This window comes from Trachurus trachurus (assembly GCF_905171665.1).
Source record: "Trachurus trachurus genome assembly, chromosome: 9".
In the NCBI taxonomy this organism is placed as follows: domain Eukaryota; kingdom Metazoa; phylum Chordata; class Actinopteri; order Carangiformes; family Carangidae; genus Trachurus; species Trachurus trachurus.
The window spans coordinates 22182236-22470593 of NC_139895.1; the positions used below are offsets into that span (position 1 = coordinate 22182236).

Consider the following 288358-nt stretch of genomic DNA (forward strand, 5'->3'; position numbering starts at 1 on the left):
GGCTGATGTGGGGTAAAAAGACAGTGAGCCTTGCAGTGTCAGAGCCAGAAGTAATCAATAACAAGTGCAATGTTGAATCTCTGTAAAACTCATTACAATTTAACAGGCGGAAGTGCTGAGTGTGTCCGTGTGTCACAGTCGAAGCATTGATTGGAGTCCTCCACTGCCCACAGGCTTTTCCAACCACAAGCAGGAGAACGAAGCCTTCGGTTTGACAACAGCAGACTTTGGGAATGAAAGCGATCCCTCACCTTATTGGCTGAACCTCTAAGTGGCAGTCAGTCGCTATTGATTTATCAGAAATATAAACTGGCCTTTTAAAAGGGCTGAAAGTCAAACAACTGATGAATGCCTGCTGGGGATTGATGTGACATAAGCTGTCTAGTCTTAGAAATGTGAAGGGGAGCGCTGTGTTTCTTACAACGCTTTAAACACACAAAACTCACTGAAACAGTAGCAACTGTAACAAAAGTAAATTAGAGAGCTGCTTCAAGGCATTTTCTGTGTATTCATCTTATTAATTGTCTAAGTTGAATAATAACATGCTACAGAAAGTGTACATCAATTATCACTTCACAAGCAGTGAAGACACAATAATTAACGTGCTGTCACATTTGTCTGACTGTTTCTCTTTTTACTTCACTCACAATAGAAGAGCAGACGGGGAGCCGGAGAAGCCGCACATAGCGGCACACAAAGGCCTCAAGTCAAACACACACAATGCGGTCTGCCAGGAAGACATCAGCGGAGGGGACAACTCGTGCGCTTCACTGCCTCTGTGCTCAGATGTCGACAGGCTACCTTTACCACAGGGACGGCAGTCACCTTACAACATAATGGACTATTAATAGAGGTTAGAGGCAACAGGCATCTTTCCTTTCGCCAGGCAGGAGTAGGGCTTTGGCTACCACACAGAGGTATCTCTGTGTCAAATAACACTTTGCTGACAACAACAAAAGACAATCAATGGGGGCTTGCTTGAGAAAGTGTGGCACTAGGGTGCTGTTGGGTAAGAAATGAAGCATGGGATGAAATGAGATCCAAATGTGGTTTGAATCACATATTTACACAAGCACACAGTAGAGAATATTTTTCTATCTAATCTGAGCAATTATATATATATATGTTTTTGGAAGACTGCATTGCATGACTCTTGGAGCAGCAGGGAAGCACAGTGAGACAAAAAAATATTGCCTCGCAGTCAGAGGACCCAGATTCAAGCCCTCATAAAGACTAGACCTCGCTGGAGAGAAGAGCCTTTAAACAAGGCAGTGAGTCCCTTCTTGCTTCACAGCTGATTTTGCAACCTAACCTCCTGGTGAAATATGACATTTGGAAAGACAATTATCCTAGAGGGATCAGCTTAGTGTCACATTAATCATTTCTATAACTGCAAGCAATTATAGTTTGTAATAACACATTAAGCTAGCTAGACGGTAGAGGGTTTTTAAAATCATTGCTGATTTAAGAAGGTGTCTAAACTTAACAGGCTCATCTTTGACTAATAGCACTGTTAGCAGAGGAAGTTGGGTGCACCTTCACACTGCTGTGATCCATTTAATTAGGAAAAGTGGGTCAGACAGGGTGATCAACTGTCGCAACAAAGGACCGTGTCCCTGACGATAAACTCAGGAATTCAATATTAAGCATAAAATGTATAAATATGCACCAAGGGCAGAGCGACCTAGAAGGCGACACAGCAAAGTATTTCAATGTTGACAAAAAGCAGTCAAGTGGTGGCAAACAAGCTGGTCAAACAGGAACGAGCCATGCGATGAAGGCAATGAAAACAGTCAAGCTTTTGTATGACAGCTCAGAGGTTTAGCTTTAGAGCTTCTGTCGACCACATCTAACTGCCTTCGTGGATGACTATACGGCTGCTGGCTCAGGCCAGAAGCTCTGCTCTTTTTAGGCTGAACCTCAGAGTTGAGTTCATTTTGTCACATACTGATCCCAAGGTCAAGATTGAATTTCCTCAGACTGGTCCAGGTGGCAGTTCATTCACCTGCTTGCTAGGCCGTAACATTAGACTGACAATGAAACAAAAGCTGTTGTTGTTGCTGTTGTTGTTTTGAGGGGCTTGTTTATGAGGAAATACTTGTTGAACTTGAGCTAAGGCTTCAGGTTCCTCTCATGTCCTTGTAGGTTTAAGTAAATAAAATGGGTGTGTTGGGGAATACTACCAGCTACTCTATGGTCCATTCACTGTTGTTCCTGTACACTCACACCTGTGGAAACATGACTCCCATTGCAAGAGGCATCTGAGCCACAGGTGTTAGGCTGGTGTATAGAGTTGTGTGATTACACTGAAGACAGACTGAAAAAATGACAGCGGTCGTCTGTGGAAACATTATCTCCCAAGAGATAACATTAGCTTATGCAATGAATGAATGAATATCGCACAGTAATGTGACGCTCATAGGAGGTCGTGGTTTGAAACAACAGTGACATTACGAGCTTAAATGGGCAATGATGATAAACACGGTCACTTTATAAACAGTGGGTTGAAGAGCAGCGGACGGTGCCGTGGTGTTGGTGTGACCGAGGAGCGGACAGCTGCTTGTCCGCTGTCCGCTCACCGCTCACCGACCGAGGCTACGGGCTAGCTTGGTGTGCTGCTAGCTGACGTCGGTACTTGTTGTCGCCACATTTCTGTCACTTCACTGAGTCTGAAGCGAAGATACAGTTGTTGTTGTTGTTGTTGTTGTTGTTGTTGTTGCTGTTGTTGTTCTTACTGCTGCTGCTGCTACTGCTGCTGCTGCTGTGTGTCCGTGTCTTCCCACAACCCAGTCAGTCAAAGTAACTAGGTTACAATAGGTTTTGTGGCTGTCAGCTGTAAGTAAACAGACCGCGTTAGCTAGACAGCCGAGGCAGCCAGCTGAGCTGTAACACACACTGATGCACCGACACACAAATGTGCGCGTTGATGTTGTGACATGTTACCATGTTACACTCCGCGTTGGCAAAAAATAAAAAAAATAAATTACCTGTAATATGAGAGCAGGCCATTGCTGAGGACAAACCATCTCCGCTGGTACCCTTTCAGATAGTTGGTCCATTTAAAAAGCCAGCCTTTGTAAGTGTCCGAGCCTGGCGCCGGGGCCGCGGCAGAGGCGGATGCCGAGCCCTTCCCTTGCTCGCTCATCCTCCGCTGCGCCGCACGCCGAGGGCTGCAGGATAAACCCGGTGGGGACAGCAGCGGGAGAGGGGAGGGGGACAGAGACACTACCCCACGGGGAACCACCTGGACAAAGGGAGGTCGGCGGCGTTTTGCGGAGGAGCTCGGCGGACGAGGAGTGAGGGGGGTGGGTGGGGGGGCGGGGGGTCCGGACGGTCTGGGGCGGGAGAAACCAACACCACCACCACCACCATGAACCTCTTTCACATGACGCCGGAGGAAGGACGAGAAGTGATGCCAAGACAGTTTGCTGATGCAGACTGCAGAGGATTCAGAGCACAGAGCTGCGCCGGATAGAGAGGAAACACCTTACATGGCTCCCACGTTAAAGGCTGCCACCGCCGAAACCAACGGCGATTTCCATGACGACGGAGCCGGAGCAGTTTGTAGTCGTAGTGGCAGAGGACCGCGGCCGTTAACGTGGCCGTTAACGTGGCCTTCCATCCAGCAGCATTTGAATGGGAATGACCGCTCTATCGGTTTACGTCTATGGCTCAGACCTGCACCACGTGACGTTGTTATCTAAACATTCCTAAACATTTGACATGCGGTTTGGCTGCTGATCCCAGACCCGATACCAGTCAGTAGAACAGAGACTGTGCTGCTGCAGCTGCACAGATCATCACAAGTTCCTATATTACACAGCAAATAGGCTACTCACACAATACACTCACTGATTAGCCTACAACGTAGAGTAGAAATAACATTCCTTTTGTATGAAGATGTCCATTAGGAGCCCTGAATTAATTGCCAGTAGCTATGGGGTCACATTAGGGGTCAGGTGATGAACCACATGGATAGAGGGATTCAAGTCTGGTTAGCCCCACAAAACTGGAGCTCCAGGGGATCCAAATACCTGACAGCCTTTGCCTGTTGATTGATTCCCTTTAATTTCCTGTGTTAATCTTGGGGCCCCATCCTTATCCTATTATATTAACTCCATTATTTGTAGTTTATAATTGTGTGTGTGTGTGTGTGTGTGTGTGTGTGTGTGTGTGTGTGTGTGTGTGTGTGTGTGTGTGTGTGTGTGTGTGTGTGTGTATATGGTAATAGTATATAATTGACTGGCACGTGTGTATTTAATTGTTAATTTGAAATTGACACTGAGCTGTAGGCCTAGATAAAGGGATAGGTAGATCGCTAATGACCCATCAACAAACTCAGCCCTTGGGATCCATAACAGTTTAATGCAGCCATATTACCCACAAGAAAGAGTAGAGGAGATGTGGAGAGAGGAGTGGTGGTGGGGGCAGGGGGTGGGGGCTCCTGATAACATCGCTTTACCACAAGATGGCAATGTTGTCAAAATGATCTTTAATGTGGTGTATTGATGCACATAACTGAAAAGTGACCAGAGAAAGATTGCTGTTCTCAAATGCATTTAATAATAAAACAAAATTACCCACAGTACTAACACAGTAAAAATAAATACAAGTAATGTTTCTGATAAAAAACAGTAGCCCTTTTTATTTGGAAACGCACACACAAACAAACCGATGGGAACTCATGCTACACACAGTTGCTTTCTAATGTATCTCTGCTACATATTTCATTTTTTACTAGAAAAACAAAATACTAACACACCCATCTGCCCTGATTGAAGGGTTCAAAACTACTTCTCCGAGAGAATCATGAGCTTGTGCTCTCACATGCCAGTGAAAAACGACCACATTCACTCCACTCAGCTGCTCATTACAGTGTATTACCAAAAATAAACACAATATCACATTTTCACATCAGTGCAATTAAACCCTGACCCGTTGGCTCTACCAACAAAAGCATGCAAGTCAATTACTCAAAAAATCACTCTTATATACAATAGGTCTGCTTACTTTCAGTGCAGCCATATTCACAAAGTAGGCTACCTACAGTAGCTTAGGCCTAATCAAATGAAAAAGCAACTGTTAATCTCACAACATTACCAATTAGATAATATTCAGATACTAATATCAAAGCTTTATTAAGGTTCCCTGTGTGTTTGTGATGTATTTGCGTGGGGTTTTATGCAGGTCTTTGAGCTCTGCCTCCTTATTTCTGCAGGTTATCTGAACATGAGTAGAGTACATTTACTGTGTGTGAGGCATCCTTAATATGTCATGGTGGTGGTACATATAGTCACTCAGGACATCCCAGTGGGGTTTTATTGCTCCTTCCTAATCTGAACCTTCAACATCTGTCTCTTATCTTGCTGTGTCTGCCCTTTGCTTGCCTGAATGCCAGCTATCAAACCTGCCTTTCTCCATTTCCATCTCCCTCGCTCTCTCACACACAAACACAAACACCCACCCACACACACACACACACACACACACACACTGAGAGTACAGGTTCTCGTTTCAGGCTCTGCAGCCTCCTGCAGGTCCCCAGTTCCCTGGATTTAATGTATTCATCAGAAACAGACACTGAGTGAGGGGGGGGAAGCAGATTAAAGCCCTACAGTACATCATGATAAGGGACTGCAGTATTTTCCGCTGCAAGACAACCTTAAAACACCCTTCATCTGAACAAACAGCTTTTACCCTAGGCCAAGTTTGTAATGGGGACAGGGAAAGAAAAAAGAACGTAGGCTACTTCTCACAATCTAAAATTAAACACCATCTTATCATATCTGTACACACCACATCATCTCTACAGAACTGAATTTGTTTTGTTCTTTATCTCTTCTAGTCCATCTAATCCACCACTGCACTCAAACTAATCCAAATATGTCAGGTACAAGCGTATGTTGTTGACCTTACCTAATATGACAAATTCAAAGGAAGACTCGATGATATTGCTGCCTGTCCATATAGCGTCTCACTGACACAGCTTCCATTCTTTTAGGCCCACATACAGCCACCATACAATCCTCGGTAACACCTGCTGCAGCCTCAAAAACAGTTTAGGTGACATGAGAAATATAAGTGTGCTATGCTAATCATATTGATTTCATCTGTGTCCTCTCATACCTCCTTCCTTGTATCTACACATTTAGCAGAATTGGACTAGGAAGTGGTTGAAGGACCACGTGTGAAATTTCAGTCTTTTACAGCGCAAGTCTAATAAACCTCATTATGAAAAAACAGCTCAGTAAAGCAGGAGGCCACAGGGTATTTTTCCAGCCATTTAGATAACAAGTCCTTTACTCCACTGCCGCTGCACTCCTGAGGTGAGAGGGGTGGAAGGAGCTCTGGGGGTCACATGATGGTGCAGCGATTCCTCTGTAGTGCCCCCTGCAGCCGGATGGAGGTGTGGTTCTGGCGCATGCCCCGCGCCACAGCGATGCCCAGCAGCTCTTTGAAGAGCAGTACTACATGCCAGTTAAACTTGGCAGAGCACTCCACATAACCGCACTTCCACGTCTTCTTTACCAGGACTGACACTGCCCTGCGAGGCATGAAGCGCTGTCGCTGCAGGTCTCTCTTGTTGCCCACCACCAGGATTGGTACCTCACTGCTGCTGCCTTCCCTGCAGGAGCATGTGAGACATTTAAAAATAAGAAGGTTAGTGACAAACAGCACAGTGAACGTTGTGATGTTTGTCACAGTGGTTGGTTGGGTGTGTCCAAAGATGTCTACGTGCAGTTTTTCCCTTTCTTGTGAGGTGTGTGTGGGGGCGGACTGGAGGATTAGAGCTCAGAGGCTCAAGGGGCCTCCCACCACACTCTGCAGTGGCTGGTTGACAGCATTGTGAAGTGTGAAAATGTACGCAAGCCAGAGATAGGCATAAATTAGTGGCTGAAGACTTGTGTTTGTGATACTTACTCCTACACTTTTAATGATAAACATCAACATCCAAGATGCTGTCATCGAGTCCAACTGTTTTCCAGTAACACCTGACTGGGGGTGCTTTGAAATCAGATCTACTTAAAGGAAGGAAATGACAGTTTACTATGGCAATGTAGACAAAATGTGTTACTGGAGGAAAAGGAATTTGGATTGTAGAGTAAATACTATGAAGGCAACAGAGCTGATTATATAAATGGGATTTCTAAAAATAAGATAAATTTTTACTCTGTAGCCGAGGAGCCAACGTCACTGCAGCTGGAGACTTTTTTTGGTTATTTTTCATGAAAAATAATAATATTAGCATATGAGTTACACACAAGCTATGTCAGTTTGAATTCATTGAGCACAAATAAATCAGGTGTATTATGAGACTTAAGGAGCAGTGATGTGTGTGAGCACAAGACATCTGCTGACTTGCTGAGTTCAGTGTCAGCTGAGGTATGAATTGTTAAAGCTGCTGCATTAACAATGCATCACTTCCTCTTATACTGAATAATGTTTTTTGGGGGGCTCATCTTCTGACAAGGATTTGCATACATATGCATGATATCATGTCTGCTTTAACAGATGGACGGATAGCGCAATAGAGAAATAGTACATACTTAGGGAGAGACAGTTGGTTGATAAATTCGACACAAAAATGGTCTTAGTTGGGTGTTGTTTCATCACTACCCTCCAGAACAGCTTTGCTGCTCTTTGTCAGAGATTCTCCGGCTCTGTGGAGATCTACTGGAGGGATTAACATCATCTTTATCAAACAGTTTTCCTCATCTGGTGATGGTGGTGGAGATCGCTATGAATCGTTCCCTGTGTACTTGCATTAATTCTGTTGTACGCACACACAAAATGTGATGGTTTCACTTCTTTCAGTGGTATCCTAGTGTATATATTTAGTTAAACCTTGTACAATTTTTTGGCAAACCTAATTATGAGGGTGGGAATCCATCCATTGATTGTCTATATACTGTTTATTCATCCAAGGTCACAGGAGGGATGGAGCCTAATCCCAGCTGACATAGGGCGAAGGCTGGGTACGACCTGGACAGGTCGTCAGTCTATCACAGGGCTGACATACAGACACGAGCTAGCTCACACTCACAATCATGCCTAAGGGAAATTTAGAGTCACCAGTCCTTTTATTGTGCATGCCTTTGGATTGTGGGAAGAAGCCAGAGTAGCCAGAGAAAACCCACACAGAAAGGCCCCAGGCCCAAAAAATCAAACCCAAAACCTTGTTGCTAAGAGGCAACCACTGCACGACAATGGTGTCCTTTCCAGTGGCTAATAATAGATACATACCATATCCAGGTTTCTATTTATTCCTTAATGATGATGAACGTAATACTGACCTACATGCTAAAATTAATATCTGACACTGGGAATGTATAAGTTGAAGTGATGTGACCTGAACTTACATGCAAAGATTTAAAAGCCAGAAACCAAACTGAGCTCATCTTGTGCTGTTGAGGGTAGACTGTGCTGAGCCAGACAACAGTCCTGCTGTCATATGGCAAAACAGTCGAACCTGTCTCAACTCCTGCTGGAACACAGCATGGCGTCATCTGGCAAGGACCTGTGTTGGCCAATCAAATACAATCCGTGCAAGCACTTTGTAATGTGAGCACTTAATTTCCACCTTTTACCTGGTGATTGTGGCTCCAAACTATAAAACAGCTGACAGATGGCATAGCAAAGTTTTTGTGCAGTCATAGTTTTCTTATAAAGTTTTAAATTTATTTTTATCTACTGCTGAAACAGGGGTTTGTGCCTAAACCAACACACACAAATACAGGGTTGTACCAAATATTGGGTGAAAGGCATACCCACACCACCATGAAGAATCAGCCTGGATACTGTGTGATCTTGTGATATGAGATATGGCTAAACAGATTTTCTAAATGTTAGTATTTTGAAAAGGAGTGTAACCAGAGTAAGACTTAACTGGGATACGTCCTTCAATTTGTCATATGCATGTTTGGTAGAATTTCCAAGCCCTGTAGAAAAGTCCTCAGAGATGTGGACTTGAAAATCACATCTCACTTTTCTCCTTTTCACAGGTTGTGCTCACATAACAGACTTAAAAATATCTCCACGCATATATCTGCTCAGGCTCGAGTGTTTTAGCACACTGAGACGTACTGTATGTGTAGGAGTGTGTGCATGCATCTGTTTGTGAGAATTGAGGGAAAATATACTATGCATGGAGGGACACAGCACTGTCACAGGCCTCACTGAACTGAGGGAAGGAGGGCTACAAAAATAGACCTGAACATTTTTTTTTTCTTCTGTTTTTGAACAGATTTTGTCAGAAGAACTTCGCATAAATGCATATATTTTAAAGCTGAGCAAAATGAACAGATAAATTACAGATGACATCTTCACAACAGCCACACTGAGCTGCAACAGCCTCCATTATTCATAATTTCAGTTTACAGAAAGTATCTCTCCTTTCTCCACTTTCCTTTCTCCTCCTCCTTTCTGAACTCAGATCTCTGTCCTATGATTACACGTTTCTCCTTTTTTCCCTCTTGCATTCCTTTTCTAGGTGCTGGTGGTAATGGTTTTCTCTAATGGGCCAGTAAGGTGGGGATGAACTGTGCAATGGCAGTTTGGTCATGTACAACATAGCAGAACAAATGAGGCCACTCATTGTACCTTTCAATATGTAAATGTATGCAGGTATGCCAACAGAAAGGCTGATAGAAAATATGATGCCTTTCTTTTCATTGGTCTTTTTCCCACTTGTGTTGGTACATAGCCAGCCAGGGGACCTGCTGTATGTGTTATCACCCTTTAGTTGTCAAGGCTCCTGCCTTTTGCTGTTGTACTCTGTCCAATAAAAGCTGAGATATCCTAAAATAATCTTTAGGATAATCACTTGTGACATCTCGGGTGGTTGTCATGCAGAAATGCCAGCATCAGATGTTATTAGTGATCTGTCAGGATGTAGGGAGGAGTATGCTGAATTAGAAGATATCAGCACAACCAGACTATCTATCACTGTCACAAACGTGTAATTATGGCAGGGCCGTGAAAATGCATGCTGTCTCCAGATGGGTGACATCGTGATGTCATTAGAAATAACCAGCGATGGTTCATCAGCTGTCTGTCAGTCAGTGTGTGTGTGTTCGGTCACAGTTTGGCCATCTGAGAGTGTGTGGTTGACGGTTCATACCTGTGCTCCACTATCTGCTGTCGGATCATCTTGACATATTCAAAGCTCTCAACACAGCAGATGTCATACACCAGGATGTAGGCGTTGGCATTGCGAACACCTCTGCAGCGCAGATCCAACCACTCCTAGACAGAGGCAACAAGATGAAAACATAAATATACATATAAAGAAATGCTAGCATGTTAACTCCATAAACATGGTAAATAATTTCCTGCCATAAGGTGCTGTTTAAGTCAGTGGGTACAGCAGGCGCACCATGTGTAGAGGCTACAGTCCTCTCTGCAGCCGACCCTGGTTGACCCTTTGCTGCGTGTCATTCTCCCTCTTTCTACCTCCCCATTTCCTGTCTCTAACTAACCTGTCAATTAAAGTCAAGAAGCCCCCAAAATATACTTTTAAACCTGCTACAGATAAGTCTTTAGCATTGTCAGGTTGAGCATGTTAGCATGTTGATGTTAGCTTTTGACTCAGTGCTGGGCTACCTTACAGAGCCACAGACACATATTCACCTATTTATATCCTAACACAACATCAGGTGGCAGCTCACTGACGAGAGTGTGATGTGTTCCTGTAATTATTCTAAAGCACATTGTCACAGTTGATCTTTCTCTGCTGTGTGTCCTCTGTGAAAAAGTGCAGAGTCAACCAAGTTCAAGAGCGGCCATGGCTCTGGGAGTCTCAAAGCTTAAAGTCAAAAAACATGGCATCAGGCCAGCAGAAAGCGCTGCACAGCGTCCTAGCTACACATGTTCAAGGGCAGCGACAGAGGTCACAGCTTTATAAAGACAAGCACACAAAGAGGTGCAAACAGATTCTACTTGTAATTTTTAACATTTGTCACTTCTTGAATAGGCTTTGTGATTTATTGTACATGCAGCAAACAGCAACAAGTTGTGGTGGTAATGAATTTCAAACTGTTGTTAAAGCACATGGCAGCAGTGGGTCTGTAACCACCTGGCTGTTGCTTCAATAGAAACATATGTCTATTCATGCTGTATATTTGAGTGCTGAGTTCTCACCAGCCCAGCACCCTGAACACCACTAACAGTGTACAATAAATTCATAAGCATTTGATCTGATAAAAGCGGGGGGAGGGAAAAACAAAGGAACTTCAGGGGGTGAGAGGGAGAAAAATTGCTGAGGGAGGGAAATGAGAAAACGAATGCAGCCCTGAGAGAATGTCAAAAAGATGAAAAAGGCAGCGGCGGATCAAGGGATGAGCAAGACATGGTGTCAACATAACCTCTAGGGTGCCCGCGCACTGCTAATGAAGGGTCTAGAAGTGGTTGTTGTCAAGAACTGAACTCAGTTTAATTCTCTCCTGTTCTGTTTTTTTTTTTTATCTGTGTAAAAAAAAAAAAAAACTATGCTAGAAGTGAGAAGTAATAGGCTATTTTTGGCTGAGCAAAATGAATATCAAACATCTGCACATCACAACCTTACAAAAATAATTCAGATGCAGGGATAATTAGATATTTGAACACTGATTAAGCAGTTTGATTAATCAAATGCAAGCTGTTTGATTGAGTTAATAATTTGGCTCTTTGTTTTTGATTGTTGTTGCTTTGTTTTGTTTTTTGTTTTGATGCATGTGCTCCCTGGACATAGCTTTCAGCTTTTTAGAGCTCTTTTGTTGCATCATGTTGCTTTGAAAACTCAGATATCAAAGTGCTGTCAGGCGTCTTTTCATTCGTATGCTTCAAATTAGCATCCGAGCTGATGTTAGCTTTGTGGGAAACGATGAATGATTGGCTACAGTGTTGAAGTCATTCTCCATGTGCTGCTTTCATTAGTTCTTCTACCTTCTGCAGAAGCTTGTGCAACTTGAAGGAGGAATTTAGGAAATTGAATTACACAGCTCTCGAGTTTGGAGAAAATATGCTTTTCAAATCAACATACTGCACATGCAGGCTGCGCAAATAAAATCATCAGATAATTTGTGACAGGAGAGGCTGAGGGAGCAGGCGATGATCAGAGTAACTTCTAATGATGATAACGACAACACGTCTGTGCCAATGAGGATTAATCTGCCGTCATTCAGTTTCGAAGCGGGTATTTGTCAGTTTGTGTCTACTGTAGGTGAGTGTGAGGAAGGAACAGTCTCACACATCAGCACCGAGATAATGAGGCCAATCAGGCATGGAGACAAACATGTGGCATGAAGATCGTTGCCATCAAAGGTAGACGATGAGGCGATGAAGGGGTGGTGGTGGGTGGGGGGGGGGGCGCTATGTTGTAAAAACTCTAGGCAAGTGTGATTATTAGGGCCACGGGCAATTGCACCGGGCACTGGTCCCAACAGCTATGAAATAGCTGCAGGGACCAGCTATTTCGACGTAAGTCGCGAAAAACTGCGCAAAATTTTGCATTGAAGTCAATGGGACGGGCGGAAAAAAAAGAGCGAAAAAGACCAATCATTGGAGTTTAACAAACGTCTACTGCTCAGGCATACTTTCACCTAGAGACTTCATTTAAACTTTAAACAGTAGACACAAGTCTTGTGTATTGTCGTATTACTCCACGTTTTGATAGGTCATATAGTTTTTGATCAATCCCTGTTCAATGACCATGATCATTTTTGGAGAAATTATGAGATTATAATGGTTGTGTATTGCACGGAATGTTCGTGTCAGAGCGCGTGACATCATCGGTTAGAGTGGGAGAGATGCCAGAAAAACTCCAGATTTTTTCTCTTTCCACACTCGGCCCGGCCACAATTTACACTCTACACACATAATTTTTTCAGAATTTGTAAGACAAACTTGTTATCTCTCATATCATGTGCTCAAAATATCAGAGAGACTTACAGAATTTACAGAATCAGCCTCTGAGTGCGGCCACGTCTGTCTCTGCTCCTCATTGACTCCAATACAAATATTTTCTGAGAGAATCAGAACGGCCCGATGTTTTAAAACTGCCAGCGTCGCCAAAATATTTACTGTAGAAACACAAAATCGTACCAAATTTTTCAGGAAGTCCTTAGAGCAATGTGATCTGTGTTTTGTTCTGAATGGAGTTACCGTTTTGTCACAGTAAGCCTAAATGTGAGACCGGTGCAGAGGCATAAAACTGTCTTTTTCTCCACGTTTCTGTCTGTCTCAGCCTGCGGGGCCCTATCGCCGTAGTAACCTCTCTGATTCTCAGGCCAGAGCTCGTTAACTTCATAAACAATCCACCTGGCGCTCGTTTAAATGTTTATAAACACAGACACAGCTAAATCAGACTGATACAGGATGCAGCTCATAACATGTGTCAAGTCAGTCACACACACACACACACACACACACACACACACACAGACTCTAGAACCAGCTTCATGTGATTACAGTTACAGACACACACACACACATCAAAACACACAGGTAACATACAAATGCGCACACACACACACACACACACACACACACACACACACACACACACACACACACACACACACACACACACACACACACACACACACACACACACACACACAGTTAACCTAATGTGGTTACAGCTCCTCCATATCAGTGCTTATAGAAAGATGATCATGTGTCTGTCTGATCAGCTCTGTCTTGACCTTAAGATCGTGGGTTTGATTCCCATGTTGACAGAGATGGCAAAACCGGCAGTAGCCCCGTGGGCCTTTCAAAATTTCCCCAGAGGAAATTTTCTAGTTTTCTTTCTCTGTGCAGGTTGAGTCAGTGGTCAGAGTCGGGGAAAAACATGTCACAGAGGGTGGGATTTCACTGTCAATTTGTGTTGTTGTTGAAAGTCCAAACCAATTTAGATACAAAGTTGTGGCAAGAAGGTATAAAAAATTCTCACCTAATTTTGCCAAACAGATGCGAGATATACCTTGTTGTAACAGCATATCATCAGTGTTCACTCTTCCCTATTCGTTGAGGCAACTGGTGATGTGAAATGCACACAGTGGCTTCAGTTGCAGCCTCATATCCCTGGGGCTAAAAATAGCAGCTTGCATTTTCATCCCGTATCTCTTTGTCATCCAAGTCTTGTTTTTAAATGTGGAGGAGGGGCTAAAATCAGCAACACCACTTCTCAAAAACACAAACATGAGACACAGGCAAAACAAGGAAATTCAGAAGGACTGTACAATAAGCCTGGGAACACAAAATAAAGCAGCAATACACAGCTTATAGACTGAAATCCAAGAAATTTAACACGCATGTGTGGGCATGTTTATGTGTGCGTGCTTGCAGAATGTGAGAATGTGTTTGTGGGAGCGTGAACATGAAGTGTGGTCCCACTGTCTGTATCCTTCAGTCGGCCTTCTTAACACTGCAGAAAAAGAGCATCTCATCCTTCACTCCTCACGAGCCAAACAGATCATGTTTCCCTGACAACTGCAGACCATGGTCAGTTTGTAACAGGCTACGACAAGTCTGTCGTGTCTCCTGATGTACGGGGAAAGAAGCCGCTTAATGGTAATGAGTGGCTGTGATGGATCAATAGTCAAGCACAGGAGGGAGGCCAGTGTCACCCAGCGGTGGGGGGAAGGGGTGCTGAGTAATTATCAGTGATATGCCACACATAAGCCACGCTGGCTGATTTGCAATTAATATCCATTACATCCCCTGGGGATGAAATTGCCATTACTCACTGATGACCTATACCAGTAAAAACATTAAAAATCGGTAGGTTTCATTGTCCTTTTCAGTAATTCACTTTGAAGTGACATCGAGATGATGTTCTGTGGCTGGTCATGAATTGTTGATTTTAAAATAGCTGCTAGGACGGATTTTAAGCAAGTTGAGACAGCTTGGAGGAATAGTTTGCTCTGTAGCTGAGAGCTAGATTAGATGATTAATATAATTTCTCGATGATACACCCCCTGTCTGCGGGGCAGATTGGAGGATACAGTGACTCACTATTGGAAAGTGACAAGACAGGCTGGGGGCAGATAGCACAACTAGAAGAAAATACATGATAGAGAAAAGAACAAACGCTGGCAATACTTTCCACCACTGGACACAGCTCTTGGCAAGTAAAGAAAGTCTAATGCTGAACTAGCAATGTTTCCTCTAGACTCCTAAGTGAATAGTTGTCAATTGGCTACATAGCAAAAGCACAAAAAGTACAAAAGTACAAAAAGATTTTTTTAGTGAGATTTATACCGTATGTAGCCTACAAAAAGGCAGGTTTCTTGTCATCTTTGAAAAGAGTCTGGCAGTAGCCTTTACCGTGCGGACAAGAGAGTGAAATCAACTTTCTAATGTTACTCTTGCCAAGAAGACAAAATACTGTAGCCCATTTAAGTGTTGTTTTAAGTGCTGTTTAAGTATTCCCCTAATTGTGCTTGTGGTAATCATCGTATTTACTAGGCTGCAACTTGCTAATAAGTAATTTGATTTTTTTATATTCTAAGAATAGAGTTATTTCTAACATTACAGCAACTTGACTAATTTACACATGGTTTTTTTTAAAGGTCACATGACAGCGACGACTTACCCACACACACACACACACACACACACACACACACACACACACACACACACACACACACACACACACACACACACACACACACACACACACACACACACACACACACACACACACACTTGAATGGCTCATAAACCTGATATGTGCTTATATTTCTACAGCAAAGTATAAATTACACAATGTATGACATGAGGAGGAATAATTTCCAGCCTGTTACCACAGACTGTTTCAACAGAGATGTCCAGAGAGAGCAGGAGGATAGAGAGAGCATTTGGAGTGAGACGAAGTCCTGGAGATATACTATTGTGGTAAGAACAAAAAAAGGGAAAAAGGGAAAAGAATTAAAAGAGCAAGAAAAATGATTTCTGGTCCCAATGTCAGGCTTAAAACCATCTGTCGCTCCATCCTATTGACACACTGTGACAGATGCTCTCTAAATGCAATACTCACTGCAACAGACAGACATACCACAAAGCAAACAAATCATTACACCATCACGGCCTCACAGTAAAATAATAGAAATCTTGCTTGTCTCCAGCGCTGGGGGAAAAAATGGCCGTCAATGTGGTTGAATTGGGGTCACGAGAGGCCTGCCAGAACATTACTGTTCTTCTTTCAAATATAATCTGAACTAAACTGATGAGAAATTGCCATGCTGTACTGTATGAAGCATGGAGGCGTACTGACTCACTCCATTCTGCAGCTTATTCATCACAAATTTCATAGGACATTATACAACCTCATTTGGTAGCCCTTACTTCAACTGTGTCCATTAAACTCTGTCCAACCTTTCTAATTGAGTGCACCAAATGCCCACTGTCTCTCTCTGGTGGACTTTTATTCCCAGCTGTATTCTAACAGGGAATGGTGCATTCATTCAATCTGATGTGTACTGCCAGTAAATTTCAATTTTTTAGGTTCTTACCACCCAGGTTGTATCTCTCTGCCCGTAGGGTAAATATAGAGCAGAGCGGCGAGTCAAAAATGTGTCTCATCACTGCTCTAAGGCTAAAAAGAGGATACCACCTGACAAAGCAAGAGATGGAGGCTGGGAACAGGCAGGGCACGACAAGAGTGGAGGAGAAAAAGTACAGCAGGCCTCTCAGGGTCATTCCTCAGCAAATGAGTGACCATAAATCTGTCTGATAGAAATGTTGTGGCAGCACTCAGCTAATGGTTTTCTCTGCCTGTGTACCTTCCACAAAGGAGCCTGCCATACAGGTGCCTTGTCACCGCACTACCACTCGAAAATGAGCGTGAATTGTTCTCCGGATACGATACCTACTGAAAACTGTATTGGCTTAATAGCTCTCTCATGTGACTCAGCCTTGGGGACACACATACACACTCCCACTCCAACACATGAACTCATGAGACTCATCGTGCCCTACTCCTGCTTTCTGTTCACACTTACAGCCTGTTCCCTAATGGGGGTTAAGCACCATTTAGCAGAAGAAAGAAAAAACTCAATCAGAGTGTCTTTGCAGAAGGTCTCTGTGGGCAGGAAACAAAGCACTCTGTGGGCCTTTTAACACTTTCTAACAAAATGGTAAATCTGGTAGAGCAGCTACATGTGATTCTGTGGCCTGACAGGCTGATGACTCTCGCCCCTCAGCACTGCCTGTCAGATGTTTTGTGTGTTAACACCGCGGTTTCTGAGTGCACAGCAAACCAACACTTTGGGAGGCCTCCCGCTCAAGCTGCTCTTTTATTGTCTCCTTAGCTTGATCTCATTTTCTCAGTGGCACCTCGTCTGTGTGGGGCTATGTGTGAGACCGGAGAGGGAGAAGAGGAGGAAATGTTCAGCAGAAGCACCAGCTGCCATCTGCCTGGTCTGGTGACCTTGTAGCTTTCTACTGTATCCTCAAAGCATCACATCCTTTCCATCGCGGCTGCCAAAACACACCTCAAGCCCATTGAGACTTAGAGTCATACACACTCTTTCAATACCCAAGGACCTTGCACACTCATTTAGACTTCTACTATTTTTTTTGCAGGAACAAGAGAATTTTACCAAGAGGCATTTTGGTCCTAAAGTTGTTTCTTTCCCCTCATCACGCCGACATGCACACTGACAGGATTTGGATGCGTAAGATCTTCCTGGCCTGGAAGACATTCATTAAAGTAGTTTCAATTTAAGTGATAAGGGACAAATAAAAAAAAAAAAATCCTCATCCTATGCCAAACTGTAAAGTGCAGCTACAGTATGAAGCTTCAGCACTGGGAATTAGACAAACAAAGTTAACAGATTTGTTTTTAGTGCAAATCCATTCTTTGTGTTAAAAACTATCATAAACAACTTTGGGATAAAAAAGACTGAAAACTAACATAAAACACTAACGTGTGTGTTGGCTTTGGCTGAACCTTAAAATAGCCTACACTGAAAATGCAAGACAGGGCTCCTATTGACAGAAGGAACAATTGCAGCATCTAATAGATATTTTAATGTGAGTATTTAAATGTTTTTTGTTTTTTAAATCCTGCACTTAGGAGAAAAAAGACTCCCAGAGAAGAAAAGGCTGCAATAAAACCTGAGCTAATTCTGCAATATCCCTGATTCTTGGCGAGAAGGAAGACACAGCTACGAATCTGCTTTGGAAAGTGATCACAAACCTTGGGCATTAAGAGTTACATGGTGCATTTTTAGTGTGATCCTGCAATCAGACGTGTCTCCATCTAATGAGGTGTGGCATGTGACCTGTGCCCATGAATAAAAGGCCAGTCTGTCTGTTCTATTTTTAAACTGGGGTTCAACCAGGTGCTGTGGCAAATGCCTGCAGCACAATCCCGCTATTACCTTCTGTGCATGCAGCAGGCCAGATTCAACTCAGCTGCCAGCAGCGATAATCAGCTCTGAACATGACACAGTGCTCTTAGTTAGGAGTCTGTAGAAAACAGGGTATGATCAGTAAACAATATGCAAGCTGGCATTCCTTCCCTCCACATGAGGGGGGATGCAGAGAGAGAGAGAGAGAGTTTACAACGTCAAAGTGAGGCTCTCAAAGGCTTTAAGTCAGTCAGGTCTCCATAGCAACTACTAGACTAGGGACATCTGATAGTGATAGAAGAATAAATAAAATTGGTGGGTTTGTCTTTGAATAATGCCACTGGCAGTAGATAGAGAATCATTAAACGAGGCGGATTCAGGTTCAGTGTGTGAGGATGGATCATCAAAGCTCGTGTCAAATCCTCCTTCTGATAAAGTTAAAACCCGGTTTGGAGGTCTACCTTTGAGTCCTGAGACAGAGACATGCTAGGCTAATACCTGGCTGGAGCTGGATGGAAAAGAGGAGATTGGCGGGACATCCAAAACCTTCAGCTCATACATGTTCCCGTTGAGGATGACGGAGGGTCTGTACACATATCTGGTCCTGGTCGGCGTGTACACCTCCGAGAAATCGTTATAGATGAACTGGCGGATTATAGAAGTTTTCCCCACTCCGGGAGCACCGATGACTGCGATACTCAGCGTCTCCACCATTCCTGGAGCACGAGTTCAGCACCATGGACAGCGACGACAACCACGAACAGATGTGACCGTCCAGAAAAGCACAGCTGGCCGCTGCTCGTCTCCTGTGCTGCTCGCTCTGTAGGAATTCAACCCACCCGCTGGAAACCCCCCAATTTTTTTTTTTTTTTTTTTTAACCAGCAGCTTCTGACACCACCTCCGCCGGCTTCAACTGTGCGCAATAAAACCAATCAATGGCCAAATAAATCATCCAGCCGTCGAACAGCGAGAAGTAACTTTATATCCAGGTGGAAAAGGAGCCGCGCAGGTCGGAGATTGTCAAGAATAAAGCTCAACCATGATCACGCAGATGGAGGAGGTTTCGCTGCCTCTGCAATCCAACGCACCGAGAGAAACTCTTGGTTTTCAGGGGACATCCCCAGGCGACCTCGTCGTCCCCCGAGAAGAAGCGTCAAAGTCCGTCCTTGCTGTCCCCACATGGACATAATCTCGCCCAGGCTCAGACTCTGACCTTGCCCAGACGCACAAGAGTCCTCGGTGTCTTCACTGATTGCACCTCTCAACACATTTGCACCGATGCGCCAACAACACCACAGCGCTCCTCCATCACAGAGGAGAGGACGGGCGCGCAGCCGCCAGCCCCGCAAATAAGCAGCTCTCCACCACGTGTTCTGAAAATTGATACAACCTCATAATCTTCCTCTTTTTGGTCGACGTTAGATCAGTTCGCATCTGTGTGATTCAAGAGAGAGGAGCAGACCCACACAGCCCGCAGGCGTGTGTTTTCTGTAAAGGCATCTGGAGCCCATTAACGAGCATTGTGTATCTGCCGTTGGAAAGACAGGAGCTGTGAAGACTGCTCTCTCTCTCTCTCTCTCTCTCTCTCGCTCTCTCTCTCTCTCTCACACACACACACACACACACACACACACACACACACACACACACACACACACACACACACACACACACACACACACACACACACACACACACACACACACACACACACACACACACACACACACAATATCCTCTGCCCCCGCTCGTCCAATAGGATCATGTCTTGCGCAAGGCGTGTGAGAGCTTTGAGTTCCCATACGCCGCAAATAAATGGCAGAGGAACAAGCCACACACCCGTACATCATCTCAGTGTGAGGGTCATGGAGAAGCGGCGCAAGACTTAACACCATATCTCCGAGGGACGCGGCTTATTATTGGTGAGGGTCCTCGGGCAGGGCAGGGACGACGTGTCCCATCAATCACTGCTGCATGGCGGCGGCGCACAACGGCCACAAATCCACTTAAATGACAAGTCTAGGGAATAAACATGCAGACACTTTATGGCCCCTCCAAATAACTGGAGAACAGCTTGTATAACCTCGGGGACTGTTCAATAAGAACACGTGCCACCTTATGGCTTCATTGAGATCATAATAATGTGTTCCTATTATGATATTAATAAGAGCAGCATTTGAAAGTCCAGGTTGTGAGCAGTCATTTTGGTTGGTTGGAAAGTAGAAAACTGTTCAAGGCTCCTAAATCCTCAGGGGCCCCTACACCCACAGATTCCCACAGATTAATCCACTGCAGCAGTTATTTGGTAATTTGCACCTGCACCACTGAAGCATTAAATTATTATATCAACCATAACCTTGGTGTTTGGATGTGTTTTTAAATGTGGGTATTAATCACAGGTGACTTTTTAATAGTAGCCTAGCTGTTTTCAACAACACTGAAGGCCTAGAGGTGAACATGATATGAATTATGGACAGGCTTCTCTGCTGTTCTCTTTCAGGTTCAAACAAAGGACATGTCTAATTATTAACTGCTTACAACAGAGCTACAAATGAATGGTAGGTGGGTGGCCTATATGCTTTTAAAAACGTTAAGATATAATTAATTGATAACTCTTGTGTTAAGGCTGCTTAAATGGGATCTCAGATCTTACGAATGGGGGCTCTATACAAACGTTACAAAAGCACAAGGAGCCACTTGAATGTCTTCATGTGTAAGAGCAAGAAAAGTGAAATTGATTTCTTTTGTTGTCAACTGTGACCTGAATTTATGAGCTCACTCAGATATATACATGTGATGGACGTGGTGTTCTATAAATACACGCTCTTCTCACGTGCAGCGGGTTTTTTTTTTTGCCTTTAAAGATTGTGGAGCATCACGTCGTAGATCATATCACAACATCATTATGCATCCAAAATGAATTAAGCCCTGAGATACACTCAGAGCCGCAGAGGACTCTGTGGTTGTGCTGAAGGTAAATCTTCAACAACAAGGAGTGAGTTTATGTTTTACAGCTGGACATGCATTTTTGGATTATGGCAGCTGCTCCTCATGTTGGATGCACACAGTTTTGAATAAGTGAATGAATGATTGTGTGCATCTGTTCCAAAATTTCTTGGCTCCATCTATTTCCTGGACAGTGTTGTAAATTTATTTTATAGTGAACAAACATAATGATTGATTCCTTGGTGTTAATGGTGTGGAAGTCAATAACCCTTCAGTGATACATACTGAGCCGTTACCAAAATGCAATGCAGTGGTGCCCCCTGTTGGAATGCATTCATCTCATAGGACCAAGATTATAGAGCGTTTTTTTTTTCATTATGGAAATGTGCCACAGCTGCGTCCTACTGACTCCACACTGATCAGTGAACCTGCATGTTTGAACAGAGATGAACTTTGTCGTTCACAGAGGAACAGATCAGAGATGAGGTGTTAGTTTTGCCCACTTGGGTCACACAGCTGAAATCCTGGTTAAGCTTTCCCAAGAAGCCTGGACTTTAAACCCCCACCACCAACGTCTTAGAGCTACTCCACCTTTAAAGATGCACTCAACTGTGGATAACCTCAAGACTTCACTCAAGGTTGAGAGACACAGAGGACCTGCTGACTTTATATGCAAAAGCTGTGACGACTGTTCAGTGTGTCACATTGGAGCAGCGCTGAGTCGAGCAAACCCCGAGAGGAGACACTCAAAAGGTCATCAATGATTATAAACAACACACACCGGCTTCTAGGGATTTTGGGAATGTGGACTTCCGATGGCAAATAAAACTGAGATAACATTTTGCAAACAGTGACAGTGGGAGTTTGTCTGCCGATGACAAATGTGCCACTTTTTTTTTTGTCACAATGTCTGAACTGTGAGGGGAAAAAAAAAAAAAAAAGAACGAACGTGTGAATTCATTAAGTCTTTTAATAGTTGGTTTTCAAATGATGTACACACAATGAACAAAATCATGTAAATCATCAAACAAACATCTGATTAACACATCTTTTTTTTTTTCCAAACAGCATTTCATATGAATCAGCCGTCACCACACACAGAGAGACACTCAGCACTCAGGATACACAGCCTCCTCGGGTGTAATCAGTAAAAAGGTGTTAGCGTAGGTGCACACATCCTGAAGAGCTGATACAAAGGGCTTCAGTGTAATGACTCAGTAAAGGAATCCAATTAATCTGCGGGTAAGACGGGGACACTGGATGTCATTCTCGCCTCGTTTCAGCTAAGACAGAGTGTGCTACCTACATGTGTCCTTATTACTCACAAGTGTTACAAACCGTGACATCATAAGTTTAGAGTCATCTCACCTGAGCCTTCATCTCAGGTGGCCACGGCTCTCGAAAAGCTGCGGTGAGAATAAAGAGAGAGCAAAGTGGTAGAGAGAGCCTGAGTGGCTGTCACTGCCCCTTGGGTGGGGGGTGAGAGGGGGTGGGGGGGGGGTGGAAGCAGCAAAATACAAAATCCTCAACACCTGAGGCTCTCTCCCAGTTTGCTTCATGTACACTAACAAGACTATGGACACAAATTAAACCATGGAATGACTAAGTATGAGAGCAGTCAGCGGCGGACAACTGCTGCTCATCTATAAAATGTCCAGACGATGTAAAACTTAAAAAGAAACCACACACAGGCAAACAGTTCCCATGCACACAGCGCACGTCACCCGTCCTGCTTCCAGGGGACAGCAGAGGATCCAATCCAACTGTTAAACCACAGACACGAAAGAAAACTCTATAAAATGACAAAGACAACAATAATGTAGTTTGTAAGTATGTATGTGTCTCTAAGGCCCACACAGCCACTTTCCATTTCACACAGGGAGAGGGGGAAGAGAGTTAAAGCCTTTTTTTCTGCCACATTTTAATTGAAAAGTACCCCCAAATAAATATGCCCCCAAGTTATGATTCACCTGCTGATTGCAGACGCTAAAAATAGACTCCAATATGCAGAGAATTGGGGCTGGATAATGATTAAAGAGAAAACAGTGACGGGAATACAAGTCACACAGTCCACTGTCCCCGAAAGAATAAAGGTCGTCACAGGATGGATTGGGCAGGGAGGAGTAGAGGACCTGCTCAGTCTCAGTGTTCATTCTGATGATTTATCACAAGATAATGTCCTGAAACTGAAACTTGCAGTGTGTGATCAACCACACAAAGACTAAGCCGAGACAGTGACCCAGACATCTCTGCAGTCTTCAAAACAAACAAACAAAAACAGAAACAAATCATGGTGTCAAAATGAGACAGTACATCATTAACCATCCTAATTAAACAGCTAGATGACATACAGAGCACGCTGGGCCCTACACACACAGCGGGGGAGTGGCTCCTGCACTGTGTGTTGCTGTGACATGGTCCGTGGGTCAGGTGAGGAAGAGCAGGAGGAGTCAGCCAGGAGTCTGTCAGGGCAGCGGCCGGGCGGATGGAGCAGGTGGCTTTCAGTTCTTCAGCACGGCTTCGTAGCACTGGAACACACACTGGGAAACCTCTGGAGCTCTGCACTTCAGAGAGACCTGAGGGGGGGAGAAGAGTCGAGGAGGATCTAGTTTATAAGCTGCTCAACACATCAAGCCAAGGAAAGTGTATAAATATGGGACACAGTACACAAGTTACTACTGGCAACACACGATTACAAACTGTGTGTACTCTCGTAACACCTTGTACTACATCAGGAGAAAGTCCGATTTTCCATTGGTCATACGGCAAAATTAAGAAAACCGTTAATGTCAGTGTTGTGTAAATGAGCAGAGGGAAACAGGAGAAAAAGGTTTTCCACAATCAATTCTGAAAACTTAAAAAAAAAAAGCTGAGCGTTGGTCAGACATGAGCATAATTGTTCAGCTTCATGAGCTGGAGGTTGTAAATGAGATCGCTGTCCATCATCGGGACAACTTCACTGCCATTTTTTCTTTTGTAGCTGAAAAGTTCATTATTTTTCAGATGGGAAGGAAAAATAGTTTCTGATTGAACCCCAAACCCAGTTCCATCAGACTCAGACAGACAACGTACAGAAATATACATACACTAATTCACAGAAAAATAGAGGCAGCCTCTCCACTCTTTGATGTTAGTCTCTCAGCTGGGGATAGGTTTAAGGTTTTATTCAGGCCCCCACCCCCCCACTCTGCCATCATGCTGCAGTTGTCATGTCCCCAGATATAAAAGCACAGCACACTCTTCACAGGAAGCACAAGGCAGCAGGAGCTTGGCAGTAATTGTATGGGGGCAGATACTGTCATTACGCAGCATTAAAGACAAGATAGCCATTCTGAATGTTTCAGAAATGTTTCACTAATTAACTTCAGCACATCAGCTGTGCTTTCTGCTGTGAAAAATGGCAGCCTTGATAACCTATGTGTCTCTGTGAAGATGAAAACAAAAGAAAACAGTGCGGTCATTGTGTTAGTGTTGCTAAAAAAAAAGGTAATGAATATAGACACGCCATGACTCCTTTTCATGGACAAGCACAAACAACACAGCAGGAGACTAAATCCAAGAAAACTCCAGTCCAGAGGAAGAGCTGTACAGCTGCCTGAAGAGTTTGAAAAATGAATATCTGGACTTTTGTGTCAGTGACTTATCTTTTATTTCATCAACTTTCGATCAAGGACCTTGAGCTTTTTTTCTGCCAATTATTAGTCAGGCAACAGCCGAGGTGACAGGAAGAGAGGAGAGAGAGAGATGGGAATGACATGTTACAAAAGGTCCCGTCAGTATCTTGACCCTGGTGTCACCTGGGTAATCTTAATTTCTATTCATTTCAAGTTTTTCTTGATATCCAGTATTGTTCTTTTGCACCACTGAGTACAAAGTACCATTTTAATTCAGGTTTGTTTTTCCAATATTTGAAGTGTCTCTGTTGTTTGAAGCAGCAAGTCGTTTTTCTACTGCGGTGCAGGAAATGGAATATCAATATGTTTCGACATATATTGTTGAAGTTTGATATTCTAGTATCGTGACAAGACTATGATGTTTTCTTTGTCAGACAGACACAATTACGATAATTACACTGATCAGCTATTCAGCAGAGATTTAGTGAGTCACTGATGAGAATTTCACACCAGGCCCGTCCTCAGCTCATTGAATACCAAGACCAAGCGAAGGTGATGGAGTGTGATGTGGTGGTGTACCACAGAGCTGCAGTGGAATAAAGCAGTAACATAACACAGCTCTTTAAATGTTGCCTCTGTATACTCGCTGCTCTTTACTAATGTATGCTGCTGCTGCTGCTGGCAGCATTTAAGCAGCCGGCCTCCTGTCAGCATGGAGTAAGATGTGAGGAAATGCGGATGCTCTATCCGCTGTGTGCAACCTACTATTAAGAGAGCTGGAAACTGCGACATTCAAAGGAAAACGGGAGTTACTGTGGAGATGGAGGAGGGAACAATCCCCTCAAGGTGTGTGTCTAGTATGCACAGACAAAAATAAATCTTCATCCCAAGAGAGTTAACTTTAAAATCTCCAACGTGAGAACACAACTCTGTGCTTCTAACGTGTCCTATGTGACGCAGTGTCTGATGACACAGGTCACATGGGTTCCTCAACTCATTAACCAGTCTGAAAACACAGCAGAGGTCTAGACCAGTGTAACTGGTGGCCAACGGCCGCTGCAGTTCTCTGATCAGCAATGCAGCACTGCAACAGGGGGAAGCAAAAAAAAGATGACTGTTTGCCGCATGATCACATATTTTATAAGTCACATGGATACAGTTCCTTCCTACTCAGTATGTGGTTTTATACTGCAGTACAAGACAGTAAATGTTGTGAGATAACAAGTAAGTTATAAAACAGAGACTTCTGAGGAAATATCAACTCTATGCTTGTGTAGTGGGACAGCAGATGTATGTGCATTTGTGTTTACTTGGGTTGAAACTCACTTTTTTACCAAAACCCTCAGAATTACCATCTCAAGATGTGGGAAGAGAGAAAAAATCAGCCAATATCACTGGACACATAGTTGCCATGGGGACAGGAGATGGCAGATGAGAAGACCACGCTTCACATCAAAAGGATCACAGTAAGTTTTCATCCATAAATACTGAAACGAGCCACTTTTGAATTTTTACCAAAATCCGAAGCTCCTTTATGAAGCAAGTTTCAGCTCATTGTTTTACCTCCATAACGTTACAGTCAGAGGTCATTGTGTTATGTTGGCAGCTCAAGAGTCAGATGTGGTAGAGACCCAACAGAGCTAAAAGACAACACAAAGGGACGTTGATGAGACGTCTCCATGAGCACCAAACAACAATATTGCACACTCAAGGAGAATACAGGATGTAACTCAAAGATGGGATAGTTTGTGTTCTCCCATGGACTGTCCAACACCGTTTAATTATCCAACCAAGAGCTCCACCATTTCCACTGTTAATTGGTTTGTGGGATAATAGTGTCCATTAACTTAACACTCAAAATAAAGCCAATTAAATATGCACACCAAGACCTTTCAATCAGTCAATATTGTCAAACAGAGCTGAATGCAGTATGGAGTGTGGAAATGGGGCACAGCTTTAACAGTCTAATATAAGAAGTGAGGCATCATGGGAGAGCTGTAGCCAATCGACTTTTGAGATATTAGAAAAATAGGGCAAGCTACATTTAAATCCTAAAACAGCATGGGTAAGCGGCAGTGAAAAAAAGCCAAACACTCCACCGTGCGTCTCCACTCGTGGCAATGAACAATAATAGTTTTTGTCTCATCTTCTAAAGCGAATTATAACGCATAAAACATGCAGTTGCAGGGTTTTACTTCTTCAAATCTAAAAATAGCTGCCGACAAAAGGCTTTGGCAGCTTGGCTTTAATGTGGCGTGCCAAGAGAGTGCAGGGATCATGCAGCAGCCAGTAGCTCGCAGCGACAAGCATCAGAGTACACACTGTACATGCGGCACAGTTAACTTTAACGTCTCCTCTTCTCTTAACAATTTATAACCCAATCTGCAAAAAGCAGAGGAGCCTTTACAGCCACAGCGAGGGACAATTAGGACTCAAATGTCAAATTAGAAAAGACAGACGGCATATAGAACAGAAGCAGCTGAAGGTGGATGAGAGCAACCTCTTCAATTAATGATGCCACTCCGCCAAAGGACACAGGAGAAATGAAAACGCGGATGAGGATGGAGGAAAGTACACCACCTCCAGTAGGACACAATAAATGATCTACAAACAACCATTTAGGAAGAATCAGTTTTCATTTCACAGAGGTCGTGTTCTCATAAATCTCCTGAGTCAGATCAGGCTGCGTGATGACTAAGGTGAAAACAGAGGTAAAGGTGTGAAACCAATTAAAAATTCAAAGGATTTAATGACTGAAGGCTGGGTGGCGAACAAACTGACTAGTCTAGACACAGGTAAAAAAAAAAAGAAAGATAGTTTATTCCATCTTATAAAAAAAGAAACATCTGAAAGCAGCCAGAGTGATGAGCGGAGAGGACAGTCACACCAAGGTCATTGTTCTGGCCTAGTCATGCAGAATTTCTAAGCCAAACACAATTCATCAAGAGTAGAGATGTGGCACGCTGACAAAGCAGAGACATGCGACAAGGAGGAGGAAGCAAACAAATAACTTACACACACACACACACACACACACACACACACACACACACACACACACACACACACACACACACACACACACACACACACACACACACACACACACACACACACACACACACACACACACACACACACACACACACACACACACACACACACACACAAGTCACCAATACTAGCACCACACTCCGGTCACTACACAATCAACCAGCCTCCAGCCTACAACACACTCTCCACTCATTACTTTACATCAATCTCCGTCATGTCTCTGCTTGTTCAAATCAGCTGCCGCTCCGTCACGCGTCTCTGTCCATGACGTGACGGAGACAAGTGACAGTGTTTTGTTAACTTCATCGTACAGACTTCATTCAACAGGCAGGGCTGGGACACTGGTGTTCAGGAGTGGAGACGAGAACTTCCCTACATTGTTTAGACCGCACAGTGAGACCATTATGGAGCACTGGGAGGGTGGTTAGAGTCCTGATTCGTTGTCTATTATGGGATAAATCCCCAATACCAAACAAAATGTGCTGGAATCAGTCATTATAGTAGGTGTGACTAAAGCCTCAAAAAATAGCTCAGGCTCTGGATTTGAACGATTGCCTCTCACCATGTGTTGTAATACTGTGCACTCCAATAACAAGGACATAATGAAAAAAAATCTGCTTGCTGCCATGTTCCAAGCCCTGTTTTTTCTTTTTTATTAACATTTTACAAAACTGACGTAACAGAAAACAGATCAGCACACAAGTTTTACCGGATGAATCGCTATTTGAAATTATGAAACAGAATAATAAAAGTACAATTTGTACTGGAAACACTCAATTGAACCATTCTTAGAAGAAAATATACCTGTCCTATCTAGGGGTGTAACGGTATGGGATTTTACAGTACGGTACGGTAACGGTATTAGTACAGTATACCGCGGTATTTCACGGTGACGGTATTAAAATTAAAGTACATGCTTTATGTAAAGTGATACAACTTATATTTGGTTTATACTTAAAACTATGGTCTACGATTTGAAAGAGGATGAGAAAATTTTGAAAAAAAGCACCTCTCACCCCCCTTCCCCCTCCCCCCGCACCCCCCTCCTCGTGACACGCCCCCCCCCCTCACACAGAGCAAGCAACAAGCCTGCTGCTGCCTGCAGAAACCAAACGCGGCTTTGAATGCGGAGTAAAATGTCATATTCACAGTCACAACTTCCACACTAAAACCAAAGATTACCTGTTCAACATAAACTCAGCACCGCCGCTGCAGCCTGGGTCTCTCTGCACCGCGGCGCCGCGGAGCTCCAGCCCGACTCTTCCTGCTTCTCTCCCCCACACACAGCACCCTGTGGCCGGTCACCCAGCGCCAAGAGTCTCCCTGTAGCATGAGGCTGTGCTCGGCGCTAGCCTACTAATAGCGGCGGCGCCAGTCCCGATGCCGCCGCTGTGCACCAGCTGCCGGTAATGAGGCGATGCCAGTTGCCGTCGTCGCCGTCCCCGGCAACGGGACCGCGGCGGGCGGCCGCTGGTACGAGCAGCGCCGCCATTAGCAGCCATTAGCACAGCCTCATGCTACAGGGAGACTCCTCGCGCTGGGTGACCGGCCACAGGGTGCTGTGTCTGGGGAAGAGGAGCAGAAAGACCGGGGCCTGGAGCTCCGCGGCGCCGCGGTGCAGAGAGACCGGTGAGGCTGCCAGAACTGTGGGGGAACTCCGGAGAGGGGGAAAAAAGAGAAACCAACGAAGGAGCGAGCTATTTCCGGCCGACTTGCATGTGAATATGAAGTGAAATGTTTTGAGTTCCCAACGTGTAGGTTGCGCCGGCAGCAAGCATAATATTAAAATAATTAATTAATTACCGTCACAGTGAGAGGGAAAAAAAAGAGAAACCAACGAAGGAGCGAGCTATTTCCAGCCGACTTGCGTGTGAAAGTTAAGTGATGTGTTTTGAGTTCCCAAAGTGTAAGTGGAGTTGCGCAGCAGCGCTGCATAATATTAAAATAATTAATTAGGCTAATTACCGTCACCGTGAGCTTGGAAATCTCACGGTGTCACCACCGTGGCTTTACAATACCGCGGTATACCGAAGTACGGTATACCTTTACACCCCTAGTCCTATCCCAGTGAAGCCTTTATAACCTATTAACATTGTGATGATCTTCATCAGAAATTCATCAGTTATTCCTGTTAATGTGGCAGGTATGATAATGCAGTGAACTATAATAACACAATTTGTGTTATGTATGCACGCATACATCGAATAATACACAACATGTGTTGCCACATTACATCTCTTTCCATCAGCGGGTGATCTTGACAGTAGATGACCCGATACACTGATGTAGAGGTATTTTGGTCTTTATTGGTGTTGGTAAAGATAAAAGGTCGTCACCATCTCTCAGCAGCTGTTCGTTTGGTCAGTGATGAAACTAATGCTACAACAGCAATGACAAATTCAGCCAGCTCAACACTCACCGTGTAGTTTGGGTTCCCTGCCTGCACCCTCAGTTCAGCCAGCACCCAGATGCCATTGGTGAGTTTCGTGGACTGATACAGCATGTCCTGACCTTCCACTGTGCGCTTGGCAATAGTGAAGATGTTGCTACCCTGCAGTTTGTTGGAGGCTGCATCTGTTGAGGTAACAATACAAAAAAAACGTCACAACACAGTCAACATTTCATCTGTTGTTGAACTCATCTAACCTTTAGTATTCAGTTTCCCTGTGTTGAGTTATTCAGTGCCACTCACTGACTCCTGCCATGCTCTATGATTGTCTCCTGAAACAGTCATTAAATGTATCAGACCATGGATGATTTCTCTTTTCACTTATCATCCCCTAAAATTTCACTCCACGCTGCCTGTGCAGCGAAGATCCAGTCACTAATTTGGAACGAACTTTTCTCCTCAGCCACTGTCTTATTGCTGTGCCCCAGCAGGATTTGACACACCCCCCCTCCTTTGTTCATGAGAAGAAATTCAATCTGTGGGGGGAAATCTCCATTAAACAGTCATTATGAATTCTTCTCCAGTTCAGCTGCACTCACACTTGTGTAAAACTAAATTATTGCACGTAAATAGGGACTGCAGCTGATGAGTTCTCATCAAATACAATTTGCTTCATTAGCAGAGGATCTGAATTTGAGATCGCCTCCGCTCTGCTGGGCTGTCTTCACATAAAAACAAGCTGCAGGCTGCAGCTGCATAGTGATGTATTCTGCGGCTAGTGCGTCCTCTGCTCTCTGTTCCTACTACTCACCTGAGTTGAGATGGCAGTCTTTGATCTGAAACTGGGACTCATTGTCATTAGGAATGTCTTTCCATGTGGCGAGGAACACCTGGCGCTCTGCAGGAGAAGACACAATCACTGGATGAGTCCAAAGACCGAGCACAAACTTAAAAGTAGACAGCAGAGGACTAACAACAGGTTCTGTGGTATTGATCAATGTATACACTCTATTTAGTGGGTGAGTTAGACTCCACACTGAACAATGTTTCCTGCTGTGGCTCAGGCTCTGGAGCACTACCTCGCTGCTAGCTCCATCAGGAGACCCCGCAGGGCGAAATGCCAACATGTTTTCATAAAATAAATCAAACAGCAGCAAGAAAACAAAAAGAAGTAAAGGCCCCAAAAACGGAGCACTAGTGGACAATCTAAGAGCGAGCGTACGACACAAAGATGTGAATGAGTTCAGACGGCTAGACAGTCGTAGACGTACGCTTACGTCACACACTTGTTCACATGCTCAGAACAGTCACAATGATGTACTCTCGCTGAAGAGCTGACGCGTGTGTGTGTGTACCGTTGACGTCAGCGAGGTTTGGAGTGAAGAGATTAACCAAGACCCACTCACCCATCTTTCCGTCCTCTGCAAACAACATGCTGATGGGGTACTGGCAGCTGAAGTAGAATACGTCAATGTTGTTCTTAACAGCCACCTGTGAGAGTGATTACATCCAAGGAGGGGGTAAAGGAGGACGACGGGAGGAGAAAAAAAAACAAGCAATACATGGGTAATTACTTCTCAAGTGCACTTCGAGGGTGGGCATGGCTGGTTTATGTGTGCTGTGTGCTGAACAAGAAGGGTGCAGTGCTCGCTCTCCCACATAAACACACATACAAACACACTATATCCAACGCAATCAGCACATCATCCATGTTACTTCCTCGTCTCCTCACACGGCATCTCACAGTAACTATGGCTTCTATTTGCCAGGGAATATTAGCAAACCTTTCTTACAGGCTTAAAGTATCAAAAAAACATATTTCTATAAAAACAGCCTCTAGGAAAAGCTTAACAGGATGATAACAATAAGGATGAAAATGGGGAGATAGGACCCTGGTTAAAAATAAAACACCAACCACGGAAAGACAGTAAACAAATAAGAGGAAACAAAATAAGCATCTAACAGAAGGTCTGCATTAAAAAACAGAAGACATTGTCTCTTAATGTGAGCACCTAATGCTTTTTTTTATTGTCTATGGACCCTGAAACACAAGAACGAGAGCAGTATAATGGGAAGTAATCAGCGGCTAGCAGTGATATTGATCAGGCTGCTCTACAAAGAAGTGCTGAGAGAAGGACAGTGAGTTCAGGATAGCTGAAGAATGACTCATGAATGATTCATTAGGGCATCTTATTGCTGGGTGCAATGCGGGACTATACAAACCACAAAGCTTCATTCTGAGTGGTTGTAAACTAAAGACACCTCTATTAGTGTGGGTTACATGACCAAGAAGGGGAAAAATCTGAGAAAAAGAAAAAGAACAGCAGCAGCCTTCGGCATGATATAATTCTTTGATGTATTATTACAGGTGTCCTGTGCGTCAGGTTGATCTGCAAGACCATTGATTCCCGATAGAAGCATAGATCATGTGTTCAGTACTGTCTTCATTTGTTTGGCAAAAACTGACTGAATGATTTTGCAACAAAATTTGATGACTGTCTTTTAAAATGACTGATTTTCAACTGTTCTCTGACCTTTTCTGGACCAAACAACCAAATGTAATTTGGAAAATAATCCACAGATTAATCAACAATAAAAATAATCATTTGTTGCAGTGGCACTGACTTAAGATCACAATGCTTACATCAGGAATAGTTATTATTATACATGTATGCAATATTTAGCTTTCAGGGAAAAATTATACAAAATAGTCAATAGTCGAGAGCCGTACATTTAAACTGATGATTAGAGGAGGTTCGCTCTGTACATTGATCAATAGACTTGAACGGTTTCTATTTTGTTCTATATCTAAAACAGTAATGGAGATAAAAAATCTCAATCCTCAGATATTTTACAAAAACATGTACTTAACCTCAAACTGTTTGGGCGATTAGGAGCTACTAGACCTCTTTTTTTAAACTTCTTGAAGCACACTGAGGAAGTATAGAGTCAATGTCCTTTTCTGTGACGAGCAAATTTAAGGTCATCACTTTGATCTTTAAATTAACTTCTATGTTGTTATAGGCGACCATAGAGAACTTGGATCCAGCATTACTAAAGCTTTTCCCTTCCATGTGTTGATGTGTGATAAAATGGTTATTTTATTCGTCAAAAAAGTGTAACCACACATCTGTGGTTAAAAGAGCACTCACAATGATATTCTGGGACATTATCTTCCATCATGACAAAAATAACTCAAAACCTCTCAAAATATGTGAGCACATAAAACAGACAGCCTCGCCCATCAAAGGAGCTAGAAGCAGTGGAGTAGAAAGGTTAGCAGGGCTACTGAGGCCAGGAGAAACAAAGGAGTCATGTGTTGTGAGATCACTAATGACCGCCCCCACCTTCATCATCCCCCTCCACACTCTTATCTGCTCTCTCCAGCTGCACACAAAACCCGTCCACCATTCTGTCCAGTTAAAAGGACCACCCTGATCAAAAACGAGCCTGCCTCAGCTGCTTTTTTATTTAGGGCTTATCCGAGCTGTTCTGACGGCTGTTTTATGTTTTAATGCCATATAATTCACAGCATGGGAATTCAGCCGTATAGGTGAATAACATGTGGGGATGCATTACTAATCGGTGAGGACGTGGTCATGCTTTCATGACCAAACTTAATATCCCAAGAGATAGTCGGCTTAATGGATATTTCAACCATGAAAAATGTTGATGTTGTGCTGCTGTGAAATGATTAAGAAGTCATGCTTCTGGCTTGAATGTGGAATTTCACATAGTGAGCAATATTTTATAATTATCAAATACTGAACAAGCAGCCATGTCTGCTAACTGTGTTTGGTTGAGAGTGGATCTGACAGACTGCTGTTATAATGTTCAAGGACTTGGGCTCAGTAAGAAGCCAAGCTAGGACAGTGAACTTGAGCCATTGCTATCTGGATAAGGCCAGGGTTTCAAATAAAAAAAACAAAACATAACATTGTGCCTCTAGTCTGTACTTGACATCTCTCGTTGGAATCACATCACTTAACCCTCAATTTTGGCTGCGAATTCATGGTAAATAAAAGCAAAAGCAGCAGTTACTATTCATCCAAAACAAAAACATTGCATAACATGTACAAAAACAAAACAAAACACTGTGTTACCTGCAGGTTATTGAGAGGCTCCATCTTCATGACAGGTCCCACAGTATTGAGCGGAAGGGCCACTTCGATACTCTGGTTTGGGCTAAGAGGTGTGAGAACCTGGAGTGGACCGGCCGGAGCGAGACCAAAGCTACAGAGGAGGAGGGCAGTGTGAATATAATGTGTGTAAATATATGGCGATCTCAACAGCCTTTTCCCAGTGCGCTAGTCTTACCTGTTTCTGTTAAACTGGATGGCAAAATCAGTCATGACACTCATAGCTTTATTAGTGAGGGTCATCTCCATTTGAACGACTCCAGAACGGCGAGCGAACGTGCCCAATATCTCCAGTCCCTTCGCCTTCATGGCAGGAAGCCAAATCTAAAGAGACAAGATCAGTTGTTTTCTCAGAGATCCCACTGCTGGTGTTACATCACTCTGCTGTATGTCCAAGCTTATCAGCACTCACTGTTTTGGGGGGGGTGTAGGCTCCCATAGGCATACCGACTCCACCGCCGAGATCAAACAGGTCATCCAGTCCGCCGCTAACGGGGGCGTTGAAAGAGGCTGGCATCGCAGCTGGCGCAGCGGTAAAACCAGCCCCCATCTGTGGGTCACAAAGCAAACACGTTACCCTGACACATCCAGTGCCACTGTGTATTTAAGCAAAAGCCAGACAAAACCTCACAAGAAAATGACTTACAGCAGGACTTCCTCCAAGATCTCCGCCAAGCTGGGTAGGGAAGAAGCACAAAAATTAAAAAGTAGGTTGACCTTTGTGAACATTGATTAATACTCTGGGAGGTCTGAGGGGGATGGATGGAGGGGTGTGAGGGTCTAAAACATTGTTCAGTGATTAATGAAGCTATGGGGTTTTTACACTACTGACAAATAAAGGAAGGTGACGCAAGCACAGGAAAATTCTTCCTTTTATGAAACCGTCCTTTTACTGCCCACACAAGTCCGGCTGAGTGTCTATTGAGATCCAAATGGTTTTTCTTCAAATGCTACTCGCTAGATGCATCTACAGTATTGTGGTGTAAAAAGGTTGTGGGTACACTGATGAAAACGGTGGTGGAAAAGGAAACGTGATAAGTGATTCCACACAGTGACAAATCTAAACTATAGTGCAAGACATTTTTTTTTTACCAAATACAAAAAAAATATCGGCGAGATTTGCTAAAATCTCTGGGAAACACATACAAGATAAAGTGCAAACAGGCACAGTTGAACTGGTGAGGAGGACTACTCAGAGGACACAGTGGTACGACAGGGGACAAGAGGGGGTTCTAGGCTGGTGCTGGCCTTTACTGGTCCAGACTGGTCCCCTGGACCAACCTCAGTGGGGCTGTAATCTGGGGGCGATGGGGACTGATGTGAGAGCTGAGGTGACTGAGGAGTGTCCGTCCGCAGGGGAACGGGCGGCTGATTGAAAGACGAAACACAACCGCAGAGCCCAGAGATAAGAAAAGAGATGGACTTCAGGATTTAACACCATGCTTACTGTACACGTACATATCACGATAGTAACTGATGACAAATGATGAATGAAAATGTCAGACTGATGCATGAGAACTACAGTAAAACAGCAGTGATTACAATAGTCCTCTAAAATAGCCTGAACATGGTTAATAAATGCCCTCCATGTAGTTACCGGCTCAGACTCATCTCCCATCTGCAGGTGCAGCATTGAACAAAGAAAGGAAAACACACAAGGGTAAAAAAAAGAAAAAGAAAAAAGCATCAAGGAAAGAAACAAGTACAAAAGACACATTACCATCACTGGGGCCCGCTGACATTAAGCCTCTTACTAAATTTGAATACGTTGTGTTAAACCAGAACCTGTAAGTTTCTCTCACACAGTCATGTGTCGACCTACCAGGCTGTCCAGTCCTCCTCCCAGAAGGTCCATAGCGCCCATCTGCATACCAGAGGAGGGGGGTGGAGGTCCTGTGGTGGTGGGAGGTGTCAGGTCCAGATTAAGCAGATCTCCCAGGAGGTCGCCCTGGGATGGGATGACAGCAGGAGGCGCCTCAGAAGCTCCAGCAGCAGAAACTGCGTCTGGGCTCTCGACACTCTCCCCGCTGGAAATAAAACAAGACATGGAAAAAATATGCCATTAAATTAGATTACACGTCACTATGGTGATGTTTATCTGATTACTGTTGCGCCCACGAGATATTCCTAGTGATTTTCATATACACTGTAAATCTAATTTGTTATTGTGCTGCTGCTGATATAACTACATTTGAAAACAATGGCTGGTGTATGTGATGAGTTGCATTTGAAGGCAGGGGGAACTGCACAGCTTGACACTGCTGGAAAGTGTGTTACTCAGCAGATTGGAGGGAAATAATAACAGCAGAGTCAAGAGGCTAGGCACACATGAAAAAAACAAACCCCTCTGCCTGCAGTGTTTTTAAAAAAAGAAAAAGAAAAAATTAAGCGCACGACTCACGATCCAGCACTGCCAGGCAGCCTCTTGTGCTGAACGCCACGGCTTCCCTCCACAAAGGCACTCGGGGGCTTGTGGTAGACAGAGGCCAGAGTGCCAATGTGGCAGATGAGCTCTTCAAGCAGCGTGGGCTCGATCAGATCTGTCTCCTCAGAAATCAGGGGTTTCTCAGCCAGGACCACCTCCTTAGCAGCCACGGGGTCTGTGGAGAGCAGACGCCAGTAGATGTAGCCGCGGTCCCTGAGGTCTGGGTTATCAGAATCCTGCAGACAGAGATGGAGGTGTGAGGACGAGGGATTACTATTTGCGGAGCGTGCTCAATAAATACTTAATGTTAGACTCTTTCTGGCTTGCCCTCAATATGTGAAACTCAGCATTGACTCAAAGACATCAAACACCAATTCAGCCTTGGGATAGTGCTAGGGTTTGGATAATATACGAGGCAACGTTACTTTGCACATTTTTATCAGTGCATTAATCATTTCAGTCATTATTTAAGTAAGAGTCTTGAGATTTGTGTTCTTGTTCTTGTTAGTCTAAAGTTATGATGCATGTTTTCTGCCCTCTGCTGCTTTCTGCCTGCCTTGTGCAGCAGTTAGCAGTTATTTACTGCAGTTGTATCTACACAAATTAATCCAATATAGTACAGACGCCCTATATTAAATTCTAAATGTGCAACGCATATTATATTTATTGTTTAAAGATGCTCTCTCAGAGACACTTTGCCTAAACTCTAGCCGATGCTCACTGGCTGTGTGCAAAATGATGCAGTCTGTCATCCTCATGTACATAAATAAAGCACAAAACACCTAATCATTTCCATGATATTGGCAATCAATGATGATCAAACTAGATGAATTCATAAGCATACACTTTCCCCTTGACAGTGTTGTGTTGTGTAACTGACTGACCAGAGTTGTAACTTTATCGACTGGGTCTTTTTACACACTATGAAGCATATTCTAAATGGTTGGCTGAACCACACTTAGAATTTAACATTTACAAAATGGTAAATTGATTTTCTAAACCCATTTATTCAATCATTTATTTTAGATATTTTAAAATCAACTAATCACTTAAAACCATTAAAATGTAATTAGTGTGACTGCAGAGTAAGCTCAAACCACTCAACTCATTACTATGGTAAGTGCAAGGTGCTGATCCATAATGCCATTACAATGCTCCAGTGTCCCTGGAATAATGATTAAGTAGTGATGAGCTCTGGAAAAGATACAACAGTAAGAGCTAAAAAGCCAAAGTTGGTGAGAACCTATTACCCGAACCTGAGAAAGGAAAAAACCAAAAAAAAAAAAACAGGAATGCCACATCAAAATGTGTGTTTTCTCTCTCCTCACCTGCGTGGCCAGGCTCAGCACCTGCTGCACCAGCTCCTGGGTCTCAGTAGGCTTTTTCAGGAACAACTTGACAATAGCTGTCAGTAACTGCAACTGCACCTGGAGGGCACAGAGAAGACGTTCTGTATGTTAACGACATTCACATACCATGCTCAGGTTTCCCCAAGGACACCACAGCCTGCTAAACAGTCCAACTACTTGTCTCATCTGCAGCAAACTGCAATACAGAGGGGAACATTTTGTACAAAGGACATTCATTTCTACAAGGAATATTTCTAACCTGTAGATTAAATGGAAACACAAATTTAAATTAGTCAGAGAGAAAACAAAATGTAACTGGGATCACAGCAGATGACTGATCAGAATTCAGTAAACATGCACTGGTTTTGTCCGTGTTTACGAGTGCATCCCTCTTTCAACACTGCTTTTTCACAACATTTGGGCACCAGTATGGGAATATCATCTGCCAGGGCTGCAGCCCTGCTAGTAGCATGCAGCTGAATAACATCTTAGAGTTGACCAGTATGGTTAATAATTAGTTTAAGCGACTAGTAGTATGGTCTATTTCTTGTGCCAACTAGTGAGAGCAGTATCATTCTATCATTGATGAAATGACAGGTCACCTACATCTTCAATTTTAGTGTTTTGCAGCAGCTAGCCAATGGCTTGACTACAAAAACCAAAGTGTGCTTCTTACTGACGGCAGATTAGTGGTGCCACCACCATTAGAAATGCAGTTAGCACACAAATTACAACGTCCCTGTACTCCCTAAACATACCTGAGTGCTTTCATCGTGGAAACCCTCTAAAAAGCTCTCCAGCAGTTCATCAGCATTGTCGATGCGCTCAGCGTACTCTCCCACGATCCATATCATGGCGGCACGGGCCTCCGGCTCATCCAGGGAGTCCAGGTTTTCACAGAGAGTGGCAATAACACTCTCATACCTGGAAGCAGTGACATGAAAGAAAACATGAGCTCAACATTTTGCTCATGTATTACAAAAGACAATAACAACAATAACAAAAAATGCAATTCCAGTATGAATCACTGTAATTTACTTTAAGTTGCATTAATGTATTTTTGGCCACTCGGGATGGAAAAACAACAAGCGCCGACAGAGTGCAGCATTAGCATTGACCTGCAGCTGTGTTCTGTCAGCCTGACAAATGAAAAGCCAATACACCAAAATTAGCATCTAAAAGGTTGTTGTAAAACAAGGGTTATCCGCTCAACACGGTGACTGAGAGACCTGATCACACACAGTTACATATCGCACATTCACAGATGTAGATTCACTCGGTCTCAGCAAAAGTGCTACTAAACTTCAACTGGAACTAAATGGCTTGTGTAAATGGGCTTAATGGCCACTCTCATCTAACATCTGGTTTGGTCATTGGATCATCAATACTAGATTCTCAAGCAGCCGAAACGCCAAACAAATACTATTTACATACTGCTTTACTTACAAGATGTGCTAAGGAAGAAAGATGTAGTTGGTGCCTACTTAATACCTCTTAGAGCTAAAGGCCTGAACCACGCTGGGGTGTAAGCTGTGCAAAGCCGCTTTCTGAGAACTTCACAACCACAGGGTGACGGTCTACTGCTGTGTGGCAGAGGTTTCTGTCTGGCACATGAAACCACGCTGTCGGAACCACAGCAGATGTCACACTTTAGCCCAATGTGCCTGACCTTTGACCAGGTGCCACCCTGGCAGGGTGCTAAATGTTGTCCGCTACAAACACGCATGCCATGCTATTGAGCCCAGTTTTCTTCTTTAAGAGCTGAAAACACCTTTTGTCCCTGTAACTCCGACAATGTAAAGCCCAAGACCAATAATTAATACTGAGAGTGAGTGAAATGAAACAGTACTGTATTGCTATCGGCTTGTGAAAAAAAAGAAAGAAAAAAGAAAGCCTTTTTTCAATTAAAAAAAAAGGCAGCCTGGCACCCTTTCAATTAAAAATGAATGGCACTTTTTCAATGAAAAAAAAAAGGACTTAAAAGCAACATCATCTTTCCTTCCACATGTGCCTCAGTCATTTTACTTAATACATCAGGTGTTGAAAAAATGATCACACTTGTATCTAAAAGGGAACCTACTTGTTGGGGTACTTGCGGAAGATGTCCTTGATCACCACAATGGCTTCCTGCACCACATAGTTGACCTTGGTCTGGATGAGGTCTAACAGGGTGCTGACGCAACGTTCTGCCGATTGCTAACGACGGGAGAGAAAAACGGTTTGATATCAGAAACCTCAATATTTCAATATATTTAGAACACAGATATATAGCAGTAAAGGCATTTGAGAAACCGTTGCTTCATTGTTGAACTACAGAGTTGACACAAGCATCAAACAACAGCATTACATCATCTCCACCCACCTCTACTTTGATGGCACAGCGGCCAATGGCTCTGACTGCTTTACGGACAAAGTCCACATCCACTTCAGTGGCGTACTCCTTCAGCTCAGCCAGCACCTACAGCAGCACAAACACACAACATTCAGGTCGCTCACACAATCTAGTTAACAATATCTTCTCTTCTTTTGAGCTCTTTATTCTAAGACAACATTGTATTATGACTGTGGGTGGGATACCTGGGCGATGTTGGCTTGAGATGCTAGGCGAATCATGATGTCCAGCTTCTCCAGTTTGACATAGATTGGGTCGTTGTACTTTACAAAGAAAACCTTCATCTCGTGTTTCAGGATCTCAGGGCTAAAAAAAAAGGACATCAATATTTCTTATCATTTATGGCAACTGCCATTGATTGTAAAATAACAAATACTAAAGCAAAAAGAATCTGAATTAAATGTGCCATACTACAGTAAATGCAATTTTTATTAGGGCCTGCCATTTCCAATGTACAAAGTATAGTAAAGAAACCCTGTCATCTCCCCGGACTTACCGTCTCTGTACGATGAGATTGATGTTTCTAAGCGCCACATATTGCAACTCAGGCTCAGCGGACAGTAGAGTTACCAATGGAGGGGCAAGCTTCTTCAGCAGGGTGCCATAGTAGTCCAAGTCTTTGGGCAACATCTCCATGAACTTCATTAAAACTTTAACAGCCGATAACACCACCGCAGAGTTGGCATGGGAGAGCCGGGGTGTCACGCGTTCACAGATGCTAGCAGAGAGTAATGATATTGTGAGGCAAAGGGCAGAAAATTAAATTGAGCTCACTTGGACTATGTGCTAAATGACATGCAGTGATAATGAAAGCAGTGTTTCCTTTTTACCTCTGGGACTCACGATCATCACGAGGTGTGTAATTAGCCAGGCAGTCAAGAATGAATATCTGTCCCCACTCTGTACACTCATTCAAGGCTGTCAGCAACTTGTTGATGGTCTGGGGGTTCAGGTCCAGCAGATTACTGTTGGGATGTGACTCAGCTATCTCGGACAACGCTGCCACTGCGTTTGCTACAACCTAAACATGAAGACAGGAGAACAGATAAATACTGACAGAAAGAGTAGGAACCGGCAGCTACATTAAGATATAACACAGAGGTCGTAACAGCAGCACCATTCTGGCACCGCGTCGTGTATTTGTCTGCCAGCACGGGGCTTATCATTGAAAGTCAGAGCTGGGGTGTGTAGCCAGCTGTGTCACACTGGGTCAGAAATCTGGCAAGCCGACAAGCGAGCGTACCATGGGGTTGGAGTCAGAGATGAGGTCTTTAAGGGTGTCCAGGAAGCCTTGGTCCTCCACCAACTGGGCGTTGATATCGTGGAGTTTGGCTACGCACACGGCAGCCGTCTTCCTCACGTATGGGTCTTCGTCCTTCAGACATTTCCTCAGTGGCTCACAGAGGTATTCGGTGATCTTGTCCACACGAATGCAGCCCATTGTACGAACAGCAAGGGCACGGATGAGAGGGTTGGGGTCTTCACAGTCCTATGTGAATTGGTGAATCAGAGAGATGATTAATTCTCTACCATCCTACACTATCTGAGGGGCATTTTAATTGATCATTTATTGAGATATTGAGGTATCACCGTGGTTGTAGGGCGAAGACGGGGAAGATTACAAAATGTACCTTCAAATGTCTCTGTATCTAACCTAAACTGATACCTCCAGGTTTGGTAATAATCTCACTAACGTCAGAAATTGAAGAGGGAAATAACGGGAAAGTGCAGAGCAACGTGCATGAGTAGTTTCCAATTAGCAAGGGCAATATTTATCTTTTCAATAATGCAGAGCTGCAAAAAGAACCTGAATACAACAGGAAGAGTTTGTCCTAATAGTGAAATTCTACTAAAATATTTATATCATTTCCTGATCATTTTCCAATTTTTAAAATGCTACTTATATGTAAATTTGTGGATTTCACACACCGTTACAGTACTGTGCCAAACAAGCTCTTCCTGCACAGATCAGTGCACTTAAATGATGGAACACAAACTCATTATTTGTAGATTTTTTTTTTAGATGACAGACTTAGATTTACCTTCACAAAGGTGTTAACAGCCATGATGGCCATGTCGGGCTGACTCTTGGCATAATTCATCAGATAAAGGTAGACCAGCTTTTTCAGTTCCAGGTTGTCCGTCTGCATGCAGTTCACTACGTCTGGGAACAGCGCGCTAGAGGGGAAACAAGATTTTGAGTAAATACCAATTCAAAATGTAAGGTGATGCATTACAGTGCATAATTCCTTTGTGGGATGTTTCTGGTATAGTTTCCCCGTTTTTCACCTGACATCCTTGCCAACCGTCATAGACGCAATGACCTTCTTCACAGCCTCTTTCTTCTTCTCCTTCTTATCACTGTTCAGCTCTGCCTTGAGCTCGAAGATCTCCCCTGAGCACACAAGAGGAAAGAGGGAATCATTCATCGTGTGATCCATTTGTGATGGAGGGGGTAAAAAGGAGCAGAGCCGTCTCTTCACATACAGATACACATTGTACAATGCCCTCATACCTCTGTATTATCCCATGCTTGTGGGTGGCATTGCTTATCTGGGGTTTATGTGCCATTTCTTCTACCATTGTTCCCTTGCAATACCCAAAACAAAACCTTGCCCAAATATTTATGTCTTTAACTCAAGAATGAGCTGCCACACCACTGACTTCGGTGACAAAGGAGACACTTCCAATAGCTGCTGCATCCTGGGAGCCTTCTGGCGGCCCAATGATAGAGGGCTTTTATTATAAAGTCGCAGCAGAACATGTTCACATTATTAGTGGCTAAACTGCAGCAACAGACTTAAAGCTCCAATAAAACAGCAGATGGGACTGCACGAGTCATGTTTCCTGACCGATAATGGGTGTAGCTGGGCGATTATTCAAGATCTTTTGTAAGATTAAAAAAAACGGGGGAAAAACTGGCATTGAGATTCTTCCGTGTGCTTTGTCAGATGTAGTGTGGGACAGTGGAGAAAACTCAGTGCATTGAAGATCAATTTGATTATAAGAATTTTGTGTCTTGATATAGACGATGAGATGAGAATAATATTCCTTTTGATATCAAGAATTTAAACTACACACCACCTGGCAGGACTTGTGGGTATTGTTGAGCCGATGATAAAGTGCAGGGTTGTTAAGATGCCAATTGTTTCACTGTTCTGCCAAAGGACACAATGATATGCATGCATGCAGCTTAGTTTAATGTATAAGAAATAAAATAATTGTTGGATAGGAAATGTTTACATTTGATTGACTTTTTCTTAAAGCAAAATCTGAATTTTTCAGGCACTGGCTAGAACATCGTGTCACCATGTGAAACTATTATGAAGAATGGCATGGGAGCTGTGTTTGTTTATCCATTTGTGCTAAACTGACACTAATCTCTTTTTTAGTTTATGTCTCAGCACCGTGTTATGATGATGCCTACACACACTACATAATATTAAGTACACTGTCAATTTTGGGATTGAAGTTGAATCCACCTGCTTGGAGTTTCCCAGGGACTGTAAACTGTAATTCACTGCCAATCTCTTTCAAGAAAGATGTGAGCAACCCAGTGCACACAGTGACATTCAAATCCACTGACAAAACACGTACCCAAAGAAACATGCTTGAATGCTTCTAACATTATGTCTCAAGAAATCCTTAACAAAGAGAAGGCGGCTACACACTTCCAATCATAAGTATGCGTTTGCATTACCTAAGCCCTGTATGGGGGAACGTGTACAGTTCTGGGTTTTATGAGAGAGGAGCCACAAAAATACGACAGGAGGCACAGCGAGACAGTTAAATCTCTGAGAGCTAAGGCTCAATATGTCTAATCTGCTTTACAAAAACAGAGCTGTGAAGCACTTGGCAACAATGTTGATGCAAGCTCTGGTCAAGTTAGATGTATTAAACAACCCAAAGTTGATCAAAATATGTATTAATCTTAACCTATGAATCTTAAACTGTGTAAAAAAATCTTTGCCTTCGTCGACTGCATGATCATGATTGCATTAATGTATTGCATAATGTGTTCATCATTTTTTTCTGAACTCAAACTCAAAGTTAATTGGACAAAATCAACAACCTGAAAACAGTCTAGGTCCCTCTTAGCAGAGATAATTCAGCACCATTCAGCTGAAATCCACAATGCACTTGTTTAAAAATAGAGCATGGGTGCTAGAAAATAATAAGACTGGCTTGTGACTCATCATCACTGTGGTGTATTACATGTTAAACAAATCAGACCTTTCTTGGTGGTGGTGAAGTACTTGGAGTCCGTCATCTTGGATCCAAATTGTCGATTTTCCTGCAAAAGAAAAGAGGGGAAAAGGTGATTGTGAAATCTTTCCCTGAGTGGAAACTTGGGAGCATCACGAGAGCAAGAGGAAATACTAGAAGTGCAAGCACAGGGAAATGAAAGGAATTCCTGTCTTGTGCTGCACAAACGGCAGTGATCTGTCAAAATAAAAAAAACAATGGATTCTGGTGAGAAAGCACCAATATCTCCCATTTCTTGGTCAGCAATATCTTTTAGTGAGCTGCATGAAAGGACACACATTTCCTGTTACTGATTTCCAGTACATCTCTCTGCAAAAGATATTCTTCCACTCATAATAAGACTTTCTGCTATGAGATTTGAGCAACAGAAATACGGAGTCAATTTTTATGAAACATCCTCCTGGTAAAGAGAAAATAAAATCTTGATTTTACCTCAGACAACATTTTGTCTTATGGACTCCAGTGTACTTAAATTAAACATCTGGCTTGTGTGCACATGCGTAAGCATTAAACTACATAATATTTTGCCAGACTATTTTAAGTGTTAAATTCTACCACAAACAAAAGTGTCTTTCCCCAAATATACTGGGAATATAGGCTATGTCTTGTTGAAGGACTGGTGTATTGGACTGGTGTATTGGACTGGACTAGTTTTATTTCTGTCAGGAAGGGTATGATCTTCAGGTTCAGTGCAGTCTGTTTGTTGTGTTCATTCAACTGTAAAATCATTTTTGGAGTAAGTGGTGTGTGTTGCTTGAAATCTGGATGTACTGTATGTGGTGAACACTTTACTTTACACATAGAGGTGTTTCTGTTAGTTTGTCTACCCCTGATGGTAAAAACATTATTATTCAGCACCACAAACTGTCTCAAATGACCTTAAAGATAAAATAAACACCCAAGTGAAACAATTTTGATGTAAACTAAGAATTACAATCTTCATGAAGGGCATTTTAGGACTGTTGTATCAGATTACATTGGTTTGAACTGAATGTGATCATACTGCAAACACAGCGCGCTCATTACCGTATATGATAATTTTGAGCTATTCTAAACCACTTTAATTGCTGGAACAAACTATCTAAATAGGAATCACCATAGCCAATAGTTCCATTAAATCAAATTACTTTCTTTTTATTCTGATGATCCCATAGACAGGCATTTCCCTTGACTATCCATAGCCCTGTATTACACCACGAGTGTGTTATTAATAATACAGTAACGTTTCTGGACTACCTTTGTCAGTCACACTATATGTTAATAATGCAAACATTTCAAAGGCATAATTTGCAGTAACAATGATGTCAGCAACTAGATAATGTTAGCTGTTTATACCAAGTTTATAGCCAAGACCTGACAGTTATATATTACATTGCTACTTGTGACACCAACAGTGAGAGGCAGTTTCATTTGTTGGGCCTCAGTCAACTGAAAAAAAAAAAAAGGTTGTTAGACTATCCGTGCAAATACACTAAATTTGATATTGATTGGGCATTGGTGAATCCAGTTTTCTTTCTATTTTGCTGAAGCACTGATATGAAGGGCGGGCATAGTTAAAGCCTTAACACTTTTTGAAGCCCAAATTCAAATTTGTAAAACCTTTTTCTTGTCTGTGAAAGCACAAAAAGAAATTTGACTGATACTCAGATCTAGATCACATCATGCTAGGTAAAAGAAGCAACTAAACAATACACTATGATATCCCAGATAAACCACAAGCCCATACTTTCCTTTACTGCAGTTTCATGTTTGTGAAACTTTATTGTGTTGTGAAAATGCAAAAAAAAAAAAAAAAAAAAAAGCTTCCATCACATATAGAGCACCAGTGTATATGAGGTGTTTTTTTTAACTACCTGGGCCTGGTCTTACTCAGTCTGGACCTGAAAGAAGTCAGAGAGAGTCTCTGGCTTGTCTGGGTGAGATCAGACCAGATCTGACAGGTCTAAGTTCAATAGGTTTTCAGTTTAGTCTGGATGTGAACACAGCTGTGAAATTTCGATTCAAACTCATTTCAAAAGAGGATTTCATGCAGCGTTAAGGTTTTACCTACAATGTTTCATCCCCCCTCACGTTAATATGACACAACCCTTCGTCCAGGATTGTAAATTAACATTAAAAACATATTTCCCTTCATTTTCCTTCAATCCAACGAATCGGAAGCGAACTTCAGCGTCGTCTAGCAACACAAATTAGCCGATTGAAGTATGCTTGTACGATAATTCATACTTTTACCACTCAACACTGACACTGAGCCAAGAGTGTAGCCTTAGTTTAGTAAGGCTGTTGAAAACTATTTGTAGGAGTGATCCACACGGACTGACTTCAATATGAACCGCTAACTTAGCCTCAAAGTACAGGAGAGGTCGGCTAGCTGGCTAGCGTCAGGCTACAATGACGTTAACGTTAGCATAGCCCGGAGATTCACTAAAATATGTGCAACTGTAACGTCGATTTAGGTCAATTAGAGCCGGGTAGTTCAGTAGCAGACGATGCTGCTCGATGAATTACTCACGCATAGCTGGTTCGCCCATTCCTGCATGTTTGCGGCAGCTAGAGTAAGATGAATGAGAGTGGTGGTGCTAGCAGCTAGCGGCTCGCTGTGCGGTGCAGGCTGCCTGTCAGTGTCAGCTGAGGCATGACCTCCTGAGCGGAGGCTTAAGGAAGCCTTTGTTAAGCTCTTAATCTATCGGCCTGGTTTAAACCTTACCCAACGAATTAGCGTACCTTCTGGAGTTAAAATTAGACTCGCCACACAGTTAATTTGGAAGAGAAAATCCACAAACATCTTACCGTGACAGGCGTAGCAGTAGCTGTGTGACGGCCTTCGTCCCCTCCCACTTGGTTTACTTCCGTCTTTCCACTGAAAACCGTTTGCAAACAGACCGAGGAGCGTCAGGTTTCACATGCACAGGGCCCAACTACTACTACTAATAGCCTAATACTGGGGCCCAGCGGTCCACCAGCCACCGTGTCCACAGTGTGTCCTTCACAGCACCGTCCAGGAACAGACTACCCGGTATGTAGTTTCTGGAAGCAGCAGGTAACATAACAGAAACACTGACTGTAAAAGTAGACATCATTACAAAAATATTAAACTTTAAAAATATCAAAAAAAAAAGTTGTGACACTATTACAGAAAAATAGTCACACACGTTTGCCTCAGTTAATCCCAGCAACTGAACTGTAGGCTATGCTCAGAGTTTTTTCTAATACTTTGTCCATGCTTTGTTCATAATCATCATTGTTTTAAACGTAAGAGATGTTTTGAATGTTTTTGAATGGATGAAGAAATATAATGCAATTTAAACAAAATATATAACACTGTAACTTTAACACATTGGTAAGATATCACTGAACTGTCATTTTAAATTTGGTAATTTAGTAAATAAATAGGTTAAGTGTGGGTGAAATTTAAAACATGCATCATGATTATCTTCCCACATGATGTACAAATAACAATTTTGAAGAATTCTCAAGACAGGACGTGGTTTATGGTAATTTAGCCTCTTTTTTTTTGTAAAAATCTGCATATAATCAGATATCAGCCTGTACAAATGTGGATGATTACACAACAAACACAAAAACCACATTATGTATGAAGAATAATATTGTCAGTATCGACGTGGGTTTGACTTATTTCAGAGGGGTCATGTCGCAGTCGGACCTCCCCATTATTCACACTGCTGTGGCTCCTAATGAAAAAAAAGGTGTGCTAATTCATGAACTTCAGAGGAAAAGATTTATTACAAGAACAACTTGACAGCATTTTTAACTTCAAAAAAACAGTGAAGTCTTGCAGTATTGCTATTTCATACATACAAATTCCACAATGTCAAGCAATCTGTACATTTAACTTAAGTTTGAGTGAAAATAACATTAGCAAACAAAAAATTGTCTGATCATGAACATTCAGATTTCGCTGACTGGGGGAAGAGTGCGTCATGAAATTTATGTGCAGGAAAAAGCAAAAATATTTTTGTGATTTATTACCAAACGATGACATATTTGTATGAAGTCACAGTTCACAAAACTGGCAGATTTTGAAAACCAGCTGATTGAATGAAAATATCTGCAAATAAACCAAAAGAAATGTAAAATAATTACAACACGTGTAAATAACTGGTAACCAGCTACATATTGGATCAATGCAGCCCAACCAATACTGATAGATCATAAATTAATGTAAGAATGAGGAGTCAGTACTAAATCAAATTACTGTATCTCTGAATATTGCAGAACAGCCCGAATATGTTTAGTTTGTCTATGGGGATCATTCCAGCTTTTAAACTGGCAACATTTTAAAGTATTATTTGTGTTTATAGTGTATTGTAGAGAAAACTGGAAAAGCTTAAAATGCCTCACCTCAGTTGGATTTCCCTAACACTTTCTCACTTACAGTACTTGGGACAGAGATGTCACTTAAGCCCAGTGAGATTTAATTTCATAAATAAATAAATTAGACCAACAGCACACCTGACTTTACTCCAACTCTGTACATCTTCTCATACAGTATATGTACACAAAGATATGCACACACTTTTTTTTAACCCATTCACTGTGTCAGTGCCCTGCAAAAAAACATCGTCAACATCTCCCTTACTAACACTGACTCCAGTTTCTCTATGACAAATAGATTTAACCCCAGAAAACAAATTTTTGCCTAGGATAGACAAAAATCTGTTTGTTTTTTTTGTTTCTGCAGGACACTGACACTACAGTTCCAACTATTTCACCTTCAAATATATTTTACAAAGTCCAAACCTGTTAAATACCAAAAACAGTGGTACTATAGCTGGAGCTGGCCTCTCATACTGATGACAACTGTTTAAGAGCTTAAGAGGAGAACCTTGATATCCAGTTACAGTATCTATTATTCATGCACCGTTATACACATGCAGTCACTCAAGTCAAAACCATTCTTCATCCATCAAACTTCACCTTATCATTCCATTCTTACTGGCTCCATTGACTCCAGTCAGCACCAGAACATGTCACAAGAAACAGAACAAGTGGTTTCTATGTCAAGAAAACTGCTTTTTTCCTGTCATTAAACCATGTCATTCTTTAGCCACTAGATGTCACCATACATTGAGTCATGTCTTTGAAATCAAATTTCTAAGTGGGTTATCTGGCTTCTGGTGTTTCCAAACCAGTGGTAAGATTGAGAGGCAATACATTTAATACCCTTGTCAAGAATTGTACACCTATATCAAGTATCATTTATACTAAAAATTGGCAATGTTCCTCACTTTTTCCACATTCAAACTCTCCAATTCCTATTATTAGAAACAGTAAATGGTGGCAATGTAGTGTAACCAAACAGATACAGATTTTAGTGATGTCGAGCAAAAACATTCAAAAACTAACCTGCGAATACATTTTAAGGCAAATGGAGTTGTCAAGGCATTTCAAACACCAATATTGCATAGCTAAGGCAGCAAAGAACTCAATACAGTGAATATGTACATTAGACTGTATATTCAATGCCTCTTTATATACAAAATGCCCACATCTCTCGGTGAGCTCATCAGCATGTATTTACACATTCATTCTCCTTAGCGTTTGATTTCTGCACACATACGTATTCATCATTGTATTCCAGAGTACTGTTTGGTCGGATGAAGAACTCAACGTATCCGTTTCAGTGACAATGACACAAAGTAATATAATCTTCACTGCTCCTCAAGTGTTTGCACTTAATCCACTTATAAGAAGTTAAAATGTTTTACTGCATTAAACAATAACCTTGAAAGTGTGTGACACAGTTACCATTGAGAAACATATTATCTACCTCGACTACATCAACTGATTGTGAAGAGCTGACATCATACAGTAATAACAACATCAGACAACTGTACAGACTAGAGATTGGTAGTGCATGTAATGTTCATAAAGTCACGAGAAGGATGGGGGTACCTTTGTCTATGTTACCTATTAGTATACTGTAAATATGTGTAATATTGAGACATAATGTGAAGAGACTGAAAGTATCACAGTCCTTAAACCAGTAATTTGACTACCAAGGCAAGCAGAGATGTTATGATGAAACCACAAGAGGGAGCTAATCGATCTGACTAAAGGTTTTTAGGGTTTACACTGTTCATAGAGTTGCTCTTTGAATCTCTGGCACTTCACCATGCCCCTCGGTGGGGCACATGGCAGCACATATGCTCTCTCTCTCTCTCTACTTCTGTGTCAACCATGAGAATTTCACAAGTATCCTGCCAAAAAAAAAAAAAAAAAAAAAAAATCCTGATTGGCAAAAGCATCCCCATGCATACACAAAAACGACAGTTAAAGTAGTATTAAAAACCATTCCTTTGGTAATAAATAATTTGGCTTGAGTGCAACATAAAAGCAATGTGAACGCCCCGTAGTTACACAGGGGAGAAACTAAGTGATGTTTGACATGCAATGAAAACAGTCTACAGCCCAGTCGTAAGTCCGCGTTCTTTCCTTTTTATACAGTAGTTGAAGTTCATGACAACAACCCCCCCATGTCATACCCATCAGTTTTGTGCTACATCCAAGCTTCAGTGTCCAGGCTTCCTGACTGTCCAGGGTAGGAGCAATCTTTGTTGCCCATGGCTGCAGACCGTGGCTGAGTATGGATCATATCTGCAAAGGCCTGGTGCAGGCTCTTGCAGGTGGCTGGACGACCGGTAGAACGGGAGCTCTGAGGGGACAGCGGTGGCGTGTGGCAGGGTGAAAGAGTGTTCTGAGCTTGCAGATCTCTGTAGCTGACCGGCGTAGGGATACGTGAGGGGCTGTTTTCCGGCCTGTTGTCAATGCGAGGCCTGATTCTGGTTCTCAGTTTGTGCTTTGAGATGGGGGCTACCCTGTCTGCCTTCTTCTGCCCTCTCTTAGTCTGCAAGACTTCTCCGTCTGTGTCTCCGTTGGCCAGGGGTGAGGATGGCGGGGGCGACTCGGAGCGCGATTCGCTCAAACTGAAGCACATGGAAGAGGTTTCGCTGGAGGAATCCTGGAAGGAGCAGTCTTCAGAAGGGGGGAGGGGCACAGGTGATGGACAGGCCTCTGGGGGCGGGAGGTCATCGCTCCCGTCACCATTTTCCAGGTCGTATGGTAAGTTTGGCTGGTGATTCTCCAGAGGAACATCTCCTTCAGGTGCTGTGCCCCAGCCAAGCTCACCCTGCTGACCTGTCAGCCCCCCGGTAGGAGGATAACCTCCATGGTCTCCATTCATATTCCTACAGTGGAAAGCAGGTTGTGAGGGGAGTGGGTTCATTAAACTGTCCGACTCTGCGTCTCCAAGGACAGGCAGCGAAGATGGGAGTTCCCTCTCCTCTATGGAGCTAGAGATGGCCGGCAGCTTCTTAAGACCTATGCCGCGCTCCCCCCAGGGCTCAGGCTCTCCTTGGCCAAAGTTGTGTAGTCCTCCAAAGTTGTGTCCATAATGCAAGTGTAAAGGGTCCTCGAGGGGGAAGTGACGGGGATTGGACCTCTTGGATTCCCGGAGGTCGGGCAGAGTTCCTATCTTTGCCCCCACATTCAGGGAGGAGGATGAGGAGTTAGAAGAGGAATAAGCAGAGTCGGTGACATTAGGATCAGTGAGTGTTGGCACCGGGTGTGTCCCAGCTCCCTGCAGGCTCGCTCCCCCCGGGGCTTTACCAGACCCGACTACTCTACTAGCCTGCTGTGTGTTGGCCAGAAACTCGGCCTCGAAGCTGCGATACAGGTCCTGCTCCTTCTGGGGGTCTAGCGTCGGCAGCATCTGGAAGCCAAAGCCTAGTCCTTCCTCCTCGGGCTCCTGGCTCTCCAGGCCGGGCCAGTTCCTGTGGTGGCCCCGCCCAGCGGAGCGGGGGCCCTGCGACATCCGAGGGGAGCGAGCAGCGTGATGGTGAGAGTTGCGGGGAGATGAATGTGGCGACCGCCGACCTCCCGAAGTTACCGGTGGCAGCAGCCTGCCTTTTCCTACGGAGGGTGAGCGAGGAGCAGGAGGTCTGGGGGTGGTGATGGTCTTTTTGCTGGGGGCGCAGTTATTCGTCTGGACTCCTTTAACAGGTGAGTTGGTGCACGAGGACGACTGCCTCTTGGTGAAGCCGCCACCAACTCTAGGAGAGGAGGGGGGCATTTGTTTGGCCCGCAGCTCCTCTCGTCTGTCCGACGGTGGGGGCTGAGGGTCTCTGTAGCAGGAAGCGGGACTCGGGCTGGCGTCACTGGACCGAGTGCGGCTATTTAACTTACTCTGGCTGTGGGAGCGTGGAGCGTGGAGCCTCCTCGGGCCCTCGTTTCCTAGGGATCGCCCCCTCTCTGTGCGAGACGTCCGTGCGCCGTCAGAAGGTCCTTGCGGTGGGTTAGGTTTGAGTATCGGGGCAAGTGCAGGACGTTCGCGGGATTGACTGCGAGCGCGGGGCAGCGAGGGGCGCATGGAGGGGGTCTGACCTCCCGCTCCAGTCCGCTCAATCATGTGCCTCCCCTCCTTGCGGTTGACAAGTAAAACCACCTCTTCACCAGACCGACGTGAGGCACCACCGAGAGAATACCGTCCTCCTCCTCCTCCTCCTCCTCCTCCACCTCCCCCTCCTCCCTTAGATGAAGCTGTAGAGGAGTCACTGTCTCCAGAGAGGCGTCTTGTCACCGGCATAATTGTCTCCTTACCCCTATAACATAGAGAGGAGACAATGTTATATATCAAATCAAATCAAATCAAATCAAATAGCCTTTATTGTCATTGCAACAAACAAGTGCAACGAGATTTGTGGTGCCACCACCATTCCAGGGCTAAAAAAGACTAAAAAGGACATGTAAAGGACATCCTCAACGACACATATGCATAGCCTACTCACACAGGAAAAAAATAAATACATCATCCAGTTATTAAAATCAGTATTATCGATAGAAGAATAAATAGATATTGCACATTGATATTAAGAAAGTGCTGGGATTAGTGCAGTGGTGCAGGGTTATTTTGACTGGTTGCTGTGGTTAATAAGATCATTATTAACCATTAAATCATTATTTATAATAACACCATCTCCTTAAAACAAAAGTCAGAATTTGACAATCTCAGATTTCACTCCTTACACATGTTACTTCACAGGTGGTACAGGAGCAACACACTGCCTCTGACTCAGCTCTGACAGATTCATCATTTACATCATCTTCCTTCATACCGTGAGGTCGTATGTAATGTGCGATGCTGAGGATTTGTGATTATGTCCCAACCTGCCCCTGCCACTTCCACACACAGACAGACACACAGACAGCGTTTCTGCCCTAAGTCTCTGTGTTTCTTGGAACAGTGGGCTGTGACAGCCAGGGGGGGGATTATGGGGACGATAAGAACAAGTGGGGGCAGGATTAGACGTCTCGTAGATTTTCTAACCCAACACACAGCGCTGCCCTTTCTCAACCAGACACCGCTCCACTGTCACGCACCAGTGGGACCATCAGGTTTAACTGTATAATCAGCTCATAGTTCACTTACAGTGGTACAAAAACCTAGATAGATTTGATGAGTACACGCACACATTAGAGTGTGTTCCTGAGCCAATGGTGATACGTGACGCATATTTTAGGTATCAAGGTTCAAAAATATTTCTAAAACTTTTAATGCATCAGAAACTGTTTATAAAGCTGTTGTATGGGATCCATGATTTAAGACAAGTCGTTCAATTAAGGAAAGACAGCATGGCACGGTCCTGTGTTTTGAATTCTGCTGGTAAAGAGAAAGTTTTCATTAGGTTAATAATTGGTGTGTTTATTACACCGCAGCCTTCCTCAGAAATTACATCTATGTATATTCAGACATGGTGATTGGCCTGCATGGGGCCCACCTGTTGACCTACTTTCCCAGTTAGCTGTGAACAGTTGTCTAGGGATAGTTGTCAGATTAGTCTTTATCTAGTCTGGCACACTTGAAAAGAGATGCCCCACCCACACAGGGTTAACTCAGATGAGCTGCTGCCTTGACGTCTGGTCCGAGCCATCACTCCATATAGAAATGAGCCGAGCACTGGCCGGACGCCAAAGTAAACCAACTTTCAGCTCCTAATTGTGTTCAACAATGGTGCCCTCACACTCTGACATAGGGGAAAGGTATGTGAGCAACTAAACTTTTTGCCAGCTTTGTGGAGAGAGCATAAGCAGATCTCATTGTCTTTAAATCCCACAGAAACAGTTATATCAACATGCCACCACCCTGGCTGTCATTCAATCAGCCTGCCCACCTCACAATCACAGCTACGCCTCTCCAGAAGCACATGGGAGAAGGAAGGATGTGTGGTTTTTATTTGTCACTGGTTAGATACCGATTGGTACCATCTGTTTGCCATGCCAAGAGAAAAAGAAAGAAACACTTCTTACAGGATCCCACTCATTATGAACTGTCAGTCTAATTAACTGAATGAAAGTAGAGGGAGAGAGAGCTGAGTCGACATGTTTGGGGTCTGCCTTGTAACCAGTGGGAGATGCTGTAGATGTGGCTGATGGGATGGGTTTATCACAGCAACGTCACCTGAGATTAGATAAATCTGCTCTGGTCTAATCTGTGGCGTCCTGACATGTGTGTTTGTTGTGTATACGGCCTGTTCTATCTGGCCATATGTGTGTGTGGGTGTTTGTGTTTGTGGGCAGGAAAAGAGCAAGTGGCAAAAAGTGAGTGCGTCCTGACTCCTGCCAGGCGACTTGTGGGAGATTAATTTCTTATCATGGCATCACACTTATCCACTCACGTTTGCGTAGCCGTACCCACTCACCTGAGAGGATTAAAGTGGCGAGGTTCTGAGCGGTCTCGTGGTGGCCGTGGGAGAAGCGTACGAGCCGCGCCGGAGTCGGGCTCAACGTGGACAGAGGTGTTCAGAGACCGGCCCGTCCGTGTGGAGGAGGAGTGGGCGCACGGGGCAGACGGGGGCTCCATGGAGCGCCTGTCCGGGGGCTTGTAAGGAGCTATGCCATCGTTTCGCCAGTGTGGACCCGGGCTAGTGGAGCGGGAGGAGTGGGCGCTGGAGGACTTGCTCTGGCCGCCCTGACCTTGGCCACTAGCTTTAGCCTGGTGGTAGCGGTGGGCTGCGGAGACAGATTCATAACAAGCTGTTGAGACAATGAGACCTAACGAGGATAAATCACTTAAAGGTCCTGACATGCATCATATCTAACCACATCACTACCGCCAAGCTGTTAGATAGCATCAGCAGATAAAATACCGCTGCTCCTTCTCTGAGCCAGACTGACGCTCCTCTGATTGGCTCGTGAACACAGATGATCCCACCATTTACAGAGGGCATATATAGAACACAGGCATATTTCCATAATCGCTTGATACCGCATGACATGGCCTCTTGTGGTAAGATATGTAACCTGATTGATCCCACATGATGTGATTTCAGATAGAGTCAGCTGTCGAGTCCAGGCGGTCAGTCCCTGACATCATCACTTCTGCAGCAGTTTGGATAAGGAGAAACAGTCTCGCCCTGCATAGTTATGAGCATGTATCACTGTGCTGCTGGTCAAAGTAAATATCTCACAGTTTAGGTGTCTGGGTTATTGGCAAAAAAAGAAGTCTTTGTGTTGAGATGAGCTGCTAAACAGATGTGTTGTGGGATCAGGTAGTGGTAAAGGAATAACAGAGGAGTCACAGTGACCACCACACTTTCCATTACCGAGTTCAAGCGTCAGTTTTCCAGATCTAAATTTCTTGGCTGGGTGTGATATTAGTCAGGGTTCAGGTAGACACAGACCAATTGTCGCTGGGTGATGTACAAATAACTAATCAGTCATCAGTGAAAATTAAAAAAGGTTAAAGAGATAGAGCGCACAGTGGTTCTGAATAACAAACATGATCCTCTTGACCTTCACGGTGTCTGCTCCTAGGCTGAACATAACACATCAGATAGAAATAATGTGTTTACAATCTTAAATGTGCTATGAATTATGCAACAGTGGGACAACAGTGAAGTTGTTTTGTAAGGGCCTGCTGACAAGGGAATAGGAAATGACCTCACCAAAAGCAGCACAGCGGCACGGGTCATGTTTGTCCAAATAGTGTTCTAATGTATCCCAGCCCCCTCCGACACGCACCATCACATGAGTGCGAAGGACCTGAGGCAAGAAAAGAGAAAGTAAAGATAAAGAAAGAGAGAGAGTTAACATACACAAATAAATTAGATAATTCAACAACAGATTATGCAAATGTTCACCGGTGGGGGCAGCTTGCTGAAGGCTGGCTGGCCCTCAGTGTTACGTAACATCTAGATGCCCCCCCCACCCCTCTGCCTTTCCCTCCTCCCACAATTCCTCTTTCTCCCACATCACCCCCAGCTGCTGCCATTATGAGGGCTGTTCATTGCCATGCCAACTCACCATTAAAAAGAGTACGGTAGCATAATAAAGAGCCAAAATGTTGTGTGTGAAAGACACTTTTTTTGCCTCTCAGCTGGCTTCCCCGTGTTTTCAGAGGGTAGCAGGGTGAATTAGCATGGTAACAACTCACCCCCGCTGTCCTCAGTTATCACGGAGAGAAGCAGGGATGAAAGGGGGCCTGGATAGTCACAACAGAGGGGGGCGGTGGAGTAGGGGGCTTGGGTGGGTGAGGGGGGGGATATGTCACTTCGTACTCTCCTCTGCTTTTTGAGGCACACACATCCAATAGATTGGGCCAGAGAGCCTCACTCCCTCCAGGCAGAAGTCGCCTTCACTGAAGCAGCACACTTTGCCTGATGTGTCAGCTCTGCGTACGCATCCCCTGCCTTGGGTTGTGTAATAGGGTCTGCCAGACACATGTTTTAAAGGTTGGGCCCGTGTCTCTGGAGGGCTGGCGGGGGCAAAAGCCATAATGGTACATCTGTATAGGGCTGGCACCGATTTTTATTTCCACCAAATCACACGTGGCACGGCATCTCATCTCTGGATCCCTGACCAGAGAGCAGTGATCAGAGGCAGGCCGTGGACACGACATCTGCGCCAAACTCTGACCCCACCTTCTCTCTAATACAAACCCTGTCAATCCACTACAAGTCTTTTCATCGGCCTTGCTCCCCTACTACATCAAATCCATCAAAACAGCTGATCTGCTTATCTCTATCAGACCTGAGAGTATAAACTGCTTACTCTCCACTGCTCTGGCCTTATGTCAGTAACAGGTTTACGGTTTGAGTGATGCTGCCAGTGAAAAACAAGGATGTATGAGTCACATATCATACTCGTAGCATCAGAGTGATATTTACCTGCACGATAAAAAGATCATAAAGGTCTGCTGACAACGATCCTCACATTGTAGTAAAGGTATAAAGATGCAACAGAAGCAGGAGGAACAGACTATCTCCAACACAGATCTGCTGTCACTGACTTTTATTTTAGCTTTTCCTCAGTGGTGTTGTTGTGACATAGCTTCATATCTCCACATAATAACTTTGTTATTGTTCTTCACTTGATAGGAAGAGTATAGCTTCCATGATGGTAGCAGCTACTGGGAATCCAAATAAACTACTCTTCTTATTGCAGTGCGATAATTGCACGACTATAAAGACAATTATTGAGGGTCATAAAAAAGCTAATTGCACAGTGCTAATTTCCAGACTGGGGTTCATGCAGTTCACTGCAACAGTCTAATGATAGACACTGTTTGATAATACAGATCCCTATACTGAGACACAAAATCATCAGCAGAGACTGTGAAAAGTGTGTGAGATAAAAAGACAAAAGCAGATGTATATAAACAGGGGCTAGACTTGTAGTATATTATTAAATTAAATGATTAATTAATGAAAAAAAATTCCAGTATAGACACAAAACAAAATTTGTGTTTTGTTGCCTTCTCTACCATTTGTTACCATTTCCAAAAGAGCTTTGTGCGCATTTCATATTTTATGCATAACGCTGCAGCAGCAGTGCTGGGAGCCAGCTGAGGCCGAGGAGATGTTTTGGGACCACGTTTCATTTTAGAGCTGTGGATAAACAGAGAGATCTCCCAACCACTGAAGGGGTATCACAGTCTTCACCAGTATATATAGAGAGAGACCCGATCCCTGTTTCTATGGCAACGGTGAACAGAGAGGCTTCTTGTCATCATTGCGTGGGCGGGATGAACCAATTTCTCCTTGAATCTTGCTGGTGAGTTTAAAAAAAATTAAGCTCATGGTTCATTTCAGCTGTTGTGCCCCATGACTGAAGGCATCTCCGCCCTTCAGGAGGGGACCTCCCTGGGGACAAAGATGGTCTTATTAACACCCCCTCCATCCCCGGCCCCTTCTGTTCAGTCGGCCCCATCGCCCATTTGCTTTCTTCACTTCAACCGCTCGTTCATCCTGAGATCCTTGTCACAGCTTTGGCAGTTCAATAGGGGTTTGTTGGCTTTCAAAGCGGCTGCCCGCTTCCTGCCCTCACAAGAATAAGGGAAGTGTGTTGGGGGCACTTGTAGCTGCTGGGGCATATGCACAACCACTGCTATCCCCAGTGAGGAACCAGGAGAGGGAGGAGACAGTGTGAAGAGAGCTAATCTGACAAGGCAAAGGCTCCAAGAAACACATGCGTGCACACACATAATCCACATACAGGCCAGTTAAATATGTCTGTCACATTAACATGGCTGCAAAGCTAAAAAAGAAAAAAAAAGAAAAAAGAAACTGATGAGGGGTAGAGCGGAGGCCAGAAACGTTTTTATTTCTGTTGAAGGAAGGAGCAGTTGAGGGTTCATTTATAATTCAGATATGCCTTGTGGATTTATGTTTTTAATTTTTCATCTGCCTTTAAATGTGTCTTATGAACCTTGCAAATATTATAATTCAGGTTTGACATATTATTTTATAGAAAATTATTGATTTCACTTAAATATCAACAGATTTAGAAATCAACATCTTATGTGTGCATTGGTTGTTGATGAAATTATCTATCAAAACCCTGTTAAAATCATAACATTTCACAAGTTTTTATGATTTGGGTGTCAACTCAGTATATGTCAGTACATTTTAATCTTTAATCCCTAACAATTAACCCTGCTAAATTCAAAACCTGTTAAATCCTACAGCTCTCTGTGTAGAAAACATAGGTAGGCCAAACATTAAAGCATATCAAATGTATCATGTCTCACTGTTGGGGAAAGTGGTGCCGTCCATTGGAAAGAAATATTGACATAAGTAGCAGATACTGGCAGCCTGATCCTGTGGAGGCAGGCAACTTGGAAATGTACCCACAGAGTCCATTAATCTGTCTGCTGCACATTTTAGGTAAGTGAGACAAAATCGATGGCTGGTATCACCCACCTCCCTGCACAGTCCTCTGAGGCCTGATGTGGGTACAGTGGCAGCTCTTGAGATGAAACTGAGACAAACAGTCCAGTAAAAACAGGCCGGAGCCAAGATAAGGACCAACCCAGGAAATGACCTAAAGCTCTATTTGTGTCTCAGTGGAAAAAAAGTAGAGTCTTGGGAGTGGGCCAGATGAAGGGCAATGTGTAAACACTCACATGAGAGGGACAAAAATCACAGTGCTGTTACATACACTGTAGATTCACTTGGCTTTGGTGCAGCCAATCAGCTGAGTGGTTTATCTGTGTAGATAGCCTTGCTCTTCTTGAAACAACATATGATGCCATATGCCTGCACTGTATGGCTCCATGCAGTTACTGCAGGCCTCACTGTCTCCTGCCATACTGGGCAAGGAGGCTTAGGTACACAGCTGAGTATTTACCTAACCTTGACTCAAAGAATAACTCAGGTTTATGATTTATCATATATGTGTGTGAGGCAATCACACACACACATATGATTTTTCAGCAGGTTCTGGTTAACTAGCACCTCACTTCAACGTCCACACAAAGCCTGTTCAATTATTGTTTTACTTTTTTTTGTCCTGAAGTCACCTTGTTCCTAAATCTCAGCAATTAACATGCTAATTACAATGAGGTACCAGCAGGAATAATGACCAAAATCGTTCAGCTTGATTATTTGTTTTGATAATATTGCTGAAATTCAATGACGCAAAACTGAGAAAACCAGGTGTAGTTATTTTTGGATGAAGCAGACTCAACCTGTAAAAATAAGAAGTGGCGTATACCCAGTCTTGTAACATAACGAAAGATAATTCTACTTGATGTGAAGGTTTCCAGCAGTGGCAGCTCACCCTAATGAAGATCAGTGCACTGGAGTCTCCCACTTTGTACTTCCCCTCCGATACCTTGATCATAGGAAACTGAGCTGGACAGGAACATCGGCCCAGAATCTCACGCACCTGAGGAGAACAAACACAGGACATTTTAAGAGTCAGAGCACACAAACATGACACACACACACACACATCTGAGAGGAACAAAACAGTGATCCCTTCCTGCTCTTGAGGTCAGTGAACCCGTATGTATGAGATCATGTTTAGCCACATATCTGTAACAGTGACCAAAGCACCGCTGGCACTGAGAGCTGTGTGTCAGCAACATAATGACTCTATTTTATGGTGTGAGAAATGAGCAGCCTTGGCCGCCTGAGCACAGGAGGGTGTTGGAGTGTGCGTGTGTGCGTCATCTTCCTGTCGACTTTGCTCTCCAAACACCTACAGAGTGATGAGAGGCCCCGCCCCACTCTCATACCACATTAAAAAGCCCGGCCTCGTCGCATCTCTCCAGAACATTTCTGGTAATTCAGTTCAACCGCAGAGTGTCACAAAAGCACCAAAAATACATGCTAATGAATGAGCTCCCTCTCCAGCTGTCTGGGCTGTTACAAGACAGCGTTTCTGCTCGTGACATCATACGCTGAGGAGGAGAGAGAGAGAGAGAGAGAAAGAGCTCGGGAAACCAGAGAAGCGGTGGAGATGATGTCAGCACACAGCAGGCCCTGCGCTGCCAAGGGGTTTGAACTGAGAGCCGGTGCCCTTGCTGCGGATCGGGGGTGCTTATTAGTCAGCTGGAGTCAGACACAACTGCAGGGTGGGGCCAGATCCGCCCGTGTTAGTTAGCACAGGCCTGGGCTCTCGCTTGCACTGGACAACTTTGATGCTTTTCTTGGCGTCTCTCTCAGACAAAAGCGTGTGCGTACTTGTTGACCGGGAGGGAGAGAAAGTCAGGCAGCAAAGTGAGAGAGGAAAGCGCAGGATGAACTTCTCTATGACTGTGTGTGAGGGCAACCGTTAGAGAAAGCACGGAGGGTGTTTTCTTTTATTGATGTTTAAGTTATCAAAGGCGTGTTAGAGGTTTTGAGCTCCCACACTTTGATGTTTTAGAGTACCTTTTATGCCGTACACATGGGTCAGCGGATATAGCTTGCTTGTGTGTGGTGTGTTGGCCTGCAACACTTTTATTATGGCATGAAGGAGGCACCGTGTTATTTTCTTCAAATAGCACCCTTCTTTCTTTCCCATACATATCAAAGAAGGGAGGAATCAGTACTAAGCCTCAGCACCTCACCTGCCGCTCTGCTCCCCCTCTCACCTGTCTCTTCCAACCCTTCGTTCCCTCCCTCTCCATCTCATCTGCTTTGTTGTCTTTCAGCTTTTATTTTTAGCCTGTGCTCCGGCTGACCAGACCTATATTTGTCTGTCTTTGTTTTGCTTACGTTTCTACATCTAACCACCCGTTCTCTTTTCTCTCTCCGCTCTGTCACTCCGGCTGTTCATTCTGTGTCAGTAGGTGGACGAGCCCTGTTTGGAAAAACCCCAGCCAGTGAGTTAATGGAAAGATTGCTATGGCAACAGACACACACATACACACAGCCCAACCCTTCCCTTTTTAACTGTACAGTTTGCCTTCTTTCTTTTTTTTCATTCTCGCTATAGTAAAGCCTTTCTCTCGGCCCACAACACCTCCCCTCCAAGAGCTGTTCGGCTGAGGTCATACGTTTTCCTCCAGAGGAAAGGTTGAAGGACTCACACAGTCTCATATGAAACGCTGCACAGGATACACAGTCACAATGAGGTGTTTCAATAATTTAATCAATAGCGGCCGTGACATTTTGAAGTATTTACTCCGTCGGACCTTTGGCACGAAGTGTGTACACTTCCCATGTCTTGGCCGTGTCAACAATGGGTGCACTCAGGCCGACACACTGAAACCAAAACACACACATGCAGTCACACACTGGGAGGGAAGGAGATAGAAGGGGAGGGGCCAGACAAGGTCACGCTGCAAACATGCGGAAGTGGATCTGGAGCACTGAGAAAAAGTGAAGGATGAATTATGGATGCTGGCTGGTCACAGCAGAGACACTTTCAGCAGGAGCCGCAGATGTTTGAGAAGGAAAAGAGAGAAAAAATGGAAGAGTGACTGAACAATCCACAGCACGCCCCTATACTGGGAATCTGCTGCATCTATCTTAAGATAGGAATGCAGAGATGTTTGTGCAAGACCAGGGAGAGAAACATTTTCACTATTGAGAACAATCACACGACATTCAAGTTGAACTGAGCAGCTGGCGTCGCCTGCATGCAGTTTAATGTACAAGAACATATGCAGTACATATTCCTTTAATGATCCCAAGGCTCAGATCACGTCATATCTGCCGAGGGTGAGTCAACAATCTCTTTATTCCTTTCCTTCCTGGCCCACTAACATCTGAAAGAACATTCATGGAGGAGATAGGCTGAGACTGAGGCCTGAGCAAACCCTGGGGATGAAGAGAGGAAATGGGAGGGGAGGTTGGGGCAAGATAAAGATGTTTAGGTTGTTGTTCCTCACTTTCTTTACTGACTTGTAATAGGAACCAAAATGCCACACAGGAATACTTGATATAATGATATCAGGACTGGATAATGTACAACATTGTTTTATTCTACGTATGTTTGCTGAGGTATGATTTTAATTTACTGGCTGTTGTCAAGAGAATACATGTAATATAATTCATACTTGCAGACTGGGGTCCAGATTTCAAGTGTGGCTGCTCTAAGAAGCCACTCATCCATATGAATATGTGTGTGTTCTTCTCATGACTCAACCAGATGTGTGCAACAACGGTTTAATCTAAAGCTTTCGTCAAACATAGGTGTGCTAGCCTGTTGCAACCGGTTCCTTTCATGACTGCTGCGCCAAGGATAATTATTGCAAAATGCCAACAATAAAAACTTAACTCACTCTGCGGGAATTTACATGAGGCTGCTTCCAGATTTGTCTTCAGCAAGACAAATTAGACTGGAAGAAGTTTACGAGAGAATACATGCTCTCAAAATGAAAGAAAATTGGCTCGGCTCATATGGTGCATTCAGGGTGAGATTTAAAAAAAAAAAGACAAAACAACGTAAGTCTTCCTCTGTCATGACTGGAAACCTCCCAAGATGAAACAACCTCATCATCAGATAAGCACAGAGAGGCAAGAAATCTAGGCCACAGGGGGCGCCCGGATTGGCAGGAGGGAGATTTTTGGAACTTGAGGGATTATTGCTCCACCACCCACATGTAAGCATTCCTAGAGCCTGTGAACGCACACTGAAAACAACTACATATCAGAGCCTATCCTCCTATTAAACTGCCGGCCTGACAGCCTGCATAAACAGCTACTCTGCAGACAGCCATGCTACATCTCATAAACATGGAACAGCCTCCTCTGCACAAATTACGTCTTTAAATAACATCTGGGGTAAACTGAGGTTATGAATGACTGTCTGAATGAATGAATGATAATTACGTTTTCTAATTATGTTGAAGCTTTAGCCTGAGGGGCTGAACAGGAGAGACCATGGAAATATTTAAAAAGTATTTAGAGGCCGTTAGCAGCTGGTCCAACAGGCCAAACTAGCTGAGACAAGACAGAAAAACAATGCTGGATAATGGCCTCAGGGTCACGTACAAACCCACTCAGTGCAGGTAACACAGGGAGACATAGAGGACTTTGGCACTGAATATAAATGAAGCGTGCATGAAAGTTATGGTTTGACCTTTGGAAAGATGCATTCATTTGCTTTTTTCAAAACAAGATGATAAAACTGATACCACCTGTCACATCTTCCATTTAAATGTAGAGTACAGCCAAAAGCAGATTATCTTATTTTAGCACAAAGACAGCCACAGGTGAGCTGTCCTCCTGCTTAGCACCTGCTCACTAATTACCTGAACCTAGCTTGTTTGTTCAACTCATTTTTACACAACGTTATGTGACTGTATCTTGGCTTGGGGCAGGGACTTCCTGAGTTTTTTGTATTTTTATATAGCTACACAAAACTCTATAATATTGAGGGAGCTTTAATTGTGCAAGTAAATGTTTTTGTCAACTTTAAACTCAGCTGGTCTACAGCTCTTTTTCCCTGTTTCCAGTCTTTATGCTAACCTCAGCAGCTCCTGAGTCCAGATACGGAAGTGGTTTTGTGCAGGAGGAATATACATATATTTTCCTAAAATGCTTCACAACTTCTTTAACTGTTATCAATAATAACATGCTTTTCATAATCTGTGCTATATGTTTGACCAGGGTGAAAAGTGTAATCATACACCAGGGCAGACAACATCCACTTCCCATTCCCTGAAAATCGATGCCTGTCTTCTGGCCATATGACAAACAGTCCATCTGGGGCCTTGAGGATGTAGGAATCTAATGGATGTCAAAAGCTGAGAGGTGAATAACTACCATATTCATCTGTTTCAGTGGAACAGCAATGTAATCACTCACTGCACAGACCTAAATATCCGGCCGGCGTCAACAACACACTCAGCACTCGCCCTTGTGACAGGCCAAGGTTAGGAGAATTGATGTCTTTCCGAGGTGGCGTCTCATTCTGACAGTGTCCACCTGTGACCGGCTCCAAGAGGCTCGCGGGCAGGGACAGGAAACAACCAGACGACTCACACAGACACACACCACATTAAATGATAATCATGCAAACCATCAGCTGATAGCATCAAGCGCCGCAATAAAAAGATAAAGTGGGCAATATGCAAAAGTGTGGACTCAGCTGTTTCCACGTGCTCCCTGCTGCATGGAAAATAGTGGAGTTGAGATCCGCTCTGTTCTGTTACTATGCAAAGTCTAAAGGGAGAAATAACCTTTCAGATACTAAACCCCTCAAATGATTGGTGCCTGTGAAACAAGAGGGAGAAACACTGAAGGATGCCACACTCTCTCAGCTAAGCGTACAAGTGTGACCCAATGCAAAACACCATGACCTACTTTTCCCTTTCACTCTCTCTACTGTAGCTCTCCCTCCCAGAGCAACATCCATTGCAGTCAGGTTTAACAGAGTGTACAGTAAAGTCACTCTAGGCACATTCCTGTCCTCTACTCTTCCTTTATTTCCTGAATGCATGAATTGAACCATAAGGTTAATGGAGCAGAGTGGCCATACATTCATAATGCACACAATCTCTGTCTTTATCACCCCTCCCCTCCCCTCCGCTCGGGCTGGTGTTTCCTTCCAAAGATTGAGATGTCAGCCCTTGATTACCCTCGCTGCCAACAGTGGCAGTCTATTGGTTTCCTCTTTTCCATGCCACCAACAAGACATATTGTTCTGCTCTTTGCTTTTATCATCTCCAGCAGAGACAGAGGTGGGGGGATGGGAATGAGGCATCGCACATATATGAACTAAGCAAGGGCTGAATATTGAAGCCTCGGGTGAGAAGAGACGTGAACCAGTTTATATGATTGAGCAGAAAGAAGGAAAAATGGCTGTGAAGGAAGCCGACAAAGACTGTGAAGCTCTTATGGTCTGTTGTTTAGATGCCTATGCATGGAGCAACTGTGAGCAAATGGGAGTATGCACTAAGTGAGTCTGCTTTTAATTGTTATACATGTGTCAGTGTAGAGCGCCAGCACATGTGTTTTTACAAAAAGCCCAGACCCCAAGGGCAAGACCTAGAAAACATACAAAAAGCTTATTTGTGTAGGTAGATGACCATGTCCATTTTGCCTTAGGCTCAATGCAGCATATAGGAAATACTGATTTGATCGAAGTCGCTGACTTAATCCCTCTCTAGTGCCGATATGAAACCAAATCCCATAATGCAAAGGATAAACTTTATGTTTATGTGGATAAACAGTATAGAGATATATGAGCCAGCTGCTGTCTGCGCCACTTCGGAGACAAAGCGACTCCGGGAATGGGAAAACGACTCACAAGTATCACTGAGTCAAGCTATGATGAAGGAAATGAGACGCCAGCCACTTCCCTAACTGTAGAGTGGAAAGCCGTCCCACAGTGACATGAGTAAGAACGTATGTAGTGGCAGCTCAGTGGGAGACTCAGCAGTGGTGAGTATTTATATGAGGCTATCGGTAAGCAGGGAAGTAAGCTGGATACACAACAGCTATACTTAAGATCATACACCTTGTATCCTGGAGGAAGCTGATATAACACATCACAATAAATATAATGAGTTATAAGCAATCAGGGTGAAACTGTAACTAGTACTAACTGGTGAGACACATGTATTGTGACTGTACAGCCAGATGTCCTAAGGAAGAGCTGTAGGTACTACAAGTTGAGTGATGACTGTTCGTATACTCATTAGAATAATGACATGTAATCCTATTACTGCTACGCCTGTATTGTCTAAACAAGAAGATTAGTTTGATCATCCAACTTCTAAACAATGTACAGAATAATACGCAGTTGCTAAATGTACAAATCTCATTAAGATGTTAAGATGAAACTAATGCAAAACAGTCCACCAGAGTTATAGAGAATAGACAACAACTAAAAATATATATTTAAAATGTGATCCTATATGCAAGATATACTGTTGGATTGAACTGCTTTTCTCTAACTAGCTAATAAACTGCAACCTGAAATATTTGATGGTCATTCATACACTGCATAGGTTGATCTTTTTCTACTAGAGTTTTGACTGAATATGAGCATAATTGAGTGTACACATGGATTGATGTTATCCTTCACTATTTGTTGTTTGTTTCTATGGGGAAAATATGATAACTACTTGAGAGCTCAACATTTGGATCGTCTCAGTTTGCACAAGCATCTAAGGCTGCTGTAAACATCTCTGTGGGAGTTAATGCTCTGGTAATTAATTGATGACACTTGGTCAATAATGTTATCAAATATGAAGAGGCAAATTTGTGACTAGATTGTGATATTGTGTGTGTTTTTTTTAAAGCAGCTATAAAAAATGAGGTCATCAAGAATGAATACAATTGACTACCAACAAAAATCAGTGAATACTACAGTGATTTTTTTTTTTTTTTTAAGAAAAAAGAAGAAGAAATATAACCCCATCATGAATGATGCAGCAAAGTCGCCTTTGCCTGCAGGAGTGAGAGACGCAGACACAGTCTGTGTCACAGCTGTGGACCAATGCCACTATCCCCCTCTCTCTGACAGATACTCATGCCTACCAGCAATGAGGTTTCCAGTAATTACAAGACACTAATCTCCTGCAACGCCGCTACATCAGACTGATACAAAGACAAGTGCACAAGCTCTCTGCAGGATGAACTTGTGACGGCTGTTACAGAGAACCGAGAGGCCTGGTGTTCTGCAGTACGAGCTGGTTGAGCAGACATGGACCAAACTATTTAAAGACAGATGAAGTCATTTTGATGCTTTTCCTGGTAAATATTCACCAGTGAACATTTTCAGTGGAAGTGTGTCTCACACAAAGTCTAGGCCACAAAATGAGAACTGGTCTGGAGCTGAAGTCATTACACAGGATGTGTTGATATAAGTTAGCAAACACTGTAAACACCCTTGATAATACTGTACTGTTCTAATCTTAGCACCTCTAGTTTGAAGAGCCTCGGGTTGCTGATGTCGACTGCTGTGCAGTGTACATGCAAGCAATTTTCTGACGGCTGACAGGGAGGATGGGCGAGATTTTATTCACCAGACACATGATGACTGGGAATGCCACATCCTAAATCCGTCAAAGGCGGAGACTGTTCAACAGAAGACACTGTGCACAAACACGTGTGTGTTGGTGCACCGAGGACAGCGTTAGTGCCAGTGATAAAAAGGGAGGGACAGGCATACGCTCTGTAGCTTTCCTGTGATCATTTTGTCCCCAAAATGTAGTCGGCTTGTATAATCCTCAGCAGCACTCAGTCATGAGTGAGAGTGTGAGGACTCAGACAGTCTGGATACGAACAGCGCACATCCTCCTCCACATGCTCTCCTATTTCTGTCCACAGAGGTCACAGTGGAAGAGCTCCACTGCGCTGCCTGGACGAGCACGAGTGTGACTGTCAACTGCCTCTCCTCCTCCTCCTCCCTCCCTCTCTGCTGGCCCTCCTCGCATCTCTAGTGTCAAAGACGGACATTGTTCTCCTCATCAGCATGAAAATATTAACTTCTTCCCCGTTCACAGCCCGAGCATGTGTTCCACCGGTGCTGCCAGCCTGTCTTGCTCATTAGCTTTCCCTCTAATGAGATCTTTGCCGCTCCCGTGTGCGCTCAAGTCCAGCCGGCATGGCCAGGCAAAGGTCGACCAGTTCAACCGGACAAATGTTGGTGTTTTGAATTCCACAGGCACAGGAGCTGTATTAGAGTCAACACGCCCGGAAGGTACATTTTCACTAGCGAGCACTAGTGAAGAAGCTGCAGATCCTAGCAGTGAACAACCCTCATGGTTTTGCAGGATGTTATATTGATTATTCCTGATGGACAAGCTAAATTAAAGAGGCTGGAGGTGACGGCCATCACTGATGTCTCTCTCACAGAAGCAGAGCTGACATTTGTAGGCTACAACGAGGCAGGAGAAATGTCACACAGCTGACCTTTGACTTTTCAAAGCTCTCCTCTGGGAGAAATCAGGAATTTGTGTGTCAAACACACACTGACCCTACAGGTAAGCAGGCATTTACCAGCATAGTCACAAAGCAAAGTTATGCCTAGCCTGCATGTTTACACTCGCACCACAGTGAATCTATGGGCTGCATATCCTCTTCATAGCACCTACCTGGTCTTTTCAGAGAGAGGGTTTCACTTCTGACACTTGTCTGTGTTTTAGTACTGTGGGAGGGAACAGCTGCTTCATACTGTTAAGCAACAGACAAAACAAACTGGATATTTACTTCTGATGAAGGCCAGAGGGTGAGAAGCCTGTGGGAAAAAGCTACTGTATTTCTCACTAATGTGTAGTGATGATTAAACTGTGTGTAAACCATAGTCTGGAGCATTGAATCATTGTGTAGTTGTGAAACATTTTGGGATTTCCATGTGGTCAACTAGGGTTATTGAGAGCAGTTACATCATAATGCTAATAATACAGAGAGGCTTTGAATTTTATCTTTTCACTGGCAACTCACCAATTCATCCAAATTTCGCATGTCACATAAAACTCTCTTCTGCGGCCAGATGAACGGCTCTGGTTCAGGTTCACTTTCATCCTCCACACTGTGGCTGCTCTCCTTCCGACTGAAACACCTGCTGGGCGGACTCTGCTCCACCGGCTCCCGTGCATCGATCCGGAGACTCTCCTGGTCCCGGATCTCCTCCTCGATCTCCTCCTCCAGCTGGATCAACATGGGGGCCAACATGCCAAACTTGGCCCCGCGTCGCGCCACCTCCAGGAGACACAGGACGAAATTCTTCTCGTTGCATCTCTCCACCAGGTCGTTGGTCTCGAACATGAGCACGTCCTTGATCCACAGCTCCTGTCTGCACCAGCTGATGAAATTGGACACGTTATCCCGCGCCACGAACGAGCCGGCCATCACATTACGCGACTGAAAGCCAACATCTTTGGATGGCACTTTCATGGACCGCGCAGCCTCCGGGAACTCCATCTGGAAGTCCTGCGCGGCGCGGTTCACGTTGTTGGCGTGCCGACAGAGGGCACAGCCCGTCTCCAGCCCCTCCATGAAGGTGTCCGCAGTGATATCTAAGTCATACAGCGTGTTCAGCCATTCAGCCAGATCTTCCTTCATGGCGTACAGGTATTCCTCGCTGGATTTAAAGGGCCGGATACTCTTGGAGGCGGCGGACTGGATGTTGCTCTGATCAGCCATATTGTCGGATTATGTATCAATAAAGTCTACTTGATGATTCCCGATTGTCTCATTGCACAACTGCGCTCCAAAGCCTCATCCGCAAAATAGAGCGAAACAACCGTGTTGACGCACCCATGCCGATTTGCATGTGCGGTTTCTTATCGGCGCTCCTTGAAGCCATGGCTTTGTGTTGTCAGAAGCATTTCGGGATGCGGAGTGGCCCTGGCGCATGGATGCGTTTTCCGGATGTCTCTGCGAAACCCGTTTCCTCTAAAGAGCGCATCGCCGGGTCCCGGAGCGAGGACGAAACGGGATCATCCTGGGACATCGACACACACCCATGCGTCGACCACCTTTTAATCCACCCGGTGGCCGGTGGATCCTCTCACCCGCAAAAATCCACGTGTCACCATGTCGGTGTACGTGTGTGTGTGTGTGAGAGTGTGAAAGAGAGAGAGAGAGGCGGTCAGTCCAGTCTGCTCCTCATCGATGAAATCACGACCACTGCGCTGCACTGAATCCACAGCTCATCTTCCCCGCAAATAGGCTCAGCCCATGTTGCACCGCCTCTCGCACTGAATATGTTGACCTGCTGTAGCTTAGAGCAGCAGAGCGACTCGGTGGCACATCCCATTATGAGGGATAAACGCTCGGCAGAGGAGGAAAACTTAACCCCATCTTCACCAACTCAGCACACAGGCTACTCTGACCTCCAATAAACTGGTGGTTGATGGTGGTTGTCATGACATTCATTAAGCACTACAGATTGGCAAGGGATCCACAACCTATGTTACCAAAGTCTCTTAAAAACATAACATAAAGCAACACTCACATCTTTGAAACTACCTATTATTCATCATTAAGTGATAATAATACACCGTAAACGTTCAAATCAGAAGAAAAAATAAATGAGCTACTTTAGAGTGTTTGTTGTGGCCTTTTTCCAAGTTCTTCAGTATGTTACTATCACTGGTCCATTCATATGTAGCCTAATAGTTGACTGGTGGAGGTGGAGTGATGGGTATTGTAGTCTAAAATGACTCATATTTGAATTGTTTATCTTTAATAATGACATGTTATAATAAAACATGTGTAATAAAACATGTTTTCTTTCTTAAAATGCAAAAGTACAATGGGAATATTCACATAGCCTACTCGCTGCCAATGATCTGCATATACTTTTGTTGAGATGGTGATGATTCAAAAGTACATGTCTTTTCAAATGTAAAGTTTGCGATGATGTTGGATTGACTGTGCTGTGTATGTGCGTGTTCATGCTGTTCTGTTCAGCCTGTGAGAAAACAGTCCATGCAGTTTTATGATTTCCATGAAGGTCAACACATAAGGTGGCTTCACAGTCTCTCAATAAGCAGGTCTTTGTGTGGACTCCTCACCAAATAGCCTAAAGTGACAAAGGTCTTTAAAGTCAGCATTTCATCAGCATCATGAGACAGCCACTGTGTGTAGTGGAAGAAATTCCCTTCCCACTGTGTAATCGTACCAATGATTAAAAGATACGAGGAGGGGGAGTGTTGAGCTTTATCAGCCTTGTTTCAAACTCCTGTAAGTTTCGCAATCAATGTGTGATTGTTGGCGTGAGAGGTATTGCACAAATCAAAGATCTCACAAAGCCAGTAAACCCTGAAACAGCAGGAGATTGAGGATTAGAAGGGGAGATAGAGAGATACACTTATAGATGGACAGTGTTATCCAGTCAGGTTAAAGAGGCTGTGAACACAACACAAGACAGAAGCCAATTGAAGAGCACATGATCCATTGTGTGCATGATAGGAAATGTTTTTGACACATAATGCACAAAGCTATGGCTGGAGTCCACTTTAGTGTTTATCATTAGGTAAACATGGAGTTCTCCACTCCTTCCATATCATCTTAAACAATGTCACAGACCAGAATGAGGACAGGTTGTGTTGGAGGTCTATTGACTCATCTCAACCGGAGGTGCGAATCCTGGGTCGAAAGTTGGAGGCAGAGACCTGCTTTTCAGGTTTAGGTGGTGGAACAGAATTTTGAAAACATCAGGGAAACCTGCTCAGGGCTTTAAAGACACCATCCGTCTCGAAACAACCCAAATCTGCAGCACATGATTAGAAACCGCTAGAAATCCAAACAGATCTTTTAATCCAAACTCAACAAGTCCAAGTTTTTCATGTTTGACAGTCTTTGTGTAATGTCTTGGTGGTTTCTGCTTCTTAAAAATCTTTAGGAAACAGAAACTATAATTTTGTTCACCAACTCCTAAATCGTTCAAAGAACATCTGACTGTGCCTTTAAAAATCTTTTCCACCATCTCATTTCCCCTTTAAACAAACTCTTTAAAATGTGGGCTCTCCTCTATTGGAGCAGTTCGTGTGCTCTCCCGAAGTGTGATTGTTTGAATTAAAGTGAAGCCCACGGCCAAGAGGGAGGGCTTGTTTTCATTTAAAAAAACAGGCATGTGTCTGTTTAAGAAAGAGAGAGTGAGAGAGAAAGAAAGAAAGGAAGGGAGGGGACGGAAGAGAGAGAGAGAGAGAGAAAGAGGGGGAGAGGGAGAGAGGGAGGGAAGAAGGTGGGGGTTAGTGAGATCATTTTCTGGGCCGGGATGAATCAGCTTTTCTGTCAGTAAAGAGAGAGGGAGAGAGAGAATTCAGCACTCTATTAATCCACACGAACAACTGGCCACAGCAAATGAGAAGCACTTCAAGATGTCAGCTGTGACTGTGGGATAACATGGAGGGTCTTAGGTTAAAACTAATTTAACCACATACACACAAACCATGATCATTTTATCTTATCAAATGATTTTGTGATCTGAAGATCAGCTTTTTACAGTCAAGGAAAGACCTTTCTTCCTTGGATTTAAATCCACCCTTTGACAAGAGGGTCAAAGTACAGTGATCTTGGAGTTAGACAAGATGTTTGCCTCTTGATTTAAAGCCTTTCAGGGAACTCAAACTTGGGAGTGTTTTTAGAGAAAGCCAAGATGCTGAATTCACAGCGTTTTCCAGAAACACACAGGCCTGCTCACTGTCTGCATCGTGGAGGTGCAGTGGAAAACACAGTAGATGAATGAATAGAAAACATCAAAGTGCTATGGGACGGTCTCAACAGCCACATGTTCGACAGATGTTGAAAATAAAATATGCCACTGAGTAACAGCTGTAATTAATAACGGCACCTAAATTTCCTTATAGGGCAATTAATGGTTAAATGAACAGTGATGAGAACCAAGCCTGCACGCAGTTAGTGGAGAAAAGTAAGTCATTGGAGTTACAAGTGGTTACTGCAGGTTTGTTCAGACTGTTACTTCAATCTCTAGGGTAAAATTAGATTTAATAATTCATTTTAAAAGAATAACACGTCAACAAGGACACAGTGTCGCTGACGCATAACTCCAGACAAACCAGTGTCCTCTGGTTCAGATGCAGAACCTCATGTTTCAGATCAACCTGCACCACCTATTGGTAGGAAAATTCAGAGCAGCAGCTGTTCAGACCTGCAGATGTGCTCCATACAGACTTTTTTTTTTTTTCAAAGGAGGTTAAATCGAAAGCAGTTGCTTTCGATTTAACCTCCTTTGAAATACTATGACCTGGACAAATGAGAATATGCACCGGCTCCATACAGACTAAAACTGCTAAGAAAATTAAACCTGATAGTTATCTAAAATGTACGGAAGCCGAGAACGGCCAGGTCCGTATAAAAAAAATTTATTACCGTTTTCTCGTGATAACGACTTATTATTTCGTTATCTCGAGATAACAAAGTCCGTTTTCTCGTGATAACGAATTAATTTATTTCGTTATCTCGAGATAACAAAGACCGTTTTCTCGTGATAACGAAATAATCATAGAATGTGGTAGAATCATAGAATGGTTGCCTAGCAACATGAGGCTACTGTTCAGCTCGAGCATGGGGCAGTTAACTTTAGTCTACTCTAGCCTACTCACTGGTGTGATTATTGTCCACACCAGCTGTCAACAATAACTTACCGGTAAGTTACACTTAACGTTAGTTTGTATAACGTCACTGTGCTGGGTTTATTTAAGGGGCTACCGGCCGGTGGTCCCATCTATCCTGTTTCAGCTAAGCTAACGTTAACTTAGCTACTGGCTGCTGCTGTCAGACATCACAACCTTATCTCCAACCATCAGACACCTGTTGCCTGCGACCACCGACATGTAGGCTAATGTTAATTTGGCAAGACAGTAGTGTTCATGAGCTTTATCTGAGCAGCAACGAGCTAACATTACCTTAGCTGAAGCTGCCATAACGTAGTCAACCTCTCATGTGTTTATGCTAAGTTAACCTGTAGCTCCTTAAATAAACCCAGCTCAGTAAACAAACTAATGTTAAGTGTAACTTACCGGTAAGTTACTTCATTGTTGACAGCTCCTCAGAGCAGACTAACGTTAGTGGCAGCTCTTGAAGGCTGAAGTCAGGATGATGTGATCACATTAATCAGCTCACTGATTTGAGTTCTACACATGGTTCTGGGCAATATCCCACCAAAACATCTCTTCTGTTACGTTAGATCTGTAGATGTGTAGTGTTTCCAACAGACTCGCTTTAGTAGCCTCCTGCTACGAACATACAGCGGCTAACCAGCTGCTACCATGGATGTATTATTAACCCCGTAAGCAGAAGCGATTGCACCGGGGAAACATGTTGCTAGGCAACCATGTCAACGACACATTCTATGATTATTTCGTTATCACGAGAAAACGGTCTTTGTTATCTCGAGATAACGAAATAAATTAATTCGTTATCACGAGAAAACGGACTTTGTTATCTCGAGATAACGAAATAAGTCGTTATCACGAGAAAACGATAATAAAAAAAATATTATGGACGTGGCCGTTCTCGGCTTCCGTAAAAATGCGAGTAGGAAACATAAATATTTTTTCAGGTTACCAAACAAAACCAAGTCTTCAATCTTGTGCATGACTATAAAGGGTGATGTAGCACAAGTTTGATCTTATTTATGCACACTGAGAAACAAGGTCGTTTAGGCAAGTGAACACTGATCAGCGTTTATCTAAACAATTATCTGTTGCGGAAAAATCATCCAACTGGCCAAATCATGTGATCCAACATCATCTCACCAGATATGACAACGGCGACACTCATCTTTGCCAAACACTGAATCCTTCAGATACAAGCAGATGAACAATCATTAATCACTACACACACACACTAAACCTGTCAAGTCACCTTATCATTTTGACCTTGACTTGTGCTATCTGAAGATGAGTTTGCCTCCACTTGGGTAAAATTAGCTGGTGTTATAGCCATAAGTCCTTGACTGAGCAGTGACATTATCCCACATGCTGAAACGAGACAACTGTAATTCACTTACTCTCATAGAAAACACAAAGTCTAAGAAAGTCTACTGGTTTATTTGTTGTGGATTTTCTGAATTCATGCTGTTAAAATGAACCGACATCTTGAATACATCAAATCGGTAAAATTTTATTTCCCAAAATTGTCATCATACAATTGTCAGTTATGGGAAAAGGTGAGGAGGCAATTGTGTTAATGAATGAAAAAATATTGCATTTTACAATACATCAAAACCTAAAAAAAGCAACAACAAAAAAAACAAAAAAAAACATGCACAATACAAGATGCATAAACATGGTAAACTAAGATAAAAAGAAAAAGAACAAATGGAAACAGGAGTAGAATTGAACTGCACAAGATGTTTGACAGCAGTTTCTATAACCATGAAAATACGGAATCATAAATTAAAAATTTTCATCTTAAAACTCAAATCCCACAAGAGGAACAGTCATGAAGTTCTCCTTCAGTATGGTCGCTCTCTGCGCTCCTGGCGATGGTCCCTTTAAAAGAAACAAAAAACACAAAAACCATTTAATGATAGAGTTTTTTCATGGCACAAAAAATTAAGATTCTGTGAGAAGTAAGAATATGTTGAATTACTTGTGTGGTTAAACGGAGGTAAATCCTACCTCATATCCATCTTGCCCCCTGGTGGGCCCATTCCTCTTCCACCTCTGCCACCCATGCGATCCATGGGCGGTCCTCCACGTCCGGCCCCACGGAAACCTCCCCTATCCATTCCACCGCGGCCTCTGAATCCCCCACGGTCGCCTCCCCAGCCTCCTCGGAAACCTCCGGGCCCACCCGGGCCCCCGGCTCCTGCCGGCCCACCGCGGTCCATACCTCGGCCTCCACGCATTCCCATTCCACCTCTGCCTCTGTCACCTCCGGGGGGAAATGGAGGGCCGCCGCCCAACCCCTCTGGTTTGGGAGCTTTGCACTGGTTGCACTCCATTCTCCAGGCAAAGTTCTGGTTGCCGCAACCCCTAGTGACACAGATCATTAAATTACAAATGCATCTTTATTTTAAAAGAAAAAAAAGAACAGAAATGCATCCTAGAAAACTCAACACTTCATAAGTGATACGTACGGGTTGGGACACTCCCAGTCGCCAGCTCTCTGCTGCATGTTGCCGCCTGTGGGTCCTCCTCTGCCCATACCACGTGGACCACCTCGTGGGCCGAACCCACCACGGTCGCCTCCACGGCCCATCATACCTGATGAGAGGAAATGATTTAATTATTAGCAGTTTCATTGCAACTCCGAGTTTCTCCTGAAGCCAAACTTTACAACAACTTAGGGCTTAGTGCTTTGCAGAGTAGTGAATAGTGTTAACCACTCCCATTACTAATCTGCACTGACAAATACAACACATATTTACCTCCACGACCCATCATGCCATCTCGCATGGGCATGCCACCTCTCATTCCACCCATCATGGGCTTCCGACGTGCCATGGACACCTTCAGCCTTCGGCCCTGGAACTCCTTCCCTGCAATACACAAAATATACAGATAAATATAAACAAAGAAAATGCTTTTAGATTCAGGCACTTCTGCATGCGATTTGTTTCAGGCCAATAAAAACATACCATCAAAGTGCTCCACAGCTGCTTTGGCACAGATCGGCTCCTCATAGGACAGAGTGGCATCTCCCTTGGGCTTTCCCGAGTCCTTGTCTGTGTAGATGTTAATAGCTGGCTGGCCAAGTCTGCGGTTGATCTGAGAATACATTTTTTTTTTTTTTAGGTAAACGTTACTTTTTCCTGCACCAGGGTTCAGAGTGAATAACTAATCTTACCCTAATTGGGCCAACGTGCTTGAAGAATTCAGCCATTTCCTCCAGGACAGCCTTCTCAGTCAACCCTGTGATGTAGATTGTGCTGTTCTCCGAATCGTCCTGCTCCTCAGGGCGTCCTACACAATACATAAAGCACTTAATATGCGGCAAAAACATATTTTCCCCAGCATCACTTACAAGAAAAGAATTCACGACAGTATTGAGGAGTTAAGGGGTTGGCTACTCACCCATTTCGCGGTCTTCATTGCTCATAGGTCCTGCAGTCCACCAGTCGAGAGGGAGAGAGACAGATTGAGAAAAGTCAGTGTGTGCAACTGAAGTCGATTGTACTACACCTGAGGAGTACTACAACAGATAATCCAGACACTCCCTTATAGACGCAGTCAGACATATTGGGAAGTTGAAAATGGCACCTTATGGTACACCACAATTCCCGCGAGTGATATTGAATTGAAAAAAATAGAACACCTCAGACCCTTTGGCAAATAATTGTGTGTCATTTGAAAAGCCTCTAAGACCAGTTTGAAATCCTCAAAAAACAAAAACCCCAGCGATTCAGCTCATGAGATTTGTTAAAACAGTAACATACATGTTTGAGTGAAAATTTGTCATTAACCTGTCAAAAGTCATCGTCAAACCATAAGCAGTGACTGAATTATACCAAGTACCCCAGGGAAAATGGTCTCAGGCATTGAAAAAAAAATCCCCAATATTTTCAGATAACTTCATGTAAATAAATTTTGAAATACCACATTGTAAAAGACACATCAATACTCGAAGCATATTTGCTCAAAAAGTTTAAGGCTTTTAAAGGACTAACCAGTGTAATACTCGTTAACTTACCACCAGGCTTACTGAAGCCACCTCTCTCTCCAGCGCCGCTATGGGGGAATAAATGGAGATATGAAGGCGTTTTCCCTTTTACAGCCACTTCCATGGCTCGAGCAAAGTGGCTTGATTGAGGGAGTAATCAAAACATTCTAACTAGTCGAACAGCAACTAAAAGCTCCCCAAAATGATTATACACAATCTAATCGAGGGGACAAGTGTATTATCTATGTGCCATACCTTAGCTGAGTACAATCTCAGTGACAGTTTCAGTAGTTGATACATTTGTGCAAATATATTATTAACTAACATTTTCACTGCCTTTGGAAAAGTGACAAAACCCAAACAATTGTACACAGGTATATAGAAAGATTTCAGATGCATTGACGGCAAACAGTTACCCAGCTAACACCTTATTAACATTATTTACAGCTGAATCAGATATGGACAAGTGTAAAAACACAATGCATCTGAAATTTCACAAGCTGATCAGGTGACCACATTCACCTGATGTTAAAAATAAATAAAAACATACAATTGTCATTTTTTCCAAGACAAAAAATAAAATAAAAAATAATTTAAAAAATCACACCAAAAGATTTTTTTTTTTTTTTTTTTTTTTTTTTACAGTGTTTACCACGGTTATGTTAAATTAAAAACAAATACTTGGTCAATCAAATACCCATCATGCTTATTAAAAAAAAAACACCATCCTCAGTTCTTGAAAAAAGGCAGACCCCGAATCTTTGTTTAAGCTCCCTCCTGCTGCTTAAGCTGGCGGATCTGTACTGTGAACAGATACTTTTTAGAGAATAGATGCTTTTAAATGGCTCTCACTGTTACCTGTACGGTATAAATGTGACAAAGCATGTTAAAAAGTGCTCAAAAGAATGTGATCAAACATTTGTATTCCAAACCACAAAAACAATTTAAACATTTCAAAATGACAGAATATGCCCCCCCGACCACCTCCCCCCATACAACACAAAGATACCTGTGCAAAGCTAAAATTAGGCTAAAATAAAAAATAAGTACAAGTATAAAAAAATCTATCCTGCAGTTTAATTTGTAAATATATTTTGGGTTGTACTCCTATTTAAGTAGTTTGTTTTTAAGCCTTCTTTGCAGCTACTTTGGTAGGATTGAAGAGCTTTTCTGTTAAGTCTTGTATCAAAAAATTCATTGCAATGTCTTCAAAAAGCATTTGTGTGTGTTCCTTGCTCCAATAACCAAGTTATGAATAATTTGTTATTTTCAAAAAAGGATGATGCTGTTGAAAAACCAAAAATGAAAAAAAAAAAAGAAGGTAAAAAAGAGTTCTTAAAATAAGAAGTGATGACTCGCATGCTCTTTCTGATCTCATCAAAGACTTAAAAGATCTCCCAATACCAAATCCTTGAAATGAGAACGTGCATCCTGAATATTTATACCGACATCTGCCTCTGTAGTGGTTGAGAAATCAAATTCAAGTAGATTTTTTCAATTTTGAGTTTTAGAGCAGTGATAACAAACCTAAACCAAAACAAATGCACAGTACAACCTCTGACAACTTAAACACCCCTGGCCTTTTTGGTAACCATCACCGTTTGTTCGTTTCAGTTTTCAGTTGATCTGAGTTTGGGCCAAACCATTTCCAGCTGCACAGAACCACAGAAAATGTGGACATACTGTTCAAATACCCAATCTGCATCAAGAGCAACTGTGATTGGCATCTCAGTCAGAGTACTTAAGTAAATATGACAAAAACCAGCTCAATTGAGTTCTAATTTCTTCATAAGACATACGATATAAAAAGTTTGATACACCTGAATACCAGTTTGTGTAGTAAGGCTGAGACTAGACCAGATCACACTACACCAAAAATCAATTGACTGAAGGTTTTCACACTAATATGATCCCAAACACTGGCAGTCTTGGTAACTCTTGCATTTTCCTGTCCTTTTAAGATTGCTAAATGTATTTTTGTTTCTTATAATTTCCTTAAAAACTTCCAACACAAAACACTGCCAGTCATGGCTGTCAAAGACAGTGGATTCATTAGAAAAACAGATGTACTTTGTCTAAAATTTGCTTTCAACATGTTTTAACTTTCATGTTAAGTTTACAGTTTCCACTACTGATTTTTTTTTCTCTCTCTCTCTCTCTCTCTCTCATCATGACTGGATACTGAAATGTTGACCATAAAAAACAATTTTTAAGAGATTCAACATATTTTCATACAACAGATGGCATAAAGTGATGACCTCTGATTTCCATGTAGCACCAATGTTGTAGCTACAGAAGGGAGAAAGTAGACTAAAAATATTGAAAACACAGTACATTTACTCATCTCCCTGTATTTGATTAAATGTATTGGAGGTCTTACAGCACCAATAGCATATCTTGCTCCACTGTTTTTAAAGGTGCCATTTTTCCTTTTTAGTTACTTCCTCTTGGGCTGGGTAGATCTCAGGCCAGGCAAATGAGGACAAATACTACCCACAAAGTGCAAACACAGGCAAATGTGTTTAAGTAAATAAAGAAGAGGGGGAAAAAACCTTTAGGAAGAATATATTGACCCAAATATTGCATTCAAGTAATCATAAATATGAATATGAAATGCAACAATACTGCACAAGGCCAGTGTCTACTTATAGGTTCCTTTAAGTATCAATGCTATGATGGTGGGTTTTGCAGGACAAACTAAGGTTAAGGACTCCAGCACCACAGTAATCGAAAAAAAAAGAAAAAAAAAAAATCTGTGGAGGATTTCTGAGACATTGAATTGTATTGTTTTTACACCAACTGAAAGTGTGGGATGATGTACCATGCTGAGATTTGACTGATTTAAAGGGATATCGTTCAGTGTTCGAGCCTTCCTCAAAAGAAACCCATCATAATTTTGGCAATACGATTATATCACACTCCCTCACCAATCGTGAAGTTTGCAACCTCTGTTACCCTAAAATGCTTTGATAATATCTGATATTGAAATTATGTTTTGGATATATGCTGTTCATCCTAAATATTTATGCACAGGTCTCTGATCAAAAACAACTTACTCTAAAAAGGACTTGATTTCTTACCTTTGGCCAAATGAGAGGTAGGGCTGAGATAAACTGGATAACAATAGCCAGATTCCAGTGCATGTTGACATGTACTACATCTTCAAAACATTAATTAAGAAGGCCATGACTTAACAGCAGTGACTGCTGATAAATCACAACCGTACCATTTTTAGAGAAACTTCAGTTGCAAATTGATGCCTAGTTACTTTGAGTTATTCCATTTATTTCTGTTGGGGACTTGTCTCAGCCCTGCCCCAAGTGGCCTCAGCATCTGTAAAGTCAAAATACGTGAGGTTAACTGCTTAAGACAGACACTTACCCCATGCCACGGCCCATGCCGCCACGCCCGCGATGCATCATTCCACCCCGGTCAAAGCCGTCCCTGGCAGGGCCCCTACTCTCCCCTGCCCCGGAGTACCTAGAAGCCTCAGCACCAGAGTAGCCTGAACCTCCACCCTGGCCATCCTGTCTGTAATTATCTAGAAAGAGAGCACAAATACATCAAAACACAGTCTTCAAATGTAATTTTACTGATTGGTGTGACTGAACAGAAAACTGTTCATTAAGGATGAAAAGCAAAGCTTACTGTAATGGTTGGACTGGTTGTAGCTGGGTGGTCCTCCTTGCTGGCCATACTGGCTGGCTGGGGGCTGCCCATAGGAACCGGCAGCTTGGGGGGGGTAAGCTGGAGGAGCCTGTTGCTGCTGCTGGGTTGGTTGTTGGTACCCCTGCTGCTGGCCGTAGCTGGCCTGCTGGGCCTGGTAGCCAGGCTGCTGCTGGCCGTAGCTGGCTGGCTGGGTGTAACTACTCTGGTTGTAACTAGCTGGCTGGCTGTTAGCATTGTAACTGAGAGACAAAGCAAGACAGAGCATATGGTTAAAGATAAATATGTTTTTGTTGGTAACCAACTTGTTACTTGATCCCTATCCGACAAGTACGAACCTCTGTGGTGCGGTTGGAGCGGCCTGCTGACCATAACCAGGGTAAGCAGACTGAGCAGTGTACCCTGGCTGAGAGCCATAAGACTGGGAAGCAGCTGGAGCAGCAGCAGCTGGAGTACTGTCATAACCACTGGCTCCATAACTCTGGGCTGACTGCGAGTAGTTGTGAGTGGTAGACTGGGCAGCCGGGTAGCCAGCTATAGAAAAACACATTGGGAAAAAAAAACAACTCATGTAATTTCTATGGAAGGTGAGGTAGCCGTCACAAATATAATATACCTTAAAAAAAAAAATCAGAGATGCCCCAGTTGATTGGCTATTACTGGTCCATTCTCATTAAAAATGTTGACGAGTAGATTACAATCAATGATTCACCCACGGATTACATTCTATTATATTCCATCAAAACATGTCAGTCATGTGGAAGGTCAGATTGGTGTGTTCAAGGATAAATATTGTATATTTCTCCTTATGTATACAGTTATGTATACAGTTAGCCAATAAGATAGTTTGAAATCCTGGATAGCTACACTGAAAGAGACCTGCATCAGATTTCAAATGGTATGTGAATGAGACTTCAACCAATTTATATCCATGTAGTTTTAAAACTGTTCTGTGTCCTAAATGTTTGAGTATCTTTCCACCCACACCATGTAGATCTAAAGCACAATAACAACAGAGCAAAACGTCTCTCCTTGATAACTGACCTGAGGCTGGTTGACCATATGAGGAGCCATACTGTTGCTGCTGCTGAGGGTAGCCACTGGCAGCAGGTGTTGTCTGGGAATAGCTGCTGTCAGCAGCAGCAGGCTGGGCATATGACCCATAATTCTGCTGTCCATAGCTCTGCTGAAAGTACAGATGATATATTAGCTGCCAGGTAGAATAAACATCGTCTTTACTCAAAAAAGACACTTAATCACGATATAAGAGTTCCTTGTTGGAGCTGTAACCAACTTCCCATTTGTAGGTCCCCTTAAATGTTATGTACTTTTCATTTACATATCCAATCTTAAAATTGTGATACTAATATGAATTTTAAGTATTTCAGTTTTTATTAGCTGCAGTGAAACAATTACATAGCCATGTTAAACCTCACCTGTGCAGACTGTCCATAACTTTGTGAGGGCTGGGCAGCATACGAAGCATACCTGTAAAAACATGCACAAGTTTTAACTTCAGATAATATTCAGAAAAGTCCCCACAGTAAACCCAAGTAGGCCTAAATTACACCCTAGGTGACACTGAGGTTAGACCTATGTCCATCCACCATGGTTGAGGAAGCACTTAAGAGCACTAAAAGCAAAAGCACCATGATTTGAGTGGTTAAACCATGCTTTTTTGAAAACATTGTGCTTTGCCCAGCGTCAAAGATAGTCAGTAGTGAGCAATGAGCAATTTACTGTTTTCCTTCAAATGGAGCTAGTGCAACCATATACGTTGGGAAATGAGAAATGCTGCTCATTTAGGTCAAAGCTTGGGGACCAATCAAGTATTGTACAATTCCTCTCGGAAACTTTGATCTCAATACTTGAAACCATAGGGGAGAAAAATGTAAATATACTCAAGTAGTGCTGTCCACTAACACAGTAACTTACATAAGTGTGGACTGTCCACCATTGCTCAAACGATGCTTACAATAAGAGCCCCTTTAGAGATGTGAAGCTAATATATTCAATAAAGTGAAGTGAGTATTTAGAGTAGTCTTACCCCTGCTGGCCGCTGGTCTGGTTGTAGGAGCTGTAATCTGTTAGAAAACAATAAGATGCGTCGTTACAAAATGACTCCACATTCAGACAAAAGCTTTTTAGCGCGCGAGCCGCACGCTGCTGCTGGGACCGGTTGTTAGGTCGCCATTCAGCGGCAGCACGGAAACGCTCACCGAGCCAGTCAATGAACAACACGGTGAATCAGAGCGGGCTGCAATTCACTGCGTGATGCATTAAAAAAAATTTAAACAAAAGTTTTCAAAAAAGGGTATAATCCGACGTGCTTTCTCGACATTTGTATGCAGAGGCGGTCAAATACCGCAACGACTCCAGCAGATATCAACCGGGGCCTTGTGCCTGGCGCTAGCAACAAAGCCTCGTCAATGTTCAACCGAATATCGACCACAAACACGGATTATGTCGATATAAATGCGTTTTAAAATGAATGCATCCATCATTACATTCGATTAAAAACATACAGTTTCTTTAAATTCGGATAATTTATGATAATCTTTTCACTCACCCTGAGCCGACGCCATTTCAGCGTTCCTGTGTAAGACGACTGGACAGAGCTGGTAGTGGGAGAGAGGCTCTTCTCTACTCGAGGGGCTGCCAAGTATCGCGAGATTTGCGCACTGTGGCTTGAACACATTTGAACAGCGTCAGAGCTGGTCGGAGCTCTGGTCGGAGCGCCCTGAGCGCCTAATCACCTTGTTGCTGAATCAAATAACATAAGGTTCCTATCATAGACTGTAAAAAATAGTACCTATGTGTTTCAGTGTAATAATTTAAATCCACCACTATAGAACAGTATACACTATAGCCACAGTTTCACAATTGTAGCTACATTTTATATTAGCTTAAGGGGGCATGTATTCCCTTATTCTTGTTTTAAATAGAAAACACTGGATTATTCACTTTCAGTTCTCAGTTAAACCCCACAAAGACAGGCCTGAGTCCACCATACCATTTATTTAAGATTTCCACAACACCAATATTTAAAATAGTGAAATGACTGCCCATGAAACAAAATTTGACATCTTGAAATTGACTATTTTATCCGACAAACATCCACGCCATCATATTAAAATTTATAGCCTGTCATTTAAGACAAAAACCTAAAGCCAGTATTTAAGAGGCCGGGACGACACCAGCAGCTTATTCATATATTTTGTGTAGATTGACAAATATAGTCAGTGGAGCATACAGTAATTTTCTGCAGTAATGTGAGTGTGAAAGAGAAAGGTTTAGGGAGGAAATTAGACAAAATGGAGAAGAAGAAATGAAGCTCAGGGTAGGAAACTGCCATCATGGGTTGATCAAAATGATTTAATATGCAGAGAGTGAGTGTTTCAATTACTTATCAGTAATATATATATACTTATTTATATGTAGACCTAGTATATACTGTAGATGTTTGTTTTGTTGTTGATTTTGAGGTCCACACTCCAGCACAGATGATGACGGTAATGCGCCTGGTTGAAAAAGTAACCCAACGAAGAAGACTGCTACGTCACGTGGTGCGGAAGTGAGCGTCTACATCTGAAAAACAATTTTCACATTGGGAGTTTTCTCACTTATTGCAGCTGTTTTGAGGATTTTATTGTTTTAAAACACCTGATAAACTTGTGGACTCCTCGTGTGAGTGTAGCCCCGTTGGCAGAGACGACATGTGACGGGACAGTTTGTGGAGGATTTAGCAGCAGCCAGTTGTGGGTCTTTGCTGTTGGGTACAGACTCGAGCTCTGCGTGTGTTATTATCTACAGCTAGCCTATTACTGTGCTTGTTATGAGCAGTGACAGATGTTTGTTTACCGGAGCTGTGGCACGAAAGGACAAACAGGTGGAGGTGTTAACAGTCGGTCTTATATAAGATGCTCGGTCGCTTGTTGTCGGTGTGGTTTTGGTCGGGATCAGCCCGCCGCGGCTTCTGCCTGGGAACATGTTCACTGGTAGCACTCATGCTGCTGGTCTACGCTGCAGGTATCCAGGCAAGTCTCAGCGTAGGTCCAGGTGGAGACTTCCCCAGGTTCAGAGGTGACTCTCCTTTGTGCCTTTTACATGCAAATCTGATCTTCATTGTGAGTGAAACCAGATCGCATTAACACATCATGCACCCTCTCCTCTCCTCTCCTCTCCTCTCCTCTCCTCTCCTCTCCTCTCCTCTCCTCTCCATCTGCTCAGACCTGTTCCTGAACTCCCTCAGCCACGACGACCTGCTCTCTCTGCTGCTCAGCGCTGCTCTGCTGCTGCTGCTCGGCCCGTGTCAGGAGCGTCGGTGGGGGACAGTGGCTTACCTGGCCCTCTCCATCCTGACAATGGCCCTGCTACCTATGCTGTACACCCTGGTCCTCTTTATAGGCAGCGGGGAGGCCAGCCGTATCTGCGGGTACTCGGCCGTGCTGCTGGCGCTGTTCACGGCGCAGTGTCGTCAGGTGACCCAGAGGAGGGTGCTGAGGTGTCTGCCGGTCTGGTTTCTCCCCTGGCTCTTCCTGCTGACTGGCTTGCTCCTGCTGCCGGGGACACCTGCCCTGCTTCACTTCTGTGCAATATGCGTTGGACACAACTGTATCCTTTCCCCCTCAGGCTGCACTTAACCTTTACTAATGCACATGTGAGATGTTTTTTGGCTCTCCCAATGGATGCATTAAAGCATCTGCACATGTGCCTATTCAATTAACTCCATAAAGTGAGATAATGTATTACTTAATCAGTTATTGGTGCGGATGGAGGACATCCTGTTATTTCTACCAATATACTCCATATACACCAACCTAATGTGTTGATTCCACCTCTGTTTCTTGCTGTTCAAGCCTTTTGATGAAATTATAAATTGGCTCCTCATTTTTAATTTGCAATCTATACTACCGGTATATACAGTGTATTATTTGCCACTCTATAATAAAGTTCATTTCCATGGCCGTTGTATAGGGGAGAAAAGTGATGAAAAAACCCAGTAGTCTAATCTGACTGAATTACTGTATTCTGCTTAGACCCTGACTGATACTCATGGTAATGCTGCATTAGCATCAAAACAAAGTAGGCTAAATAAAAAAAATAATACATACATAGTCTAAGAAAAAAAAGTGGAAAAGTCAGGGACCCACTTTGGTATTCTTTCAGGGGGCCCAGAATTCCTAGCAACGGCCCTGTTCATTTCCATATGTTTAACTCAGTTGGTTTCTATGAAGTCCTTTTTTCCCCACTTAATACACCTCTCAGATCGTCAGCCCTTCATTGGGACGTTACAGGAGCTGGAGGAGGCCAACGTCTTGGCTTTCATTCCTGATTGGGCGTATGTTCCCACCTCAGCGAGGTTCAGATTGCCCACCCACACTACCTCACAGAGGTGCGATTCATCTCATTCAATGCAAAACTCTCACTCAATGTCCACAGTGGCAGATTTTCTTTAATTTCAACTTCTATTTGTTGTCTCAGATTGAATTCACAGCCTCAGATGACGCCTGTGGATCAGTCAGCTACTCCCCCAACAAGGGGCCTTGATGCCCTGAACCACCACCCATGGATGGAGCCATTGCCTGCCTGGATTATGGAGCAATCTGCTGCACTGTCTGAGGCAGAGGTGTTGGAGGAGCAGATGCTAAAGGCAGGGATACTGGCCTCATTACAGGACGCTCCTGATGACCCTGATACAAAAGTAGAAGTTCCTAAATCATCCGTTTCCTCATTGCGGTTAGTAATGATTTTATGTCACCATGTTGCATTTCCTGTGAATCTGTGCTGCTCTTTGTTTTTCTTGAACATAACACAGGCCTCATTACATTTTGAAATGTGATTTCATCTAATCATTCACACGTGGCTAAAAGAAACATGTTTTCTTTCAGACTCCAGCAGCTGGAGAAGATGGGCTTCCCCACGGAGAAGGCTGTGGTGGCACTAGCAGCCTCCAAACAGCTAGATGGCGCCATCTCCCTGCTTATTGATGACAGTGTTGGCGAACAAGCTGTTGTGGTTTCAAAGGGGAAATGCCCTCAGCCACCTCAGAGCACCTAGATGACCTCACTGAGTCTGTACTAGACTTAAATAATGCTTGGGTTTTGCTGAGCTTCACTATTGTACTTTTTCCCTGTGGGCTGGATGTACTGAAATCTGCTCTGTAGATTCATGTACACTGGAGAGAGTGGATGTAATTTATTTACGTTGTGTTTTGTGTGAACGTTGTAGTAACAAATAGACAGGCGACATGTTATAAAAAACAATGAACATTATTTAATTACACCAATCATCTAGACAGGATTATCTTAACACAATAACACATTTGCAAGAAAAAAAGTTCAAAATATGAAATGGTTACACAACAGCATACAAAATAAACTACAGTTGATCATTTTAAATAGTTTCACAATAAGTTTGATATAAGATGAAAAAACAATCATCAAGTCTTTTCATCAGGACAGTTTAAGCAGTCTTAAGTTTACCAACACAGCAGTGGTAAAAACATATTCAAGTTCTGTTAACAGTTTTGCTATTTCCTGTGTGTGTGTGTCTTAAAGATCTGGAAATGGATAACCAAGTTTTTATTATAACATTTTTCTCCCAGAATGCAACACTGATATGCAGCCAAACCCAAATGCAAATGTTTACTTTTTTTTCTTTGCACAGATTAAATCTAAATATACTATTGTATATTAAATCACTTTATTGATGTGTTTTTAAAAGGGGGGGGGGCAGCTCACACCAGAAAACTACAAATCACTGTTAGCAACACATATCTCACTTAGTAGAGATGACTTCAATTTTTAGTGCACTACATTACATTGAGTTAAACAATATATAGACGTATAACAAAATTAATACTAGAAGAAGAGGTTTGTTTGTGTAATTGTGTCCTGCAGACTGTACATGCTCAATATACTTAAATAATGGAATCTCTTCAGATTGCAGTTACATTGTGAAAGGAATACAAAGTCAAATCCAGTCTCTTTTCTCACACCTGATTTCTCCTTCAATTGATTACTCTAAATGACCCTTATTGTCCAGAATTGCTCGTAGTTCTAGGAGCGCAACAGAAGTTTCAGATTTTCCTTTTCTTTTTCAGACATAATCAGAGGCTTTAGTTATGTAGCCAAAGAAAATGAGACACAGAAGAAGCTGTTGGGTGAGTTATGTTGAGTTAAGTGTTTGGTTATGGCAGTGGGTGGGGGTCAAACTAGTTCTCAGGTTCCCGATGGAGGAGGAACATTGTGGAGTATCAGTGGAGTTTCCCTGAGGTGTCCCCCATCCTAAATCTGACAGTAAAGCCCAGAGAAGGAATCAGATAAGGTCTAAATCTGTTGAGTGGCGATGAGACCTATCGGAGGGGGGAGTCAACCCAGCCTGTGATCCTCAGGGTGAGCAGGGGGAGCTACTTCCCTCGGACCTTGGTGTCGGAGGACAGAGGAGAAGCAAGTCGATATGGAAGCGCACCTGCTCGCTTATCTCTGTAGAAACTAGGGGAGGCTGTGCCAAACGGTCCATCCCCAGACCCTAGATCAGGCTCTGTTGAAAAAAGACAGCAGTTGGAACGGGGCCTCCCTGTCCACCGATGAGTGTGGACGTGCACTCACTATATATTCCATTATAGTTTTTAGGAGATTTAGCTAATGATAACTCAAACTATTTATTTATATTAGTGACAGACATCGTGTCTTCTGGCTCTGTGCTCCTAATCCAAGTCTACTCTGATGCAGCCATGTCGTGAGTGGGGAGTTCTTACTTTGCTTTGACACCAGTCGCCCAGTTTTTCTTTTAATTACAATGATTAGTCAGCTAACGATAGTGAGAATGTTCAAATTGATTATTGTGTCTGTCCAAATCCCAAAGTACAATACAAAACAGTAAATATTGGAGAAGCAATTCACTTGATAAATTACTTTTTACAATTACAGTTATCAATTAACAAAATTGCAGTTGCTTCATTTTTTTTAATCATTTGACAGATTATTATATTGATTAATTACTACAGCACTACTGGCTTGAATACTACTTACACATTAATTTAGATCTCAACAATATAAAGCCACTGAAAAGATGGTTTGAAATCTTAACATTCATGACGATACAATCACAGGTAAAATTTAAAAAAATTATATTAGGCATTACATATTTAGTGATTTGAGTTTTTGACACTAAAAAAACCTCCACTACTCTTCAGCACGTCTGTTTGGGCGTGGACTGATCAGATTTGAGTCAGATGAGTCACCTGATTTTGATATGAAATCCTAATTTGGTTTGATCAGAGGTATCTCATACCATCATATGAGCCCCATCCACTTTTAACTCATGAGAAGAGCACAGAAAAATGTACAAACATGGAAATAGATAAAATCTTCAAACTTTGGCACAAGGGCTGTTCATGTAGGACCACACCTCTCTTAGTAAGAAGCTGATTGGTAAAATATTTAAGTTGTCTACATTGCCATCATCACAACAAAAAGAAAAAAAAAAGTCACACATAAGATTATGTTTCTAAAAGACAATTACTTTTCAATAACTTGATCAACATTCAACATTTCTGTAACAAGAGGTAATCAGAAATGTTATCCCTATATTTCAACATTTTCTAGATCTCGTCAAAATTGGTCAGTGAGGGCCGGCAGAGCTGTGGGTGGGGGTGTCTCAGCATTACCTGGCCAGATGATAGCCTCCAGCAGTGTCACCCTGCGAGCCAGAAGCTCAAGGTCTGCCTGCAAGTCGTGGAACATCTGCAAGCTAAGGTCCTATCAGAGAGCAGTGACAGGGGGGGGGGGGGGGACTGTGTGAGGGGGGTGGAAACACCAGCCCGAGTCCTGGGGCTGCTCGCGACTGTTCCCAGTCCCTGTCTCCGCTGTGAGGTACAGTGGGAGTTTGCGTCCCTCCCCCCCTCACCTTTGACCCCTGCCTAAAGCTGACCCTGCCTCAGGCCTCCTACTCACCATGAATACCGATCATAGTCTCAAGGATTAAAACCCTCTCGGCTAAGATCTTCAGCGCCTCTCTGATCTGATGTATGCCGTCCCCCTGTGAAGATAGATACAGCCGTCAAGGTAAGGAGCACAAGCCAAAGAACTGCTCGCCAAGATGCAAGTCATTTCTCTCAATACGGTTCAGCAGTTAGAAGGTTAAAACAGTCCACATATCTGCCCAGCACTCTCAGACATCATCTGGTCCCTGTTTTTCTCTGTATCTCCCTCATTCTCTGGCCATGCTGCTGTATGAAGTCAGTCTCTGCCATGCCGGGCTGGGCAGCATCTGCATCAGCATGCACGACATTACAGACCAGCCTCACGACGGTGACATAACACAGCTGAATTAACACTCTCTAGATTTAATCATGCCGTCTGCATTCCTTTTTGCTGGGTAGCTGTTAAGCCAGGCAAATATTTTCAGCACCACAGAGTTCATTCTTCACGCTGTGGTAACAAAAGATATCCAACCTAATCTGACAGAATAAGAAGTAGAGTATAGATTTACAGTGAAATCTGAAATCTGCTTTGTCATTGTCCTGACTACATAAATCACACCTTGAAAAACAAAGACAAAATAGTAGAACAAATGAAGTAAAGCAGACAGAGGCAGCTGAAAGCATCATCATAACAAGATATGCCATGCAGACGATAGTTGAAGCTTTTGGTGCCCGGGTGAATGATTCACACTACAAAGTGCTGGGATTAGTAAAACAAACTGAGAACATACTTCATGTCTTGAGAAAAAAGGCAAAGTTTCACTGAGTCATACATTGCTGATTATATTTTAATTTTAGGCTTTAGGGGATGACAATGTCAGTTGGTTGTTCATGCATCACTTTGGTTCAGACTGAAACATCTCAGCAACTTTAGGATGGATGCTCGGTGAGACATTCATGATGAATCCTGATCATTTTCACCTCAGGATGAATTGTAATACTGTGACCCTCCTACTTTTCTTTTCTTTTTTTATCAGGGAGAAACATACAAAGTCATTTCAGTACCGTTACACTCATACAGAGCAAAACAAAAACATGTATTTGGACAATTGTGTTAACATATTCTCCAAGCTATTACTCTCCCTTTCATTTTACAATGTTTTAAATAAGAACATTTGAACAAAAGAAGTCACATTTACTCATTTTTCAATCAAGATTAATAGACTGGTACTTCAAGCCATGTAATAGAGGTACTTTAAGCAGTTCAGGTCTCTGTGATCTTATATATCTGATCCACTTGGACCACCAACTCTTAAATTTCTCCGAATCCAATTTTAGAGCGAATGTCAGTCTCTCCATGATGTAGATTTCGTGAACAGTCCCTTGCCAGTAACCCTCCTACTTTTCATCTCACACCATGATGAGTTTATTACCAAAAAACCTACAACAACACTGCTAAAAGAAATGCCATCCCCTTTGTAGAATTTAGAGCTACTTTGCCTTATTTCTATTTCAACAGCACAATGTTAATTTATTCATTAGACTCAATTTGAAGTTGATTTTCACATCCAGAAAAGAAAGTTTGTGTGGTGCAGCACCTAAAGATGAAATCATGCAAGGTTGCAAAGTGGAATAAAAGAGGATAGCTGTATCCACTCCACTCACATCAGAGCACAACACCTCTAAGCCCAACAGGACCCACCACTGACACATATGGAGTGATTTGGCATATACATTTCACTCATTTTCTCTGTGGTTCTTTGAAATATTTTGAAATGATTTGACGATTATAAATTTAGCAAAAAAGATTTTACTAATTATACATTCTTTCAGTACCAGAACTGGTGCATGGTGTTGTTACAGGGTTGATCGTTTGTATTTTGTATATTCATATGTATATGCCAAAATCAGATGCTGAAAAGGTGACTGTGAAAGGTAGCCATGGGGACAGTAGCTTGCAGAGGGAGTCAGACAGCTTTAGGGTCAAAAGGACAGTGTCGTGACAGGGGACAGCAGTCCAGAGCACACCCCAAGGACCGACAAAAACAAAAACACATTAACGCTGAAAGATTTCACACAAACAAAATCAGACAGATTAACAGCTAAAACCATAATACACTCAAACACAGAAAACAATGTATAACAGATACTATGACTACTATCAACAGGTAGAAAAGCATGGACTGGAGAGAAACCATAATAAGATGTACTACGTCATGGTTAGACTTCATTTCGGTCACTGAATAAATTAATTACATTGCAAAGTGAACAAATGATGACATAAATAAAAAATATCTTACATTTAGATTGCTCTTGTAAAATGAGGAAGAGGTAAAAGAAAAGTAAGGGTTAGACACGCACAGAAAGAACATTTAATGCTCAACAAAGAAATCTTAAAACATTTTCATGAACTTTTTTTCTAACTACCCCTCCTGTCCAGACCCTGCATCTCCATGTAAATTGTGAATTACCACCAAGTACGTTCTTACCGGCAAACCCTTCTCTCCTGGCTCTCCCTTTGGACCTGGTGTTCCCTGTGAAAAGATATTAACAAAATGAGTAAAAATTCATTGAGCACAGTGCAGCAGTTTAGCTCAACAGAAAGAGCTCATTCTCTCCGAGACTGTGTTGTCACTAGTCAGTGCCGCTGGATAGTGTAGTTTACAGAAATATAACTAGCTATGACATGTGTTGATGTTTCCCCCCACACATTCGTTTACTCAGGCCATATTCTTTAAGGCAGCTGGGTGAAGGAGTCTTACCGGTTCCCCTCTGAAGCCCCTCTCTCCTGGGTAACCAAGTGGACCCTGGAAAACCAAAGGTATGTCTCAAAGAGTTTTGTTTAAGGATGTACAGTAAAATGAAGAAAACCTACTGAATACTGATGTACTCACTCTCTCCCCACGCTCTCCCTTTGGCCCCACAGGGCCCTGTGTTCCAGGAGATCCAGGTTTTCCCTGCATTGAGTTGGGGAGGAAATTCAAAATATAAAATTTGTAAGGCCACAAATCTGACTGTGCTAAACTCAGAAAGTAACTTCTATGCACCACTGTGCTGTGAGCAAACTTACATTACTTCCTGCTGGGCCAGGTGGTCCAACTGGGCCCTTTGGACCTGGTGGACCTGCAAAAGAGATAAAAAAGGTTGTTGGTAGCACAATGTGTCTTCACCTGCTGTGAGGAGGTGGAGCTGGACATTCAGCTCGGGTAAAGAATAAGCACATTTGTGTACAAAATGACAAAAACTAAACCTAGAGCTTTAAAGCTCTAGGTTTAGCTTCTATTCAATTGGAGACCAAAAAACATCAGATTAGGAAAGTTGAATGGAAAAGAGTACTGGAAAAACAGTATAGAGTAGACAAACAAAGCTAGACTGAGCGAAAGCATTTTCATTATTAGAATCTTCGAGTCTATGAAGAAAGGTTTGTCAGACACAACACAAACATCCTGTGTGCAGGAAGGGACAAACACAATAAAAAGACTGATAAACACTCACCGACAGGCCCAGGAGGACCCTGAGGTCCTGGAACAGGCGCCCCCCGTGAATCATGGAAAGTGTTGGTGTAAAAGAGGTCTTTTCCACGGGCTGGGGTTAAAACAAAATGCATGTTTGATGGGATGGAGAAGCGTGTCTTTTTTTTCTTTCTTTTTTACAAATGGATAGAATTTCTAGTAATTCTGTGATAATTATCAATGGTGCTGCTTCAGTGACATGAAAATCCTCATTCTCCAAACAAACTTTCAAATACTGTACAAGATTTGTATTCTCGTGTTAGTCACTTCTTGTTGATTTGTATGTTGTCAAAGAGAAAGTGCCTAACCCAATAAGCAAACAAGAAGAAACATATTTATAATAAAATATGAACAACTGAAGATGACTTCTTTCCATTCAGAGCCTGCTCATGTCATAACCTTTGCTTTGCTGATGCTGCAAGTCAGGGCTTCTTTCACTTATTAGACTTAGCTCGTCCTCTAGAGGGCACTATCTTCCAACAAATACTCAAACTAATGACTTTGGCAGTGAAGTAAACTACACTAAAATTGATTCAAAAGCAATGTCCGCAGTGGATCAGAATAACATATTTTAGACATATAACATATAGAACGTAATGTTGCATAGAGCCAAGGTAACGCTTCATATCCAGTGTGTATCAACACAACTTCACAAGTCTGCGGAGAAATGACAAGAGGAAGAGGGTGGTGAATGTGTGAGCCATAAAGGAAGTGTGAGGTCATTGGGTCATTTTATACTGACAGGAAACACAGATCTAATCACAGTATGAGACTTCAGGAGATACAGAGGGAGGAGGAGGACGAGGGGGGAGCCGACGGAGAGGATGATAGCCAGAAACATCCTCCAGCTGCCAGAACGCAGCACACCACTAACGGATCGGTCCAGAGGTGACATCCAAACCTGGGCCACTCTCTCCGTGCCTGTGTTTATTTCTACACACTGTCTTTATTCCCTGCTAAGTACACGATGTGATCTGTGGCTTAATGTGACGTGAAAACATGTGGGGGGGCCACTCAGAAACACTGCAATCACGCTTTTTAAACAACTCAACAGTCCTCCTCTTCACTGCTTACAGATCTGGCTGCTGCCGGTCGAGGGACCCTCTCCTGTTCTTCGGAAAGGGAATTCCAACCTCCTGATGCAGACGTAAAAGCCAAATAATCCAGTGTTTTCCAAAGGAAGCTCGGCACAGGACCCTCCTCCGCCACCACCCCCTCCCCTCTCTCCGACCGCGTATGCTCCCTGCTGTTACTTTGATGTGAAAGAAATGGCTCACACAGTCTCGGAAATCATCATGCCAACCTCAATGTAGCCACAGCTTTCTCCACACAGGAACCCAAAGCTTACAAACCTGTGTGCTGCATACTTTGTTTTACCACTGAATCCACATATAAAAGCCACCGATGCGTTGACCTTGAATGAGCCAGTGCAGGCCCCCATCTGTCTCTCACTCTCCCTTTCAGCTGTCTCAGCGGGCCTACATCTGGAAGTTGTTGAGTGACATCAGTGGTGGACAGGTTCTCATCCCAGCATGTGAAGTCTGCGTCAATCTCAGGCCGTCTCTGCCCCCATTTAATACTCTTTGATTCTGTTCTACTTGGCTGGTAGACAACACGGAGCAAGTAGCAGTTAAAGGATTACCGCCATCCTGTCTGTTTCTAATTCTCCTTGATTCTTTTGTTTAGCATTATTCCCTCAAACTAGCGAGAGCTCTCACGCAGCAAGAGAGAACATGTTGGTAGGGCTGCTAAAGATGCATGAATATCAGCAGTCTGAAGTGTCTAGTGTAAACCTGCGTCATTCTGCCCGAGAACAAAGGCTTTGATTGATTTTGTGTACATCTACTCGTGTTGGCTTTGTGGTAAACGGATTTTGTTTAGAGCATGGGGTCACAATGTCTGTTCTGGCCCAGGAAGAAACTGCTACATGCATGGCGGAGGTGGTGAAGTGGTTGTCTGACATGGAAATACTCTCCATCTGGATTTTTGACCTTTGGGACAGGTCCAGATCCATAAAGACAAAGTGTGAGAATTCATAAGCTGCGCCACAGAGGTCATCCAGTTTTCACAAAGCCACAGAAGGAAAAAAATGACATATGGAATATGGAATGACAAAAAATTAAACATTGCAAATAAAAGAGGAGTGCACCGATTTTACATATCTTATCAAAGACTGCTTAAAGGTCTTAGGGAATACTAAAATATCTATGAAGACTTTCACTTCATCCACTGAAGTCTGAGTTGGTTTGGTCTGACGACTCATTGTATGAAAATGAAAAAAAGCTGGGGATGTGGAGTTTGAGAGAAGTGAGCTTACCAGACTTCTGTAGTTCGCTCCTCGTCTCGGCTTGAGGTTACTCATATAACAAACCCACATCTCTGACCATAGTCACAGCAGTTTGTGTTGTGAGTAAATTAAAAGCCAGTTTTTGATCGGGAGGAAGAATGTATGGACTGATAATGTCTCTTACTTTTAACTGTAACTTTCAGCTTTAAACTCTGTGAATGTGTGACTGTGTGAAGCCTGTTAGTGGTCCAGTGTCTTACTGTGGTCTGGTTCTGGGATGTGGGCACTGGCTGGTGCTGGAGGCCCCGGGGGCCCAGGCGGGCCGGGCAGACCCCTCTCTCCTGGGAGTCCTGGTGGACCACGGGGGCCTGAGAGGAGGGATGACAGAAACATTACTGTGCTGATAGACACAATGTAGCCACTGCAGAGTTCTGTCAAAGACAAATGTGATACTGAAGTATCTTTCGGAGAGAAAAAGCACAGTGGTTGACTGGTGGTGATAAATGGCTGTGGGTCATGAGATGATAGGAGTATTAACACTGACAAAGACCAGAGAGGAAATAGATTAGATAAAGTGTTGGATGATACATCATAATTGCGTCTGGCAGGTGTGTCCCTGCATATGTGCACATGTGTTTTCTCTGTAATTAAGAGGAAGACAGTCTTTAAAAAGGCGCGTGCTGGGAACCTAATCAGGAACACAGGAAAACTCAAATAAACATCATTAAACTTTGCAAAGTTTTACTGGCACTGGTTCATATGAATTAAATCTTCACCACAAGCTTTTGTACATGTGTGGGAACCAGTGACAGCCCATAGGCAGTCTGTGTGGGCTGCTCAGTAATACTGTTCCTCCACCTCCCCCAGCCATTTTTTTTAAAGGTGGGAAAAAAATTCACCAGCACAGCTACACCTGACCTCATTGTTTGGACCCTCCTGAGGTAATGTTGCCCTCTAAACGCCACCTTTTGCCCTCTTACACACCCACACTCACCACCTTTCTGTTTATGTATGGATGCAACTGACAGTGACAGTCTCCTAATTACTGCCTTGTAAGGTAATGTTGTTACAGCTCTGATTTGACACCTCTGCGGGCTGTTTTAACTTAGCCTTTAGCAAACACTGCAGCATGACCGGCTGTGTTATGTCTGCCTCAGAGAGACTGTAAGCTACAGTCTGTGACACAGTGGCTCAAATGGCCAGTCAAAGTGGGTCATTAGACTCTATGTGACATATTTGGGAAAACAGTTTTCTTTATTTTCCTCAAAATAATGGTTCCCAAGGGCAGCTATGAGATGCGCCGTCAAAATATTTGTCACAGTCCGTAATACAACTCTTCTGTAACTTATCAGGACTCGTCACAATCAGTCCTCCCAACATCACAAGTTCATTTTACCGCTCCCTCCCATAACTCCTGGCTCAAAAACATATTTATCTACATTTTTGCCCGATACTGGACACTTTCCAAAACTGTGTTTATCTTTCTCTTTAAAATTAAAAAATCAGTTCAATGAGGAAAACATGGCTTTGGATGCAAGACACAGCACTGGCTTTGGGTACTCATGTAGTAATGGAGATCGAAAAAACAAAAACACCACGAGCATATGGAAATCATAAGGACCTGGGATTTGTGTATGTATAGCTCATGTTCATTTCAGATTGAAGTCACGTGGCGCGTCTCAGAAAGTGGGTTTCCAGTTTAACATTTGCTCTAAATTTCATCTACCCAGCAGCAGGCACAGAGTAGGGGTCAGATGTTAGCCTGAGAGCAGAGGCACTCCCTTCATGATCCAGGGTATAGAAATAACAGCCTATAGCAAGAGCAGATGTTGTGACAAACTTACACCGCCATTTACTTTATTATCATTCAAGCTGCCCGTGGATTTACTTTTTTCCATCAGGTCATTTATTATTTGTACATAAGCAGCAAACTCTGAATACATAGAACAGATGTATGCCTCTGTTTCTGTTTTGGCTGGTGGCCGTGAGCAGCAGCACATGTTGGTGAGTTTAAATGTAGTCTGAAAACAAATGCTTTTGCTGCCCACTCATATACCACTTTTAGAAACATATGATTTTAAAAGCCAACCAACAAAATGCCCAAAGTCTATTAAGTTACCAGCTGGCCTCAGGCATCCGACTTTTACCGCTGGAGGGTCTGTGGGTTGACTGAGTTTTTTTTAAGAGAAAGACAAACACTCTTGGGGAGGACATCACTGGTCAGGCTTCTGAGGAAGAGTTTTTTTCCACTGTTTCCACAAATGTTTGGTCAACAGTATTGCATTTAATATGTCTTGTTCTAAGTGGATAGGCAACACCCTCCATCACTCACACAAAAAGAGATGCTTGTTGACAAACTGTGTCAACATCTGCTCAGAAATAGATAACAGTCTCTCTCTCTTTGCTCACAAGTGTTTGCATGTGTAGTTTTAGTCCTCTCTTACCTGCTGGTCCTAGGGATCCCCTCAATCCAGGGGTTCCAGATGGGCCCCTTGGACCGCCCTCTCCCCGAGGCCCACTGGGACCGGGCAGCCCCCGAGACCCTGCCTTCCCTAAGAGGAGGAAACAGTCATGAGTAATCATGAAGCCTTAACTGGTTTACATCTTAAATGGTTTTACACTGAGTGAAAGGCAACTATGATTACAATTTACCATCTCTGCCAGGAAGCCCATCTCTCCCCTTTTCACCCTGAGGACCTGTAATGAAAGCAGAGAGATGGCTTCATTGAGAGATGTAGCTCTGTGGACAAAATCTGGGCTGTAACCACATGTAGAAGAAACCCACTGAGGGATGAGGTGTAACTCTGAATTCTGTCCAAGTAAAAGAGTTCAAAGATTTGTCATTACCATGTTTATCAGGGCTGATTTAAATTTCTGTTCTGTTAATTAATAATTAACTTTGACTCAGCCAACAGATTTCAGACAATGACATCTGGTTGAATGATTTCACTTGTGACGTGCCTTAATTAGACCTCGGTGATGAGTTCCACACAGAGCTGTGGCTGCAGAGATGTTAGGACGGCTCTCAAAGCTTAGGGAAAACTCCACCAATTTTTTGAAATAAATTCTGTTTGTAGTTTTTGGAGACGACCACTACATGCGTGAAAAATTGTACGTGTATAAAACCTTTGTAGCTGAAGAGCAAACTCTATGAACTTTAATCAACTGCTTCAAGTGATGTCACTTGGGTCAGGTGAAAGTTTGAAAACGAAAAATATGAGGGGAGCATGCTCCTTATTTCTTCCTAATTTCTACGAGCATAACAAATCAACATGAGGAAGAAAAGAGCAAACGTATATGGTCATTTAAAAAAAATAATTAGAGAATCACAGAGTAAAATTGGTGGAGTAGCCTTATTTATAAAGGACTTACAAGAGTAAAGCAACATGTTGAGGCTGTAGTCCTCACTGCAGGCGTCCCCGGTTCGAATCCCGCATCGGACGGCCCTTTCCTGCATGTCATCCCCCCCCTCTCTGCCTCCCATTTCCTGTCTCTCTCTCGACTGTGCTATCAATTAAAGGCATTAAAAGCCCCAAAAAATACACTAAAAAAAGAAGAAACATGTGTCCAACACCCCACATCAGAACAAACAGCACAACAAAACGTACCACTATCGTAGTGCTGCTAAAAGAAAGGTAATGGAACCATTAAAATCCAAAGGGTTTATTTCTTTGAAATCATGAATAAAAAATGAAAATTTTATTGTGATTTGACCATTTGCTTATGTTGTCCTTTATCTTATGCTGAAGATAGCACTAGAGGAAAGAGTGCTCAAAGCGCAAAGGGTTTATCCTCTGGGTAGAATGAATGCGCTCAGTGAAGATTTTATTTAAAAATGGAACTTGTTATTCAGATTTTGGGACCATCCAGTGGTAACGTAAAAACTACACTGAACAGACAGAAAAAAGCACCACAAACTCTTGCAACACATACACAGCATCTGAATATTTCCTACTGTGTATGACACACTATGGTTACCTTCCACTATTTTATGTAGGGCTACTTAGTGTGTTGAAACACTAAAAGTCTGAATCTTATTCACTATTATTATATAGTGTGTCTGCAAAAACTCTCACAATAGAATATCCACACATCTGCTCTCTGTCACAAATTCAGTGCTTCACATTTTACAGATGCAAAGATGATTGTTGTGCAACTCTATAGCTGTCAGTTATAAGTCTCATTATAGAGTAACTTACTGTATGTTTGTGTGTGTGTTCTTTTAATATAAGGGGCAGTAAATGAATTTGGACACTCTCATAAACTGCTTCCCCTCTGAGTTTTCAGAGTTACTGTACATAGAGTCAGGATTATATAATCACAGAAAATGTCTTCACAAATTGGCAATATTTTGATTTGATGGTAGACTCTTCTCAAAGTGAAGCAGCGCTGATTAACTCTGTGTTTTTAGCTACAGCCAGTGCTGGGCTTCACGCCAGGGAAGAAGAGGACTTTCATGCTCTGAAGTGTTTGCTTTCCACACAGCCAAAGTGTGGGCAGGCACAGCACAGACAACTGAGCTCTCACTTTTTGTAAAGGAAATTAGTGTGTGCAGAGGGGGGGGAAGGATATGAGCAGAGGTGAGCAGGTAGAAGGGCAGATAAAGAGTTGCTGCTCATGAAGAAAAGCTGCAAGCAGTGATTTCTGACTCAATTACCAGAACACAAAACCCTGGACTCCCCTTCATGGAAATATGCAGATGTTTTTTTTTTGTATCCATCCAAGGCAGTGTGGTGTACCTACCTGCAGGTCCCTGCTCACCAGGAGCTCCCTGAGCGGGCACAGCCCCCATCAGTAACGAGGCGTCCGGGGCAGTTCCTCCTTTACCCTGAAGGTGGCGATGCGACATGGAGGCCGGGGCAGTGAGTAATTGGACCTGGTGGAGGAAGACATAAAACAAGTGTGGGTAGTTAAAAAAATATCCTTGTTTAATGGAGCCCTGGCTGTGGCTGAATGAATGACATCAGACATTAGCTTTTACCTTCGCCTCCAATGAGTTCAGCCTGTCGCTCAAAACCGTGATCCGACTGCAGTTGAAACAGCCTGACACAAAAACACAAAATTGGTTTAATTGCCTTCAGGAATCAGACACTTCAACATGTAGTAGGCTACACCTCTGTCATTGTGTTGTGCTGTGTTGGACAGTCAAAGCACACGGTATGTTCTCACTTGGGACTGACTCTCCTGTGCGTGCAGGCGGCCGCCGTAGCGTAGACGGTTTCCTTACTGCCTCCTGAGCCACGAGCTGGTTTCCTGATTCTGTAACAGAAAATAAAAAGACAGAAAACACGTCATTTCTGTGTCTTGGATTGGAACCTTGAAAAACACAATCTTTAGATTTAAACGCCTTTCTCCACTCATACGTAATCCCCCACCCAGAACTGTTCAGTTATTTGATGGCCAAATAACTATTTGTCCACCATCAGTTTAAGTGTTTTTGCAGCATGCCGCTGACATCAAAGCTGAAAGATTTAGAGCAGGAATCAAATCATTCTTCATACACAAGCCAAAGATTCTCTGGTTTCGCCCTCTCAAATGTAAGGGATTTCCTGCTCTTTTCTTTTTACATTAATGAAATCCTCATACATTTGTGTTCCAGACTGTTGGTCAGAGAAAACAAGGCATCTGAAGATAGCCACTCTGTTTCAGACAATCTATCAACAAGACAAATGATTGATGAACCAAGAAGACTTATCTGTAGATAAACTGACAATGAAAATAATTTCTAGTTGCAGCTGGGGCTAGTAGTATATCAACACATGAGAAATGTATGTTTATTTATGGAAGAGTTGAGGTGATATAAATAATCATCTGAAGCATTCTAGGAATTACAAGACCGACAAGTTGTCTTGGTCTGGACAGACAACAGAAAAACCACTAAATCTAAATGTCATAGGGAGGTTAGACAGACTGTGTTGTGGATTCTTTGAAGATGTTTCACCAGAAATCAGGTCCCTGCTATTTCTGTCAGTGGGTACAGTAGCTATCCTCCAGGTGAGATACTATTTAGCCATAAAGACAAACCAGCTTCGACTTATGCTTCTCTTACACTTCCAAGAAACAAACATTGTGGACGCTGCATCTTTGCCAAGTTTCTTCCCTTTTGCTTTCGTTTCTTTATGGAGAATTAAATTGCAAGCCCTGCCACTGCCAGAGAGGGCATGTAAAAGACAAACAATAGTTTTCTTGTGCAGAGAGAATGGGCAGTCTCGGCTCACATTATGTCTCGCATTCACTTTATTAAGTGTGGGAGTTTGTTTCCCTGGATTGTGGATGTTTTGAATGGGCAGACCTCGGTGGAAATGCTAGACTGACTTCTTTGTCTGGCCTGGCCTGGCTCTGCTTGGCCCAGGTGCTCCTGATACAAACAAGAGGCCGGGTTCAGCACCTCATTAGCCACCGGGACGCACGTCTTTCCATTCGGTGGCCAGAAGCCGCCGCGGTCGACGCCAAAGCGCTGTGCTAACACAAGTCATGAAATAGCACCTGCAGCACTGGAGCTGGAGCAGGAGAAATGTATTCCTCTTAAACAGCTTCACTCCTTGTAACATCACATGTCATGATCTGTCTCTATTCATTGCAGACCCAGAGAAGGAAAACGGAGAACTTATTGTCACGAAGAAAAATAAACGTTTGGGAACTTAAGACAGGAAAGCATAACGGGTTGAGTGATTACCCAAAGAGGAGGGAGAGAGAGGGCAAAGGAGGAGTATGAAAAGTACACAGCACACATGGTTTAGGGTAAATTGAGACTGCTCCAATAATTCCCCCTCTTCAACCCCCTGTGCTCATGATTTCACTGTTTTAGGTTCTGGGTATTTCTCAGAGGATTACAAGTGTAGATAGATTTAAACCATGTAAGACCTGAGACTGAAATGTTATGGCATGTGCTCTAGATCGTGGAAAACTCTTCCACGTTTCGGTAACAATACAAACCTTTGCACAGAGGCGAGGAGAACACGCACACGCTTTGATGTGCTCTTCACTCGCCTGTACCACACTTCAGTGCACACAGAGAAGACTGCAGAGATAAACAGAGATGTGTGTGTGTGTGCGAGCATGTACACAAACAGGCCGGGGACGTATTCTCTAGAGTTCAGCTCATAGGGATGGCTGCATTCAATTACAAAAGGGGCTCTGGATGGGAAATATAGCCCCTCCCCATCCCAACGGCACCTCTTATCCCTCGAAGAGAAAAGAACATTTAAGTGCCAAGATCCCCTCACCCACACTTGGGCTATTGTATGACGCATTAAGCCAGCTCTGGCACAAGGACAACCATCTCCCACACACACACCTCTTACACACTCCCTCTCTCTGTCTTGCAACAACAAATTTAAAATCGTCCTCTTTTCTTCTGCTTCCTCTTGTGACAGTGTGCGTTAACTACAAGGCCTGTGCTGTGTGAGTGCTAAAGTAAGACCTGAAGACAGAGGATGGCTTGGATGCTTCGAGTGTGATCTGTCGGTCTTTTGGCCAACAATAACATCATCACAGTTAATGACTGCCCCCCGACGGACACGGTTCATTGTATCCACTCTTTGTTCTCAGTGGGCTAATTGCCCCACTGGGGGGTCAAAGAAATGTGTGAATGTATTTGACCTTTTGCCCCCATGTTGCACTGGGCCCTAATCAGTGACTGAGTCAGAGCTCTTCGTTAGAGAGAAATACCCCTGCAGAGAGTTCAGTGGGCCAGAGGCTGTCCTGACATCAGCTCTGCCTCTCGCTTTGCACACACACACACACACACACACACACACACACACACACACACACACACACACACACACACACACACACACACACACACACACACACACACACACACACACACACACACACACACACAGTTAAGTCATTTGATAACAGCATGCTTTGCATAATCTTTGCCGCTTTTGCTGTAATAATCTCATAGTAAAAAGGAGAACGATATAAATGAAGGTCACAGCGAGGAGGTTATCTTTTCCTATTCCGTAATGAGTGTGTTTATTGGGTCAGTTATGAAGGAGGCTTAAAGGACTCTTTCTGAACGAGCACATGTTGATGTGCACCGTCCATTGTATATAGGTATTTTGTTGTGGCAGGAAAAGGCGTTAAATCTCTGGCAGTGGTGAGAAGACTCTAAAAAGCAAATCTTTTTCAGGCTAAAATGTTCTAGTTTACTATGGAGCCATGAAAAAAAGTCCATGTGAGTTTTGTAAGCATGTAGCTAGGAGCTATGGTGAGACACACCAATGAAAGCGTTTGCCGAAATCTGGGCAATAGATCCGCCAGACCACAAAGTAAGCCTGGTGGGCCTCTCTCACCTTCTTCTGCTTCACATCACTCACTGACAGTGAGTAAACAACCATGAAATGAAAAGAAAATATTGTTTTGTCAGTAGAACTTTACCATAATGTAATGGATATAAGCTTGTTTAAATTAAATTTCATTGTATAATGCATCAGCACTAGGCTAGATGTCTGTTCAGACAATGAATCTTGCAGCCAAACAGTGTCCAGATGCAGCTGAGACAAACCGCAAGTTCACATATGGTGATAAATGTGCCTTAAATGTGCACGGAGTTATCACTTGTCATCATATTTCACTTCCCCACTCGCATTAGATTTTACTGATAGGGAGGTTGCAATTTCTGCCAAGAACAAAACACACGGGATTGAAGTGGGTTTTTGCTTGAAACAAACTCCAAAAACTTTGAAACAAAAGTGAGACACGACAATTCAGTCAGTGCGTGTGAGCCAACAACATTTATACTGAGTGTGAACTGTGCAGAGGAGGGGAACCCTGACACTGAACTTGGATTCCACAAAACACCAAGAACCTGGCTGCTACTATCATTAAATTAGTATGTTCTTATAGTGACAGCTTTATTCCAAATACACTATTATTACTGGCCTTAAAAAACACTTGGAGCTCTGCTGGTAACACCAGAGTGAGAGCCAAGGGCACAGTGACCTAGACTGCAGCTGCACCTCTCACTCTACAAACGAAAGTGTGTGTGCATGTGCTCTTGTGTGTATGTGTGTGTGTGAAGTACACACACAGACCCACACTCAGACACTAAAGGTATTATTAATGGGCCAAGGTCATTCCTTCAGTGATACTCTCCCTGTGAAAATAAACCAGAGCCCTGATGCTAAGAGCCCAGTTAGCATTGCTGCCAACCAGAGCCTTTAAACTCACATCTCACACCCAGTTGCACTAACTGCCTGATCCTTGGAGCTCATCACCTACTGGGGTTTATTTGCCCTCAACTTCTGCAGGAAGATTCAGTAGCTTGTAGACAGGTCGGCCTTAAGGAGCTTTATGGCGGTATGAGAGAGAGACGTCTGCTGTCCAGTCATATGGTCTCCAGGAGAAGGTGGAGGAATACGTGAAGACAGGGCAGAGGCAGAAATAGTGTTAGGCAGCCTCTAAAGGCTTATCTGGGCTATTCTTGAGTCTAACAGTGGTATCTGAAAGTTTTATGTTCCTGTGGGGAAATAAAGTACAGGGTCTGGCAACAGCTGTGAACGCAAACATGAAAACAGACACACACACACACACACGCACACACGCACACACGCACACACCACGGTGAGCAGACACAGCAGAGAGCAAGGTCCTGATCCATCTCTGTCTGGTCAATTAGCTGAGCTCAGCGCTGCAGCATCATTAGTGACCAGGTGCTGACAGCCAACCAGGGCAGGCGTTTGTCTCTGTCTCCGCGCTGCCTCGGTCAAACTGAAGACTGCTTCTGCTGCCTACACACACACACACACACACACACACACAAGCCGTGTCCACTCACGGAGAACATTGCACTCCTCAAAATAAGACGAAACCAAGCTGAGCACGGAGGCAACTCAGAACATAGAGTTTCTTTAGTTTTCTTCTAAACTTCTAAACGTTGATGTGAGTCTGGTGTTGCTTCCTGGACCTCCAGATGACACGACAGCAAAGTGATGATCATTCACTCATCAAATAGGCTCATAAAAGTTCAATCAGGAAAGTAAATCACTTTCGAGAGAGGCTGTAGCAAAGAAGAGTGAAACATTCATGATGCGAGAAAGAGAAACAAAGCACGTATGCATCAGCAGGTGCAGGTGAAGCAAGATGGGTCAGTGTTTTTGGACACTTGTCACCCACTGTTGACCCATATCAACTGATCGTGCCGGTATTTAAGCGTATTAAAGCAGGCTCATCCGCAGCTTCCACCTCCCAAGCAGCTGACGGGTGTGGTCATCAGTATTCGGCGCTCTGCACAGTTCGAACCTGCGTCTGAACCCCGGTGTTTACTGTGCTTTCCCAGGGTCACAGGTTTCTTTTATTAGGTGACAGACTTAAAGGGTGGGACACACTTCTTCATTTCCTTCCTTTGGAATTGCCACTTTGCCTCCCCTCCTCAGTCTAAGAGTGGGGCAGGCCACACACTGGACAGGTTCAAATGTAATTACAGGTGAGAAGGTAGTGCGGCTTTGCCGTAACGATTGGTCACATAATTGGTCCCGGAGGAGAAGGTAAACTCAGTGAGACTGGATCCTCACCTCCACTGTGTTTAAGTTGAAAACAAGTGTACTGAGGCAGCCAGTCTACATCTGCTCTGCTTTACAAGTCTCGGCGAGGTGTTGCAAAGACCTGCTACAAATGAAACCATGCTATAGCCTCCAGGACCCTGAGGTGAGAGTACGAAGGGTCAGAGAGGTTTTCACTTCATGTACACACATCTCACCTCATCAATCAGCACAGACACTTTAGGCAAGGCAGTGTAGGGCACAGCATAAACTCACCACACCACCCTCACCACACAGACCTCCAGCAGTCACTACCAAGAGTCAAAATGATTCATTATATTTGGTCAGCTGACTGCACCAGAGGAGGTGACTGATGTACTAGTAGAAGTTTTAAAGTCAGTTATTCCACTTTTAATAGGTTTTAGTTTTTGTTATGTACTTCAAAATAAATTACATACCAGCCCTTATTCTGGGCATGAATGTTCTCAGCTTTCTGATTTTACTTTGTGGCATAACTAGTTTAACTAACCTCAAAAAGTACATATTTCTGAATTTATATTATATTATTGAATTTGTCCATAACTGGGTTTCAAGATTCAAAGTTGTATTTTCCCAGGCACAGAGAATATGTAACAATGCAAAATTCTTGCTGTTTGTTCTGATTGACTTCAAACGTACTTAAAGCTTAAAATATTGCAAAACTTAAAAACACAATAACAGTCTGCTGTAAAGTCCAGTAGAACAGCTGCAATAGCTGTGCTAATCTATAAAGCTGTGCAAATCTGTTCTACTTTGACTTCTATTTGAAGAAAATTTAAACCAGACGTCTACTTGGGAAGTGCACAGTTGTATTTCGGGTTGCTTGGGCCTATCTGAAACTGACAACAAGGTCTGTGATCTGATGCCTCCTGCAGTTGTTAACCAGTGTTTTTTTTTTTAAATGTGTGTCGTAACACAGACACAGATAAATGATGCAGAGGCCAGTTGTGTGTAAACCAGCAGTGTTGCTTCACTAATCTTTTTCACTTTGGCACTCGTTCTGCCGATTCTCACATCAGTCCTTTCAGCTCTTCCAGCCCATCCAGATGTGCTCACACACACAGTCTCTAATCTTTCTCAGGAAGGGGAGGGTCTCCCGCCTCTCCTCCCGCCTCTCTGTCCCAGACGGAGCTGTCTTTACCTCACCTTCCCTCTCACTCACTCTTCCTATCTCTCCCTCACTCTCTGATTTTCCAGCACATGCCTGTAGTGGTGCTGATGGCAGTGACAGGGTCTGCATGATCTGCCCCTCCCGCCTCCCGCCTCCCGCCCAGCAGGCAGTGGTGTGTAATTACAGAGCAGCGCTGGGCTGAATGGTCTGACTGGTGGGGCGACTGCAGTATGCTGACAGAGGTGTTTGTCTGGCCTGCAGACATGTGCTCCCATTGGCATTCTGGGACAGGAGACTGGCCTCGCTGGGCACAGACAGCTGTGGGAGAGACCCTCTCTGCACAGGATGCAGCACTCACCTTCCATAACCTCCCTGCTGTCAGGCTTCCTGCTTATTTTATTTTCCAGAAGGTTTCATCATGAGAGACCCAGAAATGTCTGCCCCAAAGAGGCTGAGACACAGACCGGCTGAGAATACCTGCGAGGCATTCACATATATACTAATGACAGGAAAATTGAGCTTTGTTTCACAATCACTCAACACCTTCACCTCTAATTACGGGGCAGAGCAGAGCAGAGCAGAGCAGAGCAGAGCAACCTCCACTGTTTGTTTCAGGTCTAGGAGCGAAGTGGCTGTCTCAGTGCACAACACAATAGCTGAATGTCCACAACAGCAAGAGAGGCTGTTTATGTTCAGAAAGTGCCAAAGAGAGAAAGAAAATGTGGCATTGTTAGGAAACTGGAATAACTCCAATTTGCTGCTGTCCAAATGATGTTACTACAAAAACATTTAAAAACATCAGTAAAACTTCTAAATATGGACAAATGGAACCAGTTGTCTCTGTGCCATGAGAGAAAACAATGCTGAGGTCTTTATAAAGTGGCTAAAATTAGTGGTGGGCACATCTGTCAAGCTGCAGCGTGCTGAATTGAGATAGTATGTGGTCGTGACAGACTGCACTGCACATTCACCCGGCAGTCTTTAAACATTTCCTGCACTTGAAAGCAGCAGATGTCTAATAAAACCATGAGGCAGAGGCTGACGATCCCACTCACAACTTTCACTTTTATTAGGAGAGACACAATAACACAAGAGGCCCGATGAGACCCGGGTCCTCCCCTAATGACCCCGGTTGACCTAAATAAAAAGCTTTGTAAACTTTTCCTTGGCAACACACTTGGTTGGCACATTATCCCGAGATGTGCGGCCGTCTCTCAAACTGTCTCCTCTGCGGTTACCTAGGAAACAAGCAAAAACAGGGAAGCTTCTGGCTAGGATGTGAAGCTGCAGACCAGGACTGAGTAGATTAGAATATAAAACCACACACTCCTCCGTTGCTGCTTTAGTGTGGCAGGGAGGGGTCCGTCTTGTCTTTGACCTCTGCTTATAAAACATTCCCGGCACACCGCAGTAATTGAACCCCACTCTTTTCAGCCAAAGTGCTGCCGCAAGTGGCTAAAAAACAATGGCTCTAAAAACAACAGGGGCCATATTTAAACCTACACACACACAATTATATATTAACTGTACGTTCTGAGAGTAATTGCTGCTGACCACACAAGTTTTAAATATCCTTCACTGAGCTGTTTAAGAGTTTACACTTCTTTATATGCCTTTGTGACAAAAACAGGCAAAGCCCACCAATGTTATTATGTAAAGTCGGTTTTCTTTTAAGTGATAATTCCAGTTCGTTACAATTAAAGTCTTACTTGTCAACTGTGATATCATAGCGCTCATCAAAGTGAGGAAGTCTGGGAACAGGGCGGCATTGTTACAATGAAAATCAACAGGGGCAAAAGACAGACAACAAGGGTGTAGACAGTTTGTTAACAAGCTTTTCTCAGACCATGTAAACAAAATTAGTTGGAAGTAAAAACTACTTGGTCACAACCGGGCCAAGAATGGTGATTAATATTTATCAAGGGCAGTTTTGGGGAACAATTTCACCATTCCCCTTTGTTTTTTCCAATCCAAACAGGTTTGCATAAGCATCATAAGTTTTACTTTTGCAACATAGTCATCTTCTTCAGACATTTCTCCTTTTAACTTGTAGAGAATCATATTACCCAAAGAGGTGAGGGCCAAAAGCATATAAATAATAGTGTTGGTAAAGCAACTTTATACTTCTTCTTTGGCAGAGGCTGGCTGCACCAAAATCGCCATATAAATTTCTCCCCTGAATACACTCTCTTATTCAACTACTGTTTGAGACCGTCACAAGCCAATGTCTAACATGTCAAAGTCAGTAGCAGCACTACTGAGGTTACCAACTATAATGTCATTGCTGAATTTCAACTTGTAATCCCTTACTTGCAGAGGTTCTGCATTTCTGCACAGCACTGAATAAGACCAAAGCTGTAATAAAACGGAACATGAGAAGTTACGAAAATAAAGTTTTTGCACGACCAAAAACATCCAAATTATGTTGTAAAGTCTAAACAATAAAAAGATGTAGAACTGACCGAATGCAACGAGAGCAGCAGTGGAGAGGAGTCTGCACACTGCTGCTCTCTCCAAAAACATGCTGCCGAATTCCTGGCCAACAGACCCTTTACTCTGACCCTGTTCATTACCATACAGAGGTTGACAAGCTCTCCAGCTCTCTGCCCACAGCTGCTGCCAAGCAGAGCGCAGGCCAATCCACAAACCCTCAACTAAACATCCTGCCCCATGTCCTCTGCTACACACACTTGATCGCTGGGTGAGTTAATCCTTTGCCCTCAGTGTTTGAAGGACACGTCCAGTCCAACACATAGTTTATTTGTCCAAGGTTGGTCTGAACGCTCACTTATTACAGCTCGGCGGCCTGTTGCTGCACCAGCCAAATGTGATTTCCCTCCTGTGGTGTGATTTGTGTGTGAGTACACATCAGGCTACGCCTTGTAAAGAAAAAAAAAAGGTTTCAATAACCTATATTTTTCCTTAACCACCCATGTAAACAATAAAAACAATCGAGTCCCATCTGACAACCGTGCAGCAGGATCCATGACAACCAAACAAAAAAGCTCCAGTTGAACACAATGACTGTGCGATAGTGACTGCACTCATCCATCCAGAGCCAAGATATGATTGCCAGACTGTAGCTATTCCAGCTCCCTTTAGGACGATATTCTGCTTCAATAGCAAACCATAAACCTGCCTCACTCCGCAGGGCTATAAATGAACTGAGAACAGCAGACGTGTGGTAAGAAGTAGGCCAAATCTTTCTTCACTATTGTTTCCATTTTCCCCATGATTCAGCTTCTCTTGCAAGCATTGTCCATTTCCTCCACCATAACAAATCATTTGATTTGTTGGTTTCCTTTGGGACATCTCATATAACACCCTAATCTCCATTTCGCCTTCATAAGCTAGGCTCACTTTACTGTAGAGGTATTCAGCCCTGTTTAGAGGGCTGTCAGAGTGAAAAATGTTAGATGTAACATACTAAAATAGCTGAAGACTGCTGTTTCACCACATACCTTTAAATGGGATTGAGGCAGAAAAGTCTGAGAAGAAATTTTATTTGCAACCTCTTCCCATCAGATATTCCCCTCGTCACTGTAAATATGCTTGACTGCCAATATAAACAGCCCGTGGAAACATAAACTGTCGAGTAGAAACTCCTCTCTTTGACAGTCACTATTTCAAGAATGGCCTGTTTATTGTTTTTTTCTTAACTGTTGTTGAAATGAAGGAACTGGGGTTATGTTAAATGATGGTGCAATGATAAGACTTGGAAACAAAGGTGAAAAAAAAAGATATCAATGTAGGTAACCGTATCATATTCCAGCGCTATAAATACTACCAAATTCTGCAGCCTCAGTGTCCTAAATGAAGGGGAAAGAAGAAAAAAAAGGACTGCTCACTAGCAAACATGGACATAAACAATGGCCCAAAAATATCCCAATAAATTGACTTTGCAAGAGTTTTATGAGGAAAGAAATGCATGGTATTGTGGTAAATGTAAAATCAAAACTCCACTGTGGACCTTCAAAACTGCATTTGGTGAGGATTTGAAATTCTGTCTCTCTCTTTTGAGCTCTTTTCTTTCATTCCTCACAGAAATACTTCCATCACTTATTTGTATACAGTTGAGTAAAACACCACGAGAGCCTTCAAATAGAGACAAAAAGAAGATACAAAAATTATAAGTGTTATAACCTTTTGAACAATCAGTGCATCACACTCTCAGCATCTCTACTTGACGACTAGATTTTCACCCACACCCTCTGAAACACAACAGCTAAAGCCCTTAGATGTGGTCAGACAGCCAACAAACAAACAAACTACACAACTTTTTCATTTTGAACATACCCTCTGGTGTCCTTGCAGTGTATCACTACAGAGACCCTCTACCTTATCTGCACTTTGAGCATTCAGTGCCATGATACTGTAGGTTCACTGGCAGCAGATATGTTCATGCATGAAAGTCTGGCTGATAAAAGGGCAGCCGGCTGTGACTGTGCTGCGCTGCGCACGACCTGCTGCATGTTTGAAGAAGTGCTTTGTTGTGGACCTGGCTGACTCACATACAGTGTATTCTTGACTTGATATAACAGCAGGCTCACAAATCTCCTGATTTAGACCGCTCAAATAGAAACTTCGCTTGGAGGGCAGAACAACAGCAAAATCTGAGAAAACCACATGAAGGAGCAGTTGGTGAGACAACTCCCAGGTTAGATGGAAGAAATCATAAAGTAAACTGAAATCAGATGCACATCCTTTCCATGCGATTAAATCTACCTACTCATGCTCTATTACATACAAATAGTCACATATGGGTAAGCTCTCAAAGCTGTGGCACAGAGCCAGGATCAACATCACTCCTTCCACACTCAGGTTCAATGCAAGATTGATGAGTCTGCTGCTGCACATACACTGCTGCCTCATTGTCTTCACCAGTAAATCCATGCCAAATCTGAGCATCACTCTCTACATCATTACACATTTCTGTTCAAGTGTGCACCTGTTAACACACACACAGACACACACACACAATGGAGGCTGACCACGGTACTGTGCATCTGTGACATGAGTTTGAATAACACAGTCATCCACCTGATACTACTGCATCCCTCCTGTCGGTGTGCTGACAGATGGGGCCTCCGCACTCGGTATTTCTTGTAGACAAATGTAATCCTGCTGCTGCAGAAATTGAAATTGAACTAAAACCAGCAGTTAGCGTTTTTTTTTTTTTTTTTTAGCTCTCAGCTTTGTCCTTCAAGGATCTCAAGTCTCAAAAAATCTGTTCAGTGGCGTGTCAGTGTTGGTGTGATCAAACTGGATGGTGAGCTGTTGCTGTTGGTTTCTGGGATACAGATGTTTATAAACTGTATCATTTCATTCAGAGAGTTATATCATGAGTCATGAAAAAGAGAGAAAGCTCAGACATAACAGAAACTTAGCTTAGTATTTCCATCAATGTCCTCATTCCTCCAAGTATTCAGCCTCTTTTGTCATTGTTTACAACAGGGCTGTGCTATAATTCAATAACATTAGACTTTATCAGCTTTTAGTGCACTAATGTCGTGATGGTATGAACATATCATGTTAATATTTCATAAAATTCTTCCATCCACATAAGTGACTCTGAATTAGGGACTAAGAGATATGTATCTGAAGGTTATTTGTTATGATGTACAGATGGGTGACTGCCTGTGTGGTAAGTTTACTAAAATTATCTTAACAATGAGGTTACAATATTTGGAGGCAGGTTTCACTTCACACCAAAATACAAATGTAAATATTTTTGTGTCAGTCACATTATATGGCCTCTCTATGGAGCACCCACCACTCTGAAAACATACACGTATCAAAGAACTGGTTGCCAACCCTCTTTCATTACTGGCAAATGCTGCTAATTAGCATTCAGCCAAATATGACCTGTTAGCAAAGTCATGTTGAGGTTTTGGGATTATTTTGTCCCCCTGTATGCAATTTGCATACATGTACATGTACAAGTGAACACACACACTTCACAAACTCACACGTGTAGTGAGTGGGGTGAGTGAGTGGAGTGTGAAGCTGAGCTCCTCTCGGTCTAATCCCTGGGTGAATGGTGAGCTGTGTGCCAGGCATTCCTCTATGTCTTGCTAAGGCTTTCTGGGGATTAGACCCCACTTACTTCCAGGGGCCGCAGGGTGGGATCAAAGCTTATTGGGCTTTTTTTGGGTTCAGGGTGATAGCATGTGGAACAGTGAACCTGTAGTCGAGTTGCAAGGAGACATCGGGGAACACAACACCTCAGGCGAGATGTGAGATGCTGACACAGGTCGCACACACCTGGTGGGGGTCAAAGGTGCGCTAATCCAGCACAATGCTAACCGGCACTGTGCTGATTGATGGCTGGCCTGCAGGAGGTAAGGTTTTAACTCCAGCAATAATGCAGGTATGCCGCACCTCAGCTAACTGGGGTTACAAAAACACAACACCAATCACAAACGGGGTAGATTTTAATCATAGATTTCCCCTGCCACGCCTATTATTTATTCAGTATAAGAAACCTTTCACGAGGAAGACATAAATGAAGGTGTGACAGACTGTTCAACAATCTGGACTTCATTCTCCTGATCACTCACACAGAACTGCAGGTTTTCACTCGGGCTAAACTTACATCCATCAAAACAGACGTCAGACAAAAGAAACATGAGGACGGATCTGAGGTGACCTCAGAACACCTCAGCAAATCCATACAGTGTCTGACCTTTACCCTGGCTGGAAACATAGGAGGTTTTCTTTAATCCGGAGGAAGTGGAGGAAGTCTTCATCATGACACTACAATGTGTAAAGTATTTGAAATACCAAAATAGCCCACAGCAAGACAAATACACAGAGATGGTAAAGTGCTCTGAGCCCTGGTCTTCTTTCAGAGACACAACAGCGGGATTATGATAGCTAACATGGTGAGATCTTCTGGGTGCACTGAAAATAAACTGACTATATCCTCAAATATACAGAGATATTAATGCAAGGTGAGCGGGTCTGTGTGCAGCATCCAAGGAGAAAAACTGTCCAAGACAGAGACAGACAGCACAGGCAGTGGATGACACGAAATATGCGTCAAGGAATTTCAAAGACTCATTAGCCAAAAGCTATCTTTAGCATCTCAATCCTGACGACAAACACTTACAAGCAGCATGTTTTGGAAACTTCCTAGGAAATAAACAAAAATTACCTTCAGAGGATGTCAGCACCCTGCAGATAAGCACAATCATGACAGGCATAGTCTGGCAAACAAAGAAAAAGTTGATTGTGTGCGCACGCCACTGAAGCTGCAGTGAATTATCTTGATGTTCGAATCCTGCTCTTTGGTCTATCAGTACAGATGGAAGATTATTACTCATGAAGGCCCTTTGTGTACCTCATGTGCCCTCTGTTCAGGTGTCTTTTTGCATCAACATGTTCTATCTCTGCGTCTGGAGTAACGCCAGCACCCACGCACACACACCCAAACCCAGGGAGGGAGGACCCCTCAGGTCTGGGTAGTGTTACTCCAGCATTTGGTTCTGTCTCGTGTCTGCTTCCTCTGACAGGCTGTAATAAAGTGTGCCCTCATGCACACAGGGGCTATGGGTTGTTTGTGTTTTGCACTATTGGAGATAAGTATGCATGCTCTGTGTACTCAACAAAGGGATGATAAGCTAAAGAGGAGCATCCGGAGTTCAGCGTAGGACAGACACAAGGGAGAGTGGCTAGTTTACGATGGCTCAGTGTGTAGTGAAGAGTCCTTGAGAGTTTGGGAAGGGAAGAGAAGAGAAGAGAAGAGAAGAGAAGAGAAGAGAAGAGAAGAGAAGAGAAGAGAAGAGAAGAGAAGAGAAGAGAAGAGAAGAGAAGAGAAGAGAAGAGAAGAGAAGAGTGCTTATGGAGACAGTAAACAGTCTGATGAGATCAAACCTCCAGCAACAGGAAACAACTTCAATGTGAGAGCAACACATGTTACAATTTACAGCACATTACACAGAACATTAAGATTGGATGGGCATGCAAGAAGGAATTAAAAAGTTAAAAAGTTCAATAAATATGAATGACTGAATATATATGAGGCACTCTTTTCATTAAAAGTATGGCATAGTAAGAAACAAAAGCAAAACAGTTGATATGCTTGATATAATTAAAGTTTTACTGGAGCTGTGTGAATTATGTCTATAAATCCAAATCTAAATAATATTAACAATCTTTTCCAAATACAAACACATTTCATTGATATTTAATTGGTTTAAAGGTTCAATATGAAGTGAATTGTCATATACTGTGTAACAATACATAAAATAAATAAGTAAAATCATTTCTCTACTGTGACATTAGAACGGCAACGGACGGTGATGGACAATCTAAACATTTGTTAGGGAGAGAAATTAAATGAACCATTAAAATTAACAGTTTTACTTGAGGGTATTTAAGCTTCAAAGGCAGATTTATTAACTGTACAATGAGTGCTTCAAGTTGTAGAGCAGATGTGGGGATTTGGGTTTTTGCTTGCTTTTTGGCTGTAACTCACCAGTGGACAAGTCAGTCTAGAAAGCTCATGGTGATGTACTATTCATCCTTCAATGGTATTTTATATCCACCTCTTTCTCTCCCTGTCTCAGTTTGCCAAGACAGAGATGCTGCTGGGTGATGGAGTGCTCCAGTGTTCAGGTGACATTCACTCCCTGTCATTCCCGGCCTTAAGACACACAAACTCCCTCACAGTTTGCAAGTGCGCTGCAATTTGCTGCCTCTGCAACATTACTTCAAGAGCAAAATACGAAAACTGCTGGGACAAATGAAAAAGTGGAAGCGAGGGCAGGGGAGGAAGAATTGATGCTTCTATTCACAGTGTTTTCATTCTCTACATCCTCTACCCTATCACACTAGAATGAGGGTCTTATCTCTGAAAAGTACTTCAACACAACATGCCCACAGACAGAGCTGAGTGTGTGAATACACGCACAGGAGGATGAAAGCAGACACATAGAGGAGAGGCTCCCATGCAGGGGAGTGGAAGCAGATTACAGGATCAGAGGAAGCACAGATCAAAACGTGGAACCATCACTGCCTTTACAGCAGAGAGAAACAGCAGGCCAAACGAGACGCGAACAATGCCTAGCCATCAATCATGTTGCTGCTGTCGGCCAATAAAACAGGCTGTGTGATCACACTTTCAGGTCGACAGGGGTCGACTGACCCTGCGGGGCTCCAGCAGGGGCTGACGTGGTGGACGCGGCTCTTATCTCAGCACCACATAACAAAGCAACACAGACTCCCCTTCAAACTCCTCCTGGCTTTGACAAAGTTTTTCAACAACTGACTTCGCTGCACTCCCTCACACACCCACACTGTGTGTACTTTCTCACAGACTGAGGAAAGGAAAAAACTTCAAGAGGATCACATTAAACACTTTACTAACACTGTTCTTTAGCCATACCTTAAGGCAGTAAATTCTGGGCATTTTTCTTAAGAATAAATAGTCAAATGCAGGAAAGTATGAAACCACATTTTGAAATATCGGTGATTACCATAACAATATTCCAAATGGTTGTTTTGTCCAACCAAAAATTAAAAACTCAACCTGAAAACCATATGTCTGAGAATGTTTTTCTTGACTTGTTTACACTTTGATCAATCGATAAGTGTGTGGACTAAAAGTAAGATTGGATGTTAATGGAATGACTGACTGAACTAGGCTGAATAAAATAATTAATTTTGAGCTATGAGTTATATTCTGTAGAATTACACTGTTTGGCTTTGAAATTACATAAAACATCACAGTGTGTTATTTCAGTAATTATACAAAGTGACTCAGAGATGAGCGGTTTGGACTGCAGAGACGGTGGAGACAAAGTTTTGTTGTAAATTTTCACATAGTGAGTGACTCACAAGGGACAAGCCACACCAGGTCTATCAAAGACTTATAGCGCACGGACTTTTATGGCTCTTGAGTTATAAATCCCATACAGTCCAGACCAGACCCCCCATGGTCAGCGTGGTGTCGTTTATCAGAGCCGTGCCGATCAGAGCAGCCGTGGCCATGTGCCGAGCTCCGAGCTCCGGAGATTAACACTCCTCCATCAGAGCAAGCAGAGCGCTCTGCCTCTGACACATACATACTGACATGAAACATCTGGCCCTGTCTCGACTAAATATGTCTCCCATGTGTGTGTATGTTAGTAGTGTCTGTCTGTGCAGAGTGTACTGTACATGTATGTGTATGTGTGTAGTCCAAACATGATGTGTGTATCCTCTCTATCCTCCCCTCATCATCGCTGATATCTGGCAGTGAGAGCTGTGCTCTGGAACGGACTTGGAGGTCTTGGCTGAGATTGACCTGATCTCTCCAGACATTTGGTGCTGCAGTAAAAATGGATGGATGTGTCCCACTGTCTGACTTCAAGCCCAAAAACGTCTGAAGTACAGTATATCAAACTGTGGCACTTGAAGATATGGAAAGAGTGTGTGGGAGCAAAACAAGTGCTCCCTCTCCATCTCCTATACTCTCACAGTAGAAAACAGAGGTTAAAGAACAGAGCAGCAGACTATTAAGGACGTCGACCATCAACAGCATCTCTTACGAGCTCTTAATCCTCTTACTCAGCCTCTGTTCATTGTGTTTTAATTGATTCATAAAAGTCACTACTGAGAGATTAAGTTTCACCATACACACAAGAAATGAAAGCTGACTGTGCTGACTTAGGCAACTGTTTTATCTGCAGACTGTTAAACTACTTATGAAAACTGTAAAAATTGCAAGTGACAATTTAGGGCAGATCAACCTTTAAAACTCATTATACACCCATCTACATAAAACTACACACCAGACCACTATTAAAAAAAGTATTCCAGTTTAAAGCTTTATGAAAGCTTCAGAATTACACATGACATCACTCGGCGGTGAGACGATAAGACTCAACACAAATGGAAAACCAAAGTAATTTTATACTGTTTAAGCACTCAAGTCCTCCTCCCTATTCCTGTGAAGCGATGAGGGTAAAAACCCAGGGAGTGCTGTGTGTTATCATAATTCATATGAGATACAGCCAAAGGCCTGGTTTCATAAGACTCACTGATGATCCCTCTATCGGTGCACGGGTTGACTTGTGCACACTAAACCTCTGTGTCGTTTTGGCAGACAATAATACAGACAATAAAAGGAGCTGGTGAGACAGGTGGTGTTTAGGCAAAGGCTGTGACTGGGTCCAACACGTTTCCTAAACTAAACAACGCAGTCTGTTGTTTGTCATTGCTTTCTACTACAGCCAATTGGAGCATTTTCCCACCTGATGACAGGATGATGGCAGGACAACAATGTTTCTTTGTGTCTCCAAAGCAGTCACAAATGACTGCTCTGTCACCACTGTGGTCAACATGAGAACGCAAACTATACGATAATGTTCAGGAAAGCCGATGGGAATTATTACGGAAGATCAGATGAAAATTAAACATGAACAAAAATGTCCAGTCAAAAGTCACACACACACATCCATCTACCCTGACCCTACAAGTCTTTGTGGTGTTATAATGCCAAACTACATCTGCAATTTATTTGTTCCTTACAGAGAATAATCATATAAGTAAACAAACATTTAACACAGTATGCATTCGAACAAACAGGACGAGACAGTCCTAAAGGGTCAGTCCACCAATAGTACACCAATGACGAATTCTGTGGGAGCAATGACGTCCGAATATCATATCATCCAGAGTGCAAACATGTGTAGTCATGTCTGTATTTATGTTTTTCAGTGATGAACCAGCAAAACTAATGTGACCGTCCTTGTTTCAGGGTTTCAGGGGCCACTGTTAGAAAAACAACTGCACCAGCCACGTCACCACAGCAGTGTACTAGCATAAAATTTTGAGCATTAAGTGTCAAACAACTACAATGCAGCCCTTTCGTTGTCTCTGCCTCTCATACTAGTCTTGTGCTGTACATGAGACACAACATTCTGCAAAAAGAGAGAGACAAACATACAATAAACATTGTGCTCCACAACTTCGCTCAACTCAAATGAGTTGAGTGAGGTTTAGATTTTGTGAGTAAGGATGTCAAGGATGTGGGGTGGACGAATAGCTCCATATATTGTGGCTTGTTCAATTGTAAATTGGAACAAAATTCATTCCAAAAGGAAACAGAACAATGGTTATCTGCAAAATATGCAGCAAAATCATTCCCACAAAAAGAGAACAACAGTGCCACAAATTTTATCAACCATCTGAAACGTTGCCCACTACAAAATGAGGAATGTCCACATCTCCAGTCACATCACATAAAACACCAACACAACCAGGCCGGAGGCAAATGACTCTGGACCTCTGCATCTGTGGTGCACACACACTAATGACCTGTTGTCACAAAACACAAAAATGTATGCTGTTTTGAAATTTCTATGTCAGACTTTCTTGTTCAAAACACTTTTGTTCCTTTCAGATGCTTTTGTTTTTTAAATCTTGAGACTGACAGAACAATAAATTGAGCATTTATTTAGAGGGGGGTTTGAAAGGAATCAAGATATCAGTTGGATATTGAAATGTAACCTTACTATATGAAAAAACATTATATATATATATATATACTCTATATGCCATGTTGCCCAGCTCTAATTCTAGGGTGAATAAACCCGCCTTTTTTTGTACACACTTTGCATAGTGAACTGTATCACATTATGTCACTCCTTTTCAACATCTACATTCTTTATCAACAATTCAATTCAGCAAGTGGAGTCAAACTGCTGATGATATCCATCCACGCTCCACCCGTCTGCTGCATGGCCTTTCAGATCAATCTCCTCCAAAGAGGAGGGCGGCTGCTTGCTGCAGACAGAAGCTGCCTTGGTTTTTTTACTAAGAACCTCCTGAAAAGCTCCAGCTGCACTTTTGGAACAAAAAGTGAACTGGCAGTAGCTCGGGCTAAGGTTTCTGCACTGTCAGGTGCAGCCAGGGGAAAGGAATTCCAGCTTGGCGAGAAGAGCTGCTCTGATGGATGAATGATCCTGAGCAGTGTTTGTAATTCATCTCCCAGCATGCCCTCTCCTGTCCCTATGCGGATCAAGGAGTGTGTGAGGCCTCCATCACAATTACAAATCTACAGCAAAAGTATCCCAGGCTGAGATTTCATTGTCATTCATAATGACCTCTGGAGACTCTGGCAGGTATCCGTGTTGGCCCGGCGTTCAGTCTCACACAGCAGATGAAGAGAAAACAGGGGAACAAAGGACAGTTACATCACAACACCGAAGAAGAAAAAAAAAAGGAGGTAATATGAATTGCACTTGGTTTTCCCTGGATATCTCAGTTAATCATCTTCCTGAGTGTTGAGGCCCTTCTTCAGAGCACTCTTTGGCTTTAATCGTTCTTCTGATTTACTGATACTCAGGCGCTAAAAGGGACACATTGTACTGCCTGAGCATGACAGGCTCACAACATGCAGCTCTGAAATTTTAGACAGACGCCGAGAGAGTATGTCAAGAAATTTCCTATGATAGTCTTGATACGGCGTTGGCACTTAGGAACAATGCCTGCCATTATTCTGCGGCAAAGCTCAAACCCTGCACCCCTCAGTTCTCTGCCCTGTCACCCCTTTGGCGTCCCTATGGCTACCCACCCGCACCCGGGGGGTAGCGGTGCATGGACTGTGAGAGCGTCAGCCGGAGAAGACAAAAACAAGGGTGCCTCAAATCTAATTTTACTCCTATAGTTCAGTTACATTATGAAAAGATAAATGACCTCAAAGGAGATTGTGGTTGTGGCTCAGAGAAAGTATGAATGATGCTCATCGTGGTTATTGCTTCAGTCTGTTCTTTGCCATTTTAACAGTAACATGAACAGACCTTTCCAGTTAAGAAAACCCCTCAATTTCCCCCTCTCTTCATGCCCCTGTTAATATTCTTTCCTGGTCTATCTTAAAACAACAGTGCCATTTCATTTCTTTGCATGTGTCAGCTTGTCACAACAAGAGACAGAGAAAAACACATCCTCTTTTCCATTCTCCCTCCTGTTGCTTTTTCTTCTGGGCGGCACTTTGGGAAACGTGTCCCACTGGAGCCGTGCCACCCTTTCATTAGTACAGCCATTCTCGTTTTACACACTCATCTCTTTCTTCATCTATACAAGAGGGAATATAACCCCCCTCCCCTCTCTGAACAAGGCCAGAGGGCGAGAGCGAGAGCTGAGCTCGGACTTTCAGGACAAACTGTAATTCTCCACTTTGTCTCGGGTCGAGAACCCATCTGGCCACAGATTTAGTAACTCTGCTTCAATAGGGCTCTGTTTACTCGAGTAGCTCAGTTTACACAGGCAAAGTGAAGAGTTCATATAAAACGCATTAACTGAGTATAATCCTTTTGGTCTTTTGTAAATAGGATGTAATGATGGGGGATGACCAAAGAGGGTAACCATTTTCAAAAGGCTTAGAGAGGCCAATTTGTGTGCAGGCATGTGGTTCAGTACCATTGTGGTTTCTAAAATATCAGCAACAGCCTTTACCTAATTTCAGATAGATATTGATTTAAATTCTTTCATTCAATATGAGAAAAATGAGAACAAACATATACTTTTCCTTCTTTAGTTCTGGGATGTGTAATATGAGAATGTTATGTCATTTATTTTGGATCAAATTAAACTACCAAACTCCAAGTAATTTTGCAAAAGCCGTATTAAAGCAGAGAAAAAGAGCAGATCCTCACGAACTGAGAGGGTGAATCTGGGAATCTTTGGTTATTCTTACTTAAAATATTCTTAACACAGCAGAGAGCATGATGAAAGTCAAAATCATATCCTCCTATTACACCAAAAACAGCTACATTGGGAAATACAGTTAAAGTACAATATGACCTAATAATATGCAAATGCACATTAACACGGAAAATATTGTTGCAATTCAAGTGCAGTCTGGTTATTTTGAGTGATTTGATGATTGTTCAATGAGGCTGTGAGCCCTGGTGTCTTCACAAAACTGACCAGACATGGCCTCATGGGGCCACATGTGGTCCCCATCAGGTGAGACAGAGCCCTTTAGGAGGACAAAATGGACGGCGGCCAACAGAAATAAAAGGACCATGACATAATCCTCCGTCCCTCAGTCCACAGTCAACGATCGCAGCAGACAGTGCAGATAGAGTTCTTACTCTGGCACAGTAGCAGTGATTTACTGCCCTGTCAGCCCGTCCGTCATAAAGCACACATGCAACTGATATACGGTATGTATGTGCAAGGGAACACAGAGAGACACCGAGCATATGTCTGCAACCTATATCAAGTTCATTGATTACAGCAACTCAGCAAGTTCATCTCACTGCCTCTTTGCTTGGCTGTGTGTGAGGAGAGTGTACGTTTATTTTTAGTCCGAGCCACATGTCCGTCTGTACATACAAGCTTAATATATGTGTCCGTGCTCGTGAGAGAGAGCAGGTGTCTTTGGTGCCTTAAACATGTGTGCATGTGTGAGAGCGTGTGCGTGTTTGTTTGCTGCCAGGCCCTCGCTGTGAGCTCAGCGTGAACGACTGAGAGATCCATAAACACCTGAGGAAGCGGGAACACACAAACACTCTCTCCGGACTGCGTTTGTGGTCATGATTGAGGCGGCGATGGGGTGGTGGGAGGAGGGATGGTGGTGGTGGGGAGAAGGGGTGGGGGGTTTGCAGGCGTCATGCACAGCTCAGCTCTGGCTGTGGCCAGGGTCCAACCAAAACACCGGGGCTGTTAAAGCCCCCCTGGATGAGTCCCAGGGGGCACTGGAGCGGACGGAATGCAGGCCTGGGTTTAGAGGTTCAGGGGTACGTCCTGTTGTTAATGAGCTCACCTCACTGGGCCTCTCTGGCTCCGAGCCCCACCAACCAACCGGCTCTGCAGACAGTCACACCGGTGGCGCTGCCACAACCAGCCACAGAGACCCCGACCTGGAACCACTGGAGCATGCCACACTTCTCACACATTAGTCTGCGCCCATCTCAAGATACGCATTTCCACGTGAACGGAGAGATGGTAAAAGGAAGTGTTGAGATACGTCGGTAGAGTGCCACAGCCTGTGTGTGGTGTGCTTGCTGGGTTGTTTGCATGTGTGTGTGTGTGTGTGTGTGTGTGTGTGTGTGTCTGAGTGTGTATTAAGAGGAGCCCATGAGACATGACCCCAGATGACGCAGGACGGCAAAGATGAGCTCCTTCCTAAATGATGCATGCCTTACATGCTCTATTAGTGCCAGTCTGCAAGACAAACAGCACACTGAAATACACACACTTTCTGTGAAGCATAACATTTGTGGCAAAGTAAATTTATAATGTCATGTTTTGATAAACAAAAAGAATTCAACAAGCTTAACAAAACACTATGAGTCATCTACAAGATCTCCTGCTTCAGCGTTACCAGGCGTGTGATGATTGGATGACTGAGTATTCATTGCATGGTGGCTCTGTCAGAAATTTATTGCAGAAAACTGACCCCGATCTTTTGCAATAAATTAAAGTATCAGAACATATTTCTGCTCAGATCTTGTGAGATCGCATTTCTTGCAGCCTGCATAATAGAGTGCAGTTGGAGCCCAGTGAATCTACTTAATGCAGGTAGTAAGCACTGTACTGTGAACCATGGCACAGCCAGATGGCACAGATTTATGCATAGTACACCACAACCTCGGCCCCACAGTCCGGATTTCAATGTACAAGAGTTTGCCATGGATTATGATAACTATTGTCTTTGCACAATTTGGGTTTTTGGTAACACTGTCCTGCCTAAACGCCATGGTGCAAACACACGGCAATTACATTTCCATAGATGTAGATTTCTCACAGCTGTCTTCCTGTCTGTAACTGTTATGAATATGTTTTACACTAGAGGCGAGTTTTATGATCCTCTATTCTTTTTTCTCCTAGACAATCAAGTGAGGTCATTGCTTTTTGGTCAAGGCGATTGGCTCCTTGAGGGGGATGCCTGCTCCTCTGTCAGGTTTGAGCTCCGAAAGCCAACCAGGCATGTCTCTAATTAGACCGACTGCTGATCCAAGTTCATCCAAAACTCCTCTCCACTCTCGTCTTCAGTCCAGAACTAATCACAACCATCAGCACCACTCCCCTCATCCCCGCTGAGCGCCCTATCAACCCCATGAGCAAATGGAAATATATGCAAAGACCAGCTCAAAAGTAGAGCTCAAAGACAGGCAGGGGCAACGACTTTTTAATTCTACACCTTATCCAAGAGTGCAGGTTTTAATGTCTGGGAAACTCAGACTGAACCTGAGGGGGGGATGTTTGGGAGGTCTGTGATACGAGAGGCCATAAATGATGTCACCACAGTACACCACAGCAAGATCTCTGTGATGTGGTGGTCTGTTTGTGGTTTAGTGTACATGGGAGTGGAGGAGGTTTGAAGGTCGGCTTCATGAAATCCCCACCCACGGAGCCACAGTTCTTGAGCCCCTCTTATGTGGTGTTGTATATGTTTATGAACTCATAACAGTGACAAATGAGCAGCTATATCATCAGGACTACTGGGAGTGTACATCTAAACCACAGACTGGCACAATGTAAAATGAAAGTGTCGAATCTGAAGGCAACTGTTTTCGTTGTATTTTTATGTTTTTGTGGTGCAGAAAAGTAGAAATGGGGACGAGACAGCTGTTAAAGGAGGAGACATACTGGATTTTACAAGAATTCACATAAATGATAGAAAAAGGGGAGCATGAGAATGAAAGACGGAAATTTTGTTGCTGTGGATTTAAGCTCTACTTTGACAACTACTAATGACTGATTTATGGTTCATATTTGCTGGCTTCAGCTTCCCAGTGTGAAGATTTGCTGTTTTTATTTGTTAAAAAAAACAACAACCAAGCCTTTGGGTTTTGAATGTGAATTCTTCACCTGAAGCATTTATTTCTCACTATTTTCTGACATTTCATTCACCAAATGATTTATGGGCTAATCTTACATCAAGCCTAAAATCAATCACAACAGAGCACACAAAGTGGCTTTGATAAAATGTTTTTTCTCTGATGTGTGGACTTATTTATATTGAGGAAAAAACCCCTCCATATATTGTAAGATGTTTCATCTTGAGTGGGTGAACACAATGGAAATAATCCTTTATGACTGTAACTGTTACAGTGTAGAAATAATCCGATTTCTATTTACTTATTGAGTCAATTACTTGTTAATGAAAAAAAAAAAAATTATCCATAATATTATATTTATTATACGTATATTATATATATATAATTATCAGGTTAAAATAATGAGAATTATTGGTAAATGCAACACGATGTAAAGGGGTGAGAAAGTCAAAAATAGGACACTGTAAAGTTTTATGAAGCTAAAAAAAGGAGGGAAGAATAAGACAAAAAAAAGGGGGAATAAAGGTGGATACTCGGTGACTAGAATTCTGACAAATTGGTTGAGATGGAGATTTGCAATAAGTTTATTGGATCCATTGAACTCATGACAGCTGGATGAAACCAACAGAACCCTGAGCTCTGTGAATGCTGTTATTGTCTCAGCACTGACGTCAAAATGCCAAATATGCTTCATTACCTTCTCTGAACCTACCTAAAGACAGAGGCGCTGTGTTACACAGTACCTACATCATGGCGCTCTATACCTGTGAGCTGAGAGATGGTAAAGGTCGGAGAGGTCAGACGGGTTAATACAGCTTTAATGACTTCAGTCGCTGACTGGATCAGAGATGAGAGAAAAGAAGGCCGCATCTCTGCTAGGGAGAGGGATTAAAAAAGTTCAGGATTTAAACGGTTTATCTTTCTACATGAAAAAAGCTCTGTTACCATTTCTCTTGTCCTTATCTTGGCCCAGAAACAAGTGTCTATCTTCTCTCTGCTCCTGATTGCGTGACCTGTCAGGTTGTAAAAAGCCCGCCTGTTTGCGGGTCACTCAGTCGGCACACCAACCCACTCAAACTACTCGGTGAAGGTAAATGCCTCTGCCTTATTAGGGGCAGGAGAATACTCCAGCTGCCATGGCCTGTGTGTGTGTGTGTGTGTGTGTGTGTGTGTGTGTGTGTGTGTGTGTGTGTGTGTGTGTGTGTGTGTGTGTGTGTGTGTGTGTGTGTGTGTGTGTGTGTGTGTGTGTGTGTGTGTGTGTGTGTGTGTGTGCCTATTTTCATCCCTTAAAGTTGTTTTGCTGACGGCTGCCCACTTTATTCCTTTTTGACTGCAGGAAAAATAGTTTTCAATGCACTCCCAAGGGAATTCTTGGGAAATAATAAATAAATCAGTAAGCAGAAGAGGCATTTCCAGTTCAGGAGCCAGATACATAAAACTTAACTCAGATTCAAGGCTAAGCTTGTATGAAACATTAAAAAAAAGATTCAGTGAAAGAACAGTGCATCTGTATTTCTTGAAGTTCACTTATTTGAGATTTAAGATCAGACTCAACAGCAGAAGATGCAGGTCAACAAATGGAGCGTAAAGCTTTAAAACAAATGTTGTTCTTTACGTATAGACAAGATATTACATAAATAAAAATGATTTTATGATAATAATTACATTTAACAATCATATCTCCTGCAAAGGTCTAAATGAACCTCACTGTACTAGAAATTATATTGTATTATTCCAGTGTCTGTCTTTGTGCTTTGACCCCTAATATTATAGATGACCATAAAACATAAAAGGTGCAGGGAGATTAAATTATAATTTTTTTTCCACATGCTTCGTTTTAGTTGTGCAGCGGGTGCTCTGTATGTGGTTTGCATGGAACATTTCAAAAATAATGTGATAATAATAATAATATCATAATTGTTAGTATAGATTCCAGTATGAATACCTGAACCCCTCTATGAAGTATAATTTGGGGATTTTGCATAAACCCGATTCACATACCAGCACACACTTACGTAAGAAGAAGACAGTAATGAAGGAAAGGCAGACAGGAGAAGGATATAAAACAAAAACTTCCCTATAGTGTTTGGTTTGGTTAATTTTGGATTGGCTGGTCGGTATTTTCAGTGGTGTTGTTTGTTAATTAATGACTATTATGACAAATCCCCTGAGTAGAGGAGCGTGGGCTGAAAGGGCTGGACGCTCCCATGTCTAATCTCATCTGGGGCCCTCAGCCCAGTTTGCCTCAACTTCAGCTGCTTCCAATTTGGGATCAGCACTTGTGCTGTGCAAGGCATTTACATAACCATGAATATCAGCTGCTGTGGCCTTTTCTCCACACTGGCTGCAGCCTTCCTCCCTGTATGAATGTGATTTACATGTCTTTGTGGTTTCATGGCGGCATAAATACTGTGTGTGAGTAAACTCATCTAGCAAATCTGACACCAAGTTAGACTATTTTTTCTGAATGAACTGGAGGAAGACAGACTTACTGTACATGCAGTATTTAATACTTGCAAGTGGAGACATAAGGAAATCCAGGAATGTGAACAGGAAAAAAAAGAGGAAGGTTGATTACAAAGGACATCTACTGTATGTTTGTCAGTGTAACGACCATGATAATGCTGCGCTGTGTGGTCTAAGAGGAGTGGGAGTGGAGGTCACCTGCTCTTGTTCAGCTTCCCTCCCCTTTGACCTCAGGCTGGGGTGTCTGCACTCACAGCTACTAAAGCCTGCTGCCATTAAAGCAGCTAATCACACTGAACAGCTGCATCCCTCACTGTACAAATCCTCAACACCTCGCCCTGCCACCCACACTTTCATCCTGGCAGACAGACAGAGACATATACCGACGTCCGCGCACTCCCACTCCTCTTTTGCTAATGGCAAGCTGTAGCCGACTGAAGTTTAAAGCGCGGGGTTCAGCGTGTAGGCCTGTGATAAGCTGCGCTGAGCTGTGAAAACACAGATTACATTTCTGCGGCTTATTACAGACAGCGTGCCTCTGCCTCCCAGCCCTACCGTAATTGCAACCCAAAAACCGCAGCCTCCACTTGGCTGCGAGATACGGCTTGATGGGGACCCCCGCGGCAGAGTTTTGACAGCCATGCTAATTCAAGTCTACGTTCCCCCATATGTTTCATTGCACAGCGGCCCCCTCCTGCGATAAGCTGCTTTGTCTTAAGTGTTTCCCTCTATAAATCAAATCAGGGCCGAGCTGTCAGCTGCTGTCTCTCAGTGTCATCTTCACACTTTTAAGACTCCATCAAAACTAGACGGGGGACAAAAGTCCAAAATGTCTATGAATAGCACAGATTCTCAGAGTGCTGAGTGTGCAATCAAAATGTCATTGCTGCACTGTATGTTGATGCTGAAACAGCCTGTATGGGACTGTCGTTGAGGGCCAGCTCTAATAATCTAATAATGCTGTTTTTATGTTTTACATTTGATATTCTCATATCATAAAATTGCATCTAAATGAGGTATAATTTTGAGATTTGTGTTTGATGTAGTATAAGGTGGGATATCCCATCTGAAAACAAGCGTTTACTTACTCAGAATGCCAAAGCCAACCAGGCATACATTAAATCCCTGTTTCTGGCAGGCTATGAAAGTGCCTCCATCTGCAAATACTTAGCCTTTTTTTCTCAGGCTCAATCAGAGATAAAGACCATTGTGTTCCCGGTCCAGAAGTAAGACAATCTCTCCCAAACCTCATAGAAAACAATTAGGACCCAGTAATTACACCATTGTCCTGGAATTCCAGCCAAGTCCTGAGTTAGGGTTCAGGAAGTGCGAAAAAGAGAGTAAATGTGAAAGGTGCTCGTCTGATGCAGTGTTATCTTACTCGCATGATGGAGTAAGTTTGTTTATCAGACTGGGTCTGATGTAATGTTTTGCTTTCGGAGCACTCAGTTTGAACGTGATAGGCCAAAAGTTCTTAAATGCCTGAGTGTGACTGGATGACAGCATGGTGTGATCTCTTCCCATATCGCTCTCTCATTTATATCTCCACTTTGGTTAATCCAAAATCTGAACAGAAACACAAACTTGATTCAGATGTTGACTGATCAGATCAACTGACAGACTGAAAGGTGAGAAAAGAGGTGCATGAGAGCAAACAACCCTCTCATCTCCATTCAAAATCAAACTCCCATTTTTTTTTCCCACCTTAAAGCAACACAAGCCCGGAGTCCCGCTGGCAAGAATATTGTTGAGATCTGCTGCAATGCAGTCCGGCCTTGGGAGTCAGACATGGCCAGGGGCTTTTAAGGTGGCCTGGCGAGGGGGCAGTGGCAGCATCAGTAAAAGAGCGGATCATAAACATTTTCCACAGTCTGTGAACAGCAGACAAGCCGAGGAAAGGGGATGGGGGGAGCAAAGGTATATGACTTAATACTGGAACTCCAAAATAGCTCTTTAAAGATGAATGTATCTGGTATTAGCTATTTATGAGGTTTTTGAGATCAAAAGAAATATGTTATTAATGTCTGACCTGGACAGTAGATTTCAAAAAGCGCAGTAGGATGATATAGCTGTTTGCTCTTTTCTACAACAGATGTGCTTCATCGACAGAGCATTTTTAATTCAGCCGTATACTCAAGGTCAAACATGTGCTCACAGCCGTCTGGAAATCCACAATGTGTGGAGATTTGCAGATGGAGCCACACACAGGTATTAAGATCCTGGATTTGAAACCTGCACCCACTGAACTACGAATGCAGCTTTAACCTCACTTGGCAACCCTATAGCAACAGATTTAAGCGCAATCCGGTTTCCAGCTTCGCCCGCCCGTGTGGCAAGCTTTTATTTCTCCTTAAAGCGGCAAATGAGGCAGACAGCAGTGGGGTATCAGGTTCTGCGCTGGCAAGAGGTTCTGCTCACGCGGCAGGAGCAGAACAAAGCACCGGTGGCCCTGGATCGCATCCATGGTGCCGGAGAGTAAAGGCCCTGTGAATGGGACCTGTCACTTCCACTCAGCGACGCCTGTGATCTGAGCCACCCGGAACGACGCTCAGATAAGTGGCTAATCCCAGCATCCCTGTTGGCTCGACAGCCCCCTACTGCCATGACAACCGGAGGGGAATCTCCTCCAGCAACAACTTAATTGGATAATTTCCTCCCTGTTTGACTGTGTGTGCCTCCGCTTTTGTTAAGTAAAGTTGGGTTTGTCTGGCTGTGAATGCGTTTCCCTGACTTTGAGAGTGGGGAAAGTCTAAAACAAGCACAATAGCCATGCAGGCGGCTTTGATGTGTGCCATCGTGTGTAAACAAGTAGGAAAGCTGGAGAGATTTCTCCAGTTGAAGGGAGGGTTGCGAGTCGTTCTTAGCTCACCTGGGAGGACGGAGCGTAGAAGAGAAAAACAGCCTCCTCTTTCAGCGCCACAAAAAAGTGATCACTTTAACTACTGTAAATATTTATTGTCCTTTGTGTCACAAAGCCCAGTGATTCATGTTACACCCAGTCAAGTCCTGGGTCCCGGTATAAACAGACGCTCCACCCTTCTCCCCAGACTGCTGAGAGACGGGGGCCAGTGCCAGGGGAAGTCATTATACACTGGTGTGTGTGTGTGTGTGTCTGTGTGTGGTGGGCAGCTACTGTTAGTTGAAAAATGAAAACAGCAGCGCTAGCATGCCACTTTAAGGGGACGAGGACTTGGTTCCAGCTGGACCATAAAACTCAAAACCACACAAAAGAATCGAGCCTTACGTGGTACAAGGACTCTTCGAATGGACACATTAAAACTGATTAATAAAGTGGAGGTATCTGACTCACCCTGAGGAGGCTGAGGGATCTTATTTCTTAACTTCATTTTGAAGACAGAAGCAGCCTTATGTAAGCCTAATGGAAATCACTCCTGTTTATAAGTATTACTTGTACACGTGTATTGGAAGGCACACCTGCAGGCTATAGACAGCAATGCAGACCAGAGGGATGCAGATGGTGGTAAATGAATAAGCTTTAAATAATGACAAAACAGGAAGCAGCGCGACAGGTGATGGAAAGAAGTGTCAGAAGTCAAACTTGTTTCTCCAAACCATTTCTTAGTCCCAGCTTGCAAAGTTGGGCCCCACCAAAGGCCCTAACGTGTTGTTTCTCTCAGCTGTGTGGACATGTCTGTGAATCCATGAAAACTATCTTTTTCTTTCAACGTACCTTCTTCACAGGCAGCGCCACTGAATCCAGGACAGCATTTCCACTCTAGAGAGGTCACCGTGCGGTACACCACTTTATAGGAAGGTCTGACCACGGTCTTGTAGCTGAAAAACACACACAAACTCTAAGGTAATCACATACACACACTCAGCTGCCGAAGGCTGACCTGGATTGTTTTTCTGACTTGCGTGGAAACATGGTCTAAACAACCATGGCTTGCATATGGCATAAATTGCAGTGACATATAGTGAAGCAAAAACAATTGAAAAAGGAAAGAGTGATTTAGCACATCAATGAGAAAACTGACTATAAAAGTATTTTCCTTTTTAAAGGGATTACATCTAAATGGTACAGTCGCAGCATTCCTAGTCCCTTCACTTCCTCACCTGCCTCCTGTGCATCCCTGCGGCCAGCGGCAGCTCTGGTAGACCCGCTGGAGAAGTGTCCCATTCTGCACCTGGCACGTCACTGTCTTTGTGACCGTGTGAGGACACCAGTTCCTGAAGGGAGACATAAAGTGAGAAAAGCTCAGGGATCAGGGTTTAGAATAAAAACAACAGTGGGATCGGCTAAGTTTGTTATATCTAGACTGATAGGAAAATCCCATTTTCAAAGTAAATAATTGAAGGGAGAACTGTGTATATTTTAGAAACACCTTCCAGCTTAGTGCACCCACACTAAAGCACACTCACAAAAGTAAATTAGCCATGTAGTCACAGTCAATACATTTGTGTTGTCTTCCCGCAGGTTTTCATTCTTCTTTCCCTTCCCCCATGCTTTTGTTTTTCAACTTCTTTATGGTGTTTACACAGTTTTAATAAGCCGCGAGATTTCCAGAAGTGCATTGTGGGCTGTATTTACGCTGTGGTCTGTCCTCTGTCAATAGGCATCCGTTTGCATTTGACTCTCTGAGGAGGCAATATCCCCCGGGAGGGAGTCAAGAGGAAGACAAGATCTCATACAGAGATCAGAGTTTTTCATCACAGGTTAATGTTGGGTCATGAGTGCACTCCTTCTCTAGAAAAGCCTTGCAGGACATTAGGGGGATTCACTGAGGCTGTTAAGAAAACAAACTGCTTATAAGAAGGTCAGAGATTAAGATGTGATAGTGAGCATATCATCACTAAGAGCAGGCCATATTAAGTCTCACACATCATTTCAGTTCATTAAAAACAGTTCTGTTATAGAACATGTATGCCATCATTCAGCTAAAAGTCACCAATGTATGTAAATAGTGATTCATTTAAAGAGACTGGTAGCAAATTGCATTGTTTAGTACTCACCGAGAGCTCATTGAGCCTTCAAACAAGGCTACGTATCTGTTTTGGAGGAGCACAATAGGCCATGCCTCTACTTATCAAACCAGGAAGATAAGATAACACTTTGACAGTCCCAAAGGAAAACAATGGATGGTGCTTACCCAGCTTTAATATCTGGAAAAAGCATTGAGGTCCTTTGAGCTGCCATATGTTACTATTACTTTACTAAAGGTAAAGAGAATAAACACCCTGATTATCATCATATGGATAAAGCTGGAGGAGAAACAAGGAAAACAATTACTATGGCCTGTGTTTACACAATCAATAGATGTATAGAAAGGGTCTCTGTGTAGAAACCACAAAGGACACTCTGTGACTGGCAGCACAAAACTACACTTTGTGTGTTCTGCTGCCAATGTGTTTGCAAGAGTGGGAGGCTGTGTCCTCCGAAGTCTGTTTGTCAATATGTGAGACCACATGTTAGTGTGTGTGAGTGAGAGAGTTTACAATAAAGGAAACTGCCAAAGGCAAAGGATGCGAAGCAGCCCTGAACCAGCTCCCATTAACAATCCCCATATGTTGTGGTGGCCCCACCACACACAGACCTGAAGCACCTAGCAGAGTGCACCTCTGAGAAAAATCTGTGTACCACTGCAGCTACTGGTACATTAAAAAAAAGAAAGAAAGAAAAAAAGTTTCCTGTGCCAAAAGAAGTTACAAATGAAATCTCCTTCAGTCTAGGACAACATGTACTGGACAAGGATTATTAAAAAGTAAAAGGAACTGTGCAAAAGTGAGGCACAGTTTGAATTAATCATCAGCTTGTCATGAAATGCGAGAAAAGCGAATTGGGAATTTGTCTGCCACGCATGCTATTGAAATACGTACATTTGTGTCAGCGGTATGGCTATGAAAATGAACTCGGATCTATATGATTACCCTATGATTGCTTTCCCTTGTCGAGAAGAAACTGCTCTAATCATCAGTGGAAACTTTCAGACACTGAAGGAGTTGTGGTCAAGTACAGGAGGGGACGGGGTAATATCCCCAACTCCTCCCCACCACTTATCCTCCAGATCCTACAGATAAACATCTGAGTTTCCCAGGCTGAGAGGAGGTTTCACCTGGGAACAGCTAAGATTGTCACCAGGGGGTACGAGGGGGTGGGGGTATGTTTTACAGTCCCAGTCTCTTTCTTTGCTTAGCACTTATGCAATTATCGAGGAGGAAATGCCAACCAGTGCTGCTTCAGTGAAGTTGGCATAACAGAGCTTATATTTTCTAAAATAACTTGACAACCAATATCTGCATTACCGTCATAACTCACTGAAACGTATTCACGAATCAAACTGTAATTATAAAGCAGCAAGAACAATACTTCCTCCACTGCAGAGAAGCGATGAAGCAATGTCACACAAGAGGGAGCGATGCACTGAACATCAGCACAGCTGTGATCCGGTTGAAAAGTTACGAGTCTGTAAGTGAGCAGCCTGCTCAAGTCAATCACAGGCTCAACCTGGACTGTGATATTACTCTGACTCCACAGTTCTTCCAGTGCCGCATTAGTTAAGGTTAATAAGCAACAACTTTACAATTTATTATTTATTGACTATGCTGCTAACACACAAATGGTTTTGAAACCAGACTGCTGAAGTCTTCCTGCCCTGCACACCACCAGCTAAAGCAGCACCTTGTCTACAAGTTGTGCTTTATTATCCAGGCTCTGTCCTTTGCTTCATTCATTTCTTGCGACCATACATCATTTTATTTAAATGTTATTTCTGGAAAAATATTCATGTTACAAACTAGCATCAGTAACAACCATTCATGTAACGCTAAAGGTTAAGACAACACATATGAAGCAGAGTGATACATGTGGTTTAAAGTCCCAGTGCTGTCCAGGCTACATCCACACTCATGGAATGCCTCTCGTCCAATCAAATTACTTGGTCGGAACCAACTGTTGTTAAAGGCGATATATTCATATATTCTTTTGATGCCTAATGATAAATGTCTTAACCGGCTGCTGTGAACATTGTTATCTCTTCTGGGATGTAAAAAAAAAAAAAAAAAAAAAAAAATGAAGCTAAAAAAAATCTTAATTTTAATGACTATATATTTTCACACACACACACAAGAGGTCTCTTGAATTTTGTCTGGTTTTATTCATAAAGCGACACAGGTGCACAGTGCACTCAGTTTCTCACTCTAAAAATGTTTCACAGTCAACACCTTCTCCTTACTGGAGGCGCCCATGTGTTATGAAGTGTGAAACCCACCAGCACCGTGCTGTTTCACTGGCAAAAACACCAAGCAGGCCCTCAGTGAGTATCAGGTCTCTAAGCACACATGGCACACTCTGAATGCCGGGTCCAAGCTAAATAAATCATCAACCATCTCTCACAGTCACACATAGCCACAGCCAACAGTTAAAGAAATCCACAATCTTAAAGGGACAGGAAAATCACAGCTTTGGCCCATCTGTTCCTCAACCCTACAGACGCCAAGACAGTGAAACATTGGAGGGAAACAAAAACGTGCTGAACAGTCAATTAATGTAAACGCCGACAGAGCTCATGAACTCAAATTCCTTATATGTTGTATTCTAGTTACTGTACGTGCCCTCATTTCGCCCTGTACGTGGTGGTGCAGTCTGCATCTTTCATGATCACACTACCGAGTTGGTGCGCTTTCATCAGCAGACTGTGTGGGGAGGAAGGAGATGGGAGTGAAGCCGTGTGAACTGCCAAGAGGGCAAAGCGCTGGTGAGATGCTGGTGAAAAACGTCTCAGTAACTCCATTTCCATCCACCCATCCATTCACGTACTGTGGGAGGACGAGGGCTGAGCAGTCAAAGATATGTTTGAAAACAGCATGGATAGGAATCTAGAGGAATTTCTCTAGATTTCTGTCTGTGGGAAAAATTCTCAGGGAGGAACAAAGGACAAAAGACAGATGTGGCAAAAAGCCAGACAGAGGAGAGGAGAGGAGAGGAGAGGAGAGGAGAGGAGAGGAGAGGAGAGGAGAGGAGAGGAGAGGAGAGGAGAGGAGAGGAGAGGAGAGGAGAGGAGAGGAGAGGAGAGGAGAGGAGAGGAGAGACAAAGGTCACTTTATCATACGGGTCACACAAGGCAACTTCCCATGGGAAGAGGGAAGTAAAAGCAAAGACAATTATGAAGCAGTGTAGGTCCCATGGGGTGTAGAAGAGGCGTATGATAAATGTGCTGCACCAACCAACAACAAAGACGAGTACGGTCACAGTGAAATTAATGAAGAGAGAGAGGGACACGACATTCCTGCAGTCACAATCTATGCAGCTTCTAGGAAAAACAGACTGTTCTCCAAACGGAGAAATAAAACTGATTGACGTTCAATTTCTGTGAGTTTTCCATGTGAAGACCATGAAAGCAACTCATTGAGGCTTTGAAGGTCAGGGTGAGGTGACTCTTCACAGCAGCCTCAGAGAAACCACCAAGACTATCATTTGTCTTTGTCTGTCGTGAGCTTTCAAGCCGGGACACCTGTGAGCTCAGAGTTGTAACGGGTGTGTGCATCTTGAAGTGTCTGAGGCAGTAAAGTATGGCGCTGCTCTGCTGATCACGAATGTGACTGTGTGGACTTGTCTCTTGCAGTGTGCAAGTGTGACTTGGACACTAAAATAGGCCTGCTGCAACCAACAATTATTCTTTCATTATCGATCAATGAGTCAATTAGTTTCCTGATTACTTGAGTGATCATTTCTCTCTCAATGAGTGATCATTGTCTCTAAAATGTAAGAAAGTGGTGAAAGATGTGTCTTCAAATGTCTTGATTTGTGCTGCCAACAAACCCAAACTGAATCATTTACAATCAGGATAAGCAGAAATCCACACTCAAAATAACGGATTATTGACTTATTATCGTTAGACATCCTGAGCTGCAACTACTGATTATTTTCAATATCAATAAATCTCTTAATTATTTATTCAATAAATGGTTTGGTCTATGAAAAATATTGACAGAAATGAGACTGAACTGATGTTTTATTTTGTCAAGACACTAGTCCAAAAAGTCAGATCACTCATCCAAAGATGATCAGTTTACATAGCAAAGAGCAGCAAAGCAAGACTGAAGAAAATTGTACAATTAACAACTGCATTTAAGCAATTTTTGTTCACAAAGTGACACAAATTTGTTAATTATCCACATACTTGAAGACTAAGCTTTAGCTGATAATGAATTAATTGTTGCAGATCCACACTGGTATGCGACCTCATTCCCTGAGAATCATCCTGACTAATAATGAGAAGTGGGCACTCCATGAGCAATTTCCCTCCACATCCACATTGATTGAACTTATCTGAATGGTCAAATCTAAAAGCCATTCTGCTTTAAGCCACTCAGGGCTCCGCCTGATGGAATCTCTGTCATCTTCATTCCCATGCCTCTAAAAAAAAAAAAAAAAAACGTGGATATGGTTAAGAGGGGTGAGGAATGAGGGCGGCCAAGGGGCTCAGACTGCCTGTCAGACCATGACAAGTCCTCCGAGGGAGGATAAAGAAGTGGGCGAGACAAGAAATAAAGAAGCGGCTACCTCCGTAACCCCTCAGTGTACTGAGCTCATATAGTTGTTAAGAACGCCAAGGGTGAATGAACACTTTATCAGCTCCTCTGCAGAGCAACTGCTCCAGTCGAGAAATTACTCAAGAGCTGTTAATCTCCTTTGATTTTGGGTAATCACTGTGTGAAGACAGGCTGGTACAGAAGGAGATTTATAGTGAAGGTTTTCCCCTGACAGAATCCTTTCTCAGCCTGCTGATGGTGATGTTTATTTCCTTTTAAGATTAAGTTTCTGTCATTGATTGTCAAGTTGCTAATGTCCCTCAGAGAGCCTCCTGTCCTTTGAAATCCCACTGCCACTGTTTTGCCACTTTGTTGACACACCATCAGGCCAGACAGCAGGTGGACTGCTACTTTCGGCTCCTCTCGTGTCACCTCAAACCCGCTGACCTCTCTCTGCCTGTGAAGACGGTGGCTGACTCACACCTACGGCAGCTTCCTCTCTATCTATCCTGCCATTCCTCCACCTCTGCTGACAAACAGCAGCAAAACGACTGTAAACTCATCGCCCCCCTTTTCGCCATTCCCAAAACAATCCCAGATGCAGTGGAGTCCCAGCTGCTTGTGTTTGGTAAACATGTCCACAAACCTCTGGCTATGAGAGGGTGACGGGGGGAGTGGGGAGGGGAGGAGGGGGCAGTGGAGTGAAGCTGGGAGCGCTGGAAGCCACCTGGACACACCCAGAAGAAAGGGACTCATTAGAGAGAGAGCGAGAGAGAGTGTGTTTCAGCATTACGGCCAAGCTGAGCCCACACACACACGCACAATCTGCACACACACTCTCAACCTGACAGCATAAATATTTGGAAGATGGGAAGCGTCCTCTCATCATGAAGAACTGGCCACTCTCCGAGCTAAACACTGGGCCGGTCCAGGAGGGAAGCAGAACTGGTACACTCCTGCCTGTGTGTTTAGTCTGGGGATTTTTCTTCAAGAGAGCTCCCTCGTCGACAACATCAGTTTAGGACCCCATCTCACCCCCTCTTTTTTCATTCAGTGGTCTTTACTTAAAGCTATTAATCTTGTGCACTTTATTACAGACATAAAAAAAAAAAAAAAAAACGCTGCTCCCTCATTCACTGTCCAAAAGTCTCTCTCTAGAAGCAAAGGAACGGGTTCTGTGTAGACAGATCTCTGCACTAAAGGTGGTCCTTTGAAGAGCACCCTGACAGCAGCTGAGAAGGAGCAGATGTTGCTGCTGCTGCTGGAACAAAGCACCCACAGCCTACCTCCATCAGAGACAGTGGAGGTGCTCTCACAGAGAGCAGAAGGTGGCTGAGCTGGAAACAACAATGGGAGTGAGCACAGCAATGTGTGCTGCCAGGACAGGAAAAAGGAAACCAACTGTCAGGAAGACAATAAGACCTGGTAGATGGATGGAGATGGGAGTAGCTCTGTAGAGTCATGCACTGACCAGAAGTGGCGGAAAAAATAGCCTGAAGAAGCAAAAAAGGGTTATTTTGTGCATATATTAAAATTTAATAGAGGATTAAAGGTGCAGTAGAGTCAAATACAAAGTGCATGCTCCCCTTTACCTTTTCTGGTAGACTGAAGTGTGAGAGGCTGCTGGCTGGGCTGAGTAGCTCTTGTACAGTCCAGTCTTCCAGGTCCCGTCCACAAACGTGGTCAGCCACAGTATCAGCACAGTCCACAGCAAACTTTTCTTGCACAGCGCGGACACGCTCTTCCGTTGGCGCGGTCCCATTTCCCTGGCATCAAAATACGCACGGCCAGAAAAGTTTGAACGGAGCCCAACTTCACCCCTCCCGCCGCTTAAAGGACAGCAGCAGCAGCAGCAGCAGCAGCAGCAGACCGGTCCGCGGGTCCAGGTCTCGACGACAGAGAGAAGTGTGTCAAACAGCAGCGGGTCGGCTGGAGGAGAAGACGCGCATCCTAATGTATTTAAGTAGCTAAAGACACGGTTCTTATCTCTGGCGCCTGTTTCTTTGTTAAAACAAATATTACTAAGAATAAAAAAAATGCCTAAAATCCACAGTGAGGTGGAGAAAAACGCTCCCGCTTCACGCCTGTGTGCGCCTATGACAGCGATCCGACATGTGAACACAAACCTTGACTACTGTGTGAGTTATGAGCGTGGATTAAGAAAGTGTGGCTTGTCCTCCTCCTTTCTCTTGTCTTTGCTCTGCCTACCTCCGTCTCTGTGCGCACACATCGAGCCGAGCCTTCACATTCACAACAGCGGGCATGACACCAGTTTTATAGTCTCCTCGGGTCTTTTAAAAGCACAGCCTGCTGAGCCTCCTTTTTTTTTTCTTACCCTGCCCCGTTTTAAGCTCTCACAGAGGACAATGCGCGCTCAAGTCGACGGCACATTACGCAGTGTTTGTTCTCAATGAATTATGGACTGCTGCTGCTTCTCCGAGGTTCCTCTGGACTGAACTCACTGGAGCTGTGCCAGTGAAGAGAAACCATTATTTAGTGAAAACAAGTGAATGTAAAATCATGGTTTGAAACGTAATACTTAAAAACCCATCAGAAAGATTCATCAAAATATCACCAGTACATTAACTTCTTAACTTCTCTATCTATCTATCTATCTATCTATCTATCTATCTATCTATCTATCTTGAGCAGCTGTGGTCTGTGGCCTCTCTATCAAAGCCATCAGTGTTCAGACAGACAGTGACAGGAGAATAGTTGAGGTTACTGTAACCTCCCTCTGCACATGCATGTGGGACATGTAGGTTTACAGTGTAAGCAGCCGGTAACCACAGGGCTGCGGTCCTGCTCCAAACCAAACACCTGGCACTGCAACCGAAAACTGGGGCCCAAAAGATGTATATCTGTGGGCCGCTGTGTGACTGCACCTCTCAGGACATGTGGGCTGAAAGCTCCAAAGTCTCACCAGCTGCAGCAGGACTTGCACAGAGTGAGCTTTGCAGTTGCCGGCCTGCGTGCTGAAGATCTCAGCGGATGGGAGATGGTGTTAACACCCCCGTGACACTCTCAGAGGGGCACCCAGACTGGCACCAACTACCCCCCCCTCCTTCCCACAGGGAGATGGAAGCAAAAGGTGCATGGGACTGAGTAAGCACCTGCTCTTAATCACAACAAACGGAAACTGTTTGGGATTTGGGGGTGGGTTGGTTGGTTGGTTGGGGGCTGGAAAATGATGTGTCAGAGTTTTTTGTTTCAGGGCACCTTTGGCATTTTTACAAGGCCACTCAGGGCAGGGCAGTGCAGTGCAGCAAAGCAGGAACTGGAGCAGCGTAGGGTTAATGTAAATCCCTCCAGTCACGAGCAGCTGAAAATAATTTGACCTCTGAGGAGGGGGACGGGGGTTGGTCCTATTGAGAGGAATTTTTTTTCTTATCTTTTATTTCTTGAGTAGTTACTCTCCTGCTTCCATAACTTCCACTCCCTTTTACGGTTCAACCAGCAAGAGCAGCATTATCTATTGTCTGTGACGGTATGAGCTTACTGAAGATCCCTTCACTCAGAAAGAGGTTAATTATACAACACACCATTCTTTGTCTCCTTTCAACAGGGGAACACAATTCCTCCCTTCCTGTGTTTGGTCATAAACATGTCCTGATCTTCACTCTTTATGATAGTTGTAGCATTTAAAGCTGAGAGGGGGGGCCTGTCTGGCCTTTACCCGCTGCCATTCAGAGAGGCCCCTTTTAGAGGCACAGTACAGTTAATGAGAAGCATATCTCATGAGAAGCTAACAAAGAAAATATTAACTAAATTTAACTCATGTACACATTATCTTTTGATCATTTCCAGCCACAGTTTAGTCAAACCAGCACATCCCTGATTACAGCTGCACTCCAACAAGTCAGGCTACATGATGTATATTGCACACATTATGGCTCAAGACCGTTGCAGTTTTTATTTCTGTGTTTTAGTGACCTCACTGCCACACCAGCTGCCAGATCCTCCAGGGGCTGTCGGATTTTCAGAGTAAACTTCACCTGCTTTGGCATGCTGACCTCAGCAGCCTCGATTACTCAGAGCTGCACTAGAACATGTTACAGTACACAGCATGCTCTGCTAGCTATACTGCGGAGAAAAGCTGAAAAGCTACTTGGGTTAAGTGGAAAACTTTAGCAACCTTTGGTCAGTGTTACATTTTCCACTGTCGACAGCAGCTCACGCTCCCCTTACAACCTCGGCTGAGATGTTCAGCATCTGCTGTCCTTTAGTAAGGACAGACACAATTCTGAAAAACTTGATCAAAGAGAGAGATTAAAGATAAAAAAACATCTATTCAGTACAAAACAGTAGTTGACTTTCAGGGCCTGAAAGAGCCTGACCTAATGCAGCCTGCTGGCACTTAGTCCACTATAACACCAGAGTGGAATCCCTGGGGCTACTGCCCAGAGTGAGAGACTCAGGACTGTTGTGTGCTGCCATCTAGTGAGAAGATAATGACAGCAATGAAGCAGATTCAAGCCGTGTCAAAAACCCATCAAGTTTTCAAATGATTGTATTGATTTATTTTTAAGAATATCTGTACAGAATCTGTTATCAAAACTTTTTGGTTTTCTTGTATTGTTCATATATTTAAAAATCTGACATCCATCTTAATTAATAAGCATAGTGGAACAGAGTGTGTGGAAGCGAGCCACCTCTGTGAAGCTGATGGAAGTCTGTCTTTAGTCAGAATTGAGACATAAACAGACTCCTTGGAGCACCCAGTGGGAGAGGTGCATGGTGGTGAATAGGTCTGCCTCGAACACCAACCCCACACCCATCGCATTCCTTCGCAAGGACGTGGTGTACACTGGCGTCCGCAGCGTATTCTGTGGTGTAAAACATAAACAAAAATACACACGATTTAGGATTAAATCAAAATATTGAACTCCAAGTGTGGTATTGAGTAGTGGTCCTCACCTGTAATCTGAGGCGCCGTGTCTCTATGGGGATGACTCTGAGAATGGGCAGTTCAACAACCAGAACCTTTGGTTTACTCCTTACAAGGCAGCCCTTCTCCACGTCCCAGTCTGCACCCTCCAGATACAGGCCGGTCACAAAACAGCCTGCAGGAAAAAAGACTATGAGTCTCTATAACTCACCACTAACTACTACTAGCACATCACTGCTACTGCTACAAATGGCAAGTCTCTTTTCATTACCCTGTCCAGGTCTGTCGCTGATTTCTTCCTCACTACGGTGCTGGGTCACTTGTGTGTACAGTGTAGAAAGATCCAGAGGCCAGCCGTTTTTCCTGCAGGCAGCTTGGACCAAGGCAGTCAGGTAGGACTCTGGGATATGAAGCCCCGATAGCCACATTACCTTTGGCTCTCCCTCATCCACCTGGTAAACACAAGATACACCAAACACCTCTTTAACTTAACTGTTCTGTGAGTAGAGAATGATGCAGAATGCCACAGGAGAGAGGCTGTCTGTCTGTGATAGCGAGTGTCTGTCTCACCCAGTAGCTATACTGTTCATAACGCCTATTGAAATGGCTCATCCAGTTGCCGAGTGACTTAAGTGTGTCAGGGGCCAGCTTCTTCCAGATGCCAGGGATGTGACCATTGAAAAGGGCCCGGGCAACCTCATCCAGCTCATTGCTCATACCCACCTCCCCAGCCAGGGCCTAAGGGATACAAGAGAATTAGAACTATTCCAAACTTATTTGAAGCACAGAGACACAATACTCATGTGTTTTCCACTCATCTCGTCATTCCTCCTCACCCTCTGCAGCTCAGCCAGAGAACGCTGCATGCGCACCACCAGTTTGTTGAAGCGCTCCAGCTCTTGCAGAAGCACCACTGAGGTCGGGGAAATGTCCACGCCAAACTTTTTTCGGACCACGTCCATGTCAAATACCTTCGGAAGCTTGTTTTGAATGTCCTGGGCCACCTGGCTGATGTACTCATCCCTACTGATGCTTCCACCAGATTCACCTGAGGCAAAAACAGTGTGTAAGGCAAATAGGAGAGAAAGCATTCGGCCACATGGCGGCAAATAATGTACAGCTAAAAATCCCTTAATAGGTGAGAGAAGAAAGATGCCAGATCATACCTGTCTGAGGCTGCAGGTCTATTAGGTGAGTCCACATGTCTTTAGCTGCCTGTGTGTAGTATCCTATTTCTGCATTAGAATGGAGGCCCAATACCTCTGGTGTGTTTGCAAGTGGAAGAGCCTCAATCTCATCTATAACACATGACAGGGTAAATTTGTGAATAGTAATAGAATATTAACTTTTTCTTAAGGTAAGATTATCAAAACATGAAAATAACCACCGACCAACATATGCAGTTTTGGGCCCATTTGGAGGGATTTTATAAGCCACATCCTTATTGCTGAAGAAGTGAAAGCGCTGAAAGGTGTAGAAGAGGAAGTCTCCAAAGTACTCATCCATGTACACAGTCAGGATCCTGCGGTCAAAGCTGTCGATGGCTCGCCCACCATACATCACCTATTACACATAACACGTTATATTAATCGTAGAGCATCAGCTATCGGGATGATAGACACCTATTAGACACAAGGAGCCTAACCTCTCCAACAAGGTATTTGAGACTTCCCCAGGGAATATTGGTGTCGCCCTGGTCCTGAGCTTTGGTCAGGTAAGTGTTGAGGATCTCCATACACACCTGTAGAGCACAGTTACATTGTTCGAACCACTTCGCCGCCAACAAGTGAAAAACAACTGACACTCTAGCACTTTGCATCTATTTATGCAAGTTATTTCTATTCTAAATGACTTGAGTTAAACTTACGAAGAAATCAGACTCGTTGAAGTCGTAGGGAACGTTCCAGCCAATCTTGCCATACTTGCGTCTCTCTTGCACCACAGCATGGAAGAAGGTCAGCACGTACACCAGGCCACAGAAGGCAGGGTGAGGGCACTCGGTCAACGTCTCCTGGGGGATTTTAGAGTATGTAGCTCGCATGTTGAGCTTGAGTCCATTGGGAGGCTCTGTCACTACCTGCACACAATATGAAATGATTATAATTGCATTGATTTCTCCTGTAGTTGCATCTATTGCTATTGTAGATTTTCAATAAATAATGTCAAATACGTACCTGCTTGCAGATCCTATAACACTGCAATTTACAAACAATCTAAACAAAACACTGTAGAAAATGAGAAGCTGTTTTTTTTTTCTTTTTACCTTTAAAGATTTTTGCAGTATGCCAATGGGGAAATCCGAAATGGGGTTGGTGGTGATCCACAAGCGGAAATTGGGATTGGGCTTGGTGATCCTCTCCAGAGACTTCTCCAGTTCCTTTAGCCACTTAACCAGCAGGTGGCAGTTCTGTAGCATCAACCACTGACCACGGGACACTGCTTTCTCCAGCAACTGCAGCGCTACCTTCATCACAGGTACAAATGCAATTATCCTCAACTTCTTTGTTTTATATTGTTTCTCAAGATGTGATATGTAAAACAATTCTGAAGTACCTTCTCTTGGCCTTGGCCCATAGCAAGGAATTTGAACTTGTTGCCTCCAAAACCTGATTTCTCAGCCAGCTTCATGATGTCACTTGCTGGGTCGGAGCCAGGGCTCAGGATGAAGACAATGGGGGAGAAAGGTGTGCTCTGTTCATAGATTGCACCAAAGTTGATCACAGGAGGCTGAACATATCTGAGCAAAGATACAAGAAAACATGAATACTTAGTGCTTGATGTCTCTCTTTATAACCTTCATCAAACTGTGGTGTCAACCTGCACCAGGTCATGAGTATGACTATAGAAACGGTCTCACTTCTCGCCCATGGTGATGGTGACGTAGTCGGACACAGCTCTATAAACTCTGTCGACACGGAAGCAGCGCAGCAGCAGGAGTCTCTGAAAGGCTGACAGGCTCTCCTCATATTTCATTGGGAATGGAGCCTGTTCTGGTCCGTCTAAATCATACCACTGAAGTGAAAAAGAATTAAAGTTTGAAACTTGCACCTTATTAAGTTAAATGCCTGCAGTGAGTCCTGTCACTGTGGTCACTTACAGACTTCCAGTCAGTGGAATTTTGCTCCACGTCATCAGGCAGGGAGCCAAACTGCTCAGGAAAGAGCTCTCCGAGTTTCACTATATCTTCCCAGCCCTGGTCTGGAAGCCAGTCACAAGGCGTTTTGCGCTTGCTCTTTTCCAGGGATAGATTACCTTCACACATGAGGGGAAAAACATGAAAATGTGCTCTGTTTTGTGGTCATTGAAAAATTTTAAATAAGGATTTTAGAGGAGTTAAGCTTCTCTTGTTGTCTGACCTTTGATAAAGAACTCCAACTCTTCCTGAGGTGCTCTTGCTTCTGACTGCTCAATCTTGATAGCCATGTTAAAGGAAAAGAGCAGCTTGTGACACTCAAACAGACCTAGGGATGTAAGGTCACAGTTAAGGTTAAACAAAAAATAATCACAAATACAGTGATTTATATTAATAAACTGCCAATTTCTCTTCATTCTATTATTTAGGGTTGATTGTTTTACCTGTGCAGCCATAGTTATAAACGCTGATTGACAGAGTGTCAATGATGTTCTTCAGTCTTTTGGGCAAAACCGAGTCTGGCAGAGATTTGCGTAGTGAAAAGTCAAACACCTCCAGGTAGGAGGCCAGAGAGTACTGGTACATGCTGTTCACCAGAGCCATTTCTGTCAGTACAAAGAAAAGAATAGCGCCACGCTTGGCAGCAGGTCGGTAGCCATTTCTGAGTTCATCAATGTGCTTGGCCGTCTCCTCAGCCAACTGTAGCTTCTCAGATACCTGATGACCACAGAGTCAAACAAGAGAAAAACATTAATGACTTTAGTGACATTGCTCTTCTTCCATGATGAGTCACTGATGCTTCCTAGAGCACAACTGACCTCACTGGCTTTTGACTTTGTTATTTCCAATGTATGGACCAACTCTGTGTTATCCAACATGTTGCCTGTGGATGTGGCCAGTTCTCTGAGCAGCGAGTCCCCAAGGTTCTTCAGCAGCTTCTTATTGTCACTTGTCTCCTGGATTAAATGCTCACGCTGCTCCTCCAGCTCCTTCTTCTCAAAGCCCATGATAACACTCAGCAGTTGGTCCTCAAGACCCTTCAGGGTCACTACATGAAACACAGATACAGAAATGAGCAGGCGTACAGACGAAGGATTTCATACATTCCCTTAAAATGTTATAGAAACTATGGTTGGCAAAGGATCTTACCAGTATAGTTAATGACCATGGCTTTTCCAAATACTGATGGGGAATATTTGGGGTTGGATAGTTTGGTGTTGAGATACAGTTTAAAGTTAGGATCATAGTCCACCTCCTTGTCACCCAGCATGATGACCTGTCTGCCTTCAGCTCCTCTAACATTCTTCTCCAGGACATTGTCAATCACAGGGTCAATGTATTCATCCACATCTTGGAAAAGGAATGGGAAACCATACTTGATGGCCATCTCTAGCTGCTTCAGGAAGTCTGGATCATTGAAAGACGAAATCTGGGGAAAAAGAAGGATGATTACAACCTCAGGGCCACATGTTGTGATCGTTTCCAAAGCGCTGACCTGGGGTCTGTCAGCTGGAACCTGTCTAAACCAGAAACTCTGTGACTTGTGCGTAATTAATACAAGACTTGCATGATTCATGTCATTTCTTATACCTTGAGGTTATTGCTTTCTTCCTTCTTCTTAATCCAGTTAAGGGCTTGCTGTTGAGGGTCAATGCACATGGGGAATCGGCTCCCTCTGGTTGTGAGGATCCCATTCTGCACCGAGAGTTCATCTGGAGGCAAGCCCTCTGAGCCCCATCTACATGATTATACAGGTTTTACATGGTTTACTTGCTTAACCCAGCAGTCGCCTTAGCCAAAATTGAGTATGGTATATACATTTATATATTTTATCATGAACCTCCAATGTTACCACAATACCTTACAATTTGATAGGTGCATTGTCTTTACAGTTTTCAAGTTTGAAAATCTGTCACAAGTACAAACACTGCTTCTCACCTGCTGATTTCTACTTCATCAGTAAGAAGGCTTTCCACTCTGTAAGGGATGCTCAAGGGGATGCCTCTCTCTTTCACATCCTTAAGCCATACTGCATAAACCATTTCATTCCTGAAGTTCCAGCTGAAGGCCCCCACATAGCTCAGGAAAGCAGCAGAGATCAGACAGTCACCTAGAAGACGCACACGCCTCTGTTTCAATTCTTCCAAATCTTGAGTCCACCTGAGAGGGAAAAGTCGAAAATAGTGAGTTGTGAAAAGAGAGATGGGTGGATACGTTAAGGGATGAAGAAAATGGTAACATTAATTTGTTAGGACAGTTGGTGAGGCTCATGGTGGCAACTGTTTCTCTTCCAGCCTCACCGTTCGTTCTCAGAGCTCAGGCCTGAGATGAGTTTGTCAGCAGCAATCAGCCTCCTCTCCATGAGCTCAGCCTCCTCTTGTAGCAGCTGTTTCTCCCCAATAGCAGCTTGGTACTTCTCCCCTAGAGCATGCAACTCTTTCTGGATAGTGTTAAGTGCACTCTGAATGGTCTCCAGCTCCCGCTTACTCTGAAAGAAGTTCTTCTCGAGACGTGCCACCTAAAAGAATGTTTTGGAAATGTGGCTTTAATCTGTGTTCCTTATTATAGAACATTATGTAATAGCACCATCAAACCTTACATTACCTTCTCTCTCTTGGGTTTTATCTCCCTGGCAACTTCACAGTAACCCATGATAGCCTCAACAAACTTGAGCATTCCTGAGCCAGCTTTACTGATAGCTTGCATCTCCTCAAAACTTGTCTGGAGGTTCTTCAAGAAACCTAACCAGGGGAAGTAGCAACGTAAACAACTATGGCATACCAAAACTCAAATGTCACGATCATTACCATGAAAGCGTTTTTATGGAAGATTTCCATTCCTCATGTAGCCAACTTACCTCTGACAGTCCTGACCTGGTTGTTATTTATGGAATCACAGTCCATCTCCATCAGTGAGCGCAGAAAGTTAGCCTCTGACATCATCCCCTTGGCTGACTGCCAACTGATCTCCTTGTAGCCACGTAGCACCAAGATGCATTCACAAACCACCTGCACCTGTTTGGGTGGTTTGGCAAAGGATCTGCACAATAGATGAGCAACAAAGGACTATGACTGGCTGAAATAAAGACATCATGGTTTATCTATATTTCTGTTTTTTTTTTTCAAGAACAGAATAAAGATGATGAACTGAGTAAAGAGGGAAGTTCACCGGATCTCTGTGACATCAGATTTTTCTAGATCTTGCAGGGCGTGGCGGGCAGCCTCCAACGCCGGCAGAGCCTCAGCCAGGGAACTTTCTGCTTCTTTCTTCTCAACAGCAATCACTTTGTTCTGCTCCTCAATCTCTTTGGCTTTGTCCTCTGCCAGAGCCTTTTTCTCCTCAGCTAGAAGGAAAAGTTATTGATAAGTGGTTTGGAACAGCTGTGTTTGCTTTCAGAAGCCTATGGTACACAGTGTTTATTATAACATTAAGTTAATAGATGTAATTACTCACTGACCGACAGTTGTGTTTGTGGCGATCTCATCCAGCAGGGCCTCACAAGCTATGGACTTTTCAGCAAGGACCACCTTCTGCTCTGCTAGTTTAATATTCAGCTCAGCCAGCTGCACACTGGCCTCCTTCAGTTTATCTAAACCTCCCTCCAGACGCCTGCACTGAGCTGGAACAGCAGAGTTAGCCAAACAGAATCTCTCAAATAATCACGCACACACAAAAAAAAACATAAAAGTTATGACATGTTCCATCTTCTCACCCAGAATATACTCGTCCTTCTCCTCCAAGAGGTTAGAGTAGGTGCTAATGAAATCCAAATAGTTCTTTGGAGTCACAAAGTTACTACGTCTGAGTTTCTGCTGGAATAGCTTGCTGTAGTCACCCACAGAGTTATGGACCATGCACACATGTGCTATTACTTCAGCAGAGTGAGCGTCAGGTATCATTGGACTTTCACCTGTAAAAGCAATAATTAAATGAAACTTAAAGCAAAACTTTGTGAATTGTTGAAAAGAAAACATATAGGGATAGTATTCCTGCTGTAAATCTCATCACAACTAAATAAGGTAAAGAAAGCCTTGGTCACTATTTAAAAATTAATATTTCCATAGCAAGTATTTTTAGAAGTTTTTGTGATTACACACCGAGGAAAGACTGAGCCACTGCAAGTAACGCCTGTGGAGGCCATGGAAGGAACCAGTCTATCACAGTGTTGTTCATCAGTCCTGAGAAAGTACACAATGTTGGTAAAATAAAATGAAAGTTTGTTTCATAATAAAGCAAAGCCTGAGACCATATCTTACCTGGAAAATTTCTACAGCGTGTCCTCAAGGTGTCTCCCACAGGGGACATGCCTAAAACAATGTGTAGATTGTTGGCGCTCTTGTTGACAAAGTACTGCCACACACTTTCTTTAGAAGGACCTGCTCCCATTTTTAGAGCCTCATCGCGAAGCTGGTTCAGAACAGATTCCTTCTCATCGTCGGGGAACAATGCAGGAACAATGCCTATTAAAGGAGAGAATGATCAGACTACTACCGCTGGAATTTTTAAGAAAGACACACATACTGTGAGCCCCAAGGTTTCAGTGATATCCAACCTGAAGTGAGCATGTTGTTAATGAGTTCCAAGAAGCCTTCCTCAGCAACATGGCCATCAGTAAAGAGGAAAACCGTCTTCTTATCGTCGATGCCAAGCTTCAAGTACAGTGTTTTCAGATCGTCACGTAGGTTTGACTCGTTGTATCCTCTGCTGAGCGTGATCTCAAACACCTGGGAAATGCAGATTCCATTACAAATTGCAGGAGACTTTTTTTTTTTAAATATAGTTATGCTATTTAACCTTCCAAATTCGTATTCTCCCTTTCATGTTATCTTGAACTGTCATGGTTTGTCTCTGGTTTCCTATTTGTCCTGTCTTATTGTGAAATTCCCTGTGTCTTGTCTTCCTGGGTTGCACTCTTGTGATTACCTTATGTGTCACACCTGTGTTGATTACCCCACCTGCATCTGTTTCTGACTTGTGTATTTTTTATTATTTTTTTTAAGTATATTTTTTGGCTTTTTTGCCTTTATTTGATAGCACATAGTAGAGATAGACAGTAAGGGGAAGGCAGAGAGAGGGGGAATGACATGCAGGAAAGGTCTGCCCGACGCGGGATTCGAACCGGGGACGCCTGCGGTGAGGACTGTAGCCTCTACATGGGGCGGCCGCACCGCCCCTTCTGCCGTGTGTATTTAACCTTGTTTTCCCCATTGTTCTTTGTTGCCTCATCTGTGTCCATACCCTATGTTTTGCCCGAGTGCTCCTGTGTTTTCCTGATTCTTTGTTGTTCCCTAGTGAGTTCCTGTGTTTCTTAGTCTCTTGTGTTGAACTTTGTTATTTTCTGCTGCACTTTGTGTTACTCTTTGTGCTTGTCCGGGATTTAGGCCCATTGACACTTTTTGTCGATATATTGTTATTTTCTGCCCACCATACCTGTCTTCGTCTGCATTTAGGTCTTGTTCTTGCAAATCCCTGACATAAACAGCTTTAAATGTATTCTAAGAAGACACCATATTCTTTTGTCAGTGAATGAAAATACTTGTTACATGGCTAGATATGCAATGAAACATTTGACGTCTAATGTGAAGACATAAAGAATAAAATGTTTGCTCTGTCATAAGTGTAACTGTATAACTTTTTTTTCTGAAAGTCTAAAGAAGTGAACATTTGAAATTTGTTCATCAGGGTTAATTTTCCCTTTACCACATCTGTTATGTAATACAACCTCACAGCCAGCAGCAAAGGCTGCAAGCTTGGTGAGCGACTGCTTTCCAGAGCCCCCCACACCGACGAGCAGTGCATGGCCACGATCGATGCGAATAATGCGGTGCACGCGGGTCAGATGTTCCAGAGCATCATCGAACAGTACAAGGTTCATCCTGGATTTGTTCTCATTGTATTCCTCTAGAATTTCCTGTAGAGTACAAAAATGCAGTGTATTTTGTCAATAAATAAAAATATGAGTAAACAGTCAAAACTGTCAACTGTTGTTGCATTAATACACTATTTGTATTATATTAACTTGAAAATACCTGAAACAAGGCTTTTGAGGCATCATAGTCTTGTATGTCCTCATACACCCTTGGTTCAGAATCACTGAGGGCTGTCCTGTAGTCTCCAAAAAGAATTGGGTCACTCATAATGGCCTCCAGGTCTGACTTGAAATGCTCTTCAACCAGGTTCTTTATGTGGCCTTGTACCTGGCAAAAAAAAGATGCATTTGAAAACCGACATACAATGCTACAAAAGTATAGTATATTTAGTATAACAAATACACTTAAGTCCAGCAATTACAGTTGGATTAACTATTACACATGATATTTCTCACTGAAGTTAGTATAAAGAGGAACCTACAGTAAATATATACTTCTGCATTACATAATTACCAAGGCTTTGTCTGATTCATCAATGAGTCTGTCATGGAAGATTCTAAGGCACTCATTTCTCCAGAGGCGTACAAATTGGGTGACAGTCAAAAACCTGTTGGAGAGAAAAATCAGGTAAAACAAAGACATTTGAAAACATAGACTTGTAAGTGCAAAGTCTGTCTATAGAGTATCTGGATGTGTTAGGTCAGACCGATCAGGTTTGGAGAGAGTCAGTCCATTGTAGACTCTTGACAGATCCCTCAGGTTGAAGATGTAGTGGAACTTGGAGGGAGTGGGTGGCATATCTTTGATGATATTGTTGTACAGTTCCAGTGTGCAGTGGGTGACTTTATCACAAACTTTCTGGACAGCGTCTTCAAATTGCTAAAATATTGGATCAATATTGGTGATTGTGATAAAAAATGACTGATTCTTAAGCGCACTGATTTATGTGGGACAGAGGTACTCACTCTGGTGTGGCCTTTGATGATGGAAGCGTAGATTAGGTGGAGGGACTCCACTGCAGGGAAGGGGATGCTGAAGACACTGAAGAGCGAAACGAAGCGTTGATCAACCTCATTCCTCCCACCTCCTGCTATTCCCATGGCAGCAATAGAGCCGAGGTCCTTGAGGATTTTGTAGTTGAGCTCTTTCCCTCTGTCATATATTCCTCCTCGGTTCAATAACAGCTTCAGAAGCGCAATAGGCTGTTGTGTGCCATAGCTATCCACCTGGATAAGCATATAGTATGGTCAAACATATTAAGCACTATCATTCACTATAGTACAGGAGACATGGGGCTTGCTTAAGAGCTTGGAGCAGGTACCTTTGGCATGTTCATGTCATCTATGAAGACCAGCAATCTCTTGCCTATTGGAGGCCCATAGATCTCTTTGGTCCTCTTCTCCACATTTGCCTCCAGGTTCCTCTGCAGGTCCATTGAAGTTGTTCTAGATGAGAAGTTGATGATGAGAGTAATCTGGAAATGGAGGAATAGAAAAGGAAAGAATTTAAAATCAAATGACATAACATTCATAAAGTTGGACGACACTGCATCAAATTGTCAACACACCGTTGAATCTGCATTGAGGTTCTTGAGGAAGTTAAGAATGGCGGCAGTCTTGGATGTGCCAGACTCTCCAACCAGAAGCACTGGCCTGTTTATCTTCACCATCTGTTCTAGGATCCAGTTGGTTCTTGTGGTGTCGATGGTTGGCACTATAGTGAAGACAGGGGATGAAGTAATCAAAATGGTGGTAGAAAAATCTTTGGTGGGCCAAAAAGTTGAAATCCATATACAGAGACACTTGCTTTGTCCTCACAGAAAACAAATGATTACCTAGGATATCAGCAAACTTCATATCAGGGTTGTGGATGTATTTGGTGACCAAGGAACTCCAGGTAACCCACTTCGCTTGTTTACCATCAAAATGGAAATCATAGAGAGTCGGCAGGTAACCTGTATCGATACAGACATTATGTTGTCACTGATAAGATAGGAAAGTAACACTGTGAAACACATGTTGAGAAGAAGACCGTCAAAGTGCAAAACTGAATTGATTTTCATAATGATATTAATTGTAACTCAAATTACAGAGCAGTCATGTTCATTGATTTTTAACAGTCGACTATGAGTTCTATTATAAATATAGTCATATCTCCCCCCAAAAATGAAAGTTTAACCACAGTCATGCCTAAAATGTTGTATTAAAATGCATATTGCTGATTATACATGCTAATTTCATAATGATCAGTGTGCAAACTTCTTACCTGGGATCTCACCAGGTCCAGCCAGAGCATTCTCATCATGCACCACAGTTAAACAGGACAGTTTTTTGATGAACTCGTCAAATGTGTTCCTGCCGCTCCCCAGTAATGTGGCTCCGAGTGAGCAGTACAGAGCTTCCAGGAAGTAACACTCCAGGACTTCAGCACTGCAGCTCTCATTCTCAAGTAGCGCTTGCAGTGTCAAGCACAGCTGAGTTACCTGAACACACCACAATCACATGCGCAATTAATGAGGGTGGTCTGCAGATAGGACTACTTTAATCTTCTGTGAATACTTGAATAAATACTATAATACTGGAGTATGGGAAATGCATCATTAATTAGCTAAATTATTTCTCCCCATGCCAGCACAAAAATACTAGTTGGTTAACCAGAAACAAAGAATGGTTGTTTGCTGTTGTGTCTAAGATGTTACCCATGAATTAACAACATGTCCGGCATTGTTGTGCAAGCTGATGTTCAATTTCATGTGTCGTTTGGACCTATCTGATAACTGCATTATTAAGGCCTTAACCTGCCCCATGATGGGATATCGATTCACATCCAGGCTTCGTAAGCGCTGGCACAATAGTTTGCACTGTTTCTTCTAAACTAACAGTGACAAATTACTGTATTTTATATTTGTTTGGTTGTTTGTCTGCTTTGTTTTGTCTTGTATGTTAAGTGTGTATGTGTATGAGAGTGAACCACTTTTTCGAGTCCATAATAATAAATATTATTATTAACCCAGCTAGTCTGCCACTAGTTTTTGCAATACATCATGGAAATTTGTGAAGAATAACCAACTTAAATTAAAATTGTGTTTAATCAAGAGGAAATTAGTCGTTAGGAACCTCTCTACTGGGTAAGATTGATGAGATTAACCTACCATGTTCAGATCTGTCTGAGGAACAACAGTCTTCAGTTTCTGGCCCTGTTTGCCGTCAACAATACCTTCCACAATCATGTCAATAGAACTGTGCACATATTTCTCAAACAGTTTGTTGAGCACTTCCTTTTCCTGTGAAAACAAAGACGGTGTTAAAAAAACTATCAAAGTATAAGCAAGTGCAAATATTTCATAGTGTATACGTATTTTTCCCATACCGTGTCAGATCTGTCGTTCACCCATCTCTGCCAGTATGGGGTGTATCGCAGGTTTTTGGGGTCAACAAAAACCATCCCACAGCGGGAAACTGTAGCAGGGGAAGCATACTGCAGATCTCCAACCTGGAACAGTGAGATTCTCTTAGAAAAAGCTCAGACAGTTGCTGTGCACAATTGTGTAGGGAAGTATTCTGCAGGTGGAAATCCTGAAATTCAAACCTCAAACAGGAGAGCACAGTGATTTTGTAAACGGATCCGTTCCCCATTGGCAAGAGTGAGGATCTTGTTATCATCCATCACTGAGTTCATATTCTCGACCCACAGAGCATCAACATCGCCATCAAACAGAATGTACCTGTAAGTCATGTTCAAGTATCTGTTATTATCTTACAGGAATTCATTTGGCTCCTCTCAATGATTTTCCTTTCTTTTTATTTCCCACCTTCGTTCTTTTTTGTCAGTAGGTTTGTTGATGTCACGGAAGATATTGGACAAGATCCCATCAGTCCAGTCTCGAGTGTCAGGGTCCAGAATGCCATAAAGTTCAATGACACTCATGGCTTTAGGGTTCAGGGGATACATTTTGGTTTGCAATCCCAATCTGACAAAGAGTTCAAATAAAGATTACAATAATCCAAACAAAAGATCAGGAAGGTGAGGTAAACTTCGGTCATGAAAACTGACACTGACTTGGTCTGAGCTTGACATAATGTGCTGATGACGACTGACTTCCCTCCACCCGTTGGGCCCACAATCATAGTAGTGTGTCTGGTCATCATTGTCTCATACAACTGCACCACTTTATCCACCTAGAATCAAAGAGCATAAAGAATAGGTTATATCGACATCCAACCACTCACACTGAAAGAAAATCTCAAAGAATCAAATCCAAGAGCACGATGAGTCACCTGGTTAGGCAGTAGGAGGTATTTGTTTTCCTGCAGGATGTGTTCCACAGCATCATTGAAGTTTGGATAGCGTACACGAGGGCAATCCAGCCCAGGGAACAGGTCCGAGATCAGCCCGAGGAATAGCGGCACATCCTCAAACACAAACTTTGGCAGGTTCATGTCCCTGAGAGCACGCATCAACACCACATCCTGTGGGGAGAAAAGATAGAAAGGACAGCAGATAAATGACAGAAGACTGCAAAGCATTCAACAATAGTGGACACTAACTGAATCTTTGCCTCATCAAACCTGGCAATCTAAATAAATTCCCCAAAACAGCAATCAAGCTTCAGTCTAAACCTGCGGGACCGCAAATAATTCTTTAGTTCCATACTGAATTTAAGCCAAACATTTTCTGTTCACGATATGAAAATGAAACATGAAAAGTGGTCTCTGAGCTCTACCTCACTGAGGTCTGGTGAGCCTCTCTTCAGCTCCCCTGCCATCACCAGGACAGATTTCAGAGCTCGCAGGCCAAAGTCATAATGAGACTGCTTGGAGAGCTGCTCACGGGCCAGCTTATACAGAACTGTCATCTTCTTTGCCAACACCTGAATTGAACAAATGGGAAAAGATAAAATCTTCAGTGAGAACATAGGGGAACAGATTTATCCATGTTCATATGAAAAAAAATATTTTATTCTTAGAATGACTTAACAGGTTGCAAAGTAATTTAATTTGATATACATTATCCTTGCATTTTGTGCTTAACTGAGAATACTAACATAAATCTTTGATATTATAGTAATGTTGCATACACAACATGGCTAATTATGTGTGATGATTAGTGTGGTTCGTTGTTTGTGTGTATGTCCATCACCTTGGCCAGTTTGAAGCCTTCAGAGAAGAGCATGATCTCACATATCTGCTGCAGATCAGGCACAATGACCACCACGGGCCTGAAGAGGGCTTTGACTGATTCTGGCAGCTCTGTGCGTCCTGCATAACCAGGGTTCATGGTGATGAAAATCCCCATGCGGTCATCCAGGCTAATCTCTTGCCCTTCAAACTGTTATGCATAAATAAGAAGATTGTGGTTTAGGGGTAATAAAGGTCAGAAAGTTGAACAGGCTTTTATTTTTAACATGCTGCTGTATTTATATGAAAACTAAAACCATCATGTTTTCCTTTCATTACTGGTCCTGCATAACAAAACAGACTTACATGAAACCTTTTGAGGTGCAGAATGAGAGCATTGCGGATTGTCTGGATTTGGGAGGAGATAACTGACAACACTGATGCATCGATTCGATTAAACTCATCAAAACAGCCCCAAGCTCCACACTGGGCAAGGCCAGAGAGGATCTTACCGACAGCCTGCACACAAAGAGGAAAGAAAAAAAGATTGACAAAAAAACATTTAAATGAGGGTTGTTTTTTTGGGTTTGTGTTGTTTAGCCTCTATTTTATTTTTATTTTATCATCACTCGGGATGATAAAATCATATAATCATCACTCATGTGTTAAAACATGAGTGATGATTACACATTTGGTCTACTATTCAAGGTGTGTGGTTGTATTTTAAAACTATGACAATGCAATGCCAAAAAAGTACTTTTGAATACATCTGTTTTCTAAATTTTGATATCTATTCAACATTTGAAGAAAAAAAAACCACACAGTAATGTGATCAGTAAGGATGGGAGAATTATGATGTGAACAATTTGATGGCCTTTCTCATGAAAATGTCGCAGAACAGGTTTAAAGCACTAAGATATTTTCAGAAAGCTCCTTGCTCCATTGCAGGATTCTTACCATGTAGTCCATACCCTCACCACAGTTAGTAACCACACAGAGCAGGCCTAAAGCTTTGGCCAGATCTTTAGTGGACTCTGTCTTTCCTGTACCAGCCGGTCCAGCGGGAGCTCCACCCAGGTACATGGAGAGGGCCTGCATTACAAATACACATCCACATTCATAGACATCCTGTTGTCAACCATTCTAACATAACAATCCACATGTGTCTGCTGGGGTGTTTTATTAATTTTAATTTTGTTTGCCTGTCAGACCTGGGTGAGGGTGAGGTAGATCCGGTCCGTCAGTGGAGTTATAACCAGGCGACCATTCAAGCCCATGTATTCATATCCGTAAGAGAATGACGCACTGCACTGACGCACAAATAGGTTGTCATGGTCCCGGACCCAGTAGAATCTTAGCTGGCTTTCCCACTCAAACTCCCGTGCATCCATTATACTAGAGAAAGAGTTCCATTTTAAGAAAAAGTAAAGTTTACCTTCTAACACATGGGTTGGTTTGACATGTTAATGATTTAAGTTAAAGCTGCGGAAGGTTTACCTGTTAAGAACAAAGCTGTCCACAATGTCTCTTGCGTGGACATCGATGATGAGCACAGTGTTGATTTTTCGTCTGTCATTTTTCTTCATGGGTTGTGTAATGCGTGTTACCAGCTCATCAATCTGCTTGTGCATTTTCTTGGCACAAGTCTTCAACGCCTGCGTCTCTCCATTCTTTACTTTTTGAAAGACATCTTCAACCTCCCAGGTCCACCACACTTGATTGGCAGCCAGCACCACCATGCCCTGGTACAGCAACATCCAATCCACTCTGATAAACATGAGAATGACAAACTTACGATGTTTCATTGCACACACACAGACTAAGAATTCCTCACAGCTTCACACATACCTGCTCCTGTCTTTACAGTAGTAGAAGACTGCTTCCTTGGTGATGAGTCTATTGGTCCTCCTCATCTCCAGTAGTACTCCCGTCATCCACTCCTCCACTCTGCCCTCCACTGGGACAGGCTGTTTTAGCTCCATCACTTCACCTTCGGCAGACACCATGGCTCCAACTACTGTATCACCATTGCTTTCCGTGTCAAACCTCAGAGATGCGATGTTGTCGTACATCTTGAGGTTCAAATAAAAACATATATCAAGGGAAGTATTTTGCGCATGGCAAGCATTATTTTTCTCTACAAATACTGTATATAAAAGTATGAAAAGTATCAAAAAGATGATACCTTGATCATGTGCTCCTGAACACAAGCAGGGTCGCTACTCCCCAGAATGCTGAGAAGTTCATCATCAGAGATGAAAAAGAAGCGAGGAAATGCATTTCGCTTGGAGTCCAGGTAGTCATTCAGACTCTTCTGACATCTCTCAAGACCATCGCTCAGTGCCTGCAGGTCTGATAGCCGGTTGGGAACCAGGCAACACCGCTTAATGTATGGACCCCTCACTGTGTCATTCATTATCTACACAAGAAATGAAGGAAATCTGATTATTTTTGAAATGTCCAATAACAGAGTACTTCACTTTCATCAGGCTAGAATGTGGCAACACTCACATCTTTAAACTTTTTGTCGATGTTATCAAACTTCTTGGCTTCTTCGGGTAACTGCGATCGGATATCTCCACCAATGAATATGCTCTCCAGGTACATCCATTTTCGTTGTACCAGCAACCAAACCTATGCAAGAAATACTGTCTCTTAGTAGGAATTTTATGGATCCTCTAATGTGTCATGGACAATTTGGTTGCTCTCACTTACCTCTATGGTTTCACTAAAAAGTGACAAGTCTTTTTCCCATTGTTGTATGGTGGCAAGGAAGGGTCCGACAAAACGGCTACCAGCCATGCTCTGTAAGTTCATGGCATCATTGTCCACATTCAGCAGGATCTCATCCACTACACCCAGAATAGAACCACGTTCCTGGGTGCCTTTGAAGTAGGGCGTCACAATGAATTTGATGTTTTCCCAGGTCTCCACCACCTCTTTCACTCCCTGGAAGCACACAAACAAACAGCCACACATGAATAATATGATTTCACTGATAAACTGATACTGAATTGATGCCTAATTGTAGTTGGAGATAACTAAAAAAAAAATGCTTGCCTTCTCAATACTGAGCTCTTTCACTGCAAAGGTGACGATCTCACTTATAACATTTGCGTATTTGTGCAACTCCATAGCAAACATGTTCTCCAGTGTGAAGCTTTCATTCATCTCAAAGCTTGTGCCTGTTTTTTCCATCAGTTCCTTCCAATGTCTATGGCCAGAAATAAAAAATCATACATTTTTCCTGGTTCTGATATGTTCATACATTTTCATGGTCATTTGGTTTTCTGAAGACTGACCTGTTTCTGAGGGCCTCGTTCTTCAGGTCCAGCAGAAGAGGCAGAGACTCTCTGAACTCCTTCATACGTGCCTCTAGGAAGAAGCCCACAGGCAATGCACGTACATCTTTTGGTAGCTGCCGCAAGCGTTTGATGAAACCCTCAATACCGTCCTGTAGCAGCTGAATATTCAAATCCGCCCACAGCATCTGAGACCATTCGTCCTTTGCATCCTGTTAAATTTAATGAATAGATTTCATATTTAGAATAAATATGAAATACTTGTTCATCACTATTATGTGTACCCAACATGCAATTTAAATTTCTAACAAAGTCACCACATTTTACCTTCTGAGCTTTAAATATGTCATAGATTCGCCTCAGGCCCTTCATATCCCTCTGGATGTTGATGACCTCTGGGTACACAGTGACAGGTAGGTCCAACAGCTTCTCGGCATTAGCTAGATCCTGTCTTCCTGTCACTATCTTGGCAAGGTCTACCTCATATGTTCCCATGATGGTCAGTCCTGAAAAGAACAAAATCAAAAGACTGGATCTCCTGCTACATTTCAATATATGACACCATATATATTGGTCTGGATACAACAACTAAAGGTAGGGTTTGAGTACCTTTGTCTAAATCATCTCCCACAGCTCCAGGACCATGCATGTTGAAGCTTTCAGCAAAGATACACAACTCCTGCTTAAAATCTCCAATCTTCTCCTTCGTAATCTTTGGGTGTATTTGTAGGTGGAAAGAATTGTGAATGTAAATTTCTAAAAAGTGTACTTTTCAACATCTGTTTATTGTGTAGGTTTGGTGTCTTACCGCAGAAAAAGATTTCTTGACATTTGTCAAGCTTCGATCCACTTTTCTGGATTCTGTGAATAAGTCACTCCATGTCTGGTCTATACTGGAAACCAGCTCTAGTTCATCCTCTCCAACCTACACATTGAAGAAAGTTTAGCAAAGGAAACATTAACAACTTAAGATTTCAGGGGGCAACTAAATACAACACAATATAACACAGCACACACAGTACCTCCACTTTGTACATGGCCAGTGTTCTGTATTTTTCCTTGATATCAGAGAATCTCAGCTCCACATCTAAAGACATGTGTCTGATGTGTGCGATGGTAGCGAGGACAGACTTCAGGTTTTCAAAAGTGTCTGGTGTCTGCTTCAAATTCGCAGAGAGTTGCTGTTGTATAAAGTAAACATAAAGATAAATCACATACATAATAACCAAAGAATATTAACCATAAACACATAAGCGACAATCTGTGTAGCATGATTCAATACCGCAAATTCATCTCTCAAGTTGAACAGATCCTCTTTGGCTGGCTTGTTGAGCAGGCTCCCTAATGAACTGATCCAGGACTCAGCGGCTTCATGCACCGTGTTAGCCAGAGGCTCCAGGTTCAGATGGATGATGTGGTCATTCTTAGACAGATTTTCTAGCATGACCTCCTTTTTGATATGAGCAAGGAACTGCAGCTTATCATCATACATGACACAGGATGGTTTTCTTGCAGCAAACTTTTCATTGACTATGGTTTTGTTCTTTTCCCAAAGGGGCCGGTAACGTTTCCAGTGGTTAAGGTACCGATCCACAGAGAGGAGCAGCCGCTGGATGTTCTGAGACACTGCCATGGCACTTTCATTTATCTGAGGATGTTGCCACACATCACTGTAGAAGCTAAATGTCACAAGTTCATCTTCACCCTCCACACGTTGTGGAGGGCACTTAATGCAGCTCCCACGCATCCAGCGTACAAATTGCTGAAAAACATTTGTCAGATTTAAGTTGCACTGTGCTTGTCAAAGTGTTACAAATAATAGTTTTTGAAGATGAATTGATACATAAGCGAATCATGATGACCTCACCTTGCTGCTCTCTACACAGTCTCTGATGCACTGCATGATCAGCCAGTAGATCTCACTGCTTTGGGGCTGCAACACTATCTTAGGGGCAGACAGAATGACATCAACTTGGAAAAGCTGCTTACTTCCCATTAGTGCAGCGTTGAAGGTCTGAATGCTCCTAGAGTAAGCAAGAGAGAATGGTTGAGACCGTGCATTTTAAGTGAGCAGTGATAATAGCGCTTGAAAAAAAGATATGTTCATGATCGTTAAAATCATGTAATTACCTCAGCACCATCTTTACAAGGGAGTCTAGGACCTTACGTTCCCAGAACATGTAATAATCTGCCATGCATTTGGCTTTACCGCTGCTGGTTTCAGTGATCAGATGTTCTGTTTTTGTGATGAGGGGTCCAATGTCAGCGTACTTGGTACTCAGCAAATTCACCGTTTTTACCCGCTCTTGCTCAATGCGTTCACAGAACCCCTTGACACCTTGGAAAAAAATGAAACGTACAATTAACTAGATGAAAAACAAGTTTGAATTACTACATCAAATAAATGATCTCCTCCTATGAAGTCCTACCTGGTAAGTCGTTTGTTTTATCTGGGATGGGAAATTTCAGTAAGTTGGCCATTGCCATGGATTGCAACTTGGAGTCAATATCGTTTTCATTCTTCTGAATCTGACTGACGACTGTCTCAAACCTAGAGACAGCATGAGCACCTCGTTTGACGAAGTCGGGAATTCCTAAAACCAAATAACACATATTGTCTCAATCCAGTTTGACAAAGAATATCAATTTTACCAACAAACATGAATGAATAAGATTACACAGACACTGGAGCCTCTGTTCGAAGCATACCCAAAGAATTCCAGTTGAGTCTTCTGCACCCAAACTGCAGTTCTTCGTGCACCAGGTCAATATGTTCAGTCAGCATAATGTACTTCGCCTCACTCAGGCTGTCCATTACAGAGTGGAAGCAGTTAATGAGGTTGTTCAGATCATAGCAATACCTAAGACCAAGGATGAAACAGGTTACATCATTCAGGAGCTCTGTTGTTTGGTATTAACTTTGCATTCAGTTTCTGGTAAAAAAAAACATAATTACTTGATGAATTTTTGATCCTGTAGAGCAACATTGTGAGCCAGATAAGGCACTGAGTAACCCAACGCTGATAGATTGGTTGCCTCGGAAATAATTTCCCTGATCTCTGGAGCAAAGTTTACAAAGTAATGCACACCCCTCTGCGGGCTGCTGTCAGCTGATGGGACATCCTGAGAGTCAGCCTGAGAATGAATAAATCAAAACAATGAGGAGAAAGAGAAAAGGAATAGTTACTGTATTTTGCACAGTACTAATTAGGTAACGGTTAGAAGAAAGTAGTTATCTCAGCGATAAATACCTGTTCTTCCTCTTCAGGGGTAATCTCTGCCAGCAGGTGTTTTCTCATTAGCCCTGGCAAGATGCGTTCTGTCTCACTCACCCAGTTCTCATACTTATTCTTCTTATATTCCCTGATCTTCAGTGACATTTCCACATACTCGTCCATGGCCTGAGTAGAACGCACCAAAAGTCACTTAAAGGTATAGTTCAACATTTTGGCAAATTCGCCTATTGCCATAATCCCTATAGTCATAGGAGTACGTTAATTACCTTTATTCGTCGGTGCATGTTGTTTTGAGAGGGAGGCGCAGAGACGCGGTACTATGTTTTCCCTAAATTCACACTCCAACAACTCCAAAACACTCTCGTTGAGAAGTTGTGACCTGCACATTCACCACGCTATGAAATAATAATGTAACATCACCAGACGGAGTGGTTCTCGAGGCAAATGTATAGCCGGAACCACATTCCAGACACGGCTGCTGGGCAACGTGATTTCAAAAACGCAATTAGTTCCGAATATTTTCTTCATGTGTTGTAATGTTACATAATTATAAGTTATTATTTCATAGCGCGGTGAATGTGCAGGTCACAACTTCTCCATGAGAGCGTTTTGGAGTTGTTGGAGTGTGTATTTAGGGAAAACCGAAAGTACTGTGCCGCGTCTCTGCGCCTCTCTCTCAAAACAACATGCACCGACAAATAAAGGTAATTAACCTACTTCTAAAATGACTATAGGGATTATGGTAATGGGTGAATTTGCCAAAATGTTGAACTATCCCTTTAAAGGGTTTTAAACACTCAAATATTTACAATGACCTATGCGATGTAACAGTTACAGGACTCACTGCTTGGAACTGTTCACTGTTCTTGATTTCTGGCACATCCATGAAGGGAAGGATGGTTTGTTTGATGCGATAAAAAAGAGCCTGGACCCATCTGATGGATCCTGCCACAGGAGGCTCATTCTTATTTAGTGGAGGCTTATCCTTCTTTGCCTCATAAATTTCATTTATGGAGGACACCTAAAAACAAAGACAAAAAATAGTTACATATTCTCAAAAGTGTTAGACCATTCTCCATTCAAATTTATATTATACTGGTACAGCAGTACAGTATGTATCTAAGTGATGTATTAAAGGTATACAGTAATTTCTAAATTTGCTTGTTCAAACAATGTAAGTTTTATCACAGACTTTGTTGGAAATTCAAACTTTACTACACCATCAAGGATCAACCCAGCACTTCTTGATTTCAAGCAATACCTCTTTGTGGTACTGAGCCAGGATATCATTAAACTTTCTCATCAAATGGTTATTGATTGTCTCTCTGGAGCGGATGTGCTTGAATTTCATGAGCATGTCAAAAGCAGCAGACGCAGAGCGCAGTGTCTTAAAAGACTGATCAATGAAGCTGATGGCCTCTCCCTCGATAGCCTGAGTAGACACATGTGAAAAATTAATTACAACTGATCAGAACTTAGAAACTTCTGCATTCTCAATGATATCGTAAACTCACCTGAACCGTAGTGTCAAATTCTCGCATGACCAGCTTCCAGCTTCTCATCTTAGAGATGTTGAAAGGATTAAAAGTGACTTCCTCAATAGGTGAAACCAGTTCATCCACTCTGCACCGTACTTCATCGATGCGTTTTGGGTCCCCAGTAACACTTTTTAGCTCTGGGCCGAAGATATTATAGAACTCCTCCAAAGTCTGCATGAAACAAATTTGGGAAAACTGCCTTTATATGTCCATGTTCATTAATAAAGAGACAGGTCAGCCTTTATGAGGTGTATATACACTGACCTGCAATGCATTGTACAGGTCCTGGCAGACAGAAGCAATGTAATCAGTCTTCTCAAACAGTCTCCTGCGGTCAAATTCCCAGCGGGCGTCCCTTCCTGACTCTTCAATTTCAGCACGCACCTCAAAGTAGGATGATTTCCACAGGTCCAGAACCTGTTTAGCATCACGCACCTTGGATTTGGCCAATGCCCTCTTATCTCTGTGCAGGGCAAAGCACATTGTTAGGTCATCCTCAACCTAAAAAACATCCTACTTGAATGAAGGATTCTGACTGTCTCTGACTACTGTACACTATTTATTATAAAATAAAGTTAAAGCAGAAGTAAGCGGAATGTTTGTGTTAATATAAGTCTTAAATAGTTATATCTTCCGACAGCAATCACTTATATAGAGTGTTTTGTCCGAAACACGGGTCTGTCAGTCACTCTGCTCTGCTGTAAGCCGAGGAGAAAACTTTCCTTGTATACTACAACCTTTATCCAATGAGGAGAGAGAACGGCATAAAGGGGCGGTCCTCTCTGTGTGTGCAGCCAAGGGATGCGCGTGAATGTGGTGATGTAGGGACGAGGGCGGGGACTGCTAACTCCATCGGCTGACAAGAAGTTAGCCAAAACGACCGGATCGCTTACTTCTGCTTTAAGATCTGAACCTCAAATGTAAAATGTTGTATAGTAATACATACTTGAATAAAGTGTGGATATCTATTACTTGAGACACACGTTCACACAGCTGCCAGGCAACACGTTCCATTAGAGAGACCATACGTTCATTATTGTTATAGTGGCAGGAGATAAGCCACACAATCTGCAGGCTGTCCATCAGTGCAGGAATGGTCTCCAGGATCACACCAAAATTTGCTCCAGTCGCCAGATTCTACAACAGACAACGGCAACTTTAAAAGACGTGAAGATAAAGGGAGCAGAACAATTCTGTCGTCACTCTTTTGATTAAAAAAAATGACTGGCAAGTATGTTCTATGTAACCACCAACTCACTGTTGTCGGTGTGAAGTCAGAAGTAAGAATATTCAGTAGCTCACCATGAAGTGTCTTTCCAGCGTGGCAAGAAAGCGTGTATTATCATCTGCCTCCATGCAGTATTTAATAAGTTCGTCGACTGTTTCCCGGTATGTCTGAATGATGCCTGTATCTGCCTTAGTCAGCACCTCCACAATCTTCCACACCACAGGCTGTTTAAGCTGCTCATTCAACGCACCAAGGATAGATGCACGCTCCTGCCAAAAAACTATCTCAGCCATAGGACTAGTTGCCTGGAGGAAAATGAAAAGTGAATGTTTGACAGGGATTTAAACATGTTAAACATCGCCCAGACATTTCAGCAGCATCTGTACATGTGAATGGTGCGCTTCACTTACAGTCATTTCACTGATGCTCAAGTCCCTTAACTTCCACAACACAGAGTCTGCGTGGTTTAAAACATAGATATCTATGGTTTAAAACCCATAATACAAGAATCACAAACCTGTGGCTTTTTGTTTCGCTGCTCCTCCACAACAAAGGTAAGCTGAGTCTGCCAGTTCATCACACATTGCTCCAGTTTCTCTAACATCTCTGGGTTAGAGAGCAGTACATCGACCTCAGGGCTCAGGTCGAGCTCAGGGATGTGCAGCATTATTTCATCTGTGACAAAGAGAGTCATCTTTGGATTGTACTGTACTGTACTATGAGATTATTATTAAAAACAAACAGGGGGAAGTATATTTAAGATGTGCATAATATTCTTACGTCTTAAATAACATTGAAACTTTTTTAGAGCCTAATACTAAATTTATAAATTTTAAAATAATGAACTGAGCCCCCATAATACATTAAATAAAACAAACCTTGCATTCGGCGGTGTTGGAGGGTTGTGTTTACCACCCCCAAGTATTTGTGTGTCCTGTGGAGCAATTCATCTCGAATCATGGCTCGCTCCTTTAACTTCTTTAAGTTCTCCTGTTGTCCGTCTCCAGGTGCCGCGCTCTGAAAGTCTGCACCAATTATATTTATCTGGTGGGCAGTAATTGCGGGTATATATGCCTGAAAGAAACACAGTGAAAATATACATCCCATGAATTTTTCCAAACACTTAAGTTTTAAGTAAGATTAAGTTTTTGTCTGACGGATGGTGGCTTTCATTTTACATTGGCAAGTTTGTTCTGCAGCATAAGAAGAGGGGCTCCATTGTGCATGCCAAAGTCAAATAGCCTGGGCATCAGGATATTGGCTTCAGTCATGTCCAGTGGTTCAAAGATGGTCTCTATTTACAACACAAATAACAAATTCTTTGTTAATCTCCTTTACACATAACAGACGCTTGAACATTTATTGTAAATTATACTGAGCTGTCATCTCACCTTTTGAGTTCCTGAGAAAGAAGAAGAGGCGGGACTTCAAATATTTCTCTGGGTATTGGTTCACTTCTACATGAAGCTCAGTGTGGTAGACCACCTCAGTCTCAATCCTCTGAAAACACAACATGGGAATGGAGGATTAAACATTTTTGTCTGTCACCTCCAACACATGGTCAAATTACTTTTTTTAAAACACAGTCACAATGCGAAAGGAAGAAGATTATGAATTAAAGTTAAATCTCACGAAGCTGGGACTTTCTTCTTCCTCTGAGTCTGAGGTGATCTCTGCTCCAGTTTGCCTCGGGGACTTGTGGTCAGGGTCTGAAGAGTCTCTCTCTTTCCTCCTTTCTGGGATTTCTGCAATTAATAACCGTTCATATAACCCAAAAATTCAACATCCATACGTTGTGAAAAGCTGGAGCAATCCACATATGATGACGACTATTTCGTCATGTAAATGTCTACATTATTATTGTTAAATGAATTGTTTTAGAAAGAACATGATCCACTGGCTGAACCTCGAGTATGTTAATGCCCCTGAGGGACAGTGGGGCAGAAAGAACTGTAACTAGCCACTAACGTTACCTGTTCAAGCAACGTTAGCTAACTTACTACGTTAACAAACGTTACTGATACAGCTGAACCAACTTACCAACCGGAACTTCAACTTCAATTTCCTCCTCTCTTATAGTCTTGAAAAACAAAAGACATGTCGGCGAGTCTTCATCCGAGACGACGTTTAAATACCGGATAATTTTCTGCTCCTCCTCTCCATCTTTCAGGCTGAGCAGGTCGTCGAAACAGTTGGGACAGTCCGGTAAAACGAAGCCGGCGGAGACCCGCTGTCTGATCCACTCCACTCGCAAATCGTCGTGGACCATTGTTTCTTTTTTTTCTTCTTCTTTTTTAAAGTTATAATTAGTTAACACCGGGTAAATCTAAAAACCTAGACCATTGTAATGGTCAGGTAGTCTCCATTTGTCGCAACTTTGTCAAATTAAGTTTGAGTAGGCTACCTTCAACAACCACACAAACAGCCGAGGTACTCAACGGTATCACGTTGCCCTGGCAACCAACAAACGCGCACCAACGTTGGGACGTTGGGATATTAGTTCCCAGCGCGAGGACTGGGAGGTAACTGGTCACCAACCTTAGGCCTGAGCACAGTGCGACTTTTCTCTGTTAAACTGACCACAGGTCTGATTCTGAAACCCTCAGCTGATATATTAATCAAAAGATTGTTTTCAATGATATGATGGAGTTGTAGTTGCACACTATGACAATGAATGAAAAAACAAATAAAACCAACCTGAACATAAACATGGCTAGATATTATAGGGGAAAATATCAACAATTTCTAATTAAATCAATATAATTAAATACCGTACACAATAATGAATACATAAAAACTGTACAATAAATAATTTTGTACTACTTAGGAAATTATTATATTTTTGATTTCTCATTATAATTACTGTTAAACTTACTTAAACTCTTATGTATTGTAACAAACCACGTCCTTAATAGGCCTATATTGTAGGTCAATTATACACAAAGATGTGATTTGAGGAGCCATTTTAATTAATAAAAAACTCATGAATCTAATCAGAAATCACTGGCTCAACTGACTTATCTATAATCAGTTTGAATCCAACAAATTTAGCAAATTTTAGATGCTCAAAAAGATACAGTAAGAAACAGTAGCAACCACTCAAGTATACAGCATTGCTTTCATAGTCAAAGTGTCTGTGTACATTTAAAACAAATGATATTTCACAATGGCATCATCCCCCAAAGTAAATAATTTTCTTTCCAAAAGGATAGATTTAAGTTGATGAATTAGGCCAGTCTATGCTGAAAGCTTGAAAAAAAAAAAGTTAATCAATTAGGGCAAATGTCCTGTTGACGTCAGAGCAGAAACGCAGTTATGGGCGCAAAGAAAAAAACACTAACAGAAAAACAAATCAAACATATACTATTTTTTATTGACATGTTGACGAAGAGAGGGTTTTTCCCAAAAGAACTGGGGCATGGAGTGTTTGACAGTAAAACAAAGACTAATCTTAATATTAAAATGAACTGCAAGATTAGGGCTGCATTAGAGGAAAGTATAATACCCATTCAACCAATCAATAACAGTTCAGTGTTAAATATGGCAAATGATTGCTAATGAAACACCACTCTGGCCCAGTAAAACAGTGATTTTAACTTGTATCACCAAGATAGGAAACCATATTGCGCCACTTTTAAAACCCAACGGACAAACTCATCTATAACATGTGGCAGTATCTTACGTAGCAAACTTTGTTGCCATTGAAAAAGTGCAGACAAGTCATTTATGTGATGACGACGACAATTCTCCTGCCCTTGGAAAAAAAAAAAAACAACCCTTTCCAATTTCATACAATACTAACAAATTCACAAAATTAGCAAATACTACTAATGTTTGATATTAGTACATATTTCAATCTTATTCTAATCAGATTTACTGCAGCCCAACCACTGTGCTGTATGTCAATACAAGATCTTTCAAAGGGGCTCCTGACCAACAGAGCTGGGTCAACAACTCATGATTTAAGTTTTCATGCATGGAATGTTAAATTGTACACTAAGTGGACGCATAGGCAACACTGTGAATGCATTTAAAAAAATCATATCCCATATTAACATTCATCTTTAATTCTAAAGCAACATTTTAAAATAGAATAAATTAAAAAAATAATTCTGCCAATGTATGTACATCTCATCACACATCTGCCCAAGCACTTTTCAATACTGAAAAGTAAAAGGTTCTTTGCAGTGTTTTGGTACCACAAAGTAGAAATACAAGGGGAAACTGAAGAATGATACAGTATGCTGTCATTTGGCTGTACTTCAATAAGGCAGTCAGTGCAACAAAAGCTGAGTAAGTACTATGTATTGGAAAGGTGGCTCACTACCCAGTGTATGGAGACCAGATCAGCCAAAACTTAAACTCAGTGAAAAAACATAACAGCATTAATATACACAATTATGCTAAAATCAGCTATGAGAAGAACTGGAGGGAAACTGATATAAATAAATACAGAGATGATAAAGATAGATGTTATTTTATCCATCCATCTTATTTAATCAGTATGTCCCACAAAACAACAAATGTATCCTGTCAGTGTCATCTGTGTAGTCAAAGCTTGGGGCCAACCATTTGCTTATTACTGGTAAGTCAAATCATTTATCTTTTTGACTTATTTATTCTCTTCATCTATTCTTTGGGGGATGTGGTTCTCCATCCAAGAGACAACAACTGTTTCCAATAATGCCTGACATCTGCAACAGTAATTTGTCAACAACACACTCAACGAACTGTTTGGAGGACAGCTTTAAGTCCAAAGTTTGTTAAGATCACCATACAATTTCTTGCATGACGAAAGATTAAAAGAAAAATCAGAATCACTTCATGACATATCTGGAATATGTCTGTAAGAGCGCAGAACCCTGCTGGTTTGTTTTGGCTCCATTTACCACTTAACAGTATTACCAGATAGACCCTTCACAGTAACCCATCTTGCTCAAAGCTGGAGGGCAGCAGAGAGAAGGAAAAAGGACAAAACTTGACTCCGGTCCCGCTGTAAAACTTATTCTGAAACTCCACCCTGAGGAAGAAAAGAAAACAGCTGCTATAAACAGAAAACACAGAGATAATTCAAAGAACTTTGCTCCTGTCAATAACACAGGTACTTTAGGTCCTGCTATCTTACCAATGCAGCCGGAGCGCATGAAGGAATGCAGACAGACCCTCCATTACCAGAAGGATAGATACAGTGAGAACAGCAAACAGGCCAAACACAGGCAACAGGAATAAAACCCCGAGGGTAGTGTCCATTCGAAGTCCTACTCGCATCACCATGGTCCACAGCACCTCTGACAGCTCTGTGAGAGTGAAGAAAAGAGCACGTGCATCATCTTTCAGGGAACTACAGGGTAAATCCAAGTTATTGATACTCTCAATATCAGCAACATGAAATGGCTGCTCGTTCTTGCCCTCTTAAGACTGTCCTGTAAGCAGTTTTCCATTTAACGCTTCCTACACTACACACTGGCTTACTACCATTGGTGTGAATGTGGTATGAATGAATATAGTTTCTGTGCGTGGGTATCGAGTATCGATAGAAAAGCGCTATATAAATGTAAACCATTTATTATTAAATAATGTGGAGTGGCTGTTGTGTTCATTTCATACATTCAGTTTTGTTCAGTGTGTGCTTATACAGGTTTGAAGGACAAACAAGCAAAATAAATATGTGAAAATGCAAACCATAATACTCACGGGCATGTGCCAGGCTCAGAGCCCAGAGTCTAAGGTAGGAGGCTGTGTTGGAGACGCAACCTAGGCAATACTCAATAGTGTGGATGGCCTGATGCAGGAACTCGTCTGCAAAGTCAAACTATTACAACAACAAAGCAAAGTTCAGTGTCACTGACAGAAACCTGCAAAAAGTAACAATGGCTGCTTATGGGGATTCTTGAGATGAGTGGGTTAATTGTTCTGCTGACCAGACCTCCTCTGTTTGGTGCTCTCCGCTAGAAGAGAGATCACTGAGACTGCTGCCCTCCTCCATGTCATGGGCCCTCATCAGGTAGAGTTCCTCCTCACTGTTACGACGCACGCGCTCATATCCCTAAGTACACACAGCCAAAGTAATCAGACTAGCATACTCACAGTTAGAGGGACAAATATTTGGAGATGTTTTTTTCACATAATTGGAAGACATGCATTTGAAACACTCACCCTGTACATTCCCAGGCGGTGTCTTCCACTCTGAAGCCAGTAAAGGTAGAGAGGTTTCCCCAGGAGTAAGACAGGCACTGAGAGAACAGCAATGACCACCAAAAATACCTGCAAGCCAGTCTGAAAGATGCAAAACAACATTGTGTTACATTGTTCAGATCTATCTGTTCAGTTAGAACTATACAGCTGCAGCAGTGGAGCTTCACATTAGCTTCTCACCTGTCCTGGGTAGAGAGGCTGTATTGTGTCACCCTGCATGAGGAACATGTTTATGAAGTGGATGAGGATGCTCGGGGCGTGTCTGGAGTTGTGAGCAGAGAAGACCAGCCACTTGTAGAATATCATGAACACCAGGTAGCCAAAGAGGCACAGCAGGAACAGGAGCTCAGGGAGAAATACCAAGTACAGGTTGTACTTTTTCCTAAAGTGCCTGTTTTTTATTTTAAAAACACAAAAACAAAAATGAGTCAGGCTATTAATAACTGTAGCATACATACATAAAGAAGAAAGAAATCTCATACTCACAAGTGATTGTAAGTGCTGAGGACGACCCCAAAGCTCATGTGTATGACGCCAAGTATCACTGACATCTTCATCTTATAGGAGTTCAGAAACGTTAGGCGATTGGTTGCCAAGTTCCAGATCTTTGCAAAAGAAGGATGACACACACTGTATTAGACAATGAGTTGTTTGATTGGTTAATGCAATGCTACTTAAATCTCACTGAGAACACCTATAGTAGCTTTATAATAGCTAAATTATTGTTCCAGGAAGTGATCCTTCAACTCTAGTGGGGAATATTACTCTTGCATGAATTGAAAATATTTTATATGCTAAGTGTGTTTCAGAATACGACCAATTTGATCTGCAATTTCTGTGAATGACAGCGTTTCTCAGCGTCGTCTGGGATATTAACCACAAACAAAGTTCTCTTCAGCATTTCTTTTTTCCCCAGCAGTTTTGTATGCAATCAAAAACATGCTTGTAAATGTATGCATGTGTAAACTTTAGTGATACAATCTGTATATATTGGGCATTATATGGCAAATTATGTCGTAAATATAATGTATTGTTTTTAAATACTCTCTACTTACTGGGTCAATTCCCAGAGGATACGGTCCCTTGAAAACTCCTGTAACATTTGGATCCAGAGTAAGGAAACGGTTCTCACGGAGAACGTCATTACTATGAGGCAAAAATAAAACCACAGATGTGTCAAGATCACATTACTATGAAACAAATCCATCCATGTGATCTTATCTTTGTATGTCTGAATGCATCTTGTTCATTCATTTTCACAGTTAAAAATACGTATGCACTTCTGGACTTGCTTTCTTGGTTTAACTGCCTGAATGATGTCCTTCTTGTCATTAAATACTCACTTCCACACCTTCTCTGTGAACATGGACTTCACACTCCATCCGGAACCAAAGATGTTAAGGGACTTTGAGAAGCAGTCATTGTATATCAGACCAGTGTAGATGGAGAACAGGCCCATCATCAGGATGATGTAACGCCCCTCAAAGAATGTGTTCCAGATCTGCACATGCCCATTAAATCACACAGTTACACTTCAGACACACTGTATGCTACATGCTGCTATTTGCTTGGTTACAGAAGTGAGATTTTAAATGAATGAATGAACGATGACCTGGATGAATGAGAAAATTCAACGGTACAGTATCAGACCAGTTAAAAAATAGCTGTGGAGTGCTCTCTCACCTCATTCCTGGTGTTTTTGAGTTTGCGGTTGTTCTCGCACAGCACCATCCAGGCAGCAAAGGCAGCCATGATAAGTCCATGACCCAGGTCCCCGAACATTACAGCGAACAGGAAAGGGAAAGTGATGATTGTGAAAGGAGCTGAAAATAAGCAAGGGGGGGGGGGAAATACACTACTATAAAAAAATATATATATATATAAAAACAACCACATAATGAAATCTAGCAATAGACACACAAATGTTTGAAACAGTTAGGGGGGGTTGTTTTTCTTTTTCCCATGTGTAACACAAGACTGTTACTGTCTAATCTTTAATTTCTGATACAGTACAATGAGACCTTGTAAAAACTTCTGGCTAAAAACAAAAAAGCTGTGGCTCTGTTTTTCGTTTGGCCCATTCGCATTTTACTACATCACAGACGAAACAGGATCTTACTCACCAGGGTTGACCTCCCTGTAACTGCCCACTCCATAGGCATCCACAATGTTCTGGAAGCCAGAGGTAAATTTGTTGGTCCTTATCAGGGTGGGGGGAGTGTCGTTGGTGGGGATACGATTGACAAAGGAAGGCACTGTCGCGCCGCTTTTTCTCTGAAATATCAATGTTTACGCAAAATGTCAGCAATTGCCCATAAATTAATTCCATTGTAAAATCTTGAAAGATTTGATTAGCACTGAAAAGAAAGCACTGAATGGGAATTGTCCAAAGCAAACTGAATTAACAATGGTCTTTCTGTACCCTCGCCTAAACTTTTTTTTTTTTTTCAAAACACTAAAGAGGGCAAAATAAAAGCAGTTCCAGAGGCAGTACATGCCTTCATGATAACAGTATCACAATTCATGAAGCAACTGCCCTGGTTAAATAAACAGAAAAAAAAATCCTATTGTGAGATCAGATGCAGGTTGAAAGCAGATCAACTCTGTGAAGAGTTTCCTCACCGATCCGTCTTCCAAGGCTCTCCGCAGGTTGGGAATGTCGTTGACAGGACACCACACCTCAGCAATCAGACACTTGTTGGTTACGTCAAAACTACACAGGTTCAGAATGTAGTAGATTGCCTTCATCTTCTTGACCTGGATAACCCAGGTGTAGACTGATTCTGAAGCCTTGATCAGGACCTGCCTCAGGTAGTCCTCTGTCCTGTGAAGCACCTGGACACGGCAAGAGATTAACACGTTAGATCATATATGAAGATATTCATGACTTTCAAGAAATGGTTAAAATAACACATGCAAGTCTGGTCGCTTTTCAGCTGTTTTGCTAACCCTTCACCCAGCCATGTGCATTTCTTTTCAATGAAGCCGGCGAGAAAGCAACCCATGGAGCGGTGGATAACTTTATATATCATATACCTGTCACAATGTGTATATTTGTGTTGTCTTATCTGTTATAAACAAGAGATTACGGGTTATGGGTGCATTTGCGTTGTGGTGCCGCCAAGACGAGCTGGGACACCGCGTCGGTGGCCAAAAAAAACGCTATGTGGAAGGCAAAGAGCCTCTATTCTCCCCTTTATCCCCTTTTTGGTTTAATGTTTTTCTTAATGTTTTTAATGGTTTGATGTTTTTATTTTTACTTGATCTGTTAAGCACTTTGTAACTGTTTTGAAAGGTGCTATACAAATAAAGTTTATTATTAAAGTTTATTATAAGTTACAAGTTATTTATTTAACCATCACAATTACTCCAAAGCTGTTTAATTATGGTAAAAATGTAGCATAGTTAAGGTGAAAATCCTGCATAGTCCCTCTTTAAAAAAAGAGGCATTTTTGAGTTTGAGTGTGAACAAAAGACCAAAAAAGAAAAAAGAAAACAGAAGTCAAGAGGGGAGAGGGGAGAGGATGAAAATGGATTTTTAAAAAAAGAGTTCAACTTTCAGCTGAGGCCTCATGTTGATCATGTGCCACAGGGAGTGGGTGCATCTCTATTTTTCAGTCACAGTGGGTTGAAGGTTACCAAATAATTCACGGTGCACTGACTGCCCCATACAGAAACTCAACTGACCATGTAACTGCCAGGACTGGCTCACAAGAGGAACAACTGAGTTTGTCTTTCAATTTAGTACATTTATCTTAAACCCCCACCACCAAGAAAGAAAAAAAATCCTGGACAGCTCTCATCTTACACCACTGGTTGTATTTTAACAGGGAAACGATAACAAAAGCATTTAAAAGTACACCTTCAGTGAATGACAAACAGAATAAGATCTGTTTTCTGTCACTAATTAAATGTCTGCGTGATTAGGCATTTTAGAAAATGTGAAACATACCGTGTGCAGGTCCTGAATGCGAGTTCTTAGTCCTTCCACAACATCATTCCTCTCCTCATTGCTGCTGGGGTAGGGATACAGGTGACAGTGGTAGCTGTGGAGGGAAACATTGTGTCATTCACAACTAAATATTACTACAGAGGCAAGTAAAAAGTAGAGGAAAAAAGTAGAGGTATGGTAAAGTATGAAGAATAATTACCAGTCACAAATCTTCTTCACTTTTTGGCCTATTTGCTCTCCCCAGTAAGAGATCAGGAACACCACACTTTTGGTAGGTTCCCCCTGCAAAGAGAAAGTAGGCACATGATACGTATTAACTTTCTTTTTTTTGAAGTGTGATTTCTCACCCAAATAACATCTTCATATAACTGTTACAGTTTCCGTTCAAAAATAACATAATTCGGGGCGGCATATAGCTCACTTGGTAGAGCTTGGTAGAGCATTTCCTGTCTCTCTCTCTCGACTGTGCAATCGATTAAAGACAATAAAAAGCCCCCAATAAATATACTTTAAAAAAACAAACAAACATGAAAAACATGTCCATTTATCTGTGAAAACAATGATTGATTGAAATGTAATTCTTATCTTTGGAAACAGCTGAGCAGCACTGATTTCTCGACTTGATTTGTTTCTTTTATTTATTTATTTTTAAATATTATGACTGGTGGAGTTTTTAGCTTCATGTCAGGCCTCCTACTTTCACATTACTTCACAACTACACGTTAACACTGATTGTGAAGAGTGTCCCAACATTCCACAAGTGATCGGTGGCAGCGCTGCATGCCTGCCTTCTGGCCAAGCAGAGGGAATGGATAACTGGATTAGTGCTGTCACTCAGTGTGAGTGGACAAGATCACAGCACCCCCATTGTTGATGAGAACAGCAAGGACAACAAGCACAGTCCACAACAGATCATTTAACAAATACACATTTGACAGCCGTTTCAGGTTTGGATCCCTCCCTTTTGTTGTTGGCTTTACAACCCTACTGTCCTCTGTGCTGTTTAGTAAACAAAACTTTGGCAACATAAACAGAAGAAAGTGACAACGATATTGTTTGTCACACTAAAGACCATGAATATAATCCACTGCTTTTTACGATTATGCTAAACTGCTGTTATAGTAAATTGTGACAATACAAACTGTGTGATTAATGAGTATTATTAAATTCTCTCCATTGTTTGAGATCAATTTTGGATATTTACAAAACCTAATAAGGAAAGCAGATTAGTCCAATAAAAATCCTTATCATGTACACTGGAATCTGACAGAACTCCTCTGAGGATCGATCTGTCATTGAATGAGAACCAAAGTCTGTTATTAAAAGTGATTTACAGTAAATTAATTCAAATGAATCTAATTTGTTATCTTGTACCAAGGTAACTTCTGGCATCCAGAAATTTATGAAAACCTTTCTGCTGTCTTCCCTGGTGATATTTCATTTCTCACACTGTAACAAAAGTAATTAAACCTTGGCACAAATCCCAGATCAGGTTTGCCTTGAGAGACCTACCGTGTCAGGGTCTTCCAGATACTCCTCCACCTCAGCATAGCTGAGGATGGTGTAGCCTTTACAGACTCTCCAAAGCATCCGCTCAAAGGCCTCGATCTTCACTCTCTGAATGAGCCCAGAGATGAAACTGCAAGAGAGCAGCAGGAGAGCATTCACCAACATGACAGCAATCAAAGCTTTGTTATCACATGAACAATCATATATCAGTGATGTCACATTGTGTCACTTGATATAATACACACAGTCTACTGTAGCAGGGAGACTTTCTATGTTGCAGCATATTAGTGGCAGCACAGAAATGCAGCTGTGAGGTCAGCTGTCTTTCCCTTAAGAACTTATTGGTACAGCACATTCACAGTCAACCCAAAACACACTCAACTAAATCTATATGTTCCTTGTTTGGAGTAAAGGGAATTCCCACAACACTGGTTTTGTGTATGCAACATGTTGTTGGCAAACAGCCAAAGCAGCATTTCAGTCATTGCAACTTGTGTGGCTTGTGCAGTTTTTGTTTGTTGCAAGACAGGACAGCTGGACCCCATTTACTCCCCCCGGGCCCACCCCTAGGTATTATGGCTGAAAAAGTGATATTACTGTTTCAATTTTATAATGCAATGGCAGTTGTGACAGCTGATAAACCGTGATATAGAAACAAACAGATGAAACTCATACTGCAAACAAAAACATTTGCATAGTACTAATATGGTTAGCTGCCAGAATTTCATCCCTCACCCCAGTTTGGCCCCTAGCCTCTGCATGCTGTTGTAGTCCATCATTGTGTCTTTCTCTAGAAAGGGAAACTCCTCGTACTGTACTTGTAGAGTCTCTCGCTAAAAATAAAGACAAGACACAGAAGGGTAAGGACAAAAAATAAATAAAATAAAATAACTTTTTAACTATAAAAATGGTGAAAATGAGGATGTAAAAAATGGGGCCACTTTATGGTGTGACACTAACCTCTGAAGTTCTCTGTACAAAGTTGCGGGTGATGCGCAGCATGTGTGTGTACTCTGTCAGCTCCAGCAGATTCTTCTGCAGCTTCTCTTTATTCCTGGTGACTTCACCTAACTCCACTTCTAGTCTTTGTAGCTGCTCCTGTGAACACACACCGATACACAGTGATCACTGACACGACAGAGATATAATAATAACAATGATAATCATACATGAAGAATGAATGTTAACAATGAATATTAATTTACACACACAAAAACAGAATGGAGTCACAGTACTCAATTACATTCTTTTAACTGCAGCAAAAGTAACTAAACACTGATTTAACACACAAATATATATGATGTTACATAAAACGTTAAAATTAGTATACAAAAGCATGTAACTAACCATTATAGTCATAACATGCTTGGGCAGAGGAGCCACGGGGTTCACATCTCCTTCTGGCAGGGAGATGTCTGCTTTTTTGATTTCCCTCAGAAGGTATCCTGTTAAAAATAAAGTTTTATCTTTTCTGGTACATGACAACATTCCAACATTTCCAAATACCATGACCAGTGTCTGAACAGTAAAGGATTTCAAGTTAAGTCTAACAGTGCCTTATTCTTTTGCCTAATCTAATAATGAAGGGTTTGGTTGACCAGGGAGGCATTTCATTCAACTAAATTTACAACCAGCTGACATTTCTCATGACTGTAGGGTCACCAATTCAATTCAGTGAGAGGGCCCTCTGTGGATTCATGAGCTCCTGCTTTACTTCAACAGTCTCATCACAACTTTGTTTTGATCCTGTCTGAGCTTTATGTTGTAGTCCTTCCCCCGACCTGACTACAAATACAACTCAACAACCGGCCAGGGAAACCTCAACCTTCAATCAATACATTCTTACCAAGGATCCTCTCCATCTCTTCACATTTTTTGATCTCGTTGACGTGTTTTCGCTGGAACGCGTTCACATTGGGATTGAGCTGAAACATTACGCAACAGACAAGTCAAGAGTTAAATCATTATCCAACATTAACCAAACCGCAGGTTCTAGTGCAGCAGCATTTTATATACAGGCGTGCTCTTGAGGATTTACCTATGGCTTGCCACAATATCTGCTCTAGCATAGATTAAAAGTCAGTAATGGCAGCAACACTAAAGTACACAGTACAAGTTAGACGCACTTTCTAGTTTTAGCCAACTCAGCAGTAACATGAGAGTAGACACACACACACACACAGGAGTGCGTCTGAAGCCTGTCGTGTTTTCAGGACTTACATCTCTGAACTCCACCAGCCCCAGCTCTCCCAGTTCGCTGATGCAGTCATATGATGACCCAGACTGCAGGAACAGCTGGGCCAGACACATCTCTTCACCTCGGAGCAGGGAGCTCATTGTGACAGTCCGGTGATATTTCCCCTGCTCAGCCCGCGGGGCTAACGGTGGTTAGCCGGCTACCTGCTGCGGTCACACTGCTGCGTGGACGTGGACGTCAACGGCGGCCAGGGGAGTCTTTCTTTGTCCTCTTCATGTTTATTAAGGCTCCGGTGATAAGACGCTCTCTGACTTGCACAACGCCGACTTTCTAGATAGACATCGTTGGAGCAGAGTAGCTGTTCCTGGTAGCTAATGAGCTAGCCGGCGAGCGACCAACTGTTTTTCTTAACGTTAGGTGGAAAAACTTGTTTCGTCGAAGTTGAACGTGAAAATAAGAGAAAGGTGGTGTTGAAGCCGCTAACGCTGCACAGCCACGGACGTGCTCTCGACTCTTCTCATAGTTTGTGAAGTTTTTAAAGGACGTCTGGTTGTCACGTCCATAGTACTCCACGTCACTTCACTTCACACTGTTGAATACGGTGATCAACTTCCACAGCAGCGGACGAGCCGCGGACCAATGGGCGCCGCCCGCCCGAGTCTGCGCATTGCGGACTCTCATGGGCCCTGAACGCTGACTGCAGGTGCATACATGATCCACCTTCAGACTCCTGCACAATTACAAGTATGTAGGTGGTATTCATTTGGCTGATTTTTGAAGTGAAGGGAAATAAAAATACAACTCTTGTGGCAAACATTACAAAGAGATGATCATTTTTTAAGCCTTTCTTCAGATGGTAATGAACTGTTACTTTTTATTATGACTGATGCAACAAACCGTTTTGTGTTTACTTATGTAGAAAATAGGAACTAGTCTGGCCACCCTGCAGAAGTATACATATACTTAATGCTTAAATAGGCAAAATATCCCTACTGCACAGAGGGATTTCTCTAAATAGCAGCAAATGAGAACAAATGTCCTGCAGTCAGTCAAGAAATTATACCGAACACACTGAGGAGTCGACGATGTGACAATGAATCAGTAAAGAAAAATGGATAAGCTTTATGAATCGGTCTCACAGCCCAAATCACTGAAAACCCAAGACTAGAACTTGTGTGAGACAGGCTTAAAATTCCTGTTTCCTTGTTATCGCCAACTCTTGAAGTATTTGCAGGAAGAGCGGGTGAAGGTTTTAAAAGCTGTGATGGCTGCTAGACTATGTACTGAATTTGTAAGGTGCCAAAACCTTTACAAAAATCAAAATAATTACCAGTATCTCCTCCAAGACAGTAATAGTAAGGTACCAGTGTAAAAAGATGCAAATCCTGGAATCATAAGTGGCTGCACTAACTTGATGATTGATGCTGTTTGCACAATGACTAAGAACTCTCTGAGAATTAAGAAACAAAAAGTTAGGTGGGACTGAAATCAGACTAGAAAACTGCACAAAAGGCCTAACCCATGGCCGGATCACTTTTAAACTTCAGGAAATCAGAATACTGTGAACAAAAGTGTATGGATGAATTGAGTCTAAAATAAATAATAGAAAAAATATTTTTATTCAAAATGGTGCACAAATATTTACAAAACTATATTATTATAATAACACATTGTGCCATTCCTCTACATTTTTTTCCTGAGTTTTAAAGAGCAGCACTCTTCCATGCCTGTCGAATCTGTCTCCATGGAGTCCCGAGAATTGAGGCCGTGATAAAGAAAAAAACAAGGATAAGGCCTTTCGCCAGAGACTGGGAATGTGGCTCACCTGAGGAAGATAAAGGTAAAATAAGTTGGCATTATCAGTATCGACTGTCACACTAAAGCACAAATGTGTCACAGTTGACCTTTAGGACATGAAAGAGGCTTTTTTTTTAATGTGTGGTTCCCCTCTGAGATCAACTGCACTCACTTTTCAGATACACTATTGCTGACAAGAATAATTATATCTTTCATAGTACAAACAATTTATTAATTGATCTACATAAGGAAACAAAACACTGGATAGATTTCTGAATGATTAGACGAGCTCTCACCTGTGTAATATTTAGTGATGGGGAAGGCCAGCTCGGGCCAACACACATCATTCCTGTCACAGTCATACTCTGTGAAGTTGATCTGAAACCTGTAGAAAATGGTCAAACAGAGAAACACACTCTAAGTAAAAAATAGTCAGGCATCTCAAACATCAAGTAATTTACTTGGCTTAATTTAACAGTTCTCTTTATAAGCTCAGTGTTGGTGCTTGAAGGAGCACCTGGTTTTTGGTGGTCCCGTGTTGAGAGGAATGTCAGTAAAGGTGACTGAGGAGGTGATGGGGAACAACTGAGTTTCCATTGGGTCGCAAGGAGAGACATCACCTACTCCACAATCCATAACCCAAGTGTAGGGGTGGTAGCTAGAAATGAACAAAATAGGCCTCTTGTTTCACAACAACTTACGAGGCTTTGTCGATGTAATGGGAAGTAGAACATGTGGTGATACAATAGAATTTACATTCTAGTAAAACAAGCAAATTGATGCACACCTGATTTGCACAGCACGGATTTCCCTTTGAGGTACACCCTCTACCATGCCAGTGATGAGACTCTTTATGAGGATATGTTGGTGGGATGAAATCCCATAGCATGAACTTGTAGTATCTTCCATAGTTGTGCTTGAATTCAGCATCACATCTGGAATCCATTCAGAAAAAGAAATAAAAGAACACTGTTAAATATGATTTGCAGGTTTAATAAAAGTGTCATTCAGTATTATTCATAAATGTATGATGCCATGGCCCAAATATGCATGGTCTGTACAAAATGAAAACTTTGTAGCAACTTCTATGCGTGATCTTACTTACAGCTTATGTTCACCCAGTCTGTCACAATAAAGGAATCTGGTTTTCCACTCCTTGACACATATGTTGCTGTAGTCAGAGCTGCCTGAAGAGAGGCAACAGTCTCTCTAAAGGGGGAAAACATATTCTATTTCAGCACAAATACACAAAAGTACACCAAGGTATAAGTACATTAAACATTAACTCATGCTAAGTTACTGACCTCAGGAGATTACACTGAGTTAGATTCTGTCGACTGATTGGTAGCAAACATCCTGATGTTGAATTCTCCCCAAACAGAACTGGTTTCTTCTGATTAGAAGAACAGAGTCCTCCACTCACTGCCAGATCAGAAAAATGTGTTGCGTCTTCAAGTCAAGTTGTTTGGGTTCAAGTAAACATAGCTCAGTACTGTACAATTTCAGCAATTGACAACGTGACTCAATAGGTTTTACCTGGTTTCCAAAGGTTGATTGTTGTCCTCTGTATTGAGCCTGTGTTATCGTCCGAAGTGTTTACAATCCCAGCGATGACAGGCCTTCCCACCTGGTAACCTGTCATTCAAAGTGTCTATGTGTTACCCACTGTGAACTGTTTTTATTTTTATTTACAAAGGTTTGCTCCCACACTCATCATCAGGACAACATTTATTTTGCTCTCACCTGGGTTTCCTGAGTTCACCTCCCCCACGATTTCTCCATTTAGAAACACAGCAGAATATTTTGTAGTCAACATGACTGTTTAGGAGACAGAAAGCACATATCAGCCCAAACTTCATCAAACATATTTCTCAACTTGTATCACTCACTGACTTGTGATGAGCCATATCATGGGCACTTACCATCACTGTTTAAAGTGACAGCCCCAACAGTGCGCGTCAGTGTGATCCTTGTGATGCCATTTTGTTCCCAGTAGAATTTATAATCCAGCGCTAAGGTCACATTCTCACATACCAGCTTCTCATCTTCAGAGAAATATAACCACATTTCAACATTAAGATCATTATTTGTTGTTAGTTTAAGCTGTTAGTTGTAATGTCCATACCTGAAGAGGCAACAGCATCTGTGCTTGAAATATACTGACTCAAGTCAGTGGCCACCTCATCAGCTACATCCACAATAACATCACCTGGAATACATGGGAAAAAAAACAAAAAAACAAAAATGAAATATACCAGAATCTATCAAAAATGTTGCTATAGAACTGATTAGCAGGGGACATACCCCCTTGCCCACTCTTCACTTCAATCCTCAAATCCACTGGAAGTGTCTGTAGGGGAGATCCAGTTGGACAGGAGCGGAGCAGAGTCACACATTTAACTTGGAAATTTTTCAAAAATGCTACAGGAGCACTGTTTACACATCGTCCAAGTGCTTTCTGTGGAACAGAACCATAGATTACCAACACATACAGTACAAAGTATAATCTGTATATAAACAAATCTTTATCATATATACAGATGACTAACCTGGGGAATAGTGAAGTATTGGTCATTCGTTGTTAAAATGGGACTTCCTTGAATATAAACATCAGCTGGCTCTGGAGCTGACAACACAGGCTTCTGGAAGCTGGGGCTGGGCTTTGGTTTGCTTGACAGTAAAAATGACAAATGTTAATATGGCGCAAGCACTGATAAATGACTTGCAGACAACCAAAAAGAACATATATTCAAATATTTCTCACATTGTATCACCATGGTAAAAAAGTCCAAGGTAAGGGTTGTTTTCAGTTGGAGAATTGACGCATAGAAATGGAAACCAGTCTGGGGAGTTTTCGGAGGATTGCACAGAGCATTGATAATCTGGAGCGGGAGAGACCTGTCCACCAACGGGCCCTGGGAGACAGTGGGACTCAAACAGCTTCAAATCTTCAACGGAGCAATCCTGACAAGAGGAGGGACATACAAATCGTTGTTAATTAATATAGAAAGAAACAGATTTGAAAACAAAATGCACTGTTGACTTGTTAAATGTTAATGGAATAATACCTTGTCGCAGCAGCAGCGTACATCACATGCTCTGAATGTGAGATCACATGGACAAGCGCCCAGTGGTTGGTACACTTGGTTTGGGATGGCTGTTTTATTATCTGAAGTGGATGGGAGGTTTATATTTATTACAAATGTGGCACTCTCTAAGAGCATGAAGCATTAAGGCAGATTATGGTTGATTATGAATGATATCATTTGAATTACCAGATTCGGCGTTGACAGGGAACAGCAGGGCATGTATCTGTGCCTGGATCAGCAGTGATGCCAGAGGTTTGCCGCCCATACATGCTGACAGCTGAAGGGCCTCTAGGACACACAGTGGCTTAAGACAGCAGTCTGAGTCTGTCTCATTCTCTCCACACAAACGTAGACTTCTGTCCAGTTTTAGCTGAACACGAAGTGCAGTCTGGGACAACAAAGATGACGATACATAAGGAAAAATGAATGTTCAGCTCTACCCATTTTTTTGTTTCAATTACCATAAATCCCATCTGAGTGTCTCCTGTTTCACCTTTTTTTTTAAATGGTGTCTGCTGTGAGACTGGGGTCTTACCTTTCCCACCTGCTCCTGTATGAGCTGCCACTGTGTTTCCTCAGCCACACATGATGGAGGACCAATGCTTCCTGTAAAATAAAGATTAAATAAAACCACCACCACATCTGACAAATAGACAACACACTCATACTGGAGTCACATGACTACCTTCCTTCAGGCAACTAAATATTCCCCAACACCTTTGATTTGAATCACAAGCATTACTTCATCGTGAACCCATCGCCCCTCATGTTTATCTGCTATAAAACTATTTACGTCTCTTTTATCTTTCACCTGTAGTGCTGGATGGGGACACCGTCCTCAGTATCAGAGAGATGTCCGACGTGTTTCCCAGCAGAAACGCCGACACCGTTGGTCCAGTCACAACGAGATAGGTCGGACGAAAAACTGTTGAACACAGCGTTAACTTTCCTGTTAGCTACACAAAGTTAATTGGTAACTTAGTGAACGAAACCTTTGAAGTGAGCACATTTGGACTAGCTAAGGTAACGTTAGCTACGTTTAAACCTGATTCATTTGTGTGCGTATGTATATACAGTATGTATCTCCTACTTACCAACAGTGTTTTGAGCGTGAACCACGGAAAAGAGCAGTAAAACATATATGAGCCGGTGTGAGACGGACAGAGAGGGACACAGCTTATCAGACACGTTAGCCATTTGGTTTCCTTCGCGTTACAACGTCGACATATTTGTAAACTGTCGGTGGTGTCCTGGTGTTGTCCTGGCAACGACGCACGACCAATCACAGACCGGAAACCTTCTTGTTCTGAGGAAAGACGAAAAACAAAACGAAACCTAACTGAACGACAGCGACCTCATCTGGCGTGGAGGGAGGGGAACGGTGTGTTTACTTTTTTTTAAGCTAGTTCTGATTTTATTTAAATTAAATTATTTACATTTCCTCCGTTTAAGAAGTTAAATTGTTACAAAAAACGTAGGCTATTTACTTTTCTTCAATGTATTAAGGACGCTCAAACTGTAACTTAGGCCACACTCCAGTCCAGTCGGTGGCAGTGATGCACCTGTAGTCTAACCACCAACAAAGAGGAAGAGGACTAGCGTGCTGTCAATGCTGTCTGTGTCTGATCCATACCGTGCCAGCAGTGTCTAAAGTGTTATACTACGATGTTGTCGTTTGAAGATCTGGTGACAAGTCTGCGGGAATGTGTGATCACCGAGGACCAAGCACCTGAGGCCGTCAGCCGGACACTGAGGCTCTTCACGGACAAACTGTCTGAATCCTCCAGGTTGGTGCCAAACTTCAACACTACACGTTTCAGAGCTCACTGAGTTTTTTTTCTCCTGCTACGTAACAACCGATCGATTAATGGTACTTGCCTGAACAGCACCAGTGTGAAGAGATGTAAGGAGCGCTGTCTGGAGGAGGCTGCCCAGCTGCTGAGACAGGTTTCAGGGACACAGCTCGCTGGTCTGGACGCGGACTACCTCCTGCTCCTGGTCAAACTGCTCATCTCTCTGCAGCTGCAGATGGCCAACATCTCCACCGCCTGTCGTAAAGTGGACCAGGTTAGTCGGTTTTGTTTGTTTGTTTGTTTTTTACTATGCAACATGCATGACAAAATTCAGTGTCACTGAAACTTTATTATTTACTTTTCAGATGCTACAACATCTGGCAAAGGTGAACCACCAGTTGGTTTATAGAGAAATCCATCACTATTTGCAATCCATGGTACACACAGACCAGGTACTCTCACTTCACTTGTGTTTGCCAAGTCTTTATATTTAGAGAAAAGCACTGCGTATAACGTTTTTTGTTGTTGTCTTTTCTTCAGATATTATCTTTCGAGGGTTTGCAGAGAGGTTGGTGCTGTCCAAATGTCATTACAATGTCATTACACTACATGTAAATAATATAACATCTAAATTTCTTGTTTTCAAGCCTGTATGTTCCTGGAAGACAGCACTGTTGGTCGTGAGGTGTGGCGAGAGTCATACCTGTCCCTCCTGAATAAAGTGTCCGAGTTGTTCCCTGTTGTATTGCAACAGGAGTCCCTGAGAGACGGACCACTGTGTTACATCGCTGTCAAGGTACAGGGAGCACAGTGTCCCTTCATCCTTCAAATCTATCTCAGACTTTACTGTGTGATCTCTGTTACTGACCTGAGATCTGTCATCTCTGCAGGTGTGCTTGCAGACCTTTCAGCTGTTGTCCATTGAAGTGGCTCCTCATGCGTGGGACAAGGAGCCCAGGGGCCCAACAGTGCAGACGATCCTACAGGCTCTTATGGACATAATACTTGGACAGGTTTCTCATTAACCTACTAGTTTAGAGTTACTTGCTGTGCTGTTATTGTGTTTATTTCATCTCATCAGCCAGCGTTGTGTCTTGCAGTGCTGCAACAGGGACACTCGTCTTTTGGCCGGCACTGCTGTGGCCATGCTGATCAACACAGCACCAGACAGCAGAGCAGGAGGAGCTGCTGCCTGGAGTCTGCTGCAGGTCTCTGATTTAGGTAAGTAACCACTGACTGTGCAGGATAAACAGACTGAATATTACATTTTGAAGTAAAAAAATACAGTGTCCTGTTTCTTTTTCAGATGTGTTATATCCAAAATACCACATACTTAACATATTCTGAGACAGTGAATGCTGAGTGTCCTGACAGAGTAGCTGTTGTCCTGTTGTTCCTCAGAGCCCTGGGTGCTGAGTGTCGGGGCTCTCCGGGTACAGTGCACCCCCACAGTGAAGGATGGAGTGGCAAGGCTGGCTGTGAGCAGGGGTCTCCTGACCTGCTGCCGACCTCACATCTTACTCAGTTCACACGTGGATGACGCAGAAGTAAATCTACTGAAAGCCCACATTAAAAAAATCTTTTACTTTGGTTCTGTTTGCTTTCAATCCCAAATCCACCATTTTCCTTTTTTTCCAGATGTGTTTGTTGCTAAAAGGGTTGTTTCCTCTGGTCTACACTTTGTGTGAGGAGAAGCTGGATTGTCACCACTTTGTATTTGAAGGTTAGTAACGTGCAGGTCAGACTTATTCATGTGTGCAAAATCATCTGTTTTAATATGACATGTTGTTGCAGTGTTAACGTTATGGCTGAAGAAAGTTAAGGAATGTCTGCCTGACATCTGGAAGATGACAGGTGTCCGCCTTCTGCCTGACAACAGCAGCATGCAGCAACAGCTCATACACATTATCTGGACAAATGCAGAAAGCCCGGTAAGTCAATTTAATCGTTATAATATTATTGCAATTCAAAAAGCAGAACCACATTTATTTACATGAGAATTATTCCATTTTGTAAACTCAATTGACCAAATAATGCAGGATATTGTACTCAGTGAGCTATGAAATTGAGAATTATGCTTGATATTGATTCTAATGTGACCACATACCATCACTAAATAATCACAATGCAAGTTTTGCTGAGGAAAACCACATTAAATGATTCAAATTCTCCCAAATTAAGTTGTGTGTAGTTTTATTCTTTCCTATTATGAAGAAATATATTGATTAATACCAGAGATACCAGAGTATCCAGACCAGAGTATCCAGAGACAAGTTATGTCACGTAGATGACCTCATATTAGCCCAGTAAATAAATGATAAAAAATACTTGTTACTTCCACTAATATCCGTCTTAATGTGCATTGGCAGGTGGAGGGTGTGTCAGAATTTGTGCGCAGTGCCTTTTGTCTGCTGTTGGATATGTATGAGATGGACTGTGAGCACTTTGGTGAAACAAAGAAGAGTCTTTATTTCACTCTACTGGAGAGAATTATCAATCTACCTTGGGAAGCCAAAGCCAAATATCACCGTCTTTGTGCCCTGCTGCCCTATCTGGGCACTGACATGGTGAGGATTCAGGGTTATTACAAGGTTACTAATGTCATAATTAGTCAGTGGTAGTCATGATGACTTGGATCTATGTTTCTCTGACCATTCAGGTGCTGGATCAATACGCTGAAATACCCACTCATCTCCTCAAGTGCTTGTCAACCAATCACCTGTCGCCTTGTGGGTCGGAGCTTTACAAGTGTCTGATCCAGCAGCAGAGGCGAGAGCTGCGCGACGGCTCGGATTCCAACTCTGAGCTGGACCTGGCCGGTCAGTGGGCGAGGCGCTGGCAGCCGGTCCTTCACAAGGCGCTGACGTCTGACGTGATGCTTCTGCAGAACAACAGCTCGACACACCTGCTGCCCTGCACCTTTCAAGTCTTCCCCTCCGCTTGGGATCATCTGCTGGCCTCTCTGGACCCGTTCACCCCCGGTCACCTCCACGCCTGGGCCTGCATCATGAGCTCCTATCGAGCCGCGACCGGAAATTCACCCTGGTCTCTGCAGGGCAGCTCGGCCCTCCAGACTCTGCAGCTAGCTCTAGGATCTGCCGACGACAAAGTCCGTCTCGCCGCTCTCAACCTCCTGTGCTGCAGCCCAAAGACCAAAGACACTCCGAGCACAGAGGAGATGGCAATAATGAGGACGTTTATTCCTCAGAATCTAAACTGTGAGTCCTCGCCTTTTCGCCAGCATTTGCAGGCTGGTGTGAAGCGGTTTCTGGTGCGTATCAGAGACGGCTGCATGGCACATGTCAGAGGACAGAAAGGGAAAAAGAAAGGAGATACCACCAACTTAGAGAAGGCGCAGGATATACTGGAGCAGGGAATAGGTGAGATTTTATGTCCACATTGAAAGTCACAAGAAACTGTTTATGCTAAGTAAAAGAAAAATGATAATAATAAATAATAGAAACCTATAGGAAATACCCATTGTTTGTAATTTGAAGTTTATTATTTACAGATCTTTCCATCCTTTTACCTAGTTCCTGTTCCTCAAAGCTGTTTTTCTCTATCATGTAGGGTTTGTGGAATGGCTTAGTCTACTTCCATACAGCTGTCTGGCACCAGGGCACAGTTACCAGAGGAAGAAGACGGCGTTGCTGCTGCTGTCTGCCGTTCTGGAGACCTGCACAGACACCTGGAGCCCAGACAGAAAGAAGGGACAACCCCCAGGTCAGTTTGAAAAACCGGCAATTGCAAAAAAAAATGTTTCATATTATTATTATTCTGGGTTTAAATTTTAATGATCTTCATGTAATCATCTTTGCAGCCAATATGGCATCTCTTATTAACTGTGCCCGACAAAGAGGACAGTGGGATTTCTTCTGCAGGACAAAACAGCTGGTCCTCATCGGCTGTTTAGAAGATTCCACTAATGAGGTAGAGTTGCCTCACTTTTTGAAAATCACAGATTGAGGTTAAAGATAGAATATTTAAGTGAAATGTTTGTTTTTTTTTCAGATCCGGGAACTCTCAGCTGGGTTATTATTGAGATTTTTCCCACCCAATTTTCCAGATGATATCTCTACAGTGCTGCTCAGACGAACCAAAGTGCTTCTTTGCAGTCCTCGGGTGCAAGAAGCGCAGATGGGAGCACTGATGTCAAAGATCCTCCTTCAGAAGTAAGCCATGCCTTCTTACGTGCCCTCGTTCATCATTATGCCTGCTTTAGATGTGACACATAGGCGGTTATTCCTTGTCCTATCGATCCGTAGATCACAAGACCAGCCTGGAGACAGCAGGCTGAACGGTGTCACGGATGTCGCCGGTGGAAGTAACACCACAGCCTCCTGCATGGTCAGATTCCTGGTGAAGGAGCTGGAGGAGCACTATCTGACAGCTAAAGCTGACATGATGCTTGCTGCCAAAACCAAGCCCATACATGGTGAGAGCTGAGATCTGTTACGCTGATATTCAGAAAAGTGATGTTGATCCCTCAGAAAACATTGTTTATGTGCTGTAATGAATCATTCCAGGTGTTGTAAGTGCCCTCCAGAGGTGTTTGCTAGAGGCCTCTGCCAGTGTCTGTGACGTACTCGATGGCAGTCTGACCACTGAGGTGCTTGGCCTGCTGGAGAACATCTCTCTGCTGCTGCTTGGTGTTTTGTATGGAGACAGGGATGCTTGTGCCACTGAGAAAGGTAAGGTAATACATAATACAATATAATATTGATGTAATAAATACTGACTTGAAATGCACCACATTTCAGATTTTCATTATGATGCCACTCAGTAAATCGCACTCCTCTGTTTTAGACGCCCCCCCTTCTTTCTGTGATATGGGAAATGCCATCAGCTCCCTGATAGCTGAAACATCTGGAGGAAGCCAAGGTGATGGAGAGGAGTGTGTCCTGCTGTCTGAAGAGCACAGCCTGGTTCTCACCTGCTGCTGGGTCAGCCTCAAGGTAAAAACACGCCGTGCGCCATTTAACATGCATGATCAGACATCACAACATTCAGGAAGACAGCAACAAACTGAGAGTGTATTTGCTGCTTGTACCTTTCGTCACGACATTATTTGCTTTTTAGGAAATAGGAATCTTTTTAGGGTCCCTGGTGGAGAAACTTCTCACAGATTTAAAACCTGGCAAGCACATTCTTGAGAAAGAGGATCTAATGAGAGCATCAAAAGTGTTCAAGAATATTCTTCTCAGATGCCGTCACTGGGTACGTTTCGATAAATCCATGTAGTGAGAACCTCCTTAATTATCATATTCTGAAAATCATATTTCTGTTCACCAGGGGGCAGTAGAGGGATGCTGTATAGGCTTCACCAAGTTCTGTGCCTCCCTGTTGAGCAGCAATGATCCAGAGTTGAGGGATATTCCAGCTCATATGCTCAAAGAAGTGAGTAGAGATACATGTTAATATGCATTTTCCATCAATAAATGGAGATGCTGGACTACTTAGCTTTTCTCTCCTTCCATTTTATAGGGATTGAAGGTTGTGCAGTCCCCACGCTCTACATCTGTGACCCGGCGGGCTGCAGGGTTACCTATGCTCATCCTGTGTGTGGTGTCAGCAGAGGAGGCCAGCAAAGCAAGACCACTGTTAGCCCACAGTATGCAAACCTTGTTGGAGACGGCCAGGACGCCTCTGCCTGAGGACTGGGACCAAACGTTGGACCTGCCACAGGTTTTACGGCAACTAAATTCAAGATATTTGTCTTCATAAGTAGACGTCATTAACCTTATACATCACCGTCCTCTCTCCTCTCCAGGTGTGTGCGGTTCACACTCTGCAGGCTCTGGTGCGTGGCTCAGGTCTGGGAGTAGCTGTCCTTCAGTTTGCTCCCGCTGTTGCCATCTTGTCACTCACCCTGCTCAGCTCTCCCTGCTGGACCATGAGGAATGCTGCTTTGCAACTTTACAGTAAGACACAGGGACATTACGAGCTTTACATGGAGTCTGTATTTGAAGTGCAAATGGTTGATGGATCATTCTTGACCATTTAATCAATTGTTAAATATTTAAATGTTATAAAAACTCTGTTTCTCAAAGCCAAATGAACCTCTTCAAATGCTGCTTTGTGTCTGACATACCTCAATACAAATATTCTGTCAATATTCTTTCATTCTATGGTCAAAGAAGACAAACTCTCAATTTAGAACATTTTTGCTCACATTTGAATGATTCAAATTATTCATGTTTACCAAAACAGTTGCTGAAAATAATGACTTTCCATCATTTGATTAATTGATAAATGTATTTTGTCCAGCTCTTATACATACTCCTGATTTGTACAGTCAATTAAAATCCTGTTTCCAGGTTCTCTGTGTTCGCGAATGCTCGGCCAGCGGCCCAACAGTGAGGACAGTGGTCCGACCCAGCATGGCATGTCCCCAGCTGCCTTCTTCTTCCACTACCCCGCGCTCCAGTCCTTCCTCCTCTGCGAGCTGAGAGAGGCTGCACAAGACCTCCAGGGTCAACCCGATGAAGCCAAGCTACACCTCCAACCATCACTCTACCCTGTCCTCACTCTGTTAGCTCAACTCCAGCCTGGTGTCCAAGACTCAGCAGAGTGATTACTGTTTACTTATCATTGCACCGTTTGCTCAGGTTAACTACGGTACTATAGTTTTTATTTATAGTAGCTATTTCCTTCCAGGCCACACGGATGAAAGGTTTTATCCCAATCAACTGTCGGACCTGTATACACAGTAATTAGGAAAAACAGCTTTAAACGTTGTGTTTAATTCAAATTGACATGACTTTTGCCTTAATGCCACTGAGGACCTCTGGTCTTTCTTTTCAGGACTTTGTCAGACTTCCTGCCTCCTTTACTCCAGCTGTCTGCCAGTCCCATTTACAGTGTGAGAGTGATGGCCTCGAAGGCTCTGGTTGCCATGGCTCCCCCCTCCGAGTACATGAACATCCTCCTCACACTGACAGCTCAACTGCCGAGTCCACAGGAGCGCTGCTGTCACAACCGGCTCCACGGACAGCTGCTGCAGATCAAAGCTATTCTCAAGAGAGCTCTCAGCGCAGACAGGTGAGACTTCAGAGAGCTGTGTGTTACTGCATCACACACTTTTAAAGTGCTTGTTTATTTCATTTATCAGACACTGTCAGGCTTTTAAATCCTGCTGCGTCTCTATTTTAGCAGTGACCCCTCAGCTGCACTGTCTGTGGTGCTGAGCAGGGTGGACGCCTCCCTGTGGCTGGTGACTGAACATCAACGCTGCCCTCTAGTGAGAGTGGTCTACCTTGGAGTGGCAGAGTCGCTAAGAAAATTCTGCTGTGACATTTACCTATCAAAGCTCAATGACACACTCATGCTTGACCTCCAGTCACCCCGAACAGGGCTTCAGGTGTGTATGATGCATGATGACCCACTGATGGCACTTTCGGTATGTCTCAAAGACCTTGAAAGACCCTGTATTTCCTCTAGGAGTTCTTTACTTTAAGCCATGGGCTGTTGGAGCTCAACATTTTCTGTCAAAGTTTGAGTTCAGGTTGTTTCATGAAATATTTCTTCCTGTGCTGTTTTGTCTGGGCTTTTCCCTGGTTTCAAGGGAATCAGACTTTATGAGCACCTGTCAAGATTTGGGCAAGAAGCACAAAAACTTGATGAGGCAGTCACACTTATCTCGTAATGTATGAAACGCGAATCCTTTGAACATGAATTGTTGTTTATTGAGTTGAGAATATTTTCTGTTATACAAACTCAGGATCCTGAAACCTTAAGACTTAAAATAAGTCAAATATTACCAGATTGGACTTTGCAATAAATTTTGCATGTCCTCGTAATGTTTCTACTCCCCCGATCCATGGGGACAGTTAATGTTTTGCTCTAGTCTAATTATAAAACACTGACAGCTTAGAGCAGAAGGGATGATATGATGCTTATTTGTGCATCTGGTTGTGAGCATTTGAGTTCACAACCAGCAGTTGTGCGATGGACATGGCCACTGTGTTTCTGTCTTGTATAAGTGATACACCACAGGGATTCAGGAATACAATTTACTGCGCACACACACTGACACATTGCCCCAAAGATACTCTTTCTAATGCTTTATTTTTGTCATCCGTCCAGGTTGGTTTGTCATCTTTTTATCAACGAGCCATCAACTTTCTATGCGCAGATCTAAAGTGGGCCTTCCAAATCTGGAACAGCTTCTCTGCAGCGAGCCCTGACCTGAAGCTCTCACTGGTTATGTGGGTGGTGGATGGGTGGGGTTTGCAGCAGACCAGACTGAAGGAGGTGATTCAAAGAGTGTTGAAGGTGAGGCACGATATGTTCCCCAGACTTCAGCGTGAAGAAAACAAACGTTCCAAAAACCCGTTTTGCAGCTCTCAGCGTAACGAACTTCGTAGAGCACAATGTGAGGAAATCGAGGAAGCAAAGATAGGCTTGAATATAATGCAATCGGAAAGCTGATATCTGGCTGGAGATCGCTTTCCCTCTTACATTAAAAAGGGCATGACTCCCTCTGCACAGTCGAGCTGAGGATGTCTGTCCTTTTATTAATTGCTGCATTAAAGTTCATATAAATGTCTTAGATAAACAGCATGTTACATTATCTAGACCACACAGTTGTGCCTTCCTATGTATATCCGGTGTAGTGTTTTAACTGACCCTTTAAAATTAGCTTGATAAGATGTGATACTGCACATTTACAGAATAGGGGACTAGGATTAAGGTCACTTATTTACCCTTACTGTTTTCATGTATCTCATTTAGTTAGAATAAAAAACAGGTAAATATGAGGCTGTTTTATTTTTTAAAAAATGTAAGTATATTTTTGGGGCTTTTTGGCCTTAAATTGACAATACAGTTGAGAGAGAGACAGGAAATGGGAGGCAGAGGGTTGGGGGGGGGGGGGGGGGTGACACGCAGGATAGGGCTGCTCGGTGTGGGATTCGAACCGGGGCCGCCTGCAGTGAAGACTATAGCCTCAACACATGGGGTGGTTGCTCTACCAACTAAGAAACCAATAGAAATAATTCACCTGCACTGCACACCGTAACTATAAGGATATTTATTATATTAATAAATCTAATTATGTATTGTTTTATTTTCACTTACTTTTGTGATTTCATTTAACATCATGCCCTAGTGTTTATAAGAACATTTTCTATCAACTTTCTATAATGAGGCCCTTGACGCCCCTGACTTGAGAAGACTGTTTTGCCCAAATTCAGAAAAACTGAAACTTGGTTTTTGAGATCATCCAAATATCAACATATGAGTGAAATATTAGATAAATCAATAATAAACGCCTAAAATTAGGCTCTGTAATGTCATTGAGGTGAAGCGTTGTCTGTCACTCTGTTTTAACCCAATTTTAGAGGCCTGCCTCAAGGCCTTCAAGCTCTGGCTTTGTCATATACAATCTTGCAAAAACATGAAATGCAAAGTGGAGAGTGAGAAGATTTTAATATATTTGAAGGGTGTATTATTGCAAAGATATTAGTAGAATAATTGACCTCAGAGATTATATCATGCATGCAAGTCCACAAAAGATCAGTTTTTACATGAGTGTGTGATAAAAGCAAACTCAAAAGTAAGGGTAGGTGACAGTGTATTAATGGAATATTCCAACGCTCTGTATTTTCAGTCAAACCTGAGGGAGGCGTTGTTGAGTCACAATGTGGAGTACCGCAGGACTTACCTCGCAGCTCTGGGAGCAGTGATGGCCGGAGGTGATTCTACTTCCCCCCAGCCTCCTCCGCAGTTGGCCCCACTGGAGGAGCCGGTTCTGCCTGAGTGTCTGGAGTTGTTGCTTAGGGACCTGGAGAAGCAGCGTGGGGGCCCAGAGTCTCTGTCCCAGATTCTGCATGCTGCCAGTCTGCTGCTCTCCCAGTGGTCTGACTGCAGGTTTTTACATGTTTTGTCTTTTTTTTTTCCTTTTATATACTGGAGCGCTCCTATACCTGTAGCTCTGACTTGCTTCCCTTTTCTGTGCAATTTAGTCTCCAGATATGTGTGCTGCAGCGGTGGTGTAGTATTTTGGAACGCCACCGGTGCCCTGATGCCCCTGAAGTGCTCCGGATGGCGACTGCCGAAGCTCTGTGTGCGGCTGCGGTTCCACTCATGAGCTTTCGCGGCCTGAGGAAACACAGCGCTCTGCCTGCCATCATGACCAGGTGCGATGAAAGCTAAATAGTCATTGTCAATCATGTGATACACTCTCATGAACATGAAATTCAATTAAAAATGTGGAATCTCCCTGATTTAGGTTGATCAACACAGGGCTTTACTTGCTGCAGGACCAAAGTCAGCAGGTCAGGATGAAAGCAGCTTGTTTTGCCTCCATGTTGCAGCACACAAAGAGAGGGGAAAGCCAGAGGACTGTCTACGTCATGCAGGTCAACCAGGCTCTGCCGCTGCTGCTGGATCTGCTGTTGGATGAATGCTTCAATGCCCCTGGCACATTGGAGGTGCTGCTGTGTCACCTGCCTCAGTCTGACCTCAGATGCATGCTGAAGGAGGCCTCGGAGATGGGGTATGTCAGCTCACTACATCAACACACTTAAAAGGGGAACTATTTTTACCTTAAGTGTAAATCATTGATTTATGATTCAAGATTCTTTATTTGTCACATGCATAGTTATAGTATACACTTACAACAAGCAGTGAAATGAAATCCTGACTACACCCCCCAGACTGTGCTGTCCCTCGAGTAAAAAACTATGTTAAAAAAAAACTGAGTAAATATAAATAACACATTTTAAATATAGACAAAGAAAAGTTAGAAAATAAAATGAAACTGCTTTGGAGTGATTGTATTAGTAATGAGTAATTAAATGACTTGTTCTGGGGAGAATAAAGGCTCTCTGCGTTCCACGTAGCATCTCTTGACCGAAAACTAACCTCGCAAGATCAGAGCCTCCGACCCGGTGTCCCAGCTCACGTCTTGGCGGCACCACGACATGTAACCTGTAATCTCTTGTTTATGGCAGATAAGACTATACGGATATACACAAATATACGGATACGGATATACACTTTGTAATATGTATATGATATATAATTAATACACCACTCTACGGATTGCCTTCTCGTCGGCTTCGTTGAGGGGGGGGGGGGCAAAATAACAAACCAGATTTGCATAGTTCCCTAAACAGAAGCCTTGATGGGGTGTTGCTCAACTGTCATGCCTCTGTTTTTCAGGTGCTCCAGTCTGTATGAGCAGGACGAGGCCAACGTGTTTGCAGAGCCCTGTGTGATGTCGGCACATGTTTTGCCTCACCTGCTGCAGATGGCTGAAAAATACTCTGAATCGTCTGCTTTGGCTCAGAGCCTGAGACTGTGGGCAGAGCAGAGTGTCGCACAGGTGCTAGACGGCCTTGCAGTGTGCAAAGAGCTCCTGCCAGGTACCACATTAGCAGCACATCAGTCAGTCTGAGTGTCATCTGTATATCTGTATATTTTAATTGAAACATGTAGAATTTCATGTTTTACAATGCGATTACTTATTCTTTCTCTTAAGCAGAGACATTGACCCCCGCCTGGCTGGCTCTCCTCGTGGACCCTCGTTTCCACAGCACACTGTGCGGCCTGTTCACCAGAGCTGCCTTCCTCCTCAACCTGGTGGCAACTGCTGATAATGTACGACACCTTTGTGATCCTTCATCGCTGCACAAGAGTTTACAGGACGTTTGTAGTCTGCTCAGTGAGAACGGTGTCCACTTTCCCTCTGCTGTAACAGCTGCTGTAGCTGGAAAGCTGCCACTGTGACAGAGTCGAGGACTGTTACTCATGCACTCAGTGAGTGCAGCTTTTCAGTCGGGATAAAATTTCCTCATGACTATCTATATGTGCATGTCTTGAATGAGTATTGCAACTGCTGATGCTGCAGTACACTTGTACTTAGCAGCCTGACTGGGTTATGTAAGCGCTCAGCGGCTGAGGCCACTTGTAGCCATCATCATATTACACACACAGAGAAGAGGCCCACTGGGCATTGTGTGCCATGTGCACATGAGGGGAGGTGGAGAGTAACAAAGCAGTTTTCCATTATGACCTCTGGAAGCTTGTTTTTTATACAATGAATGCTCATAGAGCCAATAAAGTTGCATTTTATCAAGAATTACTCATATTTTAATAAACTGCTTTTTTTAGGCAGAGTCACTGCCACTAAATACCCACAGGGCTGTCCTTATGATCACCATCACCCCAAGCAATGTGCTCATTTGTACTACCAGAGCGGTGCTTCTATTCTCTGTTGTTGTTGAGTTGTTTGCTATACAAGCAGTACAAGCAGAGTGCAGACTGATGCAGTGATGTAATGCAATAGCATCTGGAGAAATTGGCTGCTTGGTGGGCAGCAGGGGAATATAGTGTAGAGTTTAATGCTCCATTAGAGGCCTTCTGCCTGGATAAGTGTCCATTTTCCAACCGCATAGGGGCTTGAAGATCATTGACTGGATCTGATAGAGGGCTGGCGGTTGCCCCACAACGGACCACACACTAGAGCAGTCACATCACCAGATAGCGCATTGCCTCTGTTTGTGATGGGCGACTCTTGGTGTTAGACAAACAATGATATGAAAGAGACTGCACATGCTATAATTGTCCATATTAGACAATAAATTAAATGTACATGGAAGTTTTTATTATTGTATTGTTGTTTTATTTCCTTAGGTGATGGTCATATCAGAGTTGAAGTCATGTAGGCCTACCTCTATATGGACCTTTAGGTTTCTATTGTGCATATATAAAGGATTGTGCTTGTGAACACCTACAGTATATTATGCAATACTGTAGCTATGACATCAAGCCTATTAATAATAAATACATAAAGCTTCGGTAATGCATTTCCCAACAACCCACGCCAGTATTAAGACCTGTTGATTAGAGCTCTATCAGATTAATGCGTGCTCATAGGCAGCTACAGGTTGTTCTTGTTGAGAACATGATCTAGAAAAACAAGGTGATAATAGGATGTTTACATCAAAGTTTTCCTTTGGGTTTACTTTATTAAGAACTCTCTCGATATTTGAGTTATGCCTCACTGGATCACAACCACAGAGAGCATTCATGAAAAATGTCTGTTGTTGACTCGAAGCTACATTCATAACACAGACTGTGCAAAATACAAATGGGGGTGTGAACTTTGGTCTACTTCAAGACAAAGGCAAAAACAACATGTGGTTTGGGCACTCAACGTGTTGCCAACATGCCTGGAAATGCCGTTTTGATTTGAAAATTAGTTTGTACTCTTTATTTACAGTATCTGTCAGACTCTACTTGAAGAATTCATGTAATATTTTGTCTTCTGCCTCAACCTTGAAAACAGAGCTGTAAAAGGGAGTCTAAGGTGAACAGGGCTGGAAATTTCCTGAAGGTAGATTGAGTCTTGAAACTGTAAAATGACCATCTGGCTTAGTGAAAGCCTTTGGCGTTGTTGCTGACAGTGCTGAGTGCCTGGACCTCAGTAATTTCATGATTAACTATGGCAACAGGGAACAAGGCCATGTAGGTGCAACCACTTGGTGTGTGTATGTGTGCATTTAGAGCATGAGAGAGTGTTTTTCCACTGCTGGATCCTGACACTTAAGGTTAAACAAATGGTGGCATTCAACTGTTTCAGATTTTTTATAAATGGAATAACTGTTAAAATCTTAATGAATGAAATCAATTTCAAAAGGATTTTTGTCTATTTAACTGTATATTGATTTTTTTAAATGTTGAATATAATAAAATGATCTATTGAAGTTATCACTGCAAAATGTTTTGTTTTTTATATGATCAGCACTGTTTTCTGTGTATTTATTTTCCAATGAGTTTGCAAAGCTTGAAATTTCCAGTAAACTGTGTAAACAAAGGCTATTGTACCACTGTGCAAACACTACCCACATGAAGTAGGAAAAAAAAAATCAGTTTTATACAGTGTAATGCCTGTAACGACTTGAAGTTTAGTTTACTGTCTTATATTTCGGTTTTCTCACAAGAATTTCCGTATTTTTGAAAATATTATCTTAGGGGAGATCCATTTCTAAGCTAAAGTCTCAAATCAAATTGTTTCCGACTTCAGAGAATCAGTTCACTCCGGGTGAGGTTAGGGAGATACAGAAGTCCATTTCAAAAAAGGGTTAGGGTTAGGGTTAGGGTTAGATAACAATGTCCACAGGATGCAAAAATGATGTGACAAAAAGTCACAGTCATGCAGCTTCAATGAATCACTCAGGTTCAGCTGAGGCTAGATGAGCACACATGGGAAATTCTTTGCAATGGAGAGATGGTGTGTGTGTGTGTGTGTGTGTGTGTGTGTGTGTGTGTGTGTGTGTGTGTGTGTGTGTGTGTGTGTGTGTGTGTGTGTGTGTGTGTGTGTGTGTGTGTGTGCTCTCAAAGGTATTAGTTGGATCAGTCCCACATTCCAACTTGGATCATTTCACCCAGTGCATGCTGGGAGAGTTTCCTGCCCCCCTGTAAACCCAAAATGAGCAGAGTATGTGATGGAGGGTGCCAGACAGATGCTGTGTGTTTGCTCTAGTAATTGCCTGAAAAACTGGGTAAGCATCTCTTTGAAAAGTGGCTCAGTGAACATTGAGTGAGTCACGCGCTGGCTGCCCTCTTTACCCATCAGCCAACAATGGCACCGGGCCTCTCTGCTCTCAGTGCACATCTCCCCTGTGCGCAGCCAGATTGAAGCAAACACTATTGGCAGCTGTCCTTTATCAGTCTCTGCAGAGCCCACCTCTGACCAACAGCAGTGGAAGAAAGAAAAAAAACACAGCCTCAAGGGGTTGGGAGGAAAAGAAGAGAGGAAGAAGAAGGCCTGGGAAACAGGAAGACTGGGTTTGGACAGATGCACTAAGCACCGAGCCAGATGAGGCTCTGCAGTTGGATTCAGGATTATACATGGAAAGTAATGACTCAGTGTATATTTTCAAATAAAAATGGAAAGCAGAGCAGCTATTTATAGACGAGCATACAAATGCAATAAGCTTGGGGAATCATTTCTGAGGTGGGGAGAAGGATTATTGAAGTAACCAAAACTTTTGTTGTTATCTGAAGAAACGTGGATGAACTTCCTTGACTTTCCAGACTGTTTTGACGCTGTGCTTATTCTCACAAGGCTGCACACTTTGATAAGTTGCAGGTGTGTGTGTGTGTGTGTGTGTGTGTGTGTGTGTGTGTGTGTGTGTGTGTGTGTGTGTGTGTGTAGCCGGTGAGGCTTTAGGACCTTGAGGTTTGTACTGCAAGGGGAGGCTCCTCCTCCTCCTCCTCCCCCTCCTCTCCTCCTCCTCTCCTCCTCCCTCTGAAGGCTGTTTACGAAGAAAGCTGAGCCCCTCTTGACAAAAACAAGGGCTGGGACTTCGGCGACAGGAGCAGTGTGTCTGATGCACATTCAGCACAGGCTCTTCGTCCACTTTGTCGAGCTTGTTTCTTAGATTTTGTATCTATCTTCCGCTTTTAATTCTTAGAAAAGGAGAGAAGGCAGCTCATCAACGCACCATGTTGTCTTTGAACTCAGCCCGTCAGCTCTGCAAAATGTTCCTCTCTCTGCACGTTGCTTTCCTCAGCGTGGCGATGGTGGAGAGCAGTGCATCAAATGGAAACCAACGAGGTAAATGATACATTATAGATTATTTTTTCTTTTGCACCTCATTACTTACACGTTGAAAAATGTGACTGGTTTACTTCAAATTACATGCACAGTAACAATACTTGTTTTCCCTTCTCTAATTGCTCAATGTATGTTTTTCTCAGACTGCATGAGATCCAATGGTGTGGACTACAGGGGGGCACAAGAGAGCTCCCTCTCAGGTCTGACCTGTCTAAACTGGTCAAATATTTCTCGAGACTATGATGTTGAACTCCATCCTGACTCCCAGACAGGTAAACTACTTCAATTGATGATGGTGAATGTCCTGTTAAATTGTGATTTCTCTGGTTAGGAGATTTAATCTCTCTCATGGGGATGAGTAGAGTTTTTACAGGAGAAACCATAACCACAAGGATTGCAAGTGATCTTACAAACATGCGAGGAAAGAAACATATTGATGTATAGCCCACACATTGCTGCGCCAGTGATTTGTGTGTTTACAGTGTTAAATGGTCACAGCAGCTGCTGCTTCCTGTCTTTGTGCTCATGGTGGCCTGTTCTGTTCATTGTAGTGTGATGGAGCAGTGTTAATGATTAATGAATCCAGTGGTTTACCCACACAGCATGGACAGACAGACAGACAGACAGACTTGAGTATTTGTGTCAGGCATCTGTAACAGACGTGCTGTTTTCATCGTTCCTCTTGTAGGTGTTGGAGATCACAATTACTGCAGAAACCCAGACTCCTCTGAGAGGCCTTGGTGCTACATTGCTGGCCCAGATGGGACGGTTCAGAAACAGTTTTGTGCAATTGACAAATGCAAAGGTAGGTGAACATTGTAAATATTGTACATCACAATCATGTGTGTGACATTTATTTGAAATTCTAGCCACAACAGCCTGGCAAAGTGAAATTGCCAGTTTTTTTTAAATTAATTAATGAGGATAAACACTGGAACGGCAGATTTTCTATCAGGCTGTGTTCTCTCGATGCTGCTGATGCTGCAATTATTTGTTTTCCTGTAAACCTCTCATTATTTTTTAAAAGTGGACTATGCTAGGAAAAAAATAATGAGATGAGTTGTTATAGCAATTACTCAACACAAAAAGAGAGACTGATGAGAGGATGCAGCCAAGTTTGAAACTTTGATGGGCCAATAAAAAACTTTTAACCATGAAGAAAAAAAAAAGTTCTCGGAGAGATGTAATGTATTACTTTTCCCAATTAAGAGCATTAGTCTGCAGTGGGTCAGTTGGTCAGTGCTAAGCTGTCCTGAGAAGTCTTATAATACTATTGACTTTGTTTCCTTTCTATCTTGCCAACCCAAGTCGAACAATAACAAAACCCAGCAGTCACATGGCGGAAAGTTCAGTTTCAAGGAAGACATTGACCACACCCTAAGAGCTGATTTGTAGATCGCAACAGTCTCGCCTTGGAGACAGCAGCTGATTGGCTGTTTGAATTTATGACCTCATGCCTTTTAACTCCTGGGAGCTGGTAAACAACAACGTGTATGAAGGAAATAGAAAAAAAAAGTTAGAGAGGAGTTGTTGTTGTTGCACTTCCTGTCTCTTGAAGCAGAGCATACAGTGAGTACGTATGTGTCTGGCACATGTGAAAAACGCATGCGCTCGCCAACTCCTCTCACTGATTTATGTTGCAACAGTTACATGAGAGCAGTGTTCGCCCTGCTGCTGGGGAGGTTTTTGCGTCAGTGGTAATGTTATTGCAGCAACAGTAATTGGAAACCACACGGTTCAGATAATGCATTTCTAGTCAAGTCAAATCAAGACAAAGTGTTTACTAAGTGCATTAATTGTCTGCACACTATACAATAAAATAACATTAATAGAACACAAAGAGACAGTGTAGTTAAAGATTAATCAGATTAAGTAAGTAGCATGCATATAAACATAAAGAATGAGGTCTCACTGTGTAATATGATCTAATAATGTTTGAGAGATAAACTGTTTGTGTTAATACTTAATATCTTTTTAAAGTGCTTGAATTACCATGGAGGTAAAAATCTGTTTTGTAATGGATGAAGATGATACGGATCAAATCACTGTATATACTAGATATGATACTAATAATATATTATATAGTTTATATTGTGGTATGTGATATGGAAAATAAGTAGATACATTTTTTGACAAAATAACTTCTCTCTGGCTTACTGAGGGAAAAAATCACATAAAACATCATTTTGCGATGGTCTAATATACCCTGAAATTATAGATCTTAGGAAGGGATGAAAAATCATGGAAGTATTTGATTGCAATCTATCGATATACAATAGCAATATATGATTTACAAATGTGTACTGGCCTAGATTTGTAATTTTTGCCTCATCTGTGTAATCAAATTTTCCACTCATGGCTACAGTTGTGGAGGGAGAGTTGTGCACAGACCAGAAAAAAAGTATTGTAGTTACTGGTCTTGATCAAATAAGTATTGTGTATGTCTAAATTTCAGCATTGTATCTTAGACAAATTTTACTTTGGTCAAGTATGCTAAAGGTCATTTAACTCTGTGGTTTAGCACTCACATTGTTTAAATGTGATTTCAGAACCAGGCTCGACTGCGCCAGCTGAGGACGAATCCCACACTGGAACAGGAACCACTCCCTCCACAGAGAGCTTTCAGCCGGCCAAGTCCGGACCTTCTCAGGGAGAAGTTGCTGCTGTGCAGCCGGTGATGGGAATCAGCCAGCGAGTGCGCACAGGACCCAAAAAGAAAAAGGACCTCGGCACACTCGGTTTGTTGTTGTTGTTGATAGTCTGATAAACATGTAGACTAGATACCGATGGTATACTAATATATGTTTTTTCATTTATTTTCTTCAGGCTACGTCCTCGGCATACTTATGATGGCAATTATAATTGTCCTTGGAGTTGGCATCACATTTGGTTACTTCTATAAGAGGTCAGTATCAAAAAATTTCAATCGGTAATAGAAAAGCATTTATCAGTTTCCTTGATGTCATGAATACACAATGTACATCTAGTATAACTGTTTATTATGGGTTTATTTATTAGGATCCTCATTAGACATTACTTCATTATATGAGCAATGGCTATTACAATTTTCCAGATACTGGAAGAAATAGTTAAACAGTTTAAAGATTTGCAGATACTTTACTTGCACTTTACCTCTGGCACTTTAAAATCCAGCACTTTATTATTGCACTTTTTGTAAGCAATAATAGCACTTTATAACAGATGCACTTTAATGGTTCCTAACAGCTCCCGAACCTATTTACAATGCTGCTCTTTCCACTGCAGCTAAGGTTTAAATTTGTAATGTGATTTGTGTAATAGTATTGTGATATTGTGATATGGTACTCGTACCATACTAAATGTTATAAATGTTGTTATTGATGTTTTGTATAATTGTCGTTATGTGTGCCGCGGGACTACGGATGGAAATTAGCCCTGAGCTAAATCTGGTGTATTTACATTTTTTATAATGTTCATTAATATGCAAAGTCCCGTCACAAATAAACAATAAATGAAAAATGAGATACAACACAATACTTAAGCTTGTGAAAAAAACAAAGCAAAACAACACAACACAAAAAAACAACAACTAACAAACAACAAAACAAAAAAGCAAACAAAGAAGTCAGACACTATACTTTCTCCTTTCTAAAACACATTACATTTATTTTTAAAACTACTTTTGCTTAGCATTGACAGGGGCTCAGGTGGAAGCCTGTTCCACTCTGCCACAGCGCTTTACATCGCTGCTCTGTGACATAAAGCATGACATTTTATTTATTCATTCATTTCGGACATGTTAGTTAAATCAGACTTCATCACACATCATCTCAGTTTAAGTAGCCTAATACAACAAATGAAATGATATAGAACCTTCTTACATTCCTGTTTCGGCACATGAAGCGCTATATATAGCTGTAAAATGCGCAGGACGATTGCCAGTATGTTGACTTGAATCACATAATAGCATGTGTGTTAATGGCCTCCTGACAGCTGTTGTTCACATTCCCCAACAATGGTCTCTGTTGTTCCACTTGGATGTAATGCAGCCATTATAATGCCTCTCTTTTTACAACAACCACAACAGAACATTTGGTAGCAACGTGGCAGAAAATGAAGTGTGCCTGCGGTCTATTTTAAGGATTAGTTAGCATTATTAGTTTATATTCTTCAAAGAGGGGAGAGTATGGAGGAAGGGCTGGATGGGATGGAGAAGCCCTCACATACTCCACACAGTTATGTAATAAAAAGAGGGGCACTCTGTCCGATTCCCTTTGGCACAGCACAAAATGACCCTTGCAGATCTGTGTGTGGCTGTCAAATCTCATTAGCAGCGCCCATGTATTTGTTTTCTATTTTTAGGAGGTGATTATTAATAAGGAGCCGCAGCATTGTTATGTCAGAGGGGTTATAGCTACCTGTTCTCAGCATACAGTGACATCAACCTCAGTAATGTGACAGATGTCCTGCCTGTGTGCTGCTCATATTCTTCGTAATTCAGGAGTGGTCACAGAGCCTCATGCTATATCCCCACTGGGAGCTGGCCCTCAACCAAACAGTAGGAGTGAGTAGTGTATTCACAAGCATGCTGATCCCCTGCAGGCTCAACCATCCATCTGAGCAAATAGCACCCTGAAAAGCCAGAGACTCTGCAGTGATGGCCAAGTGTTTTCACCCCATGTCATTTGGTAGCTTAGCACAGAGACTGGAAATGGCAGTGGGTGGGTGGGTGGGGGGGGGGTCCTGGGTATCTTGGGTACTTTGCCAGGCAACTAGCGCCATGAACATTTCTGGTCTTGGCTGAGGGATAATTTGGCAAGTAATCCAAATTATAACTCAACCTTAAACAAACAAGATACGACATGTTAATTAGTGAGCTTTAGAGGTGCGCTTTAGGTGGATTTTGTTACTTTTGAACGGAGCCAGGCTCTCTCCCTGTTTCCAAAGCCAACTAGCTGCTTAGTTGGATTAGCTATCTATCTTGCTTAATCTTGTCAATTTATTCTCAGCAAGAAAGCAAAAGGGGTTAGTTGGGGATTATTTAGGAGAGCACCTGAAAACCCACTAGATACAGTTGAAAATCAATAAGAAGGAACCACTCCCTTGTGTAAAGAAGTGGTGGTGATATGCAGTGTTTGACTTGCACTGATGCAGAGTGTGGGAGGTGTCTTAGAATATATTGCCCTGTTTTGGCTCCAGATCAGTAGGAAGCAACCTCATGCTGCTTCCCATCGCTGTGTTGCCTTGGAGTAGATAAACTCCTCGCCAGCTTGTCAGCTCCCAGTTCCCTTTCACCATCTGTCCCTCGGCTTTGTTACAGATCAGGCACTTGTTATAACAGGCTTTTATCTACATACAGTGTGTTATCAGAAAGCTCCTTATCAAGAGTATTTAGCTTGGATGGCTCTCAAATCTCTACTGTACCCAGCAAGACTACTTAAGGCAGCATTTTATTCTATTTATACTATAGCTTTTGTAATTATAATACTAGTAAAATACCTGTAATTTTCATGATCCTAAGCTTTCATTTTTTCTTTGAGAAGTTGATGGGCTCTCATTTCTACAGTTCGCCTCAGCTTTACAGAGCAGTTTGGGTTCACCACCTCTCACCAGCCTCAAACTGTCTCAGACAAACCCTTGCAACAGCTTTCAGACAAAGAAAGTTCAAGTTCAAGTTCACTTTTATTTATATAGCACAGTTAAAAGACCTGTGACAGTCGTCCAAAGTGCTTCACAGAGCAGAGACAGAAACAAAAAAACATGCATACCATCACACATTCTCACACACAAATGCATGTAGCACATGTACAAATACGAACATATGCGCATACATACACATACGCATACGTGCTGCACGGCTACAGTAGTCATAAACAACAGTGCAAGATTATGTTAAGATTACACATAGATATTTGAACAAAACTAGCCAGGATTAGAAGTCCCTGTGGATCCGAAGGCCAAGGAGAAAAGATGTGTTTTTAAAGCGCACTTAAACCTCTCCATGGATCCTGCATGTCTAACAAGTAATGGCAAGCTGTTCCATAGTCTGGGAGCAGCCACAGAGAAGGCACGATCGCCCTTGGTTTTCAATTTTGATCTCGGTACATCCAGCAACAACTCACTGGATGACCGTAGATCTCTGGCTGGATTTCGGATTTGTGTAAGTTCAGCCAGATATAGAGGAGCCAGACCAGTTAAAATCTTAAAGACAATTAATAACACTTTAAAATCAATCCTAAAGCGGATAGGAAGCCAGTGGAGGGAGGCCAGAACAGGGGTGATGTGTGACTAAATAGCCAGCTCCTTCCTTCAGAGAGTTAACTTGAAATGTGATGATTGATAAAAACTCTGCTGTGTCTTGGTTGTTCAGGGGCCGAGACCTGAAGAAGCAGCACGAGCAGCGAGTGTATGAGCGCGAGATGCAGAGGATCACCCTGCCCCTGTCGGCCTTCTCCAACCCCACCTGTGAGCTGGTGGATGAGAACACCATCGTAATCTCAGCGGAGCACGAGACCACCCCCGTCCAGGAGGGTGTGGAGGGTGGGGACCCCCTCATGGGCCAGCCAGCTGGTACACCAGGAGCATGAGCAACACATGAGAGTCCTCAAACGGGACTTTGATATGTTTTTTTGTGGACCAAAACACTCCCATCTCCCTGTTTCTCCTTCCTGCCTCCCTGAGTATGTTTTCAAAAAGGAGAAGGGGCGTCGTTTTCACTCCAAAGACTTGAACTGAATGCTGTGTCTTGTGTCCTGTTTCCTTTTTGGCTTTTATACATCCGAGGCACAAAATAGATAAGATGACACAAAATGGACACAGTCTGAACAACTAGAAACCATGACGGTCAGTCTGTTGTTATGTGTCATGAGGTCTTAAATATTCACATTTGATACTGGGCTGCCCCCGTAAATAACATGAAGAATATGTAGTATAATATCTTGTCAAATGGACGTTGACAAGTATGCGTTTATAGTGATGAAACCTATTCTTTGAAAAGAGATGATGCTTGGTGAAGTGAGGCTATGGGTTTTGTTTTTAATATGCTTCCATGTGGGAGGGATGGTGTCGTTACATGATGAAAATGTAGTTTATTTTCCTTTATATTGACCCACTGGCTGTGCCGAGGGACAAAAAAATGCGTCTGGTTTGTCTCGGAGACACTGGTGACACAGATTGGTGTCCAAAAATAGCCGTCTGCCTCTGAGACAGGACGAGCTAACATGAGGTAAAACAGGCCCACTAAAGACAAGGGAAGGCCTCCAACTCAGACACTGCCTTAGCATGATACTTCTGAATGTATTTGTTTTTATTTTTCCCAGATGATTTTATTTTATTTTTTTGTACTTGACTGACAGGCCAATGCAGTTACGAAGCATGACGGGTGGTCACTGGCAGACGCGAAAGAGGACTTGCCCTTTTCTTCCACAGGTTAAGGAGTGACAGGAAATAAAACAGAGTGCTCTCAGGAAGCACGAGAGACAGTGGTTAGTCCTCAGGACAAAGTAGTACTGCCACAACACAGAACAGATGGGATGAGAAAGAGAAAGTCTGAAATTTTGTCTTTGCAGAACAGGACAGTGTGTGTGTGTGTGAGTGAGTGTGTGTGTGTGTTTTGAAGGGCTGGTGCCTAGATTAGATTCAGACATTGGCACCCGATGCTTCAGGGTAGAGAGACAGGAAATGAGAAGGATAGAAACAGTCCAAAGTTTTGGTGTTGCGAAAACATGAATGCATGTACATGGCTACCTGCTGTATGTTTGTATTCAGGAGCCGCTTTTTGCATCTTAACAAATAGAAATACTCATTGAAGAAGACATTTAGAAAATACCTGCCTGACAACAGAGGTCATCGTCATACACAGTGGATTTCAGTTTGTTGGTGCACATGAGACACTGTTACGTCCCGCTATATTTCCAGTGCATATATCAGTCATCACTCCTGTTGGCCATCTTGTTTTGTGATTGGTGCTGGATCCACATCACTGGTATGTTTGTTTATGGATGCTCCATTATTTCAAGTGTTTGTTTGCTGGCTGTGATGATTTTCTTCATCATTCACAATACTGTTTTTCAGCATTTGACTTTAGTACTTGTATTTGTAATGTATGAATGCAGATTTTCACCGCTGAGATGGAAATAAAACATCAAACACACACAGATGATGGTGTGGCGTAGTCTGTGTATTTAAAATGACGGAGGTAGACTACTAGACTACGACAACATAACACAGCAGGAGTGTCTAAGGTTTGGTCTGTACAGGGCTGATCACAGTGGGACTTTTGCAGCAGCAGCTCCCCCTGTTGGCCGTTGTTATTAATACATAGTTTCAGTCATTGGAGTCACCTGAGAAAGCAGGTGAAGATAATAATAAAAAAGTACGGGACAAACAAACAAATTGTGGCCTGTGAAGCTACAGATACAAATCAACCTGTGACAGAATACATTTGACACAACTGACAATAGCTCTACTCAAAAGTGCTAAAAGTAGAGGTCATTGTAAGTTAATGAATAATTCACGTTAGTTAAATATTTTGTCATTATGTCTAGTTTATTTTTAGAATACCAAAAGTCAAAGTGTTTTTATCTATTTCTTATTTGTCAAATAATCAGTACCTTTAAAATCTATATAATTTAGGGTTTATGGTTCATTTTCCTTTCATATCTATTTACGATACATTGCAGCATTAAGGTTGTAGTAGTGAGATCCATAGATGATTTTACTTTGCTCCTAAACTGTAACAGAAGAGCCGTTTTCCTGACGTGCAAAGTTGAAGAAAGACAATAAAAAGAAAAACTTTCTGAAGGTTTATTTGTGACACTAAGGTGATATAAATAATAGTGGTTACAGCTGGTCGTCAGTACCTTGCATGGTGATAGCAAAACAGGTAAAAACGTCCATCGTTGACAAAATGTCTAAAAATCTACAAATCTAGAAGTCCCATTAGAAAACAGATGTCCAATTAGAGGCACAGTATGTACATATTATATACATTGCTTGAGAATAAAAATCCAGTTCTGTACAAGGCAACTTTTTAATGGTCAACTCTTGCATGGTTATGTCTGGCAATTATTGAGAGCCCTTCTTTTCCAGAACAGCTACTGCCCTGTCTTTTCTAACAGGCATCAGGCGTTTGATAGAAACTTTGAGCAAAATGGAAAAAAATCTAAATAGTGTTAATTCATCATTCTAAGATGATAATTAATTAAAAATCATTAGACTACAAAGTACACAACCATACCTGCAACCGTCTCGTCAAAAATAACACCAGTGGTGCTTAGACAAAAAATAAACATTCCTTTGCCACCTTGTGCCAAATCTCAGAGTGATGAAACTATTTGGGTCAGCGTTTGTTTTGCTTCCACTGGTGTTTTCTTCAGGACCTGCCCTCTGTTTACTCAGACATGTCAATCAGCTCAACTTTTCGAGCCTCTTTTGTTTTTTGTGCTGCTCTAGTGGAGTGAGTCCTCGTCTGGGCAGGGAGTGATCTGTGCATTCCACACAAGGCAAACAACAACTTCAGAGCCAGGAAAACAAAACAGCTGTCACATCTGGACTCATTGAAGTTTTCCCACCTTATAAAGATGCTCATCCTCTGTGACAGGGACAGGGTCAGAGAAAAGTTGCTTTTTTTTCTCTATTACATAGTAAACAATTGAGTAGGGTTTAAAAAAAATATTAAAAACTAACACTTGGTCTTTTTGAAATGTGTCTTTCCACTCACATTGCAATGAGTGAAGCTCTCAGAGTTAAGGCCCCACACGGGGATACCGTGGTCCAGCTACCTCAGGTTATCCAGTTCTAATATGGCTCGGGTTCAACACAGTTTTCCTCTTTTTCACATCCACAGTATTAGTGCAGCAGTTCAGATGGATCAATCAGGGGAGGCACGGTGCCTAGGTGCCGTCATCCGTCATGCTGGGGGAATCTGGAGAGGCTGCTGTTGGTGTCGGTGGCTCCTCTGTGCTCTGCGTTGGGGAGCCGTCTTTAGGCCAGTGGCGTTGACTCAGACTCTGATGCAGTTCATCCAGTTCGGCGGGGAGGGGGATCCCCAGCTCCTGGTTGAGAGACAAAGCTGCAAACCAGTCCTCCAGCTTCTGGAAAGGTGGTCTGAGGGGGGAGGAAGAGGGCAGAGAGGACACACAAGAGGGGTTTAAGGTTAAAACCAGACTGACAAGGCTGAGAGAAAACATGAGGAAGCAATCAGGCCGCAGAGGCGTGTCCCTGTGCCGGCAGGTTGAGATGGCATCTGAAAGTAGTTGCTTTTTCCCCCCTCTCTCCTTCTACAGGTCCTTGAGTTAAAAAAACAACAAAAACTGGCAGGATAGGATACTGTGTCTCAGAGTGAGTGTGGACATGTTTCTGATGTAGCCATACGAGTGAGACATGACACTCTTATTACAACACATGTCTTTCAATGTTTGCTACACAGCTGTTACATCTCTCTTGGTTATTATATCAGCAGATATCCAGTCTGAAAAAGAAATCATAACAAACCAAGTGTAACAACAACAGCAGGTGCTCACCGGTTGTCTGGTGTGAGGTCACAGCAAGCCACAGCCAGTGGAAAGAAAGCTGCTGGGCTGTCTTCAGGGAGGAACTTCTCCACAAACTTGGCGACATGCAGGCCAAAGTCCAGGGTCCTGGGCAGGCACTCGGGGTCCGCATAGACTTTTCCGATGATCTGGATCATTTGACGGGAGGAGGAAGTGAGGGTCAATCAATGACTAGATACAAACACACCAGGGTGAATAAACAAAGCTCAGAGTAACATGTCTTTGGTCTGTTTGGGCTTCAAACTTGCTTGGTAAGTTTGTGTTGTTACAATGTGCTAATACAGCTGTGACCAGATGCTGTTTCACAACTATTTTTAGAGGTTTTATTCAACCTCACTCATCCATGGGTTTTTGAACCGACTGCCAAGAAGCACTGAAATCACAAGCTGTGTAAGCAGGAAAATCAAAGCAGATAATCGGGGTGAAATCAGCACGTTCCTACCTCACAAAGAACGATTCCAAAGGAGAAAATGTCCACCTTCTCATCATAGCGTTTACCTGGAATAACACCAAGTGAAAGATGAAGTCAACACGCTCACTGACCGAGTTATCCTCTTTAAAATCGAGCTGGTCATTTATTGTTTTGTGAGCAGCTCACCGTTTAGCATTTCTGGAGCCATCCAGTATGGGTTGCCCACAACTGTGTAGCGCTTCTTCCGGTCAATTCGCCTGAAAACTCTCTTCTTCGTGGAGGCTTTTTCAGGTGGAGGCTTCACTTTCTCCTCTACTATGAGTCTAGAGAGACCAAAGTCTGCAACGACCACAGTGTTGTCCTGTTGAAAGAAGACAGTTTTTAATGGTTCCCTCTTCGTTTGAAGTGAAGAGCAACATCTGTTTAAAAATGTGTACTTGACATAAACAGGTTTTAACAACTGGGATGTGCAAGTTGAGTGAATGCCCTAAGAGGTAAATGAGTCACTTATATAAAAAAGGTTCCTTGAGGCCCTATAGACACAACTGACTTGGCTCAGCACAGGGGAAGGAAATACTTTTCCACAGTTCATTAGTACAACAAATCATTCCCACCCCTTCGTCTTATTGTTCGGATTTTCTCATCTGCAACAGTTGGTAAGATGCCATGTCACTTACCAGTTTAACCAGGCAGTTGTGAGAGTTGAGGTCTCTGTGTATGATGCTCATTGAGTGAAGATAGGCCTGAAACAAAAGGGAAAGGCTCAGCAGGCTAAAACTCGGACTCACGCGCGAGAAAATGTGCTTTAACACAGTGAAACTTTTCAGCACTGTGCCCACATTTTCCACGACTGATGCCATCTTTAAGCCGTAATCCAGATCGCATCGCATCCCTGCACCGCAATCTAAAATGTTTCACCATGCCTGCGCTCATGTTGATACTTGCGGCTATCTTTGTTTGTGAACGCCCTTAATACAAAGTTTGCTTTGCATATCTATTGAGTCGTGAGCAGATCAGTCACAAATGTGATTTTCTCTTCTCAGACGAATTTATTCAAACTTAAATGTAGTATTACAATTTAACATTTTCATTTACCACCTGCTGTTTCTTTGACAATGAACTCCACATACACATTTAGATGGCTAAAAATAGCTGCTGAAGATTTCACTTAAAATCAGTGGTGATGTTTTTGCCAACTCACCATGCCGGAGGCGATGCTCTTAGCAAAGCTCACCCTTTGCTCCCATGGAAATGGATCCTGTTGGTCCAGAGTAAAAGGAAAAACATAAACACATGACAGAAATGAACTGAAGCTTCCTCAGAATTCATGAAACCAAACGGGGGAAAATAGTGAATGATTGTGAGACCAGTGTAGTCACGAGGAAATAGTATTCAACAGTATCAGTAAGCACATTCAAAACTGTCCCTTCCCCACATACTTTAAATACAATTAGAGACAAAAGAAAACACTCCCTCTCAGTGTGTGCTGAGTTGAACTGCTCCTTAGAAACAGTGAGCTGTGGGAGGAGGGGGAGCACGGCTCTTTAAAATTTCACCTGGGAGTACTTTCTACAGCTTTTCCCATTCCACGTCTTGGCCAGTTGACATGCCAGCCAGCCCACTACAGAACCCACGGCCCCTCTATCAGAGCAGAGTTTACTTCAGGTCAGCCACCTCCCACACCACTCTGAGCTGCAAACACCTCCTACTGATGCCACTGAAAGGTTTTTGTGCTCCGTCGTGGAAGAGGAGAGTAAAAGAGTTAAGTGAATCAAGTCATTTAACTCACTGTGTCTCTGATGAAATCCTTCAGGGTGCCTCCCTCGATAAATTCAGTTATCAAATTGAGCCTCTTGTCCTTATATAGCACACCGATGAACTTCAAAACATGCGGATGCTCCAGACTTCGCATTACTTTAACCTGAGGATTAGATGAGTGACAGAAAACACAGAAGTTCACGGTGATGAGTGCAAGTCTCCCATCGGATTCTATTAAAAGGTGAAATTTAATGAGAAAAAGCATTAACTACAATTAAAATCAGGTAAATGTTTTCTCACAAGACTGAAAAAAAAAACTGAGAACAACAAGGTACAAGGAGGTAACTGTTAGAGCATGTGGCGTGCTTTCAGTTATGACTATAATAAATCACAGGTTCATGCAGAGCCGCAGGACTGTGTTTTGTCTGTGAGGAAGCGCAGGCCTCCTGCTGCAGATTACTAACCTCCTTCAGGAAAGTTTTCTGGGTCTCCTCATCACAGCGGATCAGCTCCTTCATCACCATCACCTCTCCTGTGGCTTTGTGAGTCACCTGTCCGTGGGACAAAAGCACATATGTATTTAGGCTCATTTCCAGAAGAAAACAAAAAGGTCCTGGAAAGTAGGAGTAAAATACATGGCGAGGAACCGAGGGGAGCGGGAGACTGACCTTGATGGCCTGTCCGAAGAAACCTTTTCCCAAGATCTCTCCATGGATGAGGTCACATGGCCGGAAGATGCGATGAGAGCAGCTACTGGAGGATCTCAGGGATTCAGAGCGCCCAATGTCTCGTGTTGTGAAGAGCGTCTCTTTGGGAGAATTTGGCCCTGGTGACTTACATATGCTGTTACTCCGCCTGCGGTAGAGAGAGGACGACTTAATACACTCGTCTCTTGTCCATTATTGACTAACACTATGTTTAAGTTTGTGAGACTTTATTTTTGACCCAACATACCTCAAAGACCTCCTTTTAAGCGTGCCGTCGTCGACCACATCCGTTCTCTCCAGGACTGCGTCAGACGGTGAGGACAGACGCATGCGGGAAGTGGCTGGGACTCCCAACCGGTTTCTGGGTGACCCCAGTCTGAGCCGGTCCAAACGCTGCCTGACCGGGTCATACTCTATGAGCAGCTGCAGAGTCTGACTGGTGCGGTGGATAAGATCGTCCACCTAGATAAACAATGAGATTCATGGGTAACATTCCTGTTTATAGAGTCATATAAAACGGTAAAGACTTTTGTGAAACATCATTATTGCTGCGAGACGTCTTAAATGAGAGCTAAAAAAAAATAGTCATGGGTATAACTAATATTTAGTCATCAGTTCATCCTTGAGTTCAAGTGAATGTTTCACCAAATTTAACGAATGACCTCAAGGCGTTACTGAGATCACAAGATCCTATATATGGCTGTGAATCACCCAACAAGAATAAGGCTACAACCCAACTAATCAACATAAAGCTACAAATCAACCAATCAGAGCACAGCTACAAATTAACCAATGAGAATAAAGCTACAGTCTTTCACTGTGACCTTGACGTTTGACATTTAACAACAAAATCCAATCAGTTCATCCTCTGTCAAAGTGAAAGTCTGAGGAAATGTCCTCAAGGTGTCCCTGAGATAGTGTGTCCACATCCATGAGAACGAGACACAGCCATAGGGTTCTGTGCACAACATGAAAACATCGTGCCTCTGGCAAAGACTGTCGCCAATGTGGAGGCATAGAAAAAATTTAAGCAGTGAGTGACGACTGTACTGGAATGTAAGTGAGACTGTGAGGGTGAGGTTGTGGGAATGACTGCGAGTTATTCCACATACCGTATTCTCCCAGCTGAAGTATGTATAAATGATGGAGGAATGCAAGGCATGCCAAAAATCACATGTTATATAATATCAACATACCTTTGCAAATTGCACTCAGGGAATTAACTTGCCCTTAAAGGGATATACTTTAGTTTAAGTTAAGTTAAGTTTAACCCATGGTTTAACACACCATGACACCGAGTAAGACCCCCCCCCCCCCCCCTCAAGAGATCAAGTTTGCCGACCGCTAGCTTCTCTAGTTGTAGCAACTTCAGCAAAGTCTGCATTGCAGGATAGCAATAGCTTATAAGGTTAATGAGGAGAGTCATTAGCTTCATTCAAAGAATTTCAGATCATGCATCTCTGCTGAGACTCAGAGATGTGTGAAATATAGAAACCTACCTCCTCCTCCATTAATGTCCCAACTGGAAGGCCATTGATCTCCAGGATCCTGTCTCCGACGTGGATGGCATTTCGCACCTCTGGACTAATAAGCATCCCTCTGACCCTGGAACAACCCAGAACCAACACCAATATGTGAGTATTAGCACTGCAGAAGGAAGTGTCCTGATAAATATCAGGAGATTAAGGACTAACTGGGTCTGTCCACTGGTCAGTCAGTAAACCAGGACTGACTAAAACACGTTTACATCTACCAATAGCTACCTTTTCCCACAGTGGCACAATAACACACACACACACCAGCAAACCTATAATCAAAGTTACATAAAGCATTACTCATGCTGTCTCCACAGGGCAGTGAAACAACCACTGACATCAGGTGCTACTTACTCTTTGACTAGAACGCTTGCTGAGCCGTTGACGTCCCTCAGCACAGAGACTGAGAAGCCCCTCTTGCCGTTGGCCGCAGAGGGCATCGAGATCAGGGTCACAGTGTGGGGCAGGGAGTCGAGCACCGAGTCGTGCGAACGCTTTTCCAACATGGGTGTGAGGACCACTTGCTTGTAGCACTTTCCACTGCAAACAACAGGGAGAGCGGGTCAAGCATTACATGTAGGGACATGAGTTTGTTGTGAGGTTACTGCCTAAAAAAAGATAAAAAATTCAACAAGTTGTGGAATGATGACTAACTAATGAGAAGCTCAAGGACATTGCTGCCTGCTACTCTTCAAAATCAATAATTGAAAAATAAACTCATATTAATTGAAAACTACACATGTGCAGGAGACTTACCAGTAGAGTTTCGAACGCTCCACCAAGGCGTAGGTATCCCTGTCCTCAATCACCACCTTGCAGCTCAGACACACAAAGCACTCGGGGTGGTACTTGTGCTCTCCGGCCACCTGGGACCACAAAACCAAGCAGCTTATCTTCACAGTGCAAAGCATAAAGAAATCATACACTGACAGAGTAGCTGCTGTCACGCTGCGCCTGTTGTCAGAGATGAAGTGTGTTGCACTGCGTGTTGTCTTCTTGCCCTCCTCTCTCACCATTGGGCGGTGACGCAGCCGCAACACCTGCTTCACTCTCAGCCTGTCTGGAATCTGCTATGATGTCACCTCCCTCCTCAGGTCTGAGCCGCTCGTCTCGCTGACGTGACGACGTTCTCGCTTTCAACAGTCTATCATGTGCCTGCTCTCTCATTGCCTACACATCACTGACCAATTTCCCTTTCTGCAATCTATGTCACACTCACATATCATCCGGCTCTTTGCTGCTTCTCACACTCTCGCATGCAAGATGAGATAATGTGCCCGCCCAGCCCGCGGTGAGCAGGTGATCTAATTGTGCACATAGCCGAGCATGAAGCATGCGGATTTCAGATTCTCTTATGAAACTCAAGTTTCAGGAAATTGAGACTTTCAAATGCAGCCCAGTGGAAAATCTACATGTAATGTGTAATGAGATAAAGAGAGACAGGGAAACATCAGGATGCCGTTTCCTAATTCCATAAAGAGTTGATACATTACACTAATCTAGTGTATGCTATTTTTTGCCAACCGAGAGGATCAGCTGCCAACCTGCTCTACCACCACAAACATGTCCCTTCATATCGTGAGAATATGATTTGTTGGCAGGAACGTCTCTATAGCAACACAACACTTATGGTGCTGATGAACACCTTTTTCTCTTCATCTTGGTCATATTGTGTTTTTGATTACATTGTGATCATACATTGAATCCAGTTATGAACTTTTTATTTCACTAGGAATTACAATGTCCACAAAGGTTAGGATTTGTCCCAAAAAATGTAATATTAGAATTAGAATCTGTTTCACCACCATTTCCATTTCCCAGCAACAGAATCACTGTTAAGTAATGTGTCTGTCGAGTTGGACTTTTTCCCACAGTTACCACACCTGGTGAGTGAGTGAGTCAGTGCTGGGAAAGGGTTCCCTGCTGCTGCTGCTGCTGCTGCAGAGGGATTAAAGTGAAGTCAGCCAAATTGTTGTGACATCTCAGGAGTGTGTCTGCAACTCCCTGCCTTCAAGCCAAGAACAGACCCACCAACACTGACCGCAGTCACAACCTGCCTCGGGCTTTAAGAGCGAGACAGAGCCGTAAAAACAAGATCAAAGCGGGGAACTACTGGACGACAAAATGAGATTATAAAAAGAAATGGTCGACAAAAACTTTCTTAAAATATAACAACCATCTCCAATGAATCAATAAACTAACAAATGGTTAGAACTGGGACAAAAACAATACTGTTCTGGACTTGAATGCCTAACAAGCAGCAGCAGCTCTGCATGACCCTCCTCTGCTGATGAACCACAATGATTCTCTTTCTGGCCGAGAGAGGCTGCAATGCCAATTCTGCTCTGCCAAAAACACTTGGCTCCACTGGCTGATGAAGCTGGACGCCAATACTAAATAAAGGAGTCCATTATGTGTGTTGCTTGGTGGCAAAAAGAAAAACTTCAGTCTGGCTCCATGTTGGACGAGTGACCCCGGGTTGTGACCAGTGAGCGCTGCCGCCACCTGAATATCATGTTTCAACTTGTAGATGCTAAATCAAAGCTGTCTGACATTAGGTGTTTCTCTGTTGCCAGATTTTACTTTTAGTTTTGGTTCCTAGTTAGTAAAAAAAACGTACATTGACATAAGTGCATAATCAGTAAGTTGTGGTTCACCACCCTCTACGTCCGATGATCCGACTGAATCCAGCTCATTGAGGTCAGTTAGCATGCAGCAGCAAACTCACAACAGCATTATGTATATTATTGATTTTTCTTTTTTTGTTATAAGCTTTTAATGCATCAAGGCAAAAATGTGTCATTTTGGGCTTTAAAAAAAGTAACATCAAATGTCTTTATGATAGGATACTTGAACAGCATACATTTAGTGGTAGACGGTGGATAAAGCCACCACCACAGAGGGCTCAGCATGATAGGCTCCAGAAACTCATCTTCAAGCATCTTCCCACTAGATCCTCTGTGGACTTGAGGAAGTGAACTGTGGAGAACTTCAGTACAGAGAACAGAAAGGGGCCTCAAGAAGGGGTTGGGGGGGTGGGGGGGGGCTAATTCACATGTGAGGTCTAGGGGTCCGGTTTGCTATTTCAAGCAGCGGCCTATGAAAGTATCACTTGTCTGTAATTGCCACAAAACAGGCCCAATGCCTTTTAATGCATGTTCGTGTTAATCTGGAGCAGTGGGGAGAATGGGGTACACAGAGAGCACTGACACGCTCTGTGGGCACTCTGGTATTATTTAAGTAGAGGGGGAAATTGTTGGCAGTTGTTCTTATATGATTCATGGCAAAGCAGACCCTGCAAGTCTGGCAATCACATCACAATGCACATTCGCACACTAGCAAGTCTAAAACAATATAGCCACACTGAGAGCCTGTTCGTCATACACCAGAAAAATGCAATGTTTGCATAGTATGCAAGACTGCTTCATAATCCTTCCATCCATCAGCTATATTTCTTATCATTTGAGGGAAAGACCTACACCAAAAAAAAAAAAAAAAAAGGTTAAAGGTTAAAGGTTAGAGCAGCAGACGTACCATGGCCGGTCCGGTCATGAGCAGAGAGCAGCCGTGGCAGAGCTCTCCAAACTTCTCCCAGTAGTGTTTGCGACAGTACAGCTTGCCATCTTTCTCATAGTACCAGTTCGTCAGGTGGTCACAGCAAACAGAACACCTGTGAGGGGTAAAAATAGTCTTGGTCAAGTTTTTTATAGAACAGACTACATGAACAAAGAAGAAGAAAGAGATGGAGGAGACATTCAAAAGCCTGCTGTAGTATTTCAAAAAGTATGTGGGTGATAGAATTGTTAAGATTAGGTTTTAGTATTGGAAATGCTTTTGATGTTTATCAATCCAACAAAACCTTTTTTTTTTCTTTTCTTTTTTTTTTAGCAATTTATTAAGAGAGATACACAAACACTGAGAAAAAAATCTGGAGCACTTTTGAAGTAGGTAAGAATTCAATATTTGAACCATCACCCAAACCAGGTGAACTTCGCATTATTCATGACATTCCTTTGAATGGCATTAAGGTGTTCAATAATGAAAGAGAGACCCTGTAGAAAACATCAGTCATACTGACGGAAAACAAGCCTATCAATTTTCAGCTCTGAGGTTGGATTGGGTAGGAACATTAGCTGGGGGCATGTTCCTGATGATGACAACGTGTACTTTTCTCTGTAGTTAACAAGGTGCAGAGCGCAGTAAATGCCTCGCTCAGTCAGATGTGCCAGGTCTTGCATGCATGCTGTTGTTTGTGCACAGTTTTTTTTTTTTAAACAATAGACGGCACAAATAGTTGTGCCGTTATCTGCCAGGCCTTTGCAGACGGTGCCCACAAGGGACATTTGGTTATTTGCTTCAGCACTCCACCAATAATGCAGCCAAATACCTATAGCCAGTTTTCAGCACCTTAATAGGATCCAGTTGTTTAAGAAAAACCTGAGCTCGACTTCACAAGTTCACAAGTTAAAGTCTGATAAAACAGGCAAAAAAAATACCAATAGGGGCAAAGTCCTTGTTCATCATCTGGTTGTTGTGCAGTTTTTTGCTTACAGATACTCAACAAACTTCTCATTGTGCGTTTTCTTATCTAGGTCATTGCAAATAGTAACTAGCTATCCCATTAGCCTTGCTGTCAAAGGTTCAAACCACAAAGCTAATTCAGGAGCTTGAGTCAACCGTCTTCCTGATAATTCTCCTCCCGAAATGTCTCACATAGCAACACTACAAATAGTTAAATATTAAGCATTTATTATACTTAATTCCTTTTTATTGCGGTTTCAATAATACCAAGCTGTCACCTGAGAAGATACTTGGCAAATTAAGGGGACATTTATGGCAGCAACCTCAGGACAAAATGTTCAGAGTGAGGAATGCTGAAGTTGCCAGCAGACTGGGAAGCACCTGCAGGCTATGACTGCTCCTCGAACAAGCTGCACTGGTTATGCAAAATGGTGGCAGCAGGTTGGACTACCAGAATGCAATCAGTGATGAGCCACTATCTCAGATTAGGTGACTGAAATCCTTTTTGTTTTTAATGCCATAGTCTGCCATTCTGACTTTGCAAATACCTCAACTGCTCACCTTTCACCTTGGTTTTCAAGTCGTTTGAGCAAAGATGCTAAAAGAGACTTCAGACTTAGGTAATCAGGTAGAGGCACATTAATTAAAAAAAAAGATAAGAAAGAAAAGAGGGGGGGAAAAGCAACTACTGTTTAGATGTTGTTTTCCCACTGAATAGGAGTGTAAATATTCACAGGATCCATGTGTAATATGCAGGTTGGGTTCAGGAATGACTACAATAACAAATTCTAAACTGACACTTCAGACTTCCTGATCAACATATTTTTCTAAAGCAGGGATGTGATCTTCTCCAACAAGTCTGGGAGTCTGTGCTGATGCTTTTACCCACTCACATTTTTCTCTGAGGTGATGAGGAGCTCTGTCTGAGCAACCAGTTTTTCATGATTTGGTGCAGTGCTTGCAGTGGCCTTCAGCTGAGCTTCACACATCACACAGGCTTATTGACTTGACAGATGTTTCAAAGTTGCTGGCAGTACTTAAGGTCATTAAGTTCTGTTCTATAATAGTTCTCTAATAGAGAGAAGACCATGTTTGTGCCTCTTATGGAGAGAAAAGTGGAGAGTGGGGGAAGCATTGGGTCTGAGGCAAAGGTGCCATTTTGGTCTTAATAGCTTTGTGACAAATACAGTGAAAAAAAACACAGCCTGTTTATATTAGACAACAGCTACAAATATTAACAATGAACACAAGGTACATGCAATGACTCTAGCCTGATTCATCACACTGTGACATGGTTAGGGGAAACAGAGCTGACAGTTTGCTACGGTAAAGATTGCATTAGTAATGGTAGCTGTGCTGCTGTGTAGGCCACACATCTGATAAACCCAGTGTGTGTAAAAGATATATTCATGTTTCAGCTAAAATTCTCAAAGTGGATTTAACTCTTGACCACATTTGTAAGACTTTTAACTGGGTAGTTGATAAGCAGACACCCTTGCAAAAACATAGGGTGCGGAATAGGTCAAGTACCCTGTTCTGGGTTGAAATCTCAGCCTCCGAAAAATAAACCCCAGGTTCTTGCAAGGTGTAGTGCCAGGCCTGCTTAATTGCTTACTTTCAGGCACCTAAAAACAGATGTATAATAGCAATAAGGAATGTCGAGGCTAATCATTATTTGCTTTTAATTTCCAATTTATTTTCAAATCCATCAAAAATCCTAAAGGCATGCACATTTTCTTAACTGGAACCCATCACTCCCATTTCCTCCCCATTTCTAGCTGCTGGCAACTTGGCCTTTTGGATAAACGTAGGCCTACTGCTATTACCCCTAGGTGATGCCAAGGCCTTGTTTTATGCAACATCCCTTTTCCTCTGGCAGAGCCTTTTGCCTTAGATTTTAAATATTTATCTGGGCAGGACAACATTCATTCTTACTTTTAAGCTTGCAAACGCAATTCTATAAAGCTTTATAACTTTCTATTTAACATGGTACCATTTTCATGGTCTGGGAGTCTGCCCATGTGACTCTGTTACATAAAGGCAGTGAAACAGCTTTGCTAAACAATTATAGGCTCCTGCTATGAATTGCCATGCTTTGTTAAAATACTAGTCTTGTATGGCATAATGGCGTATTAAGCAGATACAAGTTTGGTTTAAAATAGAAGTACAGCTGGGTTGCTGCTGCCATTCTTGTTTAAAATGCTCAAACGCATTCTGTGCATTTCACAACGTATTGTTTTGATGGGGTTGTGCATAATTCATGTCATGAACAGGTGGCAGTGTGTAGCAAAAGGTAGGTGCTAATTGTGCTAAATCAGAGTTTGTTTGAATTGAAAAAGGTGTCCCACAAGGTACAGACCTAGTACCTTGTATTATGTAGATTGTACTGTGTCTGCAGCGGGATGTAACATTCATCTTCATGTTGGGTTTGTCGGCCATTACACACAGAGATACCAATCTTTATTTTAAAAAAGCTGAATTGTTTAATGTCTTACTGAAAACATTTAAGATACTTTTCAAATTTCAAATCAAATTGTGATGTTGGTATCAGCTTGAAAACCCAGTATTTTCCAAGCTCACACACACACACAAATACACACAGGTAAGGTCAGTATCACTATCGCTATTGTCTGGTGCAGTTCACACATTTGGTCCAATCAGATAAATGCCAGAGCACAAGTGAAAGCAAGACTTGTATTCTGCATATGTATGACTTTCAGTATCAGACCAGGTGTGGCATCAAAACCAAAAACTTCCACCTCACCTGCCTTGTTCTGAACACAAAGCATTCCAAGACAAAACCAACTGATAAACTATAATCACTGTGCATTATGAAGTCCCTTCAAATTGTCAAGATAAAGTGTTGTAGGGGTGCTTATAAAAACACCTGACTTCCCTGTGCTAGTGAATGGGGGGCGGGCACGCTAAACTCAGGTGGTTCTTCAATGAACAATGCAATGGAGCTGCCTGGACAAACACTACAAAGTAAACATTACTCATTTCCTTAAATCCACATTCCTGTAGGAGTGTATTCTTTTGTTGGAGAAGTAGAGAAAGTTAGGAGAGGGGCCAATCCTAACAGGCCTGAGTGAGGACCTTCAGAGGGAGTGTCTCATTTAAACTCCTAATATCAGTCAGAGTATTTGACTATTGTGTTTCCACAGTTCTCTATAGCAACCTCTTTCCAAAAAGTGGGGAGTGACAATTGTTTCTTCATTCATATGGGATGGTCTGTAGTTAATGTAATTTGTTTTGGATGACATGCTTATATTTGCCTTTGATTTCAATCAATATGTGAAAAAGTTCTGTTGACTTTTGACAAGACACAGAATTCAATTACTTTCATTATGGAATGGCTTATTATTTTTTGATGATTGATTACCTAATCTTTAAAATGTCAAAAAGAAGTAGAAATGCCGTTTACAAAAGGCTACAGCCCAATTGAACGTTAACAAATTGCTAACTTTAACCCCAAGGACAATTCAGTTTATTATCACATGTAAGTCCAATACAATATGTCCATTTGAAAAGCTGGAACCGAAAAATCTTTGAGACTTTTGCTTGAAAAAATGACTGCCATTATTAACCATTTATCCAAATAGTCAACTTCCTATCCTATCAGCAACTAATCAGTTGATCAAGTTTATACATTATGGTCTAGATAGAATACAGAGGTTGTAAGAGGTATCATCAAAAAGTAGGAAGGATAACACCAAGAGTCTCAAAATGTACGTCACTGTTTCATATTAAAGGCTGCGTCATTTAACTTTTAAGCCAAGTTTGCTGACGACATCAGGAGCTCTATACACTTCCAGAGAAACACAAGACAGGAAATATTGAGCTTTGTTTGGGAATAAAAGAAACAAGATTCAGCAGTCAATGTCTGACGCGGACCCACACCTCTGAATCGCCGTCTAGGAATGCAGAACGCAGCAGAGGCGAACGTGCCGTTACCTATAGGCCTGAATAACACTGCCAGGTTTACTGGAACAAGTATGACCTCAGCTTGTAAGAATGCCAAACAAGGTGGAGGTACAAGGAGGGCAGAGTGGCAGCATGTGGACAATACACAATAAGAGCACCACGGGGGGTGGCCGTTTTATTTTTGCTCGGCTATTCCCAATGATTTTGCTCTTTTAGAAAACAACTGTCTTGCAAAACAAAAACAAAAAAACAAACAGCGAAGAGTATCACATTGCCACAGAAGAAGAAGTGTCTCAAATCTTGTCCACCATGTTTTTTTTTTAGAAGAAGACATTTCTGACAAAGATGCTGCTGTAAAGGAGGGTGCCAAAAATGTGAGGGAGCATAAAAGAACAAAGGAAGGGAGAGGATCAATGGTGAGTAACACAACTATGTCAAGAACGTTGCCTCTGAGATGATAGAGGGAGCTGTATGTGTTGTTGAAAAGTCAGTGTTTGGACAGAATTAAGATCCCAGGTTATGTAAGGACACAGCTAGATACTGGCTCCAAACTCCAAGAGAGCCGTTTCAGTCGTCAGAGACAGGCAACACAGTCAGCATTAAATCTCTTCTATTCTCAAGTCTTTCTGGATACATCAGAAGCCCTGCAGAGCCAGACTCCAGTCATAAAAACCAAAGGATTTTTGGATATACAACATGTGGCCTGTGCTCCAGTCATACACTCACTGATCCAGGCACCCGTTCTTACTCATCTGCTTCATAATGTTAGAGTCTGATTAGGCGCAGTGACTATTGTAAACATACTTCTCTCATTAAAAATGCAGCTGTGAGACAGCAGTCACATTGGTCCAAACCTTTCAACTGTTTTGACCAGGAACAGTTTGATTGAGAAGGCAAGGGTTATCAAAAATCTGAGTCATCTCATCATACATAGCAAGAAGTGATTGTTACAGCTAACAAAGGGAAAACCCCAATGAGTGTTATATAATTTTGGCACATACAGTGTGTTGGCATCCAACCACAGGTTCACTGCCCCATGCAGAGATATCTCGCTATGGGGCAGTGACCTGTGAAAACCACAGAGCTCCCATCAGTTTCAGTGTGGCAATCATTAAGCCCCAACACACTGAGAGTCAAAGTCCTCCAGGAGCATTTCACTGACCAATCTATATCCAAGAGCGCAGACCCATCCCCATGCACAGGTCTGTCAGCAGTGACAGTAGCAGGAATGACAACCTGGACTGGGGCGTTTTGTTCTCAGTTGCTCAAACACAATGCTGAATGGTGGGAGGGGGGGGATGTGTAGGCCCATGTTTAGGCTACAAGACAGAAGCTTCTGGGATTATCCACAAGGCCATTTCTAAGTACATTCAAATGGAAAGCAGCCAGTGTATTGACCATGAGCAGAAAAAGAAAACCCAAAACAATTGTATCCATGTAAATGCAATCTGTCCTCCCTCTCCTCTCTCTGACAACAAAGCCTTCACTTCGCAGACAAACCTGGGGGTACACGGGCTCCTTACAGGCGTCATTAATTCATAAAGAGGACACTTACTGAAAGCAGGCGTTGTGCCAGATGTCCTGTAAGACTTTCATATGAAACGAGTCTTGAATTTCGCCTCCACAGCCCACACAGTAACAGTGGTCAGTACCTGCAAAATACATAAAGTAAAAAAACAAAACAAAAAAAACAAGAGGGTTTAGTCAAACCTGGGGAGCAGAGAAACTAAAATGGATGAAAATGTGGTAGAAACAGAGGAGCGCTCAGTAAACAACCGGTTCGACGTTGCACCGACAAAAACGGGGCTTTAAACATTCACTCAACGCTTCAAAGCATAAGACCACCACAGCACGCTGCTTAACAGAAACAATGTAACCTCTGCTCGGACTGCAGTTACAACCTGATATACTCCTCACCTTCTGGTTCCTCCATCTACTTTCTGACAGTGACGTCGAGTTTCAGACACTTTTACAAACAGCTCATACTGAAGCAGGACAGAGCCGTGATGCGCCGCTTCCAAGTCCCAGTCCTCCCGTCCACGATCCCCAAACCCCGGGCTCTGAGTGAGAGTGGGTACGGGGGGCAGAAAAAAGGGGGCCGCACAAAGCCTGTAATTCTCCTCAGAAAATCAGAAAACTAACTCCTCTTGGACGGAGGTGCTTTCTCGCCGCTGGCAGGGTGACTGACGTAATGCAGTTTACACATTCCTGTACGGAGAGCGGAAGGGCTCAGCTGCAGCACCTGGAAGCTGGAGAAAGCCGAGGTTTGGCCCCAAAGTGCCAGGCAACGACAGCAGCGCCATCTACTGTCAAAATGACCGCACTGCAAATACAAATGCTGAAGTACCGGTAGATAGTCCATAAGACACAGCAGTCCAAACACAAGCAGTTTCACTTGGACTGCTGTGTCTTATGGACAATGTGTAACATGTGGGCTGCTACAGCTACATACCATATTAAAATGACCTAAAGCCCCTAAATCATCACACAGTTTAACTGTAGGCTATGTAGCCTTATTGATAGGCTATTTCAGCTATGTAGGCTATAATAAGATAATAGGAGGTACAGGAGGAATAATACTACAAAATATTAAATAGTCTAATATGTGCTACTTTCTGCTATTTTTCCCCTATCTATCTATCTATCTATCTATCTATCTATCTATCTATCTATCTATCTATCTATCTATCTAGTCTAGTGTGTGGATTGTCTTTTGATGGAATATACTGGTCAGGTTTTTTTGCTATTCATTTACACTTAAAGAATATAACATGATTTTGGTCTTGGGGTAGCTACATCTTAGGAAGCAGCCGCTGTTTTGACCGAGTTATCAAAAACACCACACTGTGGAAGCAGAATTTACCGGTACATATACAACTTGATGGGAAGTGAGGTTGGGAGCCAAGGAACAAGCTAAACTTTTTTCATCATCACTCCATACTTTTCTCAAGTTGTGAGTTTTTTTTTTTTTTTTACGAAACTATTTGTCAGGACCTACTGCTTTAATTAAATGGGGGAAAAAATCCTGTATGTCCATCCTATGATCCTCTATCATATGTGTTTGATGTCCAGGTTCAAATGAATAAAACTGATCATTATTTAACTCTGGTAAAAGCATGCCCTTCCTGAGTAGCCTACCGCTTAGTAAAATCGCCTATTTTCTGTTTGATTAATGAATTGTTTTTACATGTTGATGGATGAGAACTTGTCAAGCAACTTTCACAATTACCATGACCATTCTCTGGCTCTGAATGTGTTATCAATTGACAAGAAATAAATTAAAAATGTGCACACTTGAATGATAGTAAAATCAAATGTCAAATGCAGGTAGTTTTTCTATGTTCTCTTTGAATGATTTCCCTGTGCAACCGCAGTTTACTGTGTACCTGTGATCAGTGGTTCAGATGCCCACTAATCATGCTCGTTTGTGATTCACTGCAATATGAAAGCATCATTTTAATTTTCACTGGTTACACTTTTAGAAACTCAGGACCTTGTCTATTGTTCAGTTTGTCTCAATGAGGACATCTAGGCCTACTTAACAGGTGAGTATGATTGGTCAGGTCATGTCTAGCAGCTCAACACTGGTTTGCACTTGTAATGCACAACAATGTGCAGAAAGGGTGGCCTAACCTATGTTTGAACACGTGTATTTGCACGTGTACCTAGCTGTGTAGGCAATCCCATACGTGTGTAAGCCTCAGAGGCATCTATTAAAGGTTTATGGCGATGAACAATGAGCTCTCTATTTGCTTCAGACTCAACGTCTCGATAGAAAGAAAACATCACAAACTTAGCTAATTAGTTTTTCAGTTATGAGACGTGCTCCACCTCCTCACTTTTTGCTGTGCCGCCAAACATCACCAGAAACCTAACAATTTAGTTTTTTTCCACTGTCTGCCACTGTAAAGCCTACCCCGTTTATCACTGCACAGGTTCCGGGTTGTAAACCAATACAGACCACACAAGCTTCCGTTTTGTCTTCAAAATAAAAGCACTACTAAATTCTTGTATGTTGGTGTGGTTATTTTCTTTACAATTATACAAAAGGTTTGATCTTCTAAGATAACGGAGACACGAGGCAAAAGCTCAGTTGCGTCTTTCTTTGACGCGTAATGAAATAGCCTATGTCTACAGTCGAGCTATTTGCACACAGGCTGATATCCACGTTTAACTGTCAACGTATTTCCCATTGTGCAGCTACATCTTGTGCAGACACCTGGAGTTGGGTCCTTCCTTATACAATTTCCTCTCAGGCCAGTTGTGTAATAAAATACAACTTCGACATGTTGCCCATCAAGCAAAAACACAGTTTTGTAAGTTCCTTCTTGTTGTGGCACGCTCGCTTGTCAGTCTTCCTCGTGTCGTGAGCATCGAGTGACTGCTGCTTGGATGGGCTTTTACTTTGGAGAAGGGCGTTTCTTGCACAGCCCCGTAGCCTAACCAGTGAAGATGGAAAAGAAAAGGTCATCTGCAGTTATATCACATCATACTCAGACTGAGTCGGCTGAGTGGGTAACAGTCGCGATGGGCTTTGCATGTGCCCGTTGCTTTGTGTCTTAGCCTTTTCCTCGCCGTCTCGTAGCCTAACATTGGCTTTCAATCGCGTTAAGAAAACAGATGTGCAGGAAGTCTGATGTCTGCTTATTGAGATTACAAATAGGGACCGAGGGGTGATAATTTTCTCGTCAGGATCGATCCAGCATTGTCGATGCAGATTCGCTCTCAATTGGACCAGGATTTGATCATTTCTCGGATGTGTGATAGCGGCTACAGTGTAACAGAGCAGCCGCTGTTTTGACCGGGTTATCAAAACTGTGGACTCTCATCACTAATTAGGAGGCACTATGGAGGCTGGTGCCGATAAATCAAAGATACCATGTGATGATGAGGCAGGTTTTACTCTGAAATCCTTGGATCTCAAAGCCATCGCCGAGAGGAGCGCGGACGCGGGGGCTCGCAGACCCACATGGAGCGGCCGGCTGGAGTTCATCCTGGCTTCGGTGGGCTACGCGGTGGGACTCGGCAACGTCTGGAGGTTTCCCTACCTCTGCTACAACAGCGGTGGAGGTGAGGCTGTCTGCAGAGTTCAAGGGTGCTGTTTTGTTTGTTTTTAAGATGTGTTGACCCATCAGTCTGCATCAGCTGGATAAAGCCATTGAAGAAGAAATTGTGTGTGTGTGTGGGGGGGGGGGGGGTTGCAGTTTAGTCAAGACATGTATAGGTTACGTTATTTTGGGTGTGACTGAAACCTGCTAGAGTGGTACAACCTGTGTTTAACCTCGGGTTAATAGCCTAACTTACCATACACACCTTTCATGAAACCTGACAATATTACCAGTGTAATTACCAGTGTCACGATTTTACTCTGTAACAATGACTCAGCAAAAAAACACAAACAAAAAACTGTCCTACAGTTGTCAGTTGTTGGTCTATAGCTTTACTTTCTAAATAAAAGACAGACAATTGAATCTGAAAATTGAATCAGTGGCCACATATCGGGTCTTACTGAAAATAGATACAAGATAGATCTGGTGTGAATTAAAAGGATTACAAAAGTCTATGATGTGTGCACAAATCCTGGTATTCTCCAAATTAGTTTCTATCAAGAGATGCCATCAGTTATTAGTGATTTACAAAGCATTATTTGACAATTCTTAACCAATTTCGAAGTCATCAGTAAACATTTGGAGGCAGGTGTGTCTTGGGCAATGACAGCAGCATTGCATACATTCTTAAAAGTCTAAATTTTCCATTCTTATCTTTCTTATTTAGGTGCCTTCCTGGTCCCTTATCTCATCATGGTGTTCCTGTGTGGCATTCCTCTGCTTTTCATGGAGTTTGCTATCGGGCAGTACACTCGTTTAGGGCCAGTGCATGCTCTTGCCAAAATTTGTCCTTTGTTAAAAGGTGAGTAGAGGGTGTGTTTTAACATTAACACACATTTTTTTCTGTTGGATGAGAAGACATTTACGCTTACCAAGTATGTGTATAAAATTATCTGGTTTTTCAGTAAAGTTCAATAGGTTCTCTGGGAATGAGAATTTATCTTTTTTTTCATTGACTCAATTTTTGAGATGAGGAACTGTACTAATTGAAAATCTAATAATGATTTTATACATATTTGGTACCATCCAATGTTGAAAAAATTACTACCTCAAATTAATTATTAACCATCAGTACCAGAAATCCTAGTTGAGCTAGCTCATTAGAGAGGGCTAGCTATCGGATTAGGATGATAAATGGTCTAAACAGTATGGTCCTATCAAATTCTGAATGTTTGACTTCATATGAGGCGGATACATCCCTTTTCATATAATAAAAAGTTAGAGAAAAATAAGACAGTCTGTGATTGTGTACCTACAAATTAAGTTTTACAGGCAGTAGCCTAATGACTGTTTGATCAAATGTAGTAGCTAATCAATAAATATCTTCTAATAGTTGGTTCATGTTAGTTGTAAGAAAACATTTGCTGCCCCCACGAATGTTTGGTTAATCAGGCAATGTGGTGTATGTGCTGATTCACAAATGAGTAAAGAAAGTAGATCCCCCTGTTTTCTAGCCTCGTAAACCAGCCTCTCGCGGAAGTGCATTTCATTTCATTCCGAGTAGTAGTAGTAGTAAACCTTTATTTTACCAGGCAAGAATTGCTAAGAATACATTCTTATTAAGGCAATGGCCTGGTAGGAGGTGAAAGACCTCCTAAGGGGAAGGGAGAGGGGGAGTATAACATTAAAATATAGACAATAAAAGCACATACAATAACAGTGACACAAAAGAAGAAAGACTAAAGACAATAAGCCAACGTAATGCAATGACATACCACAAAATGACAGTTAGTTTGACGTACAGTGACATACAACAAGTTATGTTGTAGGGTAGTTATGTTGAGTCTGGCCTCATCCCCATTCTAAGCGTTTGGACTGAAACCCTCAGAAGGCCGAGCCAATCAGCGTCGCCCGCTGTGATTGACACAGCACGTTGGCCAATCAGGGACCGACTGGTGCAAAGCCCCGTCACTACACCAACTTGCTGATTGGCTGAATGGGGTTGTCTGTCAACGCTACTACCAAAGATATTAAACCGTCTTTGCTACTACTCCCGCCCAGCTCCCGCCCACCCCAAACGCTTGCAGGGGGGATGAGGCCAGACTCTCCCGAGAAATGAAAAGAAATGCATTTCTGCGAGAGGCTGGTTTACGAGGCTACCTGTTTTCGAGTCATGAAGGGAATGCGGCCTGGAGAACATGTTAACTAAAAAACAACCTGAGAAGCAGGATTTACAGGTACACAACAACTTGATGGGAATTGAGGTTGGGTTCCAAGGAACAAGCTAAACTTTTTACATCATCCCCCCCATACATTGAAGGTTTTTCTCACATTGTGAGTTTTTTTTTAAAAAAAACAAAAAACTATTTGTCAGGACCTACTGCTTTAATGAAATGAAAACAAAAAATCCTGTACGTCTATCCCATGATCCTCTATCATATGTGTTTGATGTCCAGGTTCAAATGAATATTAAAACTGATCATTATTTAACTCTGGTAAAAGCATGCCCTTCCTGAGTAAGGCTTAGTAAAATCGCCTATTTTCTGTTTGATTAATGAATTGTTTTTACATGTTGATGGATGAGAACTTGTCAAGCAACTTTCACAATTACCATGATCAATGTCTTTTTTTGATTTCCTTATCTAATAGTACAATTGTACATTCTCTGGCTCTGAATGTGTTATTAATTGACAAGAAAGAAATTGAATTGGTTCGAACATGAACCAATATTTTTAAATTTTGCACACTTGAATGATAGTAAAATCAAATGTGGGTGACTGAAGGTGTGCTCTTACAGTCTACATGATTGGACACGAGTCAAACAAACTCATCTGTACTTTATCATTAACTGTAGAGAATGTTCAAGCTCTCATAAAAAATAAAACAGAGTATAAGCTAGATCAAGCATGTGAATAAACAAGGATGTGTCAGAGAGCACCGACAGTCACTTGGCAGCTCATTGAACAAGAGCCCAGCCATCAACAATCAATAATAATGGGTGTGACTTGAAATTTTCCTGTCTTGTTCTAACTGAAGATTTTTCTCCATAGTTTTCTTATCTCCTTAAAGACAGAGATTATCTACCCGGTCAAAACGTATGGGTCCGTCACTTGATTTATCGCTCATTTCTTCCTGGTTAATGCTCTGTGATAAACAAGGGCCAAAAGCAGGTAGTTTTTCTATATGTTCTTTTTGAATGATTTCCCTGTGCAACCCAAGTGCAGTTTACTGTGATGTACCTGTGATCAGTGGTTCAGAGATGCCCACTAATCATGCTTGTTTGTGATTCACTGCAATAAGCTTGATTGTAGCATATGAAAGCATCATTTTAATTTTCACTGGTTACACTTTCTGAAACTCAGGACCATGTTGATTGTTCAGTTTGTCTCAATGAGGACATCCATTTGACAGGTGAAGCATGAAAGGGTAACAAACAAAGAACTGGAAACAGAGGTGATTCCCTCCATCTTTCGTCCCCTGTGCCTTGTTATTGAGTGCAGCAGACTGATATGTTTTGGCAGTTGGAAATGAGGCATCACTGCACCACGTGGAGTGTGTCTGGTGTACCAGTGGAGCACTCGACCATGTAAGCTAGACACATAGACTGAAAGAGGCAAATAGGCAATAACAAAGGACGGAGTGCCCAACTTATATAGACAGTAGTTCTAGCTGATCCAGGAGCTCAGTGGTGGCTTCCCTTGGCTCTGCCATTATGTTGACACAGAGTTGTTTTTCATCCGCCTCTGCCTCCACTTTACCATATAGTGAGATTGGATCCAGTGGAGCATGGCATTCCAGTCTGTCCACAACAAGTAGAGAAAAGTGTTTTCAGGAAGCAAAGTTTTTATATACCTCTGAAAACAGCTAGTGTTTTGTTCCCTGATTAGAAAACAGACCTCATTTATTCCCACACATCCGAGATAACAAAGAGGGCAAAGAAAACACGACAGGTCAGGCACAGGAACAGAAACCTTTTGGAAAGATGCTCATTTGCTCTCCTGCTGAAAACAAGATGAAAATTTTGTTAGCATTGTCTGCTACGTGCATTTACTTTGCTTTAGCACAGGATTGGAAAACAGGAGAAAACAGCTAGCTTAAGTCCACATGAAGTAAACAGGGAAGTAAATTATTGAAGGGGTTACAGCGAGAGGTTTTATGGTGATTAAATAAACAAGACTATGTTCATTTGTGACTTTTAGTCACACTAAGTAGGGCTATCAATCTTCTAATCAATGTGCAAGACAGTAGATGAATGCATTTCTGAAAATGTTGCTCAATGTCATAAAACTACCGATCTCAGTACACACACACATTTCTTTTGTTGCGTCAGGTGCATCATAAGTATCTGTCATGTATTTAAAAGGGTTTAAACTTGTCCTAACTGATGTGCTAGTCTACCTGCTCGGCTTTTTAGCTGAGTCATTGTTCTGACTTCCCAGAGGAGATAACAAAGCAGAAATACACATATGGCAAACGCGGACAGACACACCCAAACCTCCTGAAACTTTACACTAAGCTAAGGGCAACAGGTGTTAAAAAGACTGAATAATTTACATCTGTTGGAGATCTGAGATCTCACCTTTGCCCACATTGGTCAAGAGCCTCTTGTATTCACCGGCCAAGTGACACAGAGGAATTTCTAATCCATGGATCAAGGAATTCCTTTTATCTGTGGCCACTGGCCGGGTTTGCTTGTCTTCATCTTGGCCACCACCACTGACCACAGGCTCTTCTGTGTTGTCTTTCTTTACCAAAAGCCTAGATTATTACAATAATTTGAACCTTTTGCCCAAATAATTGAGACATCATTGTAAAATATGGAGTTTGAGAGTGATTTCTTAACAGTTTTAAGAAGCCAGCTTTACAATTTCCTCCCCAGAAATGGCATGACTTCTGCAGAGCTGTATCTAAAATGTGTCTTTTCTTCCTTCACTGCGTGTCACTCTGCAGGTGTCGGTTTTGCAACAGTTGTTATCTCCTTTGTGTTCTCCACCTACTACAATGTGCTCATGAGCTGGGCACTTTTCTACCTCTTCAACTCTTTCGGAGCGACACTTCCCTGGAAATCCTGCAACAGCACTTGGAATGTCGTCGAAAACTGCTCCAGTGGTTTCCCTGGCAATGCCACCCACCTGCAGTCTGCCGGCCAACAGTTCTTTGAGTGAGAGGACTTCACTGTGTTTTTAATTATACTGTATTAATGGATTTACAGCATGTATATCACCCCTCTAGCTGTTTTCTTATCTCTATATCTCAGGTCTTGGAAAATTACATGCTTATTTTATGAGGTATTCCTCAGTCACTTCTGATCTAACATCACCTACAGAGTCAAAGTAGATCCGCATTGTTTTTGACTGTTAACACTCAATACAATATCCAATTAGGCTTGTTTTTCATCATCAAAATGAAATCATTTAGTCATGGATGTGTAACTTTAAAGAGAAATGCCTCTAAAAAGTGTTGTTTTTTTGTGAAACAGTAATGGGAATCATTGATATTTGTATTTCACTCTTATTTTTCCATTTCTTTAGTCACAGGCTCCTGGAGAAAACCAGTGGCATTGAAGTTGCTGGTGGCCTTCGCTGGGAACTCTTTGGTTATCTCCTCATTGCTTGGGTCGTTGTGTATTTATGCATATTTAAAGGAGTCAAATCCACTGGCAAGGTCAGTATAATGCTGCTTTTCTACAAAATCTGTTTGGGTAATTGAGATTATATTTTTTTGTGAGATGGTCCTAGGCTCTGATTTCTTTGTTCTCCTTTAATATTTTGTCTCCATGAGATAAAGACAAGGAGCTTTAGAGGTTTCAGGAATATAGTGTGCAATGTTATGTCTGTAGGTCATTGTTTTCTTTGATTGAGATCTGAAAATAATAGGGTTGTAATCCTGAAAAGTGTTACAAAACACCTTTTTATTATGCCATGGTCAACACAGTAATTTGTAGTTCTGAGGAAGTAGTGCCATATCACATGATCACTTCTCGTTTTTCTCTGTGTCACACAGGTTGTGTATTTCACTGCTATATTTCCGTACTTCATCCTGTTTGCCCTGCTCATCAATAATGTGCAGCTCCCTGGAGCTAAAAAAGGGATCCTCTTCTTTGTGACACCTGTCTGGAAAAGACTGTTTGAAGTGAAGGTGAGGTTAACGAATGAGTAACAGACAAATGTAGGCTAATCCTTAAGACCTCGGTTACACATCTGTGCCACAAAGTAGAAACAAACCATCACATCTTCAGGAAAAAAATAATCCTTATCACAAACACAAGTGATTGATAAACTATATCAATTCCATATTTGAGTTGACTGTAACTGAAACAAGAGGTAAATAAATGCAAGTATCAGTCAAACTCAGCAAGAACAGCAAGAGAAAAAAAACGTGGATCCAGGCAGGAGGGTCAGAACGTGACAACAAACAGTCAAATTATTCCATGTATAACTTTGGAGATTTGACTGAAGATTTTAGAGTCAAATTAGTGAAAGTTTCCCTTTGATATTATGTGAGATCCAGAGCTGGAATCTGTAATGTGAATTAAAGAAGACTTGGTTGACTTTGGAGGAAAATATTTTGTTCATGTAGGATCCCACAGCACAGGGTTAAAAAAGGCTGATCAAGAAAATCTTGTCTTTCAAACCACTTTCAGTGAAACTGCTAAAATGAATGTTCATGCTCTCCTTTGTTCCCATCACAGGTTTGGGTTCATGCGGCGGCCCAGGTCTTTAACTCCCTTGGAATAGCATTTGGCTCCATGATTTCAATGGCGAGCTACAACAACTACAGCAACAACATTCTCAGGTAAAGACCGGAGGTTTGTGTGTCTTTGTAAAACTGGTTGTCTGTATTTATTTATACAGCAAGACAAACACTATGGGCTTATCTGTTTAATCATCACACACTTCAAATACAACAGACTGATGGCAATACACCTCTGAACGACACCACCATGCAAATAGAGCAGGTATGACACAAAATTAAATATCAGGCTACTGTTTTTGTTTAGATCAAGAGGAGAGGTGAAAGGGAGCAGAGGGTGTTTAAATATAGCATCCAGTGTGCACCAATGTAGGCCTCAGCTTCTCCGTTAGACATAGAAAACACTTAAAACAGGAATCCTGGTGATGAAATGGCTGTTTCATATCAAGAATCAATAACTTTGCTTCCTGAGTTTATCAGAAAATACAACCGGACTGTGATGGTTCATTTTAAACTCTTTCTTTCCCAGGGATACGTTGATTGTGACATTTACCAACTGCTTCACAAGTATCCTGGCAGGCTTTGTGATCTTCTCAGCCATTGGCTACATGGCTCATATACATCACCTCCCAGTGGAAAACATTGCCACAGATGGTGAGCATCAAGCCCGAACCACAGCATGACAATAACATAGCTTTGTTTGATTGTAAGCATGTAAATAATGAAAAAGATTCATGGACCTCATGTCTGATATGGTACACTGTATCTGCCAGAAGTGGAATGGACTTATAAATAGATCAGCTCTAATGTTGAGTCTAGTTGTTTTTATTTTGGATCCTCATGGGAGCTTTTTCCCCTGCCTTTTATGGTGCAACAAAAAAGAAATTTAAAGATGTGCATGTCTAAACTGGGCAACTTCACTTCACTTCTGGACAGAATAGTGGAAAACCTACAATTTCTTAAGGCGACACTCCAGATTTTACACATGGAGTTCACTTGTCACGAGAAGCACCACTCAGCTTATAAAAGCAGTTATATAATGTCTTATATAAAGAGGAGTTTTCCAAAGTATGAAAAAATAATTTTTAACAGAAATTATAGGAAATGCAGGGTTAAGTCTGTCTCTTGTGAATGTCCAACTTTATGAATCATGAATTGCATTCACAAATAGCTGTAACTTGAACACATTTCTGTACTGTGTTTGTACTACGGTGACTTATAACTTGCTTCACCAAAGCTTGCAGATGTCTGGGTCAGTAGGGGAGGGGAGTGGGGCACTTCTTTGAATGGAGTGAACAAAGACATTTTTTTTCTGAAGTGACTCAGTGTTTAAATCCTAAATCAACAGGAGCTTTGTAATTTTGCTGATGCATGTGCTCGGCCTCTGGGTCAATCTAAATCCCGTGAAGTGATCATTACACTGTATCTTTGTCTTGAATCACACTGAATTCTCTGATCCTTTCTTGCTGACAGCTGGAAATCTGTTTGATTTGACTGTGTTGCAGAGACAACATAGAGATTCCTGAATTATTTACAATGAAAAGGTATTATGTGCACCATCCTCCTGCAGTCTTTACACCAAGGGTTATTTATACATTCAACAAATAAGATACAACTTATTAGTCAGTTAGGGTTAGGGTAGAGCTTTAGAGATACCGGTAGGTGGACAGATCCAGACCAGCTGTAAAATCCTCCAGACCTGTAGCTCAGCTATTGGAATCAACACAGTCTGTGTATGTATTTGCATCCCGCTGTGTAAAACAAACAGCTCCTCTGTATCGTCTTTTCAGGTCCTGGTTTAGTGTTTGTCGTGTACCCTGAAGTCCTCTCCACCATGCCCGTCTACCAGCTGTGGGCCCCTCTGTTCTTCTTTATGCTGCTGTGTCTGGGCCTGGACAGTCAGGTAAACATCTCCACATCTCACATGAGAGTGTGATGAAGGCGGAGGACATCTGTGAAGATGAAGCCAAGCGCTGCTGCTGGAAATTTGAATTTGTTTTTTATTTTGTTTTTTGCCACAAATGTGGGATTTTGCACATTTGTGTGCGCACTGGAAACTGAGGTCAGATAGTTTTTGTTTTCCCATGACTTTAGTTTAGTCAGGAGCTGTGTACACATGGGGAAACAGGCCAAAATGACTTTTTCCATTACTCGACTAATGTAGGCAAAACAATGACAGAAGACTCTTTGCGCATTCAGACTCAGTGTTCCTCTGTAATTGTTTGTTTTTTGTCTGTGAATTTATTATAAAACAGATTATTTAGGAGGCTTATGTGAATCAAGCAGAACTGACTGTTCTGCAAGTCTGCATCAGAATTACTGTGGTTATTTCACATTCTCTTTCACTTTCGTTACTAAATATACTGTTTGTATTTGTAGCAAACAATCAGTATATGTTTTAGCCAGTTCTTTGCATAATTGCATCACAAACAGAGATGGAAGAATGTGTAACTTACTCATTTCACAAAATTACCAATTCCTCTTATTGACTCTGGATGTGTTTTGTCTTTGCTGCAGTTTGCAACAGTTGAAGTCGCTGTGACCTTCATCAAAGACGAGTTTGGTCCCAAAGTTCTACATTTCCTAAAAAGAGAGGAGTTGCTTGCCCTGGCTGTGTGCCTCGTCTGCTTTGTCCTGGGGATTCCTCACATTACTAAGGTAGGGAAGACCGGCATGGTTGGAACACTTTTTGTCCCAGCTCCTATAACTTGCAGAGGGTTCATGGTAGGGCTCTGAAATTATGACACAAGGTCCCCTCATTTGTCCTCTACAAATAGCAATGCCTTAAATTTCTCAAAGTACGGGTGCATCTCAATAAATTAGAATATCCTGGAAAAGTTCATTTATTTCAATAGTTCAATTCAAAAAGTGAAACTAATATCTGATATAGATCCATGGCACACAGACTGAAATATTCCATGTCTTTATTTCGTTTAATTGTAATGATTATGGCTTACATTTAATGAAAAAAAAAATAGAATACATCATAATAATTGTAATTTTTCACACAGCCATGCAAATTCACATGCACAATCGGGGTGGTGATGCTACAACCATCCCCGGTTTCCCCTACAACAAGAGACAAAAAAAGGCCACTACATGTGGCAACAGTTACAACAGCAGTTGTTGTTATTTCAGTCTTTTCCTTTATCTGTCTCTTCTGCTTTCTGCACAGGGAGGAATCTACGTATTTCAGCTGATGGACCACTACACTGCCGTGGTTTCCCTCGTGTTCTTGGCTTTCTTTGAAGTTGTGGCCGTTTGCTGGATCTTTGGTAAGATCGACAAAACGTTCAAAAGTTCAAACCCACCTATCCTGTTTGCAGGGTAAACACTGTAGACCTTTCCCCCCCGGGACTTTTTTTTGCAGATTAATTATTAAACTGAACACTAAACATGTTTGATTTGTAAAACATAAGAAAATCAGTATGAATGATGTATGGCCATTGTCTTTTTCCATCAGGTGTTCCACGAATCTCCTTAATGGTCAAAAGGATGCTGGGAAACATGCCAAACTTCTACTTTCGTATATGTTGGCTGTTGCTCTGTCCTATGTTGGTGCTGGTAAGCTTTTAACTGTCCCAATACAATATACACTGGTCCTCAATTATTGCCCAGGATTCGTATTAAATAGTATTGCACAAGTACAATGATATTTATAATGAAAGCTGTAACTTTTGTCTTCACAGTGCATTTTGATTTCTAGCCTTATCCAGTACACTCCTGTTAAGTATGGGAAGTACTCTTATCCACTGTGGGCTGAGTGGGGGGGGTGGGGAGTTTCACTGGTGTCTGTAGTGTGGATCCCACTTGGTGCTATTCATGAGATCTACAACAACAAAGGCTCATTTCTTCAGGTGAGTGCAGCACTAAATATTCAGTTTGCAGAAGAATGCAAGAAGAATGATAACGCTAACATACTCAGCAGGTATGACTTGTTTACCAAGTTCACTATCTTAGTTAAGTATGTCAACGTTAACATTGGATTGTATGTAAACGTTTAACACAAGAGCAATTTATGTAATCCATTAGTTGTAGCTAAATTCATGGAAATCCACGTGACAGAGACCACTGAAGTCAATTTGCATCTTCCTCTGGGGACCATGTACAGTATGTTTCATGGCAATCCATCCAGTAACTACTGAGATATTTCAGTATTGACCAAAGTTGTGAACTGATCAACCAACAGACCAATGCAGCTACTGTGCACAAAATATTTGAGAGGAGAGTGTTATGGGCAGAGATAGATCAAATAGAAGAGAGATTATTTCAATAATTTCAGTATAAATAAATAATATTCTTGAATATATTTTTTGCAATCTCAGTTCATTGGGAATAGCTGAGCTCGTTTTACTTACTTTATTCTGTCTTAACCTCTCTGTTGGAACATGTGCTTGCCTTGAACATACTGTACCACAGTTTTCTGTTTAGGTTGGTTTTCTGAAACTTTGCCTTCTCTACTCCTCAGAGGCTTAAAACAGCTATGACTCCTACAATAGACCTTGATGCTGAGGATCCTTTGCCGGAAAAACAGAACCTGGACCCGGTGTGTGAAGCCTTTCTTACTTGAGTGGCACGACCAAAGATAAAACCACGGCCACATCTGTGCATCTGTACGTATTTGTGATACAGTTCAAATTTTAATGAAGGTGTGTCAGATGTGATGTTTAGAACTGTAGGCCTATTCACAAGTCTATAGTTTTTATCTCATAAAATTTTGATTCCAACTTGTTTGTTCTGCCAAAGAACAAAATCTTCACCGCATCTGTATCTTTATCTCAAGGAAATTTAAATTGAACGCAACTGGACTTGGTTATTTGTCTAGGAAGACGTTTCACCTCTCATCCAAGAGGCTTCATCAGTTCATGTTCGCATCTGACCAGGCTGAGACTGGTCCAGTTGCGTTCAGTTTACATTTCCTTGAGATAACTATGACCTGGACAAATGAGAATATTCACAGGCTAATCTGTATCTTTACTGCACTCAACCCTCCTATTCTCTTCAGTTGACTTCCTCATGAAAATATCCATGGCACTTTGTAAAAGGTGTATAATTACATTCTGAGATTATGCATCCCAACCTAGGTTAATCTAATTTAACTTAATTTAATGTAATTTAATTATGAGTGATCAAGTTCACTCTTTAAGATATGCAGGTGTCCAGGTCCAACCAAAGACTAAAATTTAAATCATTATTGCCGGGGGGTCGGTCAATCTGTTAAAATGTCTGGTGTATGCTGTGATGTTTTCTCTTGCAATGTGTGATAAATGTCAGTGAGTTTTAGTGTAGTATAAGAGTGCATTCAGAAGCTTGTGGAATGTTTTAATAGGGTATATGTAAGGTTTAAGGCATTTAAATACCACAGACTTTGATCAAATTCATAATACCGTGCCGTTCTGTAGTTTAATGCATCATTTAGGTAGTCTCCATACTCGTAATGTTGAGAGACATTAAAAGACCTAATGTCAGGAACACAGAGCCTGGCGGACACAAATGCAGGCAGGCAATTCTCAAGGTTGTTTATTCAGTCCAAGGGTCAAAATCCAGAAAGGCAATCAGACAGGCAGAGGTGGGGCAGCTCTTTCCTGCATGTCATTCCCCCTCTCTGCCTCCGCATTTCCCGTCTCTCTCTCGACTGTGCTATCGATTAAAGGCAATAAAAAGCCCCCCCAAAAAAAGACAGGCAGAAGTACAAAATCAGTCATGCTTAGACACGGGGACATAGATGAAACGCTGGAATGCTGCTCTATAGGAGACGAGACAATCTGGCACTGACACCGGGGAGTACTGTTACACAGACACATAGCAGAGACATAGCAGGGAAGGGATAACGAGACACAGGTGAAACACATAAGTGTGGTGACGTTTAATCACACGGGGAACAGGAAGTGAAGAGACAAGACTTACTATCAAAATAAAACAGGAAACTGACACATGGCAGACCCTGACATTATGATCACCGGCGGGAACAGCCCAGTGAAAAACAATGCAGTGTGTAAATACCAGGAGCTACACTGGATACCTACTACTGGATAAATACAGGTCACAATTCACCACATTATTTACTTAACAATTCCCTTTAACACTGGTTATCTGCCTGGTGTTGAGCCCAAACGTCACTGTTCTATATGTTACACTCCGTTTTAGCACAGCTGCTTTGTTACATACCTAAATATTTTTTATTGAATGATTTGCATGAACTGCCTTAGTGCACTTAGTTTTGACCTTTGAGATTCTAAAACATTTTTACTGAAACTGGACACATCCCGTGTGTCTGAACCTAAACAGGAGCAAGCTGCAAATAATTCCTTTTTTTGTTTGTTTAGTTTTTTCACTTTTGTGCTAAGATATTATTTTTAGAACATGATTTCCATAACTTTCAAGTGCATCAACCCCATTCACGTTACTTGAAAACCATAACCACACATAAGCAGAGGATCTAAAAAAAACCATCAGCAAGCATAATGAACTCCAGACAAATATAATCTTTGTTCAAATCATAGATATCATTCTTCAGAAAGATTAATTTGACTATCTGCTATGTTCACTTCCCTCAATAGTAGAGTTAATGAACAATGTGGTCATGGCAGTAGGTTAATGTTAAACCCATGTGTTCAGAGCTCAGATGCAAAAATGTGAGACAGTGCTTGCTTTTCAAGGGATGATTCAGTCCATATGACGTCATTTGACATTATTTTTTAACTATCTTGACGCAGGTAACTCAAAAAAGTTCTAGAGTTTAAAAGTGGTGCCTTTGATCTACTGCCATAAAGCTGAATTGGGCTAATGAAGGTAGATAATCCTCAAGAGGGCATCATTTATCTGGTAATCTGGTGACTCTCCATTCAGTTTTGCTCTCTATTATATAAAACCTACAGTGAATCACTGACTGTTTAATCTCACACTTCTTAAGAAAGAAATATGTCAAAAAGTTAACTTAGGTGAAAATGTAATTTATTTGGCTTCAAGATTTAACCTCGATTTTGTATTGCGATGTTAAGTGATGCTGTAGTGAAGATTGACTTAATATCTCTGAGGACGACTTTGAGTTAGATTGAACCAGATCTTTGAAAATCTAAATTATGTCCAACACTGTAAGTAAGTGTTGCAACTGTAAAACTTTGGGGTAATATGTAATGTAGATTAACTACCTCAACTGGAAATGACCAGAGGAGATGTGTGTGTAAAAGGTAAAGTCACAGTTTCATGTGAGATTGTCTAAAAGGTTGTCCCCTGCTCTATGGTACTTTCTTAGCCTTTTCTGTCTTACTTAGCTTATCAAACAAACCCTCACTGCAGTGTGCCTTTTATTCCAAAGTACTGTAAAGAAGCTCTGACAGCAGATGCTTAGAACATCTGGATACGATTTTTGAATGACTTAAGGAACAATTTCAGATGTTTCTCAACAAAGATGTATACATGTAACATGCTGCCACTCCAATTTTGTATTTGTTCCATATTTGTGTAAGAAAATAACCTGTAGGTTGAGAATATAATTAATCTGGGGCTTAAACGTTCTTTCTTTGAAGATCGAGAAGCATTGCAGACGAGAAGAAATCAATGTTACCTGCCTCAAGTGCCTCTTTATTTTAATCTTTTATTTTCAGATAATCTATATTTGATAAGACAACCAAAACATTTATTTAAGTTGCATATTGTATATGTTGCTATTGTGAGCTGCATTTTTTTTCTTTGTCATGAAATGCATTAGCTGTTTTAAATGTGCAAAGATGATTTAGAGGCACAAAAATAGGTCACTCTTAATTGGATTTTTGATACTGATACTAAATACCAAGCGAAATGGGCTATTAACATAATGATGCTTTTAAAAGAAGTGCATACATAATCTTGTTTAGAAATGTACAAAGTCTTGAAAAATGTTGGACAGTTTTCACTTGAACCAAACTTCCTATGAGTTCACTGATAGATATTAGCCCCTCTCTGGCTGAACTCATAATCATAAATCAAAAAGTTTGGCTGAATGAAAACCTGCGTTCTCAGTTTGAAACAGGATTGCTTGTTGCACAGGTCAGTTATTCTCTCATAACAAACAAGCACAATCTCAAACTTGTCACTCAATACCATTGTGTAATGTGATACAGTTACATGTTATCGCACTGTATGTTACATGAGTACATTCATTATGCTGTAACAGTGATGATACTAATCTGACTTTATGCAATACAACCATATATATAGATATATATGAAGACAGATTTTCTTTTATATCCAGTCTTTCTCGTGGTTTTATGTTTTGTTTGTTAAACAAAGTATTTCTTTTCTTTACCAAATGCAATGTTGATTTTTCATATCAGTGCCTATGTGTTCAATTTTCATACTATTTTCATCATACTCCTACAACATAATGGTCTGAGGTATCAAACATTCAGTCAAATAAAAAGCCTTAATTTTGTCTGGTGTGTGGCATATTATTTGGATCTTATGGGTTACAGCTGCACAGAGGCACTGGGTGGCACTATAGCAGCAGAGAATGAAAAGGGGGAGCCATGAAATCTTTGCATAACTGAACTGCCTCCGTCTCTTCTACTTCAATCAATACCAAGCCTCATTCAGTTGGATCCAAGTCTGAGACCATTCTGCTCTGTCTTAGCCTTTTAGACCCCATGGTACATTTTAAATAAATGCTTATTTCAGTGATGATTTCCAGTTTTCAATAGTTTAGTTGCAGTAACGCTCAGATTTGATAACAAACATATTCCAGCCTCACAATGTTGTTTTTAATTGTTATTTTAATGCAGAAAATGTCAAATACGACGACTGTGCCTCTAAATGTTACATAACTACAGTGAGCATGTGAGTATGATTTGCTGGGACTGAAGTACAGGAATAGCTATTGTTAATGCCAGTCATGTAGTAAGACTTAAACTGCCTACCAGCACCTTCAGTCCATATATTTTCAGAATGAAGGACTCCATTGGGAACTGAACCATATCTCCCTGTGTAACTGGTTCTGTGGTCACTACACCGAGCTGCAGAGGGACAGCACGGCTGAATGCAGTACATTAAGAGGCTTGGAAGTTAATTAGACCCTTGTCATAGAGTGCTGCAGCTGTGCCCGTAGCAGAACTGTACGTTAATCAATACTTCCTGCTTTCCTCATGACAGAACGTATCATCGGCACTAAATTAGCGCTGGAAGCACCATTTGATCAATAGCCATAGACAGTGCAGCCCAAGGGGCAGTAAAAAAAACTGGGCAAACATGGCGAGGGGAAGCCTTGGAGAGCCTGATCTCTCAACGGAGGGAGAGATAGGTTGCTGTCTAACTTCTGTTGTGGGGTGTGCAGACATTTATCTGTGCCAGGCAGAGTTCAAGAAGCAGCTGCGCCTCATGTTGGAGCTGTTTCAGATCTTGTCTGACCTTTCTTGTGCAGAAGTAAATTGTGCAGTGGGCCAGGAAATCCACTTGGTGCAAGATCATCCCTGCTCCACACTCTGTAATAACTGTTCCCCAAGTGTGTTGCCTGTCAACACACTTGAAATTTCACTTGAGACTATTTAAGGTTTTACTTCATCTCTACTCAATAGTTCCCCTCTTGTTTTTTTGTTTTTTTGCAGCATGCCGTGTGAGGGCAAGAGGATCCCATCTGTTTTAATTTAAGTGAGCAGAACTTGTGTGTGCGTGTGTGAAAATGATTAAGTAAAGGAAGTAGAGATCAAGGTTGACTACTGCTACTGGTCAAGGGTGTGTGTATGGTACCACAGTATTAGCCACTCCACTCTATCATAATAAAACAACAGCAGTTTTTTTTTATTCTTTGTCTTCTATAGACAAACTCACGATGTCACAACTGTGAGAAGGATGTCACCAATATAACTTGTATTTGAACTGCCATTTTGGTGAATTTTACCATGCAGATTCTGCACACAGTGACTTGGAAAGCCAATCTGAAAAAAGTGAATGAATGATCATTTTGAGGAACAGATAGACCTTAGTCAAGTTTATTTTTAACAGGTGGTGATTAATTCAAACCAAGCCTGGACGTAACCTCTGACCAAGGAGGGATCAATTATTGATAACATATCGCCAATGGAGGCATAATGGACTCATTTCTAAGGGTGGGAGGGCAATGAGATGGTGTCAATTTTGCCAATAATCTTATTGACAGAAATATTCACAGATTTAAACCATTGAAGGGCAGTACCAGAGAGGCCGACCTGTTTAAAAGTTTTGAGTGATCGAGCAGCGCTTTGATCCAGTAGCACAAGGACTGTAAGCTTGTTTAAGTCCAAATTGTTTAGTTCAGTTACAAAAGTTCATTAACAATTTTCAATAGCGCAGTCTACTATGGTTCATCCTAAATCCAGATTGAAATTTCTCAAAGATGGAATGGTTTTTCTAAGTTTTTCTAAAATTTTGCTTAAAAATGGCAAGTTGGACACTGGTCTGTAGTTATTAAGAACATGAGAATCCAAATTGTTCCTCTTCAGAAGGGGTCTCACTGCTGTTTTAAGGGCAGCAGGGAAAGTGCCTGTCTGAAGGGAACAATTCACAATATTTAAGAGCTCAATTTCAAAGAATCCATAAAACTTTTTAAAAAGATATCTGGTGTTTTGACTGTACAGTTGAGTTTATAAAAATAAAACTTTGGATCTATATTTAAAAATACTCTTTTCAACTTACTATTTAATGCTAGTATTTGGCCTGACAGTATCTCAGATGCAGATATTATTCTTGTGCTACTCTCCGGCAATCCTTACTGCGTGAGTTACATCATGGCTCTGCTTTGATATTTGCTTCTTCTTTTATTTTTTCTACTCTACGTAACTCGTCAAAAATATGGGTACAAGTGGAATTGAATTCTGTGACCAGTTCATCTGAGCCCAAACCAGCAGGGTAGCAGATCTTTAATGAGAGCAGAAGAGAATACAGCTGATATATGCCTGGCAGTGAGAGGGGTAATAGCTTCCTAGCAAACTAGGTTAAGGCATCTGGGAGGGGAAAGAGATTGAAATCATGATGGGCCAATGATCACATAAACAGATGTTATTCATTTGGATAAAAGATATTCCTTTATTCGTCCCATCATGAGGAAGTTCACACATGGGGAAATGTACATTGGGAAAGTATATAATCATTCATTTTCTGATGATTTAATTTTTCACTATGCACCTTGAACTGATTCTTAATATGTGGTTATGCCATAATTGTTTAATTTGTTTAATTATGTTTGTTTGAGACTCCAAAATTTGTAGACATACATTTGTGCCTAATGTTTTTCAAAAAGTGTGAATCGTGTTACTTCCTTGTGGTTGCTGACAAAGTGCATTTGCAGAGGCCCTTCACTGCATCTGGAGTGCTTGATATAGATCCGCTCCATTTTGTGGTTTATTTGATGTGCATTTAGCTGTGCCGTCTCCAGGGAGATGAGACACATCTGGGCAGTCGAGTGGTGGCAGTAACCTATAGACACGCAGTTCAAAAACATGAAAAACAAAAGTTCAAAGGTTTACATTTACATTGCAAAGGAAGCGAACTGCTGGCCCCTTGATTCGCACAGATTTTCTTGTATGCTCAGCCACTGCAGAGGTTTGACATGATGGCAGACTTTATATCTAATGCTTACAGGATTTGTCCAGTGTGTCTGTGTAAGCATATTTGTTTATTTTGTATTTCAAGCCATTAAAATGCTAATGAGTATATCTTGCCAACTATTCATATCCTGATAAGAGCTTTTTAAGGCTTGGATGCTGCAGTGTGCCCCTACTGCACAGTTGCCTTTGTTTAATGAGGATTTTTTTTAAAGCTTTCTTTCTGGCTGTCTGGGATGTGCATAACAAGTCTGTCCCTAAATAGAGCTCACCTCCTGCTGGTAATGAGGCCACAGCTCACGGCATTAGTTGGCCTTTCTCCCAAATAAGAAATGCTATTACGCTTATAGAGTCAGTTTTCTTTTCAAGGAACAGAAAGGACAGCACATCTTTCCTGGCGATTTATTTTCCCTATCCAAAGGTTTCCCCCAAGCCACCAAATTTAACTTGCAAACTAATTGGCAATAAATCAGCTAAATATCAGCGAGAGCTAACCAATACATCAATGCAACAGTTAAATGACTGAGATATTTGAAGAGAATGTTTTGAAATATGTTCTGATGTGTGACTTATGGTAGATGTTATGTTAGTGATGTTGTTCATTTACATACAGTACAGACATAAGACATAGAGCATGCCTTCAAAAAGTCCCATGATTGAACTCGAGGCTGAATGTGACCGACTTTGGAGTCATGTGGTTTTGGTACAGATCTCACTTAAAATGCATGGACTCCACAGCCCTAGAATTGATAGCTTGCCAAATAATGGTATCTGTATGGAGAGGATGTCTTGCTTTGTGCACCCGGCAGAGCTTCTGCTCATTCAGTGGAACTTCTGATGAAGAAATGCTTTGGATTTTGAATGAGGCTGGAATAGATGTTGTAGGTGTAGGCATGTATGAGGGTGTTATTACCACAATAAAGAATATATTTTCGCCATGTCTCTTTGGATGCAGGAATAAACACCCTCCATCATGCTCGTCTAATGAGGTTGCACAGGAATTCCAATATATCTGGTCTGCTTCCATAAAGCTGACAGGGAATTGAATATGGCCCTGAGTAGTCCAGTAATTTTAGGCCAAAAAAGGTGTCAACGTTAAACAAATTGCAACAGAAGCAAACTCAACTGATTTTGTATCCTCAACATGTCCTGAGTGAGGGAAAAAAAGCCCCGAAGAATCCCATTAGGGGAAAGTTTTGAAAAACACCCAAATATATCCCATTTATACGCATATAAAAAAAAAAATTCACGTGAATAGGGTAAAATTTGTAACCTTTAGATATCTCCATGAAAATGACTGAGTTGATTACTTACATTAAGACAAACAAAAAATGTATTACAAGTTTTTTGAAATTATTTGTTAACACGAGCAAATTTGCATAAATCTGCATAAATTTGCATAAATTCCACCGTTTTGACGGCACATGTATATATGAAGTTGCTGTGGTGGTACCGGCATGAAAATTGGAATGAGTTGACTCCATCGGTCAACCGACAAGTTGACCACTTTAAATTTCAAGATGACTGCAATTTTTCAAGACAGCCACATCCTTAGTAGAGCAGGTATGACATGCTCCGACTCTATTAATGCTCATTGGTTCCATTCCTTAAGTTTTTTTTACTGTAATATGTTAACAAGATTGAACAAGACATTTTCACCTGCTCTACCCAATGTTTAGATCAGGTGCTGTATGTATGCAAATTAGCCATACGTAATTGGATTATGCACTGTTGGCTCATGTCATACCTGCTCTACTAAGGATGTGGCTGTCTTGAAAAATCAACCAAAACGTGGCCATAGCAGTGTATTTCAGTTTCTGCGAATCAGGGGATTTTACAGTCATCTTGAAATTTAAAGTGGTTTCGTGTTGGTTGACCGATGTAGTCAACTCACTCCAGTTTTCATGCCGGTACCACCACAGCAACTTCATATATACATGTGCCGTCAAAACGGTGCAATTTATGCACATTTATACACATTTATGCACATTTGCTCATGTTAACAAAGAATTTCAAAAAACTTGTAATACATTTTTTGTTTGTCTCAATGTAAGTAATCAACTCAGTAATTTTCATGGAGATATCTAAAGGTTAAAAATTTTACCCTATTCATGTGAAAAAAATGTTTTATATGCGTATAAATGGGATATGTTTGGGTGTTTTTCGAAACTTTCCCCTAATGGGATTCTTCGGGGCTTTTCTTCCCTCACTCAGGACATGCTGAGGATACAAAATCAGTTGAGTTTGCTTCTGTTGCAATTTGTTTAACCTTTTCTCATAAAATGACTGGACTATGAGGTTCATGAGGCTTCTGCAGCCTTCTGCTGCAACCCTATTGGCTTGAGAATGGCTTTGTGTGTGTGCTTTCATCCAATTTAAATGGATTTTCCTATAGTTCAATCTAACTTGTTGGTTTCCCCTTGCATTCCTGCAAATATATATATTTAAAATAGAATTAGTTTGCAGACTGACATTAACTTCTTTGTTGAGTTTTGATTTTGCTTCAAGTGTAATAAACTACACAGAAAAACACTTTGATTACTCAACTAATTTGTATCATTCTCATAATAACACTAATATGCCTTAGGTTTAAGTGTATGCTTATAGTCATTGAGATTATTTTTGTTTAACTCAGAGATCATCCTCCTGATTTGTGATATAAGGACATCTAATCTCGTAGTGATGACGGTTCCCAGCTTGCTCTGCCTTCGCTGCATGAACACGACTGTTGTCTGCTGCTCATAATCTCCACACACCATAGAGCTTGTTAAGGCACTGTGCAGATGGCTGGTTTGCTTTTCCAAGTAAAACATGCTTTTTATTGTCGCAGCTCTCTCAAGACAGGGTAAACGCAATAGGGTCCAAGCATTTACCTCTGTAGGACACCTCAGGAAACTACTTCAGTCTGCATTCAGACTGCAGGCAAAAGTGGCCCAAATCAGATTTTTTTTTAGGGGTCAAGTCAAGTGACCAGGTCAAATTTCAGGTCAAAGTAGTGTGAACACTCGACACTCAACTCTAGCCCAGATCATCAAACCAGATTCAGACCACTTCCGTATGTGGTCCTGAATCAGACCCAGATCTGATATGTTTCCAATGCAACCCCAGTGTGAACAACTAAGGCGGATTTAATGCGACTTTTACATCACTTTATATAATCTCTTTACAACACAATTTTGCTGTTCACATCACTGTCCCACCACTCCTGGATGTGGAGACGAAGCCAGGAGGACTTTGTGCCAGATGCGGAGATGAAGTGCAGGTTACTTCAAGGCCTAGTCTTAACTGCAGCAACCCACATTCAAATCTGACCTGCACCCTAGCCTACTTTCCTCAAGCTGTCAGAAGACATAAATAATAGCTTCAAAATATATTTACAAGTACTGCAACACGACCAACATTAGCTTTAAAAGCTCCTTATTTGCAATTTCAGTATCAAACTTGCTCTGGCTGTAGGAACTTTTTTTTTTTTTTTTTACTTCTATATACCGCAATTCTGTATAGAAATCCACATGCTAACAGCTAGCCCCTGCCAGGCTGGCCAGCTTTGCCTCTCAGCAAGACTGATAATTAAACTGCTGTTCATGCTAACATTGGCTTTGTAACAATAACAAAACCTACAACCAATGAGAACCAAAATGAATACTAACCCAGTTTTTTGAGTGTTGGGCTTGATCCATTCAGCATATTGTATGTGCAGGCATGTGTTACCCACATGTGTCAAACAAAGGTTGATGTTGATTCCTGCTGATTGATTTTCATTGTTAGAGTGTGAGCATAGACCGAAAAAAAAAGACAGTTCAGTTAACTTTCTTTTTGAGGTCATCTGAACTTATTTCTGGTGACAGTGGCAGGAAAAGACAGAAGTGAAGGAGGATGTCACGGAGACGAATTGCACCATGAAGTGGGTCAACTCTCCTGGGCATGCTCAGAATGGATGATGGTGACACAACTGAGCTGCCATTTGACATCTCCTAAAATCTATCTATATATATTTTTTGTTCAGTGTTAATAAACAGCTGACACACTGAAACTGTAATGTGAGTGCTCAAAACAAAAACACTGACTTTTACCCATTACTGGGAGTAAGATCTAAGATTAAGGTGACAAATCAGAAGTTGGTAATTAGACACCCAAGATCATTGTACGTTGTGTGTATTTCCACAGATTTGGGCATGTCATGTCAGCATGTTGGTTAAGTGTCTGTGTGAATGATTTTCAGTGATGTGTAATTATCAGTAAAAGTCTGGTGTTCTCTGCCTGGCTTAACAATTTGACACCCTGCAATTTCCTGAAGAGACACAAACTCCAATTACGAGAATGAGTTTTTGTAACATGGTATTCAAAAACAAACAAACGCTTCAATGAGCGCAGAGAGAAAATCCTTCTCTCCAAAGTAGGTTAATACACTCTAGGTCTGGGAATGGCAAATGTGTTAAAGTCAACAAATTGGTTTTGGATCAGGAAGCATCATTGCAATTAGTTTTCACAACAGATGAAGTAATTAGAATTTTGTAGCTTCATTATTTTTTCCCAGTCAGGGATAACGTTGCTGCAGTAATACTGTTCATTCAAGTGGATTTGACACTACTGCTCAACGTTACACGGGAACAGGGTTACTTATTTTTACATACTATCCCCAAAGGAAATTTGGAAAGTAGTTTAACACTGAATTTCATCCAGTGACACCGAACAACCTCAGATGAATTCCTAAAGGCGTGGGAATCCAAACAAACAACCTATTTTCTGAGTAGCTGTAGTAGTATTTACCATGATCTGACAATTTCTGAAACTTAATCGAACATTCCCTGCCAAATACACACACACTCAAACATTTGTGAGAACTCTTCTTTGCCTTTACTGTCACTCACATCCACATTGCAATCATGAATACACTGCATGAAGACATAAGAGGAGAGGTGGAGCTTTCAGACAGTTTGGCAGACATGAATTGGCTGCGACAAAGCCACTTGAAAGCATGTGTCATGTCTGAGTGCCAGCAGTTGTCTTCCCATTTTTAAGCTTTTAGACTTTAGACAGAAGGAAGCATCATTGTATTTTGAAAAGTAGTTTAGAGTGGTTGAATGTTGTTCTCAACTTATGCATATCCTGACCTCAAGAGAGTACAGGAATGCTGAGTCCCTTAAATAAAACATCGGTACTGAATATAAATGCTTATAGCAAAGCAAGACGTCTCACACCTTTTATAGATCAATGAGGGTTTTAAAACAAAAAACAAAACCTTCCCCAAGAGTGTGACTGGGTTTAAACTGATGCTGTGTGTGTGTGTGACATTGATAGCACAGCCAGGAAACGAGACTACTGACCCAAACATCCCAAACTGTGTCACATGTATCTAATGAGATACGACAGGCAGCAGAGTCAAAAGGATCAAATGAAACTCAGTGAAGGAATCATTATTTTTTCATGGTGACTGAAAGATGTAGGTCTCCAGTAATACTACTCTGGGCTGCTGCACTGACATTGAGACACTTCCTGAATAGTAATTACCGTGTGTGGTTGATTTCACAGTCTCAGTACTCTATGCAAAACATTTGTGTGTGTGTGTGTGTGTGTTGCATCTGTGTGTGTGAAATCTACAGTAAAAACGGATTCATCCATTGATTGCTACCAAGTGCTACAGCTCAGGATTTAAGATGAATGCTTAGGGTAATCTCATCATTAATTCATATTTCTAATTAAGGCAGTGTACTATTTAAATAATGCAAGGTCTATTTTTTTTTTTTAGTTTTCAGAGAGACTGTTGAATTATTAATACCAGCAGCCATCACCAGGTTTCAAAGATGAAGACTGCTACTTTGTTAAATCGTGCTCCATGCCCCTTCCTCGCGGCCACAGCCTGCTTTCTTTTACACCCTCGTCTGTTACATTCACTGTGTCTAAAGACATTTCACCACCATTCGTCATACCACAAATGTGTCATGCTGCTGACTTGTGCTCCCTGAAAAGAGCTTTACTCTGGTTCCACCGTGCTGCATATGTAGGGGATAGTGTTCAAAACAGACCGGTTTCACAGACAGGGCAGTGGGTGTCTCTTTAAACAGGACATACTCACAACCACATGGTTGTGATCCAGATAAAAATCTTAATGTAATAAACACAGAGATATCTGTTGGTGCTACCGGAGCCAAGGAAAGATTATCAGTCCAGCCTTGGCCCACACAGCTTCTCTGAAGGGCACAGTTTGTCGGAAAATAAATCAGTGTCACAGTCTGTCACTGATAGTTGATGTACGGTTTCCAGTCAGTCACAGCAGTTTATCCAGACTGTCACTATCAGCACACACAATATGGAGAGACAGTGATGTGGTAGTGCAGATAGATGAAATTATGACCTAACCTGCATATAGGTCTTGTACTCATCCTACAGATGTAGATGAGGACAGGAAGTTGCAGCAGGATGTGAAATCTTTGAGCAGTCTCTTCACACGAGTTGACAAACTGTGTTAATAAAAGTGTCACTTTCAACAGGAAACACTGGTAGGAGCTGCAGCACCAGTGGCGACAGTGCTCTCTTCATCACGCATCCTGTGGATGATGAGCATAATTGTTCTGCAATGATTTTAATTTTGTTGTTTTAAGAGGAGAATAATTTTAGTTAGAGCGACACTTTGATTGTGTATGTGTGTACATATGTGTAAGACCAGGGGTGTAGACGCCCCCTCCCTAACATCTTCCTCTTCCAAATACAAATTAGTAACAGTTTGGACACAGCAAGCTGATCTACTGACAGAGGAATTGACAACAAATGCATTATTCTACTGCTAATGGGAGAAATTAACATTGCCATTGGCAGCACTAAGTTACTGTATGCACTTATGCAGTGCACAGCCTGTACACAGCCACTGGCAACAAGCTTCCAGCTCAGGGCCCTATAGGTAATTGCCTGGGTTGCCTGCCCTATTGCAGCGCCTCTGTGTATAGCTCAAATGTTACTTGCAAATTTGCCCGCACTATTGTCAGCGATTTACTGTGTTTTTCTATTTATCGTGTTGGCTACTGTCTGCAGCTACTGTGATTTCATTCATTGTGTTATGCAGCAATTTTTCCCTTGTTTCCAAACCAAATCTCTTCAAATTAAGCAACTTGACTTGACTTGACTTGACTTTATGGTTTGGTGCTCTACTGTATGTCTTAAACCCTGATGGGGCAACACTAACAAAGAATTGCAGCCACACATCTTCGTCACTGGTAGAAAGACATAAAAAAAAAGATGATATTTTTAGTTGTTTTTTTTTTTGTTTCAGAAAGGAAGAAACAAGTTGTTCAGAGCCTTTCAGTGCTGCACAAGAAATACATGAATGTCCTTGAATTGTGGCACAGTAACTGTAATTTATGTAACATCTCAAATCAAATCAAATATTACTCACAATAGGTGGCTGTAAGAGGTGCTTATGCAATTGCAGCTGTTGCCAAAAAGCTGCCTGCGGAGTTGGAAGCAAGTGTTTATTGGTTTAAAGGTCATACAGAGTGCACAGGAACTGCATTTATTGATCGCGTTATTCCTGTGTCAAATCAATGAGAACTATTCCATAAAGGAATCGTAAGGTTTTCTCATCAGCTGGAAATGATTACTGCAGGGTAGAAAAACTTAAACACAGGGATGTTAAGTTCTTCTTAAATGTGTCAGATTTCGAGGGTGAGGATTTCACTGATCATCCGGGAAACACTGATTGGTCCCGATGGAGCATGGCTAGCAGGCACGTAATAAATCACTGTGCAGATCGATAAACATGACACGTGATTATCAGCTGATTGACATGAGAAACTAGCACAACTAACAATATCCCAGCGGTAAAATGAGAAAAAGAAAACTGAATCAATCACACTCGGGGCAACAGCTCTGACTGTGTGGATACACATGATTATTCCATTTCACTGGACAAACAGCATTAGTTAGGCTACTTTAGTATTTGCCTAATAGCATTAAGCTACTTTAGTATATGTAATTTGTCTAATTATATGGAATACATAGATTTTAGATGCAGTAACTAATGTATTTGTGAATGGAGGCATATTTATTGGCATATTTAGTGGTGCACAGCTGATAATTTGAATTATTTGATTGATGCATTAGAAAGCTAACAGAATTTGCTTTTTTTTCATGATCCATGAATTGTTTAAGTTGGTCAGTTGTTAATCCACACTGACATTTCTATAGTTGATAGATTGCCATTATTTTTAGAAGGTGAATCCACAACTTCTTCTTGTGCCATAACATTGATTGCTATGAGTGCTATTGTATGATATTGTAGTATTTTCTGACGTTTTATTCTATGAACAGATATGGGAAACAAATTATGATGACAGTGAAAAGGTGATGACCCCTCACAGGTTGTGAGGTGATCAAAGAAGATGGTTTAGTTTTTCTTCCTCACCAACACAAACATCTCCCTCTGTCTCTCTGTTACATTCGTGTGAAATGTAAACACCCTCCATGTTTGCATGAGTTGCTCACGTCAGCTTTGCTCTCTGGGTGATCAGATACAGTTACAGCGCTTTGTTCCCAGGGTGCCAGATATGACGCTGACGTTCCCATGTGCACTTTACCTACTTCTGATCTTATGTGACAATTAATAAAGGCTTAGCACATAAGACCAGCCACAAAGGCTCTGAGACTATGCTTTTGAAAGCTATAAGGGTGACTTGATTATTGTAATGTGAGAGTTTCCGTTAAGAAAACCTGAAACTGAATAACAATGAGTGACGATGAGGCACATGTTGACATCAGTGTGAGGTCTCTGTTTCTTGCATGTGAACTGATGTTGACGGCTACCCTAAAGGGAATAGTTTTCATTCTTTTTGTGGCATGTAGGAGGTTCAATGTCTTCTTCTTTTTTTTAACCCCTGTCACATTGCAAACACATGTGACAAACTAATAATGAGCCCTGTTTTCTCATAAACACTCACAGTCTCAGTTTTCCTCTACTGTAGCCCCAGATTTCTCATGATGCTCCGTTTCCTGCACAAAAAATAAGACTGGTCTATTGGGCGGTACCTCCCTCTGAATACAAACAGGTGATGTGAAGTATTGCACATAAAATCATCTTTGACAGGCTTTGGTCTCTCACTTGAGATACAGTGCGGTAATATAGTGCAGGCGTCCAGTGATACAGGCTTTCAGACCTAACAGCACAATTTCACATCTGTGGCTTAGTTATTTGCTGGACTGTGTGCTGGCTGAGCTCACAGCTGGACACGAAGCCGGACCATCAAAAGAACTATTTAACCAGTCACAATCTAAAAAATGGAGTAACATTCTTTTCACCCTTCTTCATACTGCTGCTAGCGCATTCACATGAAATAGCAGAGGTTTCACACAATGAGTCCATTGTTTGTCTGCTATTTACTTCTGTCTTCTGCATTTGAGAAGGAGATAAACAAGTGGTCGTCATGCACAAGCCAACGCACAATGCACACAATGCAGCGACTGCTGGCTTGTGATGCAGATGTGCGGGGGTTTGACGCTGCGATGGTCTGGAGTTTTGTCTCATGCACCACATGTAGGCTATCAGCTCCTAACTTCTAACCTCTTACAATGAATGCCTGTGTGTGCACTGTTGAAAGATACATAAAATGTTTTGCAACTCTCTGCAACACCCTGTTGTGCAGTTCATCTAAATCTAAACAAACCCACAGAATCCATTTGCTTTCCTCTGCCTGAGAGTTTTAGGATTTTTGTTGTTTTTTGGCTGCTGTCCCATCCTGTATACCTGATTCAGCATGAGTAATATCACCGTGGCACACTGGTGATTTCAAGAGTGCCCCTCTAAGTTGGAGTCCGTTGCTGAGTCACCATGTAGAGGAGAGTAATTGTAGGTGACAGCGCTACAGGCGACAGCACAGACAACAGCACAGACAACAACCAAGCCATGAATTGATGCCGCTGAAATATGCAGAGTCATCCCTGTTGTGTCAGCACATGTGCATCATCGCTTAAGGACGGACCAGAGTTAGCCTAAGTTTGTAACTGACTAACTGAGAGGCTTATTCAGAACTACAGGTTGGACTACCCTCTCAGGTGAGACAAACCCATGATACTCTTAATTCTTCAGTTGGATGGCCTCTTATATTATAGAAACATGCCAACCAGGTGGATTAGACACTCAAAACTCATTATTTACTATTTGTCTGGGCTGTTATGGGCACTCTGCTTGCATGTGAATGTCTATTTGTGTTCATGCCCTTTAAAGATCTGTGTAATGCAGTTGCTCTAAGCCATTGATTTAACAGCCATGACTGTCAGGGACAGAACGATAAAACTGATTGAAGAGCACAGTTTACACACAAGGAGATTTGCAGTTAAACAGAATGGATGATCACCCCGATCCAGAGTTTGAAATCCTGCGTGCAGCAGGGAAACACACAGCAGCTGAACATCTGGAGGTGGGTTTGAGAGGGGTGAAGCAGAAACAGAAGCCAGGATTAAAATCTGAATGCCAAGCAGGCAGAAAAAAAAACCTCTCAGTGTTAATCAAAATGCGACTGAATGAGTGGTACATTAGTGTGTTTGGCTCAGACAGAAACGGGTGCCGCTTCTGTCCATGTATTTAATTCTGTAGCCTACTGTTTTCTATGCATTCATCCTGTGATGGACACATCACATGCAGTCATATTATCCCAGCCCTAGGCACAACAAACTTAAAGGGATATTCCGGCGTAAATTTAACCCATGGTCCAACGCACCGTGAGACCCCCCGCTCAAGAGATGAAGTCTGCTGACCACTAGCTTCTCGTTGTAGCAGCAAAGATGCACCATCACAAACAGCACAGTCTATTTCTCCATGCGCAAACCGCGATCAAAAAGCCACTCATAACCACAAATAATGCTCAGAACAGCACCAAACATCACCAACAGTACAAACAGGGTCCTAGCACATAATAGGAGGCACAAACATCTGTTAGCTTTGCCTGGTTTCTACTGAAAAGAGACGAAAACAACTCACCCACTCTCCTCCAGTTATACGTATCTTATGCAGCAACTTTCGGCGTCCAGCATAGCGTCCAGTGGCCCTGACAAAACACGTCCGAGTCCGACTGGCAGCACAAACATTCAGTCTCAGCGTCCACTGGTAGGCAGTGACCACAGCCAGACCACTTGATTCCCCCAGGCCCAGCACAGACTCCACCGGCAGCTGTCCCTCTTTCACTTTCCTCCATTTCCTTCAGCTCGTCTTCGGTAAACTCGGTCTCTCTCGAACTGATAGGGCGCCCATCGAAATGAAAACAGTCGTCGTTGTTCTCAAACTGCATGAACACAGCCATGTTGTCCTGTCCCTTCTGTGATGTCTGCTTGTTACTGCCATGGTTACAGGTCCTCAGCATAGACTGTGGTCCGCAGGCGTCGAAGCAATTACCGAGTAGAGTCCCGCAGCTCAAGGATGAAAATGTGTGATTATTACTCCATTTAAATGCAGTCAAAGTTCCTATGTATCTTGCCTATCAGTTTATAAAAGTTATTATCGAGTTTTCACGGGGAAATGAACGGAATTTGGCATTTCTAACTTTAGGTATTTGCGGGAGAAAATCACGTAAACAAGCGCGAGATTAGACGCGACGTCACGTCACGCGCGAGATCAGGATGACGTTTGTTTCCGGAAGAGACTGCCTGTAACCAAGGATACTCTATTTACCAATATAAACCGTTCTCGCTGTAACATAGTGAAGCAGACATCACAGAAGGGACAACACGGCCGAGTTTATGCAGTTTGAGAACAACGACGACAGATCAATGACAAATCAGTTTGAGACTGAGTTTGCTGAAGGAAATGGAGGAGAAAATGAAAGAGGGAGATCTGCTGGTGCAGTCTATGTGCTGGACCTGGGGGGTCCGAGTGGTCAATCATGTGTGGTCACTGCCTACCAATGGCCGCTGAAACTGCCAGTCGGACTCGGTCGTGTGTTGTCAGTGCCTGGACGCGGAAAGTTGCTGCATAGGGTATGAGGAGAGTGGGTGAGTAATTTTCGTCTCTTTTCAGTAGAAACCAGGCAAAGCTAACAGATGTTTGATGCCTCGTATTATGTGCTGGGACCCTGTTTGTGCTGTTGATGACGTTTGGTGCTGTTCTGAGCAGTATTTGTGGCTATGAGTGGCTTTTTGATCACGGTTTGCGTGCGTGGAGAAACAGCGCTGTTTGCTATGGTGCGGTCTTTGCTAAAATTGAACTACAGAAGCTAGCGGTTAGCAGACTTCCTCTCTCGGGGGGGGGGGGTGATATTGTTGGATTTGCAAAATGTGCATGTGAAATTCACATGTTAAACAGGTCAGAACAACTAGGCTAATTCAGAATTCTCATTGCATTGGTGCTGTCTTGAACCAAATGAAGTTTGAACCTTTTACAGTCTATGGTTTGAACCCAGTGATTTTAGTGTAAAGCAGTAATAGACACCCATAAAAAATGATACATTTAATCTTTAGCTACTACTTTGTCAGTGTGTTGGTATGACAAGGTGCTTCATTAACCACTCTTGGTACACTGTGAGCATATTTCCCTCATGCAACTTAAAACTTAGACACAGGGTTTAACATTTTAACCACGCTCCAGCTGCACTCTAAACCAACTCAATGGCAACTGCTTTAATTGTTAATCACTGTCATCAGCACTGTGCCTGTTGTATCAGGACTTTCCATTATATCTATTCTGTGCTCTGCACGCTGCAATTTCCTAGAGCACAGAGCCAAGCACACTGCACTGATGATAGCCCTAGACCTGTTTTCAAATTGGCTCAACTTTCCATTTTAGACAAGCTTTATTCAGCTTTCGTCATTATGGTTAAATGGATGCACACAGCGTGGCAGCAAACAAACCCGGGCCAAACGACTCGCAGGCGCGAAACCGCAACGTCTGAATGTGAATTTGATCTGTCTGACTTCCTCACGCGAAAACAAACTATCCGCAGGGGACCGTGTCACCGGCGCCAATAAACCCCTCCCGTGTGGCCCACGGAGCAGCAGAGCGCGCAGCCTGGCAGTGCGGCGGCCGCTGCGCCTCTGTCCTTTTGCTGCTGCTGCTGCTGCTGCTATGTTTCTTTAAGTACAGCAGGCAGTGCTGTTGGTCCGCGCACGGTGCGGCGCTGCCTCCTCTCCTCGCAGCGTCAAACAGGCTTCCTCGCCATCGGACAGGCGACAGAACAGACAGGTCGACCCGCAGCCTGCATCACGTCCACGCTTTGACCCGAACAGACGACAGGAGCGAGTGAAACTGAGAGAGAGAGAGAGAAAGGGGGTGGGCTGCCTCATATAAACTGCTGAGCCGCTGCTGAGCTATTACCATTACCCCCCACCCCCCTCTCCTCCTTCTCCGACTGAACGCTTGGAGCGAGTGGAGGTTCATCTGCGGTACAGGAGCCTGCACTGTTATTGAACGGCTCTGAGAGACACCGCGCAAAGAGCTAATGGGATTGATGAAGTGGTGTTAGTTGTTGAGTGCGGCGGAGCGGAGGGCGCTTTCCAGAGAGCATGCTGCTGCTGCTGTATGATCATGGAGGTGGATCATCATGCCTGCGCCTGAGTGATGACCATCCTGAGCTGAGTTGTGTCCTGCGAACGGCAACATCGAGGCATCTGTCCTCAGCCTGGGCTCCAGTCATGATTGAGGTAAGGTTGTACTCTTAGCGCACATTACCTGTGATTTGATTTAACGATAATAAAAAAAAACGAGATCGGAAATCAGTCCTAAACTGCAGCAGCTGTGCGCAGAAGGAGGCTTTAAGTGTGTTGGTGTTACAGAAGTCCTGCACGGTCTCACCGAGAAGCTGCATTGATATGATTACTGCCGTTAACATCACTGAAGTAGACCAATATACCTCACAAACCCGCAGGAGAAATTTCCACTCTTAATTTAATTTCTGTGTGTGTTATTTTAAATGATAACTGGCTTTTGAAAGGGAGTAAAGAAGCTGGCACTTGTTAAATGAAAGGCTGTGCTGTAGCTGCTGGCTTTGTCCATTTAAAGGCCATATGTTTTGATTAGACTGGGCCTCAGGTGATAGAAATACCTGAGTGGCAGTCTGTACACCATCCCATCTATATTGCTCCTCGCTGGCTAATCCAATTGAGAGGTTCCTCTTATTATTTTCCTGTACTACCATGGCCTGTGAAGTTTATGTAGCCTACTGTTGTGTGGCAGATGTTTAGGTGTCCCTGCGCTCTGCTCATTTTAAGTGGACAGTAAGGATGCATTAGGCTGTAACCAGCTGCACGGTTGGAGGCTCACACACTGAGCACCATCACCATTTTCCATCAAGTGTGAAGTCGTTGGACTTTCATTAGAGCCCCCCTGTTTATTTTTAACCAGAGTTGTAAATCAGGCACACAACACAGACGGCAGAACCAAACCTTCATCTGACTCCCTCATTTATTTCCCCAGGAAACACAGTTGAGTGTTTTTCTGGATTGTTGTGTCTGTCTCTGTAGAGAGACCTTTACTGCCCTGCTTCTCTGAGCCCATTTCTTTCTTTCTTTCTTTCTTTCTTTCTTTCTTTCTTTCTTTCTTTCTTTCTTTCTTTCTTTCTTTTTTACCTTTCAGAACAGGATTTCTGCTACATTGCAATTACCTTTTATAATCAATCATTTTAAAACAAAACCTACCAGTTCCAGCTTTTCTAATGTGAGGACTTGTGTCTTTACTCTGTTTCCTATAACTGTAAAACTCAAATATCTTTAGATTTGGAGCTGTTATCCAGATAAAACAAGCCTTATGGAAAAAAACGACTAGCTGCGCTGGTTTTGGACTAATCAGTGGGCTGATTAGTCAGTAACCGGTATAATCGTTATTTGTAGCTCTACAAGTCCATGACTCACAAGATAACTGATGATTTTAATGAAATGATGTAAATTCAGCAGCCTCCGCTCCCCATCATTGTTTCTGATGACCTCGGTGTGCTGTAGGTCACTGTATCGAACCGCTCAGCGTGAAGTCCTCCAGCAGAACATGAGGAGAAGACCATAATGTGGTCATGAAGATTGATCACAATGCTGTTGAAATCAATTGATGAATGTCAGTAATTGCTCATGCTGCTGCTATTTCAGCAGTAAATAAAAGGCATAGAGCATGACAGAGCATTTGTTATGGCTGCAGGAACATGGCACTGCAGTTCATAGCCACCGAATCTAGATCAAGCCGAGTTGATCAATACCATTAACATCAGTGTGAACTAAAAAACAAAGCTCCTCCTCACTTCTTGTTCTCACTTAAAGCTCAGATAGCAGGAGTCTCTGTGATGTAACTGTAGTGACGCTGTTTCAGCTGCAGTGCAGGAACCTTAAAAAAAATGTAATAACACAGATTTTGTTGTCGCTAACTGTAGCTGTGCTGTCCCGAGTGTGCGCTCGCTCAGTCCTCCCTGAGGCGGGAGTGACCAGACGTCAGAGAAATACACCCGAGAGTGAGAGGACGCTGTTCGCACCGCTGCTGTTGATTTAGTGCATAATCGCAGTCAAAGTCTTTTCTCAGGCGTTTTGCAGCAGTTGGTTCTTAAAAGTGGAGCACTGGCTTCAGCACTATAAACAGGGAATCCTGAAAGAAAGAAATGTTTTTTTTTTTGTAAATTTGAAGTTGAGTTTTTTTTTTTCTCACTGCAGAGGAGGAGAACTTGAAATGATGTCCTTTGTGTGGCGACAGGGTGGCCGACAGTAGAGTGAGAAGGCTTTGAATTCCTTCAGAGCTTATCTCTATCTCCCTCTCATCCTCTTGGCGACCTCTCAGGGACGTGCCGTGGATCATATCCAATGGCCGCAGGCTTTGAAGATCGCCAGAGGAACTGACAGCAATTGCAGTTTCCAATGCTTGTGCCGGCCAGTACAGTGAAGCGGTGGTGCAGTGCGAGCCGGGTGTAGCCTGTGGACGGTATACTCACTCCTGATATATCACCATCAAGAAAGGATGTCAAGATCCTCATTAGAGCTCTGACAAAAATAGCTTGGCATTAAGTGCTCTGCTGTCTTCACTGGAGATGTACAGTACTGAAAGTTTCTGACTGTTTATAGTGACCGACCTTCAGGAGCAGCGTTGTAGTTTCACACGCAGGGGCTTCCACTTCCGTTTTATTGATGTGGGTTCAAGACACAAAGAGTGTGCCTTAGATGATTATGAATAGCAATGACTCATTTTCCTTTTCCTTGAAAGAAGAGATGCTTTTATAAAGAGGATCATCTTTAAAACTGTGTTACGGTTACACAGATCCAAGGAGTGGGTCAGCCTTGCTGCATGTACATCTCAGCCAGATTTTCAGCTTATAGGAGGATTATTCCCAACACTGGACCTCTCCCGTGGACACATCCAGATAATCACTGCCTAGACAGGTGGTAAGATAATACAGTAGGACCGACTTCAGACAAAGCTGGGAAAACCCCAAACCTGAACTTAAACTCAAGTCGCAGGTTTAGTTGATTGTCCATTGTTTGCCGTCCTAATATGCAGTATGTAAAAAAAAACAAAAAACTTTTCATCCGTCTTACATCCAGTGAGCAGGACGTAAGGATAAAAAGCCAGTTATATTTGTGAATTCAGACACGACCGTTTGGGTCCAAAAATAAAGAGACACAGACAGTCTTGGACAGACACAGGCACCCTGCTGAGGACGTGGATATAGTTTAATCCAGCCAAACCTAATATGAGGTGTGAGATTGTGTGTGTGTGTGTGTGTGTGTATCTGAGTCAGAGTGCAAGGCTGTGTGCTTCCATTTATTTCCAAGTATGCTGGGGGGAAAAGACAAGGCTATCTTTAGAGTGTTTTCCTTGGAGATAGCAAGGCCAAAACTTCTGCTGCAGAGTGGTTAGATTAGATCATTATTTGATCATTTTATCTATATAAATACTGAGTTAATGTACATAATTATTATGGGGCAAGAACATTTTTGTTACTACCCAATGTTTTAAACCTGTGTTAAACTTTTCCTGCTGTGTAAACCAAATCAAAAATAAGAGGAAAGAGCCAGTCTGAATTTCATTGCAGGAACATTATTGTGAACCCTGATTTTGTATGCCTTTTGCCTGCATGTTCTCTTGAGCTGTCATGTAAATATAACACTTTTGAGTTATTAAACACAGAAGACACAAAGCTCTCCTGTTACACTGACAGTGAACTGAAAGAGAAGTTCTGTCCTGTTCTCCGTCCTGTTTGTCAAACTGCAACGCGTTTATTTTCTTAGCTATTCATTGCTAGTTTTCAGAAGTGGAGAAAATATCTCTCCCACAGACTTGTCCTCAAACACAGACATTTATCATTTAGTTGGAGGTTGGTCTGGGTCCCAGTTGTGGCATCAACTCTGGCTCCCCTCAGTCTGACCCAAACTGACTCAACTGTCAGACTGACTCACAACTATGTGAATGTCCAACACTCTCCGCTCAGGGGAGTCCGACAGTCCTGACACTGTGTTTGTGTGTGTGTGTGTATGTGTGAGAGACAGAGAGAATGAAGAGAATGTAAAAGCGATTGAGAAAACAAAAAAGACGAGAAGTTGAGGATAAGCAGACAACACTACAAAGATATAAAAACAACTTTTTTCACGGCCCACAGCTGACCTTGAGATGCTGCCTTAAATTGCCCCCGGGGGATAAATAAAGTTTTTTGAATTGAATTGAAAGATTAGCACATCACCACTGTAATTGCTCACCTCAAGTACTAGACCCCTTGACCTTTCTTCAGCTTGGGGCCTGCTCCACAAAAAGGCCTTTGTTGGTGTTAAACTGCTGGGCTCTGTTTTCTGTACCTGCTGCACCAACAGCCTGGCAACAGCCGAGCCTTTACATAAAAGAAATGCAGTTTACCAACCCCACTTTTAGGAAACTGGAGGACAAAATGGTCTGAGTGCTGCCTGTGTGTTAATCTGAAAAGCACTTATCTTCGGGTAATGCCCCTGACCTGAAACTAAAGCTCCATTTATACTTCTAAATGAGCTCCCACATTCAAGTTATTTACACTGTGATATGTCAAAGAAAACTGAATAACAATGAAGTAAAGACAAGTCAGCACTGATTTTTAGCATGTTGGCTGCCGGCACGTGTTGTTTAATGACAGCAAATACATAGAATAGTCCCCTTTTAAAGCTCTCTTGGGTCAATAAAGTAGAAGCTGCAGCCCCATTAGTGAGGTGGTGTGGAGAGCATCAGTTCGAGCAGCGTTAGTCAGTGCGCACACACAACCTCACGCAATCCAGACTGCACTGTGAAGAATTAGACGCACATTTCTCTTTAAAGAGGATGTCAGAAGATTTTGATAAAGCCTCTCTCTCTCCTAACAATGCAGCAGCCGTACAGCAGCAGGAGCTTCGGTGTGATAAAGAATCAGAGGGAGCGGAGCCCCCTCTGGGTCTGCCGGCCCCGCGCTGTCGCTGTCAGCAGCGGCTTCAGATCTGCTTTCAGTGTGCCAGTCCCTAATTGGGCTGTCACACTTGCAAGAGAAATTTGTCAAGTTTCTGTGAAATGAACTGCTTGGCCAAATCAAGATGTACATCCCTCTGTTCCTTTCCAAACCACCCATGTACAGCTGTGATTATCATGGAATAACAGGATCCTCCATCTTTTAAATGGATAAACCACTTTGCTTATTTCCTTCTGAGAATATGTCATTAAAGGGTAAATAGCAGAAGATGCTTGTGATTTTTTGCTCGGTAATTGCATCTTCTGGGATTTCATTTGAAGGATGCGCAACCGCAACCGTACCTCGTCTATTTATACACGATTAAAGTAAGGGCTTATTATTCTTACACTCAGCCTTACATGTTGTTCCATTAATTTCCAGCAGCAAGCAGGATGAGTGCCTGACTCTATCCCCTTATCAGCTACTTTTCTGAATCTAAGCAGAACGCCTACACGGGCTCCTCCGCAGAGCTAATGTCGTCCATCTGTCAGTGGAGCCGCAGAGGTCGGCCGTGATGTCAGGAATTATTGCAGGCAGTAAACGAAGCACACCTGGTCGGCCATGAGCCCGAATCGCCACGCCGTTGTGCCAGCCCTCTTCACCTCCTCTCTCTCTCTCTCGGTGACTGTGCAGATGTCTTCCCATGTTGCTCGGGGCAAGATGACTCAGCTCCAGCTCCCACTCAGCTCGAGCACCCACTCACCGCTTCACTGACTCCCCTGTTCGGCCCGCTCCTCAGTCAACCACAGCAACTTACACACGCTCTGGCTGCACTGTTAGATTGAGGCCAAAACACAGGCTGCATTATCTGTACCTTACTTGTTCCCGTCTTATTCTTTTTGTTAGTGTTGCTGTTGCTGTCATATGACAGTTCTTTTAGTAAATAGGATAGGATTTCAAGTTTTCATTCATACTTAGATATTTTTTTGTAAGGCCCTTTTTATGACTTTATAACAGTGCAACACAAGGACAAACATGTGAACAATGACAAGACCAAAATAACAAAATTCTTGACATAAAAAACAAAAAAAAGAAATAGTTACACAAAGAAACACTTACATAAACTAAACTAATCCAAACATGCACAATGTTAATATTTCCAGATAACAATTTATTCCTTACTTTCAGCCTATTGTTTGGATCTTTCTGTTGCTTTATTGTGTGTTAATATCCTGACTCTGGTTGGTGGGAATTGTCTGTCCTATACAATCTGGATTTCACAACTTGACATGTATAAATAGTCTTAAAGTCAGCATCAAAACAATCTGTAATCCTAATCCTATTTATAAGTCTTCTCTATATTTGTCTATAAGAGGATGGCTGTTTGATCAAATAAGTTCAGTTTCTAAAATTGGATAAGAATTGCCTCAGTCTCTGTACTCATTCCCTGGTTTGAACCACTGATGTTTAGTATCAATCTACTAAAGAATCTTGCGTGCTGACGGGTTAAACTCTGTTTCCCTTTTTTCCGAGTGCATGCTATGTTAAATGCGTTTTTCCTCTCACCACTAATGCTGTCTGACCATGCTAGGCTTCTGCCTCCATCCAACATAACTGAGCTGAAGGGAATTTTGGCAGAGTCTGAAAAAAAAAGGGTTAGTAACTTGTCTCTCCAAAAACAATGTCCCAGTCACTCAGGTAAAATCCACAGACCTCACGGGGAACCGTTTTCCTTGGAGCCTCATTTCAACTGAACAAAGAGTCCCTTTAAGTTTCTCAGGCAGAAACTCAAAACCTGGGCTCATAAAATTAAAACTATCTGCATGGCGAGATGCCACTGCAGGGAAGTGAGAAAAATGTTTTTTTTTAAAGGAACTGGATGAATTGACCACTTAAATGAAACCCCATCTTGCACTGGACTGAGGTGCACATATTCTTTTAAGGAAATAGCTCAAGACGTCGCTGCACAGCCACATTCCTATGTTATTTCAGAGATTTCTGTCTGCATCTCTCTTTCTCACGCAGTCACACATATACACACACACACAGGCCTCCTCTTCTCCCCTTTCTTTCTTGGCTTCAGAGTTGTTATTCCGTGTTGCATCAGAACAACAGTGAAACACCACTATATGTGCTCGTCATATTTTATTCATCTTAGGAGAGGCTGCGGCACCGAGGCTAGCTCCTTCCTCTGCGCCCAGAGCAGGCAGCTGTCAGAAAGCCTGAATCCCCAGATACTTTGCCCATTTCTACTTTAACATGCATGCACATGCACACATCCACACACAGGCACATTATATTGCATTGCTCCCTTGTGCATACATGTATCTGTAACCCTTCCATTATTGCAGACGCAACCTTTTCTCAATTTCCTTCTCTGTTTAATGTGGTTCAGTTTTTTTTGTCAGTTGTGGTGACAGCAAAGTCTGTACTGTGAGGTCACATTCTAAATTCAAAACACAGGAGAAACTATAATGAAATAAGTGAAGTCCTTGTCCTCAGCTTTGTTTGCCACTCTTCTTCTAAGGGAAGCAGCTCAGGTTTAAATATTTCTTCTCAGTCATGGTATTGTCATTGCTGGGACCAACAGTAAGGGAAACACAACAACAGTAACATTTGAGTAAAAATAGGATGTATGAGCAACAAAGCCGGTAATGACGTTCACATTTAATTGGAAGGGATATGTTGACAGCAGGCCTCTGGTGCTGCTCGACCTTTACAGGCAGATTTCCGTGATGCTGATGCTGCCCATGGTTCACTACACATTTTGCAAGGCATGCTTACAGAGCACCCTGCTACATACACACTTCATGTTCCTCAAATGAATGCATCCACACCACTGCACCCAGCTCGCCGGCCTGCGTGATTGTGCACACTGAACAGCTCATCAAAAACAAGCGAAATAGCTTGTGCACAACAACACTCGGAAAGACAAATGAGCTGACTGTTCGTGTGTGAACCTTTCTGTTCCTTTGTATCAAAGGAAAATAAAGTCAGAGACTGTGATGTTGTTCAGTGCGTCTGTGTGATGAAGTTGTTTCTGTTGTACCTGTTGTCTTCCCTCACTTCAGTTTGTGCTAATTTCCCAGAGACTCTTTGAACAACTCCACAAGTGAGAGCGCCGAATACTTGAGATTCTGCCGTGGGTTATATGTGTAGGCGATGACAGTCAAACAGAGGGAGCACTAATAGGAAGAGAATATTTTTCCAGAGGAGAAAAAAAACATAAGATTTTTGTCTTGGCTCAAAACATATGTTTTAGCTGTGTTCTTCTTCTTCTTCTTCTTAAAGATATTTTTGGGGAATTTTTGCCTTTATTTGATATAAGAGAGAGAGACTGGGGAAATGACATGGGCAAGGGATTGTCTCAGGAGTCGAACCACCAACCAGCGCGTCAGGCATATTCAAATTTTTTCAAATTCAAATTTTATTTATTTATATGGCACCTTTCGTGCTAAAAGCAACACAAAGTGCCTCACAGAGGCTAAAAATAACAAGGAAAAGAAAAAAAAAAAAGATACAAATGTGCTGTAAGCATGTATAATGCAGTATAAAGATCAACATTCAATCATATACGGCTGATATATTCAGATTTTTGAGGAAGGATATGATTTTTGTTTTGTTCTGGATAATGAAGCATTACACAAATTCATGCAGGACATAGAAGTCATTAGCCCCAGCTGCAGTCAGCTGACAACCAGCTGATTATTCACTGACCAATCACATCCATTCTCCCACAGTAGGCAGTCTATTTAAACCTAAGCTGTAAACAGTGATCTCTCCTTCAACACTGCTACAATCACAACGCTGCTGCTTGCAAAAGTTGCCACCACCTACCAGCCTCCACCTGCTTAGTCTGAGTCTAAAATTGCTCATCTGAGTTGCTTCGATACCACTCCTACAGGGGGCTTATTTATTACGCCCCCCGAGCGACATAGCATGCTCCTTGTTAAATCCATGGAGCCTTCAGCGCCAAACCTAGCACCATTTGCTGCAATCAATGGTTTTAATCAATGATGAGGGTGTTCCTGAATGAAGTACCTTTCAAACTCTGATTTAATTCATAAGACACATAATAAAACAATATTATTCTAATTTTCATCAGTTGAACTACAAAAGCAGCTGTAACATTTAGTACTGCCTAAACCTGATATGACATAATGCAGTGGAGGAACCATTTTTCTGTCAGTGTTTCTACTTGTACCTGTCGTTTGGTTTGAATTGAAAATGGACGCTGCACTTAAATGGTAAACAACTTAAATATAACAAACTACTCTGTACTTTTTTTATTTTGTTTAACAAAAAATGCAGTGAAAATTTGAACTGGATAAATGTGATTACCTTTGTGTTTTTTTGGGGGGTATACACAAAAGACTTGACTTGTTTTTCTGAATACCTGCTGTTAACTGTGTGTCATGCTGAGACAGCCGTCTGCAGTTTCAGGATCTTCTATTGTCTGAAGTGATCCCAGCATGTGGTGCCGTGAGTGGGATCAACCCTTCACTCCAGACAGCATCTTTAGTAGCCCCTCTAATCTCAGCTTTGTTGCAGACTTACTGAGTTCTCAGGGATATACAGTACACTGGTCCAAACCTTAAAATGTAACACCGTTTTGCAGTGAGCTGAAAACCACAAACTGAGAATGCGAATGGATGCAGGTTGATTTTATTTTCCCATGAAGCCACACTTGTAGTTTCTAAAAAGAGTGAGGAAAGGACTAGAGGGAAGTGAGAAGTGCACTGCTGATCACTTCCCTCACAGTGCTCACATTTATTATAAGAGCAAAAATAATTCCTATAAATCATTAAAAAGTTCTTCATTTTGTTGCTGTCCAACTGCAGAAGGCCAGCATGGTGAACGGTGAGCTGCAGAACAACAGTGCTGCAGGATTCTGCGTTTTGCTCAAGGACACTTGAGCAGAGCAGGCGCTCATTGACACAGGAGCTTGAATGAATGTCCTACAGTAGTGGGTCTGTCTCTGCTCTCACTGCACTGCCCAACACTCAGCTGTTTTTCTGACCGTCCTCTGCATAACAGGCCACAAGAAGCAGCTGTGTCAACATCTTATCTGAGAGTAAGTTCTCAACAACAACACAATAATGAGAGGATGCTACAAAATAATAATACAAAAAACTTTAGACTGTTAGGTTTAACTGTTTATTCTCTGGATAAAAAATATTATAATATTTTCTATCTCTGTGCCACGATCGATAAGAACAATTTAACATTTGTCAGAAGCACGATTATTTAAACATTTAGAGAATCACCTCTAATTTAAGTCCAATATTCACTCTCTTTTAGCTCTGTTTTTGGTTTTCACCAATTGAAATTCCACTAATTGTCCCTGTCTGCTGATAAATGGCTTTTGGGATGAAAACAGCTGCTGTATTGTATATAGTAAGATTAAGATAGGTGAAAATGTGAAGCAGGGAACGACAGTGAGTATGAATCACATTACACGTAGACATCTATGTCATTGTTGCTATAAAATACAAATTAGGGCTTGAGTGTGGAGATGGTATCACATGTGGTTTACTTATCTTAGCATGAAGATATGAGGCAGGTTAAAACTGCTTGCATGGCTTGATCCAAATTTCACAGTTACACCTACCAGGCCGTGTAAAGGTTAATCATCACCATTTTATATCTCATTTATTTATTTATTTATTGTGGTTCTATATAGAGGTCTGTGCTGAATCTACATGTTTATGAGCAACAGCACTGTGGTCAGATTCGGTACAGGTTTCTGGAGTCATATCACAGTGAGTGAGGGTGCCAGGTTTGTTTCAACCTGTGCACTATAACAAAACCTGTGCACACTGACTGTGTCTGGCAATCTGCTCTATAGCCACAGACACTACACAGAAGAGCTGAACAGATGGAAACAGGAAACCCTAATGTCATAAAACATGTTACTCAACCTGGAATCAGTGTCATTTGCACATTTCTGTTTGCGTGTGGGCTAGACGGTGCTGTCTGTGGTTTTGGTAGGCTGGTAAGTGTATTTACCAAAAGGTTAAACTATATCTGTGACTGGAAAATATCAACGATGTCATCTTATCTGATAAAGAGGTCTCACTTGAATATCACAGGATAACATCATTTCTGGCTCTCTATTCTACAGGATACAAATAGTAAATACAGAATCACATTGTTATTAAACATAACTTAATGCTTCCAAATACTGAGCCAAACACCCACTGATTTGTGCTGCTGAGTTTCTTACTGCCCAACGTGGAAAGGAAGTGCCTTGTTCTCAGTTAATAAATAACTGTATTTCTCAGCTGCATGTTGTTCAGATGTGTCCGCCTGTGTTGCGCAGTGTAACTTAATGATGTGCTGTTGAAAATTGCCTCAAGTTACACGCAGAGGCATTTCCTATTTTCCCTCATCCTTCCTCCTCCTCGCCAGCTAAACATTTGCTGAAACCCTTTGCAATCCCCCTCTTATGTCTATTCAAGCAGAGAGGACTGAGACTCACAGTAGAACTGAGCTGGGAGAATTCGCTTTTAATTAAAGCGCAGAGATCCTCTGTGCTTACTGAAGGTGGGAGAGGAGAAAGGGGGTAAAGCTCCTTTCCTCTTTGAAAAAAAGTGAACTGCAGATATTCTGTAAGGCCCTGAATGAAGAGCTTTGTTAAGGTTGGATAGTGGAAGACATCATTTAATCTCCCATTGACAGTGCCTCCCTGCTGCAGAATAATTGCTTCTTTTATGAAGCCATTAGAGAGGACTGATTCAAGTGATTGTTTCTCAAATGTCCATGTATGGGGCCTACTGGGATCTCGGAGTGGCAGCTTCTGAGGGTGGGTCTAAAACTCAGACAACATGGATCTGGAATATGTCTCTGTGTAGAGCTTTGTAGTGCACTAATGGTGTCAGGACTGTCCTTCCTGTTGGCATCGAAGAGGCTTTTCCAGCATTTCTCTCCACAGAAACAATCAAATGTCTTTCATTCCCAGTTCATTTTCTTCCCCGGTCCTTCATGTTTACACAGGAACTCCATGATGGATTCTCCAAGTAGTAGAAATTGTGCTAATCCACGTTTGGTGCGAACGATTTGTCCAGTCTTTGTCTTTTTGCTCATGCCTAATTAAACTCTGCTGCTCTGTGTCCACCATCACAATAGAGTTATTATTCCTCCACTCCCATCGTCTTTTTGACTGTGTCAGTTGCTCATCACTGTATACTGGTGGAAACATTCCCGATCATCAGACACTACATTACAATGCTGCGGCTTAACACTGCTGTGCACCAGTCAAAAGATGAGGATTACATTATTTTTAGACCCTTTAATTTATCTCTTCTCTTTCAGAGTAAAAGGTCACCATTGAGCTTAATGGACCATGGAGTATTATCAGGATTACAATGAGCTTTTTCTCTGCCATCCTGAGCTTAATTTTTAAGCTTCATAGGTTGTGCTTAAAACTGTTCCTGTGATTGGTCTGTTCAGTCTCTCTCAAATGCCAAATACCTTAGTATTTGTAATTACCTCCAGGCTTTGGGGAGGGTGTAACCAACACAGCTAAATACTGCAATCGTTTCATGACCATAACAACAATTGTATCCCCTAGAGACCATTTTTATACAAGTAAACGCTCTTTTCCTAAGCTAGTTTACAGTGAGAGTGGGCAATTCAGATTGTCTTTTTGTCTGAGATGCAATGTCTCAATGTTGGCCAGTGTATACCTGATTAAACTGTGAGAGGCTGGTTATCAATCAATAACGTTGGCCATACTGTTGTATTGATGAAGCTTTCTCCAGATATGGTTGCCTGGACATTACTACTACCAGAAAAAGCTGGTTGTAGTGTGTCCTGACTTTGCTGTTTTGTATGGATAGAAAACAGCATGTTGAAAGCTGAGTGGTGACCTTTTCTTGTATAAAAAGACTGACTTTACTGCATAAAATTATAGATAAATGTGACTGGAAGGTACAGTATATAGCATTACTGTAGTGTTATTCAAATTCACATTTGGTCTCTTCCTTAAGATTGTCTGGGGTGGTGTTTAGCTCAGTTGGTATAGAGCACCTGCCCCATGTGTTGAGGCTATAGTCCTCACTGGAGGCGGCCCTATCCTGCGTGTCATTCCCCCCTCTCTGCCTCCCATTTCCTGTCTCTCTCTCAACTCTGCAGTCCATTAAAGGCAAGAAAACCCCAAAAATATACTTAAAAAAAAAAAAAAAAAGATTGTCTCTTCAGCTGCCGAAGGAATTAAAAATATGTAGGCTAGAACCAACAATGTTTTAAGTGACTACTTATGCTGTACTGAAGGCCTTTGTTGGATTACAAATTTTGAACCCCATATTTTACATCTGCCGCCAGACCGGTTGTTATGGACAAACTGCTTTGTAGATGGCAGAGGGACCACTTTACCAAAACTGTCAGAATTTGTAGTTGCGTGGCTAAAACGTGGCACAGTTGATCTGTGTTTATAATGTGCATGTAAGACATTCTTTTGTACTATTCAAATCACAGATAGCATAAAATAGAATTACATAGGTAATCTAAATGAAATCTGAAAGGAAAGGTTTGACATTTTCATTGCATCAGCCTCTCAGCAGGTCATTAATCAAAGGTTAACGCAAAGACTCCCTGACAGACAGAGGTTCAAGTCACAGATAACCTACTAATAAATAGCATCCACTAAATGATAACGAGTGTAGTGGAAATCTGTTTTTAGAAACATAATCACAGGGTATGTGAAGTGGCTCTTTTTAAGTGTCAACACCGAGGCAAAGATGGATGTCGTCTGTAATAAATACTTCATAGTCGCCTGGATGGGTTGGAAGGAAATATAGTGAGGAGAAATTTGCAGCAAAAAAGCTCATTGGAAGGTTTTAAACTGCTTTGCAAGCTTAAGATAATCTGTCGCTGTGTAAAGATTCTCACAAACATCTTTGTTGACGAGCTTCCCTTTGAGTGGACACCAGTAATTAAGTGTATTGGGCAATAAGCCAATCACTAATGTGGGCACACACTGAGATCAAACACAGATTTAATTAAAATGGCTGACATGAAAATGGGAAGCCAAAAAATGTGGTGCATATCCTGGCAACTTTTGCCAAACATTAAGCAAACAAAACGGCTTTGGCAGCGCGTTTATTGGAAACAGTCGCGTCCACACTCCAGTTTTCAGGCGTCATGCATCCCTAAGACTTGGCGTCTGCACTACATCTGCAGTTCATGTTCTGCAGAGCAGCAACGTTTTGGACTCTAACGTGGTTGTGTTAATCAGTTCTACATGTGAACTGCAGTATTATTTACACATGGCAAATGTTTTTTCCCCCTATTGTTAGCTACACTGCTAGTGCTAAACATATTTTGGTGTCTCAGTATCTTTTATTGTTTCATGTTTATGTATTTATGACGTTTCCTGATTTACGTCCTCATTCAGAAGACACTCTGAACAATCTGGCTGCCTTCTGGTGGTCTGGAGTTTTGTGCTAATGAGGCTTCAGGCAACTTCGCAAGGAGCATGGTGTGTAGCGATTTGTGTAAACTTGAACGCAAGTATGGCCTGAGATATCACGGGGGGCAGGAATGTGATCTTTAGTTTGATTTGATTTGACAAACATGGCTAATGCGCACTGGCAGCCCAAACACACCAGGAGAGCGGAAAGACTATGCCCCAGGGTGAGGGGAGGGTCAGGGCTGCTGCGGCTGTTAATGCTGTTAACCCTTCTGCGGCTGGACAACCGAAGCCGTCCTGCATGTTATAGTACAGTATTTGGACAGGATGGGTCTTAAAGCTGAGTGTGCAAGCACATAACTCAAACAGGGAGTTGGAAAAAAGGACAAAAGACAAGCCTCAAGTGGTTTCCTTTTCCACAAATGCCACTGGTGCACCAGATAACCTCTTCTTCCTGCCACTGTTACTGATTGTTACTGTCACAATAATGTGTGTTTCTTCCCCGGAGAAGCTCACTGTTAATGATCATCCGTGCTGCGTTTGCCGTGGACCAAACAAACCCTCAAGGACATTTCATGATAGATTTTGTTTTCCTGTATTTTTCCAACTCATACCACTGTGAAAACACACTGGGCAAAACCTGTTTAAAACTATGGGAGGATACCACAACTAATGTAATTCAGCTGGTGTGATTTCCACTGGGGAGTCGGAGGTCTAACAGTTAAAATACTTTACCCTTCTCCCAGTGAAAAGAATGTTCTTTGGCAATCAAAAGGCAGGGGGATGGAAATTGATCACATCTGCAGAACCAAGAAACAAAACTGAATATTTTATCTGCTTCTATCATTACAAAATATGAATATCTTAAATATCCAGCTTCTAGATTTTCAATCTTGTTGACATTTTTTAGGATAAAGATCTAATATGTCTTTTTTTTACAACCTGCATTGGATTTATTTTTCTTCCCCTCACATTACATCCTCAATTCGTCCAGTTCTTTGCAGTTTCTTTCCTTCAAACCAAAACAAATGATATACTGTACTGTTAAATAGCCACAGTTAACTGTTGACTGCACTCACTGACCCGGTACACGAGGCGAGGCGTCACAGAGTTGACCACAGCTCTGCCTTGCTCAACCCCATCCCCGGTCAACGAGTCCCACGACAGATATGAAGAATATTTATTGATTGACTTGTGAAGCCATTTGCCTGCAGCACAGGCAGAGCTGGCTGTCTGCCTGCTCACCAAAGATTAACTTTGACGTTTCCTCCCCCTAAATCCACTCTGATTAAATATTTGCTGGCTCATTTAATATGAATGTGAATTATTGGTCAGTCAGTGTGTTCATGTCCACTCCACCTAAGTAATTGCCAGGCTCACATGTCTGCTGCACTTCCTCCTCTTTCTCAGTCTCTTTCCAAGAGTCTTGGTTGCAACTGCTTTCAATGAAATTGATATTGATAAATAAGAGAATAAACTTACAGTATGCAAATCTAACAAAACTCTGATTTCTAGTTATGCCACTCGTGTCCAGACTAAACTATCCTAGATTTCAAATGTATTTTTTATTGTGCTTCAAAATCACTAAAAATGCCCTCTACCTTTACCCCATTGTTCCAAAATGAGGTTAATGTCTGTTTTTTTTTATTGAATGACAGTATTGGGTAGATTAGCATGATATTTATCACGATGAATTCTAATTTGAACAAGACATTTGTGTGAGCAAATACCTTTAAATGTCTGCTACTTTAATACCAGTATAACACGCTAACACACTAAACTCACCTTGTAGTATACAGTAAAGTACTGGCTAAACATCCACATGTTAGCATTTTAATCTCTGCTAACGTTAGCATTTAAGTTACTGTGCCACAGAGACGCTACGTACTGTAGCTTGTTTCCTTTTTGTCTCATACAACACAAAGAATCTGTACAGTTGCAACAGTAATGCTTCAACGCTCTTATTACTGTCATTTGAACCTGCAGGTAAGCAGTGAGCAGAGTTCAATTTCATTTCCCCAACTGGGCAGTACCTGAATTATTAACACCAGTAATTAACTGTGTGTGGCCCTGTTGCATTTATAAGAGGCCGAGTGGGTTGGTGTACTGTATCGTCATGCCTCCTAAACCTATACTGTTACCTCAGAACAGGAGGGCTGCTCACTGCTGCTTAGCTTTAGCCTCCATCTTATGACTTGTGCACACCTACTACCCTGAAACAATGCTCTGTTGTGCATCTTTGCTCATAACCTCCAAGGATTTAAATCATAGTCAGGGTCCACCACACATTTACAGGATACTGCAACCCCTGTGCATTAGGAGTGAGCCGAGCGTCATGTTGATATGTGCAGTTTTATTTTTCTATTTAGGCCTTGCAACCCTGTAGGGAACCTAACCCAGATATGATTCAATTTCTCTGAGGCTAACAAATTATTCATTTTGAAACAAAGACTAGCCTGTTTGAGAGTTACTGTATTTCATTTGTACTGAAATATGAATCATTTCTCCATCGGCAGGGAGCAAAACGCTGACACGGGGCTGAAAAGTCGTCATGGTTACAGATTGAGCGCAGGAGTCACTTTATAATGTTGTTTATTCAGCTGTTACGTTGCAGAAATAAATGTAAGGATTTTTTTTATATGTGTAACTGCATTTTTTATGAATCCCTGTGGATTGGAAGCTAGTGAAAAGAGAAATCTATTGACATTTAACTCAGATATTCAGAGGAATAATAGGAACTTATTTGCTTTCTTGCTGAGAGTTAGATGGGAAGGTCAATAGCTGCCACCCATGTGTCCAGTCCATCCACCAAATATAAAACTTGAGGCAATTGATTAATTTAGCTTAGAATAAAGATTAATAAATATAAATCAGTGATATTTTGTGAAAGCATAACCTGTTGTTTTTGCATTTCTGTTTTGTGTAAAGATTAAACAACCAAGATGATGGGGGTATTTCTGACTGGACCAAGCTGGTTGTTTCCCTCTGTTTCCAGTCTCTGTACTAAGCTAAGCTAACCAGCGTCTCATAAGGTTTCTGACACTCTTCTAGCCATTAGGGACTGAAACCGTGAACAGCATCAATCATTTTATTTTATTTTGAAACTACAAAGCCTAGATAAGTGAAATGCTTTCATGTCGTTTATGACCCAAGTGTGATCCCCCCACAATCTTCTTGATCAGTTTTTCTATTAACTTTGACTTATTAGCAGCAACACCCTTCATTTATCCCTCAGAACATCTAGACTTTGTCATTTTGGGACTATTTGACCTAAGGAGAGATATTGGATTGTAGACTGCACAATGCACTGAATAATTTAGATGCAGACAGAGACATCAGTAATGAAAACCGTCCTCATAGGTGTTTAGATTTGACTGAACAGGATACTGAGGCAAAGTTTTGAGAGGTCAGACAGAATGAGGATTGTCTTTATGCCCGGATGGTTTGGGTTGAAGCACATCAGCAGAATGTGATCCATTTCTCTGAGAGGGTCCCAGACTCTTCCCAGACTACCTAAGAGCCATTGAGGTCTCAAGTGACAAGTATTCTGCAGATTTGTCCTGAGGCAGAGCGAAAGCCACAAGGGCGAGTGTCCCCTTGAATGTCCTGGAAAGTTCCCCCGACCCCGAGGAGTGTTGCGTTACCTTCCAATTGTGGCCTCCTGGTCTTGTCCCAGAACAGAGGCTCCTTTGAGAGAAGCTGCTGTCAATTTGGAAAGTCAGAAATCCAAACATCCCCAAAAATGCAGAAATCTGTGTAAAACCTCTTGTAGAATTATAATAAAAGAAGACAATATATTACAGCATTATGTCCTAGATTTAACAGATGAGTCGAGCAGACTCAGCCTACCTCATTTGAGCTTGTTTGTGCTTTTGCTCTCACACGTTCACTTGAATCCTCATCACCTTAGATCATTTTGAATAATGTTTTTAATTTCTTTCAATTCCCACTCACATTAGTTCCCAAAGACATCAGTATAAATGCCACAGGAAAGAACTTTGTTTCTGTTTTCCCCCTCTTGGCTTAACCTAATTTATTTCAGATAATGTACAACTCTGAGCTCATTGAAGTTAATCAGCTCAGGCTGTTTGGTGCACAACAACAGCAATGCGTTTTTCAGATATTTAATTGCTTTTAATCCTATTAGTTGTTTTTTCTTTGCTTATCTTGCTGCGTTCCCATTAATGATGGTTTGAAAGAAGAGAAAATGTTGAAGACAGTTTTACTTGTAATTAACAAGATTTTTACATGTAACTACAGTATAATGAAAACCAGTCATGTTGTTTGAATGGAGAGTTTCTATGTCCATGATTATAGACACTTTTTGGATTAATTTAAAGCTTAGCAAGAGGTTGGAGATGTATTTTCTTGCAGGTGATGCTACGACTTTATCCTTTTGTAACCTGCTCATGTTATTTCTCCTTTTGCCTGTGTGGTAAAGCTTACTCAGCTGTGCATTTATTCTTTCTTCTTTTGTGCATGTGTTTTCTGCAGATGGTGAGTCACGCCCTCTCTCTCCCACATCGTCTCAGTGAATAATCGGGCCGCACAAAGGTGAAGGGATCTCAGCTCAGCTGGTAAATAAAACCCTCTTCCTTCTGCACAGCGTGGGAGAAAGTGCCACATCGGTGCTGGTGTGGCATCTCTGTGGGCTGATAACTGGAGTGAAAGCACTGTTGAGTGATCATCTTTCACTCTTAGTCACTCACCTTTCATGCCGTGGCCCCGGAGCCGGCTCTCGGGGCTGGACTGTCGGTGGGAACGCAGGAGGACTCTCACATGGACAGAGCTGCGCGGGGCACAGGTGTAACACATCTGTCATGAGACTGAAGAGGCACACATGAGAGAAAAGTCATGTTATTGTCTGGATGACCTTCACATGGGATTGAGACACTTGAGTTTACTCTTTCTTCATTTTAGTCCGGGTGCCCAGAGCGGCTGTTCTGTGGGAGCAGAGAGAGCTGGTGTTGATTCTTCTGCTTTATGAGTTTTTACCACCAGGAGAGTGAGTCTAAGTGGCCGGGGGAGCCAGCATGGCCAAGGCTCTGCTGAAGATACAGCGCTATTTCCGCAGGAAACCTGTCAGATTCTTTTCCCTCATCCTCCTCTACCTGACCGCCGGGAGCCTCGTCTTCCTGCACTCTGGCTTTGTCGGGGACAGCGGCCCCGGAGGTCGGGGGAGCCGGGACTCTGTTGCAGCTGCAGAGATGGGCAGCCGGACTTCAGCGTCAGGCACTCGGGGGCTTGGCATCATGAGCAGAGTGTTTAAGGAGACACGCAGGTCTGGCCGGAGGTACGGCCCTCCATGGATGAAAAAGACTCATGTGCGCGAGGGCCCGGACAGGGTGCGCAGGGGGGGAGACTACACCAGCAACTGGAACCGTGCTCTTAAAGGACGCAATGCCAAAGACGTGGATGATGGAAGAGGTGGGTCGTACATTTTATAATTTACTATTGCAGTTGTTTCCAATTAGACAGCCTCTCAAATTCAACATCTGCGCCCTGTGGTTTTCTCATACTATGTCGAAACTCAAATGATTTAGTGAATTATCAAAGATAAGATTTGAATTATGCCTACGGTGGTTAGAATTTGCCTTGGGCTTCTCCCACATACAAAATCTGTTTAAATACAATGAATCAACACAGTGCACATTTGTACAGATCACGAAAGGAATAAATAGAATTCACAGTAAGAAAAAAATGAGTTTCAGCTGAGAAAATAATCATCAGTGCCAACAACTGCAAAAATAATTGCAGTGTTGCAATTTTAATGACTACTCTGTGAAACTGAGTTCCTGTGTAAATTATGATTATAACAATTATTATTGGCTAAAAAAAAACCCTATTGTTTTCAAATTAAAATATTAAAGAAATTATCAGATATTAACATTTAATGCAGGCTGATTTATCATTTACATCCATTGGCAAACACACACAGCAGCTTTTGTCCCACTGACACGGCTTGCTAATATGAAAGGGATCCAAAGTAATCTCTGATTACAAACTGCACCATTTTAATGAGTGGAAATTTCTAGTTGTAATTGGTCACGCAGGAACTCTCCTGAGAGAGGAGCCAGATGATGATTATGATTAAGTCCTCTGTCTTTTCTCAGAGCGAATCCTGCAAGGATCTCTGCCTTTGTGTTTCGGCTGTTGCTGCTCTTTGTGTCGCTCGGCACATGTTTGTTCAGCCAAGCTGGAGCTGCTGCACAATCTAAACAGCTAAATGACTTAATGTTTCACTAATCTGTTTATCTACACACAAAGTGTTTTACATACCAGCTCCTCACCAGCATGTGACACCTGATCAAATCAGAAAATGTTTTGAAAACACCAGCAGGAGGTCGACAAATGACTTTAAACTGCTCATGTCTTTGACCTTGACTGGCACAAAAATCCCTCACACGTGAAACATGATCAAATTAGAAGAATTTGAAGATGAACATTTAATGCTGTCTCACTTCTTTCTCATCTCTGGTGTGTTTCTCTCCTCTCTCTGTCAAACACTTCCTGCCCTGTTGGATAAACCATATATTATTAAAAAACAATGTCCACAGTGGATATATCCAACATGTATTCAGACAGACCTCCTGTGGGCAACCAAAGTCATCTCGCCACAGCAGTTTCACTGGTGCTCGTCTCTCCTGAAGGAAATAACATTTAGCAGCGATGCAGAATGGCTCCCTACTGAGTGTTAAATGTGATATTAAATGTTTCAATTATTACTGATGCATTAACATATAATCAGCATAATAATAACGTAGGTGATTGAAGTTGTTCTAAATATAATTACTTTGTATATTTCAACTGATATATTAAATACAGATGTTAAATGAACTGTATATTCCTGTGAAATGCAGTGGAGGACTTGTATAAAGCAGCATGGATATATAGCACATTAGATAAATAGCCTACCTCAAAAATGTTGTGAAGTACAACGCATGAGTAAATATTCTCAGTTATTATCCCACCTTCAGTGATAAATACCTGGTCTGGATAGTATTTAAACGGTTTGGGAGTTTTGGTTTATTCATCCATACCATCTTAAAATAGACCCTGAATGGCCATAAATAGCTCTGTGATTTTACTGGAGCTCCACTGTGATTACGTGGGCTGCTGCTGGTTTCTCCCTCCACAGAGTGCAGTACAGACAGGTGAAGAGTCTTAACTGCCCATAAATATGAAACATGCACTAAGTTGTGAGTGACTGCTGCTCTGTCTGTGTTAGTACTGTGACAGATCAGACTCTGCAGAGGAAAAAGTGGTTCAATCACAGAAAGTCTGAGTCTCAGTGCGGTTGTATCACCCTGCTGCACGTTACAGGCCTGAATGTTAAAGAACAATGTTTTTCTAGCTGCTACAGCGCTGAGCTATTTTTTGTTCACATTCAGAGCCAAGAAGGCAAACATGTTTACAATGTACACATTCAGGCTTTGGGTTATCTGATCAAATGAGGGTCTCTCAGTCTGGCTCAGTCCTCCTCCTCCTCCTCCTCCTCCTCCTCCTCCTCCTCCTCCTCCGCCTATCATCTTTCCCTTTCTGAAATGCTAACCTCACAGGACTGCAGCTAAACGTGATGATAGAGTAATTAAGAGCTTCAAAGAATTTGTTAGCCCTTATACATCCAGCACCACTCATTACTCTGCAGTCTGAAACGTATTCAGAACCGTTAAGAGACCACCACCACCACCACCGCCCCCTTTCCCCACCCTCCTCCTCCTCCTCCTCCTCCTCCTCTTCTCACCGCAAATGCACTCATTCTCTCTGGCCCTGAATTTCAATTTGCAGGGAATATTGCAGCATAAGATGCAGACCGCAGCACATCAACAGACTTGCAGCACAGTACAGAGGCGCACTGTACCGAGGGGAGAGCAGGAGTACACTGGAGGATAAATATACCTCAAACACTGTTGACTTCCGCTTTCACAATGCAGTGGGTACAACGAGGTTATGAGGCAAGGTTATATGTTAAAATGAGAACACCTCACCGGCTAATAATAACATAGACACATCATTTGCATCTGCTGTTCACTCTCGTATCATGCGAAGCAAAAAAAATTTGCTATTCAAATCAGCAGCTTCATTTGAATCAGCATTTCCGCCTCACCATAAAGCAGATTATTTTCCAGCTCAACAATAGTTAGGAGGAAGATTATAGCTGAGTCCTGCAGCTGAAATGCAGGCCTTTAGACCATAACAATTAAAGTAATGCAGGGACTAGGACTCTATGCTTCCCCCATTTAGCTATTAACAAAGGCTCAGAGGGGTAATGGCACAGCACAGATGGCGAGAGGTTTGTTTGTTAAAGGTACAGTAGAGCCCAGTCAGCTTGCTGTAACAGGGAACCGTTTATTAATGAGAGGCAAGGCGCTGTTGAAGAGCTGCTGTATCCCTCTGCAGAGGTTCACTGAGGCCCAGCCCCCACGCACTTCTGAAAAATGCAGAGAGATGACTGCTACTACAGTTACAGTCCACTAGAAGGGGATGTGTCTTTATAAATAAATAAAGATTCTGCCCCAGTTTGGACTTCTCATGTCCTCTCTTACTACACTGTGAAGCCCCGTGAAGTCGATACTGCTGCAGAGAGCGTTCAGTTTAGACACTCAAAAATGATTGTCACTGTTGTGTATGTTGTCTGCGGTGCATTATTATGCCAGAAACCTAAACATATACTGTGTGGATTCTGCCTTTCAAAGTTTCCTCTTGTGTAGCCGACGCGACTAACATCTTAACATCTTTTTTTTTCTCTTTCCCAGCAAAGTACATCGGCTGCTACGTCGACAACACACAGAAACGAGCACTGAGAGGAGTTTCCTTTTTTGACTACAAAAAAATGACAGTATTCCGTTGCCAGGACAACTGTGCAGAAAGGTATGATGGCAGCAGACAACAAAAACACTCCTCCAGTAGATATCCCTTTTTTTTATTTTCATCTAGTAATTCTCACAGGCTGAGATTTAAATTTAGACTCACAAAAGTGAACCTGATGGTGATGACAAGGCACTTCTTTATTTGTGGTGTTTTATAGCGTCACAGTGATGCTGTCGATGTGACCACAAGTTATTGACCAACACAGTGGTCTATGACTAACATCCATGTATAACATCCATACACAGTACAACTAGGCTGAACTAGGCATGTGATAATGAAGATAATGTTATATGATACCAAGCTCCAGTGGCCTGTCATTGGTTTTCTCATGGTATCATTGTAAAAAAAAAAACACTTCACTGCCTAATGAGATTATTGTCCAACTAAATAAAATACACCAAGGCCAAAAGCAAGTCTGTGGCACCTCTGTCCACACACTTGTATATACTTTTGGTCTGAGGCTGTTTTTCATAGTCCAGGGCTCTTGGCTACACCCATGTGGGGAAATCTTAATGCTACAGGGTAAAATTATATTTCAGCCAACGAAGTGCTTCCAACTTTATGTCAGCAGTTTGGGAGAGGCTGTTTTCCTCTTGCAACATAGCAATGCTCCCACGGTCCATGAAGAACTTGTGTTTGAGCCTGTTGGGGGAGAAACTTGACAGGTCTGCTGAGCCCCCATCTGAAACCCCGACCAACCATAGTTAGATGAACCTGTTCCAGGGCCCCAGGGCACAGACAAGCCCACTCTCTGTGCACTGACAGTGATTTGTCCTGTGCTACCTGGATGCCGGTTTTCTGTGCAATTTGATTAAATTCATACTTTTGGAAATGTGCAATCGTGCATAACACAAGAAGTAACCAAGACTTTAAAGTCGTGAGAGCATCAAAACAGGGCCTTGAGATTATGTAACAAGACAGGGCCCACTTTAAGACTCACATCCTGTCAACTGATATTGGTCCTTTTCTGCTGCATATTCACAAACAAATTTTAAATAAATTAGCCTGAGTTGACACATGGGACGCCTGCCTGAGGCCTGGACCGGATCCAACCTGGCTATAACACTTTTTGGATGTTTTTTGGTTTTTGCTCTTGTGAGCCAAGTGTTATCACCCAACATTACGAATGCTCCTGTGGCTGAATGGGACCAAATATCTACCAGCTGGTTCCAAGATTGTATGAAAGCTTTCCCAGAAGAGCACAGTTTGTTTCATCAACATATTTGTATCCATCGTTTTTGGGATGGCGTGTTAGTCAGAGTCAGATGAAAGTTTGACATTTAGGTTCCTGCATACATTTGAAATGAAAAATATTTTTTGTGCATTTGGTCTAGGAACTGTTGTATAATTTTTGTGACAACGTTGTCAGTTTCTTGTGATTGTATCGGGTCAAGACACAAAAAATAGTTTTGTATGCTCTAGTTTTCAAAGCATTATCTCTTTGCGGATCTTCCTTATTAGTCTCCTGTCTCCACACATCCTGCCTCCCTCTGTGCGACCTCGCCATCTTCCTTTTACCTCTTTTTTCCTCCCTGAGGAATACCAGAGACGGCTCTATCGAATGCATTGAATTACACCCATCACTGATTCGCAGAGCGAGGAATAGGAGCGAAGAGAGATGCTTGTTTTCATCTCCTTCCTCCTCTTGCTTCTCGCCTCTTGCAGCCTGCCCGCCTCCTCTCTCTTTGAGCAGCAGGTGAATAAAAACAGACAAAGAAAATGAGGGGCAACAGCACACAAAGGTTTGGATTTGATTGACAGCCGGGGGGATTTATGTGTGAGGGGTGTATTAGATGTCTAATTGCATCCGAAAGGCGTCTTGGGAGTCAAATCCTCCATGAAGCAACAGAAAGGAGTGAAGAGGCCTTGTGTGATAGATTCAATTTTCATTTTTTCAAGTACACTACACTCATTTATAATTGGCTTTGCCTTAGAGCCTTGCAGCATGTCTAACTTCTCTCATCCTTCATCACCAAAGAGAGAGATGTTATTTCACACTAGTGTTTGTATGCGTTTCCATCGTAGTCTCAACATCCTCTGTGCATTTGTTTATTTGTATTGATTGCAGCTTATCCAGTTGCCTGAAATGATAAACTGTATTGGCCTCTGAAGGATTAAGGCACCTAATGAAGGCTCAGAAAAAAATCAGTTGAACCTCTTAGTCTTCCTTTACTAACGATGCCATCTGTTTTTTTTCTTTCTCTCCTGT

General features: G+C 42.4%; 14 protein-coding genes across 19 annotated transcripts in view; 5 read left to right on the forward strand and 9 right to left on the reverse strand.

Moving 5' to 3' along the window:
* Positions 1-6290: 6290 nt before the first annotated feature.
* rasl10a (RAS-like, family 10, member A) lies at positions 6291-19052 on the reverse strand (the record flags this gene model as incomplete). The annotated part of the gene is made up of 3 exons (XM_083978343.1): positions 6291-6625; positions 10121-10245; positions 18837-19052. The coding sequence occupies 3 exons, from the start codon at positions 19050-19052 to the stop codon at positions 6355-6357; spliced, it is 612 nt and encodes a 203-aa protein (XP_083834469.1). The 3' UTR covers positions 6291-6354.
* Positions 19053-22243: 3191 nt separating this feature from the next.
* ap1b1 (adaptor related protein complex 1 subunit beta 1) lies at positions 22244-47923 on the reverse strand. Of its 2 annotated transcripts, XM_083979134.1 has the most exons (23): positions 47704-47805; positions 44881-44941; positions 42937-43042; positions 42690-42825; positions 41891-42136; positions 41478-41668; positions 41144-41365; positions 40833-40953; positions 40618-40713; positions 40336-40451; positions 39014-39179; positions 38235-38333; positions 36883-37142; positions 36304-36508; positions 35730-35849; positions 35128-35157; positions 34894-35031; positions 34660-34805; positions 34446-34575; positions 31749-31833; positions 31154-31240; positions 30373-30527; positions 22244-23861 (listed from the first exon to the last, which is right to left on the reverse strand). In XM_083979134.1, exons 2-23 carry the CDS (start codon positions 44915-44917, stop codon positions 23787-23789), a joined length of 2967 nt encoding a protein of 988 aa, XP_083835260.1. In that variant the 5' UTR covers positions 44918-44941; positions 47704-47805; the 3' UTR covers positions 22244-23786. The 2 variants fall into 2 exon arrangements, with proteins under 2 accessions (XP_083835260.1, XP_083835259.1); XM_083979133.1 differs by lacking the exon at positions 35730-35849 and having other exon boundaries at positions 47704-47923.
* Positions 47924-48845: 922 nt separating this feature from the next.
* gas2l1 (growth arrest-specific 2 like 1) lies at positions 48846-70742 on the reverse strand (the record flags this gene model as incomplete). Its single annotated transcript, XM_083978413.1, has 5 exons — positions 48846-53534; positions 55632-55941; positions 56877-56973; positions 60991-61098; positions 70041-70742. The coding sequence occupies 5 exons, from the start codon at positions 70740-70742 to the stop codon at positions 51434-51436; spliced, it is 3318 nt and encodes a 1105-aa protein (XP_083834539.1). The 3' UTR covers positions 48846-51433.
* A 5421-nt stretch (positions 70743-76163) lies between these two features.
* On the reverse strand, positions 76164-84990 carry ewsr1b (EWS RNA-binding protein 1b). Of its 3 annotated transcripts, none has more exons than XM_083978517.1 (15): positions 84913-84990; positions 84391-84427; positions 83780-83831; positions 83388-83529; positions 82682-82877; positions 82326-82585; positions 82059-82218; positions 78708-78745; positions 78092-78121; positions 77865-77980; positions 77656-77785; positions 77446-77556; positions 77155-77281; positions 76665-77050; positions 76164-76564 (listed from the first exon to the last, which is right to left on the reverse strand). In XM_083978517.1, exons 1-14 carry the CDS (start codon positions 84926-84928, stop codon positions 76690-76692), a joined length of 1776 nt encoding a protein of 591 aa, XP_083834643.1. In that variant the 5' UTR covers positions 84929-84990; the 3' UTR covers positions 76164-76564; positions 76665-76689. The 3 variants fall into 3 exon arrangements, with proteins under 3 accessions (XP_083834643.1, XP_083834642.1, XP_083834641.1); XM_083978516.1 differs by having other exon boundaries at positions 76165-76564; positions 76694-77050; positions 83388-83526; XM_083978515.1 differs by having other exon boundaries at positions 76166-76564; positions 76694-77050.
* Positions 84991-85917: 927 nt separating this feature from the next.
* On the forward strand, positions 85918-88994 carry rhbdd3 (rhomboid domain containing 3). Its single transcript, XM_083978422.1, has 5 exons — positions 85918-86426; positions 86574-86957; positions 87612-87738; positions 87828-88082; positions 88235-88994. Exons 1-5 carry the CDS (start codon positions 86264-86266, stop codon positions 88401-88403), a joined length of 1098 nt encoding a protein of 365 aa, XP_083834548.1. The 5' UTR covers positions 85918-86263; the 3' UTR covers positions 88404-88994.
* A 760-nt stretch (positions 88995-89754) lies between these two features.
* emid1 (EMI domain containing 1) lies at positions 89755-140211 on the reverse strand (the record flags this gene model as incomplete). The annotated part of the gene is made up of 16 exons (XM_083979280.1): positions 89755-89888; positions 91018-91108; positions 93762-93806; positions 94035-94079; positions 94167-94229; positions 94343-94395; positions 94768-94857; positions 97332-97439; positions 99516-99623; positions 99724-99768; positions 101815-101947; positions 102053-102114; positions 102241-102330; positions 132649-132752; positions 133035-133148; positions 140042-140211. 16 exons carry the CDS (start codon positions 140209-140211, stop codon positions 89755-89757), a joined length of 1455 nt encoding a protein of 484 aa, XP_083835406.1.
* Positions 140212-143128: 2917 nt separating this feature from the next.
* dnah10 (dynein axonemal heavy chain 10) lies at positions 143129-169030 on the reverse strand (the record flags this gene model as incomplete). The annotated part of the gene is made up of 78 exons (XM_083978595.1): positions 143129-143275; positions 143367-143512; positions 143609-143789; positions 143908-144075; positions 144174-144385; positions 144504-144635; positions 144729-144900; positions 144983-145078; positions 145205-145414; positions 145601-145801; positions 145891-146074; positions 146195-146349; positions 146435-146589; positions 146694-146798; positions 146914-147187; positions 147289-147518; positions 147620-147899; positions 148061-148208; positions 148409-148630; positions 148771-148988; positions 149075-149211; positions 149328-149509; positions 149639-149813; positions 149928-150089; positions 150183-150380; positions 150568-150648; positions 150727-150930; positions 151023-151194; positions 152193-152381; positions 152500-152667; positions 152854-152947; positions 153047-153219; positions 153306-153566; positions 153662-153814; positions 153908-154053; positions 154175-154294; positions 154606-154822; positions 155492-155623; positions 155710-155832; positions 155929-156064; positions 156152-156310; positions 156400-156518; positions 156618-156809; positions 157064-157210; positions 157480-157668; positions 157824-157976; positions 158415-158549; positions 158669-158852; positions 158955-159224; positions 159306-159529; positions 159643-159876; positions 159969-160091; positions 160173-160406; positions 160518-160671; positions 160760-160971; positions 161087-161265; positions 161369-161471; positions 161568-161684; positions 161782-161940; positions 162042-162521; positions 162627-162783; positions 162890-163097; positions 163189-163353; positions 163469-163620; positions 163716-163894; positions 164011-164160; positions 164840-165016; positions 165257-165427; positions 165510-165704; positions 165798-165996; positions 166480-166670; positions 166836-167066; positions 167279-167436; positions 167640-167835; positions 167940-168055; positions 168153-168261; positions 168394-168506; positions 168802-169030. 78 exons carry the CDS (start codon positions 169028-169030, stop codon positions 143129-143131), a joined length of 13722 nt encoding a protein of 4573 aa, XP_083834721.1.
* Positions 169031-170172: 1142 nt separating this feature from the next.
* atp6v0a2b (ATPase H+ transporting V0 subunit a2b) lies at positions 170173-181188 on the reverse strand. Its single transcript, XM_083978933.1, has 20 exons — positions 180638-181188; positions 180264-180342; positions 179765-179862; positions 179378-179515; positions 179153-179250; positions 178421-178547; positions 177108-177190; positions 176909-177002; positions 175579-175791; positions 175080-175230; positions 174640-174779; positions 174300-174457; positions 174012-174102; positions 173443-173561; positions 173137-173347; positions 172918-173037; positions 172688-172807; positions 172456-172573; positions 171887-172058; positions 170173-171781 (listed from the first exon to the last, which is right to left on the reverse strand). Exons 1-20 carry the CDS (start codon positions 180752-180754, stop codon positions 171679-171681), a joined length of 2550 nt encoding a protein of 849 aa, XP_083835059.1. The 5' UTR covers positions 180755-181188; the 3' UTR covers positions 170173-171678.
* A 1109-nt stretch (positions 181189-182297) lies between these two features.
* tctn2 (tectonic family member 2) lies at positions 182298-186742 on the reverse strand. The gene is made up of 18 exons (XM_083978775.1): positions 186595-186742; positions 186312-186425; positions 186036-186106; positions 185687-185888; positions 185480-185580; positions 185176-185375; positions 184961-185081; positions 184716-184869; positions 184537-184620; positions 184334-184456; positions 184155-184229; positions 183948-184046; positions 183716-183833; positions 183517-183620; positions 183199-183346; positions 182929-183069; positions 182708-182796; positions 182298-182439 (listed from the first exon to the last, which is right to left on the reverse strand). Exons 1-18 carry the CDS (start codon positions 186695-186697, stop codon positions 182318-182320), a joined length of 2169 nt encoding a protein of 722 aa, XP_083834901.1. The 5' UTR covers positions 186698-186742; the 3' UTR covers positions 182298-182317.
* A 368-nt stretch (positions 186743-187110) lies between these two features.
* On the forward strand, positions 187111-200859 carry LOC310990741 (tRNA (32-2'-O)-methyltransferase regulator THADA). Of its 3 annotated transcripts, none has more exons than XM_083978228.1 (31): positions 187111-187287; positions 187387-187567; positions 187659-187745; positions 187834-187861; positions 187941-188089; positions 188184-188306; positions 188394-188514; positions 188695-188840; positions 188932-189016; positions 189088-189224; positions 189663-189860; positions 189953-190673; positions 190864-191016; positions 191114-191223; positions 191305-191465; positions 191559-191728; positions 191820-191984; positions 192100-192248; positions 192373-192510; positions 192586-192690; positions 192778-192978; positions 193064-193214; positions 193611-193863; positions 194098-194334; positions 194446-194653; positions 195379-195567; positions 196904-197163; positions 197259-197432; positions 197525-197791; positions 198460-198662; positions 198779-200859. In XM_083978228.1, exons 1-31 carry the CDS (start codon positions 187166-187168, stop codon positions 199024-199026), a joined length of 5640 nt encoding a protein of 1879 aa, XP_083834354.1. In that variant the 5' UTR covers positions 187111-187165; the 3' UTR covers positions 199027-200859. The 3 variants fall into 3 exon arrangements, with proteins under 3 accessions (XP_083834354.1, XP_083834355.1, XP_083834356.1); XM_083978229.1 differs by having other exon boundaries at positions 198782-200859; XM_083978230.1 differs by lacking the exon at positions 198779-200859 and having other exon boundaries at positions 197610-197791; positions 198460-198661.
* A 1715-nt stretch (positions 200860-202574) lies between these two features.
* On the forward strand, positions 202575-210983 carry pik3ip1 (phosphoinositide-3-kinase interacting protein 1). The gene is made up of 6 exons (XM_083978742.1): positions 202575-202861; positions 203005-203133; positions 203550-203666; positions 205411-205599; positions 205688-205766; positions 209211-210983. The coding sequence occupies exons 1-6, from the start codon at positions 202750-202752 to the stop codon at positions 209425-209427; spliced, it is 843 nt and encodes a 280-aa protein (XP_083834868.1). The 5' UTR covers positions 202575-202749; the 3' UTR covers positions 209428-210983.
* Positions 210984-211637: 654 nt separating this feature from the next.
* Positions 211638-228430, reverse strand: limk2 (LIM domain kinase 2). Its single transcript, XM_083980011.1, has 16 exons — positions 228168-228430; positions 227806-227902; positions 221340-221475; positions 218562-218671; positions 218160-218345; positions 217770-217875; positions 216518-216732; positions 216232-216418; positions 216028-216114; positions 215595-215726; positions 215007-215063; positions 214483-214548; positions 213992-214166; positions 213836-213891; positions 213364-213521; positions 211638-212947 (listed from the first exon to the last, which is right to left on the reverse strand). The coding sequence occupies exons 1-16, from the start codon at positions 228181-228183 to the stop codon at positions 212734-212736; spliced, it is 1998 nt and encodes a 665-aa protein (XP_083836137.1). The 5' UTR covers positions 228184-228430; the 3' UTR covers positions 211638-212733.
* Positions 228431-230656: 2226 nt separating this feature from the next.
* Positions 230657-246333, forward strand: LOC310991998 (sodium- and chloride-dependent GABA transporter ine). Its single transcript, XM_083979947.1, has 13 exons — positions 230657-231320; positions 232026-232160; positions 236249-236459; positions 236830-236962; positions 237302-237436; positions 237990-238093; positions 238521-238645; positions 239782-239894; positions 240509-240649; positions 241167-241266; positions 241455-241555; positions 241681-241848; positions 242460-246333. The coding sequence occupies exons 1-13, from the start codon at positions 231098-231100 to the stop codon at positions 242559-242561; spliced, it is 1791 nt and encodes a 596-aa protein (XP_083836073.1). The 5' UTR covers positions 230657-231097; the 3' UTR covers positions 242562-246333.
* Positions 246334-282222: 35889 nt separating this feature from the next.
* wscd2 (WSC domain containing 2) overlaps positions 282223-288358 on the forward strand; it is a 15289-nt gene continuing 9153 nt past the window's right edge. The window contains exons 1-2 of the mRNA XM_083979948.1: positions 282223-282705; positions 286035-286149. Coding sequence (XP_083836074.1) covers positions 282312-282705; positions 286035-286149 — 509 coding nt within the window. The 5' untranslated portion in view covers positions 282223-282311. The remainder of the gene's footprint in view (positions 282706-286034; positions 286150-288358) is intronic.

Excerpts from the sequence above, each read along its gene's own strand:
- tctn2 (XM_083978775.1), bottom strand. The coding sequence starts at position 186,697 with ATGGCTAACGTGTCTGATAAGCTGTGTCCCTCTCTGTCCGTCTCACAC. Across the intron at positions 183,834-183,947 it reads AATCAACCTTTGGAAACCAG|TGAGTGGAGGACTCTGTTCT; the intron begins GTAAAACCTATT and ends CTGATCTGGCAG. Across the intron at positions 183,347-183,516 it reads AGACTGGGTGAACATAAGCT|ATGTGATGCTGAATTCAAGC; the intron begins GTAAGTAAGATC and ends AATGGATTCCAG.
- ap1b1 (XM_083979134.1), bottom strand. The coding sequence starts at position 44,917 with ATGACGGACTCCAAGTACTTCACCACCACCAAGAAAG. Across the intron at positions 42,826-42,936 it reads ACGGTTGGCAAGGATGTCAG|CGCGCTGTTCCCAGACGTAG; the intron begins GTGAAAAACGGG and ends TTTCCCCTCTAG. Across the intron at positions 35,158-35,729 it reads ACCAGTCTGGACCAGTAAAG|CTTGGCGGAGATCTTGGAGG; the intron begins GCCAGCACCAGC and ends TTCCCTACCCAG.
- LOC310990741 (XM_083978228.1), top strand. The coding sequence starts at position 187,166 with ATGTTGTCGTTTGAAGATCTGGTGACAAGTCTGCGGGAATGTGTGATC. Across the intron at positions 188,307-188,393 it reads TGGACATAATACTTGGACAG|TGCTGCAACAGGGACACTCG; the intron begins GTTTCTCATTAA and ends TGTGTCTTGCAG. Across the intron at positions 192,691-192,777 it reads CAGCTCATATGCTCAAAGAA|GGATTGAAGGTTGTGCAGTC; the intron begins GTGAGTAGAGAT and ends TCCATTTTATAG.
- rhbdd3 (XM_083978422.1), top strand. The coding sequence starts at position 86,264 with ATGCTCGGTCGCTTGTTGTCGGTGTGGTTTTGGTCGGGATCAGCCCGC. Across the intron at positions 86,427-86,573 it reads AGACTTCCCCAGGTTCAGAG|ACCTGTTCCTGAACTCCCTC; the intron begins GTGACTCTCCTT and ends CCATCTGCTCAG. Across the intron at positions 86,958-87,611 it reads AATATGCGTTGGACACAACT|ATCGTCAGCCCTTCATTGGG; the intron begins GTATCCTTTCCC and ends TACACCTCTCAG.
- pik3ip1 (XM_083978742.1), top strand. The coding sequence starts at position 202,750 with ATGTTGTCTTTGAACTCAGCCCGTCAGCTCTGCAAAATGTTCCTCTCT. Across the intron at positions 203,134-203,549 it reads CCATCCTGACTCCCAGACAG|GTGTTGGAGATCACAATTAC; the intron begins GTAAACTACTTC and ends TTCCTCTTGTAG. Across the intron at positions 205,767-209,210 it reads TTTGGTTACTTCTATAAGAG|GGGCCGAGACCTGAAGAAGC; the intron begins GTCAGTATCAAA and ends TTGGTTGTTCAG.
- ewsr1b (XM_083978515.1), bottom strand. Across the intron at positions 83,530-83,779 it reads GTTATGGACAGTCTGCACAG|CAGAGCTATGGACAGCAGAA; the intron begins GTGAGGTTTAAC and ends CTGTACTTTCAG. Across the intron at positions 82,878-83,387 it reads ATATGGTCAACCAGCCTCAG|CTGGCTACCCGGCTGCCCAG; the intron begins GTCAGTTATCAA and ends GTTTTTCTATAG.
- LOC310991998 (XM_083979947.1), top strand. The coding sequence starts at position 231,098 with ATGGAGGCTGGTGCCGATAAATCAAAGATACCATGTGATGATGAGGCA. Across the intron at positions 236,460-236,829 it reads GCCGGCCAACAGTTCTTTGA|TCACAGGCTCCTGGAGAAAA; the intron begins GTGAGAGGACTT and ends CCATTTCTTTAG. Across the intron at positions 236,963-237,301 it reads GAGTCAAATCCACTGGCAAG|GTTGTGTATTTCACTGCTAT; the intron begins GTCAGTATAATG and ends TGTGTCACACAG.
- atp6v0a2b (XM_083978933.1), bottom strand. The coding sequence starts at position 180,754 with ATGAGCTCCCTGCTCCGAGGTGAAGAGATGTGTCTGGCCCAGCTGTTC. Across the intron at positions 177,191-178,420 it reads ATCTGGAAGACCCTGACACG|GGGGAACCTACCAAAAGTGT; the intron begins GTAGGTCTCTCA and ends TTCTCTTTGCAG. Across the intron at positions 175,792-176,908 it reads GCATTCAGGACCTGCACACG|GTGCTTCACAGGACAGAGGA; the intron begins GTATGTTTCACA and ends TGCCGTGTCCAG.
- limk2 (XM_083980011.1), bottom strand. Across the intron at positions 214,167-214,482 it reads ACAACTGCCTGGTTAAACTG|GACAACACTGTGGTCGTTGC; the intron begins GTAAGTGACATG and ends TTCTTTCAACAG. Across the intron at positions 213,522-213,835 it reads TTGGAATCGTTCTTTGTGAG|ATCATCGGAAAAGTCTATGC; the intron begins GTAGGAACGTGC and ends CAAATGATCCAG.